The sequence below is a fragment of the Pongo abelii genome, chromosome 4 (assembly GCF_028885655.2).
Source record: "Pongo abelii isolate AG06213 chromosome 4, NHGRI_mPonAbe1-v2.0_pri, whole genome shotgun sequence".
Lineage (NCBI taxonomy): Eukaryota > Metazoa > Chordata > Mammalia > Primates > Hominidae > Pongo > Pongo abelii.
In genome coordinates, this window is record NC_071989.2 from 86,045,032 (window position 1) to 86,268,391 (window position 223,360).

The 223,360-nt window shown below is 43.0% G+C and overlaps 1 protein-coding gene and 1 pseudogene across 10 annotated transcripts; both read right to left on the reverse strand.

Moving 5' to 3' along the window:
- Window positions 1–6,472: 6,472 nt before the first annotated feature.
- LHFPL2 (LHFPL tetraspan subfamily member 2) lies at window positions 6,473–164,170 on the reverse strand. Of its 10 annotated transcripts, XM_054555657.2 has the most exons (8): window positions 163,745–164,127; window positions 147,520–147,624; window positions 85,953–86,011; window positions 78,494–78,614; window positions 60,304–60,416; window positions 58,588–58,653; window positions 31,036–31,646; window positions 6,473–10,437 (listed from the first exon to the last, which is right to left on the reverse strand). In XM_054555657.2, exons 7-8 carry the CDS (start codon window positions 31,463–31,465, stop codon window positions 10,181–10,183), a joined length of 687 nt encoding a protein of 228 aa, XP_054411632.1. In that variant the 5' UTR covers window positions 31,466–31,646; window positions 58,588–58,653; window positions 60,304–60,416; window positions 78,494–78,614; window positions 85,953–86,011; window positions 147,520–147,624; window positions 163,745–164,127; the 3' UTR covers window positions 6,473–10,180. The 10 variants fall into 10 exon arrangements, with proteins under 10 accessions (XP_054411632.1, XP_054411633.1, XP_054411634.1 ...); XM_054555658.2 differs by lacking the exon at window positions 78,494–78,614 and having other exon boundaries at window positions 163,745–164,128; XM_054555659.2 differs by lacking the exon at window positions 147,520–147,624.
- On the reverse strand, window positions 159,529–160,111 carry LOC134761460 (high mobility group protein B1-like; annotated as a pseudogene).
- Window positions 164,171–223,360: the final 59,190 nt, after the last annotated feature.

Below are 223,360 nucleotides of genomic sequence, written 5' to 3' on the forward strand. Positions count from 1 at the left end.
GATGTAAAAATATCTAAAATAATGTTCATGGTGAATCTTATTTTGAGAAATACATGTTAAAAAAGGAACACTATTCTTTATTTTCTGGGTGTTATATTTAAAAAAGCCAGTTTGGATTTTTACACCTAATTTACTAGGAAAATATTTTATTCTGTAATTCATGTTAAGATTATGTATGGTTTGCATTTTAAGGGGATTTATGTTAGGTTAATTAGTTGTTTCTGTAAATCATTTGTAATAGCATAGTGCTTTTTACTCATTGCTGTATCTTCTGAAAACACTGTTGTTAACATCTAATTCAGTATCCTTATTGGTACAAATCTGTGTTCAGCATGACTGTTTATATACAGAATTTGTTATATTTTGAGCATTTTTTCCCCTGCTTATGTATACCTTAGAGTTACCATGGCTGTCATATACTATTTCACTATATCTCCTTTCAGTTTTTCCTTAAGGAAAATGTTTAGAGGAATTTGTTCATTTCATGTGATTAAGCCCTTTAGAGGTGAAATAAGATTGGTTAATTTTTAAAAAGTTGAGGATGGTTAAAGAATAGAAAACACCTTACTTTGATACATTTTAAAGTACAATAGTATACATTTATTTAGAGTAGAATAATGTGTTTAAAACATGAGTTGTTTTAAATACTTTTTTATTGAGCTAAAAAGTTTTATCTCACATATTAAGTATTACAGAAAGTGAAGTATTTTGGCTAGAATTTTAGGGCATATTTTATAAAGCAGCATGCCTGTAATATTGGTGGGTATTTTTAAACTTTAGGACTTTATAACACTATGTAGAGAGCTGGAAATAAATCTAGAAACTTTCTCAGCCAGGTATGGCCACTAACCTATCTTATATAAGCAGATATCTCTTATTTGAAGATTGTAGGAAAATAGAGAAAGACTGTTCTCCAGTTTTCTCACCCCCGCTGTGGGTTTTATATTTACAATTTAACTTTGGGGTTTGAGTAAGACAAACATTTAGTGTATAGAATTTTGGCCTGGCGCGGTGGCTCATGCCTGTAATCCCAGCACTTTGGGAGGCCAAGGCAGGCGGATCACGAGGTCAGGAGATCGAAACCATCCTGGCTAACATGGTGAAACCGCGTCTCTACTAAAAATACAAAAAAAAAATTAGCTGGGCATGGTGGTGGGCACCTGTAGTCCCAGCTACTTGGGAGGCTGAGGCAGGAGAATGATGTGAACCCGGGAGGCGGAGCTTGCAGTGAGCCGAGATCTCTCCACTGCACTCCAGCCTGGACGACAGAGCGAGACTCCATCTCAAAAAAAAAAAAAAAAAAACAAAGAATTTTCATTAGTGCTGGCCGTGTTTCAAATGGCAAGGGAACATGGGAACTATCATGTGGCAATATAGTAAATGTTAAACTTTGTCCAAATCCTGATTTATTTTTCAGTTCATATCTTTCTGGGCTTGACATGGCTGATGGTGTAGCTGAAACCCTCCTAACACTAACAGCCATTTAATCTTTTCTGTAATAGGAGCAGAAAATAGTTAATCATCCACCTAGTAATATAAGATTACTCTGAATATTATCTTCTATACATTAAAACAGTTCTAGTTTGTAGAATAATACCATACAAGTTTTATTTTTAAATTCTAGTTATTTTCAGTACTTAAATGTAATTCTAGAATTCCTCCACAACTTTTAATATTTTGTATGCCAGTGATTCTCAAGATAAATCATGGTTGTAGTAGTTGTTACTGTTGGCAGTTTGTAGTAGTATTCAGGTATTTTGGGGATGGGGGAAAACACCAAAAATCAGTGTCTTTTATCTGGTGATCACTGTGGTATCTACAGTATTCTAGTCTCCTGCACAAAAACTGAACCCACTGGGCCTATGCATCCCTCACACTTTTTTTCTAGTATAAAAGCAATACATATGTGTTGTAGAACAATTAAAAATTCAGAAAGTGATACATGAGAAAATAAAAATAAATCCTTAATTCTGTCATCTTGGGGTACCTCTGCTAATATTTTATTGTCTTCCATTCTTTTTCTATGCATATGTGTTTTGTAGAGTTAAGAGATATAAGCAATATGGATTTTTAAAAACCTTATTTTCCCCTCACTTAGCTTTATGTCATAATGGCCCAATAGTTTAGTTTTTTAAATTAACTTTTTTAATTTATAAAATTAATGTATATTTCAGCATAAATTATAGAAAATATAAGCAAAAGAAACAACTAAAATTCTCACAATTTTACATCCATGAATAACTTCTATTAAAATCTGGTTTATATCTTTCTATTTTTCTAGGAAGACAACTTCCTAATATTAAAAATGAGATGACCCTATACATCCTTGTACATTCTTTAGGGATGTCTACCTACTCCTCAGAAGTCCCATTTCTTTGGGTCCTTAAAGTCTACATTGGTACTGGATGTCACCTGGCCATAGTGTACTCATTCCTGGCTCATCAGTTTTTTATTCTGAATGTAGATATGTCTAGAACTCTCCTGTTCCAGAATTGGAACATAAGAGGTAGCCATTTTCTGCCATGAAGAAGGAATCACCAAGAAAGCTGGTCTGCAATGAAAATGAAGAATGAAACAGACATAACAGGAGATGTAAAATGAATGACATAGAAAAGATCTTAGTGGCTTTCCTTTTCCTTTATGGAGCCCTACTGCTCACCCTTATCCCATTATCCTCATAATCTTACCGCTTTTTCTCCCTAAACTATCTTGAATTGGTTTCTTACTACTTTTAACTGGAGGATCTTAACAGTTTATCTTATTTCAGTTATGATATAAATATGTATCGAAGATTTTAATATCTCTGAATATATTTCTGTAACATTTAGTATAGCTATATAGCTACCATCTATGTATGTATCATAAAGTCTTGTTATTCCTTTAGGTTCTGATTTTCAGGGTTTTAAAGTTATAAATAATTTATCAAGGAATATATTGTTGCTAAATTTGGGGACTCGGGCTTTTGTTTTTTCTTTAGGACAGATTGCTGAGTTAAAGGGTATTATGCATAGTTTTTAAAGCACCTTTCATGTGCTTTGCCAAGTTGCTCTCCAGAAAAATTTTATCCATATGTAACTCCATCAGCAATGTATGGAAAGGCCTCTTTCTTCACATCCTTGGCTAGCATTGGATGTTCCTTTTCTAAAAAGTCTTTTATCCCAATAGATTTTGACAAATCAGGTGGTTTCTTTTCTGAGCATTCTGGTTTCACATGGCTTATGTGCTCACCCAATGCTACGGGTTTGTTTGTTTGTTCGTTTGTTTGTTTTTGCTAAATAGGAGTAACTGAGTACCCTGCATCCACTGAGAAATCTTCCGCTTCCTGAAAGCTCTAAGGTAAAGATAATTAGCTGAATGCTCTGTTATAACAGGATGGAAAAAGAAATGGTGGCCTCAGGTAGCCAATCCACTGAGTCTTTCCAGGTAAAATTACATTGGTTTTGACAAGTTATGTTACCTTTCATAAAATATAATTTTAAAATGATATTAATCTGGGTGGGTAGTATTTTCTTGGTTTTTTTCTAATAGTAGCTTATTGTGGGCTTAACTATATACCAGTGTTCTGTACTAAATGCTTTATATACATCACTTAATTTTCATACCAAACTTGTGATATAATTTCTGTTGTTGGCCCTGTTTTTGTAGAGTTCTAGGAAATTACCCCAAGGTCACTCAGTGAGTGGTGGTGGTGAAGGGCTGGAGAGGGATGATGAGAACAGGCAGGTCCCCTGACTCCTGCCAAGCGTGGTTGCCCCAGCATGCCGCCTCGTTCCAGTTGTCTTCCCTTTCATCCTTCCACAATTCCAGTCATTCATGTCCATCCTTTAGGGACAACAGATACTAGAAAAAAAATCAACAAAAAAAATTTTACATGTATTTTTGAAGTCTCCAGACCAAATGCCAACACCTGCCACCTAAAGGTGAGTACCTGCTGCCCATTCTTCAGCAGTGTAAATTTACTAAAGGGTCTTTGGCGTTTGTGTGTTTGGAGAAACTTTAGTCGAGGACAAATCCTTATTATTAGGTTAAATATGCTTCTTGTGTGATTATAATAGTTGCTTACCCTGAATGAGAGATTATTTATACTAAGAAAACAATAAAAACTGTCAAAGCCTATCATTTGTTTTCCCACTGTCACATACTTAATGAATTTCTTGTGTCTGTTTTCAGGATTGAGCTAAATCATGATTGATAAATTGAGACATACGGTGTCATCTTCAAAATCATGAAAAATCACTAGGTGTGTTCTCTGAAAGGGAGGAAGAAGCAGTGTTTTCATCCTTTGTGATGGTGAGGCCCTTTTGGAGTTTTATTTGGAAGTTATTCTAAGTGTTTACAATGCAGAGATATTGTCCAGGAGTTTGCATTGGCTGCCTTCCCACCTTGTGCATTCCAGGTAGAAGGAAACAACATAGCAGTTTGAGTGAGTTGCCTTTGGTGTCAAACATGTATCTGAGCTTTGGCTTTTCTGCTTATTAGCTTTCTAACCTGGGATACATTATTTAACCTCATTTATTTAAGTGACAGTTATCTGTAAAACGATAGTAATAGTTTCTATCTCATAGGGTTTTGATGAATAAATGAATTTTATGAAGTATTTAGCATAGTATCTGCCCGTAGAAATTGCACAATAACTAAGGACACTTACCATCTCTCAGGTGTATTGATGACTCCCAAATCTCTCTCTCTCCCTAGTATAGTCCTAGCTGCACACAGGACTTCTACATTGGCAGCCTAAGCTGAACCTCCTCACCTTCACTGTCCCTGCTTCTTCTGGAGTCTTCATCTTGGTGATCACATCGCCTTCCACCCAGTGTCTACGCTAAATACCTGGCTGTCATCCTAGACTCTTTCCTCTCCTTCCTCTCCACTTCTGATCAGTCACCTGCCCATTCTTTTTCCCTAACATAGAATTCATCCCATTGACTGTCTTTTACCATCACTGCCTTAATTCAGGCTTTCGTCTCTTGTGAATAAAATCATAGTGGTTTCCCCTAAACATAGGCACTTTCTGGACTGCCTACCTGTAGGTGTTCAATTTTTCAGGATGTTTGGCTAGAAAAAGCTAAAAAGCTGCTAATAGCAATGTGTTACTTGATTGACTTTTCTTTCCCATGTGGTTTTGGTTTCACTACTTCCTCTTTTTGTGTGCTTTTATCTGTGTCCTGTGTACCTTAGTAAAATTGGCAGTTCATGTCTGCAAGACTTATCTTGCACAACTGTTCAGGGTAAGGAGAGGAAGTTGCGAGGAAGAAGATAGTAGTAGGGGGAGCAGTGGGATGGCTCTGCCAAATGACTCAGCTGCTAGTGAGGGCCTCTGAAATACAGTTATTGGTTCTTACTGCTTTGAAGAGTAAAGTTTGCTTTGATACCCTACCCTTCATTGTTTGAGAGTTGAAAAAGATTGTTTGAAACTACTGAAATAATATCCACATAAAATGTCCACGTTAGTAAGGACCCTTGTAAGTGGTTGTTTGGTTAAGCAAAAACTTTAAGGGGGTGTAGGTGTAATTTGAATGCAGCATGTTCCAGAAAGATCAGTGTGGAAAGTGGACCTAGTAGCAGAATTGCTAGATAACAACTAAGGATGGGAAGCGGGTGAAGCACATGGGAGGATTCCCCAGCTTCTGCTGAAATTCGACCAGGGTCCATTCTCTGTGGATTAACTTTTGGGGAATATAATAACAGCTGAAAAAGCAATGGAAATTTTCTAATTTTTCTTGGGTTATTCAAATCATGATTATTTGGAAAACTGTGTGGTTTTTTTAAACTGATGTGGGTAACTTTGTCAGCTTTTATTAGAAAACAAAACAAAACATAAATGTAATTTCAACTGTCATAGGCCCTAGATCAGGGGAAGAAATTGCCTTTTTTTTTTTGTATGAAATAATAAATGCTTCATGGGATACAGAGAGTTGAGAGTTGAGAAGGGTATTTAGTGTCATTCTTGAGTTTATAAATTAGAATTCCACCTATTCTGGATGAGGGTTTATATGGCCAGGATTACCTTCAGGAAACATGGATGTGGAATGGCACCGTATCACTGGCTTTTATTTTTAGGGATGTTGTTGGAAGAGGAGGATGTGTCTTTCAGTTGACTTTTCCCCTTGTCACTGTTACATATTTATGTTTGAAAATCCCTTTTTAATACTTCGGAGCATTTTCATATTTCATAGCTTTACTTTAAAATTAATATATGTTTATTAATAGTTGAGATGTTTTTTCCTATTTACAATTGTGTTGATGCTTCTTCAAGGAAGAAATACATACTTGACGTTAAAGATAACCCAGGGTAGGGACATACATGTTACTAGTGAATGGGATAGTTTAAAATACCTGAATATCTTTTTTCCATTCATCAATATTACATGTAAGTTAGTGTTTAAAATAAATGTTGACTGATAGGTATTTTCTTGATCAGATTATACACATCATATTGAAGCCAGTATACTCAGACCTGAAAGAATAAGAATGAATTTGCAAAATCTTGTTTAATTAAGATCTGGGGAGGGGAGCACATTGTGAAAATACATATGCACAGGAACCGAATCAATGCTAGACAAACAATGTATTAGTTTACAATATAATAGGAGAACTACAAGTTTGAAGGCTCAAATTGTGTCCATCAGCTGTAAATACAATTTTATATTTGGCTCAAGTGGCTGTTGAATATCAAGTGGTGCCGAGTCCCTCCAGAGCACCTAATGACCCCCTCGGCCTTGGAAGGAGTTTCACCACAGTCTCAGAAGAAATCCCAGTCGTGCCTTTAACTCTTTTGGCCCTTGGGAGTCATTGCAACCCCAATACAAATGCCGGCCCAGGGATTTCCAGTGGCCACAAGTTATTGCACAGAGAGGTCTGTTCTAAGCCAGACTCTTACAGCTAAGGAGGTGTGAGATTAGCTCTTAAATACTGGTCTAGCATTAGCATGGTCTATAAAAGCACGTTAAGAAATAGCTCCTCAGTGATTATGTACCAGCTACTGGTTATTCTACTAAAGAGAAAAGGCAACATGGCAGCTTCACATTTCACATGAAAGACTAGCATTAACTGGGCCTGGCGTGTGGGCTTAACTTTGACATAACTGTAGTGATTATTTTAGACCCAGGAAAAAATGATTTCATACCAGTCTTTTCTTCACATAAGATTTGTGTAGCATTAAAATTATGGGTTACTGAATAAGCCATGAAGGCAAAAATGTGGAACTCTCCTTTGCCAAAACAGAAACATCCCTGTTTTGACTCCTGTCCAGTTTCCAAAACAACAAAACATACATACACCTTTGTTATTGCACATCTTTCACACAAACTTGCGTATGTATAATATACATATATATTTTTAAATATGCTACACATAAAAAAAGACTATGGCACTTTACAGAATATATGTTTAACAAAGATCATTACACCACAGATGTTTGAAAACTATACAAAAACCCTTATACAATTAATGCAACATTGTTTGAATTATTAGCACACAGGTTTAAAGAATCCACAGAATCCAAGGCAAATATTTCTGCCTCAGAGTTCATTGAGAAGCGCAGCCCATCCCATCCCGTCATGAGACTTTCTTTAAGCACAAATTCAGGCAAAATAAATAAGACTTTCCTGGTAGTAATAATGGTCCTATTTATTAGAGAAATAAGTGTGGGCCAACAATCTATTTTTAACATTTCTTTCTAGCATATTCCTCATACCCAGTGGTTTTTAAACAGCTGTGGGGAAGAGTATGGTTTAGATTAGCATGATTTTAGATGGTTCTTTCATCCCAAGCCTGGCTAATGGATTCAAGGTTTAAAAGTCCCAACATTACCTTTTTACTATTTACTAAGTCAGTGTTTAGGTAGTTTTTAGTGGTTTGGGGTTTTGTGTGTGTGCGTACCTGTGCTTTTGTCTTCTGTTGCGTTCAGATTAATAACACAAACACTGTCAAGTGAGTTTATTATGGCCAAGAAGTCACACTCCCTTGTGACTGTTCCCAGGTTGATCTAGAGGTACACTGCCACCTTAGCCAAAGAGCAGGTGATGGACATGCTCGGAGGATCCTGTGAGCTTAGGACTTAACTTGTAAGGACACTGAGATTGTAAACCTGTCAGAAAATGGTTTCTCTATCCAAGAAAGAGAAAAAAGTGAGTCTTCTGATAAGTTTATGGAAAAATTTTGTTTTTCATCAAGATTTGTCTGATGAATGGGATTGTTTTTAATGAAAATTGTCAAGGTTTGAGACTTGGTTAGAACATTATAAATGTACACACAGAGACAGGAGCTTTGTCCAGTGGCTCCTCCAGCCTCTTTCTGTGTGGTGTTAGAGCTGTGGTTAAGGTTTCCTAGGCTGCTATGAAGATACCCGTTTTTTTCTTCACCAAAATCACAGGATTTACATCTCACTCACTTTGAATTTTGGTTCAGGAATGGGAAACTCATTAAGGCTAGTTCCACACCTCCCACCCCTTTTGCCCTTAGCCCTTAATCTGTGAGAGAAGATGGTTTCTCATATAGGCCAAACACCAGAATGTAGTAAAACTTTGGTTGTCCCATTCCATCTCTGTATAATTATCTGTTCTGCACCAAGATACGGTGCTTTAGACTCAGACAGCTTTAACATGATTCACTCGGGGCAAGGTTGCAAAATCTGAAATCAGGGTTGTATAGCTGGTAGCACAACACACAATACCTTGTCCACATAAGGTACTTTTTCAAAACAAAGTCCTCAAGTGAGCAGATTAATGAACCCAAATACCTACACTTTTTCTCTTTCCAGAAATCTGGCAGTTCCATCTCACTTTCTTAAAGTGCTAAGGAGTGTTTCTGTATCATGATACAATTTTGAAGCTCCCATAATGTCAGAGTAGCTTGTTTCTGCACTGCTCTGGTCATTCTGAGATACTATCTTCCTGAATCAGTGATATTGGTAATTTATGGAAAGTAGATTAAAAGCCCCTGAATCCTTATTCATAGTGGTATTTGATTCTTTTTGTAAACAGGTATAGGCAGTGCTGTGACCTTGATCTAGCTCCTCTTTTTGAATTAACTTTGTCCTCTGTGCTTTCCTGGAATCTTGGCTGCAGTTCTTTAGTTGCAGCAATTTAATGTTATCTCAGTCTGCTTTCAGGATCAACACCAGTAACTACAAAAACTTAACTCCCATAACTAGCTTCTTTTTGTTGTAGAATGCCATTCTGCTACTGTCGGGACTGGAAATAGAGCTGACTACCGCACGGTCACCAAACGGGGAGGAAAGGTCTCCCCCCAAGTGCCAAGATTCTGGCAGGTCCTCCCAGTGAACATCTGAATGAGCCACAGCTAGCTTGGAGACCTCAGTCCCTGGAAGGAGGAAACAAGAGTGAGGTTTCCTCTGGCAGTCAAAGCACAATCCTAACCTTAGAAGAAAAACATGTGATCTCCAGGAGAAGAGGAGACTGGGCCAGAACTGGTGCTAGCCTGGCTGCTGGGAAGAGGAAAAAATACGTTTTCACTAGCAAGATTTCATATTTTTGTTCTCATATGATTGTATAGGTCCTTATTGTTTCTTTACTCAAATTTCTAAAATCTCTGGAGTGACAGTTTAGTTGATCCACCTTACCCTAGGATTCAGCCTAGAATAAGTTCCACAGCATGACTCCACGCCATCCCTGCTGACCCCTTTGGTCAGCTAAGCAAAAGACTGTCTTGCTGTGCCCTTTAGCACACATCCTGTCCCCAGTAAGTTTATAGTTTTCTGTTCGTTGGAGACACTTTGAAAGAACAGAGGAAAACAAAAACTCCAACCCAAAACCCCATTCTGAGGCAGAGATGCTCACAAACAAGCAGTGTTGGAGTAGAAACAGCCTGCAGATCTGGCGGACGGTCTCTTCCGTTACCAGAGAAACTGCTGCCCTAGTGATTTAGATTATTATCCTTCATTGAACCTGGGGGAGATGGAGTCTGACAGAACTTGGCAACTCCAGGTCAGGGATTATATACTATTTTCATGTTCCATTCCTTATAATGTGCACTGCAGACCGCCTGTCCAGTAACTTTGCGTAGCTGGATGTGGCCTCTCATTGGTCCTGTTTAAGCCTCGGGCCGTGGAACGTGGCTTTGGTAGGTAAAGGTTAGTTCTCCACTTGACTCAAATGATGAAACTGTGGACTGTTTCACAAGATTACTCAAGGGAGAAAATGGCATTGTCTCTTCCAAACTAAAGGAGGCAGATGAGGTTTTTCCCCTCTTCAATTTCTTCCTGTACTTTGTCACTAGAGGTTGCAATTTCTGCTTGTGCGGAGAAGACAGCACAGATGAAAGTGAGGACTGTGCCCCCGATGGCGGTATAAAAGGCCCAGCCCAAGGAGCAGTCTCCAGGTTTGTAGGCAGATGCATAATGTCCACAGTAGTCCACGGCCTTCTGGCAACCCCAGCCAGCAGGGTAGAGTATCAAACCAAGGATAAGGAATAGACCTGTAGAACAGAAGAGAAAACAGATTAGAAAATCCCCATGGTGTTACAACTGTCCAGATCTGTTGTAATTGTTACTTGATTTGCTTGCTTTGGGCAAGGGCATCTATTCTGCAATAGAAAGTGTTAGGACTGTTTCATGCAAACTAATCTGACCTGATCAAGAAGTATCACATTATTAGAAATATTTTCAGCCACTTTTTTACATGTTGGAATGTGAATCCACTAAAAATTTCTCTTCTAGAAAAGCAAACTGGTACTCTTCTTCTTCTTAAGACAGAGTCTCAATCTGTTGCCCAGGCAGGAGTGCAGTGGTGCAGTTGTAGCTCACTGCACTTGAACTCCTGGGCTCAAGCTATCCTCCTGTCTCAGCCTCCCAAGTAGCTTGGATTACAGGCACACACCACCACACCCGGCTAAGTTTTTAAGTAGAGATGAGGTCTTGCTATGTTGCCCAGGCTGGTCTCAAACTCCTAAGCTCAAGTGATCCTCCCACCTCGGCCTCCACCATGCGTGGCCAACTTGTTACTATGTATTCCCACAGGGCTTTTGGTGCACTGAGCATTTCTCTTTTGGTCTAAGGCAGATGTTGGTAAACTAAGGCCCTCAAGCCAAATGTAACTTTATAAGTAAAGTTTTATTGGAACACAGCTGTGGCCATTCATTTTTGGATGCCTATGACTGCTTTGCTATGGTCTGCAAAATCTAAAATGTTTACTGTCTGGCTTTCTGCAGAAAGAGTTTGCCAACTCCTGGTCTAAGGAAATTCACACACAACCATCTGATGTCAACCTGATTAAATGCAAGAGCAAGGGCCACGAGGGAGACCAGGTCTTTACCTGATTGTTAGTGCTTTAAGTAGGCCAGATATTTCTGTATTTATATACACATTTACAAACAAATTGCAAACTTTGTAAGGACTTTCTGTCTGCATACTTTTAAGAGAGTAGACACTAATAAGCTTTACTTCCATTTTGCTGACCTTACTACCTTGTCATTTTAAACACCTATTTTCCTGTTCTTCACAGCATTACTGCTCACTATATAACCAGAATGCATCACTTGAGTTATTTTTCCTGCCTAGTCCCACCAGAGCTAGGACTAGGGTGAGCCACAAAAGGAGTCGCTTGCTGACCTTCAGGTATCAGCCCTGTGCCTGCAGTGGGTGCCTCACCCTTGCTGCAAGTCACATGACAGCAGCTCCTCCCAAAAAAGCCAGAGGCCTGAAATGACAAAGGCAACCTAGGCCCCCCCAGATTTTACCTGGCAACACTTTAAAACTTTCTTGGTAACAAATCTTTAGGCCAGGTGCAGTGGCTCACACCTGTAATCCCAGCACTCTGGGAGGCTGAGGCGGGTGGATCACGAGGTCGAGAGAGTGAGACCATCCTGGCCAACATGGTGAAACCCCGTCTAACTAAAAATACAAAAATAAGCTGGGCGTGGTGGCACACCTGTAGTCCCAGCTACTGGGAAGGCTGAGGCAGGAGAATTGCTTGAGCCCGGGAGGTGGAGGTTGCAGTGAGCCGAGATCGGGCCACTGCACTCCAGCCTGGCGAAAGAGTGAGACTCCCTCTCAAAAAAAAAAAAAAAGATACTGCAAGAGGAGGAGGAGGGCAAAAACCTTTTCTCTGAAAAATTCAACCTGTGTAATCAAGAATGCTGTATCATAATCAAAGTTCCCACTTTTTAGATACCTGGGAATATCAATTCTATCCTTGTGAATTAATCTTGGCATCTTGGCTCTAAGTTCTGTTTCTTTACCTACCTTAACTGAAATTCTCTGGGTTTATCCCACCAAAGCTTCTAAGTCATTTACAGCAACTTCCCCACAAAGAAAACATGACTGACTTTATGGCAGTATGAGGCATGAAGGAAGATTGGGGACAGTGTTTCAACTCACACATCACAACTTTCACAGTGGTCTTCATCCTGTGATGGTGTCCAGCTTGGCATGTCACTACCAGGGCATTTTGGGATCCCAGTGTCTCCACCCCATCCCATTGTTCTTCTCAGATGGCCTCAAGGGACTTTGTAGAAGGGGTGGAGTAGAGGGAATCAATTCAGATGCTCATTGTCTGAAGAGGGGTGATTCACAAGGAAGTCTTTCTAACCCCCGGCCCTCTATAAATCTGAGTGGTGGGAACCTGGGAGGCAATGAGTTGTAGCAAGGAAATGTGATTGGTGCTGGGAAGAGCAAGTGAAGCTGGAGAGAGGCTGTTAGAAATGACCAGCAGCCAGTTCCCCCAAGGCTAAGGCAGCCAGTGCAGACTCTTGGTCGTCTGGAATATAGAAGGTCCTGAACCACCGCAATGAAACGGTAGAAATCAAGTAGCAGAAAAGACCCCATAGTCTAGTGTGAGGACAGGAGGCTAGAACACAAACCAGAAATATGGTGGACCACAGCAGAGACTCACCAAATTGAGAGGTGATTCTGTTAATAGTTAAGAGCTTTGACTTTAGAGTTTGAATCCAGGCTCTGCCCTGTATGAGCTGAGTGACTGACATACAATTCCTCACCTGTAAAATGGACTAATCCATCACTCATAGGTGGCTGAGAATCGTGAAGTCTGTTCTACCATTGTAACAAAACTGGAAACAGATGATGAGCCTGAACACACGTCAAAAGCCCTCGGCAGGCCCCTCCCACACAGAAGCAGATCAGCTCATTGTTAAGGGCATATTTTGAGAAGTATAATAATTTGGGGAGAGAGGAGATCCCCAGGCTACATTCAGTACTCTTGAAAAAATATTCTCCATCTGAACAGAGGTTTGTTCAGCTGAGATCTTAAATGATTTAACCAATTCTTAAATATTTCTAAGGCCTATGATAAACCCCAATTAATCCTGTCTGCATCCCACTTTGTTCCCTGTGAAGCCTCTCCCCAAGGTATGATGGGAACGTTAATAGTTTTCTCCCTCCAGGTCCTAAGGTGCCACTCTGGTGTACCCTCCGTGGGCCTTCTGTACAATCTCCCCCAGCCCGGCATGCAAAGGCACTTTTGGGTGTGCTGCAGCCTCTGCCCTAAAGCTCTGAGTGTAGGCCTGAGGTGAGGCAGCATTAGCTGCTCTTCCCTTTAAAAGACCAAAGTGTTCATATTTTTTGTTCCAATTCAACATTAACTGCACATTGCATTTGTATTATATGCACACTTTAATATATTATGGACAGAAAACAAAGCATGGAGTTTGCTGTCACATACCAGCTCTGCCACCTTGTGCCAGGCTCTGGCTAGTTGTAAGGCGCAAGAAATACCTTAATTTTGCTGTCTTGGGTTCTCTGGGGAAGCAGGCAGGTTTTACATCACTTAATACAATCCTTATTTTTGATAGCATCAAGCTCCTTTCCACAGCGTGCTGAGCCCCGCCAGAAGCATTAATTGCCCTGAGGCGCTCCCTTTTCTAATGGCTCAGGTGTGACTGCTGAGGGGCTTCAGGCCATCTTCAAATCTTGTGGCTGCTCCTGGCTCAGTTTGTGAATAAGGAAAGCAGGGAGACGCTTGCTGTTGTTTAAATCACCTAACGGTGCCATGCTTGTGAGCCTGTGGAAAGCTTCAGCTTGAATATTTATAAGCCCACAGGAAAGTCCATGTGAGAGAGTAATACAAAGCGGGTGAGGTATATCTGCCCTGTGGGTGTGAAGTGTGCCAACCACACGCTGCAACCTGGGCAGCCAGCCCCGACAAACACAAGAGCGCCTTAACCCAGGGCTCCGTGGGGCAGTGGAGGAAGTCACCACTGTCCACTCTGCCCTGACTGGTGGGCCTCTGCTCCCAGTGCCCATCACAGTTATCATTACCGTAGCCAAGGCCATGGAATAGGGTTTGAATCCAGGCTCTGCCCTCTATGATTCCTCACCTATAAAATGGACTAATATCTAAGAGAAAACTGGGCCTTCAGGTAAGCAAAAATAAATTTTTTTAAAAAATCACATTTATCATTTCTTTGGGTATGTAGATAAAGCCTCTTCTACCAAAGGAATCCCAGCAAGATCAGTGACTCGGGTGTCCCTCTGTGGTGAATGCCACACGTAGTCCTCCCCTCACGAGGTCCACAGTGGGAAGCAAAGCTACCTGTCTGAGCCCAGCCTGGCCCTGGTTCTCCACTGCTCTTAGGCCGAAGCAGCTTCAGAGCAGCCTGGGCAGGAGTTCCTGGGCACTGACAAGCATCCGTTAGGCACAGACTTCATCCTAGCAGTCACAAGAAACTGTCAGTAGTTGATAATGTTTACCTACAAGAATTGTCATTTCATACGACTCAACCTACTATTTGATGATTACCCATTTCTATCCTAGACTTTATGCTCCATGAGGGCAGGGATTTTTGTGTATTTAGTTTACTGCTCTAATGCCTGTGCTTAGAATGATGCTGGGCACACAGTAGGCCCTTAATAAAAATTTATTGACAGTGCAATTTGCTTTGTATAAAATATTTCTAAACCACAGTGCCCATGGAGGAAATCAGTAAAATAACTGAGATACCAGTCAATAAGAATGAAATGTGTCAGCAAGAAAGAAAATGGAGACCCTTGGGTGATTGATGTATCCTGTTCTAGGCCGGTGAGCCCTGCGGTTTAAAAGCAATCTTGTGCCCTGAATTCCAAATGGGCTTGATACTAATAAAACAATTAAAATCAATAACTTCTTCAATGGGCATATGAGACAAAGGCAAGAGAATACAGTAACAGATACGAAGTTTGCTGGAGACTTGGAATGGTTTTTCTGGTACTCAATTTGGAGTACACTCACTGACTATCAGCTTGGTCATAGGTTACGTCCAGAGGCCAAATGGAAGGTAAAGGATGCTTTGGACTGGGTTTCACATGACAGCTGAGCCAGAAAATGATATGTCTGCTCTCCCTTTGCAGCTATTAAAAAAGCAGTTCCTGAAGTGAGGCCATCCTCTCTGGTAGTCTCTGGGGCCCTGCCATCACCTTGCTTCACTGCACTGTTGTTTTGGGGGTATGTTTGTGTGTTGTGAAGGGCAATGGAAAAAGGAAGGGACTAGGGCTGTGGGCATTTATTTTCTTCTGCCTGGCGTCTCTACCTGATTCACGACTGGGTCGCAGCAAGCCCAGCTGGGAGGAAGAAGAAATGGGGGGAGAATGACACTGGCCAGCCACCAAAGACAACGCAGCCACCATGGACAGAAGCCATAAGTCACCTGGAGGGCTGGTCACCTCTGCGATGGCTCAACTTGACAGAATGGTGCCCTAGAAGGTAACAATTTTCATAACCTTAAAAGACATCTGACATCCTCATCCCCGTGTTCTAACAGCCTCATTGTACCAAGGGGGTTAGAAGACATTAGCATCTGCTGGCAATGGGGGGATCACATGATTCAACCTTATCTGTAGAAGAAAAAAACAAATGAAAAGCTGAAGGTCAGTCACTTGGACTGCCCAACAGGTGCCACCTCCAGCTGGAGACAGAGCCTTGACAACCTCACCGATGGTCATGGTATTGCATTGGGATAGCTGGTGCTGGCCCTCCCAATCAGCTGGGCACCAGCCATCCCAGTGCAGCACCTGCCACACCCCGCTGCCATTTTCATATTTTCCTCACAGAAGTTTTATCTACCTGTGCAAGAATCTTCAGAGTTTCTTTGGGGAATCTAAATATGTGGTTTGCATTTAACACAAATAATCGGACTGGGCTCTGTGAGGGCAGAGGCTACACAGAGGAACACAGTTTTATCACTGTGTTCCCAATGCAAACGTAGGAAACACACCAGGAAAAGCCAAGTCACAGTCCTGATTTCCTAGCAACATTTTGCACTGACTGTGATCAGACCAGTCACAAATTTATGTCTTAGGTAAATTTTTAAAATACTGCCCTGGAATCAAATAATGGGATATCAAATACTTTTAATCAAATCCCTTAGGTGGGAAGAAAAGCATTTCCATAGTCCTGCCAGTCCCCCAGTTTGGGGAAGGCTAGATGTTGCTGCATACAGTGAGTATTTCACTGGGTCGGAAGGTGACCACGTCAGTCTTTCACAGTGAGGGATGCTAGGAATGGAGGAGCCAACTCTGAACCACAGCTTTTCAGTTTGTGAAGAAGTGGGATAAGGCTCCATGGTTATTTCACAGCCTTTCTCTGGCCACCCCACCCCCTCCACATCAGTCATGATTACTACCTTCCTTCACCACCTGCTGGCCAATGGATGGGACTCAAGGTTTCTTGTCTTTGTGGGTCACCAACCATTTGTACAGAAAAAGGCCTTTTTTCCTGCCTGAAAAGTGAGCACTACACAGGCTGGCTCTTTGTTCCACAGAGTAACTGTCTGAAGAAGTGAGTCTTTAGACACCACACTCCCACTTCCCCGTCACACAGGCTTCCAGACTAAATATTAAAGACTAGACCTCAGCTTGCAAAGGCAATTCTAAGAACAGAAACAAAAGAAGGTCACCTGTTACCACCACCAGCAATCTGTGGAGAAGCCACCACTGAGAGGGCCAACACTCAGCACCTTTACTAAGTCGAAATCAAACAGCTTATTCCACAGCTGTGAAATATCTGAACGTCTCTGGAGAGAGTTCACGGCAGACAATTGACAGCAGATGTAAAGTACCTCTGATCAACGTGGGCCCCACTTAGGAAGTTCCCGAGCGTGTCCACGGAGTGTCTGCCATGTGCTTGCCTTCACAGACCATTTACGGATGGCCATGGCTGGGTTATAGGAGTGGGATGCTGTAGGGTTTCAGAGGCTGGTGATAGTCAACAATCTAGTCACACTACACACATCACCATTCCTCAAACGGGCCTGTTATTCACAGTGACCCCCTGGACGCTCAAGCATCTGGGCATACTCTCCCTCATTCCAATGCAAATGTTGCCTCCCCGGGAAATGTTTGTCACCACTTCCTGCCACAGGGTTATTCTCGTTGTGTTCCCACCTCCTACAGACATCCCTCTTGAGCTCTTTCTCACTTTTAAAAATTTATTCAATAGCTGTTTACTGAGGGCATTACTCTCAACCCTGATGATAAAACAGTATCCTAGCAGGACTCAGCCTCTTGAAACAGAAAAGCTTTGGTATCTCCCATACCCAGCACACTTCGTGACACTTTTTAGGAACTTGGTTATAGGTTAATTAGAATCGATACGAATTCTAATGAGACATTACAACTTTGCCTTAACATTCACTGATAAACCTGCTAGGTGTGTCACACAACTAGGTCAAGAGTTCATATTCTGTCTTTGAAATAGCCGGCCATTGGCCCCTTTAGGAACATAGCAGACCATCTAACTATTAAACATCAATTTATCTTATAACATTTTTCTGAAAAAATAAAAAACAAATCCCTCTAGTGTTTCGTGTTGGTCTGCCCTGTGACTCAGAGGGCTGTGGATCTAGCTAAGTCTGAGCCCCAGCCTTTGTTGACCCAGCACAGCTCACTACAGCATAATGCCCAAGGGCTGCCCTGCCACTAAGTTGCTTCCTGTATTCCATCTGACACAGCTTAGACAGTATTCCAGGCTTTTCAGGGGTCACAGCTTCACAAAGTACTGACGGTACTAGAATAAAGGAAAACTCTGACAGGACAGTTATTCTCATATGAATTTAAGATCATCAGCCAGTGCTCTGCCTCCAGATGGGAAGCCTCACTGGCTTTTCCTTCTTGGTGTTCTTTGCTGTTCCCCCTTTACCTTTCCAGTCTAAACACAGGGGTGCCCAGGACTGACTCCTTGGTCTTCCTCCCTATCTGCATTCCCCTCCTGATCACAGTTGGCCCCATGGCTTTAAGTACTACCCCAAGCTGAGTTTTCATTTCCAGTTTTGAACTCCAGATGTGCATATCCAGCTTGGCCTCTACTGGGATGTCTAGCAAGGCACTTGAAAATTATGTCCAAACCAGGACTCTTGATTTCCATTCCCCAATCAAAACCTGTTCTTCACCTTGTCCACCTCATCTCAGCAAATGAGAGTTCAATTCTTAGACATGTGCAGGTCAGAAACCTTGCTATCATCTTTGACTCCTTTCTCAGAAATCCCACATTACTCTATCGGCAAAGCCTGTGGGCCTTCATTCTAGCTGTTCCCTTTGCCTGGAATGTTTTCTCCTGATACCCACATGGCTAACTCCTCTATCTCCTTTAAGGCTGTGGTTAAATCTCCTCTTCTCAATAAATCCTACCCTAACTATCTTCAACATTCCCTCTCACTATTCCAGCATACCCCGGCCTCTCTTACCTGGGCTACACCTTCTCCTGGCTCCTGTACCCTATTGCACACTACCTTTTAACATACTATATAGTTTACTTATTTTGTTTATTGTCTGCCCCCCGCCAGCTTGAACGTAAACTCCATGAGGACAGGCAACTTTGTGCAGTTTGTTCTTTGTGTCCCAACTGCCTAGAACAAGGTCTGACGTGTAACAGGTGCTTAGTAAATATTCACTGATTTGAATGGATGAATGAAAAGATAAGTTGATGTGATTATATTACATTTTTAAATAAAGCTATTGTAGAAAGTTCTTGACAAGTTTTTGAAATAGTTGGAGGAAAAGCTTCAGTTTGCAATTCTGGCCAACAGAACGCCAGCTACACAGTTACTCCTGAAACACATGTACAGACAAACCACAAGACTGGTCTTTTGCATAACTGCCTGCACTGAAAACCTTCCTGGCTACAGAAAATAGCTGGTTGTTAGGAAATCACATAGAAAAAAGTAGTTAGTTGATTAAATGTAATACACTTTCAGGTATGTAGAGACCAGCCTGAGTCTAGGCTCAGATCTCCGAAATTGTTTCCAGCTTGGCCTGGCTGCGGCAAGGACAGCTGCCAAGACAGGCCGCAGCTGACCTGTGAGAGCCTGCCAGGCACTGGCCGGGAGAGGAGCAGCACGCGGGAGAAGGACGGGAAAAGACAGGTGAGAGAAGACAAAGGATACGTGGGGGAATGAGGTGAGCCACGGCCACTTGTGAAAGAGGCAGGGTGGTAAATATTAGAAGCAGTGTGAGCCTGGAGAACGGAAAACACCACTGGGAAGGTACCGGCACTATGGGCAGAGGATGCAGAACTGTTCTGCAGCCCAGGAAAACGCCCACTCCTCTTGGCAGCATCGCAGATCAACCTCTGAGGGTGGGGGTGTGTTTTTCTGTTTCCAGTAGATGTTTAGAAGTCAGGCCATCTGTCTCAATCAAGTGTACAACAACTGGTGACTGAGTAATAAGCAACATCTCTGTGTGTGGTTAATGCTCATAAGTGTGCTTCCCTCTGTTTTCTAAGTTTTTAATCTTTCCCCAAGTCATCTTCCATGCTGATTAGTCGGAAGTCATTCTGGCAGCCCCTAACAGCTATTTGTAGGCCACCAACTGTTGCTAGGTGGAGATATTTTCTCTTTTACAATATCCTAAGGCAAACTGTCAGACAGTCTGAAGGCTGTGCTTTGAGGAGGGCACATGTATCAGACCACATCCAGTTCCTTCGCCACTGAATTTGCCATTAAGATATTCTCATCCCAAAGACCACAGTGTGAACCTGCAGACTTCCCATGTGCAGGGACTCTGGAGACACTCTGCAGTACTGATCCTTACTCACCAAGACAAGAGACACCCTACTTCAGAAGAAAGAGACATACATGATACAATTTAGAATGAATGTCTTGGATAAAAATAATAAAAAGTAAGTGGATAACCATCTATCTGGAAAACTATCCAGTAAAAAACAGAAGTCTTACTGTGACATAGATGCACTTGTCCCGTTATAAAACAGCACTTGTCCCATTATAAAACAGCACTGGTTCCAAGACAAGCTGGAGGCCTGAACTGCGATTCCACTGGAAACATGTTGATAGTGGTAAAGAGTGCTCCTACTCTTCAGTTTCTATGGCTCTAGCCCTATCCCCATCTACACTCAGTGCCTCTTACGCAGTCCTCTACACATAGGGCAGTGTTGACCAGCTTCACGTGCCATTTCTGATGCCCATTTCCTTTCCAAGCATCACTTCTTTGGAAGAACCTTCTGGAAAGGTCTTCTATAGTAAAAATGATAGATTCCAAAGATGAAATGGAGATGAAACTATAAACACTGTCCCCCAAATTTATAATATACATTCACAATGGATACTTTAGTTGGAAGTTTGTAAAGATGATTAGAACCCTTTAATAATCATGAAGATAACTTACACTAACAATGGGAGCATTTCATTCTTGTTGAGCACTCTATGCTAGGCACTGGTTAAGCACTTTAAATATAACTCGTGCAGTCCTGATAGCAATCCTATGAGGTTGATGCTATTAATATCATTTGACAGATGAGGAAACTGAGGCACAGGAGGGCTAAGTAGGGTTACACAGTTAATCAACAGCAGGACAGGGACTCAGAGAATCTGGCTCCAGAGTCCACTTCCTGAGCCTTATGCTAGAGTGCTGTTTTACTGCAGACCAGAGACTAACTTCCAAGACAAAAACATTTGTCCAGCTGAAGAGGGGAGACTGATATGCATTCAAAAGCTTGCTTAGTTATATCTACGAGGATTAGAGAGCAGGTGATAAGGAACCGTTATCAAGTGAGAAACCACAGGAGTGCCGTGAGGGGTTATGGAGAGTGGAGACTGCACCAAAATAAAGGGTAGCCTATTGTCAAGCAGGTTGACTTGCTAATCCTATCGCAAAACAGCAGCAAGATAAAGAAATTCCATCTCCACTCTCTTCCATTTGATCTGAATGTCACCAACCTTACTGAAGCATTAGATGCCACTTTGGAATGGCTGCCCTTGGTCCAACCAACTTCTAGAAAGAAGCCTAATGAACAGTCAGAACAATTTAAGGCTCACTATGATGTGAACCTTGTACAGAATGTGAAACACTTGTGTGAGCAGAAAACTGCAAACAGCACCAAACCCACTGGACCAGAAGGAAAAAAAAAAAAAAGAGCAGTATAATCAACTGACGACTTAAGTTTTTGCTCAGATCTTGTATGCTTCAGAACCATTTGAAATTACAGGTCCATCCAGAAAAATAATGCCATCCACAAAATCATCCATAAAAAAACACATCCAAGAAAGCCATCTGTAGCCAATTAGACAAAATTGGGCAATGAGCATCTCAGTCCCAAATCTCTCCTCCAATAGGTCAGGCCACTGTTCAGCCATCTCACCGCCCAAGCAGCCTTTCTCAATTCATGGAGCTGATGATCTTTGTCTTTCCTGACTGCCTCCTACCCCTGAATCCTTGCACCACTATCTGTGATCCAGTGGGTGTTAGTTAAACCCATGTCATTGAGGGATCTTCTTATTCCTATGTCTGCATGCAGGGGAAGCTGCTCGTAATCTCAGGCATCTGGCTCTCGTGAAATCTTGCTTAAAACAACTGGAAACACCAGAGGGTTGGGGGGAGGCAAGATCTCTTCCTTCCACCCAGGAAGAGTTCTGGTTCTGTACCCTACAAGCCCAAATGAAATTAGCAAAGGTATTCAATCCTGCTTGTCTTCCTCAGATGCCAGATGGGCTGCTATCTTCAGTACCAAAACTTCAGTTAGCCACTCAGAGTCTGAATAAATAAAAGTAATATAACAAAGTAGGAGTTATAACATGAATCAAGAATTTCTGCCCAATAATGATCACTTTTGGTTAATCTATAGCTTTGCCCATTAAGGTTCTCCAATGAAAACTTTTTCAAAGTCCAAGCAGAATTTGGTTTCAGTGATGACCAGTTCTGAAGTGATTCTTCAGATGATGGCTCATCAGTTACTTATGCCATAACTGTCTAGGAGGGCCGGGTCTATGTCAGAATTGAGACTTAATGGCGTTCGTTAAATTCAAACACCTATAAATTTACAGCTGGGGCTAGAAGAGACTAATCAGCGGTTCCACAGATATGTGCCTGTCAGCGAACACACATTTACTGAGCATCTACTATGTACGTAGTGGGTTCCATTCTGAACACTAGAGGTATAACTGAAAAGACACGTCACACCCTTGTGGGGCTTCCTTATATTCTAAAACAGTGGTTCCTACACTTTCTGGACTTTACAGTCCAGAAAAATTGTTGGGAGGTCAACATTTTTTATTTTGCTAATAAGGACACTGAAGATAGCCTTTATTATCTCCTCTCATTTCATAAAAGAATATTTTAATACAAGAAGGGCGAAGGATGTAATTGGAAAATAAATGACATTTCTTTGAAGTGAATACATTGGCTTGATGAAATGTTACTACACTTACTAAACTTCCTTGATTTTCCTATGAAATGGGAGAAGCCTTAGCACAGACTGGACCAGCACTCGTTCAAAGGAAGCAACTTCTGGCTGAGGGCCCTTCTGCGGGGTAAGAGATAGGGGAGTGTAGAGGGTACCTGTGTTAAGATGCGGACCCCTTTCTAAGAAGCCTATTTATTTACTGTGCAAGTATAGGGTAAGGAGGCTCTGAGTCTCTTTGGAGTCTAGATCCAAACTTGTTTAAGTTAGAAGAGATGAGGTCTCACTGTGTTGTCCAGGGTAGCATGCAGTGGCTATTCACAGACGTGATCATATTGCACTACAGTCCCAAACTCAAGTGATCCTCCTGCCCGACCGAGTAGCTGGGACCACAAGCATGAGCCTACGCGGCTTACTCCATCTCATTTTAAAGTTTCAAGAGTTCGTGGACAAGCTAAACCAGGCTTAACATCGACATTTAGTAACTCATTTAGCTCCAGGGGACAGATCAGGAACTAGAAGTCAAAGGGTTTCCTGGCAATAAAAGGGTTTTTGTGAATGACTACAGCATCTTTGAGAGCAGATATCTACATGTTATTTTAGTACATGATCAATAATTTTAGAAGCTTTAACCAGTAAGATTTTCAGAGACAAGCAAGAGAAAAAGGGAAGGAACTGGTTATTTTCAAGTGTCAATTAAAAAAAAAGGAGCTTGCATTAATGCTTTTGCTGTTTCCCCAGAGAAATCTAGTAAGATATCCATTTTCTACTAAAAATACTCCCATGATATTATAGTTGGCAAGAAAAACACTCTCCAGGGTGGAGACAAGATGACAGATGAACATAAATAGAATTCTTTAGAAGACAATCAGAGCATAGTTGTCATAAAAAGATCTTACAACCAAGGTCCCCAAAGGAAGTTTCTGTTATAATTACTTGAAATTACTGGCCATCAGTTAAAAATTGTCTGCTGCCCTTAGGATATGTGGAGAAACAATCTAGAAGAAAGATGCAGTTTCTCCATTGTTGAAGCCTCCCTCTTTCTCAGCAATAATTCCTGTTTAAAAGCAAATTACTTCTGCGAGCAGTTTTTAAAGCCTTAACTCTAGAATGTTGAAATACATCTCAACAAACTAATCTAGCCAGATGATTCCTTCCCATCAGTTAGTGATGAAGACTTGCTTCACATTCGGGGTGGGAAGCTGTTTGTTAACTGGCTTACATGCAACTGAAAGAACTTTATGAAATACGTTCTCCATAAGTTATTCATCAGACAGGCAGGATCACAAAAGACAGAGCTCCTGCTTGACTATAACCAAAATACATTGATAATTCAAAGTAAGTTACCAAAATAAATAAACTGCAAAATGTAATGTGTAACAGGGTAAAAGGCACTTTTAAAAAACATAGTTACTAAGCTATGGAATTTCTAGGACAAGTAAATTTCTTGCCTGCTGAGGTCTTTGAGTGCAGATAATGTTAAATAATTCCTACTACAACAAACCAGGTGCTGTCTTTTCAACACTACGTCCCTGAACGTGGCCTCTGTCACTCTGAACACACAGCCACTCTGCATTTTGAGTTGAAATTACTTAAGAGTTGTGGACACGTATTTGTACTGATTCTTAAAGCATTTTAATATTGGCTTCACTTTCTCCGTATGTGTAGTTTTAGATTTAATATGTACTGGTGGCTGTCTTTAAAGGAAAAGGTTGCTGGCCATTTAATAAAGCTACTGGGAAGACCATCTACAATAAATGAGCTCATAAATGTGGCTGACCGCGCTATAGGACAGTTCTTCATAGCAGATGCAGATTATTTTTGAAGTGACTTTATAGCTTAAAAGAATACCACCTTTGCATTAAGTCCCTACAACAGAGTGCCAGAACTGCTCATGTAAATATTCAGAGCCATGCTTAAATGATTATTTGTTAATGTAATTTGAACATAGATCATCCAGGCTCTGTGATAATTTATGTCGACAATTAAGTAGTTGCCATGGCAAACCACTTTTGCATTTTATTTGCATATCAATTGCTATATCAGAATTTTAAGAGAGTTTGCAATTTTCTTCCAGACTTTCCAACTCATTCTTTAAAAACAGGTCCCCGTCTTGGCTGGGCGCAGTGGCTCTGCCTGTAATCCCAGCGCTTTGGGAGGCTGAGGCAGGTGGATCACCTGAGGTCAGGAGTTCGAGACCAGCCTGGCCAACATGGTGAAACCCCGTCTCTACTAAAAATACCAAAAATTAGCCAGGCATAGTGGCAGGTGCCTGTAATCCCAGCTACTCAGGAGGCTGAGACAGGAGAATCGCTTGAACCCGGGAGGCAGAGGTTGCAGTGAGCCAAAATTGAGCCATTGCACTCCAGCCTGGGCAATAAGAGCAAAACTCCGTCTCAAAAACAAACAAACACAGGTCCCCATCTGTAGATTTACTAAATTAATACCTGCTTGGTCCACTTGCTTTTCAGCAGTCATTTTTTTATTTAATGATATGGTTGAATTCTTCATTCCCTTTATATATTATTTATTTTATACTTCTTTTGCTTCTCTATGGTACAGTTTGTGAAATGATGACTCTCTAATACAGCCTGGGAGCAGAACTCAGGAAGTTGTAGACCTGCATCTACAGGTCTCTGCACATAGTAGGCATCCAATACAAGTGCCTAAGACTGAAATTCTGACCTACCTTCTCACAACATGTCTGCATTTTTTTTACTTTTTACCAAGGGACTACTAAAGGCTGATGAATTAGGAAATGTGTCGTATCAGTGGTATTTTAAAACTGATTCAGACACGGAACTGTTGGACCTGACTTCTGGTGGAGCATCATCTGTCTGGAGAGCCAGAAACCAAGAGCCCCCCTTTGGCAGCCAGAAGTCTTCAGGGCCTTGTGCTCACCAGGAAGAAAAGGAAGGGCTGTTCCCTCTACTCTCCCCATGCCTCTTTGAGGGTATTCTGAAGGTGGGCAACCAAGGTCACACCACCCCAGAGAAAGCCCGGTGACTTTTTCAGGAGTAAAATCCTGAGGCAGGGCTCCATGTGCGCCAGGCATCTCCATCCCTCTCCCTATGCTTCCCAAGCCCCTGTTCTGATTTCTCTCCTCTCAGTGGCTGACCTTGTCTTTTGGGCCTGGGAGTGAATGAGTAAGGCATGAGATCAGTCATGGGGTTGGGCTATGGTCATAACCTTGATGCTTAAGGTGATTTTTTACCCTGTGTAAAAAGCAGTAAGAATACCAAGTCCTGGAGAGTGATCAGCTGCATTTCATATACCCACCCATACTTGCACGCGTCAGATTCATGACAAAAGCAATTCTATAAGCGGCAAAGGCAAAACCCCCACGTGTCTGTCTCTGCTTTTCCTTTTATTGTTTTTTTTCATGTTGTCCTCTTTCACCCTCAATCATTGCTCACTTCCAAGAAGGCTGAGCCTGCATACACCAGGCCCTTCACCGCCACTGCCAGCGCCATTCCCACGACCACACCCTTCACCCCAGCCCTGCAGAGGCAGGGTTCAGCCCCAGGGCAATCTGGTCAGACTGGTGGGGCAGCTTGCTAAGGCTGTCCTGCTGGACTGAGACCCATGCAGACAGAGGGCTGGAGGGAGTAGAGTGTGAGAGCCAGCCCAGCATAAAGGGAAGACTGGAAGATAGCAGGCAGCTGGCTGGTGGCTCATGCTTATGGCGGTCCCTGTGGAATAGGCCCAGCCAGCACAAGTGAGCCAAATCCTGAGCTCAGTTTAATGGCTTCGGTCCCAAACCTGAGTCACTGGGGATTCCATGGACTTCTAAGAGAGCCCTACACGCATTTCCAAAAACAAACTGCTTGATGTTGTCATGGAAAACCTGGATCTTTGCATTCTACGGTTTCACCATGGATTACATCCAGGTCACAACCTAAGGAAAACAGCTGGCAAAAAGCCAACCCTGCTGGCTGATCACCCGGCTTTTGTAATGAATCCCAGAGGGATGCAAACCGATGTGTGTTGCTGCCTCTGCCAAGTCCTTGGACAAATTCTCACCTCATGAAGACCAATCAACCTGTGATTTACTCCGCCAGGAGAATCTCGGAAGCCACCTGCAATCAACATTCAACGGCTAGAAGCTGCCTCCAGAAAGCGAAGGAATGGAAAATGTGTGTGTCAGGGGAAGGGGAGTGGGAGGAAGGAGCTCTTTGTTTTCCTGTCAATTTGACTGCTCTCTTCTGCCTTTTAAAAAAATGATCTGAGGACACCCCTGGTTACACCAAAGCCACAGGACTGCTGTGCACCCTGAGCTCCAACACAGGCAGGCTCTTAAGGACAGGGAAGGCCCCTACACACTGTATTTGTGTTTGACTGGAACAGAATAAGGTCAATTCTAAAAGCTACAAGATATCCCTGTTCCGTAGAATGCAACAGATCTGGGAAACAAATAATATACTAAAACTTGCCAAGAAAGCAGAAATACTTTGATAATGATTCTATAGCTACCATTTATTATTTACTGTGTGTTAAGCACTATGCTTAAGCCTTTCTCATATATTATCTAACTTAATCCTCAAAACACTCCTGAGCTATAAACTATTGTTATACCCATTTTACAAGTGAGAAAACTATGGTTCAGAAAAGTGAGGCAAATTGGTCCGTGTTTCACAGGCACATTCAGGTGAGGCTTGAACCCTCATTACTGAGTGAGTGCTGAATGTCAAGGACATGTGCACAGTATTTAGAAAGTATCAGCAGGGTGTCCACCTAATGGTGCCCTGAAGGCAGATCCTGCTATCTGGATTCACATAACAGGCAATAATTATATTTCATTACTGCTTAAGTTAGCCCAGAGTTTGGGATTTCCATTGAAGTAGCAGATTCTTTCACACCCAGTTTCTAAACTCAGAATATCAAGATTTTGATTATTTATGCTGTGTTTTTTTATAGACAGTGAAGGCTACACAAGCCTGTGGCCTATTTATATCTTAAAATTAGGTGTAGCAAAAGAATATGCTTACGATCATTTTTCATCCAGTCACATTTTTGCCAAAATGTAAGTTGTAAGAACAAACACAGCCTGAGTGTATTTCTAAAGAATCCTTTTGTTGCTCTGGCAACAGCCTCCTTTCTCACCATTTGTTTCAGTGTTGAAGAGATCCAGTGTTGAGGCGGAGGGGGCATAGGGAGAGAAAAGGCCGATGCTCACAGCTGCAGCAAGTCCTTGCTGAGGCTGGGGCTGACCAGAGGCTGTCACAGATTGGCCAACGGGAGAAAGCAAGCCAGCCTTTTCAGATGCCAGTGTGGCAATGTCCTCAGCCACAGATTCAAGAAGCACAGCTGCCCTTTACATTGGCTTGAAGTGCATGATGAGACCTCCAATAGGGGAGAAAGTGCCTACTGAATCATGAGAAGGATAGCTCAGTCCCTCTTTTTCATGATTTCTTCTCTGGGTGATGCTAGGCTGGAAGGAGAAAAGAAACCAGTTCTTTCCTGTATTTCAGCACTTAGTCTTAGATCAGTGGCTCCTAGACAGCAGTCAAACTATGCAGGAATCTCTGCCTCCTGCCAATTTAAAATTCTGAGTAATTTCAGAATTTTTGAGATGCTGCATAAGTAACAGGGGTAGGGAGGAAGTTAAAGCTTCCAGACTGGAAAGAGGCAGAAGATCAGCACCAGCCCTCAGGAGTGCTTCCACTTCTTTCTCCTCAACCTTCCTCCCAGAGACCTTGTGCAGAGAGAAAAGTCAGAAAAAACTCACTGGAGGCCAGGATCAGTGGCTCACACCTCTAATCCCAGCACTTTGGGAGGTGGAGGTGGGTGGATCACTTGAGGTCAGGAGTTTGAGACCATCCTGGTCAACATGATGAAATCCTGTCAATACTAAAAATACAAAAATTAGCCGGGCATGGTGGCGGGCGCCTGTCATCCCAGGTACTTGGGAGGCTGAGGCAGGAGAATTGTTTGAAACTGGGAGGTGGAGGTTGCAGTGAGCCAAGATCATGCCATTGCATTCCAACCTGGGCAACAGAATGAGAATCTGTCTTAAAAAAAGAAAAAAAAAAAAAACCAACTCACTGGAGTGTTCAAATAATACCTGAGAGCCATACTAATCTTTGTGCAATAATGAACACCTTGCCATTAATGTGATGCACACCAGAGTACCAAAATATGTTGGACTAATCCACATTCAGACACGGAATTCACTCAGTTAACACCTTATTATAAACTGCGTGTAAACAGTCTTGAAGGATACCTATGCTTTGCTTCTGAATGACTGCCAAAGATAGGTTTAGTGTTATGGCCCAAGATGTCCCACCCCTTCCAGTAAATGGCCACTGGTTTGCTCAAAGGTAGTTAGATCACCATCAAGTTCCTCAGGATAAGAAGCACTCTTACATGACAAACCAGGAGTCTCATCTACATACCAGCAAATCAATAAAGCCCATAATAAAGGCATGAAATCATCAAGGATGTGCAAGTATAACAGAGCGAGGGAAAACTAAACAGAAATCCTTCTCTCTGGTCAACCAGGGCTCTTCAACAGGATTAATAATTTGTGTGTGCTGGCTTCCCTTGAGCTACATGTTTGACTCTTCAAAAGCCTTCAGTAATACTTCTCTGCAAAAGTTTTAAGATACATACATGCACACACAAACACACACACACACACACACACCCCTGAGGCACCGTGTGTCCAAGGAGAATAAAGCAGGGACATTTCTCTGACAAGAAAATGATGACTCAATCTTGAAACCCACCTTTAATATTTCTGGGTGGTGAGATGCCAAGCTGAAGGGGAGAGTCGTCTTCAGAAGTGAGTCAAAAGGGGACAAGGAGCTTCACAGAATCAAACTCTAAGCCTAAAAAATCTAAAGGAAGGTCGTATTTTCCAATCTCCCTATTTTTCAGAAGGAGAACGCTGAGACCCAGGGTGGTACATTTATCTCAAGTGAAACTGCTAATGAGGAGCAATGCTGAAATACAGAATCCTGGTCTCCCAAATTCCATGAGTGCCTGGGTCACTTGTGGTATGGCTGATCCTGGCAGATGGAAAGATGAGGGACCTGAGACTTGTCCCTTTGGGCTAGAAAGTTTAAAGGGCCTGGTGTCTGGATGGTGTATTCCCCCATGAAAGCAAATCAGAACTAAGGAGCAGGCCCTCTGTCATTTCTCTTGGTCCATTACTCCCCATCCCCCACCTCCAACCTACACAGGGACCTCCTAAGATTTGAGGAACAGTAAACTTTATCTTATCGGCTGTTTGGGAAAAAACTGTCATTTGATCTGTTTATTTGGAAGCCAGCCCTGCTGAGCTCAAGAGTTTGCTATGAGGCCAGCTAGAGTGAATTCGTTTGGGGCTGCTGCTTTACAGCCCTGGACATATGGCTCAGTGCATAGCTTTATTTTGAAAAATCCTGTGCACACAGCTCTAGAATTTGCTGAGGGATGAATCACCTGTGCCCCTCATTTAGGGTTGTAGGTGGGTAACTTTGTCCTGTTAGAGTCTAGATGAATGTCTTGGTTAAAAAGTAAGCACTTGTTTTCTGAATATCAAAGCAAGGAGTCTACTCCTCTACTTCTTTGGGGATGTATTCAAACTCAGCCGTGTGTTTGTGTGTGGGAATTTCTGTCACCCAGAACAAGAACCTTGAATCAAACCTAGACAGATTGTTACCCCATTGGTTCAGGACCCACCTTTCAAACCCATGCGGGGAAGCCTACGAAAGTACTGGTAGCAGTGGATGCTTTCCTGCAGCTCACAACCTTCTCCCTGGGACCACTGTAAAGAGCTCATGCTTTTCTTTCCACCCATTTCTAATAAGCTCGTTAGTGAGAAATTCCCAGAAAATGGAAGAGTTAGCTTGCATTTTCTGATCTGAATGCACAGAACATTCTGTCAGGCTCTAGGAGACAGACAATTTAAACCAGAACATCACTAAACAGAGCAGCTGATACTAATTCCTTCCCAGCCGGTGTCTTCCCCACCCAAGCTGAAATCATCTGGGGGCTGGAGCTGAGAGTGGATGGGGGAAGCAGGCTTGCTGCTTCTTAATGAGCGCCCCCGCTTACATTCCTCTTAGCATAAAGTGCTTGCTGCAGGTGGGACTCACGCTCTCCATAATTCCTCAGGGAGTTGCACTGAAGTGGAGAGCATGCTTTTAATTTAATGGGAAAAACAAAAAGCAGGAGTAGTTACTCAAACTAAAACCAACAACTTAGACCCCGAGGAAATAAGCAATGAGGAGGACCATGTAAGACCAGAGAACAAGCCTGTCTTCCTGTGGGGTAAGACAGGGGAAAGAGACCCATGCGAGCAGCACACAAACGTCGCCTAGAACGGAAGGGGCAAAGGAAACCTGAATAGACAGAAAGTGGTCTTCTCCAAAACTGGCAGGAAGCGAATGCCCAGTGCCAGAGTACGCTGCACCGGCAGCTCTCCATCCCTCCATCCCTCCATCCCACCGTGTCCGGGGTCCTGCCTTCTTACCTGCAATTCCTTGCAACAGCCCACAGACGTTGAAGATGCTTTTCTTCATGATGCTCTGTACACACATGGTGAAGACGGACACCAAGGCCACCATGCAGAGAATAAAGATTCCCACAGCCAGGAAAATAGCTGTAGCCTGCCAGAAGCCGCTGGCGATCTCGCCGAAGCTCTCGGCGTAGGGCCCGCACAGCGTGTCCCGCTGGAAGTGCTGCACCCCTGGGTTCCGGATGCAGCGGGCGTAGATGCCCAGGGTCGGGTGGTAGGACTCCGGGGAGCCCCCGCCCGGGCCCGCCGGCTCCACGCCGCCGCGGCTCCTCGCTTTCCCGATCAGCCAGTCTGCGCTCATGAAGGCAATGAGCTCGGCAAAAGCCACCACAATACTCAGCAAGGTCCAGAGCATCGAGCGACAGGTGACAATGACATGACACATATTGATGTTCCAGGCGAAGAAAGAGGAGTCCACGGAGTTAATCGAAACAAGAAAGTCGGTGGGGAAGGAGGCTCGGACGGCCCGGGAAGGAAGTCGCAGCTGCAGTCATTCACTCCCGCCGCCGGCCGCGTTCATGCTGGGGACACCGCTCCCGGACCCAGAGCACTGCCTGCGGCCTCACCTAGGGGAGAGGGAGGGCGGTTAGCAGCGCCGCCAGGCCCCGCCCCGCCTTCCCGCCGCGCAGCAACACCGTCCAAGCCCGGCCCGTGCCCGCAGAACCCTGCCAGCAAGCCCCGGGCCTGGCCAGCATATGCCAGGCGGTTGTTGCACTGGCTGCATTTGTTTCAAGTTCTTCCTGACCTCACTGCACTCAGAACTCAATGTGGCAGTTAACCTTATCTTTAGGGAGCACTATGGAAGGAGGCGGCCAGTGCCAGGTCGTGCTCCCAACCCAGGGGGCACTGTCCTTTTAGGACAGGGCTCCCGCTCCCTCATCTTTTACTGGAAAAAGTCAAACAGCACAGGGATCCAGAGAGAAGGAGGCAAGACTGGCAATCAACTCTATTAGTGGATTTTTTGTTTTGTTTTGTTTTGAAGTTTGCAAGACTTTTTGCATGCTGTTTTGGTACTAGGTGAGCTAAGTTTTGAGAAACTTGCACCAAGCGCTTTTGCTTAACAGTAGAGAGTAGCAACACCCCGCTTTTATTTCCTGGAAATTAAATTACTAGCAGAGACATAAGTGTGTTTGCTTCATAGGTAAATAAGAAACAATCCCATGAAAAAGAATAAACAAAACATTGCTCCCATACCTATATTTTATCCATTTTTCACAGGGTGATTTTTAGACAAAATAATTTACACTAATTAAAACTCAAAGAGGGAAAAAAAAACCTTGAGTTCATGACTTACTTGGGGAAATTATTTTTAAAAGACATTAATGACCGTTAACTAAGCGTCATTACAAATGAGTGGACTTGTTGACAATGGAAACTTGTCTATGAAGAATGCATCCCTTGAATTGTCCCAATTCATCCCATGTGCCTCTGCCTAAGCTTCGATTCACCCCAGGTCGGGAACTCAACATGCCCATTGTTTCTCATTTCACAGAGGCCTCATTCTGTCTCCAAGGAGGAATGACTTCATTACCAGAAGACATTGCTCCAGTGGCTCAAGCCTTCTTCAGAGGAGTCTGGACCCTGAAATGGGGGCCAGCAGGGCTGGTTTGCAGCCCCATTTTCTGCCCCATTCCAAGGCCAGGAACAATCACACAGCTCTCATCTGGGCACATGGCCCTGCTCTGAATGATTAGATCTCATTAACCGACGTCAAATCAACTCCATGAGAACTGCAAAGAGCCCCCTGGCATGTTGGGAGTGGGGTGAGGCAGGGAGTTATTGAAGAGGAAGAGAAGTGGAGAAATAAGGAAGCCCAGTGTCAAAGCTTAAAATGCCCGTTTCTACACCCTGCACCAGCTGTCTGCCTGCTGGCTGACTTCCTAGTGAGCATGTGACTCTACCCATCCCTTGAAACATGATGTATTTTAAAATCCTCATATCATGGTAGTTGCTATACAAGATGCTATTTTGGGGACACAGCTAGTGCACTACTAGGAACATACGCACTTAATTGTCAGGGTGTGTGTGCGTGTGTCACAGCGCTGTGCCGAGCACTGGGTAAGGGAAGGGAGTCCATCAGGTATGGGTTCCAAAGCCAGCTCCAGCACTGACCATATGGATGTCTAACTTCTCAGAGCTCCCTCGTCTGAGCCGGTAAGGGTAGCCTACCTCACCAGATTGTTGCAAGGAATGAACAAGAACCTACTGAAGCACCCAGCACAGTGCCTGGCAGAGTAAGTGCTCAACAAATATCAACTCCCAGCCCTCCGAAGCTTTTCCTGTAACATAGATGACACCATTCAGAGAACTATTGATCCAACTGAGGTGCCCAGTAGATTACAGAAACCTGGCCACTGCATACACAAAACATTAAGCACAGGCTACTTAGAGATGGACGAAGTCATTCATGTCTAAACTTACCTTGCGGCCTTCAAGGGCAGAGTCCTGGTCTTCCTGTTTCCCCACAACCTAACTCAGCTGTCAATCCAACTGGTGGAGATAAATTAGCATTCAGCCAGAAGGTATATCCTACTCCGACTCACTCATTCTCAGCTCCCTCCTCCAGATAGTACCAAATAGAAAGCCTTTTGAGAAAAAAGTTACTAAGGGCTTTAGAGGAGATTGTTTGTAATGAAAATGATATTCCAAAAGAGAACAAGAAAATGAGCCACAAGGACTCCTGAGAGGCTGCACGTGCCCACCAGGCTCACAAATACTTTGGGCCCACAGGTGGCAAGCCCAGCCTGTTGAGAGCCATAAAGCCTTCCCATTTGATTAGAAAACCATTTTACTGTTATGCACAGACAATCTCTTTCCCATCCCTTTTCTCTGTTAAATGTAATTTTTCTTTTTTTTTTTTATATGGGGTCTCACTGTGTCACCCAGGCTGGAGTGCAGTGGCATGATCTCGGCTCACTGCAACCTCTCTGCCTCCCCTCTCCTGCCTCAGAATCCAGAGCAGCTGGGATTACAAGCACACATGACCATGCCTGGCTAAATTTTTGTATTTTTAGTAGAGATGGGGTTTCACCATGTTGGCCAGGCTGGTCTCAAACTCCTGACCTCAGGTGATCCACCCACCTCGGCCTCCCAAAGTGCTAGGATTACAGGTGTGTGGAACCGCTCCTGCCTGAATGTAATTTTTCAATGAGAACATTCATATTTGTCCTCTTGCAGAACTGCAGGGCTCCTACAACCTCTCGGGTGACTTGTGTCTTAATGACTACTCCAGTGTCCACTGCCCTGGCCAGCAAGCTCTACTCAGAGTGAGGAATGCAATTAGTTTGCAGCTTCTGAAGAAAAAGGCTATAAAAGTTCAGGACAGGAGAAGATGGGATGTCTGGGCTTAGCGAAATGCCTGAGAACAATCTGAAGGCAGGATTACTTAAGGACCCACATGCTTAAGTTAAAATAATATAGTTCCCTCTCCTTTGTGCTAAAACATTTCCTCATTCACTGCACCAAATTCTCACACCCACACAAGACTGGCTGGGATGAGGGCTTCATTCTTCTGTTTTCAACAGGGGGATAAGATGCTCTGTTTTCCCTAGTAAGTTTGCTAACTGCAACTATCAGAGGAACAGTCGTGATAAGCAAGGCTGACTGACTAAAATCGAGGCTTCCTGGGGGCTGTGATATGGTTTAGCTGTGTCCCCACCCAAATCTCATCTTGAATTGTAGCTCCCATAATTCCCACGTGTTATGGGAAGGGCCCGGTGGAAGATAATTGAATCATGGGGGTGGATTCCCCCATACTGTTCTCATGGTAGTGAGTAAGTCTCACAAGATCTGGTGGTTTTATAAGGGGAATCTCTTTCACTTAGTTCTCATTCTCTCTTGTCTGCCACCATGTAAGACATGCCTTTCGCCTTCAGCCATGTTTGTGAGGCCTCCCCAGTCATGCAGAACTGTGAGTTCATTAAACCTCTTTTTCTTTATAAATTACCCAGTCTCGGGTATGTCTTTATCAGCAGTGTAAAAAGGACTAACAGAGGCTGCAAGCAAAGTTCTCAGGGTGGCAGGACAAGGGACCATCTGGAAATGCAGCAGGGGGCTTCTGCAGTGGTTTGTGCTCTGTCCCAGTATGGCTAGGTGCACTGAAAGACAGGTACCTGCTGAGACATCTGTATCAAAGGGGAAAGAGATCCTCATGACAGAACCTTGTTAACCACAGGGATACGAGGCACAGCCCTCCTTGGCCTGGCATCCATTGCTATTAACCGTAATGCCTGCTTCCACAAAGCCCACTTCATAAACCAGGCCCTCGCTGCCATTCTACCTAAAAGACTTCTCCTCCACGGGCCACTAAATACGTTTCCCCTCGACAACACCTGACCTTACTATCACATCCCAGGTGATTGTGGATAATCTAGACAGCCCTCTGATTTTCAGAAAATGATGACTGGCACAACGGTGTGCAAAGTAAAGCCTCTTCACTTAAAAAAAAAAAAAAAGACAAATGAGAATCCTGCAGAAACCTACATTAATACCAGAGAATAGGGAGCAAAGAGGAGTTTCTAAATGGCTGGACTGTGGGAGTCAGTCCTATGTACAGATTCTTCCCAGAGCCTTAATTTGAAAAGGTAGAGTGAAGGTCCTCAGCAGAGCTGAGCCGGGGTTTGTCACTTAGATCCTGGATCTGTCTTTGGCAGCTTCCTGCTGTCAGCAGGGAAGAAAGTATATGTGAAGCCAGAACCACCCAGTGCCCGCCGGCTGGATCACCCGGACAGAAACTCAGGAGCAAAGTTCACATCTACCTGGAAAGAATGAGGGAAACCTGAAGGATGTCAATCAAGGCTGCATCAAAAAGCTCTCACTCCCCACCCTGATGGGAACAGCACACCCAAAGAATGAGGTCAAGACAAACAATGTTTTGAAGAACACTACCTTGCTTACTCATGCTGGTTGTTTTTCAACTTTTTTTATGAATGTTTTCAAACATAGATATAAGTTGGCAAGAAGAGACAATGAACACCCACATACCCAACACCCAGATTCAACATTTGTTAACATTTTCCCATATTTGTTCCATCAGTCTACAGCATACACATTCACACATTTTCTGAACTATCTGAAAATGAGTTGCAGATGTTTTGACACTTCACCCCTAAATACTTTAGCATACACCTCCTAAAAATAAGAACATTTTCCTATATAACCACAACAAGATTAGCACACCCAAGAGAATGGACAATAATCCCCTTATATCCAAAGCCTAGTTCCTACTCAAATTTCCCTACCCCTGCCCCGTTTTTAATAGCTGTTTTCTTAAAACCATGACTCAATCACGGCTCATGCATTGCATTTGATTAGGTTCTTTTAGTCAAGAATAGTCTTCCCACCCCAACCTATTCCACCCCATCCCCATTATTTTCCCCCTGACATTGACTATTTGAAGATACTGGGCTAGTTGTCCTACAAAATACTCGACAATCTGGATTTGTCGATTTCCTCATGATTTCATTTCAACTTGTTCTCTATCCTCTATTTCAGAGAAACTGGAAGTTACATCTAAAGGCTAGACTGGTAGATGCTTGGCCGATCTCTGTTTTCATTCTTGCAATCTCCCTCAGACACATGAATCCTGCAAGGGTCAGCAATATGGCCTCCATCCCTGTTTCTTCTGCAAGGATGAGAGGATTAAGAGAATTAGAATGTATGTGCTTTTGCCTTCCAAGAGTTGGAAAGACCCTCCAGAGTGCTGCTTCTTAAAGTGTGGGTTCCTGGACAATCTCCCAGAGGAGAATGACAGCCACCTGTTTTAAAAAGTACGTTCCTGGTCCCCAGCCAACCACTGAATCAAACTTTTCGGGTGGTGCCAGAATCTGCATTTCTAACAAGCTCCCAGGAGAGCCTTTCACAGAAAGGCCACTGTGAGGCAGCGTGGAAAAGGTCGGTTCCTTGGTATTGGGGAGGGGAGGCTGAAGGCAGAGGCAGGAGGAGTGTGGCCTGGCTCAGTCAGGACAGACCCAGTGGCCAGACCACCTGTTCCCTGCACAGCTCATGATGCCTCCCAGGTCACAGGGCCCAGTGACTGTAGGGAAACCAGCTGTTCTCCCAGCTCATCTGTTGTCTGATAATCCTCGTGCAGCATGAAATGATCTACCCAAACATTCAGGTCCTTCTCTTCAGAAGACAAAAGGAGCTTTCAGAACTGGAAGGATAGTGTTGGCACAAAAAGTACAGGACCTTGCATGACTTAAAAAAAAAATGTACCAAAGGAGGTTTTGAAACTCTCACTCTGGCCACCCCATAAAACACATTCACTACGGAAATACAGACATCTTGATTATATTTAAGATGCACTAACAATTCTATTATTCTTTAGGGTACAGTCTAAACATGCTCAACACCTCCTGCTTTTGCCAATTTCCTTGGCTCAACTTCCGATTGACTCCTCTTCTCCATCCCATCTCTGACTTCTGGGAAAACTCTGAAGCTACGATTCCCAATTAGGGGCAATTCTGTCCCCACACCGACTCCGCAGGGGACATTTGGCAACATCTGAAGGCATTTGGGGTGTCACAGCTGTGGAGGCAGGGGTGTGTGCTACTGGTATCTGGTGGACAGGGGTGCTGCTAAACAAAAATTACCTGGCCCCAAATGTCAGTATCATCAATGTCGAGAAACCCTGTTCTGGGGGCTTCTCACAGAGGGCAATTTTGAATGTATAGGAGCAACTGAAGATGATTTTTAAGATCTATTTTTAAAAGGTCTATTCTAATGCGTATGTCTATAATCTGGGCATTCACAATATTTACTAAATTAAAATATATTTTTAGTTGTTTTTCTCCATTTTTAAAAAAGGCCATGCTAGTTTGGATGTCCAAGATGACAGGGTGATAGGGACTGGGGCCCCCGAAGCCAGGGCAGACTGACTCAGAACCTCGTGCCCTTGGAGCCCATCTTTCCTGGGGTCCTGGGTGGTCTCTGCATCACACGCTAAAGTTAACTTCTGTTTTCAGAAATCTCTATTTTGCGAATGGCAAAATGGGGCTCCCCATTCATTACTGTTACCTTTCTTCACCTACACCTCAGGGGCCTGGACACAGGTTCAGAAAACTGCATGGTTGGCCACACAGGCTTCTGCTTCTCTCAAACTCCTCTTCGCCAGAGTTGGGCTGGTCACTTAGGAGGTACTCAGGTGGCCTTGGGCACCTCAAATCTCAGGGAATCTCAACGACCCTACAAGGTAGACCTATAAGATTTTCAGGCATTCTGATTCTTACCTGACCCCTCTTAAACATGCTTCTTTTCCCCTTGAAACTATTGACATTCTCAGCTGCCTGGCAGCCCCTCCCTCCAAACACACCTGAACAAGTCTCTTTTTTTCTGGGCATGGGACCCCCTCTGAGCTCTTTTGACCCCATGCTCACTGTCAAGTTTGTTGTTTAATGCACCCATCCTGGCCAGTCATAGGTTTCTTTCTTGATGCCAACTCCAACTCCTCCTGTATCCAATTAATCTACCTCTGGGCACTCATTTCTAGAGGCCATTTTCACTCTCCCATCCTGAGGTATCTGTATTAGTCTGCTGTCATGCTGCTAATAAAGACATACCCGAAACTGGGTAATTTATAAAGGAAAGAGGTTTAATGGACTCACAGTTCCACACGGCTCGGGAGACCTCACAATCATGGCAGAAGGCGAATGAGGAGCAAAGGTGCATCTTACATGGCAGCAGGCAAGAAAGCATGTGCAGAGGAACTGCCCTTTATAAAACCATCAGATCTCGTGAGACTATTGACTATCATGAGAACAGCATGGGAAAAACTCGCCCCCATGATTCAATTACCTCCCATTGGGTCCCTCCCATGACACGTGGGGATTATGGGAGCTACAATTCAAATAAGATTTGGGTGGGGACACAGCCAAACCATATCAGCATCTATAGCCAGAGATGGAAGGTCCACTTGTCTGGTCCTATTTTCTAAATGATTCCTTCTCTTCTAAAGCCCACTTGCGTATTTTATGTTTGTTTTCCCTCTATTTCTACATAGGTCCTAATCTAAAAGCTCTTTAGGGGGCAAGTCTTTCTTTGTGTGTCTGTCTGACAGGCAGGAGGGGCTGAACAAATCAACCTCTAAGGTAGACACTAAAATCTGATGTAGCCCTGATGCCATAAGCTGGGGCCATATGCCTATGCCTGTACAGACCATAGGGTCGAAAGCATTTTCAGTTTGTTTACATGAAATTAAAACTTGAATTTCAGGAGTTGCCTTTTAATGCCACTGCTTTATAGGAATTTTAAGTGAAAGGTGTTTTTCAAGTTTATAATGAATTCTGTGATATTGGGCAAAACATAAGTCTTAAAGTGAACGTCTTGTGTCTTCTCAGGATAATAAGAGAGTTTTAATTAAGAAAAGTAACAGGCTGGGTACAGTGGCTCACACCTATAATCCCAACACTTTGGGAGGCCGAGGTGGGCGGATCACCTGAGGCCAGGTATCAAGGTACCCAGCGTTTTCCAACTTTCCCTAATGAGAATGCCACATTCAAAACTGTAGAAAGGTTTATACTTTCTCCATTTATTAACTAGAGGAATTCTCCAAATATTTAGGATTCATATTATGCTTTGAAAAGAGATGGGCTTCAGTGCAGCTTCCAAAGGGATGCACACTCCTCAGGGGAACATGAGCTCCATGCGCAGCTGCCAGTAGCCATAGGTACTTTCGAATACAGAATGATCCTTCAACTCTGGGCAGCAGCCTGGCCTGCAGGACTGAGCCAGCGTAATGACTCAGGAATGTGCCAGCTGCGAGGAGGTGGCCCAATGAGTGTTCCTCACTGCAGCCTAGATGAAGTCACTGCACGCTCAAAGTTCAAGATGGTCACAGAAAAACCCCTTTTAAAAAGTCTGAAAACTCGTACTTGTCATATGATCCCAGTGTCCTCTTTCTGGGAAGAGGGACTTATTATTGTAGCTTCTAACAATAGCGAGGCATAGTAAACAGAGATAAAGTTCAGCTGAATGTCCCAGAAGCAGTGAGTATGTGTCAGGAAACCAGGCTACTTAAAAACAAAGCAAAAGGCTGGGGCAGAAATGGCTTTAGGTTCATTTCTATAAGAGACGCTTCCCAACTCCCTGTTCCCCAGGTGCTCACCTGTATGGGCTGCTAAGCAAGGTGGACAGAGGAAGTTGGTCCCATTCCACACCCAGTGCTATGGACTCCCAGGGGCTCCAGCTACCTTGCTCCCCAGCATGAGCCAGGCTGGAGAAGATGACCACTGAGAACCCACACAGCCCTCTGTAAGAGAGAGACGCCGAGGCAAGAGAGCCTGGGGGAATCCACAGAAGAAAAACTAGACTGGATTTTGGTTAGGTGATAAAAAGGAGCATGTCCCTGGGGTGCTGACAGATACTTCTTTGAGGTGGTTAGGACAGATCTCATCACAGTAAACCATTTCTCACAGCCCTGATCACCACAGGCCTCGCAAGAAGACATCCATGTGTGGCAGAGCAGTTCCTTTTCTCTGTACCCCACAAGTGAGTGGCTGATAATTCTGGGTTCCAGTATAACCTGGCAACAGCCAGAATCTGCCTCTGGGGGGGATCTGTCAGGCTTCAGGAAGGGTACACAGGACAAAACCCCTCACCTCCACCCCTCCAGGGCAATGAGCTCATCCAGAAAGGCAGCATGTAAGAATGATTCAGTCTGGAGGCACTCTTAATCTGAACCCTGGTCCTCAGTAGTGACCTTAGGTGAAATTGGGCCCATGTTCCTCAGTTCCTGTGTCCGTAAAATGGAGTAATAGGGATGTTGTGAGGATCAACTAAGTTAAAATAAGTATCAAGCTTAGAACAGCACTTAGCACATGGCCAGCACTACATCCATGTGGACTATGCCCCTGCAACAGGACCCAGCCTCCCTGTCCCTTGACCCGGCATAAACACGACCACTTCTGGCTTCGTGTCTCAGGCACTCCTTTTGCCACTTAGATCTTCCAGTTCTGGAGCCCATCTGGCATGTAGGTAACTAGGCTTTCCTTCAAATACTAATTTCCCCATGTAAAAGGAGTTGTGTGGCAGAAAGGATGTAACACAGAACTGGAACTGCTTCAATGCTATAAGCCACGCTCTAGCATTAACTAGCTCTGTGTCTTTGGGCAATAAATGTTACCTCTCTAAGGACAGTTTCCTCACCTCTAAAGTGGGGGTAAGGAAAGTCGCTGCCACACTTTTTGGGTGGAACACCAGAACTGTGCACGGAGAGCCAGGTATAATTGTAGGTACCAAGACATAGTAGGAATCATTACTATTACCATCATATTGGTCAACATTTTTCTGCTGCTTATCTCCCCAAGGCCACAAAAGCACCTTCTATTATCATCCTAACTCTCTGTAGAAGGAAATTTGTCCAATGGCAAAGTCATAAGCAAGGGAAAAAGACCCACTAGGCAGGCAGGCAGGAAAACACGGGTCCCGACCCAGGCTCTCGGCTAATGGGTATGTGACCTCGCACGGCTCCACTGCCTACTCTGGCTTCAATATCTCAGGCCCAAAGTGAAGCCGCTGGACTTGCAGATCACCACTGTCACTTTCAGCTCCAAAAGTCAGTCATTTCAAGCATATGACCACCTCTTCTACCTTTTCCCACACTAGAGGCTCCTTCTAGAGCAGATGGCTCCATAAGACCTGCTCCTCTGGAGAGGGAGGTCTTTGGTTGGAAGGGAGAGGGGGAGACCCCACAGGTTACCAGGAATGGCAACGGACAGCCGTGGCTGATGGAGAGCTGAGCAACCATGGCCGCAGCACACCCGTGGGCACTACACAAGGGCCCTGGCCAAGGGTGTGGGCTGGCCTGGCTCCCTCTTCTGCTCATATGTTTTTTTTCCTGGGGTGGGAGAACCTAACTCTGACTTCTATTCTTGGGAATACGGTAGAGCATTCCCTGCTCCGGTCTTTTGGCTAACTGCTACAAATGAGGCCCCCTGCCCTGGGCCGCAGAGATGGACCCTGCTGTTAAAGGACCCTTACTCAGTTCTGAAAAATCACCGACCGTTCCTTTCTTATATACTTTTGCTTCCTGTTTCAGACAAGTGAAATGCTTGGAATCATGAACAATTTGGAGCTGTATGCCGAAGGACATGGCAGAATACAAAGTCTTAACCGTTTTTAAAAGGATTTCTATTTTGCTTTCTTATATATGTCAAGAAAGGTGCCAACTGATCAACACATACATATCAATTGGAATTCTAAAGCTGAAAAGCCAGCACTATGGGAGACTCCTTTTTAAGTGACTTAGCTTCAGGCAAGAGTCAGAAGTCATATCCCTTTCATTTCAAAACATAAACTGTATGAAACAGTCCTATAAAATTAACATCTGCTATTTATCCTCCATTCCTCAGTGAATTATTAAAATCAAGCAGTACAATTCTCTCATCAGTTATAAATGGCCCCAGAAGGCTGATTTACATCTATCCAGGGGCAATTTCTGATGAGTATTTTTATTAATGATCTAATAAAATGTCTTGTTTTGTTATCAACTAAATGATTCAAATGATGTTTTAAAATCTAATACTCCAACCCAATAGTCTGGTGATGAAGCTACTGAGCTGACATTAATTTAAAGTGATTTGCAATTTTATTTGGCATTATCAATAACACCATGGATAGATTTAAATTTTTTTAAGAAAATTTTGGCTCCCATGCTGTCAAAGGCAATATTTTATAAGGTTCAGTAAAACTGATCTGATTACCATGATAATCACCAATAGCAAAGGTCAGGGGTGAGAAGTTCTGATAAGATAAATTACTTGGCAGTCAGCCACGCACTTCCTAAATTGACAGGTGGGCTGTAAGCTTGGGTTGTGAGAATAAAGCTATGTGTCAACAACAAGAATGAACGTCCACTTTCACTCCTCCTATTTTCCTGACTTTTGCTCCAATCTGCCATTTAGTAGAGATGGCCATTCATAAAAGGAAGTGCTGAACCATCTTAGGCCTTTGTGATATGGGCAGGAATGAAAATGCAGCCTTCTAAGGCTGGCCATGCGGAGGAGAGTGATAACCCTATGCTGGGTGCAGATACGACCCCTACTCCCACCCCAGGAAACCAAGGGCCCAGGCTCTTAACAGACCTGATGGATTTCTGAGGTAACAGGTGAAGCTGCGTCAATTCTGCAAAAATAATTTTTCCCAGAACCTAGAATATTTGCTTTTTCCTCTCTTCTCACTAAACCTCACGCTTCTTGAAAATAATACTCATTAAACATCAGCTAAAACTAAAGCACTTAAAAAGGAGTCACACTGGCCAGGTGTGTTGGCTCACAGCTGTAATCTAGGGAGGCCCAGGCGGGTGGATCACCTGAGCTCAGGAGTTCAAGACCAGCCTGACCAACACGGCAAAACCCTGTCTCTACTAAAAAAAAACAAAAATTTAGCCAGGCATGGTGGCGGGCACCTGTAGTCTCAGCTACTCAGGAGGCTGAGGCAGGAGAATCGCTTGAACCCAGGAGGTTGAGGTTGCAGTGAGCCGAGATCGTGCATTGCGCTTCAGCCTAGGTGACAGAGTGAGACTCTGTCTCAAAATAAAAAAAAAATTTTAAAAAGGAGTCTCTCATATTGCTGACCTCCCAAACCAAAGAATTCATGTTAATATACATTTGCTGATACTTGTTTATCACTGTGATTACTAACAGCCAACTTTTATTGAACCAAGCACTGAAGTTCTAAAGTGGTAAGGCAATTCAGACACCTCTAGAACCAACACCTTGTTCACAACCGATTGTCCAAGGTTGAAGTACTGGACAATGGGGGCGGAGAGGGAAGGCAGGGAAGGAGACCTGAAGATACTCTTACCGCCCTCCGGAAACTGTTATTAACACTGGAATCAGGAAATACACAGATATAATAAAGACCTGAGCCACTGAAGACCATAACTAGGTCATTGAGAACTCAGTGCCCTGATGTGGGTAGGGCAAGACTGAGGGGTGAAAATCTTGAGAAAACCAAGATAAGGTTTTATCAGGGATATAATATCTGGGAAGTAAACAGATGGTTGGTTCAAATGGGAGAGTTGTAGTTGGGGGGAAAAAAAGGTTGAAGTTTTTCTGCGTCTGTTGTATAACCCCAGATGGTCTCATAAAAACACTTCTTAATAGAAGTCAAAAGGGTTGGACCATGCTGACACTGCTTATGTTTTCAGCAAGACAGAAGTGGCTGATAACCCTTTTCTGGCGTGTGCACGTGTGTGTGTCTGTGGTGTGTGTGGGTGTGTGTGTGTATTTCTGCAAGTAAAAATGGAAAATGAAGGGGCAAGTGATTTTTTAACCCAGGCATATCTGCTAGCTATATAGTATGACGAATTTCAAACATAAGAATTAAAACTCACCTTATGTTCTCACAGCCCCTCGTACCCATTCAAATTCACTTTTTAACTCACAGGATTATTTGTGAACTTTTTATAATGGTTTATGAGGAACTAGAATGACCCTTAACTACTTTAAGTATGTTAGGCACTCAGGTGACTTGGGAGCTCAGTGTACAGAAAGCCTGGGGTAGGATGGAGCTCCCCCACAGTGAGGGGGTAGAAGGCGGGAGGACCAGAATGTACCCTGGGGATGCTATCTGCCTGAGACAGGCAAAGGGGGGAAATCTGCCAAAGAGACAGAGGACAAGAGACAACCTGCCACAGAGATAACCTGCCAAGGGTGAAGAATGAGGGGGGATGGTCCTAGAAGGCAAGGGCGAGGACAGAATGAGGGTGGCAATGGCCCACAGAGGCCAGTGGCCATCATTGACAGTCACAGCCTGAGAAACAAACATTTCCCCCTAAAAAGAAGTAATGAGTCCAGCAGGAACTGAAGTCAGTCTTGCCGTGGAGCGAGTCTTGTAGCCTTATATACTACAAAATGTTGTATATACTTCAAAATGTTGTGCACTGCAGTTTCGCTAGATTCTCAATTTCTCAACCCCGAACATTTAATTAAAAGAAAAAAGTCCCAAGCGGTACTTTATCTGAGGAGTCATTACAATAAACAGGCAGTTAGTACAAGGTCAAGATAAGGAAGAATGTGAACAATACAATGGTGTAGATGCTGTGGAGGGGCTGGGCAGGGGGCTGGGGGGAAGGAAACGAGCCGGACAATGCACAGATGTCTATGTTTTCGCTGCCAGGAGTTCAGACAAACAGGAAGACCTTAAACTTCTCCAATTGGGAACACTCGGGTTTGCCTGATGAGCAGAGGGGTTGAGCACATGACTAGAACACAGAAACAGAAGGTTGTCATTAAGGCTACAAGACTCGCTCCACACAGAACCCACACCCAGCCTCCTTCTCAGGAAAACCCAAGCCTTGCTCACCTTGCACTCAGGTTATGCTCCTTGGCCTCACAGCCTTTTCCCTTGGGCTGCTCAGTGAGGTTTTGGGGGACACTCACTCATGGGACCCAATAAGCCCAAGACACCAAGTTTCACAATTTTAGAATTTCCTACTGACATCTAGCAGAGAATTTATGTGTATACAGCTTCTAAGTGGGAACCAAAGAAAAAATGTCTGGCGTAATTATTCAAATGTCATGCTCTGTTCCAACAATAATATCACAATGGAGGTATAAGAATTGTTAGAAATCCGGCCAGGCGCAGTGGCTCATGCCTGTAAACCTAGCACTTTGGGAGGCCAGGGCAGGCGGATCACTTGAGCCCAAGAGTTCAAGATCAGCCTGGACAAAATGGTGAAACTCCATCTCCACTAAAAATACAAAAATTAGCCAGGTGTGGTGGTGGGCGCCTGTAGCCCCAGCTGCTCGGGAGGCTGAGGCACAAGAATCCCTTGAATCCAGAAGGCAGAGTTTGCAGTGAGCCAAGATTGCACCACTGCACTCCAGCCTGGGGGACAGAATGTGACCCTGTTTCAAAAAAAAAAAAAAAAAAAAAAAAAAAAAATTGTTAGGCATCCTCAGAATCTCAAGTTAGGAATCTCATGAAATGTTTTCTCTTTAGGAAACAGTTACATATTTTTCTCCCTGTTGAGTATTTTTTAAATGTTTGAAACTATGCAAACAATAAATATTTCTTGAAATAATTAAAACTTCAGAACATTGTGTGGATATTTAATACTTGGTACTCCTTGAGTATTAAAGGTAAATGTTTCTTGATATAACAGGGTTTCTCAACTTCAGTACTTCTAACACTTGGGGCTGGATAATTCTTTGTTGCAGGGACTGGTCCTATAAATTGAAGGATGGTTAGCGGCATTCCTAGCTTCTTCCCACTGTATGCCAGTAGCGCTCTCTCAGTCGTGGCCAAAAACAATGTCTTTAGACATTGCTGAATGTTCCCAGGGGACAATCCTGCTCCAGAAGGTACTGCTTGTGGTTTAGACCCAGGGACTGAGATGAGTGTCAAGTGCTGACTATAGGACACACTGGCAGAATAAAGCAGGGCAATCACTAACCTCCCTATGCCTCAATTTCCCCAGCTATAAAATGAAGATATCTTATAGGGTAGAGATGAAGACTAAATGAGAGAATACATGTAAAGTGCTTTGCATAAAGCATTGTAATGCACGGAGTAAGCATTCAGTAAATGGTAGCAATGATAATGGTTAAAGAAGAGTCACAGATCCATAACCTTGGAAAAATGAATTGAGCAGGTCATTCATGGGGTCATTAATAAGAACGAATGCCCACACAGCTCACATCTAAGCGTCTGTACAGGGCACAAAGGCTAGTGTGTTAGACACACACAGCCACTTATTAACACTCACCTTGATAAAAATCAAGTTGTTTTCATCCCTTGGAGGATAAAGGGGGGAGTAGGAATAAAGAGAAAAGAGATGAAATGGGAAAATGGCTACAGACTAAGGAGAAATATCCTGACACAAAGAGGAAAAGGTAAAAGTGTGCACCTTCTAAAAACTGCTTCAAGACACAAGTTAAAATAAACATGCTGCATTTGGGAATAGGATACCACAGTGAGAGCTGGTGAGTATCTAAATAGCTGAAAACGGCCACTGCAAGGTGCAGAGGACGGTTGTGATGGAGCTAAGAAGAAAAGTAATATGGCTCAACACCAAGGAAGTAGGAAAGTGTGAGCATGGTAGAGCCTCCTCTCTGGTCAAGAGCTGCTTTCCAGCTTCTTCCTATCAAAACCTGAGCCTGCTGAAGAAGGCAGCAGAGCCACCCCAGCCTCCCCAAGTCCAGTGCCAGGGGCTTCAAACCTGGGTCTCTCCCACTAGCTGTTCCCCGGCCCCTCAGTAGGAAACTGAACAAAGCCCCCCTCTCTGCCTCTTCTGCTGGCCTCTGTAGCCCTGGCCCACCCCACCACTCTCCAGAGCACTCCATTTTCTTGCCTCCCCACTCCACCCCACACTCCAAGTTTGTGTGTCACATACAGGCTGGGTGTGGATGGACTCACTGGAACACAAATACTGTGAGTCAATCAGCACTCAAACCTCCTTGGGTTTAGAAATAGTGACTTTTTCCGGTAGCTAAAGTCTGAAATAAACTGTTAAAAACATTCATCTTGACTTTCTACCTGACTCATAGCGAATGCAACATTAAATTGAAAATACCTCCTAATTAGCCACTCAAAAATACAACCAAGTCTTTGTGAGACAAAGCCTGGCAATATTTACTGAAATACTGTCTTTGCAGTCTTCTTCTGGACCCATGTTATGCTTACATCCCAGTGATATGCAGTTATCTATTCTGTCATTCAAATGCACCAGATCGTTCCTTCCTCATCAAAGTAAATTAAATAACCCAGAATAGTAGTGGGCTTGTGCCTAGCGCTTAATGCTGCACACTTTAACATTCAACAATGCGCCCCAACCATCTGTAATCTTCTGAGCCCAAGTTGGGTCCACACAAAAACCCAGTGGAGGTGAGTGATTTTTTACCATGATATGCTATTATTATGTTACTGTCAATTGAATGCACTTCCAAAACCAAATGAGGAAGACAAGACAGCCCTCCATTCTTTCCTGAAGGAAGGCTACACAGCACCCTCCATGTGACCCCAACATCCAATCAAAGACATCACCGTGGCGTCACTTTCCCAGGGAATTTTCACAAGATAAACACATCCATAGCCCAGCTTGGAAAAGAAAACTATTTGATGCCAATGTGGAAGGACCCAATAGGTAGTTGAGTTTAGAAATTTGAATAACAGGCAACAAATACAGAGTTGACTTAAAATACCCTAAACTATTCTGAGAAACTCCAGAAGGTTGAATGTTAAATTCGCTTCCTCAGAATTAATTTGGGAAATATTTGGTCCTGCTTGAAGGCGAACTCCAGTTCCCCGGCCAGCATTTTGTCAAGTCACCGTTTCCATCGCTGGCTCATGTCAGTGAGCAGTGTGAGTGACTAACTGTTCCTCTCCCTCCTCGGCTGGGAGGATTAACATGGGGCCAAACGCCTTGGAGACAGGAAAACAAACGAACTCAGTTACTAAGTTTTTAACTCAGTTCTGTCTGGAAATCAGGAAGCAAGACTCTGAAGATCAAGCTTCGGGAAAGCTCTTAATGCTGATGAGGAGTTTTTTTTTTTTTTTTTTTTTTTCCAAAAGTTCAAATGAGAAGTCACTGAGAGCCTAGAAGTAAAGAAGGCTAATAAATGACAACCGGACTTGCAGATTGCCCCCTGGGTGGTACAGTCAACAGCTGCTGCTCAGAACGACTTTTAACTCAAAAGGATCAGAAATTTGGACCAGCCTCCCGTCTCGTTATTTCACCAGACCCTTTTGTGTTCACGAACTTTGTATATAAAGTCCTCTGACTGGAAACAGATCTAGAAGGCCAGTTTCACTGCACTTCTAATGAAGTCAAGGGATGAGGATTTCAGATTTTACTTCACAAAGAAAAAAAAAGATTGTGAAATTTTCAACTTTTAATATTACAACAGTTTCTAGTCCCAGCAAAAGACAGACTAAACAACATCATTCAGCTGGGAAAATTAGCTACCCATCTTGGTCCCCACCCTACCCTAAGCTTTATTTATTCAGATACATGACATTTACTGAACTGCCTGGATAAGAACATGAAGTCAGCAACACCTCTCTTTCTGAATCCTGAGGAGTATAAGCGATTAAGAGTAACATCCAATAGTCATTGATCTCTACTGTTTATTTCTCGTTTCTCAGTTCTGATAACCCTCCTTGATTTTCTGAACCTGGAGCTGCCAGCTATTTTCCATCTCTGCACCACCACTCTCTGTCTAAAATTGGATCTCTCTTTGGCTTAACTGTGCTCCCAGTAACATAAAACAATACTGAAATGCTTAAACCAATGCATTTCATGTGGGCACTTAGTCACAGAACTGTACCTGCTATGGGCTTCCAAGTTCTATTGTTCTAACTCAACTCTGCTGGCACACTCTCCATTTTATGTTCTAAGACTCCTTTATCGCAGGGGTCCCCAACCCCCAGGCCACGAACCAGTACTGGTCTGTGGCCTGTTAGGAACTGGGCCGCACAGCAGGAGGTGAGTGGTGGCAAGCCAGAATTACCACCTGAGCTCTGCCTCCTGTCAGATCAGCAGCGACATTAGATTCTCATAGGAGCACAAACCCTACTGTGAACTGCGTGCGCAAAGGATCTAGGTTGCGTGCTCCTTATGAGAATCTAATACCTGATGATCTGTGATAGTTTCATCCTGAAACCATCCCACCCCACCATACATAGAAAAATTGTCTTCCACGATACAGGTCCCTGGTGCCAAAAATGTTCGGGACCGTTGCTTTATTGTATTCATGTTAACTCTTTACCATGTTTGTACATTGGTTATAGAATGTGTTTCTGCAGCAATAACTAACAACGATGGTGCCATTTAGAGGCCCTACCAAAGCAGCAGGCACAGTGATATATGTGTACCCGCTAAATGCACCACCCCTTAACTCCCTCACAGCTGTCAGGTAGGTGCTATTATGTTTCACAAATAGGAAACTGAGGCAATGGCCATTTAAGTGTATCAATAAATATAGGGCATTCCCTTCAACACCCGAGATAGTCACAAGCATCCACATTCAAAAGATGTTAATAAATACCGACAACCAAGATACATCTATTTTAAGCAGCCTAATGCTAACAGATAAAAACAGCTTGTTTTTTGAAAGCCAAATGTTAATTGGCAGAGCCCTGTCAAAGGCAAGTATTTTCATACTTTAAAAGTTTTGCCAGGTGTGGTAGCTCATGCCTGTAATCCCAGCACTTTGAGAGGCTGAGACGGGAGGATTGCTTGAGGCCAGGCGTTCAACAGCCTGGGCAACATAACAAGACCACGTCTCTGAAAAAAAAAAAAAAAAATTTAATTAGCCAGACATGGCGGCATGCGCCTGTAGTCCCAGCTACACAGGAGGCTGAGGTGGGAGGATCACTTGAGCCTGGGGGTTCAAGGCTGCAGTGAGCGATGATTGTGCCACTACACTCCAGCCTGAGCAACAGAGTGAGGACCTATTTCTAAATAAATAATAAGAATTAAATTAAAAGTTTGCCCAGACCAACACCTGGAATTCTGTAGCAAATGCCTTCATAAGAACTGAAAAGGACTCTTACTGGTGATCTCGCTTTACTGTCACAGTATTCCTGTGAAAGGTTGAAAAGCAGAGATATAACACTTTTCCCTGAAGCATGAAGCCACAGATTGCCTCTGGAAAGCATTTTGCAATCTAGCAGTAACAGGGGGTTGGTGCAGGATGGAGCCAGGCCATGCAGCGAGGCTGGCATGTAGCTGCATAAGAAAATGCTCACAGCTTTAAAAACAGAAAGCATTACATGACGAGACAGATGAAAAGAATTTGTGAAACAAATCACTGAATTTCTGCAATATTAGAGAGTCTCAAGGAAGGAAATCATCTGACAGACTGAATCATAAATTTGTGCAATGCAAGAATTTATAAAAGCATCAGGGTGTGAATCATACCCACAAAATGTTTTTTAATATCTTTGCAAAAATCAGGCTCATGAATGTACCAACTCTTCCAACAGCACTTGTCTTTTCATTTCAGGTATTAACTGATTTACAACTTATAAAAAATTACAATAAAATCTACCTGCAAGACCAAATTTGTGGAAACTAGAAGAAGAAAGGGGGGGAAAAATAGCTCCCAGAATGGAAGATTGGGCAAATACCAATTTGTCCATGCCAAGTTAAGCCATAAGATCCATTAGGCACATTATTTTTAGTAAATTACTCAAGGACACTCCAATTCACAGCTAAACATCATCAGTAAAATTTTTTCAAAATTACAAATAATTTTTTTAAATTTTTAATTTTTTAATTTAAAAATTGAGTTTCTCTGAAATATCAAGTGACTGTTAAAAATTATGAAAAAAATCTAACCCATGTCTCTAATAATCAAATTATACCATTAGTATTTAAAAACAGCAAATTAACCATTTTTGGTTTCACATATACGTGTGGCTCTAGTCTACTGTTTCTCTAATACTTCATGTAGAAGCATCACCACTAAGAAGGTTCACATGAAATCAGGCTGAACCATAAACAGTCATCCCAAGAGATTTGTCTACACACGGAACAGGGTGCTGGGGAGTGAGTTCTCCCTAGATATGATGTATTTATTCATTTATTCCCTTCCCCAAAGGGTCCATCATGGAGTGAGGTCATTTGCCCTGAGTTCTACAGCAACTGATAAGGCCTTGTGAGTCAGTGGTTCTTCCCAGAAGTTCCAGGCTCCATGGCTGCTGACTCTGTACCTATTGGGTCAGGCCTTATTAATCACTTTCATAACATGGACCCCAAACTGATCATAAGACTCTGACCACACAGACTCATCCTTGGTCACCAACAACACCTGTACCCGCCAGAGAATTCCATATGCAAATATGAAGCTATGACTGCCCATTTATTCTGGAAGGATTAGGATTGTTTCTTATCAGGTATTGGGTGGCAGAAAGAATGCCCCATAGCCCCTGCCTTGACAATGGTATCCCTTCAACTACAAGTTTACTCATTTCATCACCAGCAATGCAAGGATTTGGGTAAGCAGAGGGTAACATTTCTTTGGCAGAGACTGCTAGGTTCCTACCCAATACCCATTCTCCCCTTCTTCATTAACAGAACCTATGGCCAGGCCTGGCATAGAGCAGGACTCAGCAGAGGCACAAAATTTAAGGGGGTGCAAAATGGTTTAATCATGATAAATAATATTTCATTATACAATATTCTTAAAATCAAAAATTTAAAAATTCACAATGAGCCAGGCATGGTGGCTCACGCCTATAATCCCAGCACTTTGGGAGGCTGAGGCAGGCGGATCGCCTGAGGTCGGGAGTTCAGACCAGCCTGATCAACATGGAGAAATCCCGTCTCTACTTAAAATACAAAATTAGCCGGGCATGGTGGTGCATGCCTGTAATCCCAGCTACTGGGGAGGCTGAGGCAGGAGAATTGCTTGAACCTGGGAGGCGGAGGTTGCGGTGAGCCGAGATCGTGCCACTGCACTCCAGCCTGGGCAACAAGAGCAAAACTCCATCTCAAAAAAAAAAAAAACAAAAAAAAAATTCACGATGAACAAAATATCAATTTTTAAGATAAAGATAGCATCAGCATTCCTAATTTTTCTTTTTGCCTCAGGTTCCAGTATGGCACTGCTATACTGAAATAAAACATTCTTTACCTTGACGATTGAGTTTCTTGGTGCCCTCTTAAATTATGCACCAAAGGTGAATGTCTTACTCACCCCACCTCAGTCCTGGCCCTGAATAAAACCCTACTTGATGGGGTAGCAATGGGCCTGGCTCAAAAGCCTACATTTCTCAACCTCCTCTGCAGATACAGTGGCCAATGAGATGGGGACGGGCTTCTGTGAAAGCTCTTAAAAGGGATCTGACTCAGCTTCTTTCTTGAGACAGGGTCTGGATCTGTCACTCAAGCTGGAATGTAGTGGTACAATCTCGGCTCTTTGCAACCTCTGCCTCCTGGGCTCAAGTGATCCTCCCACCTCAGCCTCCTGTGTAGCTGGGAGTACAAGCAGCACCACCATGCCCGGCTAATTTTTTTTTTTTTTTTTTTTTTTGAGACAGAGTCTCACTCTGTCACCCAGGCTGGAGTACAGTGGCACAATCTTGGCTCACTGCAACCTCCACTTCTCAGGTTCAAGTGATTCTCCTGCCTCAGCCTCCTGAGTAACTGGGATTACAGGCACATGCCCCCACACCCGGCTAATTTTGTATTTTTAGCAGAAACGGGGTTTCACCATGTTGGCCAGGCTGGTCTCGAACTCCTGACCTCAAATGATCCACCCGCCTCAGCCTCCCAAAGTGCTCGGATTATGGGTGTGAGCCACTGCGCCCAGCCTAATTTTTGTATTTTTAGTAGAGATAGGGTTTTGCCATGTTGCCCAAGCTCGTCTCGAACTCCTGGGCTCAAGCGATCCACCTGCCTTGGCCTCCTAAATTTCTGGGACTACAGACATGAGCCATTGCACCTAACCCTGACTCAGCTTTGACCTTGGCTTTTCTCCTGCTAAGAGATGTGACCATAAAGGCTCCCGTGGTCATCTTACAGCCATGGGGGACTTAGGGAATGAAAGTCCTGTGCTACTGATGATGGAGCAGTAAGACAGAAAGAGCCTGGGGCCCTGATGACATCATGAAGCTAACACTGTAGTCCACCTGCTTCGGGATCTGTTGTTACCTGGAAACAATAAAACTTTTAATTTGTTTAAAGCACCATCATTAGGTTTCAGTTAATAACTGATACATGCAGTTCTTCACTGAGATACTATGAATCCTTTTTTAAAAAACTGAATAATAAAACCATCACCGTCATTTAAATGGGGCTGTTCTAGAGAAATGCCACCGAGATGCCACTCTTTCCATCTTATTAACCAAAACACCAACCTTTTCACCCTGACAATTCTAGGGTCAGTTTACTATTACAATGTTCGTTTCACTGGCCTTTCAAGTAATGTCAGAGGCAAAAATCAGGGAGGGGCAGGGATTAGAAACATTTTCCCCGATGGTGAGCCAGGCTGACAGCACGTGGGCCTGCTGCACGTGGACAAGGGGACACACCGAGTGAGGCCCGTGGTGCCAACAACCCTGTCCTGCTGCAGACTGGGCGGTGGCCACTGACTTCAGGGACCATCTCTTGTCCTCTCTCCTCTCCCTCTCTGAGTCCACTCACAGGCTTACCGATGTGGTTGAGTAGACCAAACTGTCTGCCTCCTCAGGACGCTAGGGATTTACTGCTGTATGGGGGTGAAAACTAACTTCCTTAGGTCCAGGTCAGTGCTGTCAGCTTTTCACAAGCCAAGATTCCAGAAGACATCTCCCCCATTTCTGATACTGCTCCCAACAAAAGAGGAACATCACTATATGAAGATAGAGGCTGAGGAGCACTGAACATTGAGCCTTCACTGTAGGATGTTTTTAAAGAAATGAAGCTTTGTTCTATCTATTAGGTATGAGAGTAATGCCAATCATATGAACAAAGTGCTGCCTGGTGAAATTCCTTAGAAGACTTATGACAAATGCATATGAGAAGAAACGGTAATGAACAAGTATTAGTTTGTAAAAGTCCTGTTCACGCTGTGAGAGTAGGGGATGGGCGGTGTAGGATGCTATAGAAAAGGTAAGTATAAGCATAGCTCTTCTATCTCCTTGAACGAAAGACAGAGGGAAAAACGCCCCCTATGGCTAGAACGATGTCAGTGCTTGAACTAAAGGTTTATAATCTAAGATCAGAGCCCCCTTTTCAGCAGAAGAAAAGCAAGCATCATTTACATTTCTCCCTGCTTGTATGGGCTAAGTCATAAGCCATGTGCCAAAACCCTCATCTGCAGGATCAGCTCTGAAAAGAGAAAAAGAACTCTGCCAAGCATTTATCAACACCTGAAATTGTTGTTTTTCATTCCCAGAACTGAAGCTGTTTTATTGAATTTTTTAAACCTGAGGTCCACCACTCCCCTCCAAATCTACAGGCCCTGCCTCGGGTTTTAAACCATTGCTCTAAGAAAGAAAAAAGATGCCAGAGAGGCTATTAGTGCAAGAGAGGAGTGGAGGCCTGAGCCCTCCTGCAGCCCAGCAGAGATGCCAAATGCTCCAGCAAGGAGCTTCGCATGACCTTCCCAGACCAGTCAGGAGAGCAGGGCTCCATAGGAAGGCCCAGCAAGGAGACATATCCAGTCACTGATGCTGGGGCAGGGAGATATGGGGCAGGGAGATATGACAACAACGAGGCTGGACCCGCTGCCCCAGGAGGGTACACGTCGGGGGCTCTCAGGGGTCCAGACACCTGGCTGTACGGTCCCCTGGAGTCCCTCCTGGAGGGACAGCAGAGGGGGCTCTCAGGAGCCATAGGTCGAGAGAACAGGAGAGGTGGCCCCTGAGCCTGGGCCCTGCAGTGTGCTCCACAGAGAGGACAGGAAGCACAGGCCTCCTGGGAATCACCACGATGTCGAGAGGGAGAAATGGCCTGGGAGTCCAGGGAGCTGCTCTGCCTCCAGCCATGTGTCCTTGGACAGGCTGCACTGCTCTTCCAGGACCTCAACGGGCTCCCCCACAAAGGACAGGGCTGTGAGCAAGGGAGCGGCTGCAGGACCCTCACAGCTGCTGTGTCTGTGACTCCCCCATTCCGCGGCCTCCACTGCCCTCCCCAGCGCTGACTCACTCTGGTGCCTTGTGACTGCTGGGTTTTCTTTTCCTGACTCAACGCAAAATAGAAACAGAACAGTGGAACTCCAGACGTGGGGCCCATCTTCCCTCCCTCCCATGTCACTGAAGCGGCTCCAGGTCCTTGAGGGAAGCAATGGCCTCAGCTTTGGCTTCCAGGCCGTCACCGAAGGCCCAGGGCCTCCTCAGCCCAAACAGGCAGTGTTTTGTCAGGAGGCGCCATCAACAGCAAATGGTGCCACGAAATCACAGCAAGCGCCTCCACTCCCAGCCACCATTGCCATCCTGGCAAAACTCCCTGGTCCTGCCAACATGTGTGGGACGGGGTAGAGGCAGGGGCAAGGCCTGGGGAGAAACACCGCCAAAGTCACATGGCCGCCTCAACTTCAGCTTTGCAGATCTTAGAATATTATTTTTTGCCCTCTACTGTAAGTCCACAGCAAAAACTTAAAAGCTTTAATGGCATTTTGTCATAAGCTCAACAAGTTTGTTGGAAAGTAGGGAAAAAACCCTACTTCTTAGGAGGAAAGAGAAAGCCCATTTTCTAGTGTCCCGGAACTGCTTCCATTACATTTTCGTCCTCTGAATCCCACAAGAGGAAATGAGGCTTCATCTGAACCCCAAGTCACACCACAAGGTCAGACATCAAGGAGTGGTGTCGCCAGAGCAGGCCATTTGCCCAGGGCCTGCACGGACAGTCTGAACTGGCACTACACCGAGCGCCCAAGTAGGCAGGAGCCTGGCCTTCCACCGACCTCCTCCCTGAGAAAATCAGGGAGGACAGACACAGACACAGACAGACAGACCCCCTCAGATTCCCCAGATCTGGAGAATCCTTCCCATCTCACCCCCTGCTGCCTGCCTCATCTCTCAGTGCTTCCCAAAGGGAAGAGGGGATTGTCCACGATGGCTAGTGTGAGGGGAGGAATAAAGTAGAGTAAAGATGACCTAGGACCCCCTCTCCCACCAGAGCCACACAAAGCCAGAGCAGCCAGGGGACAGTAAAGGGGCCAGGAGAGAGAAGACCCCTCCCTCACCGTCAGCCCCCCGCGCTGTCTCCTCCCAGGCCTGCTCCATCCACCTGCTAGCTCAGCTCCCACCCTGCCGCTGATGCTGCAGTAGGTGGGTGAGGCTGAGACCCGCTCCCCGCCAAGCCTGTGGCTGGGGGCACCTCTGGAGCTCCTATCTAGCCCCAACACTGCTGCATGACTGCAGCTCCCTTACGGCAGGGGGAACACCTTGGGGGCGGGCAGGCTGTGGTTCCTCCCAGACCTGACCTCAACATTTCACATGACAAGAGGTGCCGGACTCTGACACGAACTCGTAACAATCTTTAGATTAGAATCAAAATCACAAGTGGGAGCCCCCCAGTCTCAGAGCTCTGAGCATCAGAATAACTGTTCATGCCCTACGGGGACCTAGGCATTCTCCATGGGGACGTGGGAGTCACACGGCGTGTGGGACACCGTGCAGAGGTATTCCTGGCCTTCCTTCTATGAAGACCAGCAGTCACAGCTTCTGCACCAAACCTAACTAACGCTTATCAGGAGCCCATACCAAGAACAGACCACTGCAATAGTCTCAAAAAGGCCCCAGTGGCTGAACATGATCCCATGGAGAGTGGGGGGGGATCAGAAACAGCTAATGGGATACAGAACTCATTTCGGGGCTGGGGAGGGGAGGATGCTGTATCCAAGTGGGGCTTGGCCGCAGCACTGTAAATGGCTGTTGCCTCTACTGTCCAGATGCAAGCAGTCGGCCGGGCGCCCAGCAACAAGACCCATCCGGAGGAAAGCCCTCCAAGAAAATAGGTGAGTGTCACTTACTCTTTGCCTCTGGGATAAATCTCAACAACTCATAGAACCAACACAAGTTCTGGCCTTTTTCTCTCCCAAATGTGGCCTTGTCTAATTTGTTCTCCAGGAGACCACAGAGCCCAGTAAGAACTCTGGCCTCTCAGGGAATGGTTTTATTCTTCCCCAAGGGGAAAAACCACCTACATCCTCATGAAAATTTTAAATGACCAAAATGATTTCCACCTCACAGTTTCCACATCTGGGCCATTCTTCTGCCCTTAGAATTCTGGTAAAGCCTGTTCCATTATTTTAGGAGAGTCTCAGTTATTCATCAGCTAGCTCAGGGCTGTGTTTTTCTGAATTAAGTCGTTACATCTATTACACAATGTTCAGATTCTACCCAGCCTTACGCATTTTCACCAGTAAAATCATAATATACAACACTTGTAATCTTGTCCTTATATAAGTGCCACCACCACCGTGCAGCAAACGTCATAGTATATGACAATATGACAAGAAACAGCGGTCAAACACTGGCTTTTTTCCAGCTTCAGCCAAATTCAATAAAAATTGAGCAGAGTAACTCCCTTGTGTGTTCGCCTTCAGTCTTCCTCAAGCCCTGAAGATCGCAGAAGCGCTCCAGCCCCTTGCTCCTCTAAGTGTGCTCCCCGGACCAGCAGCGTTGGTGGCACCTAGGAGCTTGTGAGAACTGCAGAAGCTCAGACTCCCACCCAGACCCACTGAATCGGAATCTGCATTTCACATTCACAGGCATGTTAAAGTTTAAGAAGCGCTGCTCTACGACTGTCCTCTTCCCACTCATTCCCTACACACATGCTCTGGCCCCAGATCTGAGATCCGCCTCTGCTCCCTGGAGGCCACTGAAGCTTTCTCCGAGGGGCCCAGCTGTCATGGCAACATCACTCTGGCTGGCATTCCACCCACCTGGCTGCACCCTGGCCCCATCAGCTGCCTCCCTTGACCTGCCAAGGAGATGTCTGTCCCAGATGGTTAGAAATGTGCAAGGCTTCTTGCCCCCCAAAAATGGTTATTCATGGAAAAAAAAAGATCTATTTTTAGGTGTCAATTGCCAGCCCATCCTGGCTCACCCAGTCTCTCTCCTCCCACTTACCCAATTGGAAAGATTATATTGTTTCCTGGCATACAATTCCAAGGGCATTGGACACAGGCAGGGGACCTGGAGAAGAGATCCAAGAACAGCTCTTAGTGAATGGAAACAAGATGATTTCTGCTCAAAGCAATTTCCTCAGCACCCACCCTTTCCTCCCACACAGACCCCACGTTGAAGAGGCGCCAAGGCCTCGTGGAAGTAACAGAACACTAACATGTGCAAGACATATTTTTCACCCTCAAAATTTAACAGAAAGAAGGGAGAGCTAATCAGTTAACTCTCCCTTTATCCCACCCAAGTTGAAAGCTTGATATTCTAATCCCAACTTCCCAGATGATAGAGGGATACATCCAAGTTTATCTTAAGTGGAAGAGTGTATATTAAAAGGATATAAAATGCGAAAGCTTCTCATCTAGCTCAAATTCTGACTTTTAGGGGGAACCTGGAAATGGCCAGAAACGCATGATTTACCTATCTTGGGGCGCTACAGGGATGGGGAATGTGTGAGGCCATTTCCCTTTTCTTTGCTCACAGTAGATGGCACTACTTCATCACAGTACTTTCCCCCACTCAGCCTAGAGGCTGCCTTAGAATCTTCTCAATAGAGCCCCTAGTCCTGCGGCATCTCAGAGCCATCTGCAACTCCTGAATCAGGATCTATATTTTAACAAGATCCCCAGGTGATTCACAGGCACATGAAAGTTTATGAAAGGCTGATGTGGGCTGAAGTCACCTGATGTAGATTGACAAAGTGAGATACACTTGCTGCTCCTAGTCTGTTATTCTGGGGGTTCCAACGTTCATGTCTCAATTTCTACTCCTACTTCTCCAAAGATTTCAAACTGAAGCCTTATATACAACAAGTGGCTCATTAAACATTTTTTAAAATTAATAGCAAACATTCAAAGATTGGAGAATAAATGTAAAATTGCCAGGTTCTTTGCTTTTCTAGGGGGAAAAATCTCAGTGCATCTATCAATACTGGGCCCACATGTCAACGTGATAACAGGTGATTAGAGGTAAGAAGTGGCTGCTCTGTTAGACACGACATAGTATGTCTAGTTTGTCCCAGTCTCCAATACTTCATATTGCCTCACACCATCCTGTCTTACTCATTCCTGCTATTTACCTGAATGTGTGACTATACCACAGCAGAGACTATAGTTATGTCCAAAATCAACAACAAGAACACCTGCCCATGACACCATCACCTGCATCTGCTTATTCTTTCCACTGACTCTGAAGGTGAGCAGCCACACCTGCACGGGCACAGTTTCACTTTCTCCATATGATCCCTGTGTGGGGACAGGAGCACCCACAGTATAAGCTGCCCCTTCATATAGCCCCGTTGTCTTTGAGAAGCACAGGTTGCCTCAGGTCTGCAGCCACACACCACATATCCTTTGTATTGTCCAGTGACCTAGCACCAACCACACACCAGAAAGCATAATCCTTAAGAGCATGAGCCATAGTCTGCAACCTACTTCAAATTCCTAGCTCTGCTCTCCAATAGCGACATAATGACCCCAGGCAAGGCACTTGACCCCTGCTATGGTTTGAATGATGATTCCCCCAAAATTCATGCTGAAATCCCCCAGGAAATGGTATTAAGAAGTGTGGCCTTTGGGAGGTAATTAAGTCATGAGAGTCCCACCCTCACGGATAGGATCAGCATCCTTCCAAAAGGGCTTGGGGTTGAAGGGAGTGCCTGCGTACCCTTCTGCCCTCGGCCATGTGAAGACACAACAGCATCCATCTTGGAAGCGGATAGCAGCCCTCACCCGACACCACTGCTGGCACCTTGGTCTTGGACCTCCCAGACTCCAGAACTATGAGAAATAAATGTCTGTTATTTAAAATTACCAAGACTGAGGTATTTTGTCATAGCAGGAACTAAGTGAATTAAGTGAACTAAGTGAACCCCTCAAGACAACCCTTGAAGCCTGTTTCCTCATCTGGGAAGTTGGAGGTGGCACTTAGCTTACTATGTCACTGAGTTACTCTGAGAAATAAAAGATGGTAAAGTGCTTAGCATACAATATATCGTATGCACTCAGTTAAGGTGATTACTGCTATTATTACACATGGTGCTCAACAGGTGTTTGTTAACTGACTTTTCCATCATCTTAGACTATCCCACCTTGTACTGAAACTGAGGACTTCCAAACCCCCCACACCATCACCTAGGGATGGGAATGAGGCTCTGCAGTCTGTGGGGTCTTCGGACAGGCTGCCCATATCAGCATCTGAGTTGGTGGGATGCAGTCCTAAAACCACAAAGCCTGCTAAGCCACACTGGGCATTTTTCTTGCCCCACTAACAACTTCTACATGAACCAGGCAAGACTTTTGCTTTTTTTTTTTTTAAGTTAGCATTTTCATTTGCTTCCCTTCAAAGTTATTAAGATATATTTTTAAATTCCATTCTGGCCACACAAATCTCTCCCTTCTCTGATCTCCCACTGTGCTTGGTTAGGACCACACAGTCGAGCATTTAATGTTCTCTCAATATTTCATATAGGCTGTATGAGTCTCTAGAAGAATTCTAAATGGCCTCTAGAGGTGAATGGCAGAGTGTGTTACCAATGGAAGTTTTTAGAAGTGCACACACGTACACAATTTTTCTTTCAGGCAAAACAGACTTTTTTTGCACTAACAAAGTGCTAAGCAATGTAATCAACAAAATACATACTATGCCCATCAATATCCACTGCCTGTACGCTAAGAGACATGTTTTATGTTAACTGAACTACGAAATGGAACTCTTCCAGTTTTCTTTGGTATAATAAATGAAAAAGGACTGAATTGGGTCACTGTCTTGTTTGTTTGTTTCCTTAAAAAGGGACTGGAGATGATGTCTGTCTGGGCTGCAGCATTTTATCTGCCAATGCTGCAAAACTGATGGAAAAAACATGATGTATCTTTCCAAAAACAATGGTTTCATGCAAGTTCCTCCTTTCGGTTCCAAAATATCAGTCACTGATTGCAACAGGCCTCAGATCCTGGCCTCAGCCATCCTTTTTAGGAACCACCATAGCCTCCCATTCATGGCCTTCAGAACACATAGGGCCACCAGCAGGAACTGGCAGAGAGGGGCCCCACACTGGTGATGGTAGGTCTCTGAGATGGGAGGCCGGAGAGGTGTGTGGGAGAATTCCTGGCACCTGTGGTCCAAGGCATTTATTCAAGCATCCTGTCACTGCTGCCTCTCTGTAACCAGCTTTGACTTGTTGGAACAACTACCAATGTCACTGCATTAACCACAGCCCTGGACAACAGCTCCTCCTCCATGGGGCAGACAATGGCTTATTGAAGCGGCTCTCTGGGGCTGGTTTGGAATGAGCTGCTTGTCTGAATGAAAACAGCCCTGCTGAGCAACCCCTAACTTGCTATGGGGACACAGGGGGTTTTCATCCCACATTCTTGGCCTTTAACAACCAGGAAGCCCCAATGTCTGTGACTTACCTGTGTCCTTCGTGAGCGGACAATGCTGACCTCTAGCAGTGCCAAATTATGGAAGGTTTTAAGCACAGCCTGAGGTCTCCATGAGGGAAAATGGCATTAATATGAGCATTAAGAACAAAGGAACAGAAAATCCTTTACCTCCCACTTAGAAGATAACTTGTCCCTTAATTAACTGCTTGATGTATCACCATTGAGTCAGCAGCCCCATGTCCCCAGCCATCCATCACGGCCACTTTAGCCCAGACTCTAAATCCTCCGCCTTGAAAGAAGTCTAAGAAGACCTCCACTAGCCCGAGTGAAGCTGGGGAGGTGAGACATTTGGGCAACTAGAGGGAGGGGGCGAAGGTGGGAAGAGCATCTTCTAAGTACTCACTGATAGCAAAATAGGAACCCACTGACCAAGGCCCCATGGTCTTAGGAGTGTTTCCTCTGAAGTTTCCTGCCCACTCCTGAATTACCCAAAGTGCAGCCCTGGGATGTGGGAGCCACTGAAGAGGTTACAGAGTTCATATTTCAAACCGCACAGCCCACTTGCTAAAGCCGTTTCACATTTACTCTGGTGTGGAAAAATGCAAAGTAAGTCCCCGGCCCAGTTCACTCTGTCAGGAGCTCATGACTGAGCTGGTCACAAAGTTTTTGGGGAAGGAGGTGGGGGTCCCTTTCATAAACTCTTGCAGTGAGGTGTGTGACCAGCCTGCCACCTGATAAATCAGTTACTAAAACAGATCTCAGCCTTCCGGTGACTGGCGATCCAATAACACTTAAGAGGGTGAAGAACATAAAACATAAATCCATAAAATACTGTGCTGCAAAAGCCACACAAAAGAGAACTTTCAGCTCAGACTTGCATGGCAGGAAAATGGTCATAATTAAAGCCGCCTTGGAGTGCCTGCGACCTGCTTAGGAGGAGGGCAGCCGCTAGCTTGTGCCCACCTAGCCTGAAGATGGTAGAAGCCAGAACCCCAGTGGTTAAGTTACATTTTTTTATAAAAAGCATCTCACTTTTAAAAATATCTTTCTATGGTGGAAATAACGTTAGAATATCTAGAGTTTGAATTATGACAAGGGTCCATTTCAAAAGGGAAGCCATTTGCAATTGTAGAATCCTTAAATTACAGAAATTTAATAGCTCTGTGACCCTTTGGATTTGTTTTAAAAGACCATTGTCATTAAGCTTTTTTTTTTTTTTTGATGTCATTAAGCTTTTGTCCAACTCCTTCCACATCCTTCAAAAATAAATTCTCCAGCACTATGTGCCAGTTCTGATCTCCAGCAGGCCTCACATCACCCCAGGGCTGGCTTTTCCCAGTGGGGTCCCTTGAGAGGCTCCAGTTTCTGAATGGGAAATGCTGCTGTGACCACATCAGTAGGCCAATCAAAGGAGCCCACTCTTACAGAGCTGCCACATCCAAGTGCCCCTGTCCCTTTGTCCCCTTTGTCGAATCTACAAGGAAAGGCTGCTTGTGAATGGCTTCCTGGGACTTCCAGGAATCACCCTAGAGGGCTTCTCCAGCTCTGCTGCTCTGCATGCATCCCGGGGGCTGGGGGGCTCTGACAGAGCTGAGCCTTCCCCATGATCTGGGCAGCTCCAGCCAAATGGATTTCCTGCTGAAGCCCACCTCCACGCCGTGCTCATGCTGTTGTCTCTTCTTCCACCCTCATCTCCACATGCACACCTCCCGCCTGCCCTTCAAGAGACAGCTCAAGGCCACCTCTTCCAGGGAAGCCTTGCCTTTCAGACTGCTTCTCCCACTGAAAGGGGTCTGGTCTCTATCTGGGACACTTTGATGGTATAGGTACTCTCTACAGCATGGTAGACTTCAGAGGACACCTTTGCTCCCTTACTAGACAGTGCACATGCACGCTGAGGTCCAAATCCTCACCACTCACCTTCACATCCCCTACAGGGCCTCACACTCAGTAAATGCTCCTTAAGTGCCAATGGTGATACGGAAGGTAGAAAGAAATTATCTAGGCAGATAGTGAGGGTAAAAGAATCCTCTTTTAACAAAATGCAGCCCAAGAAATTATTTTTTCCTAACAAAGAGCAGCCTGAAAAATTGAGCTGCAAACAAAGATAGGCAAGCTGGAAGCTTGCATGGGGGAATGCCAGCAGCTGTGTTAAAGGAATAGGCAGCATGGTGCAGGCCAGGCAGAGAACCTACCTGCATAATAAAAGATGGTGGGGGCTACCAGAAATTTGCACCCTATGCAAATGGCACACCTGGTCCAACCAATCTTTTGCGCCCTATGTAAACCAGACACCACCTCCTCACCAGTCATCTATAAAACCCTCTGCATTTCACCGCAGATCGGCAACCTGTTTGGGACCCCTCTCTCTGCAGCAGAGAGTGCCATTTTCTTTCTTTTGCCTTTTAAATTTCTGCTCCTAACCTCATTCCTTGTGTGTCCACATCCTTGATTTCCTCAGTGAGACAACGAACTTCAGGTATCACCCCAGACAACAAGGCCACTTCAGTGGGAATCTCCCTGGGGCTCTGTCCCTGCAAGCAGGGGCACAGCATGCATCCACAGAGCTCACTGGGCTCCAGGTGGGCCTCCACCTGGCCATTCTCCCTCACTGCCCCTCTGAGAGAGTGCGGCACAGTAGGAAAGCCATGCCCTCAGCCTTGTCCCTGAGAGAATCCTCAGACCCCAGGCCTGGCCTCCTGGCTGCATGGATGAGGTGAGGAGCCAGCAAAGCCCAGGGCAGCCCTGCTAGGGCTGCAGGTCCCAGAAATCCCCAGGGTACAGGGGGCCAAGGTGAGGCTGAAGAGCGACCCTTTCCTCAGCAAGTCAAGTCACCTTCAGGAACACACAGCTGGAGGACTGAGGGAGACAGGTGAGATGTGTGTATAGTGACAAGGACAAAATAGGAAGATTAGAGCAAGACATCATGCCATTGCTGCACGTGAACTAAAGGCAGAGAAGACGACTTGGGACGGGAGGTGGAGGGGAGAGTCTGACTTTGCCTTTGATTGTCTCTTGCAATTCCAGGTGGAGATAGGAGAGACTCAGAATGGTGGAAGTCAATCTACCTCCAGTGGCAGATATGCCCACGTGAGAGGGGCAGGCTGGCAAGCACTCTTCCCTGGCTCTAGTGAAGGGCACTGAGGGGGTGCTGAGGACAATCACTGACCACTCCCACCAGTGCCAGGGCAGCAATGGCTTGACCTGCCCATTCAGAGTCCCTTCTTATGGCAGCTTCCCACGTGGCTGTCTTCCAGGTATAGTTTGTCCTCTTACCTCAAGCCCCCAATCTGTGAGAACTTCAACACCCCAGCTGCTGTAGACAGTAAACTCCAAGAGGGGATCATGTATCTCCCCCACAGGCAACACCGCATCCTTGCACAGGCATCTGGCACACAGAGCAGGTTTGCAATAAATATCTATTGCATGACACCTCAGAGGGTAAAGCAGAGCTCAGGTCTTTGGTTTTGCATCATTACAGGTAGCATATTTTGAACACAATATACAAAAGCAAATCAGCTTCAGCACTCCTGAATTGACATAGTAGGGGACAGGGGTAGACATAAAAAAAAATCTCTAAATGAAAACTAATAGTGGCTTTCTTATAGGGCTACCATTTTTACAGTAAAACTTTAGCTGGGAAAACCTCTGTTGTGATTTTTGTCAATAGGATGTATATGTAGTAGTTGTCTGAATCTTCAAGTAGCTGATATGTGCAGATGCAGTGAAGGAGCCACAGCTTGCTGACCGCAGCAGTTTTAAAGTGACTCATCAGCAAGGTCAGGCCACCTTGGTGGGAAAGTGGGGCCAAAGGCAGAAAAGTGTGCCAGGAAGTCCCAGGCCATCTTCTTACACACACACACAAACACACATATACATACACACCCCCCAAAACAGAAAAAAAAATCCAGCTGAAATGAACGCATTTAGCCTGCATTTAACCGCATTTTAGTCTGCTTTTCAGTAACCAGGACAGCGACTAAGCTTTTCTTTCTTGTCTTTTCTTTTTTTAAAAGAAAACATTCCCTAACCAAAATATGGAATTCATCTGCATTGTAATCCCAAGTGGAGAGTGCGTGCATTTCCTCTGGATCATGCATCACTCACTCCCACTCTCTCTCATTTCTCATGGACAACGAATGGAAACACTCCCTTGTAGGAATTTCAACCGCCTCTTTGAGACAGATGTTTTGGAAACCACTGACAAGCTGCTTGTCACTGTGAGGCGAATCATACACTTTCACAACCATTTGGTCCAAAACCATGCAGACAGCGCTTCTTCACATCCAGCTCCAATACGATCTGCAGGGTATTAGATGGCTGATACTTAGCCACTTCTTCGTGTCCCCCTTACCCAACACATTCCCCATCAGGAGGCAACACCGAAGGCTCTATCTCAGCAAAGTCGCCATTGTCTGCTATAGAATCAAGAGTAGGATTTCTCTGTGAACATCTAGCATGGTCCAAGCCTTCAATGAAAACACTACTTTCAGGAAGAGAGTTAGGCACTTGGGAAAGAAAATGAACATTTTTAAGCCACCAGGGTACTGTTCATAAATTTCTGCTAGGCAAATGGGGACCTCATGGCTTGAAAGAGTTATTATTCAATACTTCCCAAGCACCCACATAAGTTCATGTTTCTCCCTGAGGGCCTCACTTGCTCCATGAGACAAACTCACTACAGCTTTCATCTTGTTTAAAAAGACTTGGTGTGATGCGTGGAGGCAGATCATTCGAGCCACCTGGATGTGCTGTGAAATAGTTTCTCAAGCAGTCCCAGCTTTTCCAAATGCACCTATCAAAACAAACCTAAATGCCTGTTAAATTCACTCTTTAAGAGACCTACTTTGTTCCAACAGAGTCAACTGACCGAAGATAACTTTCTGCAGAATCTAAGACATTTGTCTGAACAATCTTATTGGCCAGAATAAAGAATAAGACACTGGTTCATATACATTTGGAAGGGCACGAAGTCAGTCAAGGGCAGACCCACAAAAAGACTCATCCTTACTTCTCAGCCTTTAGCTAAGGCCATGATACAGAGGCTGAAATGAAGAAACTAAGATACAAACTGAGAAAAATACCCAAACTTTAAAACTTAAAACCTGTGCAAAGGTTATTCTCCTATACCTTGGTCATGTTACTTGCTGCTGTGGCCTCGAGAGTTCTAATTTCTACGGTACCACTAAAAACTCTGGAGTGACCGTCTGTGAACCATTAAACCCAAGCACAAACACACACTTTCAGGGCTGTACATGTCTGTGTAGTTTTTGCACACATTGTTAAGATTATACTGCTGGCTCATTTTCTCTATATTCTCTTTTCTACGGTAAGGATCATTTACATGCAACATTGAATTTCAACTTTATATGGGGCAATTTTTGAGTGGATTGATCATAAAGCCACATCTCTGGCAGGAAAGACACTTTTCAAAGTAGCCGTTCTTAGGCACTCCACTCACCAAAACCATGAGAGGGACACGGCAGCAGTGTATGCAAGGGCATCGGCTCTAGCCAAGAGGACCTATCCCCACCTCCACTACTTTATCCTTGGGCAAACCACTCAACCTCAAGCCTCAGCTTCCCCATGCATGAAATAGGGATAATAATAGAACCTACATTTTGTAGGACGAGCAATACATCCTAGAAACAGTGATCAACAAATGGAAAGCTCTCCATAAAAGATATTTTTAATCACATGATTCTCAGTAACCTCAACTCCAGGACTTGCTAGTGCTTACTTAGACCACCACAATCTGGCAGAATCGCCTGCACATATGACTAGAATTGGCCTCCTGTCTCCTTGCTACTTAGAGGTCACAGTCTGCATCTTCTGTTTATATTGACTACGAGTTTCTTGATGACATAGTAGTCACACAGAAACATCTATTTGTTTAGTACTTCGCTTTTGGCTGCTTCCAAATGTCTGTGGATTGATCGATGCAGATCCCAGAAATGTAATCATTAGTTGCCTGGCTAAAGAGGTTTCTCTCTGTTTGTTTTTATTAGAAGTCAGTCCTCTGAACCTGTGGTTTGCAAACTTTCTTTTTGAGCATGAAACACTGTTTACAGAATCTGACAAACCCCAGTTCTGCATATGAAACAGATGAAAGCAGAGCTGTACTGGTTAAAAAAAAAAAAAAAAAGTAGGGGGTTGAGGAGGGTCCCCTTGGCCCCCCATCACCTCCAGGTAGCTCCTAAAATGTCCCTAGAAAGTGGAACACTCTGTGGAACATGCTCAGAAGGGCGCTGATCTAAACCACTCTTCCAATTTCCATCTTATGGCCTAGAAATGCCACTCAGCCTGAACCCTAAGAGGCTCACCGGGGTACTCCTGCTTCTCATCTCACAGCTGCATCAGTAACAACAGAGGCAGAGCCCACAAACCACGATCTCGTGCTTCCTAAATGTTCCCAACATGGCTGTGGGCTGGGCAGACACACAAACCCTTCCTTTCTTTGTTTTACTGACTACACATTGAGTTACATCGACTCCCCAAAAGCAATGCCCTAGGACCACAGTGTTTACATGGCTGTGCCAGCCAGCACACATGACGTCCGATATCATTACTCTGGGCTTCTGGAGGAGCCATAGTGCATTTACGCTTCTTTATACTCACTGAGCAGTGGCATGGAAGCCAAGGTCAATCCAATCTATCAAAACCTCACCAAAATTTTAAAATAATTTCCAATGAAAATGCCTTTCTCATGGTGGAATACACAGTCCTTCCAATGTCTGTGAAGTACCAGCACAGTTTCCACACGTATGAAATATTAACAGGGACAAAAAAAAATTGAGAAATTCAGAGGAGGGGATCAGGATAACAAAGCAGCTGGAGAAAGTCATTGCTTCAGAAAGCACCAGGACTAGGAAGCAGGCCCCGCCTCCTGGGTTTAACTGCCGCTCAGCGGAAGCATGACGTAGCTCTCACTGTGGGAACCCAAGAGGTACAGGGGGCCTGTTCAGGGTGGTCTGAGGGAGACTGGCCAGGAGGGTTGGGGCTGGAGCCAACCAACAAAATATCCCAACCCATCGTGAAGAAAATATTTCCTCCTCAGGAAAGGCCGCTACATCTCCCCAGGGAATGGCTGGAAGACTCCCAGCCTGAGTCATTCGGAAACAGATTTACAAAGCACTCGGGAGGATCCTGAGGGAATGATCAGGCCGTGTCGGAGGAAGAGCCTTCATGACCAAGTGGGTCTTTTCCAGCTCCAGCTCCAGCTCCCATGACTGCAAGATCCTTCTGGTTCTTCCCAACTCACTCTGGCCAGCACGGCTGTAGCATGACTGTCATGATCCTTGGCTCTGAGTGTTTTAAGACCTGGATGTGGCGATGCAGTGGCTCTGGCAGAGGCCTCCCGGCTACGGTACATAAGCTACAGTCTGCACTTCCACGTAAAGAGCTCCACCCGGCCTTGGGGCATGGAGAAGGTAGTGGATGTTGTATCCAAGGAGCTGGTGCTGGCCCAGGCCCAGGCCCAGTCCCAGGCACTCACCTGTCCAGCCTCCATGGGGAGCGCCCACCCCAGCAGCCCTCTCACATTTCCGCATCTCACCAAGGGCCTGCTGAAAACAGGCCCCCTGTGACATCTGCTAATCAGAGTTGCCCCTGGAGCCAGTAATAATTAAACTTGGTCTATGAAAGGAACACTGGAAAGGTCTCCCATCCCACAGCTGGTCAGCAAACAGAGCAGATGGGCCGTATCCACAGCCACGTCTGTGTAAATCTAATTATTCAGCTGTCAGAATGAGCCCTAAGTGACACTGGTCACCCTCACAGGTAGCTGTCAGCCCTTGGGAAGCCATTGCTGGAAGCAGCTATGAAGGCTAGAACTTCTCCCTCAGCTCCCCTCACCTTTCCTAGGCAGCACTGGCAGACTTATGCTGGATCACGCACCCTGGGATTAAATGCCATTTTCTGTGCTGTTCCTCAGGTGCCAAACATATTATGTGCTTGTTAACTATTCACTTGATTCAGGTTTCTGGAAAACTCCTATCCAGAAATTTAGTTTTAAACCAGAAAAGCCTCCTAGAAAGTATCAGATTAGATAAAAAAAATTGTATTTTTCTGTCTTGTATCAGCATTTCTATTGGGTGATACTGCTTATGTTGGTCGTATCTGTTAACTATTGTTGAGTAACAAAGTGCCTTAACATTTCATAGCTTAAAATGCCTGATTATTTCTCACAATCCCAGGGTTCAGCTGGCTATTCCTCTGCTGGTTTCTCCTGGGCTGGCTCACGATGACTTTCAGCTAGGTCAGCTGTGCAGGAAGGCCCACAAAGGCTGCCTTCAAGTGTCTGGCCACGAATGCTGCCTGCCAACAGGGGAACCTTGGCTCTCCTCTGCAGGCCCCTTATCCTTCTGGGGCGAGACTGGCGTCCTTACACAGAGGTCTCAGAGCAGAGTTCCAAGAAGGTGAAAGTGGAAGTAGTCAGACCCTTTGAGTCTGAGACTCTAGAACTTACACAACACTTCTGCCACATTTCAGCCATGAAGGGAAGTCAGAAGGCCAGCCCAGACCCAAGGGGCAGGGAAATAAGACTCCAGTTATTAATGGCAGAGTGAAAAAGAATGTGCAACCATTTTTAATCTACCACATGTCAGCATCTCCCCAACTGGGTCAGAGTTATAGGAGTTCTGGGGCAGGGCCGTAGGTACTCTGAGATCAAAGCGATCCCAGGACAGACACTGAGTCCTGTATCCCCTTGAAGAGCCACAACACACATTCACATGCTGAAGACTCTGAGTAGCCCTCCAATAACAATAAATTCTGCTCGATTTTCTTTCATCATGAGTAAGTTTATAGAGGCGGAGGAAGACCACTTTCCTGTACTACGATTTTGGAAAGGATGGTCATGAGCTCTGGATTTTTAGAACAGTTCCAGTTGAATATATTTTGTCTTGCTGCCTTAATACATGTCCCATAAATGTTGCATCCATGTCTAAAATACCTTCCAATATGTGGAAGTAGCACACAATATGGCAATTCCTGAGTTGGGGTTATGACTCTAAAGGTCACCACAGTGCATCTCTCCAGTAATTAGACATTAAGAAACTTCCACTCAAAATCATCTTGATCCTTGAAAAACTTTCCTATAAGTTATATGCAAAAAACTGGGGGTCGTTTTCTTCAGGTACAGTATTTCTGAGCATTGACAGAAGTCTTGATTCCTACAGAACAAATGTTACAATTTACCCTGAATAAATTCCACGTTTGAAATTCAATAACAATAACATAACCCATAGTGGATCAGGAGGCCAGGCTTGCACACAGGCTACTGGACCACTAGCAAACCACGCTACTTCTTACCTGCCTGTTGGCCAGCAATCTGGAGCCTCCCATACAATTTTCTACTCCTTTGAAAAGAAAAGCCTCATCCATCTTCACAACCAGGTTCTCCACTTTCAACAGCCATGGCACGGAAGACATTGAACTAATATTCTTGTCATGAGAACATCATGATCCCAATAGTGGGTGAGGATTCATGAGAGGAGGGCAAACTCAAACCAAGGATTCAGGCCGTTATGAAGAGAGCTCTCACAAGACCAAGAACAGTCAAGAGCAGTCTCAATTCAGGGCCCAAACTCCACAATAGTCCCTATGCGTGGTCACCACATAGGTGGTGGGAGAGCGCCGGAATGCAGTGAAGGCACAGGGAGACACTGGATGCTGAACACGAGACTGAAAAAGGATCCTCTTTACTTCTGTTTTACTTTTATTTATTTATTTATTTTGAGATGGATTCTCACTCTGTTGCCCAAGCTGGAGTGCAGTGGCGTGATCTCGGTTCACTGCAATCTCCGCCTCCCGGGTTCAAGAAATTCTCTTGCCTCAGCCCCCAGAATGGCTGGGATTACAGGTGCCCACCACCAGGCTCAGCTAATTTTTGTATTTTTGGTAGACATGAGGTTTTGCCATGTTGGCCAGGCTGGTCTGGAACTCCTGATCTCAAGTGATCTGCCCATCTCAGCCTCCCAAAGTGCTGGGATTACAGGCGTCAGCCACCGTGCCCAGCTATACTTCTGTATTTATTCTCATATTGGAGAGAATGACTGACAAAGGGAATAGAGAGAATTTATTTTTATCTTGCTGCTGAAACAGCTTCTTAGAATGAGTGATTCTTACCTCATTTACTAAACAATGGGGATTCACCAAAAGACACACAGCAGTCAGTGGCCAATTTACTAACTTGGACTCAAAACATCCTACTATTCCTTCTTGGGTGTCAAATATTTTTAAACCTTTTTCTTACATTGTAAAATCATCATGGAAACATCTCCTGGAAGCCTAACTGCAATTTCAAAGGATGGAATAAAAGTGAATCTAGAGGAACGGGGATTTCTGTGGGAAAAAACACCTCATAAATGATAGAAGAGGAAGTAGAAATTTCTGAGGAATTGTGAGTGCATTGGTCTAAGAAATAAACAAGGTAACTTCTTGGAAGAGTTCCATAGCAAAGTCATTCGGGGAGCCTTTTTGAGAATGGCTGAACATCAAATCTTATGGGCAATTTTGAATTTAAAGAGCCAAGAGATCAGTCAGTCCAAGACTTGGTGAGACGGTAATTGGACCTACTGTCCTGGGGGTTCCTAGGTTTGTATCTGGGGGCCATTTCAGCTCCTGGTCCTAATTCACCCTGAGAAGTGGCTGCAGGCCCTGGACACCACCTTGAGCTCTTTCCCTCTAACAACGTAGCTATTCAATCAGAAATAAAAGACTGTTGGGGCTCAGAAAACAACACCCCAAAACGAAGGCCTAGCAGCAGCCTTAGAAACATGAAGTTATTCTCTTTCTCCTGTCCTCCTATGTCTCAGTCCCATTCTCCCAAGGCAGGCCACAAAAACTAGAATCCCACTTCCCCAAGGCGGGTTATAGAAGCCAGAGCCCCCTTTCCCAAAAGCCAGCCATTAAACCTAAACATATTCTATGTAAAAACCGGCCTTAAAGAAATTTTTTGATCTACCTTTTTTGACTGTAGGTCCTAAGACCCTCATTGCAGAGAGGGTCCTGCCCCACACCCAGAAGAAAGGAATGCATGCCCAGAGAGGCCAAGAGGAATCTAGACAGGCTAGGTTTCCCCACTCGAGCTATTAGCATTAGATCATACCCTCTTGTCAAATCATATATCTACATGCCTGTTCATACTCCGTTGAACCTATGCACAAAAATGGACAATTTCCCCTGTATCTTTGGGTCTTCATTCTGAAGGCACTCATGTATACATGTTTGATAAATTTGTACGCCTTTCCTCCTATTAATCCATCTGCCTCATGTCAGTGATTTTGTTTTTTTTGTTTTTTTGTTTTTTTTGAGACAGAGTCTCACTCTGTTGCCCAGGCTGGAGTGCAGTGCCACGATCTCAGCTCACTGCAAGCTCCGCCTGCCAGGTTCACACCATTCTCCTGCCTCAGCCTCCCTAGTAGCTGGGACTACAGGCGCCTGCCACCATGCCCGGCTAATTTTTTGTATTTTTAGTAGAGACAGGGTTTCACCGTGTTAGCCAGGATGGCCTCGATCTCCTGACCTCGTGATCCACTTGCCTCAGCCTCCCAAAGTGCTGGGATTGCAGGCGTGAGCCACCGCACCCGGCCATGTCAGTGATTTTTTTTAGCTAACCTTTGGGGGCCAAGGGCCCTGGCCTCTACAAGACAAAGACAACTAAAGGGATTTAGCTGCTTAACGTAATAAGGGGGAAACCTGATGCCAACTTATTCCTTTGTTTCCTTTCTCAATCCACATACTGAAGGATTCTAAGAGCAGGTATGCTCCTCTGGCACGGCCAAAGGCACCAGCACACTAATGCTATGAGAGAACTACTGCAGGGGGGGAAAGAATAAGCACGATCAATTCTGTGTACTATTAAATCTAGCTAGATGCAGGGGATGTAGCACATCTAGGACTTGTTGGAATGACAGAAAATATACGGCAAATAAACAATAAATATTTCAGGTATAATATTGTCCAAGGGCATAAAGCATGTCAATTTCTCCTTCAACAAAGCGTCACGGGCTATACAGAATGGCCAACCAGCCATGTAGCACAAACTGTTGGTTTCGCTATCCAAATGCCACACCTTTGGGACTTGGAACCCCGCAGAAGTTCTGCAGGCTCCATTAATCATCCTGCACCTAAGTTGTTCCTACGATGGCAGGATGTTTGGTGGAAATCTGGACATGAGTCAACAGAAATGGGCTGGCCACAAATGGTGCATGCCTTTGGACATTCGTGTGGGAGAAATGGTAAAAGCAGGGACAAAGCTTTCAGGACTTTCACAAGGTGACCTCTCCTGCCTACCTTCACAACTTTGCCACCTCATATATCTGTCACCCCAAACCACTCACTACTTTCTGACCACACTCTGCACTTCCGCATCTCCTTGCCTTTGCCCACACTTGTCTCTGCCAGGACTGCCGTTCCCCTCTTTCATCCCTTGGCAAAAGCTAGTCATTTTCAAGGCCCAATTGAGAAGTCATGGCTCCAGCATGCCTTCTCCAACTGGCAGAATTGTTCCCTCCTCTGTCCCCAATATAATTACTTGACCACAGCAGCAGTGACTTCTCTGCTTGTCCTCTCATGGCTGGGTTGGGAGCCTTTAAGGACAAGGACACTTTGGTATTGTTGCTCTAGCATCACACAATAGCTCTAAGTGATTAAATATCTGTAGTGTCCAGATCATATCCCCTCACCCCCTACATGACAAGAATGGAAGAGCTGATAGGCTATTAGGATATATTTTCCATGTTGTATCAACAAGGATTCTGCGTTAATAAAATAGGAATAGAAAACACACAGCGCAGAAGGATTCTTAAGGTCCACTGACAGCACTGATTCCACCTTCTTTCCTTCCCCAGGAATTTCCCCAAGTAATGAAGGTAGCTCTGCTCAGACTTGGCTGGCCACAGACTTCCGTCAGATTTTTGTTTTCTTCCAGATCTGACTACGTGGAAAAAATACCATAATTTCCTTGTGGACCTAGTTATAATTCTGTAGGCTGATTAGCTCTGAGGAAATTTCAACCCTTCAAGGAGCCCTGACAATTCAGTTGTCCCATTTGTGATTATAATGGTTTGTCAGTGTTTGTTGTTGAGGCACAATATGTCATTTGGGGAGCAACATTTAGACACCTCTCCAAGATTCTCCCTGCATTCCCCATTTCAGGATCAGTGGTATCAAATTCTTACCTCTTTTACATTTACTCCAGCCTTGATCAGGCGCTGATCTATTTTAAGTACATTCCACTGGAAATGTCTGCATGTGCTTCCTTCTTGACGACTGAAGTGTCTCCCTTAGACAGACTTGTCTATCAGTGTTGAAAACTTACGACAGTGCAAGGGGCAGACACTGTGCATGCTTGCTGCACCTCAAGCCCTTGTTCCTGCACACGCTTACAGCGAGCACCCAGGACTTCCACCTGAGGGCTCTCTGTCGGCCCTTAAGTGCTGGTCTCAGAAGAAGTGGTTAACGACAGAGACGAGTTGGAGAGGACATATCCCAGATCTTGCTGGCCCAGCTGGGATAATTCTGACGGACGTCTCATAGAATTCACTAGAGATGGAGCCTCAGGTACCCACAGCAGCAATGCCATCTCTTTATTGGCTCTCTTCTCCTATTTCACACCCCTATTCCCTTAACAACGTTTTCTGGGTTTACCTCCCAAATCACCTACTTGCACTTGAATCCCTGCTGCAGAATCTGCTTTTGGGGAACCCAACCTAAGAAAAGTACCAGACTAAAGCCACTTGATACAGATAAGGGAAGGCAGACCCAAGGGCAGCCCCATCATCAGGTATAGGAAAGATTTTCAGCAAATAAAACACTGCCGTGGCTTATTCATGCTGAGGAAACTTTCTGTGTCACAGCCATAAGGAGCCTCACAGCCTCAGGAAGTGAACTGAGCTGTCTCAGATCTTCGGGAATTGTGTGTCATCTGTGTTCTAAAAACGGATTGGATTTCAGGGGCCATTTCCAACTTCCATGGTATTAAATTTCCTTTTATTCTTCCCAGCACCATATTTCCAATAAGCCCTAAAAAAACTTACCCCTGGGGAAGGATATTTTGCGATCTTAATAAAGTCTTCCAATCCTTAGGAGACAAATCATCATATTTTAATCTCAAAAATATTAATTTTACTCCCTTAAAGAATCTTATGAAAATATTTGTATTTCTTGCCTGAGTTCCCTGGGAGGTAAGCTGAAAAACTAGCTAATAAAGGATAATTCCAATGTAACCAAAAAAATACATACTGAAATATGGAAATAATTAAGGTCCCAAGAAAACATCAAGTCTTCAAATCAAAAGCCCTTTAACTAGAAAGTATTGTCCAGGGACTGACATGATTACTATACATTAGACAGTATTATAGGCATGTTTTGCTTTAAACCAAGCAAGGAGGTAAAAACTTAATTTCTAGAAATGGTAAATTAATAGGTGAGAATTCACTCCATACAGAGAATTTAAAATAGATTCCATTAAAGTAGCATACTCTGCAAAATATCAACTTTCATTTGTTTTAGAGAAATCTAGTTTATCCATTGTGTAAGACTATTTCTAATTGGGAAAACAGACATTCACTCATTCTGGAAGTGAAGCCTGGACTAAGAAAGGAAGAACACGGAAGGAGGACAGACAGGGATTCTGTCTGTGGGCAACCAATGGGATGTGGGCAGAGGGGGAAAGAGGGATTTCTGGTAGATGGGGTAAAAGGTCTTTCTACTGGAAGTGGGGACCCAGGCCACAGGGCCAGTCAAGAGAGAAGGAGAGTTTTACTTGGGGGCATGCTAAATTAAAAATGTCGGTGGGACACCAGGGGAAGACCTCAACAGGCAGCTGGCTGGATGGGTCTGCACCTGGAGGAGACGGCCTGGCCTGAAAGTAGCAGCTGAAGCCACAGAGTGGGCTGGAAAAGCCAGAGGATGCGAAAAGGTAAGGGAGAAAAGGGGACCAAAGATGACCCAGAGACCTGATGAAGGGGCAGGCAAAAGAAGTCAGCCAGGTAGACTGAGAAGAAACATCAGGAGAGGAGAAGCAGGTGAGAAGAACTTCATGGGGTCCATGAGCCAACATGTTCTGTTTCTTCTTCTTCTTCTTCTGACAATAGAAGTGATACCTTGTCTGCCCTGAACAGGCAGAGTGGAATCAGAAGTACCAGGGCAGGATGAGGGTGACAATGAGGGGTTCATGAGGTGTGGGTGAGGTGGGACAGGGGCACCCACTGGGCAGGGCTAACTTTCCAGATGGGAGCAGTCACAACCAAGAAGCTGCATGAGAACTTCGAGCTGTGTTCCCTTTGATACTTCCACACCTGACTTCCCCTCAAATGTAGGACACTTCTGTGTGAGTTAACAATTACAGAGCATATAATACATGTAAAATTATGCATTCCAATAAACTTTTCTAGGAAAATGGGCCAAGGTCATAAATGTCACCATTATCATAAATGAGAGTTTCACCGAAAGGAAAAACATGAACAAACAATTCAGAAAAGACAAACTTCAAACAGCTATTCTATTTAGGAAAACATTAGATGTGGTCAATAATAAAAACAGTAACAAAATGAGATGCCATTCTCACCTCACAAACTAGCAAAGACTTAAGAACTGATAACTCATTCCTGATTAGGGGGACATACAACGGGCGCTCTCTTATACCGCCAATGAGGGCCGAACTTTCCTGGAAATATTTTTTATAACTAAACAATAATATCCGTAAAAGGATATTCAAGGTTGATATTTAATGGTTTAAAAAAATCAGAAAACAACTCAAATGTCAAAATTAGAAAGCAGGTTAAAATGATTTAAGATATACATCATAAGACAGAATACTGAAGATTTCTTTAAAAAAGGAACTTATAATGACATGAGGAAATATTTATAATATTAAACAAAAAAGTAACAATATAAAGTTATATATAGAGTAAGAACTCAGTTATGTAAAGAAAAGAATGTACAAAAAGGGATACTCTTAGGAACTTGGACAGTAGATTACCAGTGGTGAGCCCTAAGGGAACTGATTTTTTCCCTGCATGCTTATACATTTCTGTATGAACTTGGGTGATTTTGATAACTAGGGGAACAGGTCACACATAAACAGCTTCTGGCAATCCTTTTTTTTTTTATACTTTAAGTTCTAGGGTCCATGTGCACAACGTGCAGGTTTGTTACATATGTATACATGTGTCTGGCAATCCTAATCCAGCCATAATAATATATATGTAAGGGCTGTTGCTTGGCTTCAAGAGTATACCAGTGTTCAAGGTCAACAGAGAAGACTGAATGTGACCTTTGGGCAGGTGAAAAACCATCTTTGCTTTAAGATGTGCAGATGATGTAAATATGCAAGCACACAACACAGAATACCATAGCACTGAAAGAAAGGTATAGCTTCTAGGGGTTTGCCCCAATGACTTTTTCTGCAACCATCCTTTTACCAAAAGTCCTGCCAGTTTCCAGATGAACAGACTTAAACGTACCTGATGTGGGACATAATGGCCCAAAACTGGTGACCTTGACCTTGAATGAGGAGAAGTCCATGAAAGCACTTGACCACCACCCTACACTGTATCTTTCCAATCCACAGTCACTCCATGAATGCTAGAAGAAAAATGAATTGGACTTCAACCAAATCACAGATGTAGTCTGAGAATGAAGCAAAGAGGGAGAATGTGGTGGCAAGGCAACCAGAGGGGACCAGCTCTTTCAGACCAGTCACATTAGATTCCTAACATGACCCTCAGTCAAAGTTGCCTTCATTACGTGAAAGAGATGTAAATTAACAACAGGAAGTGTCTACCTCCTAACACCACTTGGCCACAGTTATAGAACAATTTGGATCAAAATCAGGTACGTTTCCAAGTTCATCCGGACTTGCCAAGTAGCCTTAAGAGCTGTTCACAGATTGTTCTGGGATGGTAACATAAGGTACAGAGATGAGGCCAACCCCATTTTTAGACGCTGCCTGCTACCTTGGCTCTGTAACATGTGCCAAGTGGCTGGCCTGTGGCTCTGGGGATGCTGGTGCGAGGGGTGTCTGGAAGGACAGGACCATTGTATGACTAATGGTTCCACCCAGCATCAGAGCATGAAAGAAAGAAAAGATTACAAAAACTTTATTGCAAGCTGAATTGAATTAATCCAAGAGAATAGAGATTAAATCAATATTTAATTCAGTAGAGGTCAGTTTCAGTTAGGGAGTCATGATGACGTTTCAAAGAGCAGACACGGTATTTACGGGGGCAGCATCTCAGAACTTCAGGGATATGCTATTGCCTTCTTTAGTGGCAAGCAGGGTTTGCTGTGGTTTGGCACGGGAAATGATTTTAAATAAGAATACTAAATAAAAATGTATACAGCTATTACTTACCTATATTAACAAGCTTCATATAAAAGCATACATTTGTTATACAGGGATGATAAGGGGACACCCCTACACCATCCCAGTGTACGCTCATTCATCTGAGTTCAATTAGACCACCTTCCTTTCTAGGAGCAATTTTTAAAAGTGGATTGTTAAAATAAAAAAGCTTCCTCAGGAAGGATCAGGAGGATTCTTCATGCAGATGGAATGACAACAGGAGTACCAACTGGAACCAAATCTACCTGCTGGGAGATTTGCATATAGCCTTTTTCATGGACTTCCACTGATCACAACAAAACTATACATTTTTCTTTTCAGAGACAGGGTCTCGCTATGTGGTCCAGGCTGGTCTCAAACTCCTGGGCTCAAGCAATCCTCCCACCTCAGCCTCCTGAATACTGGGATTACAGGTGCATGTCTGTGCCAGGCTTATCCATTTATTAATGTGAGATCCAAAACATCCCTGTGAACTAATCTGATTGGATACAGGACCAGAATTCTTTGTGCAATAATCCATCAGACAGAAGGCCAGAATCTACCAGAAGATGGGCACTCTGGTCACAACAACACTGAGAAGAGTTCTTTTCCACCTAGGGAAAACATGCATTCTTCTTAAACCTCCAGGCTTCACCTCCTCTCCCCAAAGCAGATGACTTTTTTTCCCACTGCTCAAAAGAACTGAGCCACAACCTAAGAATTCTCTTAAGGCCTTTCCGCTTACCTATGGCAGTGCACCTCCTGTGCCACACAGAGCTGCCCTGTTCCTGTCCAAAGCTAATTCCATGGGCACTTGGCTCCATGAGGCTGTGTTTCATCAGTCGGCTGCAGCCCTGCCCACCCTACTCTCCCAAACTTCCCTTTTAGTCCTCATCATTTCTTGCCAGTGATGCCTTCCTATCTGCTTTCTTGGCCTCTGGTCAGCTGCTCCAGTGGTGCCTTCTTAGTGTTCAACTTTACTTTTTGGCTTAAAAGAAATTTTGTGGCTTCCCAAATTACATTATTTTGTGGCCATACTTACAAAGTGGATGTTATAGTTAAGCCCCCATTCACTCTTCAATTTGACCAACATTTACTGAGCAAATATATGTATCAGGCACTGTGCTGGATAGTCTATAATGTCAGACATTGCACTGGGCATCGAGGATATACTACAAAACTCACACCTGCCCTTGTGAAGTTTATAGTCCATCAAGGGAAGCAACTTTTCATAGAGAGAGAATACCCCTGCTGGAGAGAAGCCCCAGAAGTCTTCTGTGGGATAGGACTAGCTAGAAGTCTCATCAGAAAAAAGATACATTGTCAACATCCAAGTAACAAAATTAGAAAATGACAAAAAGAACTACATCCATTTTGTCTTCAATGCATTTAATTACTCTGATTTGTTTTGTTAAATCTTGAATATCACTGTCGATTTCTACTTTACCATTTTTCCCCTCCAGGGACCCTATATTTGGTCCAATTTATCATCAAGTAAAGGGAGAAGGTTGTTACACTTTCTCTTAATAAATGCTTCCTATACCTATTGACTGCTTCCAAACTGATGGTATAAATGTATCCTATACTCTAATATTGGAATTTAAGAAGATCAGTATCATAACAATTAAACTATGCAAGGAAAAGCCATCTTTCTTCAGCTAAAGATTCTTCATAAAATTTGATAATGGTTTCTATTTAATATAGAAGTATCAATCCTGCTTAATTCCTAGATAGAGCTTTTAACTGTACCACCCATCTGCTCAGTCTGGAAAAATACAACAATGGCGATGTATTTGCTGTGGTTATTACACGAAAGAATACAGGCATCACAGGTCGATACACACAATCAAAGAATTTTAATAAGAAAAGCGGCCAGTGTCTATTGGCACCAACTACAGAGGAACAGAATGACAGAGGATAGCTATCCTCACACCATCACCTCATAAGGGATGTGGCCTATCCTCAAACCCAGACAAGTATGATTCTGAATCAAACACTCTACCCACTGCCTCTCAGAATGCACATAAGTGCTACTACGGCATCAATGTGAAACAAACATACTGATAACCTTACTTATATTACCTTCTCATGTTTCCTACACCTGCTGCTGAAAACTAAGCATCTAGCCAGCAATCATGCCCTTGGCAATATATCTCCATATTTCTGGTACCATGGTAAGAAGACAGTGCTGAATCACTATGGGTAATTAAAAGTCATTTTGTCCTAGATGACTGTTCCTAAACTGATCTCCCGGGGCATAGCAGTACGTGACACCAGGAACATGGTGCCTGCAACAAACGTCAAAGTCAACAATCATGAAGGAGGGGGATCATTTAGCTGAAAACACTGGTTTCATATCCTAGGGAGTGATTGTGAGGGGAAGGCTCTGAGGGCTCCCCTTGACAGCTTCATGAGGCAGTAGAGGCCAAAGGACTGCAAGGAAAGTAAAAATAGATCTTGAGCTATATTACACAAGGCTTAGGTAACTTGTTTGCTATGCATTTTTTCTTTCTTCCCCCCCCCCGCCAATTTTGAATATTTAAAACATTTCTCAAACTCGTTAATTGGCAGACTATGAACAAAACCTTAAAAAAAGAAAAAACCCACTTTCATAATCTTCAAAAACTAATAGGGAAAATAGTATTTTACTTCATAAATTAGAAACTATCCAATTTCATGATACTCTAGAACAGCACTGTGCAATAAAAATATTACTGTAAGCCATGTGTATTAATTAAAATTTTTAGTAGCAACATTAAAAAGCATAAACTAATTTTAATAAATTTCATATAACTCAAAATATCTAAAACATTATTTTGACATGTGATCAGCATAAAAATTATTAATGGAATTTGTACATTCTTCTTTCTAATACTTAACACTTCAAAATCTTGTGTATTTTGCACTTATTGCACATTTCAATTAAGGCACAAAATTTCCATCAGGAATAATTGATCTGGTTTAAAATTTATAAAATTTACAGTAGGAAAAGTAGAATCACATATGAAAGTTGTTCCAAACATACTTAAACATTTTCGAAAAACTGAACTGACTCTCAGTTCTAAATTTTAAAGTAGAAAGAAAACTTCAGTACCTCAGTCGCAGTAGCCATATGTCAAGTGCTCAGCAGCCACACGGGGAGACGCTAACGGGGAGACTCTACCGTATCGGATGGTGCAGGTATAGCGCTTTCACTTTGCCCCTTCGGCTAGAATTCCCCTAGATGGGAAGAGACCTGTCCCCAGTTCACTTGTGAAGAGAACCCAGGAAGACCAACTCCCAGTGCTGCGTTTGCCCATGAGGGAGCCCCACCTTGTGGGGTCATCCTCGGTTTATTCAGATCATCTTCCCTGGTCCAAACTTGCATAACATGATAAAAGGCAGCTCAACAAGACACGGTTCAAACATGAGGGGTTTTAAAACTGCGGATATTTTTTCATGTCTGATTCTCTACCTCCCTTCTTATGTCCTAGTGAATTTACGAGCATGTTTACTGAGATTCATTAGGTGCTAGTTCTGTATGCCCCAGTCTTCAAACAGTACATCATTTACTCTCAGAGCAATCAGGTGAGATAGGTGAGAACCAGACAGGGTGACAGTAATTTGCTCGAGGACATTCACCTAATTATAAGTGGTTACAGCAGGGATTTAATCCCAGAGAGTCTGGATTATTAAAAAGCATGCCTAGTAGAGGCCCCTTATGCTAATCACCCACCCTAAATTCACACTTTTCAAAGCCTTCTCACAATTCTCATGGAATAGACAGGCGAAACTGAGCAGGTATTACCTTTGCCACTTTGCCACTGAGGCACAGGTGGTAAGAGATTCCCCCAAAGAGGCACAGGAAGAGCCTGGCAGAGCAACCCCTCAGACTCCACATCCTGTGCTCTTTCCACGATACCCAGTGCCAGGGAACAGGCAGAGGAACATCTGCTGTTTACTACGTATCACACGCATTCCCATCTTTTTGTTGGTCAATCTTCCCACCACTTTGGGAAGAAAGGATTATCCATGAGTAGAGATGAGAATTCCGCATGGTAATGAAAAGTGCCCAAGGTCACAGAGCCTGCTGGTACCACAGCCGGGGTCCCAATCCAAGTCTGTGTCCACAGAGACAGAACCTCTGCCAAGGACCACCTGACATCAAGGCTTGCCCCACACTGTAGCTGTGCTCTTCGCTCAAAAGAAACCTTCCACCAAGTTCATATAATGCAACTGACTACATAACAGAAAGCAAGATCACCAACGTGGCGAAACCCAGTCTCTGCTAAAAATACAAAAATTAGCTGGGTGTGGTGGCAGATGCCTGTAATCCCAGCTACTTAGGAGGCTGAGGCAGAAGAATTGCTTGAACTGGGGAGGCAGAGGCTGCAGTGAGCCAAGATCATGTCACTGCACTCCAGCCTGAACAACAGAGTGAGATTCCACCTCAAAAAAAAAAAAAAAAACAAAAACAAAAAAAGAAAGCAGGATCAGATTGCTCTACAATTCAGACACAATTCAGAATGTCTGTTCTTGTGTTTGTCTGACTTGATAAAGTGTTATTGTATTTCTATGGGATGAATTCACAACTTTAAAAAAAAGACACAGAGAAGGCTGGTTTTATTAGGTTAAGTATTCAGAGGGGGGCATTTCAAGGGAACATACCACCTGAAGGCATTGGCAGAATGAAATTGGCTTTTCCCCAGAGCAGGATTAAACAGGCCAGTCTGGCAGTGACCAGGGTGACAACCCACAAAGGGGGGACTAAGCCATTACTGGGAAACACGTGAGAAGTGTAGGGCCTCTTCACTTGGGTTTTCACATGCAGCTCCTTAAATAACAGGTAAAATGAAAATCGCTCCTGTTTCCACTCAGGCAGACAGTGCCTGGGAGTAGAAATAAATGCCCCTCCCCAGCACAGGCCTGCCTCCAACGAGAATATCTACAGTTGTAGAACTCTATGAGCAAAAACCAGACCTCACTACCAACCCCAATGTCATCTAGCTGACAAGCATCTGAAATTTTGCATCTGAACAGCACATGGCAGTATTATTAGCCAAACTTTAGACAGGTTTATGAGCAACTGGTTCAGAAAATCACATGTAATAAGTTCCTTAATTTCAACATACAGGCAAAGGTATATATTTTTATTAATAACCTTTATTAATAGAAAATTAATTTCTCCCACCTCCACTAAATAAATATGGAGTAGATAAAGATGATCAGTTTGGGCTGACCGTGGTGGCTCACGCCTGTAATCCCAGCACTTTGGGAGGCTGAGGTGGGCAGATTACTTGAGGTCAGGAGTTTAAGACCAGCCTGGCCAACATGGTGAAACCCCGTCTCTACTAAAAATACAAAAATTAGCCAGGTGTAGTTGTGCACGCCTGTAGTCCCAGCTACTCTACTCAGGAGGCTGAGCCAGGAGAATCATTTGAACCCAGGAGGTGGAGGTTGCAGTAAGCCGAGATCACGCCACTGCACTCCAGCCTGGGTGATAGAGGCAGACTCCACTTCAAAAAAAAGCTTATCAGTTTGATAAGGTGCCAGTGATTAGCCTGCTCAAGACACCATCTGTCTCAGGTCAGCCCTGGCATTCCTATGAGAAGGAATTCTGGTCAAATAATTTCATAACACACAAGTATTTACAATTCCCGTTTAACAACAACAAAAACCTCAAGCTTCCTAACCTAAGCAATAGAAGTTGTTAGAACAACTTAACATTTGAGGAGTCACCAGTTCATTTCATAACATAAGAGCAATTTTTCCTTCCCTAGAATCTGCAAGCTAAAAGACTTTTCTACAAATAAGACGGTATCTGTGAAAATGCTGTGTGCAAATCCCCTCAACATGGCAGACCCTCCTGAAAAGGGTGTCAGTCAGTCCCAAATCCATACCTTGATCTGGCTTCTTTAGGTTGAGCTGAACCTCCAGTTTATAATAAGACCTGAGAGGACCTGGCTGAATAGGCCTCTCCCTTGGGAGAAGCAGGGCTGGATCAAAGTCTTTTGGGACAATTATTTGACTATGTACTGCCTTGATTTTCTTAAATGTGTATTGTACAAGATTACTCAACCTCTATTATGGTCACTAATATTTTCAAAAAGTGACCTTTATAAATTAGAACCTGTAGAATTAATCATAAATCACCTATTAGTCAACTGTTCTAAACTTTTATTCCCACAATCCTTCCATATGAGCTACTACTGAGTAATAAAATTGGGTATTTTTAATCGGCTATCTCTACTTTCTCTGAGAGAAATGATAAAAATGATGAAATGGTCCACAGAGAAGCTCGAAAGGAAAGACAAATTCAGCTATGCCTATTATAAAGAGCTCTGAAACTTGGGTATGAATGGTGACAAACAAAGCATGTCAGAATTGAAGTGTGGCAATTATAGCATTAAATTCAATATCATTTATGAAACTTCACAGGGTTGTTTATAACATTTATGTATGCTGATCCAAGTGATGTTTCTAGCCTTAAAAAAATTAGTGCTGACCACACAGGGTTCAAAAGTTTGAAACACTGCATCTTTTTCAAGAAGTTGCCATTCGCTGGAAAATTGTTTCCAAACAATCACCAACAATAAGGTCATCTGATTTCATTTACTTACCTATTTATATCTGTAGGAATGCTGGGAAGTCTTAATGAACAACTTCAGAAAAATGCCACCTGGAAAAACAAATTGAACAAAGTTAGATTTTAAAAACACACCCACACAAAGAAGACTTAGCATGCAATTTTTTATCTTATTAAAATATGTGATGTTTCAAATATTGGTCCCCAGGCAGCACACAGCTCAACTTGTATTAGAACACTGCCACTCCCCGCAGGAACACCGACACACGAACACAAGGTCCAAACCACTGATGAACCAGAAAAAGTAAAAGGCCAGTGGGGAATGTCCAGCCTGTGAACATGTACCTAATTACATCCTTTCCTTTCCCCTCACAAGGGGACCAACTTAAAAATACAACTTGTGTCCTGGAAGACACTTTATGAATGACCATAAAAAGGCTAAAAAATCCAGAAACAAATTAAGAAATAAAATACAAAATTGTGACTGAAGAAACTATTCTAGCAGCACTTTATATCCTTTTCAGTTATGCTGGTTAATGTTCTAAAGCTAAATTCACAAAGATGTCAAGACTGGGAAAGTGGAAAAAGGGCCATTTTTAGAAAAACCCTAACATAGTAAAAAGAAAAGTTGAAAAGTAAGAACTTATTTAATGATTAGTTTATTTAGAAATCAAGGATTCCTTTTGGTGGTCTCAAAGTCTTTAGGGAACCTTTAGAAAATTATAAGCCTACTAATACATTCGTAAAACAGAGAATCCTCAAATATCTCTTCAGCATTGCTTTGAAATATTAAACATAAATGGAACAAATTTCTAACATAAAGTGTCACAATTACCATTTATTGAAAATCCATCATGCACCTGGGACTGTTATAGGAACATATTACAACCTTTCTAGACAAAGATACCCATTAACAGATGGGGAAACTGATGTTAAAAGAAGTAGAGAACCTTCCTCAATACCACAGGATCTAGGGTTTCCAAACACACCTTTTTCCTCCTATCAGATAATCTTGCTCTTAAAAGAATCTCTTCCACTCTACAAAGCCTATTCATCACCTCCCCAGATAGAAACCACATATTCCTTAATGCAAACTCTAGAAGAAGTTGGCTAGCAGATGACTAGCCAATTAGCTTTTTCTTTTTGCACATTTAAAAGTAATTTCTTCATTTAAAAATGATTAGGCTTATGTTATTTAGGACTACAAGGTAACACTGTATATGAGTAAATATTTAGAAAAAAAGCATTTTGAGTTCATGAGATATTAAAAATGTAATTGGGGTGTATACATATGTATAATTCCACATAAGGCAAATTAAACAGAAAACATTCAACAGCCTCAATTCCACTGATAAGCAAGAAAACAAGAAGTCCACATGCTTATTTTCTATAATCAAATTTTCAAATACAGCCATGGGCTAACAATCAAAATCTGTAATATCAAGCTATGAATGTCCACACTTACATGCAGGTAAGTAGCTTAACATCAGCAGCACCAGTGTTAATCCAAAGTGTACCTGAGGTTGAAAAGCCAACAGTGGCACAAAACTCTATCTAAATATGTCATTTTAGTTTAGTAATAAACTTGAAGATACTGGACAACAGTCACTGGGTTTCACTTTAATAAAAATATACAAAATAATTCTGAATTCATAAAGTCCTTTGTTATAATAGTTAAGGAAACTATGACTTTTTTTTTTTTTGAGACAGAATCTCCCTCTGTCACCCAGGCTGAAGTACGATGGCGCGATCTCGGCTCACTGCAACCTCCACCTCCTGAGTTCAAGCGATTCTCCTGCCTCAGCCTCCCGAGTAATTGGGATTACAGGCATGTGCCACCACCCCCAGCTAATTTTTGTATTTTTAGTAGAGACGGGGTTTCAGCATGTTGGCCAGGCTGGTCTTGAACTCCTGACCTCAAGTGATCCGCCCACCCCGGCCTCCCAAAGTGCTGGGATTACAGGTGTGAGCCACTGCACCTGGCGGAACGATGACTTTTTAAAAATGGTTCTTTGTTAACTTAATTACTTGCTAAATTCTAAACATTTCCCACAATTTTATTTTACCCTTTAGGGGAAGTCATGATCAGTATTTTTATCTGGAAATAGCTTCTGTGAAATATGCCACTAGGATTATTATGAATGAGTCTGTTATAAATGGAGTTCTTGATCAACATTTCCTTATTTCTAAAAGCTAAATGAGTCACAACAAAATGAGTCACTTCAACCTTGGTACTGTTCAAAATTCAAAGATAACATTTTTTAAAATCTCCCTTTTTTACATATAAACCAAGCAAAGCTCTGGACAGTTAAGACAGTCAAGACCCTAACAGTAACACAAAAGGCAGAATTGTATCACAGTTCCCACCTAAAGCTTTCCAAATTCACAATGACAGTAAAAAGCATTTTCTAGAATCAATTAATTTGACCCAAAGCTTTGAAGATAAAAGGCATTTAGGAATAGGTTCTTAGTATCATGATTAAGCTTTTCTGACAAAGAAGTAACATCTTGTGAAACCACCAAAGTAATCAGGAAGACAAAAACATGCCAGTTCTGTTCTGGGTTTGGTTAGTTTACAGGGTGTGATTTTCATTTTGTTAAAATATGCTATTTCAAAAATACAGTATACTAAAAATATACTAAGTCACAGAGCCTTCAAACATTCACCTAAAAAGTTAATATATCAGGACTGTCAGGCATTGTTCTATGTATTAGAACAGTGTCTTTATTTCTAGTTTTCATCTTGGCATCTGTTTTTTAGAAACATTGGTCCGTTATTACTTAAAGTTTATGAAGTAATAAGAGACCAATGTTTCTGAAAAACAATTTTTGTGAATTAATTTGTTTGCTTTCACAAAACCCCTGAAGTAGCTACCAGTATTATCCCATTTTAAAGATGAGGAAGCAAGCAAAAAGAAACTTATCCAAAAGTTACATGGCTTGCAAGAAGTGGTGTTAATATTCAAATCCATATACATGATCACATTTTATCCTAACAACTATATAATGCAAGCAGGAGAGAAAATTTTGGCCTCATTTTAACTATGAGGGAAACAAATTCCTGAGGAATAAGGGCTGGCTTCCTCAAAGGCACGCAGCTAGTCAGTAACAGGGGTCAAGAACTGCTAGGGGCATCTACTGCTAAGGCTGTACTGCTTTTTCATTTGTTCATTTTTGTCTTGGATACTATAAATCAACATGTAAAACTCAGTGTAAAGAGTGTGGTTCCTCTAATCACTGAGAAGACACTTCAGGATCCTCTCATGGGATGTGCTGATGACAAGAACATCAATTAGAGCACATACAAAGGTATTCTCACGCTGCCAGGTCACCTTTTTTCCATTTTCCTAAATGCAAATATGGGTTTTTATTCACTTACTGGTTGTTAAACACATGGGTTCATGTAAATATTGGTCTTTATCTGTATATATGTATATTATTAGTCTGCTTGGCCACTTACAGTCCAATCAAAGTAGGCACTGTTTATTCCAACAAACATTCTAAATAAAATTAAAACTACCGTGTTTTTGCACATTAAGGAGTTAAAAAGTCTTCACTTCCCATTCATCTCCATTTGGGCTGCATGCCCTTCTGTTACACTTCCGGATGTGAGGAGAAACAATAGCTGCCTTTAGTGCCGCACAGAGAACACGGCCCCCACGTGATGGGCACCAGCACTTATTTATTGAATTGAATTGCCAAAAACAGGAAGCAGAGTTGTAAGACCCCTTTTGTCAGTTACAGATTGCTAAGACTTGAAGTGCACTGATTTGAATTGTTTGATGTTACTCTGTAAAACTAGAACCAAGGAGTGAAAATTACCTTGGAAATGACAGGGGTGAATTTCAGCTGAATGAAGAAAGAACTTTGTAATAAACAGAGTTGCCCCGAGGTGGTCCAGGTTGCCTCTGGGGTGGGTTAAGAAACAGTAGGTCAGGATCACAGAGGCCACAGAGAGGGAAAGTCTCAGCAACTGTCCTCTCACAATCCTTCCCTGAGACCTGAGGTCTATGCCCATCCACGGCAAGAATGGGAGCTTCATGGCAGAGCACTGTGTATCACAGGACACTCTGCGATTCATTTTCTCATTTTATAGGCACTATTACTAAAAGGGGGCCGGAGTGTGGGTGGGAGAGACATCTTTACTATCCCCATTTTATAAACCAAGAATTTGAGCCACTTAAGCTAAATCACACCACTAGTAAATGCTAGAATACGGGCTTCAATCTAGGACTTCTGACCCCCCAGGCAGGCCAGTGTATTTCCAGCTAGGCAATACCGCAACAACCAACATAAGATGCCTGCAACCATCATTCTTATTAAGTATTATCTCCCCATATTAAGAACAGGGGCAAGGATGGGCCCCAAAGACTTGAAGCACCGAGGCAAATACCAAAGCAAGATTAGCTAAAACAAAAATACTGTAAGAGCTCTGCTACTCTCACAAAACCATCCCTTCTACCTGACTAGGAAGAGCTCATTATATTTTCAGTAGACACACCCTCTAAGGCTTTATTTACATGAGTCAACTAAAGGAATAATTGTCCAAATCCTACTTTACTGTGCTCTACTGATACAACAAATGCTCGGAGAAGTCTGTCCACATTTTAAGGGGAGTATATGGCCACATACTATGCACAAAGAGCACTCCGCATTTCTGCAGCCAAAGCATTAATCATTGCTCCAGAACTAGGCTGGTGTAACTTTTTTTTAAAGTCTGAAATGCACTCTGACAACAGGTCCCGGACAACGTCACAATTGTGTCTGACAACAGGAGTTTAACAGAACTGGGTCAGCCACTGAAGGATTGCTGAACCTTGCAAGATTTTCAAGGAAAGACATGAGAGTGTCGAGTTTCATGAACCGTCTACCAAGCACAGAGAGTGGCAGCTTGCCAAAGGCTGGACCGTGTTAAATGCATGTGAGACGCTGGGAACCTGAACCCCAACAATGCCCGCCCTGCCACTCAACCACAGTGGTGAAAGACTGAGGTTCAAGTTTCCAAAGACCTCACGGACTCTAAGCCAAACGTTGCTAATCAGGAAAACTTCCTTAAGGAAGGAGAAACTCCTTGATTCAAACATTATCCCATCAACGTGAAGCTGTTAGAGAGTATGTTTTTAAATATCTAGGTACAACAGAATAGCCTATAACGTGCCAGCCACAAGTCATATTCAATTATACTGCTTTTTAACATGCCAGGTTTGCACATCAAAACACTGCTATTGTTATTCCCACACTGCTGGGACCATGTTCATTCACATAATTCTTACCTCTTCCCCAATATTTAGTTATAAATCTATGGGACAACAAGGTCCTTGAGAAGAAAACTAATTCTAGCTTACTCCTCTCAATATCTCTTGCACTCAACATAGGGCATGACATAGAGTAGACAATTCATAAATGTTTACTGAATAAACAAAAGGATCATTGCCCTATGAACATTTCCTACAGATAGTAGTTAGAAAAGTCAGGCTATGTAGAAGAAAGAAATACTGGGTTAACGAGGGTGGAGAAAATCATCAGGCAAACATGACAGCAGGAATTCCAGCATGAGAAGAAAGCGCAGGAGGCAAGGAGGAATCACAGGCAGCAACGGAGAACAGGGTAGCAGTGACGCTGTCCAAGGCAGGGGGGATCCTCCAGTGGGTGTGTTTCCAAAACACCAGTGTCTGGACGCACCTCTGTGAACTCCTTCTACTGTAGAGTAGCCCTAGACTATGAGTGATGAAGGAGAGTGACAGGGGAGCAAATGTGTATAGGTAATTCTGAGAAACCCTCCTCCAGATGACAATTACTCAATTGTCTTGCTTTTAACCTTGAATATATATATACGTATATATATACTATATATATATATACATATGATCATTTTGCAAGACAGAAACTACTGTGAATAGTGTTGAGCACAAGCAATGTGCAATCCTCATCAAATATCCTACTTGTTCCAGAATAGGTTATTTAAGATCCACAGACACAGGCCCATTACAGGCAGACAGGTGAGTGCAGCACACTTGGGGAACAGGCCAGGCAAACAGGTGGCCACAGTGAATAACTCGGGCTGTAAGTGCTGACAAGCGCTTTCTGTGCCTGACAGTTCTTAGTAGTCTGCATTCCAAATCTAGGCATAAGCTTTAAGTAATAACAGACCAATGTTTCTGAAAAGCAGATGCCAAGATTAAAACTAGAAGACAAGACATAGAGTAAGGGAGATGTAGGGAAGGAACACTCTCATGGAGGCATCTGGAAAGAGAAGGTGGAAAAGCCTCCGATTCCTTCTCGCATCTTTCCTTTTCCAAAGGCAGCACTCAAAATCAGGTAAATGGAAATTGTCCTCTTAAAACACACCCGTCTCCAGCTCATCTGTCCTGGAGTTTGCTGCACACTGCCCATCGCAGGTCATGGTGTTGTGCTCCTCTCCTTTTTTGGCCTGTGTGTACCCTGAACTCGATGCTGCATTCTGCAAACCTCAGATTTGAGGCCCAGGGCATCTACCTCTGTAACTATTTTGCCTCTATATCCTTCCCAACTCCATGTGTGAAACTCTGCTCAAGACCCAACTTCAGTGTCATCTTCCACGCAGCCTTCTCTGAACCCACCCTCGCCTCTGCCCTCTCCATGCCGCCCTTCTCTGAGCTCAGAGAGTGAGTGGTCACATCCACCATACTAATAATTATTCGCTTGTCTAACTCCCTGTTTCAAGTCCATCCACTCATCTCATGGCTCACATTTACAAACTGTGGCTTGGGATGACATCCAAAAATGACCAAAACAGTCCTTGACTGGGAAGGACTAACAGAGGGTGAGGCAGGCCCCCCAAAATCACAGATATTCATACTTGTCCCTTGCTTCATTCAAATCTCCATGCAAACATTACCTCCTTCCCTGACTACCCTCGCTAAATGTGCAACACACCCCTCTGTGCCTCCAGCACTGCCTGTCCACAGCTCTCACCACTGCCTGGCGCCCATCATATGGATGGAGAAGGTGGATACACAGAGACAGAAATGTCTAGCTAGGTAAGTACAGAAATAGATCTGAATTTTTAAGTTAGTTGTCTATCCACTAGGATGTAAGCTCCCTGAAGACAAGGCTTTTAATCAGTTTTGGTCTGTGATATATAGATCCCTAACACCAACAATAGTGCCTGAGAAATAACGCACTCTCTCAGTAAATATCAGTTGATGAATACACGCGTGGGCAGATGATAATGTCTTGACCAAATGCTGGGGGAAAAGGAGATCAGACGAGATAGGGAGGACATTTTGCTCTGTTGAAGCTTTTAAGGTTTGAAGTACCTAGCTGGGCAACCAGGTAGGGGGGATTCCAGTAGCGCAGGCAATATAGTTTGGAAAATTGCCAACATATAGGAGGTGACTGAAGTCATAGGTAAGAGTGAGATTACCCCCAGAAAAGCATGTGAGGTAAGTAAGGAAAGAGCTGGCTACTATATAGTAAAAACAAAAAATAGCATCTACCTCAGAGGGATGTATGTATTAAAGGAGTTAGTGCATGTGAAATATCTGAGCTATCTCTTCAAGCCTTAGCCAAATAAGTCTACAAAGTACACTATATATATATATGTATATATACATGTGTATATATACGTATGTGTATATATACGTGTATATATACGTATGTGTATATATACGTATGTGTATATATACGTGTATATATGTGTGTATATATATACACACACACATATATATATACACTAACTAAATATATGAGGACATCGTAAGACTGTGAAAGACCACTTTCAGTGCCAAATGACAAGTATTTGGGCACAGTATGGACCTAAAAATTGAACATTTACACCAGGCTGTGTTTTTCTTTTTTAGGGCTAGGAGTTACTCAAGAGTTGTTCAGAGTTTAACAGATACTCTATTTAACAGATACAGAGTTTAATAGATACTCCTGCATTATCTACAGCAGCAGTCCCCAACCTTTTTGCCAACAGGAACCTGTTTCCTGGAATACAATTTTTCTATGCGCAGTGGGTAAGGGAGAGATGGTTTTGGGATGAAACTGTTCCACCTTAGATCATTAGGCATTAGATTCTCATAAGGAGCACGCAACTTAGATTTCTCGCACGCACAGTTCACAATAGGGTTTGTGCTCCTATGAGAATCTAATGCTGCTGCTGAGCTGTCAGGAGGTGGAGCTCAGGCCGTAATGCTCGCTCGCCAGGTCCTGCTGTGCAGCTTGGGTCCCAAAAAGGCTTGGGCACCCAAGACCTACAGTGTGAAATAACACTGCATTGCTTCTTATTATCTAGTGGGGAAGAGAAAACAGGCAGGAACTCAATTTCCTGGAACAGGGCATACAAGGAAAAAACTCATTTCTACAAGATCCATGAACAGAATTGTCTACCATGGTGGGTGCAAGCACTATAGTGACAGCCTTAAACCCAATCCACGAGGAGAAAAACTTGGCACAGACTAAAAAGTAGTGACAAATGTGGCATTTGAGCTAAACTGAAAGGATGACTTAAATGTAAAGGTCCAATTTTAAGATAGGAAAAAATACTGGTTGGCTTAGGTGGTTAGCTTTTAAGTTTGCAACTAACTATAGCTTAGCTAAAAATAACCACCCCAAGTGAATGGCAGGGAAACAAGCGTCACTACGGCTGCCCCACTTAGAAGAGTTAGTCAGGGAAGTTGAGGCCAACACACTCAACTGCTGAAACAGCAGGGAAGGGCATGTTGGAGGTATCTCTGCAGAGGGGGGTCTCTCAACAGAGGGACCTGTAAATTTCACTGGTTAGGGCAGAGGAGGAAGTGAGCAGAGCTCCTGCACAGCCTGTCTCTCTGCTTTTATCTTTTTTCCCCGTTAGAATTTGACTTAAAATTTTGAAGAAAGCACTCACTGTTGAAACAAACACTTTGGAAGCCACTGCCCTGGACCCAAATAATTCTGGGGGAAAAACAAATCACAAGTTTTAAAATTCTAATTTTTTGCCCATTTTTAAATTGATTCAAGATTATCTTGATGGCTACCATGAGGGTAGGTTTGTGCAGAGATTAAGTAGTATGTAAGTTTTAGAATTCTGTAATGTTTGAATTTTGTATAATAGAAATGAACACTTTTCTCATCAAAAGTGCCTAACTAAGATCGTTTACTTCAAACTACTTGTCTTTCCTACATTTTATAGGAAACACATTGTAACTAAATCCAATAGAAGCAAATACCCAAAACAGATGAAAATTTCTCTTTTAATGCCAGCTCTTCTCCCAATTCCCAAAGAGGACGAGAGTACGCTCACAACGAGAACTATGAAGCATTATTTACATAATGTCTGTTCTAGCTTAGAGGAGGAAGTTTTGTCTTCAGACTGAAGAGGCCCACTAACAGTGGGCGTGAAGATACTGGTCCGTGGGGAGTATTTCACATTTCCCTCTAGCTGTTTAAGACGTGGGGAGGGTGCCCTCTGTACACCAGGCCCAGCCCTCTGGCAGCAGGGCAAAGGCCCGGCCTGGCCCCAGGAGGAGAGGCTGAGCTGGGATATCCTTCCATACCCTCTAACCCTTCCCTGTGGCCCATGGCACACATGTGAGAGCCAGTTGGTCGGGGTTAAAAGTACAGTCTGGACAGAGGGCCCAGCCCAGCTAACTGGCCCACATAGCAACTGAACCCTGACCCTGGCCTCACCATCTCCATTCTCTAACCAAATGTGTTAATTGGCTGCAGATTCTTGAACTATGTCTCAGATGCATTTCCCAACTAACAACAACAAAAAAGTGATGGGACATAATTTTGTCTAGTAAGGGAAAACGGTTTTAACTAAACCACTGCTGATCAGCAAATTCAACAATCAGTGGTAAACAACCACCTACAATTGATTGAAGTCCTTTTCCCCACAAGATTCTTCTGTGCTAACGGGTTGCAGATGCCTCGCTGAAACCTTCAGAAAACACTGTCCTCAGAGGCAATTCTGCTGATGCATGTTCTGGTTCCTGAGCTTTCGCTTACGTGAAGTGAAGGCTATTCATGCTAAAGCAGGGTGATTCTTCCTCTCTCCAGACCTGTTCTTGCTGTGCATCACCAAACACCTCACCACCTCAGTCTCTCTGTGTGACTCAGAACTGCTGGCTGTCAGAGCAGGAAGGACCTCAGAGAGACTCTGGCCCAAAGTCATCATTTCATAAAAGAATAGAGACGTAAAGTGACAAAAGGTCTTGGTGGCAGAGCTAGGGACTGCTAAACAGACACTGCTTCCTAATCCTGTGTTCTTGCCAGTGGATTATAGAACAGGCTGCGCAGCCTGTGCCTCAGGGACCACGTGGCAAGAAGGAGGCTGCAGGCAACCCCCCCAGGGCAGCAGCTCTTGATCTGTTTCCTATATTAGGGTTAAACACAAGATTTCATTTGAAAGAAAGGGCTCCGCTATAAATAAACACACACCTTGAAAACCACCACATGGAGGGCCAGGCACAGCGGCCCTCCCATGTAATCCCAGCACTTTGGGAGGCCGAGGTGGGTGGATCACAAGGTCAGGAGATCGAGACCATCCTGGCTAATATGGTGAAACCCCGTCTCTACTAAAAATACAAAAAATTAGCCGGGCGTGGTGGCACGCACCTCTAGTCCCAGCTACTCGGGAGGCTGAGGCAGGAGAATCACTTGAACCTGGGAGGCGGAGGTTGCAGTGAGCCAAGATTGCACCGCTGCACTCCAGGCTGGTGACAGAGCAAGACTCCGTCTCAAAAAAAGAAAAAAAGAAAAACCCACATGGCAAAACTAACTCCACAAAATGTCAAAAGAGAGAAATAACTAAAAACATAGGTTTTATTTTAATGAATGTGTCTTTTTTAAATGGAACAAGCAAAGAAAACAGCACTAAAACAAAATGTTATAGCTTAAGAGTTCTCTCGTTTATTTTTCCCTGACCAGGAAAATAACACACACACTACAAAAGACAAAGAGAAGAAAAACAGAGGGAAGATAGTGTAATTTAGTTTCTAGGTCTCTGGAAAAGTCTTCATCCTGCACAGATTGAACAATTTCAAGAAGTAGAGTCGCAGAGGTCATTTAATCTTCTAATTTAAATTTGTAAAACTTTCTTTTTGGAGACAGGGTCTTGCTCTGTCACCCACGCTGGAGCACAGTGGCCTGGTGCAATCTTACAGGGATGAGCCACTGTGCCCAGCCAAAATATGTAAGATAAATCTGGCCGGGCGCAGTGGCTCACGCCTGTAATCCCAGCACTTTGGGAGGCCGAGGCGGGTGGATCATGAGGTCAGGAGATCGAGACCATCCTGGCTAACACGGTGAAACCCCATCTCCACTAAAAATACAAAAAATTCTCCGGGCGTGGTAGTCCCAGCTACTCCGGAGGCTGAGGCAGGAGAATGGCGTGAGCCCAGGAGGCGGAGCTTGCAGTGAGCCGAGATCGCGCCACTGCACTCCAGCCTGGGCGACAGAGCGAGACAGTCTCCAAAAAAAAAAAAAAAACAGATAAATTTTTACTCAAAAAAGAATGAAAGAAATTAGAGTCTTCATAAATTACCCACGAAAAAGTAAATAAATACGTAAAGGTAAGTCTCCCAATTTTACCTTTTGCTCTCCTTTCCGCTAAGCACCTTTATCAGCCTTAAATTTCTTCCATTCCTAAAAAAACAAGTCCTCCGCACAGGTGCTCACGAACCATGAGCTGTGTCTCTTTAAGGGCAGTGGAGGGAGGGAAACTGGTTTGCCACTATGCGGTTGGCGTCTGAACTGGATACAATTTGCAGGAGAAGAGAGGGCCCCAGGGACACTGGAAATTCAACAAGTCACCAAGAACTATGTTCACTGTGGTTTGACATTCCACAAATAACCTTTTCTTTGACTTTTCAATTCTTTGTCATTCTAGGCTCCTACTGCAGCCAGATGAATTTAAAATCTTCTGACAATCTTTTTTTGTTTGTTTGTTTCTTAACTTTTACTTTAGGTTCAGGGGTACATAGGCAGATTTGTTATATAGATACCAACAGTCTTCTTAACTTTTTAAAGTGAAATAGCTTCCAGTGACATTGAACCACGCAATCTTTTAGCATTTTATAGATCATTTAAAGCCAGCAAACTTGATCATTGGCAATGCAATAGTTCTTCACAGGAAGTACCCACAAGCTAAGTGCAGTTCTTTAGAGATTTTGTTAATATGTTCAGTCCAGTCAGCTCTGTCTATGCCAAGTGTCCTCTCAGTGCCATCCTCTGAAAAGATCAAATGTTTTCTAAAAGGATAATCCTTCTTACTTCCTCCCTCCCACTCATTCCTAAATTTCCACAAGCAACAATATCATACAATGCAAATGAGAGACGCAGGCCTTCCAGGCATAGGGAAGTCAAAACATTTTAAGAAGTCACAGGATAAGGTAACAAAGGACTGATCGTCTTGATGCCCTAACTGTATATGAATATCAACATGAGTTGTTTCATAAACTTGGAACACTGCAAGAGGCCATCTTGGTCAGCCTCCAAGCAGACTTACTTAAGTGACCTAATTTTTATGTTCTACTTCTGAGGATCTCCAGGACAGAAATTCCACAATCTCCCATTGGTATCTTGACTTGTGATTTTATTTCCTTCAGAGTCAAAGGGGGCTGTTTCTCTCAACATTTTTTTTAAGTTAAATAAGAGCTCAACTCATATAAAAGGTGTCATTTAAACGCTGAAACTGGCAACTGGAACAACACAAAAGTGAACAACCAAGAACTAGGCTATCTGCCGTACACGGGTCCATTTGCCTGGCTCACTACAGACAGTCATACTGCACTCTCCCCAAGCTGAGTCCATTCAAGACTCAAGCTCACAGCCTTAAGAAATGACTCCACAGCTCCTAAAAGGAGAGTAGCTTAAATACAATGAAGAAATATTTCCTAGTCACTGGGGAAAATCTTTCCCAGGCCTTCCACACTTTCTAAATGAGAAAAAGACAATTTTGTTTTTCTGATGTCCTTTGAGCTTTTTTTTTTTAAGACTCCCCTAAGCAATATCATATTCAGTTTTCTTAAATTTTTTTAAAAGTGAACTTTCCACTGAGCTACACTCCTTGAAACAAGTCTTCCAGAGATTTTTGCCCTTGGCCTCCTGGAATTTTTCAATGAAACTCCAAAGAGATGTTTACCTGACCCCAAATGTTATCCTAATGAAAACTCTGTTTTTAATTCTTTGAACTCTTCTCTTTCTCTTTCCTTGTCATGCCCTCTGGGAAAGAAAGACAACTACAGATGTTGGCTTGATCTCAACTGGCAAACACCAGGATAACTGAGTTCTAATCATTTCTTAGGAACTTGGACAGAATCACAAAGGTATTAATTATGCTCCCTCTTCTGGCATGGTCCTCTGTACTTCACTTTCTTAGAGGATCAATGTAAAGATAGGAAATGCCAGCACATTATCTTTTTGACAAAAACAAGATGCTCATCACAGGAAGAATAAAAGGAGTATTACGGGATTTTCAAAAGCAATGAGGGAGCTGAAAGAACTATAACCTCAGGCGCTGGGAAGAGGAGGAGTGAGAACCATTTTTTGCCAGTTAAAGAATCTAAATGAGGCTGGGTCCAGGCTCTCTCTCGCAGGGGGATTTTGGGGAGTTTTGGAATTGGGAAACTACAATCAGGGTTTAGTTAATTTCCTTCTCTTGCAAGAGGGAAGGTTCTGGTACAGAGGTTTTGGCAATTCCATTTCAAATAGCCACATTTACCCCTGTTTAGGAAGGGCTTAGGCTGTTTTTCTTGCATATGTGCACACACGCGCGTGCACACACACACACACACACACAGAGCCAGGTCATATGTATTTCAAGGGCTTCTTATCTCAAGAGAGCCTCTGTCTAGAGACATGTACTTTACCAAGAAATCAATGGGTGAAATGAATGACTTTACTTTGCTGTCAGTTTTCTCTGGGAAATGTCTTCCAGGAATCATCTATGTACAAGGTTTTTGACAACATTCCACTCTACTCCATCTCTAACTCTAGGTTCTCAGTAGAATGCTTGTTCCCAGCTACCTGTCTTGTAACAAAGTACAATGGCCGCGTGGTCTATCAACAACGTAGGTGAGCAATGTTGGGGCTCAGAGACGCCAACCAAGTCTTGCTCCCTGCTCCTAGAAGTTACAATCCAGTGGCAGAGAGAGCATCTATTCACCAAGAGCTGTGGTTGAGGTAGGCCCTTCTGGGGAGGTACATTCGGTCTAACAGGGATTATTAACTTGAACCCAGTACGAAGGGGTAGGTTATTTCCTCCACCTTTTAGAATCTGACTCTGCAAAAGAAACAGATAAAAATTGTCCTTAAGCAAAGCAAAAAACCCTCACACGACCTATAATGAGGTGACCCAAGTTTAGTGATTTTGCTATTGTTAAAGTCTGGCCATTTCTCTATACTGGGAGTGGAGAGGGAGGGGGAGCAGGAGAGGGTGGAGGAGGAAGAGGATTTTCTGTTACTGCTAAGATTCTTAGTGCTCTCAAGGTTTTAGTTGAGAGCACTAAAACAACCTCCTCCTCCTCCTCCTCCTCCTCCTCATCATCATCACCATCATCATGTACTGACTGAGCCCTGGCTATATGCCAGGCACTGTGCTACGCACTTAATAGCATTTGTCTTCATGGAAAACTCACAACAATTTTATGAGATAGGCTATTAACCCCATTTTATAGATGTGAAGACTGGGTTGGGGTTGGCGTTGGGGATCGGATGCATAAAGGAGCCTGCCCAAGGTCCTGCCACTAACAAGCAACACAAGCCGTTCATGTACTACCTCCCAGTGGCCTAAAACGTCATGGAACATCAGAGCCTAATGTGGAAGGAGTAATAAGGTCATTTATCAAATACATGGTTCACCTCTCTAAAGGGCTTGAGGATGAAGAACAGCACCAACCCTGAAGTTCAAATTCTTGGGTTTAAGTAGCAGCTTCATCATGCGCCATTTGGAAATGTAATGAACTAATTACGAGACACTGCTTAGCAGAGCCCAGCTCCCATGGGTGGTAACTGTCCACTTTCCTCTCTCTTCCCTCGGGCAAGTTACTCAAACCTCAAAGAACTTTTTTCCCCATCTCGAACACGGGAGTCAACAAAATGCACCTCACCAGGCAGCTGTGAGGATTACGTGAGATGATTTCACAGTGATCAAACAGGACACACGTACTGCCTGTTGCCATTCTTTCATGCTATCCCATTTGATTTTCATGTTGTCTCATTTGCGGAGGAATGCTATCCCATCTGACTTTCCAGAAGACTGGGTAGAATATAGGAACAGTCATGTCCTCATTTCATAACTGCAGTAAGTGAAGCCCAGGCGCACTGAGTCATCACACAGCTGGTATACCACAGGCTCCTTATCCTCGGCTTCCTCTGCCCTTTGTCTCAGGCACACAAAACCTCAACACTCTCAGGCAACAGAGTCTGTAACGAAGACCACCACTTGGCATGGTTTCAGTGTCCTAACAGTGATTTTACCCAAGGCTGGCACACACTCCTGCTCCACTCACTGAGGTAGGAGATTCCACATTCAAATAAAACAACAGCAAAAACTTCCAGGTTTTTACAGGGGGAAAAAAAAAGCCAATCCCTAAATTATGCCCCACTATTCAACTTTGGCTCCTTTGTTTTTTAATATAGTATAAGTTATATTTTCTAGCAATTATTATTTGAAAAGTTCTAGAAAGGAGCATTTCCACACAACAAAAACTAGAATATTCTTTTTATATATACCAACACTTGGAAAAGTCTTTTTAATTCTTTTTGCTGCCTAATGAATACTTATTGGATTTTTAAACTCAGTAAGCTACTTCTTTATTTGAGGTGTGGAGAAACTCAGTAGCCGCTGCTTCAGTAGCATACAACTGTTAAATTATTACAACTACTTCTATCCCTTCAATTTTTTTCCTTCATTATTAGTAATAAAATGAAGGTATTTCTTATAGTCAGTCATCTAAAGTCCTTGCCATATGAATTGTAAAAAAACAGATACCAAACAAGGCAAGTCTAAATACCTTGAACTTTGCTAGCAATATTAAGTTAAAATGTCTGTTGCAAAGCCAATTAAAGTTGGTCCCAAAGACTCACATTTTCCACAGTCTGCTGGCATGGTTGATGCTTGTTGGCAAAGATGCCGAATAGAGTCTTCTTACTAAATAGGAAAAATGATGACAATGGTAGACACTGCAAGCTAACCATTATGGAAGAATTTCATCACTTTAAAGGTTCTGCAGGCCAAGAAGAAATGATACAGCAGAAAAAGACCACCAGAAAATGCTGACATCTCTGATCCCTGCTTTTTGACTCTACATCCCACACCTCCTGGACAAAGTGGGAGACTTAGGCTTGAATCCTAAATACTCTATGCCCACATGTAAGCCATTATGGATAACTGTGCTTGAAATTTAATTCCACATCTGCTCTTCTGCAGCCTTTGGAAATCTTATGAATTTCTCTGACAATTGTTTGCAAAGGCCATAATCACAGGCATCTGTAACTGGATCCCCAGCTACAGGACAAAACACCACATAATCCTAAGAGGCTTTCAGTCAAATCTTACTTGGTTTCTTGTGTCTTTTGCTGTCTTTAAAATTGCACTAAGCCTTCAATTTACAGAGAGCGCCAATTAGCATTGATCTGAAGGTGGCCCATGCCCTCTGTATCGTCCCCATCACACAGCCAGTGCAAATCCTTATCATCTCCCTTCTGGCTGTGGCCTCCCTGGCCCACCTACAGAAAGAAGCCTTACGGCTCTGGGGGAAGCAATCTGAGCTAAGGGAAAGTGAGGTCCCAGGGCCAGTTCATGTTCTCTGCCCCTCTCTCCGGTGGTTCCAGAATCGCAGGAGACATGAGGATGTACCCTGGTTCCAAGTGGCCAAGAAAATAGAGGCATTGCTACTTTTCCAATTCTTTCACTTGAGTCACTCAGAAGCTGGATCTATCTTTTTTAATTCTAGCTGGCCAATAGCCTGACATGAGACCTTAAGCAACAAAACTAACTTCCTGTGTCTGTTCCATATTGTTTTTTTAATTTGTTTAAGAGAAAACATCTTGCTTGTGGCCCAGGCTGGAGTGCAGTGGTGCAATCATAGCTCACTGCTGCCTGGAACTCCTGGACTCAAGTGATCTTCCTGCCTCAGCCTCCCGAGTGGATGGGAATACAGGTGCATGACACAGCACCCAGCTTGTATTTTTAAAAATTTAACAGCAGACATTTCTTTAAACAAATTTCTGAACTCTTCTATCTTTCATTCTATAAACACTCACAAGAGTCAAATGGAAAAAGTTCCTGTACCAACAAGGCCACATACTGATTTAGTAAACCTTGGGCAAATAACACCCCCATCTGGGTAGCTTAGTTATCTAATCTAATGTCTAGCCATCTCCTATTTTTCTTAATGAGAAACAAAGGTAGCAATGTACACAGAAGTGTTCTTCAAAGGATGAAGCTCTGTAAATATCTAAGATATCATTACTGTTGTTATCCTCTTCAAAAGCTCCATGCTGATGTTTAAGAGCTCTGGGGCCAGCCAGGCAGGGTTGATAAAAGTTACTTAACCTCTCTAGCCTCAATTTTCTCATCTGCAAAGTGGAGATAAAATAACAGTCCCTGACACTGTTAGTGTGAGGAATAAGTAACTGCAAAGAGAGCACTTAAAATGGTGCCTGACTCAATAAATGGTACCTAATGGTAGTTACTCTCCTTATTCATAGTGAATCCTGTGTTCTTGTTTCATCAGCCCTTTCAAAATAACTTACCTTTTTCAAGCCATTCTGTTTTAGTGTGCTAAGAAAAGAGGAGGGACTAGTATGTATTGTTACATATCTCATTTAATCCTGCCAACCATATGAAGAGGAAAAATGCCTCTTCATTTTTTCCAACTATATTGAAATCATTTTTCCTTCTGATTTCACATATTTTTTAAACAACTAATAAATACTATAAGTAAAGTTTCTATTAAAGATAGTGTGGTGGGATGTTATTCAATTTTTTTTTTTTTCCAGTTTAGAACTGGGTCTTCCTCCTGAGAAGAATCACAGAGGCATACAATTCTCTCCTAAATTTAATTTATTATTCCCCTTTTCCATGAAGTTCAGAAAGGTCAAGTGGCTATCAGGTGGCAGCCAGGATTCAAAGTCAGGCCTGGATGACCCAGACTGTGCTTTCCATTGCATCCAGTTGCCATTGAGATACAAAGTAGGAGAATAATAAAGGCATTTCTAAAAAAAAATTCTAAGTCAGTCAGGCGCAGTGGCTCACGCCTGTAATCCCAGCACTTTGGGAGGCTGAGGCAGGTGGATCACGAGGTCAGAAGATCGAGACCATTCTGGCTAACACAGTGAAACCCCATTTCTACTCAAAATATAAACAAATTAGCCGGGCATGGTGGCACGCGCCTGTAATCCCAGCTACTCAGGAGGCTAAGGCAGGAGAATCGCTTGAACCCAGGAGGCAGAGGCTGCAATGAGCCGAGATCACACCACTGCACTCCAGTCTGGCAACAGGGCTAACTCCATCTCAAAAAAAAAAAACAAAAAATTAGAAGTCATCTAATTTATATAGGAAGTGTGATTCAAAGTCATTGCAAAAAAAAACAGCATTAGATTTGGACTTAAGCTGTGAGGACAGTTCAAGTGGTACCTACTCTTGCCCGCCTTTCCCTGTCCCTCCTCAACCTGCACCCGCATGAATAGGTGAGCAGAGACGTCTGCTGCAGGGCCAGCATTGTGCACTTCTCTACAGCACTCACCACCCAGCAGCATACGTGCTGGTTCATGTCTGCCTCCTCCAGCAGACCATGGGTTGGCTCCTTGAGGACGGCCACTATGTCTGGTTCACCTCATATGCCCAAGGCCTCGCCTGATGCCCAGCCCAGAGCAGGACACAACACAGTTAACTGAACAAATGCATGAATGGTGGCCATCCAGATAGTCCCTGATGCACCAAGGATTAGTTCATTTGACAATTATTATAAGTTAAAAGGGGCCCAAAATTAAACCTAGCCCCTACAGGTTGTCATCTCAGAATATGACCTGTGTCACATGTAAGACCACCTCTTGTAAATGGCATTTCATTAGTCTATGTAATTAGACGTCCATATAACTAAAGTATATTTATATCATTATGAAACTTGCCTGCTATGAAATGCTCTTGCATCATTATACAAACACCCGCACGTTCACACACATGGCTCTACTAGAGCTAGTTTCTTATGATAGCTCTTTTTCATCCCTTTTGGTCCAGGAAGACTTAGCCAGGAACAACAACAACAACAACAAAAACAAACAAACAAAAAAAAAAAAACAGGCAGCAGTGTTAGAGGTATGTTGTAATGAAAAGCTACTTTTAGGTCATTATCTTTCCGCCTTGACAAGTATCTGGCAAGAGAGCAGATACAAACATAAGCAAAATGAAATCAAGGTCTTTATACTGTACCTAGAACTTTAAAGTCACTTTACCTTGCCTCTTCATTTTTTCCAACTATATTGAAATCATTTTTCCTTCTGATTTCACATATTTTTTTAACAACTAATAAATACTATAAGTAAAGTTTCTATTAAAGATAGTGTGGTGGGATGTTATTCAATTTTTTTTTTCCAGTTTAGAACTGGGTCTTACTCCTGAGAAGAATCACAGAGGCATACAATTCTCTCCTAAAATTTAAGTGTAAAATTGTTGGACAATTTATTTTTTGAAACATCTGTGATGTTTACTCTTGGATTTAATAAAAGTCAATGTACTCTTGCTACAAAGGGCCTTTTACCCAGAATACATTTATATTTCACTAAATAGTCATACAAAACCTAGAAATAGTTGTATCATCCATGCTGGAACATTTAGTCTTACCAAAATAATGCAGAACAGCGTAAAGTCATAATACCTCTCCAGAAGATGTTCTCTAAATGGCTAATGCAGATCATGTTTTTTGTAACCACTGGTTTATAGCTAAGAATGTTTCCTAGTCTCTCAAAGGCCTCCGATTCTATTTAGGGATTTTTGACCCTTTATACCTGGGGGTTTGTGACATTTCCGAGAAAATCAAAATGTTTACCAGTAAAAATTAGACAAATATTTCTCAGTCAAATATTTCTATTTTTTTGCCAGAAAAAATTAGCCAAATATTTAACCTAGTGACACAATGAATGCACTAATTTGTGGTGGAAGAGGGAAATCTGACTTCCTACTTTTGTAAAATCTCCTCAGGCTTAGTCCCTATCTATACAGAAAGAAACTCCCAGGAAGTAAAACGCTAATGACTTGGTGTGTACATGTAAGTTTACAGAAAAAAATGAAGACGAGGGCCTAACCCCCTAATGACCAATGTTTGTTCCCATGACCAAATAACAAATGAAATTCAAAGAACGGGGGAAGCAGTTGACCTCAAATGCCCTGCAACATTTTTCCCTTTGCAGCTTTTGAAACCGTTTAGTTTCTTTATCTTTATTAGGACATTTTCCTCATCAAATTAATGAGCCACTAAACAAAAGGCTTACTAAAATGTTTACCTCTGAGAATAAACTATCTGGTAAGACTCTAGGAGAAAAGACAAGTCATAATTTGCCATTGCTTTTCAATGAAATCATCTGGGAAAAGCAAGGCAGAAAGTGGGGGTAGGAAGAGAGGATGACAACATAAAATTCAAAGCAAATCCCGAGGCCAACTCTGAGAAAACGTTTGCGATCCTTTGTGTCCTGTAATCCTTGACACTGTCACCTCTACCCTCCTGCCTTTATGGAATACTTTCTGACAATTATTAAGACATTCTTGTGGAACACTTAGCTTTGTTAAAACCAATTCTGGTACAAGGGAAAGGAGGGGAGGAGAAGCCAGGAGACCTTGTGCCGTGGGGGGCCGCAGAAACAGAAAGGAAGCTTACTAGTTGAGGCAGCAAGAGCAAACACAAGGCACATTTAGAACATGGATAGGAAAAAAAATAAAGGGCAGCACATATAATCACCAGGTTTTCTTATAGTTCTTTCCGGGCACACACAACTGGCATGAACATGTGGTTGACAGGTCTGAGGACTGATTCCTAGAGGCAGAGCTGGCGCAGAAGGGCTGGGAAGGGGGCACTATCTGCTCCATCTGGAGAGTGTCTGAAAGATGTGGTTCCCTTCAACTCATTTTCATCTGATGGTCTTTTCACAGTGCTCAAGAGCACAGTCTTCAATTAACAGGCAGTACAATAGTCTTTTAACAAGCAACATGGACCTACAATGAGGGGTCAAAGAGAAGTCAAATGCGTGGCCACAGAATTCCAGCCAGGAAATTCTGGAAGACTCCAGAAGTACTCAGACATGGCAAGGCATTCTCTCCCAAACGCTCAGGAAGGACAGAGAGCACCTCTCTCGAAGGAGTGCAGGATGGATGCCTCAGATTTCAGAGGCTGCCTCTGCAGATCCACAGCAAATTCTACTGAGGGAATTCTTTCCTCTAGAAGACACTCTAAGAGTAACAAAAAGTAAGAGCTAATTTGGGTTTGTCTCTTGTGTGGTTTCTAGTTCTCAGTGTAAACCGCATAAAATTCTCTGCCCGGTGCGGGAAGCAGGGTGCTTTTTCCTTTTCTCTCCACCAAAGTTTGACGATTATGTACGAGACTGGCCCTTCTTGAGCATCTTTTGCTTTCTTCACTTCCACTTTCATCTACATTAAGTTCTGCCTGATTACTCTTCAACTTAGTGAAAATTTCAGATACAAACACACACACACACACACACTCAGCTGAATTACTCCTGGCCATCCAGATTGTTCTTTCTGAATTTTAAAAATGATTCAGAATGAGGAGTTATTGTTTCTTGGGTACAGAGTTTCAGTTTTGCAAGATAAAAGAGTTCTGGAGCTGGTGGTGATGGTTGCACAACAGTGTGAAAACATTCAATACTATGAACTGTATGCTTAAAATGTACATTTTATGTTATGTGTATTTTATCACAATTAAAAACAAAAGCCAATAGGTGTTCCCATGCCTGGTTTTGGCAACTCGTGCATAATCTCTGTCCCCGGTGTCTGGTTGGAAGCAGTCACTACACAGCAGTTCCAGGACACTACCGGGTGCTGACATTCACGGGGGGCGAAAGGAGATGCCAGCTGCTGCTCACAGTGAGTGATTTTCCCAGGGAGCAGACACAGTATCTGCATCAGAGACGCCTGATTCACTTCTCATCCCTGTGGGAATCAGGAGATAGATTTCACAGCCCTCAAGTAAGACACCTAGGTTCCTGGAATTAAGGAAAAGAAGAGCTAAAGTCAAGAGTGCAAGGTCCTGAGATCCCTGGTAACATCTTTCCACCTCTTGTGTTTTCGATTGAGGAAGACAGCCTGGGGACTTAAAGGCCCCAGCTGTCTCCCCGGGCACTTCTCCCTTCACACTCCAAAAACAGTATCATTTTCATGACAAAAAGCTCTTTTAAAAAATGCTCCATAAGGTCCTCACAGACCTGGTCCCTGTCTCCAGAAGGTCACGGTTTATGATATACCATTGTGACCACACTAGTTGAAACATATGGGTAACAGGTGAGCGTACTAAATCAATATTTGAACAAGCAATGATGTATTTATAGTACATCTGGTAGTGGTCAAGGACACACTCTTTGGGAGAAGAGGCAACCTGAGAAGTAACCAGACCAGAGACTGGAAGGACCAAGTGTGTGTGGAAGAACCTGAGAGTTCCATACACAGCCTAGAGGAGCAAGGCTGGACCAATTGTCTATGAAGGCCTCACTCACAAACCAGACAGCATTATTGTCCCCAGTCCTTCCCTACTCTGAAACCTATCCACAAGCTGACCCAGGGCACCCTGCTTGATGAGGCAAGAAGGAGGGGGGATGGAGAGGATATCTCATTCCTATTCGTCTTCAAGGTAACACACACAAAAATAGCAAACTCTTGCGTACTGCTTGTTATGAACACTCTTCCAATAACTCGTAGATAGGAACTCATTTAAGCCTCACCAGCCCAGGTACTATGTTATCCACTGACAGAGAAAGCAAGATAGAAAAAGGTTAAGGAGCTTGCCCAAGGTTTCAGAGCTAGTTAAGTATGGGGGCCAGAAAGTTATCCTGGCTCTTAGCCTTTATGCAATCCTGCTTCTCTAAAACAATGGCTATTTCTGTAACACTAGACAAGAAGAGAGGCTTAAAGACATTCGGCCCTATGTAGCATGTTAACTCTGCTCCCCTATTTTTAGGGGGAGAGACAGCATAGCTTTGTATAGACGTCCTCTGACTCAACTTGGGCAGGATGTCAGCTAACTGTGTGGCCTTGGACACATTAATTAACAATTAGCTATGCACTACATCTGTAATATATGCTGTCTAATGTATCTGTAAGGGTTAAATCAAGTTTCTAGCACATACATAATAGACAGAAGCTATTATTCACCCAGGTGAAAGCTCTAAAAACAAGCAGCTAACACACAGCCACCATCTAACAAATTAATCAAAATCCTGTAATAAAGTAATAGTGGCTATAAGCTTAAACTGGCACACAGCAGTCAGTTCATAGCCAGAGCCCTACAAATCATGAACAGTTCCTTCACTACACTGTTTGGGTAGGGATTCTATAATTTTTCCTAAGTGTTCCCCTGGGATAAGAACTAAGACACAAGAAAGAGAAAAGGGACAAACTTACAAGTTAGCAGAATGTTTTACTTAAAAACACAGTGCAAAAGTTGAAGATAAAAAAAACTTGACATTTTATAATAGTCTTTGTTTGATTCTAGAAAGCCAAACAGTCCCTAATTACTAAATCACATATAGAATGGACATAGCCGCCAACGACCAAAGAAAGAATATAAATTGCATGTCACATCTCAACCTCAGAGAGAAACCATCTGATGTGGCTAGCCTTCTGAGTGGGTGCTAGCACTGTGTTCTTTCCTTGCTCTTAGAATAGAGTCTGGGGACCAGCCTGGCTGGCCTAGCTATCTCTCAGGGACCAGAGAGCAAACTTTGTACCCAGCGTGTTTCGAACTCACACTCAAGAATGTAAAAATAATCAGCAATGCCATCTAAACATGCACTGATGAACAGTTTTCAGGACTGCTTCAAACCAGGAACTGAGGTAAAATAACAAGTTAGACAAGCCATGTGCAGACATCCCGCCTCCAGTCAGGACGTGGGGATTCTCCTTCCTGGAGACAGACTATATTTTTACAACAGGCTTTTCTATTTTCCTTACAGATTGCTTCAACTATAACAGCACAAACCAAACATCTGAAATAATGAGTCACCTACTGGCTTGAATCCGAAGCACCAGGTCAAATGCAGTTTAAGCCACGTCAGTGCTTAAAGGCAACCCTCATGTGGTGAGTGGACAGATTTCTGCCACCAGAAATCTATAAGCCCTTTCCGCCTAGGTGAACAATGTCTCAGTGTGGGAGGCAAGACAAGTGTTTCTAGCTGTTCAGGACCATACTAGGAGAATCTTCTTTCTTCCTTTCTTTTTTTTAGACAGGGTCTCACTCTGTCACCCAAGGTAAGTGCAGCAGCGTGACCACTGCTTACTGCAGCCTTGAATTGCTGGGGTCAAGCAATTCTCCCGCCTCAGCCTCCGGAACAGCTGGGACTACAGGCTTAAGCCACTACACCTGGCTAATTTTTTAAAAATTTTTTTGTAAAGACAGGGTCTCACTATGTTGACCAGGCTGGTCTTGAACTCCTGGCCTCAAGCAATCCTCCTGCCTTTGCCTCCCAAAATGCTGAAATTATAGGTGTGAGCCACTGCAGCACCCAGCTGTTCCTTCTTTCTTAAATTGCCTCTCTTTGGAGGGGATTCCTGATGAGGAAAAAACAAAAAAGAAACTCAAAAACTTACAGCATTTTTTCCTGTAAGCATTCTGGTAAAGGGGAGTCCAAGAGAAAGGAGTTTTAAATGAACAATAATGGTATTAAGTAACATTACAAATATTATTTGTGGATTTAAGTTAAATTTGTTCTTGATTCTATGAAATATGAAAGTCAAAACATTCTTTCATCAGTTAAAAAAAGCAGCCCTCTCTGCAGCTGTTCTAGACTGAAGATGACAAAGTTTATAATAAATTATAAGCAACCCTCATGACGTCTAAATTATACATTTATTTTCCTCCTTCACAATATCATTATAATGTCTACAATTAAAGCCAGACAAATTTTGGAAATTGAATTGAAAAGATATACAGTCACAAGAACTTCTCAAGAAAGATGCAAGGAGAAAGGGTCCTCATCCCAAAAGACTGGACTTGCAGGAAACACAAGCTCACATCATCCTACAGAAGGTAAGCAGCTGCCTAGAGGACAACCTCTCTGATAAAAGAGTAAAGCATGCAGGCATGAACGAATCAATGAACATTTGAATGAAATAGCCCTGGGATCACAAAGTTCCAAGAATATTTTTCATGAGTCTCACAGTGCCCAGTTTTCCTTTAACATAAGTCTGTCTTACCTTTTCTAAGACATACCTAATGTGATAAAGAGAAACCTAGTAAAAATGATTGACCTTCCTTGGCAATCTTTGTGACTCTTACCTATTCATTCCAACTCTGCTTAGGGATAAAAGTGTCACGTGCCTGTCTGAAATTGTCTCCTACAGCCATGTCTGAATTATCCAAAAGTCAGGACACCTCCCCGCCATGGTCCCAGAACCCAGCTAGGAACCCAGAAAAGCAATCTACCAAAGAAATGCTGCTCAAAGCCCAGCAAGCCACATTCTGATGCTGGTAGGTTGTCAGTCATAAGCAAAAATCCAGAAAATACAAATTCTTCCTTTGATAATAATATTGACAGTTTCTTCCGCTCCCAAATTTTTGCCTTCTTCCCATTAAACCACAAAAATTAAGTGATCTAGGTTGCCCATGTTGCACAGTCTATACATTCATATGAAACAAAAATTTAAACTCATAAAAAGAAATTCAATTACTATTGACTAAACTGCAAAGTAATATTTAACACACCAAACAAGAATTTTGTAAGCAAAGCAAATTGCTAAACCTGGTTCTCAGCCATTGTTTCCATATCACAATCACCCGTGGGACTCAGGAAACTCACTGATGATCAGCACCACCCTAAGAGAGTAAGGTCTGGTGGGGCTGGGGTGCAGTGGAAACAGCCCACGAGCGAGGCGCCAAGAGAGCAGCAGTCTAATCCCAGCTAGACTTTGCACTTTCTGTGTGGCCTCTGGGACATCACATCTCTTCCCTGTGTTTCCTCACAGGGAGCTCTAAAATGGGGGCATTGTATGAAAAGATAATCTAAGTCTCCTCCAGTTTTTTTCAATTTTCTCCCAACCCCAGAGTTTTTTCCACTTAGGAAACTAACACAAGTTTTTCTAATTTTTTCCCAAACCTAGTGTTTTTTCCACTTAGGAAACTTAAAGGTCTCTCTGTGTGGGACAGAAGCAAGAAAAAATAAAGACAAATATACCAAAGTGTGTCTCAGAGCAGAATGATTCAACATGACGTTAAGAGTTTGTGTGGGAGAGTGGTGAACTGACGTAGCAGATTACGTAAGACTGTGAACAAGAAGCTTGGAAACTCTAAGACCCAATTCTTCCTTCTTTGTTTTTCTTTTTAAGATACAGAACAAAAGAAAAGTTGGGAGGAAAGAGAAATGAAGTAACAAATAAGTCAGTAGTATTCAATGAACACTTATCAAATGTGCATGATGGTATGTTATAGGAATAAGAAAATTTAAGTGAAGAACAACATGGTCCCTGAACTCAAGCTATTTGTGATGGAATTCAGTGCATCATATGCACTGAATTAGTATCTTCATACACATTGGTATCACTGGGCAAGCTTGTTAGAAAATACAGACACCTGGGTTCCACACCCCTCTTCCCAAACATTATAAATCCATTTCCAGGATGCAGAGCCAGAAATGTTTTTGTTGCTCACCAAAACTTGACAACCACAAACTAAATAACAATGGAATCCAACTTTTGAATAATGCAGTTAATACAAAGACCCCTTAAGGCAACCCTGACTTAGTTATAGATAGCAAATATAGGTTAAGGCCCGGGTTCCCACCCCATGTGTCAAGATGATCTGGAGAGCCACAGCAAACTCAAGGAGCATGAAGGGATACTACAATTTTTTAAGGAAAGCATGGTGAAGTGTGGGAATTATACAAACTACTAGTTCAAGTTAATTCACAAAATGCATTACATTCCTTTTGATGACATCATCTCTTTGTGAAACTGGTTTTTGCAATTACTATGATAATAAGCCAAGCACATCTGAACATCAATGTGGAACAGAAAACCAAGGTGGGAATGTCAAATCTGACTCCCAGGCTGGCGAATCCATGAGGTATCCACAAAGAAACACAGCTCACTAGTAAATGAAGCTGGTTATTCAAGAACAAAGTAAGTTCTAAAATTTTATAAAAAGAAAAGCATATTTTCTTTCAATTTATACATACTACTTTTTCAAATGGCCATTAAGTTGTTAGAACAGAAGTACCTATTAGGTTGTTTGTATGTAACTCTTAAACAAAACTGTTAAGTACTTACTTTGAAAAAATTAACTAGACACTTAGAGGACCAAGAACAGAGAAAGTTTGGGATCTTCTGGGTAAAGACAACCTTACAATGGGATTCTTTTTATAGCATAAAAACTTAATTCACTCCAACAAAATAGATCTCATATTTCCTTCTGATAGAGAAAGCATTCTAGAGGAGTTCCAGAATGCTGCTTTTCAAAGTAGTCTCAAATGAGAACAATGACAATCAAGAATATGTCTATCCACTGATTGGTCAATAACTGCATGAATTATTTTCTTCCATGTTATATTTCAAATAGCATTCCAAAGTAAAAATGTATAGATGTATTATCTTGTTTTCATAGTAAGCATTATTATACCTGTACAACGCCTTCAAATTTGTTTCACAAAATTTGAACATACGGTAATTTCAGTAACAGCCTTCTTAGACAATCCAAGTCCAGTTATCCCTAGCATTCAAGCACTGGTCACAGGAAGTGCTGCGCTCACTGCACCTGTTGGTCTGCCTAAGTCCCCAGCCAGTCCTACTCATCTCCAGCCCTTGCTTGGTTCAGCCGTACTGTTTTATCACACTGCGTCATTCCCCTACCCTCCCAAATGTTATGGATAAAGTTTTATTTTCTCAATTAACGTAAACTGTACTTTGTTAGAGACGACCATGATCACTAGAGATAAAAACTTCCCAAGATTGAAAGCGAAGAGTAAACCCTTTTTTTGGGGGGGCGGGGGCAGGGGATTGCGGACAGAGTTTTGCTCTTGTTGCCGAGGCTGGAGTACAGTGGCTCAATCTCGGCTCACTGCAACCTCTGCCTCTCAGGTTCAAGCAGTTCTCCTGCCTCAGCCTCTTAAGTAGCTGGGATTACAAGTGTCCGCCATCATGCCCGGCTAATTTTTTGTAGTTTTTTTTTTAAATAGAGACAGGGTTTCACCATGTTGGCTAGGCTGGCCTGGAACTCCTGACCTCAGGTGATCCACCCACCTCGGCCTCCCAAAGTGCTAGGATTACAGGCATGAGCCACTACACCCAGCCCCTACTTCTACCAGGTAGAGCTTTATTAATGGAGAGACCATCATGCCTACACACAGATCCTGCTTGCCAGTTCAATAATTAAGTAAATAACAAACATAAAGGCTTGCTGCCTAGCCCATGAGATCTTGTCTAGTTGTGACTTAGTACAGATAATGGCAGACAATGGGAGACAGCCTTCAGCATGTACAACTGCTTCAACCATTCCGAATGCTTCCCATCCCTTAAAATCTGAGATTTTTCAAACTATTCCCCAAATTATTGGTAGTTTCTGGAGTTCTCTTTACATAGTACCTGAAAAGGATTTTTAAAGTGACTGTTCAGAGTCAAATCTCTGACTACAAGAAAATTTTAAGTGATCAGGAAACTCTTGTAACTTTATAGCAACTAACCTCTCACTCAGATTAATAATGAACATGCAATATACTCTTCAGAAAGAGCTACTTCGCAAGAAAGCCGGGGAGATCAAACAACAGCTTATTCATGGTGAAAATTATTTTGAAAGACTAAAGTTGATAGCATTCCACCTACTAAGTTCCTGAATAGTTCTAAAAATTTCAGGATGAGGTTCTTCAAGATAAGCCTTTCAAGTAAAAAATTTACAAATATATTGTTGTCAAGCGAGCAAACTAGATGCCAATTCTAACAAAAGCTCTTTTATTTCATGTTATTCTCCCCATAGATGGCCACACCAAAGTTTCAAAGTAAGAGTTTATCAGTAAGCTCTTCAGTTTGGGGTTACAGGTGATTAAAAAAAAAATTAAAATTACAGCCTGGCTCAAAAGACAATTCCTCCACTTTCTGAGTTTCAAATATCAAATCACAAAACTTTCAGCGAGAGGCCAGGTGCAGTGGCTCACACCTGTAATCCCAGCACTTTGGGAGGCTGAGGCGGGTGGATCACCTGAGGTCATGAGTTCAAGACCAGCCTGACCAACATGGAGAAATCCTGTCTCTACTAAAAATACAAAATTAGCCAGGCATGGTGGCACATCCCTGTAATCCCAGCTACTCAGGAGGTTGAGATAGGAGAGTCGCTTGAACCCGGGACTGGTGGCTGTGGTGAGCCAAGATCATGCCATTGCACTCCAGCCTGGGCAACAAGAGCAAAACACCATCTCAAAATAAATAAATAAAGCTTTCTGAGAAATAAATGACAAGCAGACAATATACTTAACGCCCTCAGAGAGGTATTACTAACAAAATAGTATGAAGGAAGTTGGTAACTAAAGTCAAAGGTTCTGGCTGAGAAAACACTTTCCACAATGGAACATAAATAGCAGATGACCAAGACAATGTTTTATTTTGGCCTGTGTCTGAACTCAAATTAGCCGTTTAAAAAAAAGTTAACTGAAACTCCAAAAACACTAGAAAGTAAAAGAAAATCAGATTTAAATCTGCCCAACACTTGACCGGCATGTGTGCCATTTGCTCCAACCCCACATCAGAGTGACCCTGCAGGCCCTGGGGGTACTCAAGTCCAAAAGATCAAGTAACAACAGGCAGGGAAGCCTCAGAGGAAAAACTGTGAAAACACAATCAAGTAGAACAATTCCCACCATTTGGCCTAGTGATGAAAGGAGAAATGAGGTGTCATTGAGGATGATAAATATTTGGACCCTTGACTTCTCTGTGAGGATAAAGTAACAGAACAAACGTCTTTTCTCGAAGGGATGATTTGGTGTGCCTTGAGATTTACTGAGCTGAGATGATTCAGCCATGTTAACAGTTGAGAAGGCAGGTCCCAGAGCAGACAGTACCAAGAATGTACAGACATGGCCCACTCACTGAATTCCTCTGTCCAGGGGAAGTTCTCACTAGCAATGTGAATTATTCTCAGGTTTGTATGTAATTAATATTGATGGTGAAGGGTCCCTGTAAGTTAGGCAGCCTCCCCCAAAAGGAGCTGTTTATTCTTTAAGAACAAACTAATAACGAGTAAATCTAATAAGACTATAAACCATGTCTGTGTAGCAAATTTATACCACCAGTGAATTCAACAGCACTAGAAGGGAAAGAAATCATTCCAGCTTCTCACGCACAGTATCTAGGGTGGGCTGAACACAAGATAAAATCCTCTACATTGGCTGCATTCTCATTAGGCCATCTGCAAATGTGCTGCAGAAAGAAAAGAAGCCAGAGGACTTTGAGGGTGGAGAGGCTGGGAGGAATGCTCCTGCTCTAACTTTCAGTCTCTTCATGGGAAGAGACTGTGTTCATCCTGCACTGGAAACACAGCTGTGGTCACCACATCCCTAGTTAAACACTGCTCCACAATCATAAATACTGCTGCTGTCAGTAGGAAGGAGTCAATCGGTGTGGGGAAGTTTCCCTTAAAATAAAAAAATTAAAGACTTTTTAAAAACTGTATTAATGTGGAAAAAATACGCAGACACAACTTTAGACGTCCCCCTACTCCTCTCAGAAAAACTCATGAAATATGGTACTACTTTGAAAAGAAGTTCCACTGAAATTTCTAGAAAAGGCAGAGTGTACTTATCTGATGTATACTCTGGAGAGAGAATGACAAATCATTAACCTGAAAGTGTACACAAGGTTAAAGGAGATGATGATGGCAATGAAGAAGGGAAAAAAGAAAAAAAAAATAAGGCCCAATGATGTTGACAACTTCTTTGACTTTTTTAAATTAGCTGTTTGTAAAGTAGAAAGATTTCTGTTAATGTCACAGAAACGTGAAAGATGCAATATTTGCAAAACCGAAACAACTTAAAATTCTTATCCACCAGCTTCACTAAAGGCATTTTATTAAGCTAAGGAATACAGGATTGAAAGAAACATACTCTTCTCAAATTCTCCATTCTTTCACCCAAACAAAAAAGTATGGCACCAGAAAAGAATGGCATAAGTTTGTCACACAGACAGGACTGATTTAGATTTAGTCTTCATTTGTTTGTTCTTTAAGAACAAACACCTCCTGTAGGGTAGTGAGTCTGACTCACAAGGACCCTTCACCATCAACATCAATTTGTATAGAAATCTGAGAACTTATCCTGGGCAGGTAAGTTCTAGAATTCAGTGAATACACCCAACAGGACACCTAGAGCCCAAGGCCTTGGGGAAACAACCTGCCAATGCTGCCTGCAACCCAACCCAGAGGTCTACACCACTTGCCCTGGTCAGAACCAATCATGGCAGCTCTCATTTACTGAGCCTTATGAGCTGGGCCCATGCAATTAATCACTTCACAGCAATTATCTTATTTAAACCTTACTACACCCACAATGAGGTAGGGTTTTGTTTTTGTTTTGTTTTGTTTTGTTTGAGACAGAGTCTTGGCTCTGTCACCAGGCTAGAGTACAGTGGCGCGATCTCAGCTCCCTGCAACCTCCGCCTCCTGGGTTCAAGCCATTCTCCTGCCTCAGCTTCCTGAGTAGCTGGGACTACAGGTGCGTGCCACCACACCCAGCTAATTTTTGTATTTTTTTTTTTTTTAGCTGAGACGGGGTTTCACCATGTTGGCCAGGATGGTCTCGATCTGTTGACCTCGTGATCCACCTGTCTTGGCCTCCCAAAGTGTTGGGATTACAGGCATGAGCCACCGTACCTAGCCGAGGTAGGTATTATATGCATTTTAGCAAGAAGGAAACTGAGGCTCGGCAGGGTTAAGTAACTGACTTGGATGTTACAACCTGTGCTCTTAACCACTACACTGAATTTTCTCATTTATTGATTAGCCTACAGCAAGCAAAGTCTCAGTTCAGATATCTGAAAACTATTATCCCCCATCAGTAAAAAGGGTTTAAACCTCCAAGTCGATTCTTTTTTCCTTCCAGTTGTTTTCTTCTTTCTCATTATATGTCCTCAGAGGGCGCTTGAAACAAATGGGAAGTAGCAATATAGAATAAGAGCTACAAATGAGTCCATACCCTTTACCAGAAACTTCTCTTTGGAGAAATATATCCGCAGGAATGGACCCCAAGAGAGGGGGAAAAGCAATCTACTTAAAGATGTTTGCTGGCCGGGCATGGTGGCCCATGCCTATATTCCCAGCACTTTGAGAGGCTGAGATGAGAGGATGGCTTGAGCCCAAGAGTTCAAGACCAGCTTGGGAAACAAAGCAAGACCCTATTCTACTAAAAAAAATTTTTTCAGTTAAAAAAATTAAAAAAAAAACCACAGATGTTTGCAGCATTATTTATGCCAGCTTCAAACTGGAAAGACCTCGAATACCCTAACTTGGGGTTAGCTAAGTACACTATGATGCATACAGTGATGAAATACTAAAGGAGCTATTCAAAATGAAGCAGGATGTGGGCCAGGTGCAGTGGCTTACATCTGTAATCCCAACATTTTGGGAGGCTGAGGCAGAAGGATTGCTTGAAGCCAGGAGTTTGAGGCCAGCCTGGGCAACATGGCAAGACCCTACCTGCCTGGGCAACATAGCAAGACCCTATCTCTAAAAAATTAATTAATTTAAAATGAGTAGAATGCAGTTAGTGCAGATACATGGAATGTACAATTATAATAACACTAAATATTTTAAAGCAATACTATATACCCACCACTTAAAACCATAAAATGGTCCCACATAGATATAATATCGGAAGCAAAGTCAGGCCGGGCATGGTGGCTCATGCCTGTAATCCCAGCACTTTGGGAGGCTGAGGCAGTCAGATCACCTGAGGTCAGAAGTTCGACACCAGCCTGACCAACATGGCGAAACCCCATCTTTACTAAAAATACAAAAATTGGCTGGGCGTGGTGGCGGGCGCCTGTAATCCCAGCTATTCGAGAGGCTGAGGCAGGAGAATGGCTTGAACCCGGGAGGCAGAGGTTGCAGCGAACTGAGATCATGCCACTGCACTCCTGCGCTCTAGCCTGGGCGACAGAGCAAGACCCCGTCTCAAAAAAAAAAAAAAAAAAAAGAAGAAGAACCAAAATCAGAAATGTAAATGAGAATTCAATCTGCTATAGTCTCTTTTTTCCAGTTGTGAAAAAGAAGCCCAAACTGTATGAAAAGTTCAAACAGAGAATAATAATAGATTGCTATGTGATCCAAGAAACTTGTATTCATGACGACACTACATGCAACCTTGATAACTGAAATTCATTTTCTTAATTTTTGTTATTACTGTACCTGTCTGCACTGTAGCTTCTTGAAGGCTGGCTTTAAAATAAAGTTGACAGTATCTCTGGGGAAAGTAACAAGGTACAAAGTTCTACATCAGTGCTGCTCAGAAAACATTCCTTTAATCCTTTTGTTTATTCTATTCCCTGCATTTATGAACTCTCTAAATCCCTTCTACTTAAACCACAGCACTAAAGCACTAGGATTAAAGACATGGTGAATTTTCTAACAGAATGTACTTAACTTTATGTCTGGGCAATGTGTTTGCACAGTTTCGCACTTTAGTGATTTGCTGAATGAACCTGTACAACATAATGTGCCTGAAAAACTCATCTTTCAAAATTGTTTCATCAGAAAATATGACAGGAGATTTCCATTACTTCCCATAAGAAAAGGCCGTCCAGCCCCACTGCAGACTGAGTGTGTGTTACTGGGCTTCGAAAGCCAAGTGCAGAAACCATGGCTTGGCTTGGGTTTTCATTATATTTCAAACATTATTAAGGAGGCCATTTTAATGAAAAGTGTTACAATTAATTGTTACCCCCTTTGAGTGGCTAAAATCAGACATTCTATAGGACACCCAGGCAATCAACACAACTTCAAAAGCTGGTGGGCATCAGGATCAAGACCAGCACTGATGCACTGCCTGGACTCTGAGCAGGGTGACTTGTGTCTGGGAAATACATGGCCCTGACAGGGGCATCAGGGGATCTGTTTCATTGGTGACTCCTCTGTGCCACCATAGGCTGACAATCACCCCTTCCAGCCTCTTTCAAAATACACATCAGGATTTTTAGGGTCTTTTATGTCATTATTACCGACCCCATGACCATGTTACCACCTTGAACTGGATAGAATGTACACAGGTCACCTTACAACACAGGCTTCTAAGATAAGTGAAATCAAAGAAAAGGCAGTACCTTTATGCTTCTACCTTAAAGCGTCAATTTTAATTAAATAATTCTTACTGAGCCACTTTCTCCTTTGGTCTGTCACAAAATTTCACTCAAGCATGAAGACACAACAACCTGCAGATTTGGATTAATCATCTCTCCATCTTAAAACTCCCCAGAATTTAATATAATCCAAAGATGAATCATCTTCTTCATAGTACTGTCAGCAGACAATATTAATCATCTTACATTTACAATCTGGTGTGAGGTTCTTCCAAAGCTTTCACACATATGCTATTTAACCCTCACAATCCCCATATAAAGTGAAATTGCTTTCGTCAGCCACGCTCAACAACACATTTTACAAAATTAACTTCTCTAATATGAGGACTGATGAAACAATAACAAAATTAAACAGGTGTCACCTACAAAAATTCTGTGCTCCTATGCAGAGCTCAATTTGATTCAACTGGTATTCACCAAGTGCCCACTCTGCCTTAGGCAAAGTGCTCCTGGGTCAGGCTTCTTGAGGGGAATAAAACTTAACAAAATAACCTTATGCCAGTCCCTAAACATTTGTTTTTTAAAAACTGGTCCATGAAATCCAAAAGTCTAGGGCCTACATATTTGAAATTTTTTATTGCACCTTTACTTTCCCAATGCCTAAGCGACTATCTGGTTTCAGATGAGCATCTCTAGAAGCAGCCTTAACTTTTTTATGCCACCAGGGATTAGGCAGTGAGTTACTATGCTCAGTGCTATTTAATGTACAAGACAGAAATTTATTAAATGGCAATGAAGTAGTAATTACTAAACAGTTCCCTAGTGGCTCAAAAAGTAGGTAATTAAATACCACTTAAGACTGAGAGTTATTAAAAGGCACTAATGGAACAGTTCATTAAACAGTACCTTAGTGTCCTCAAAGGGTCATTTCCATACAACTCTCCATGATCAAACAGTCTCTGGGGAAATCCAGCTGTTTGCCGGGGGCAGGGGGGAAATGTGAATTATCACATAGTAGCCAACTCCAGCCAGAAACCCTGGCATGTGGCAGGACAGCTGAGCAAGAATGTTATTTGTTTTATTTTTTTGACAGAGTCTTGCTCTGTCGCCCAGGCTGGAGTGCAATGGCCTGATCTTGGTTCACTGCAACCTCCACCTCCCGGGTTCAAGCAGTTCTCCTGCCTCAGCCTCCCAAGTAGCTGGGATTACATGTGCCAACCACCACACTCAGCTACTTTTTAAATATTTTTAGTAGAGACGGGGTTTCACCATGTTGGCCAGGCTGGTCTTGAACTCCTGACCTCAGGTGATCCACCCGCCTTGGCCTCCCAAAGTACTAGGATTACAGGCATGAGCCATACACTTGGCCTGAGCAAGCATTTTATTCACCATCCCCCCTTGCAAGTCCCTGGCATTCTGATTTGCCTTGCAGCCTAAGTGCCGGGTGTAACAAGACAACATCCCCAACATGGTCCATCACAGTCTGTCTCTTTTACTAATCACACCCCAAGATGTAGTGTATCCTCTTTTTTTATTTTTCAGATAGAGTTTCCCTCCTGTTGCCCGGGCTGGAGTGTAATGGCGAGATCTCAGCTCACTGCAATCTCTCTGCCTCTCAGGTTCAAGCAATTCTCCTGCCTCAGCCTCCCAAGTAGCTGGGATTACAGGCACCCGCCACCACCTCCGGCTAATTTTTATATTTTTAGTAGAGATGGGGTTTCACCACGTTGGCCAGGTTGGTCTTGAACTCCTGACCTCAAGTGATCCACCCCCCCTCGGCCTCCCAAAGTGCTGGGATTACAGGCATGAGCCACCGCGCCCAGCCAATGTAGTGTATCTTCTACCATAGGTTTGTATTTCGCAATTCTGACATGAATAAAAGACATTTAAAAATAAGTTATGATCTAATTACAAATAAAATTTGCCATATTTCCTCTGAGAACCTCCTCCTAAATGTCTTTTTTGTGCATCTTAGTTACCCCCATCCAGTTGGTTCCACCTCTCATTCCTGTTTTATCCTAGACTAGCCTCTTCACTAGCTGGCTCTTCCCTGTAGTTACTGACCCTAATCTTTCCAATCAAAATTCAGCATGAAAAGTCCATCTCCTCTAGAAAGCTGTACCTGATAAGACAAGACACTGAAAAATCTTTCAAATATGGCTTCAATTTCCAAGTAAGTTTACAAAGAAAAGTGGTAGGTTTTTTTTTTCCCTAAGTGGAAGGTACCTATGCATCTTGCTTGTTGTTGCAATAGTCTGAACAGGCAAAGTCTATCTTTGGTAGATCTATGTAATGCCCAAAGGGAGCACAAAGTGAATGTTAAATATGAAATCACTCTGGCAGTAAAAGAACACACACTAAAAAGCTTTTTAAGAAGATACGTGATATCCTTACCATTAGATGAACTCAAGAAAGTGTAAAAGAAAGATAAGCAATTAAACAATGAACTGGTAAAAAGTTTCAGGTGACACCAGGGGATGGACAAATGAGATCAAGGAGATAAAGTTCAAAGAGGTGGAACAACAGGTCATTAATCACATGGATCTGGGAAAACTCTCACAGACTGAAAGGAGCAGAGAAAACATTCTAAAAGGAACCAGAGATGGTCATGAAAGCAGTGCTTCCTTAGCAGGAATGCCAGAATACTCACCTGAAGATTATACCTTCAAATAAGAATGATTTTTTTTAAATGCTTATCAAATTACAAAACAGTATTTGCTACTTTTACTGACAAAAGCTCTCTTCAGCAAAGTTTTAGGAGCAATATGAAAATATGGAACATAACAGATTGCCCAAAATGGAGACTAATAAAGGGCACTGTTTTACTTACACAACCTCCATGTGACAATTATTTAAAATACAAATCAAGCAAAGACATAACCGCATTCTAGAATAATATATGGGAAAATACTACTGAAGCTACAACATTCATCATTAAACTTCTCCCTAATTAGTGATCTAAATTCTACTTGCAAAAAAAAAAAAAGTGCCTAAAAACTCTCAGATATTTAGTGACTTAAAATACATTAGAAAGGTTGGGCACGGTGGCTCACGCCTGTAATCCCAGCACTTTGGGAGGCCGAGGCAGGCGGATCATGAGGTCAGGAGTTCGAGACCATCCTGGCTAACATGGTGAAACCCCGTCTCTACAAAAAATACAAAAAATTAGCCGGGTGTGGTGGTGGGCGCCTGTGGTCCCAGCTACTCGGGAGGCTGAGGCAGGAGAATGGCGTGAACCTGGGAGGTGGAGCTTGCAGTGAGCCGAGATTGAGCCAATGCACTCCAGCCTAGGCGACAGAGCAAGACTCCATCTCAAAAAAAAAAAAACAAACATTAGAGAATAACATTAAAGTCAGCAAGAGATTTGCCTTCTTTATGGGATAATAAAAAATGGCATGACCTTTCTGCAAGCGTTTGTCAACCTGCATGAATATCCAAAATGTTTATACTCTGACTCAGGAGTTTTAAACCACTTACTATCATATAATTAGACAAGTGCAGTACAAAGATGTTTAATGGAGTATTATTCACAACTGGAAAAAAACCCATCTATAAGAGATTGTGGCCAGGTACAGTGGTTCATGCCTATAATCCCAACACTTTGGGAGGCCAAGGTGGGCGGATCACCTGAGGTCAGGAGTTCTAGACCAGCCTGCCCAACATGGTGAAACCCTGTCTCTACTAAAAATACAAATATTAGCTGGGTGTGGTGGCCCAGGCCTGTAATCCCAGCTATTCGGGAGGCTGAGGCAGGAGAATCACTGGAACCCGGGAGGCGGAGGTTAAGGTGAGCCGAGATCGAGCCACTGCACTTTAGCCTGGAAAACAGAGCGAGACTCAGTCTCAAGAAAAAAAAAAAACAACAGAGAGAGAGAGCTTGCTTAAGTAAATTACAGCACATCTATACAATGGAATATTCTTCAGATATTAAAAATGAGGTGTCTCTAAACTCATGCCACATAAAGATTACCACAATCCATTGTGAAGAAAATAAAACAGCGTTTTCTGATATGATCTCATATCTGAGGTTCTGAGGGTGTATATGTGCATGATGATCATCAAAATATGGGCAACAACAATTTCTAGAAAATGGGTATTTGACACAGTTTGCAATTTACTTGTACTTTTACCTATTCTTTGAATTTTCTACAATAAGCACTTTCTCTTTTGGACAGAAAAGAAACCAGAAAATTAAGGTCCTTTTATTTTGAAGGAAAAAAAGTCATTGGTGTACCTAAAAAAAAAAAAAATCTTTTTGTGGAGAGAATAATAGCCATCCTTTATTTACAGGATGAAAATTCTCTGTCATACATCAGAAGCTCCAAATGGAAACAGCCTGACCTTCAGGCTGCTGAAACTCCTGCTCTGGGCAGCAGCTCCCAGCATTAATGGGAATCACCTACCTAAAACTGCCAGGGGATCAGAGTCACCTACCTAGCCTGCCAGGGGACCAGAGTCACTTACCTAGCCTGCCAGGAGATGAGCTGGGCATAGCTAGCTCCAGTCAGACCCCACTCAAGTCACCCCACCCGAGGCAGACCACCAGCCTCCCAGTCAGCAATGCTGACACCCACGCCACACTGTAGGAAAAGAGCCCTTGGGCGGACTCTGGGCCCCACGAAGGGCAGGCAGGAATGCAGGGTCCTCGTTCAGAAACCGCCAACTGGACCTTCTGCATTCAGCACATGTTCCTGTCTGAGAAGGAAAGGGCTACTAAACGGAAACGTCTTCACGAAAAGGGTCTGGGAGAACAGAAAAGATTTGGATGCCTTGGGGTTGTTCCACTTTTCCATAGACGGAGCCACTGGGCCCCGAGGAGAGACTCAGTCCATGGAGATGAGTAAGCCAAATACTGGCAAGATTCCACTCGGGAGCCAAGGGCCTGCTGGGGACCCAGAACTGTGGTGTGCATGGGAGGATGGCATGGTGAGCAGGAGAGGCCAGAAGGCCCTCTTCACGGGCTTCAAAAACCCAGGACACCAGCACATACGACACGAAGCAAAAAGCCTACGAATCCAAACAAACTCCAGGGAAAAGTGTGCCATCAGTAGTCCCGCTGGTACAGACTCTCCTCAAAATCCAGCCTCTAACAATGAAAGCAGCTAAGAAGAGTTGCACTAGCTGTTGCTGTCCCCTCTCTCTCCCACGCTTGCTCCCTCCCTCCCACACCCTCCACCTTCCTCTCCTGTGCATTACTGAATCATTGCTGATCCATTTGAAAAATGGCCACATGCATGGACTGAACCAATATGCTGACACATATCATGTGGCAAAGAGGAGATGTCATTAGACCACAAGCAAAAAAAAGGAGCATTGCACAGGCGTTAACAGAACACTTCAGTGTCCTCCTCAAGGAGCCACAGGCACAGGGAGTGGTGCAGCTCTGATTCAGTTAGGCTTTCACTGCTTTGTTACTGAGAAGGGAAAAAAAAAGTTCATTAACTGCTATAAGCTGACAGACGAAGGAAGTATAAATTCTTCTTCTAAGACAATAGTCTTTAAAACCAAACAAAACATGATATCAGTGTCCACTAAGCAAGGGCTAAGAGTCCTTGCCCTGCTGTGGAAGAGCTGACAGCAGGCTGAGCTCAGTGCAGCACGCGTCCCCAGGCAGAGCACAGGCCGCTGTGAACTGTGGCCCAACTGCAGGGCCAGTCCAGGGCAGGGCGAGACCAGTGTGGGCTGAGGGGCAGGAGAAAGGCTCTCAAAGGAGAACTCCGCCTGGGCTTTGAACTCTGTCCACTGTCAGCTTCTGCACTCCAGCTGGGCTCTCAGTGTCACCTTCTGACCCTGGCCTACGAGGTTTCTGGGCTCCCTGCTCAGTAATTCACATTCCAGAGCTTAAGGAGAGGATGCTGAGCTCAGCCCCCGGCCCCAGGAAGTCCCGCCAGAATCCTGGGGAAAAAGACTGGGAAGTCCCGCCGGAGAAGCCTGAGGGCTGAGGATCAGAAAGGCTTCAGGGCTGGGGCAGAAGGAGCCCAGAGGCAATTACTAAGGGGGATGGTGAAGCAGGCAGGACCAGACGACACCAGCCTAGGGAGTCTGGGAGGAATGCGGATTTTACCATACCTGGGATAGGAGAAGACTGAAGATTTTAAGCAAGGGAGTGAAAGTGGTCTAATTTGCCACCTAATTTACATTTTTAAGAATTCTGAAAGCTGCTGTGTGTATCACGGATCACGTAGGAGCACAAACTTTTTTTACAGAAAATCTATTGTTAAAACTCAGAATATACTGAGGCCACAAAGGGAGAAGTCTTTCTAATTCCATTTTCCCACATGTGATACAGACGAGTTCTGAGAATGCATGCACACATGGTAGGAGCTTCATGAGTTAAAAACTCACAGTGCATTTTAACAGGGTCCTTTCTAGACAGTGTATTTCTCTCCGAAACAACAAAACAACTATTTTTATTTATTTATGTTTCTTCTCCCAAAAGACAAAACAAAAGAGAACAGGAAGACAGAAACAAAATATTACTTTATAGAAAAGGACTATGACATTCCATTACACATTAATTTGGTTAGCTGTTAGCTGACAATGGAGCATTTTTCCCACTATCTCCTACTTACTATTCAAACTCTGACTGTGTGAAAAGACTTCTCCCATCTGATTAAAGAGGTTTTTTTAATCTAGTTGAAAATTTTAATGAAAATATAAAAATCATCCTGATCTTTGCATAAATTTCCCTTTAAAAATTAAAAATGGGAAAATAGCCATTAAAACAAATCAGTAGTAGCAGACTAGGATTTGCATCTTTCAGAACTGGAATGCCATTGTATAGTCATTCCTCCAGAACTCTGAAAATATGACTACTATTTATCCACAGCCTTCCCTAGGCACTTAAAGTGCTTTACAAATATCATCCTCATAATAACCCCATAAAGAGAGGAGAGTTTGCTATAAAAGTTCATCGGGCATGAAAACTTGGCTCAGTTATTCAACAGCTTGATCCAAAAGCAATTATTAAAACTAATTTTTAACAGCGACAAAAATAATTTGGCTGAAAGAGTAAACTAATGAGCAGTCAACTACCTACCCATGACACACTTCCTCTACATAAAGGCTGCCTTTCCTTGCCCCAATCCCCAGAATCACTTCTATGAAACCGGCTCCAGTAAAAGGCGACGACCCAGAGGCCTGGTACCAGGGGCAGTCTTCAAAGAGCTGGACTCCCTTTTACAGCAGCACTTAATCCTGAATTTAAAGTGCCCTTAAGGCTGGCACCAAATGAGCTGGGGAGATAGTGATTTCCTAATGAATTACGGCTGAGCCAAGCTTCATAATGCATTAATGATGGTCCCCTAATAGTTTGAAGGCAGAGATTCATCCAGCCTCACCTCCCCATCCAGCTCTTCCACGTGCACAGCTGGTGATCTTGAAGTTCTCCTGGTAGACAAAGCACCAAGAAGATGGGTGGTTCCATGGAGCAGGCAGCTGTACACAGAAGCTAGTGCAAAGAATGCCAATAAGCCCTTTTCCAGGTGCCTCCTGAGGGGCAGGGGCAAGGCCAAGGAATGAGGCCAAGGCCACAGAATATACTGCTTAGAGGTCAACTTCCCTGATGCTTTCTACCTCTGTTGTGGGCTTGCTTCTCTCTCAAGACATAGGTAAGTTTCTTGGATGAGAAACAAACGCAGCTGGTTCTATAAGACCACGGCAAACTTGGAACATGCACTCATTTTTCTTGGTTCATAAATCCAGACTTATCCCACATACCTTAGAGGCAACTGGAAGTGACCAGGCAAGGAGACCATCCCAGCCTTTTCACAGCATTGTATGGTGAGAAAAAGGATTCACATCCCTGCTTTGCCACCGACTAGTAGAGTGCATTATTAACACAAGTCACTTTGCATCATTTACACAAGTCACTTATACTGAGCTTCTATTGCCTCATCTGTAAAACAGGTCTAATACCCCATAAGGTGGTTGTGAAGATTAAATGTATTAATGAATGGGCAGTGTCTGGAATAAAATAGATGCTAATTATCACTCTCTCCTGTCTGCATGAGGTCGACCTCCTCCTATTATCTGTAACTTTCACTGTTTATTACTCTCAGGTTCAAATTTTTAAATCCATTCAAAATGGACTATCCATGTCTATTTCACACTAAAAGAAAAGCCAGCCAGGATGATGATTTAAAACAGGCTTTCAATCAAGCAGAGCTGCAGTCCAAAATCCAGCTCTACCACTTATTTGGTTGTATGATCTTAGTAAAGTTGTTGAACTTCTGACTCAGATTCATCAGGTACAAAAAGGGAGAAGGGGGTTAATATCTCCAACAAAGGACTGATTATATGAAGGATAATGGGGAGGAATAAATAGCTGTCTCTGTAAGACAGCCCTGGTCAACATTCTCCCTGGGGCTTAGGACACCCTAAGCAAATGCCACTTCATCACAATACTGTCTTGTCTTGGTCACCAGAGTACCCTACAGCAGCTGATGAACAAGCCCCTAGAAATAATGCCTGCTCACTGATGTTAAATTTGGCGCCAATGCTATGAGAAACATGAGTTAATGAAAGGGTTTAGCTCCAAGTTTTAAAAAGCTTCATGGGTGAAATATGGCTAGACAGTCTTGGCCCTGAATCTGATGTGGTCACCCTCAGTGTCCAGGGGCAGCCTGGCCTGATTTGCCTGGGCATTTATAGCTGGCCCCTTAGCAAGCAAGGTCCAACAGACAAATGCTACTAGAACAACTCTATCCATCTTCTCTGGCTTGGGAGTCTCCTTTTATTTCCACTAGGTCCCCAGAGGGTGGGAGATGGCAAGAAAGCTTGTTCTTTACCCGTACAATGAGCCTCTGGGTAAAGTTCACTCATTTTAAGAAAAAATAATCTACTTCTAAGCTCCACCTCTGGAATTAGAAAAGCAGTGTTAAATCAAACTGATACAAGTGGTTCTCACAGTTATCTGGCACATAAACCTACTGTTTCTATTACTACATGCCAGACTCTACCCATTTTATTGTTAAGTCTTTAGGAAACATTCTAAAATCATTTTGTTACATTTGAACTTAAACTTATGGTGGAACCCATATTGACGATGCAAATATAAAAATATGAGCATCAATACAGCTCATGTTTAGAAAAAGAAAAAAGGACTAAAAAATTTAGAAATAGAAAGTGACTTCGGACCCTTTCAAATTATATTTTATCAAAAAGAAGTAACTACTGAACACTTCAAACATGGCAGGTTCTGTTATAACCCAATTGATCTTCACAAAAACCTATGAGGTATTACTGGCTCCAATTTACAGATGAGGAACTGAAGCAAAGAAACCTCAAGTAACTTCCCAAAGATCACCTAGCTGGTAATCGTTAGGGCTGATTCCAAACCCAGGCAGTCTGGCTCCAAAGCCTGGGCTTTTTACTACTCTACTAGCTTGTTTTATCTTAGCCACATTTTAAAATCAAAGTTCAAGACTCTCTCCACCATAAACTGCAGAAGAGACTTTGACTTCCACCTACAATGGCGGCAGTATCAACATTTCAGGAGTGATGCCTGTACAAGCATTTAGGATCCCTGGTCTCTATTCCCTGACAGCCTTTGGGCAGACCAATCCCCCTCCCATAGCCAAAAGCCTCTGGTGTGTGGAGTTGGGGGAAGGGAGAGAGGAGATGGGAGAAGCGAGAGTCCTGTCCCAGTTGAGAACCATCATGGTAAACAGAAGACGAAATCAAAAGGCAGCAAGAAAATTTATGCAAGAAATACCTGTTATCAAGCAAAGGAAGATGAAAAAAGGAAGGAGAGACACAGGGAAGATACATAACAGCATAACATATTTCTTCCCTCTTCCTACATCAAACCACATAATCTTAAACTGGTAATTAGACTAAAAACAATCCAAATTTTTAAAAAGTCATCAAGGCTCAATAGCTAACAGAAAACTGTTTTCTAAAAACAAATCCATATATGGTAGGCATTCTTCATCTGCTCTTTCATAAACTCTAAGCACAAGATTTCAAATTAACTTATGACCTGCCAGACATCTACAAACCTAGCCTCTTGATAGAAGCATCGTGAGAAGCCCTTTCCCTTATTCAGCCTAATCTAAAAGAACTCAGATTGTCCCAAAATACAAAATAAAATTTGATTCAAAACCTCATGCCAGGACTAATAAGAACCTGTACTATCATAAGGGAGCCACTCATTTGGCTCCATAAGTATAAATGACTAAGAAGGTCAAACTGATGGATACACAAAAAATACAACACCCACACTCCTTCCTCAGCCTGTCCTCTCTTTTCAACCATCTGATAGGGCAATGTTCTGGAAAGCAGTCACAGGTGACTCACCCAGATGACTCCACAGCAGACAGGTTACCTTTGCAAAGCTGGTGCTAGGTAGGTTCTCAGGACCAGGAATGCTTACCTAACAGTTGCACTCTCTTCTGCAACTTGCTCACCCACTCTCCTCCCTCTTGTCCTCCTTCCTTCTGCCCTCTGTTGTTCTCCTCCCCATCCTCCCATTCCCTTGGCAATCCAACCTCTTTTCCCAGGTTTTTGTTGTTGTTGTTGTTTTGGTTTTTTTTTTTTTTGAGATGGAGTCTCACTCTGTCACCCAGGCTGAAGTGCAGTGGTGTAATCTCGGCTCACTGCAAGCTCTGCCTTCCGGGTTCACGCCATTCTTCTGCCTCAGCCTCCTGAGTAGCTGGGACTACAGGTGCTCGCCATCTCGCCCGGCTAATTTTTTTGTATTTTTAGTAGAGACGGTGTTTCACTGTGTTAGCCAGGATGATCTCGATCTGCTGACCTCATGATCCACCCGCCTCGGCCTCCCAAAGTGCTGGGATTACAGGCGTGAACCACCGCGTCCAACCTCTTCCCAGGTTTTCTTTTTGACCACCCCGACTATGGATTGCTTCTGAAGACATTTTACATAAAAGTCACAAAAGAGGTTACGGTAAGAATTCCAAGGCAGTCATATCCAGATTTCAGAACACTATGCCAATAAATGCTCATCTCCCCTAATCCTTGCTCAGTGTGCTGATGTGTCCCAGAGGAGAAGGAAAAGGATGCTAGAAGGGATTTAGGAAGTCTAAGGACATGCGATTGTTACTGGCAGTCCTTCAGAGCCTTTGCTAGGAGAGAACTATTGCTCTCCTTGCAACACCTCAGTCAACAGTTCCTGATATGAGTCTGACGCTTCTCATTGACCCCAGCATTAACAGTGACATGCCTGATGTCCACAGCCCTGACAACCTGGACTGGTTTGCATTTCAGCAGAGATCTGCAAAAAGACAGCTTACCCAGCCACCTGCCCTAATTAAGGAGAAAGACCCCTGCTTATGGATTGTTAATTCTGACTTTCTTGAAGCAAACTCTAGCTTCTGGAAGAACTCATTAGGTAGGCCTCAAAATCTGAAATGTCACAAGTCCCTTTTAATGACAGTAATTATGACACTTCTAGAGTTTCTCTTTTTTTTTTTTTTTTTTTGAGATGGAGTTTTACTCTTGTTGCCCAGGCTGGAGTGCAGTGGCTCAAACTCCGCTCACTGCAACCTCCGCCTCCCAGGTTCAGGCGATTCTCCTGCCTCAGCCTCCCGAGTAGATGGGATTACAGGTGTGTGTCACCATGCCCAGATAATTTTTCATATTTTTAGTAGAGACAGGGTTTCATCATGTTGGCCAGGCTGGTCTCAAACTCCTGACCTTAGGTGATCCACCTGCCTCAGACTCCCAAAGTGCAGGGATTACAGGCGTGAACCACCAGGCCCAGCCTAGAGTTCCTTAAAAGGAACAGGAACTCCACACTTATGTGACAGCTATTCGTTTTCTCTAAGAAAGAGGTAAGTTTGAATAATTTTTTATTTTTCCACTCTCCCCAGCTCAGCCTAATGGATAGTTTGTTCTACCTGCTTGTAGGCACATGGACATCCATCTGTGCATCTATGGGTGCAATTTTTCAACCTACACTTTAACACTGTTCACCTCCAAGAGACACATTTTTTGGGGTGCTTCCCTAAAAGGTGCTTCCAACCCCAGGGCTGGATTTAGGACAAGCCGATCTCATCTTGAAAGAATAACTGCAAAGCTCTTGCAAGCTGTGAACTTCAGGGAAGATCCACAGAGTTGCCTTAGAGTATGAGAGCAATAATTTAGGAGAGGGCGCCAGATGAAGGCAGGGCTCTGACCCTACTCTCCAGATTAAACAGAACAACTCTACTTTTAAAAAAATAGTTATCATAAGCAATATTTATTAAAATTAAAATATATGTTAATAGTTTGATAGACTATGCCAAAGAGGCATTAAAGTCTGCAGAGTGGGGCAAAACTTATTCCCAGGCATGATGACCCTTAAAAAATTCAGGGCCCGGGCGCGGTGGCTCACACCTGTAAATCCCAGCACTTTGGGAGGCCGAGATGGGTGGATCATTTGAGTTCGGAAGTTTGAGACCAGCCTGGCCAACATGGTGAGACCCCATCTCTATTAAAAAATACAAAAATTAGCCAGGCGTGGTGGCAGGTGCCTGTAATTCCAGCTACTTGGGAGGCTGAAGGAGAATCGATTGAACCCGGGAGACAGAGGTTACAGTGAGCCAAGATCGCACCACTGCACTCCAGCCTGGATGACAGAGCAAGACATTGTCTCCAAAAAAAAAAAAAAAAAATTCTTCAGGAAGACCAACGAACTATCTCTCAAGAAGCTTCTGTAGTAAGTTTTTAGAAGAACACCAGATGAAGAGGTTGATTTTATTTTTTAGGGGTCATCTGAAACAAGTTTTAATGGTGTCTCACATTTTGTGGGTCAAGAATTTGGGCAAGGAGCAGCTGGGAGGTGCTTCTGTTCCATGTGGCAATGGCAGAGGTCAGTCACAGGCAGCATTCGGCCAGTGGACAGGCTGGTCTAGAGGCTTTGTTTGCATGTCAGTGGGGATAGCTGGAAGGCTGGGTCCAGATGAGACCATCCACTGGAGTGCCCAGATATGGCCTCTCCTGCCATGACAGCCTTAGGGGAGTTGGACTTAGGAAGTGGAGCTCAGGGCTTGAAGAGCAGTGTTCCTTCCAACAAGACAGGAATTGCATGGCTTTCTGTGACTGGCCCTAGAAGTCAGTTCAGTGGCACGTACTTTCGTCATCTCTATTGGTCAGGGCATTGACAAGTCCACCCAGATTCAAGGAGAGGGACCCTGTTTTAAAATCCAAAGCTTTTCCAGCCATACTGTATATAAAGTAATTCAAACACTCTAAAGGTAACATGCATTAAGACTTGGACACACACATTGAAAAAGGCCTGCTTCGGGACTCGGAGCCTGAGGAGAAAGAACCAGAATGCCTGCCTTTCGGAAAACTGGTCAAAACCAGATGGGACACAGCAGAATGGCATTATACAGACTTGCAGTTTAGAAATAGGCCATGAGCCCCACTATCACCAAAAAAAAATCTGAACTGACAAGGCCAAGATTTGTGTCAACAGACCAATCACTTTTCTTTTTTTTTTTTTTTGAGGCAAAGTCTGGCTCTGTCACCCAGGCTGGAGTGCAGTGGTGCAATCTCAGCTTACCGCAACCTCTGCCTCCTGGGCTCAAACGACCCTCCCACCTCAGTCTCCCAAGTAGCTGGGACTAGAAGTGTGTGCCACCACATCCGGCTAATTTTTGAATTTTTTTGTTATTAATGGGGTTTCTCCATGTTGCCCAGGCTGGTCTAAAACTCCAGGCCTCAAGGAATTCACTCACCTTGGCCTCCCAAAGTGCTGGGATTACAGGAGTGAGCCACGGTGCTGGCCCCAATCACTTTTCTTTACAGGGCTTTGGCCTTTAGAAATTTCTAGAAGATATTTCAATGAGGCTGCTCTCCCTTGAGGAGCAAATCTAATGCTTTCATCATCTCCAACTCATCCTTTAGAGTTTACAGTTTACACTCGCTATGCCTCAGAGTTTTTATTTTTTTTAATTTATACAATCATAGAAAGGCAACGATGATCTACGAATGATGATCTACAATGATCAACAAGGACCTCAAACAGAGATCATCTAAGGGAGCAACAGATTGAAAAGCACCTCCCATCAGTCTCACGCCAAGGCAGTGGTTCTCAACCCAGACAATTCTGCTCTCTTCCACGCCTCCAGAGCACATTTATTTGGTAAGGTCTAGAGACACTTTGCATGGTCATGAATGGAGAAGCAAGGTTCTACTGGCATCTAGTCAGCAGAGGCCAGGGACGCTGCTAAGCATCCACTATAGGATGCACAGGACAGCAGAGCACCCACAACGCCACATGATCAGCGCAGAACGCTACGAGCGCCGAGGCTGAGAAACCCTGCGCTGGGGCACCCGCTCTAACGAAGCCAACTGCCAAGCAGCTCCACGTTATTCTCAACATGATTTCTCTCTATTTTTGGACCATGTGTGTGCAGTTTAATTTTTATGAGTTAAATGCACATACGCCGTGGCTCCACTGAAATATCTCATTTTTAAAAAGAGTTCTCCTGCTAAAAGAAAACCATCATTCTCAAACTCCTTTTTTTTTTTTGGAGATGGAGTCTCGCTCCGTCGCCCAGGCTGGAGTGTAGTGGCTCGATCTCGGTTCACTGCAACCTCTGCCTCCCGGGTAAAACCATCATTCTCATTATGACACCAGCCTTTAACTGAATCCTTAGGAGTCACTTTTAATTTAGAATCCCCAATCTCATCAATCATAATAAAAACAAACAAACAGAAAACAAACTTTAAAGGATTCAGTATTCAGTGGGTCCCATATGCTCTGGTCTTCCATTTCTTAAGATAATGAGATAATAAGATAAAGAGAAATGTTTATGCATGGATGCAGGCAAACCCCAAGTTAGAGGGTAACAGCCGCTCTTTCAGTGCCGTCGTCTGCCAGCAGGAGAACAGCAGCAGCGATGACACAGACAGGGTGTAATCTGAGCAAACACACCCTAGACCTCTCCACCCATTCCTAAGTCAGCACAGATGCCTGCCTGCATCTCGGTGGAGTTACTTTCTTCCTTGCAGTAATACTCTCTCACACACACCCTGCTCTGTTTGTGGCAGTCATGATTTGGTTAACACTTACAAATCAAAAGCTGTCAAGCTACCAGACAGAAAACACCATTTAGAAACTGTTAGGTTCACCTTTGGAAAACTCCTGATAGTCATTTTTATTGGGTCTCTTCCACCACAAATTTGTAAAGCTATTTCCCATTTCTAAACATTAATTGCTACTTTCCTCTTAAAACGTGGTTTCAATGACACCAATACATGGCACGTAAAACCACAATTCCCTCAGTGAAATAAATTACTGCATTGCTGGGTTGGTGCAAACTGCAGTGCACAACTGTTAGCAGGTCAGGCCTGTTAATGGTGTGTGTGATACGCTGCTATTCTCTCAGGACAAACATAAATACGTTTTACATAATTTTTTGGCTTTGCCTTCCCCTTTCCCCCTAAGCTGTTGGTCCAGGAAGTAGAATCTAACTGCCCCACAAAGCAGCTGGCCACCAAGAATGGCCCTCACTGGTCAGTGTTCCTCCCGAGAAACACATACTCTCTAAGAAATCTGACCACAGGGCTCATTTAATTTTTTAAATGACTATTAATCTTAACTCATCTCAAAATACACACTCTAGAAGTCCCTTGATTCTAAAAGCATAGGAAGCCCCGGTAAATGCCAGTTTCCAGCACCTGTCTGCTATGGAGAAGAGCAAACATGACACAGGAGCTCCAGGACACTCACGAGCAGGCTTCGAAAGCGGCAGGGTGGCACCAGCACTTACATGCACTACATGCCTAAAACAACATCAGCTACCTAAACGCTCTGAGCACCTTGGCTGAGGGGCAACAATTAGGGAGAAACTTTCAGAAGGCACTGGATTATTCAAAGCAGGCTTCCTCCTATTACAATAGCAGCACCAATGACTACTTACCAAATTCCAGGTATGCCTTACATAGGTTCCCTCATTTAATCCTCCCAACAATTTTATGAAGTAGGCACGATTATCTCCATCTTGCAGATGAGAAGACTAAGCCCTGGAGAGAAGAGTAATTTGCCTGAGGTCACAGAGCCTGGGAATGGGGAGCAGGGCCTGGACCCTGAGCCTGCCTGACTCTTAAGGCTGGGGCTTCCCACCACACACCACACATTCTGCCCAGAATTCAGTCCTTCCTCACTGTGGCAAAATGCGGCTGGGAGGGGCTGTCTCCCAAGCATTCTCTTCCTCCAAAGAACCTGACAAGTCTCTCTAATGTTTCTTAACTGGTAAAATATTTAAAGGGGCTACATTATCACCAAACAAAATCTAACCCTGTGTATTTAATCATTAACATTTTTAGGCTACAGAAAATGCATGCTCTTTAGATTCAGGGTGAGCTGGGCTGCTTGTGAGGTACAACTGGGATCCAGAAAAGACCAGAAGATACAGACTGAGACACCACTGAGGCCTGCCTAGCTGGAGGAAGAACTTGGAGACCCTTACGGGGTCAGGCCTTGTAAAGAAGGGGGATGAAACTGGGGTGATGATTTGGGATCGTATCCAGGCTGTGGGAAAAGAGCATGAGTAATAGGGGAGGAAATCATCTAGAGGAAAATAGAGAAGATACAAATGGAAGAAAAGATGGGACACATCAAGATTTCTCTGACTTGCATTGTAAAAATGGAAGCAAATTCTTACAAAATAACCACAAACTTTGATTCTTATACTTCCACTCCATATAAAACTGTACTTAAGTGATTTAGACCTTATTCAGGGAGTCATTAATAAATGCATGTATACTATCTGACTTTGCAGGAAGAAAACCAGGAATATGAACCAATCTTCTTGCTTATTAATTTTTATAGCTGACTGGAATCTTATGAATACAGAACTCCACCACATTATTAACATTAATTTTATAGCAAGTTGGAACCCCATTAATACAGAATTCCATCAGGTTTCAGCATTTAATTTTGTAAACATGAACACTATTGTTTAGTCTCCATTAACTTTCTTTCTGCCACTGTGGTTATAGACCCCCATAGATTGCTTTAAAAAGAGAAAGAAAGAGAGAGAGAACTATTGCATTGAAACTATGTCACATGCAATAAGTATATAAATAAGCAAAAGGTGTGCCTTCATCCACAGGCAACGCTGAAACTCTTTTGCACTAAAGAGTGTGCATTCTAAAATACCCTCCATAAAAGCTTAAGGCTCATAACTGGGGAAGGTGGGCACTCCCACCTCACTTTTGTCTATACTTTTAAGAATCCTGAAGAGAATAATCAAGTTTTCCCCACATGTAAATGAATGAATGCTAGATTTTCCAAATAAGCCATTTTTTATTAACACATATGTATTCTTAATTTGTTTCTAATTTGCATGGCTTTGCACACAGTATATTTTGGGTTCAAGTAAACATTTACCATTTGCTCCAAAGCACTACGCTAGCACCACACAACAGGACAAGCTCATAGATAACTACATCAGTGCCAAAGAACAGCCCCCATGAGAAGTTCAAACACCAGACTATAAGGACACTACCACAAAATCACTTCCTAAAAGCTTGGTTTTCCCCAGAATAACAAAGTAACGATTAATGACACTGTGCAAGATGAAATACACTCTTTTCATTCAAGCTCTAATAGCCTAGACAACAGTCATTCTTCTTGCTGCTTTGGTGACTGGCTCAACTCACCGCTGGCCTGCAGAGAGCCTGCCAGCTTTAGATCAATAAGTCCTGTGATCTTTAATACAGAACAGAAGCCACAACCCAACTGATTCTTTCTGTAGTCATCAATCAGGGTTTGACTCCAGCTTGTCTCTTGACCCACCGGGAGATGGGCTGTCTGCCACACATCCCCTGGAGAGAAATGAGAAGGGCTGTATAAAGCAGGCAGCGGCAGAAGTCAGGGAAACCAGTGAAAGGGATTTCCAGGAGGAACTGTGTTCTCTGTCCCAGAGGAGGCACACGAATTCCACCCGAAAATGGTCAGCTGTCAAGGATTCCAGAGGAAGCACTGTCTCCCCTAGATAGCAGGCCAAGTGGTAAAGCCTGAAGGTCAATTTCAAGAGACACATCCCCAGCCAGGCTGGGAGGAGGGCCCAGAGTGGGCAGATGAAACCTAGCAAGCAGCAAGCAATAAAGTCTCCGCAGATCAGAGTTTGCGAATTTAAATAACATTTCTTGATTTTACAAATTCTCTTTGGCAACTTTTAATCTTGAATTAATCTCCTATAACTATTCTAAATTTTAAAACTCCCTTGTAATTGTAAATCTCTTCTTGTTTGTGAATTAACCAATAAGTTAAATAAGAGAGATAAACAGCAATGCTTTGAGTTACCAGCCTAGAAGTGGCTGTGTGGCTTACCACCCTGGTTTTCTTTTCTTTTTTTTTTTCTTTTTGAGATGGAGTTTCGCTCTTGTCACCCAGGCTGGAGTACAGTGGCACAATCTCAGCTCACTGCAACCTCGTCTCCCGGGTTCAAGCGATTCTCCTGCCTCAGCCTCCCAAGAAGCTGGGATTATAGGTGCCTGCCACCACGCCCAGCTAATTATTGTATTTTTAGTAGAGACGGGGTTTCACCATGCTGGCCTGGACCACCCTGGTTTTCTAAGTGCAGCCCACTGTAAGACCTGGTTTCCTTGGTTGGGGCCCATGGCAACAGAGTTGCAATTCTCCAAATGGAGTTGGACAGTGGTGGAGACCCTGTGTGCAGGACTTCATCCTACTCCTGTTGCTACAGTGATCAAACATGACCTTCCAGTCACACCTGCAGCATTCTACACGTACGAACACACACACACACACCCCTCTACAAACAGAGGGTAAGTCTGATGAGCTCCAAGTCACACATCCCTCTGAAAAGGCGGGGACTGGGCTGCAAAAGGAGGGTAGGCTCCTAGCTGCCGGTAAGGAAAGGGGCAACTTCAAGCCTATTTTTTCCACAGTCATCTTGATTCTTCTGGGGAAGCTGAGCTATTGGGGCCATCGTCCAACTTCAGAGGGCACCGCTCACACAGAATCCAATGTGAAAGGAGCCCCATCTGCTGAGCAAAGTGGCAGTCCTGCCTCCTACCCACCCCCAAACCTGAGCAAGCCTGTCTTCACCACCAACTTTAAGGAGCCAGTTTGATTTTGCTACATCTCCATTTTCTAACCTATATATAATCTCAAGATAGCCTCAACTACATACAAGTTATTTGGCAAAACTTCTACCGACTTTTCTGCCTACAAATATCTCAGAGAGAGCACTGGATTAGGAGTTGGAAGTCGTATCTTCATTTATGTCATTCATTCACCAAACAAATGCATGTTAAGTACCTAATACAATGCAGGCACCAAAGGTATGAAGGTGAACAAACAAGACAGACAAGGGCCCCTGGACTCACGGGGCTTTAGCCAAGTTATTCAGTGTCCTAAACTGAAATTAAGGGGCTTAGACAAGAAGCTCTGTGAAGTCTCTCCCAGCTTTCCTATTCTCCATTCTCTGCATTGGGGCCAAGAGGGGACTGAAACATTCTGGAATGTTCCGCCTCCCTGAACAGATGCTATTTTAACTCCACATACATATAGACATATAGCTCCGGCTGTGGCCATGTGACTGCTCTCCATTCTGCCAACCGTAAACTATACATTTTCATCCCAGAGTTATTAAACTAACTGGTGCCCTAGTCCAGAAGGCCCACTGGCATGCACATCTCAGGCTCCATGGCACAGGGACCCTCACAGCCCCATTCCTTCCAATGAGGAAATCTGGTTCCTTCAGATCCAAACTAAAGAAAAACAGAAGCAGGGCTGCCAAGCCTTCCTCACATGTTGCCTGGGTTTATTTTTTCTTCATCAGCTCACATCATTTCTGACACTGCACTTCAACATCCTGAACACAGCCAGGGAAAAAAGCTTTTAAGAGGCACTGAAGTGCAGCCAACTTCTGATTAGCCACAGTCCTGAAGGAAAGGAGCAGCACATGGCCAAAGCAAGAGGACTCTTGCATCCGCGTAGAGAGGGGCGAAGATTCACGTACAGGATACGGAGAAGCCTTCAGGGATCAAGTGCACATTCTTCCCTCTCCACACCCCACCCCCAGCAATTCCCTTCAGACATTTCAGGAGAGCCCCTGGCTGGAGTCTTGCCTTCTGGGAGTTCCTGAGGGCACTGCATCCACCAGAAAGGGAGGTGTCCACAGTCTCCATTATCAACTGGCAGGGGAAAATACCAGCTCCTGAATCAATGGGGGGAACAGATTTGTATAAGCACGATACGAACCTAAGCTATGATTAAATGTACTTAACAGTGGGTAGGGTCTTCATGAACACATCTCAAGAGTTTTTTTTTTCTTCAGAGCTAAGTTGAAATACAGTAAGCAGGCCTGGCGCAGTGGTTCACGCCTGTAATCCCAGCACTTTGGGAGGCCGAGGCAGAAAGATCACCCGAGGTCAGGAGTCCGAGACCAGCCTGGCCAACATGGTGAAACCCCATCTCTACTAAAAATACAAAAATTGGCTGGGCATGGTGGTACGCGCCTGTAATCCCAGCGACTCAGGTGGCCGAGGCAGGAGAACTGCTTGAACATGGGAGGCAGAGGTTGCAGTGAGCCGAGATCGCACCACTGCACTCCAGCCTGGGCAACGAGAGCGAAGCTCCATCTCAAAAAAACAAAAGAACAACAAAAAACAAATATAGTAAGCAGAAATGTATGCAGTAGAGAGGGAGAAGCTGAGGACAAGAAAGCCATCAGACATGAGACAGTAAGGGTGTGAATGAAGACGGACGTGGGAAAGGCTGGGCCCCAGCAAGACTCCTGACGAGGCAGTGGATGCCTTGTCCTTTCAGATGATATGCACAGGCCCTCGAAGTTAACCAGCATCTGCCTAGGGCTGTGTCAGACACTCCAAAAGCCCTCCCTATCCTCCCCTCTCCAGCCTCCCTCACTTTCCCTGTCTCCCCTGGTCACTTTGCTTCCCTCCCCACAGAAAGAAACCAAGCTGCTTTTGGGGAATGGTGCCAGCTGGTGGCTAGTACAAAGAACTGTTTCTCACCACTACTTCTCTCTCCTTTCTCTTAAAGAAATCTTTATTGCTCTCCTCCTCATCCTTTTTCCTCTGTTTCTACTAATTTTGATCACAGAAAGCTTAATTTCAAAGTTAGAATCCAGATTCCCCACTTCCCTACAAGGAGACCTCGGGCAAGTCACAGGACCTCTCTTTGCCTCACTCCCTCTCTGCAAACATGAACAGAAATACCTGCCTACTCAGCAGAGCATTTATGAAGCCCTGGATAGCTACTTCCACTCTGAACAGAACTGCATTCACCTGACAGAAAGCACAACTCTCACTGACTCTCTGCTAACTCTACCATGTGCTTTGACACTCCGAATAATGCTCAACTCAAAGGAATTTGTCCGATGACCACTATGCTGCAGATAAAACAAGTCAACAGCAGAGGACCCACAAGCCTTCCTCAGAAGCAAAACACAAAGTCCCAACTCTGCAGGAGCTCATTTCTCTGGTGGATTTCTTCATTCTCAGATGGAATGCCGTGTTCCTGAGTAGCTGGCAGAGTCCTACATCAGCACTTGTAGCCACTAACCTCTCCCTGTGGCAGGAGACACCATCTGTAACTGACCACAGTGCCCTGAAGGGGTACTGTGCCTCCCGGCCCCTCCCTTGGCACACTGGATATCGAGCTCTCGTTTTACCAGGAGAGACGTGGACAGGCCCTGTGTGGCTCTGCTGATCCCAAAATGCCATCTTGCTGTGATAAAGATCTCAAAAGGGCTAATGAAATTATCTCCTCTGCCTTTTATTCCTCAGTAACAACCACAAAATTAGATAAAATGACCCCTTGCTCCTCTAATTTAAGGCCTACTTTATTACCTTCTACCCCAATTCTCTCTCTTTTAAACCGATATGAGACCCTGAAGACCCACAGGCCAATGGGATTAGTAATTGCTGGCTTCTTCCTCCTGGCCTGTTCTCCAGAGAGAATGTCTCCTTCCCCCAGGGTGGGGTCAAAATCAGTTCAATCTTCATGCTTCAGAGACATCCCCTTTGAACAAGATCAGATGTTTCCCCACCCCTCCCTGGTGCTCCGCTCAAAGGAGCAGCAGCCCCTTCTCACTCATAGTATTGGCGTCAACTCAGCCAGAAAGGCAATGGCAAAAAGGAGGAGGTCAGCATGGTTAATTGTCCACCAGGCTAAAACACAGGCCCACTCAAACCAGCACCTTGGGAGGGCTGGTCACCCCCATAAAATGTTAAGTGCACTTTGAACCCAGGAACAAGGAGAATGAGAACTATTTTCCCCAGCCTGCTGGGCTGCAAGGAGAGCTTCAGCTGTTTGTTTTCTTTTTCAAATTGTGGCCATAAAGGGAAGAAGGACTTCTCTGCAGTCATGTCAAGCAAGTAGATGAAATGCAGGCGAGGTGAGCCCTGAAGCTTGGCCATTAGGAAATAAAGTCAGGAAAGATAAGCATCAATGGAGGAGGTCTGAAGGGAGCCAACCAACTCTTCCCCAGATTTGAAGAAGAAACCTGAGAAAACAGGATGTCAGAAGCCTGAGACATTGCTCAATATAAGAATGATGTATAAGGAAAAGGGGGAAAAGGAATCATAGAACACAGAATATTTACTCTTTAACATTAAAAAAGATGGATGATTTTAGGACTAACGTTTAAGTCTTTAATCCATCTTGAATTAATTTTTGTATAAGGTGTAAGGAAGGGATCCAGTTTCAGCTTTCTACATACGGCTAGCCAGTTTTCCCAGCACCATTTATTAAATGGGGAATCCTTTCCCCATCGCTTGTTTTTCTCAGGTTTGTCAAAGATCAGATAGTTGTAGATATGTGGCGTTATTTCTGAGGGCTCTAAACCATAAAAAACCCTAGAAGAAAACCTAGGCATTACCATTCAGGACATAGGCATGGGCAAGGCCTTCATGTCTAAAACACCAAAAGCAATGGGAACAAAAGCCAAAATTGACAAATGGGATCTAATTAAACTAAAGAGCTTCTGCACAGCAAAAGAAACCACCATCAGAGTGAACAGGCAACCTACAAAATGGGAGAAAATTTTCGCAACCTACTCATCTGACAAAGGGCTAATATCCAGAATCTACAATGAACTCCAACAAATTTACAAGAAAAAAACAAACAACCCCATCAAAAAGCGGGCGAAGGACATGAACACACACTTCTCAATAGAAGACATTTATGCAGCCAAAAAACACATGAAAAAATGCTCACCATCACTGGCCATCAGAGAAATGCAAATCAAAACCACAATGAGATACCATCTCACACCAGTTAGAATGGCAATCATTAAAAAGTCAGGAAACAACAGGTGCTGGAGAGGATGTGGAGAAATAGGAACACTTTTACACTGTTGGTGGGACTGTAAACTAGTTCGACCATTGTGGAAGTCAGTGTGGCGATTCCTCAGGGATCTAGAACTAGAAATTCCATTCGACCCAGCCATCCCATTACTGGGTATATACCCAAAGGACTATAAATCATGCTGCTATAAAGACACATGCACACGTATGTTTATTGCGGCACTATTCACAATAGCAAAGACTTGGAACCAACCCAAATGTCCAACAACGATAGACTGGATTAAGAAAATGTGGCAAATATACACCATGGAATACTATGCAGCCATAAAAAGGGATGAGTTCATTTCCTTTGTAGGGACATGGATGAAATTGGAAATCATCACTCTCAGTAAACTATCGCAAGAACAAAAAACCAAACACCGCATATTCTCACTCATAGGTGGGAATTGAACAATGAGAACACATGGACACAGGAAGGGGAACATCACACTCTGGGGACTGTTGTGGGGTGGGGGGAGGGGGGAGGGATAGCTTTAGGAGAAATACCTAATGCTAAATGACGAGTTAATGGGTGCAGCACACCAGCATGGCACATGTATACATATGTAACTAACCTGCACATTGTGCACATATACCCTAAAACTTAAAAGTATAAAAAAAAAAAAAAAAAAAAAGATGGATGAGGACTTTTTTTCAGTCTTTTGCCTATTTGGAAATGTTACTCCTATTAACTACTTATCCAAAGGACTTCCTTCTAAAAAAGGCCCATAGTGTTAAGAAGATGCTAAGGAACAGGAAACAGTCATTTCTTAACTGAAAGGGGACATGATAATGATAAAACAATACCTCCAATCTTTCTGTAAGGGAAAAAGTCTAAGATATTCCATTTAAAATCAACTTTTCCTGGAAACAAGTACCTGTACGTTTTCCTGAAATCAACAACAAAACCCCTACAGTAGGTAAGACAAACTGGTCACCCAATCACAGCTGACAAGCTACCTGGTCCAAGTAAATGGTGGTTCCTAAATTATGCATTGACTGTGCTCTGGAAATGGAATAGAGCAAACTCTTCCCAGAGATGTCAATATATGCATGCAGCTTTGCAATGAAACTTGAAAGGCTGTTTCAGAGACTTTGCTTCCTCTTTAAGGAACTACAGCTAAAGATAAAGGCTTCACCTGAAAAAAAAAATCCACAAAGGCTGAGGGAGGATGTGCCATATATTAATCTTTGTACTAATACCTGGTTCCCAGGCATTTCAGCAATAAAGGAAACTGTGATGCAGAGCCCAGTATGCTAATGGCACTGGAGTCCCAGATCAGGAGACAAGCTGCTGTGTCTGCTAGTTGCCTTTGCTCTGATTTCTCCCAAATGTCAACCCTGGACACAAGGGGCCCATGTTGGACAGTGTCTTCGGATCAAGGCCAATCTATAAAAGCAGCTGTATTAAAAATATACACACACCCTGACATACAAATTCAACTGATAAGGCGCTAGCAGTCCCATCTTCAGAAATAGTAAACATTTCACCGAATGAAAACACAGTACCTTATTAACAAGTCCAAAACACATATGACAAGTTCTGAAGCTTTAAGGAGATTCAGGAACTAAACCACTTCTTGGAGTACTTGGGGTAGTCAAGATTCAACTAGCGACCTCTGTGAAGTGAGCCTGAACACACACCTTGTGAGCCCCTACATGGAGCTGGGCAGCTCAATAACTTGAGGGTTTGACCTACTTCATCACGGTTGCTGCTTTTCCTAACATCATCAGAACTGCACTGTAAAACAAGAGGGGCTCTGAGGATCAGATATCTCCTAGAAGCTCGGTGAACTGCAGCTCATTATGAAGTGGCCGGCACTCTCCCTGGGTGGGGCAGTGTGGAGACCAGACTCCCAGCAAATGCCCTGCAGCAGCTTCTTCAGGGATGGTGTGACACAAACATTCAGTAACGTCTCAAGTTCCAAAGACTGCTAAAACCCATGCATATTTTAACATCTGGGCTTTTTCATTTCAATGTATTTTCTTAGCTTATTTTTCAAGTATGATAGACAAACTGATTCCATGGAGACTAGACATTCTTGGGCAAAGCTGAAATCTTCCTTCTATCCAAGCCCTGGGAAACTTGAAGACCATGAAGAGGATCAGCTGGGAGTCAAGGTTCCTTTACTGCCTTGTCTTTCATTCAATTCTCCTTCAGGAAGCTGTACAGCTGGGACTCAGCATCACGCCGAAGAAACCATGGGGAAGTGACTACTTTTATGTGGCACTTACTGTCCGGGAACTTCTACTAGGTTGTGGAAAGCACACCCAGAAACCAGAAGGCAACTTCTTTTGCTTTAGTGCTGCAAACACCCAGGATGGCAACTGGAAGGCTGAACAATGTGTAGTGTTAACGCAGAAGCAGAATAAGGCTGGGGCAAAACCTCAAGACCACATTCTCCTAGTGACAGTAGTCTTTGGCTAGATTTAAGTGCCACCCCAGGCATCAGAGAATTCAGCCACCCAGCAGCTCCTGAAAGGACTCAACTCTCATTTTGGCTCCAACATTCAGGTGATCCACAGCCCTGAGGGTTTCTACTCCCAACCCACGGGATAACGCAAGATCAACTCAAGCCAATCTGGGTACCTTTCAAAGCACCCAACTTACTAAGAAGAGTAAGGAAAACTCAAGTGCACTGATTTAAAAGTGTCATATCAAAATTATTTAAACCTAAACTGCGTTTTAAAACAAATGCTCAAGCCACTAAGACATATTTTAATCTCCTTCAGGTTGCCCATTGGGAAAGTCTACTGTTCCCTATTGCCTTTACATTTAGATAATGTTCAATCCTATGGTGGTCTGCATGCCAATGGTAGGGTTGCCTGGGGCTTCCAGAGTCTAGTTGACAACTCTGTGTCTCTCCAAGGGCAGCCAAGGGGTCCGGCCGCTCGTGGCCACAGGTTGCCATTTAGTGCATTACTGCTCTGTGACCTAGCATAACTTACGCTACCTGGGACGAACATTCTTCCATTTATTGAAAATCTGTTCCATGCCAGAAACCATGCTAGGTGGGAGATGGTACCAAAAGGAACTCACAGACAAGAGGAAAAAGATGTGCACAAACAAGTAAGTAAAGCTCACCATGACAAGTCCAACGTGTTGTGTGAGCACAGAGAAGGGGCCATTCATTTTTCTGGGAAGCAAAAAAAGGTTACATTCTGAAAAGTCTCTCATTCAGACAATTGATAAACAGGTGAAATTGGGGACCAGGTGTGGTGGGTTATGCCTGTAATCCCAGCACTTTGGGAGGCCAAGGCAGGCTGATCACTTGAGGTCAGGAGTTCGAGACCAGCTTGGCCAATATGGCGAAACCTTGTCTCTACTAAAAATACAAAAATTAGCTGTGTGTGGTGGCATGTGCCTGTAGTCCCAGCTACTCAGGAGGCTGAGGCAGGAGAATGGCTTGATCCTGGGAGGTGGAGGTTGCAGTGAGCCACGATCACGCCACTGCACTCCAGCCTGGCCTACAGAGGAAGACTCCATCTCAAAAAAAAAAAAGAAAAAAGAAAAGAAAAAGAAAAAAAGAAGAGAAAAGGAAAAGAAAAAAGAAATTTGGGCTGGATCTTAAAGGAGGAAAAGGAATTCTAAAGCACCGACCTAAACAGAAGAGAAAAGGGTGTTGAAACAAAGGAAAGAGGGCTGAGTAATGAGAAAGCCAGCCATGCCCAGGAGCAAGCCAGCAAGGTAAACATCTTTACCAGGCCACTCACAACAGCCACAGGGACCAATTTACACCTTTCTTAGAGAAGATGCTGCCCCACATTTAAGGATTTTCTTTCTATTGAATGAGAACCTTGGGTGGTTATCAGAGTGCATTGTCTTATCTACAGTATAGGGACAACCCACCTGGCTGTGAGCAGTCCCAGGTCCCTCACTTGCATGAGGTGCTTCTTAACAAAATGCAGAAACCATAGGCCAGCTGTCAACTAAAGAGTCTGCTTCCCAACTCACCTGAAAAACAATTGGAAAAAGTCATTTTTATTATTAACCGGAGTAGCCAGTCTTTTGATGGTTCCAGCAGAAACCTGCAGTCTATGGCTAAGCTCTTTGCTCTCAGAGCAGAAAACAAGGCTAGTGTTACCTGGCCAAGGGGCTGGATCAAACAGACCTAGGTGACAATGCTAGTTTTACAACTCAGTGGCAGGGTAACTGCAGTCAGGTAGCTAACCTACCTGTGCTTCAGTTTCCTCCCCTGCAGTACCTACCTCAGAATGATTAGGAAGGTCTTCTATATGCCAGGTACCTTCTATATGACTGGAAATCCCTGCATAAACCTGTGATGGGTTCCCTGCCCTCAGGGAGCTTAGAGTCCATAAAGAGAAATAAATAGGTCGCATTCACGACTTTGATGCAGCTGATAGGAGCTGAAGGGAGGAAAATACAAGGGTACATGTGAGCCTTTGCAGAGGCACCAGCTGATTTCAGAGGCATCAAAGGAAGCTTCCCAGAGCAAGCGAGGGCTAAAATGAGGAGGTGGCCAAACTAGAGGGCAAGCAAAGTGCATGCCAGGCAAAAGGAACAGCAAGACGGGGGGTCCTGGAAGCAAGAACACTGTCCACAAAAGAAAGAAGTTGGTGCCCACTGAAGCATTTCAGGTGACAAGAGGCCTTCTTACAGCTGCTTTAGGAGAGTTTGGACTTCACCTTAAGGCTAATGCAAGCTCTGACATAGGAGAGGAGACTGGGATGGTTCAGACAGCTTTCGGCAACACCAGAGAGGGGAATAAACTGGAAGGAGGCAATGACACCCCATCTTAGCTTCCCCAAATGCCACATCCTGGTCTGTCGTGAGAGGACAGAAAGACAACCCTCATGGTCAGAAGTGAAGCTGAGCTCCCTCCAGCATCTCCAGTGAACCACTGCTTCTGAAGCCCAGGTTCCTCCAGCACGAGGTGGTTCCTGCCAGGCAGACACCAGCTCAGTGCCACTGCCTCAGGGGCAGAGTCTGCCTGCCTCAACATACCCCCACCAAATGCCTGGGTGGCACCGTGTGGTGCAGCAGCATCACCTGGGAACGTGTCAGAAACACAAAGTCTCCACCATCCCAGACCTAGTGACTCAGAATCTCTGGGGTGGGACCCACATTCAGTGTTTTCACAAGTCCTCTGGGTGACGGTGATGCTTGCTAAGGGCAAGTCCTGGGGGACAGAGTACACAGCTGGCCCAGCCTGCTAACCCAACAGCAACTCTGTGCTCAAGGCCTCACACTCCATAGTGCTCTGAAGCCCATTTCTGTTGTAAAAAATAAACAAAGCTGGTTTTTACGCATGGCACCATTCCTAGTCCTGTGGGGCAATAGGGCAGGGGACAGAGCCACCTTCAGGGTAGAGCGGGGGAGGTGGGAATACAGGCAAGGCCCTTCCTCTTCTCCTGGGCCCTCATCTGTTTTAGGACAGGCAAAGGGAACTCGAGCTTCAAGGAAAGAGAACGCATGCTTCTCCTTTTAGACATTTCTCCTCCCACCTAGATAAAGAATCTGACCACTCCATAAATGAAACAGTGAAGTCACGCTGGAAGGCTCCATGTAGTTTTATTAGAGGGTCAAGTTTCTTCCTGGAGAGTGAAATGAACTCTGTGGTTACAAACACACCAAGGCCCAGGAGCCATAAAGTAATTCAGGATTCAGAAGAGCCCAGTTTATCTGCCTCTTTCTTTGAATATCTATCCTCTCCTTACAAAAAGAAAAAAGATTACCCCTCCCCCCAAAAAAAGCATATTTCTGTAAACAGCAGGCAAGTTCTCACATTCTTGTTTGTGTTTTTATAGCTCTTGCTTTCTTTACAAAAGGGGATGGGGGGCGGGGGTGGAGGCCAAAGCATCAAAATAGCACTCAGGTCATGAAGGGAGATGATGCTCCACTCAGCTCCCAGGGCCTGCCCCCTACACCAATGCCACCGTGAGGGTGGCTGTGCTGCAGGAACCCACAGGAAGTGATGCGTGGTATGGGGGCAGTGAGGACACTGTATTCTCAGCGCACCTCAAGTAGTGCTGCAGAAACCCCAACTGCCTCCCCACGTTCGGGCAGCACCCTGTGTTTGCATGCTGCAGCCCTCTGGCCTCCACACCTGCCCCTGTGCCTATGGTCCCATGCCTCCAAAGGCTTTCCATGGCCAAACATACTGCCACACCTGCTAGCCCTCAACGATCATGGCTCTTCCACCTGTCTCTCCCCACTAGACTGTGAGCTTTCCAAGGGGTGTAATAAGCATGTGTTGAATAAATGACTGAATACACAGCCATTATGGACTCACCTGGAATAAGAATTTCAGGCCTGGATTCCATCCCCTCACCCTTTCCAATCCAATGAGGCAAAATGATTTGCCCAAGGCCGCAGAGCAAGCTAACGGCACAGGAAGGTCGGGGAGGCAGAACAGACAGTTCTTATCAATTTCTGCCTTTCACAGGCTGTGTTCCCATCTTTCCTGAGTACCATGCCCCCTTGAGGACAAAGACATTTTATTTGTGATAAGAATGGATTCATTTTTTGTGTGTTTCATTTCAAGAACATGGAGGAACATCTTATGAATATTAGAATGTGGAGCACTAAGCCCAATCTAGGGACAGAGCAGGGACGCCAGGGGAAGAAGAGTCGGGAAATGGCTGTGAGCCGTGGAGTGGGTCAGTTCTTCACAGACATTCCCAGAGATCTGGTCCCTCGGGAGTGCTTCTGTGTAAGTCCTCTGTTGGTTCTGGTTTACTCCGGCAGCAGAGACAAGAGAATCTCCCAACCCATCCCCACTCTGTTCTCAAAACATACTCCACCACTTACACAAGCTTTGGCTTTGGCAGCAGAATGCCCAAGTTCAGTTTCTTTTTGCCAGCCAGAGGCTAAGAACTCTGCAAATGTAATGATTCTTTGCAGATACGACAGAGAAAGCATGCACTAATGCACATTACCTAGGTGGCATGCAATCCTCAGGAGAGTCAAGCCGTTCTCTTCAAGTCCCCTGGGAAAGACGCCCCCAACACTTCCACCGCCCCCTCTTCCCCTGGGGAAAAGGGAAGGTTTCTGCTGCTGGCCAAGCTCACCTGCTAAGCAGGTACAGAAAACAGATCATTTTCCGAGTCTTGGATTTAGCTTCTCTCTCAAAACCAAACTGACTTTAAAAAACAAAACCGGCCGGGCACAGTGGCTCACGCCTGTAATCCCAGCACTTTGGGAGGCCCAGGTGGGCGGATCACAAGGTCACGTGATCGAGACCATCCTGGCTAAAACGGTGAAACCCCGTCTCTACTAAAAAATACAAAAAAATTAGCCGGGCATGGTGGCGGGCGCCTGTAGTCCCAGCTACTTAGGAGGCTGAGGCAGGAGAATGGTGTGAACACAGGAAGCGGAGCTAGCAGTGAGGCAAGATCACGCCACTGCACTCCAGCCTGGGTGACAGAGCAAGACTCCGTCTCAAAGAAAAAAAACAAAAACAAAAACAAACAAACAAAAAAAACAACCAACCAACCAAAACAATCCTAGGTACAATTATGGTGTTTAGTCTTAGTTTTCATATATAGATCACCTGGCTTTTCATTACAACTAGTATGTGAAATGGCCACATTAGAAGTGTGCCAAATGCATCGTGAATTATATTAAAGTTCCCATCACACACACACACACACACCAATTAAATGAATGAGAACAAGTTCTGCCTAGTACCCTCCCAGGCACCCTGTGCTCTTCTTGAGCTGCCTGGACACCTGGTGCCTGAGGCTGCCATCTGTGGCCCTGCATCCTGCTCTGCCCTCCTTCAAGAGTGCCCCACACTCCACCCTATCAAAGTCCACTCCCTGTATTCTCTGATCCTGAGAAGCATTCTATTAAGTTATTCCTGTTAATGTATAAATCACAAATGCATTGCCTGTCCTGTGTGTGCTTACACGTCTAATAAGAGGCTTAAAGGGAAACACTTCACTCAATTTCTCTAATGGTAGAACTGTAAGCACAACAGTAAGTGAATTCCACCTTTTGGGTAAGGAGCTCCTCCTATATCCAGCTGATCCCTCCACACTGACCATTTCCTCCTTCATTGGTTTCATAAGCTCACTTTGCCCCTAAGGTAAGGCTGAGATGGATCCTGCATCTTTAGGAATAGAGGTTAATTTTCATACAATTGTGGAAGGGCAAACTCCTTAACCTTCCAATTCACCTGGATCAGAACCAAGCTGGTCTGTGGAGGATGGGGCCCCTTCTTCCTCCATTTCTGGTCATCCATTACTTAACAATGCTCATTATCTCCAGTGTCTGAACCAAAGTAGGAAAGAGTGGGAAAATCACTATCGAGACATTCTTAAAGACTTCTCTACAGAGGCCCAAAGCTTATATAGTCCAGTTATCTTTGAGCACTTAATAATCAGTGTCTGTAAAACCTTCCTAAAAATAAAGGCTTCACAGAACTGACTTCTTACACCATTAACAAAGGCCTCTCTGATTTGGCTCCAACCAAGATAAAAGCCTCTCTGTAAGAGCAAAAGCATGTGTTAAGATAAAAAGTAAAGTGGATCCAATGGGACAGAAGACAGCCCTTCACAAGCAAGTATCTAAGAGGCCAAGAAATAAACAGGCAAGGGTGTCCCTCAGACATGGCCAATATCACAAGCTCAGACAGACAGGTTTCTAAACTGATGCTTCTCTAAATTGGTTTTTCTAGAGCCTTCCTGATCATAAGAACCACCTAGAAGCTTTGTTTAAAAGATACAGATTCCCAGGACCCACTCCAGACCTATGAAGCCAAAACCCCAGGTAGGGTCTGGTAACACATATGTTTAGCCAGCACCTTGGCAAGTTTCAGAAATAATGCTCCAAATGAAACAATAGGCAACCTTTTAAAAGCTTTGTAATCACATAACCTTGAAGTTATAGGGTATGTGGGAAAATGCAGGTTTAATGGAAGGAAGTTAGAGCCTTCTTAATCTAGTTAAACTTATGGAATATAACCAACATGTAATGAGGAAATCATTTTAACTAACTTGCGGGGGGCGGGGAGGCCTTCCCCTACAGCTTTACCATATCTCAACTGGAAGAGCTCATAACCTCCCTGCCCTAAAGGATTAAGGGCATCCCTGCACGGTGGTTCCCAACAGCTATTAAAGGCCCAAATGGAAGTGCCAGGGCTGAGGGCTCGCAGTCTCAACCTGATAGAGGCCAGCCCTAAGTAGCAGGCAACCAACTTCAAGTCAGACCTCACAGGCCCTCCTGGCATGCACAGTTCAGCCCTGACAGGTCTCAGCTGCCAGCTGCCTATTCCATAGTCTCTTTTACGCTCCAGTTTAATGTGAGGCCTTGCTATTCAAAGTGAGCTCCACGGGAGTAGCAGGGGCAGCATCACGGAGAGAGCTTGTTAGAGATGCAGAATCCTAAGTCCTACCCAGCCCTGCTGTACCAGAGTCTGTATTTTAACAGGATTCCAGCCAATTCTTGGGCACAGTCAAGCTTGAGAAGCCCTCCTGAAGGGATAGGGACTTCTACCCACAACTCCGGAACATCAGCCTCCCCATTCGGGCACCAGCCTCTCAGAGGCCTTCCTCCCTCACACTCTTCACTCAAATCTTGTCAGTGCTGGTTTGTCTTGGGGCCAGATCACCACCAGCAGGACCCAATGAAGAGCTGACAACCCAAAGCCCAGTTTTTAGGAAGTTAAAAGGAGGCAGTAAGGACTGGGCGCGGTGGCTCACGCCTGTAATCCCAGCACTTTGGAAGGCCGAGGCGGGTGGGTCACGAGGTCAGGAGATCGAGACCACCCTGGCTAACATGGTGAAACCCCATCTCTACTAAAAATACAAAAAAATTAGCTGGGCATGGTGGCAGGCGCCTGTAGTCCCAGCTATTCGGGAGGCTGAGGCAGGAGAATAGCATGAACCAGGGAGGCGGAGCTTACAGTGGGCTGAGATGGCACCGCTGCACTCCAGCCTGGGTGACAGAGCAAGACTCTGTCTCAAATAATAATAATAATAATAAATAATAAATTAAAAAATGTAAAAAAAGGAGGCAGTAAGTTCTGATTGTGTCTCACATTCTCATCTGGCTCTAACATCTGCCTCCCTTCGAGGGCAGGACTACAGACCTCGTGATCGTAAATCAGCAGAGACAATCCAAAGTCAAACAATACCATGGAATGCTGGCTCTTTGGTTCCAGCACAATGTTAATGAGGTCGAGGTCACGGGTATGATTAGCTTCCTCTGTATCTTGGCACAGACTCCAACCCTCTGCCCTCTGGCCGCCTGCAAAGGCTGACGCACCCTTGGTTACTAAGAGGACTGGAGGAGAATGACAAGGGGAGGCTAACAGACCAGCACCAGTTAATGACTCAAAGAACCTGAGTGGCTGACGGGGTGCATGTATCAGAGAACGACTTGTGGCCCAGAGGGAAGGCTGACAAGACAGATGACCGGGTCAGAATTCAAAACTATCTGGACAGGCCAAACATGCCAGAACTGAGAAAGCTGAAATTTCACAAGAAGAAAGGAAGGTCCCGTGATCAAGATTTCAAAAATCAAATATATACATCCCAAACTAGAGGAAGTCTAATTGGATGGCAGTTCTCAAGTTTTTAAAATTTTTTAAAACATTCAAGTTTTGTTGACCAATATGGATATTAAGAAAGCTAGAAGCCTCTTAGGACCAGAAGTCTAGTTTCCAGACCAAAAGGAGCAGTGGTTCTTCCCTAACATGGCTGGTCAGACTATCCTAAAAGGCCCCCCAGCCACCTGTCCACACAGGTGTATACACAAACTCTCACACCTTCTCACCACCACCACCATTTGGGTTCTTATTATTCAGTGTGGCCTCTTCACCCATACTGTCCCTGACTATAGCTCTTTTTGGCTTGGTAACATAGTGTAAACATTTCACACATCAGCTAAGTTCCCTCTCATGCTGCCCTTTCTTTACAATACACTTAAGCACAAGCTGGAAAAACAAAACAAACAAACCAAAAAAAAGCATAAATAGTCAAGACAACCTAAGCACACCCACTTACCAAAAGGATTCAGATCAAAAATGACTTACAGTCACCAGTTTAAGCCGGCACACTATGCTACGAATTACAGCATGAATCCATGCAGAGTCAGTAATTAAGTCGGTAATTATGAGTTTCCACTGCAGAAGAACCCTAAAAGGCCCACTGTAAGAAGGAGCAAATGAAAGAGTATCGTTTAGACATACCTCTCTAGAATGTAGAATCATCTTCTAAGAACAGACAGTTGGCCATTTTAAAAAAGAAAACAAATGTGATTTTAGATTGTTTTTAAAGTTGTGAGCCATGTTTTTTCTACGTGTCTATTTAATATACAAGTGTTAGTCATTTACAAATACAAAAACATTGCTTACTGGTAAATTTGTAATTCCCAGACTATCCAGTCTGTTGTTTTTAATTCAGAAAATGTGTTCTCTATGAGCAAGAGAAAGTTAATTTTTTAAGAAGTTATTTTGCCCTTAATAAGTGTGTGCCATGCACCACTTATCTGAAGATTGAATGAGGCTCCTGTGAATGCAATTACAGCCTTCCTTAAACAACTGGCTAAATGCCTTAAACCTAGAAAACATGTGAAATTCAGCCCAATTGCAGCCTGCCCCAGGAGAAAGGAAGCTTGAACTCCAGGTGCCCCAACAACACAGCACAGTGTGGAAAGAAAGAAAATGCTGAACAATAGAATCAGGAGAGGAAAGAGTCCCTCTTAATTTTCCGGGCATGTGGGGAGCTTGTTGCTAAAGAAATATTTAAGATCTCACTGCTGGTTAAGGTTCAACTGAACGGTGAAATTAAAAAAAAAAAATCTAACATGCCAGTACAGCACTTATTTAATTCAGTATTTCTTATCAATCAGGTTTATTTCAGTACTTCTTATCAATATAACAGAAACGCCTCTCAAATCACACTTAAAATGTTTATGAAAACATACCAAACATACCCACTATAAGGGGTGGGGTCTTCCCTATCATTCAGAGGAAGCTGCCCCATTCTGGATTTGGGTCGCAACCCCCAGTCCTAGTTACATTCCTGCAGCCTTCCAGTATTTATAACTATATCAACAATGAGTAGGAATGTCAGTTCTGTTTAAAGACAGGAACTGCCTTACAAAAGATGCACCATGGATGTAAAACGATGTATGATGCTGTGACCAAAACCACTGATGCAGTTTTGTACAAAAACCAAAATACTTCCCCAGCTCTTTAGTTCTCATTTCAAAAAGTAACATACTACTTGTAGAAAATCTGAGAAACAGAAAAATAAAGAAAAAAAATTAGTCACTCATAGCCCCATTAAGATAACCAGTTAAAATTTTAGTCTCTGTCCTTCCAACCCTGTTAAGCAGGCAAGGATGGGGTGAGGTGTTATTGCTGGTTACACAGACTAACAATGATTAATCATCCCCACTGGACTTACCCTAAATCCACAGCAGTAAGAGTAACGGTTGTGCCTGCAATTCAACAAGCATTCACTGGGGCCTGCTTGGCACACTCTCATTTATGCCACAAATGAATGAAATGCAAATTAACACCAGTAGCCCTTGAGGGCCATTTGGTAACCTCGAAAAAGAAGGTAGATAAACCTCATCCCTGATGGACATGAAAACAAGAGTTAGTTCTCCTAGTACTGAGAGTAGGAGAGCCTGGCCACCCTCTCTAAGGCAGGGAATGAAATGTTTCAGAGGAAGTGTGTGCAGAGCAGTTGGAGATGAAGACCTGGGAACCGCACACATGTGCGGCTGCCCATTAGCAAGCCATGGGTTCCTGGGAATCTGTGTGCTTTTAGGACCAGAGAGATTCAGCCCACAAGGGAAATGTTCTTAGTCCCACAAACAGGGAGAGCTTTAAAACTGTCAGAACACCCTAGTTTCCATACATCAACCTGGGCTACTAATCATCCACCTATTACCCTTGTGCAGTCAAAGGCCAGACAACCTGGTTCCGTCTAGTTGAACCATGCTCTGTGCTTAAGGCACAAGGAAAGAATTGTTTCTACTGCTGATGTCACCTCAGCGTTAAACATTGTTCATTATTAACCAAATGAAATATTCTTCTTTCAAATACTATAACTGGGTGCAGGTTTCCTCGCTTATTTTTTTTTAATGTGAAGAGTTGTGAAAGTTAGTTTGACTGAACTTCCAAAGTTCACCCCCAAGTAAATACCCTGGAAGTCTTAAATAAAGTTTGACAAAAATATTTGTAAAATAGTCTCCATAAAACTACTTAATCATTATAATGTGTTATTAAATCAAAGTCAGAACAAACCCAGAAGAAAAATCCAAATACACTGACGTTCTCCTTTCTGGACCTGCCAACTGTCAAAATCAAAATTGGGTGCTTCTCCTGACCTAGCTGATTAAAGTTTAGGAAAATGTGCAGATAACACACCTTTTTAACCGTATTCAATATTTTGTAGACATACACAAAACTAGTTTACATTCTCAGCAAGTGAAGTTCATCTTACATTTTCTTAAATATATTTATTGTATTTAAGAAAATGCACAGTATACACACACACACACATATACATGCTCAAGCTGCTATAATAAAATACCATAGATTGGGTAGCTTAAATGACAAACGTTTATTTCTCACAGTTCTGAAGGCTGGGAAGTCCAACATTAAGGTGCCAGGAGATTTGGTTCCTGATGAGGGCCCTCTTCCTGGCTTGCAGACAGACAGTCACCTTTTTGCTGCATCCTCACACACTGGAGAGTGAGCTCTGGTCTCTCTTCCTTTTCTCATAACGGCTCTGGTCTCTCTTCCTTTTCTCATAATGACACTGATCTTATTATGGAGGTCCCACCCTCAGTATCTCATCTAAACCTAATTACCTCCCAAAGGTCCTACCTCCAAATGCCATCACATAGGGGGTTAGGGCTTCAACGTATACATGAATCTGGGGGACACAAATATTCTTAACAGACACGTGTATGGTATCAATTTTATCAGTTACACATCCTAGCTATCAAACACATTCACAACCATTCCATGTACATTAACTATCTTAACTATCTCAGTTTAAAATAACAACAAGCAGAACTCACCAAGTCTGCAAAATAACATCAGTACAAGCCTGGTCATTTGAGGCTAAAGTCAAGGGCTTGATGGACAATCAAGCCAGTCAGGCCTGGTAAAGGGATGAAAGAGAAAATTTCACTTACAAGGACACAAATTACTCTTGCACCTAGTATCAGTTAGTAAACCTCGACACGCCAAGCAAGAGAGGGAGGCCTCCCTACAAACACTTGCCACTACCATAAAAAGAACTCCCTCTATCATCTCTAGCTCCACACCTCGCCTCCTGCCTCTAAATCCAACTTTTTGCTGGACATCTCTTCTTGGAAGGCTTGTAGTTCAGTTTTGGATTCAACTGAACTCATTACTCCTTGCCATCTCTCTCCAAACTGAGGTTCCCACAACTGCTTACCTCAATGAAAGGTGCCATGACCCATAACAGTCAAAGTGCACTCCCTCTCCTAGGGGACCACCCCAGGAGATGAACAGGAAGTGGGGTCAATATCTGCAGGCCTCTCCTCTCTCCACCACCCAGTCCTGCCAGGATTTCTGCACTCTCGTACTAGCCTCCCAGCTCACCTTGTTCCCTGCCCTCCTTGTTACCTAGCCCATCTTACGGCCATGGAGCTCTTTCTAAAGTGCAATATGATCACAGCATTCACCTGCTACAAATGCTCCAGCCTTCACACAGCTTTAGAGATGAAATACAGACTCCCTTAGCTCAGTGCCCAAGACCCCAAACCCTCAGGTACTTCCCAGCACAACCTCGACTCTAGTCCAACAACTACTGTCAGCGCCCTGGCTGCACTATACCTTTCCAAGCCTTCTAGACTCCAAACTTACGTGTTATCTTATCATGTATTACTGCAATTTTTAAAGTAATGAAAAAAAAGAAAAAACAAAACCTTGAAGGTGCATGATGAACCAAGTATTCACTCTTTTCTTTCCTCTTTCAGCCACATCTTCTACACCAAGAGAGAATCAAGTATTTCAAATGCCAGCTAGGACTCTTCTCTGGACACAATCTGGCTTTTATAAGTCGATGGTCAGATCCTACCTTTGACTCCTTCTTTGCCTTTCTAAGGCTGACATGTCTCACGTGCAGGAAAAATTGCTGTTTTTTAATAAAAAAAAGATTGTATTTACTTAGAAACATTCATTATGTCAACAAAACAGCTACGACTTTTTTTTTTTGCAATTACAGAACAGTATTCAGTTAGCAGAACATTCATATAAGCTGCATCAGAGACAACTGAAGATGAAAACACTACCAACCCCATATATTATCTAATTTGTGCTGTGCACCAACGAGAGCCTGCTTTAAATTTACATGCCAGTTTACAAGCCCCATACTGTATCAGGAGAGGTTAGTGGCTATTGAAAATATCACCAGGGTCGGGCACGGTGGCTCACGCCTGTAATCTCAGCACTTTGGGAGGCCAAGGCAGGCAGATCCCTTGAGGTCAGGAGTTCGAGACCAGCCTGGCCAACATGGTGAAACCCTATCTCTACTAAAAATACAAAAAATTAGCCAGGTATGGTGGCGTGCGCCTGTAGTCCCAGCTACTCAGGAGGCTGAGATGGGAGAATCACTTGAACCCGGGAGGACAAGGTTGCAGTGAGCTGAGATCGCGCCATTGCAGTCCAGCCTGGGTGACAGAGGGAGACTTCGTCTCAAAAGGAAAATAAAATAAAATACCACCAGCACAGGGTATCTAAAGATAACATTTGGTGGTGTGTTAACTATACAAAAAAGACAATGTACAATTTCAAAACAAATGTTACACAGTCTTCCATTTCAATTTCTTTAAAAGAAGTGAAATGTATACAGGGAGTTGAAATGCTTTTTAGATAAGAAAAAAAAAACTGCTAGAACCAACTTATTCATCATCATCTTCATCTTCCTCCTCTTCGTTCTTTTTCTTGCTTTTTTCAGCCTTGACAACTTGCTTTTTTGCTGCATCAGGCTTTCCTTTAGCTCACTATGCAGCAATATCCTTTTCATATTTTTCCTTCAGCTTCACAGCCTTCTTTTCGTAAGGCTGCTTATCATCTGCGGCAGTGCCCTTCCACATCTCTTCCAATTTCTTTACAACTCACCAATGCTAGGCCAGGATGTCCTCCTTTGATTTTTGGGCGACACTCAGAATAGAACAAGAAAAAGGCCAGAGGAGGCCTCTTGGGTACATTGGGATCCTCGAACTTCTTTTTTTGTCTCCCATTTTGGAGGGATATAGGTTTTCATTTCTCTTTCATAATGGGTCTTGTCCACCTTTGCCATGTCTTCAAATCTCCCTTTCTCTTTAGCAGACATGGTCTTGCACCTCTCTGAGCATTTCTTAGAAAACTCTGAGGAGTTGACTGAGCATCTAGATGCTTCTTCTTGTGCTCCTCCCAACAAGTGTGGACAAAGAATGCATATCACATTTTACCTCTCAGCTTCCTTGGATCTCCTTTGCCCATGTTTAGTTCTTTTTTTCCTCAGTGAGCCACAGAGTCGCCCAGTGCCCGTCTGGCTCTCACTTGCCCCAGCGCTGTCTCTATGGTGCTCAGTACACTGCAAACTGTTTGTTTTCATTGCATGCAAAACAATTTGATTCACTGGCCAGTAGTTGTGCTCAGCCACTAAAACTGAATACTTTCATAAAGTACAGAAACAAATAGGCCTCCCCTTCTCCCTTTGGAAGACCCACAGGACTAGCCATACCCTGCTATCACCCCCAGGCCCAGCCAGATCACTTCCCTCTGACCAGGCTGGAGAGTGGAAGGCAAGGACACCCAACATGCTGCGTTCCAGCACAGCTCTTCTGAGTCAAAAAGGGAGCTTCCAGGGTCTATGGAAGTCCTTTGAAAACAGAGGTGTATGGGTTTTTTTTTTTTTTTCTTCTAATGTGTACTCTGTAAGAGGAGAGGCCTGCTCTTGGTTTTTGCTGTGTTACCAGAGCCCAGAACAGAGCCTGGCCCAAGGGAGTGGCTCCCTAGGTATTTGCTGAATGACTGGATGAATGAAGAAACAAACAGGCACTCTCCCTAAATTAGCAGAGTTCCTCTTCTCAAGAAGTACTATTGTGCTAAGAATGTCTTTGGTTCACTTTTCTCTTGGGCACAATCTTAGCAAAAACTGGGAAGTGCATCATTAACCCCAAGATAGACAGACAGATGCATACACATACACACACACACACACACACACACATATATTTTTTGAGACAGAGTCTTGCTCTGTCACCCAGGCTGGAGTGCAATGGCGCCGTCTCAGCTCACCGTAACCTCCGCCGGGTTCAAGCGATTCTCCTGCCTCAGCTTCCCAAGTAGCTGGGACTACAGATGCATGCCACCACACCCGGCTAATTTTTGTCCTTTTAGTAGAGACAGGCTTTCACTATGTTGGCCAGGCTGGTCTCGAACCCCTGACCTCGTGATCCACCCACCTCAGCCTCCCAAAGTGCTGGGATTACAGGTGTGAGCCACTGCGGGCCCAGCCCCCAAGACATAAATTAAAGCTTTTTGGAGTAAATTCTAGAGATCAGCTATTTGCTTCTTGTTTGTATCTAAGAGCAGTAAGCATTGGGTAAAATGTTGCTTTTAAGAGTCCCAAGAGAGGCACTTATCATGTTCATTACTATAGTTTTCTTTCTACCTAAAATAAAATTTGTTTATTCACTTTGGTGGGACCTAATACCTGAAGCTGCCATTGCAACAGGACATGTAGCCTGGAATTGCAAGCCACATCTGTGTTCCACCTCTAGATCCAAATAGTGCCTGCACTACAAACTCCCTGGAAATGGAGGCCCAGAAAAGGCTAATCAGAATGAGCCAAAAGGATGCAGCTTGCAAATTCCAGAAAGATCAGTGTTTTTGAGTGTAGGCTGGCAGGGCATGGGTCCAGACTCAATGCAGAGCCACTCACTCCAAAACCAGGTATCTCTGCATTCTAGCTGTTTAACAGGCACCACTTTTTCCTAGGGATTTGGAATACCTGATAATCATCAGTAACACTTTCTGAGCACTTAGCGTGAGGAACTATCCCAAGTCCTGCACAAGAGCAATCAGTTAATCTTCAAGGGGATTATCCGAGCTGAATTATTATCATCACCATTTTAGACACACAGAAACAGAGAAATTAAATAACATGCCCAAGGTTTAGGTACATCTCGGAGCCCAACAGCCCAAATTTGGGTCTCCTATATTTGGGTTTACCACTTCATCAATTCTTTGCAGTAAAGAAGTTGAGAAGCTGTATATAGTGTTCATTAAAAAGAAATATGTAGTTTTTTATATATTGTTTTTCTATCATCTCCTACTATGGACTTTTCCTCCCTGCCCAAACACTGGGTGCCATCAACACCCAGCCCATGCATATGGTGAACAGCATACATTACTTCTTCCAGAAGGCACTGCTTTGTTTTCATCTACAAAGATCCTTCTTCCTTCCTATAGACAAATGACTGGTTCACATATCATGACTCAATTTATATTCAACAATGTTCATTTGCAGTGTAATTATTCTTCCTAATTAGGCTGCTCTGAAGACAAATGACTGCCCCTCCCCATCCCCCTCTCCTACAACACACAATGTATTTTTCCTGATATAAAATGTTTGCTGCACCCTTTGCAAACCACAAGAAGCCACAGTCTGCTCTCCATGTGACCACTTAGAGAAAAATACTATTATAAGATAGTGTTTTATCTGATATTACTTCAAAATCAGAATCAGATTTCTAACAGATCAATAAGCCTATCACAGTATGACAGCAAAAAGAAATGAGATTCTTGGATCTTATTTCTCTTTCCTATCTTAAAAACATTTCCTCTTCCCGCGAACATGTGTTCTCTAACTCTTAAATTTAAAAAGGAGTAGTTTCTAAAAGAGAACCAGTAGGAAAGAATCAGGAATACCAGCAAAAGTCAACATCAAAGAAGTTAGTATCTGATCCTCTCTTAAACCTGGCAGGAGAGGAGCTCTCTGGCCAAGGGGTAAGGCAAAAGCAATGTGCAGGTTATAAATGTCCCTTCAAGCTCAGTTACTCCGGTTTACCTCTATGGGGTGAGCCTCTAACAGCTCTGGCTCGCCCGAATCTTTCCTCCCTCGGCTCCATCACACACTTTCCATAGCTGCCGCATTGCGATTTCAAAGTTCTCCTTTCTACGTAGGTCACCCACCGATGGTAACCTACATGCACAAACACACTCGCACAATCACAGCAGAGAAAATGGGACATACAGGAAACGGCCCGGGTGGAGGCGAGGACAGGGGGTGGGGATAGGACTTTGTCTTTACTCTGGTGTTACTCCCATTGAAACAAGCACATGGACTTTCATGGAACTCATGACCATCCTGAAATAACAGAAAAGTCGAACGGGATTGAAGAAAATCCTTTGCTTTTCTAAGTTCGAAGAACACTGGGCCGCTGAATGGAAGGGAAAAGAAAAAAAAACTGTGTGCCTAAAAACATCCAGAAACACATGCAGAGTCTCCCCAGTCCTTTGCCCATTCCGTGGGCTCAAGCCGCCCATCCCAGATGCGGTCTTCCCCACTCCACGCCCACCTCCTCCAGCCCGCACCCCAAATCACTGAGCTGCCCACAAAAATGCAGTCCAGATTTGAGAAGCAGCTGACGTCTGTGGCCAGAGTGACCCACACGCCAAGGACCAGGGACAGCAGGGGCGACCACGGGGCGGCCCCCAGGGAGCGGTGCCAGGAGCGCTGGAACCCGGCGCCCAGCTGCGCCTGGGACCCACGCGCCGCCGTCCGAAGCCCGCCAGCGACGCCCAGAGAGCAGTGCTCCCGCCGGCTTCCCGAGGAGACGCTGTTCCCGGCACAACTTTTTTCCACTTCTGCGGCCGCCGGCGGCGCTGAGAAGCAGCTGTTCCCTTCCCATTCCCAGAACCCAACGCCCATCCCGCAGCACCTCCGACCGCCCCGCGCGGTCTCCCAGGGCGCCGAAGCGAAGTTCCCGGGCCAGCCGCGGCTCAAGCAGCCCAGGCTCGGCCGGCCGCAACGGCTCCCCATGCGCCCGCGTGGGGCGCCCACCTGGCCGGGCCCACCGGCTCTCCCCTCCCGCAGCGCGCGCGGGCCCGACGCCTGCCACTCACCCGGCCCCAGCTCGGCGTCTCCGGCTCCGAGCCCGCAGCCTTCCCCAAGCAAGGGCTTTCAGTGACGCCTCCTCGCAGCCACCTCGCTCTTGCCCCCGCTGGCCGCGCCTGGAAGGAGGCGGCGGGAGGAGAGCGGGAGGAGGCGGCGGGAGCAGGGGGCGACGCAGGGGAGGGGAGAGGGTCCGCGGCGCGGGGGAGGAGGCGGCGAGGCGAGAGAGCGCCGAGCTCGGCGGCCGCCCGGGCTAGCACTCGGGGAGAGGGAGGAGGAGGAGGGGCGGGGGCAGCGAGAGAAAGAGGCGGCCGAGCCGCCCTGCCCAGGCCCCGGCCCCGCGCCGCTGCCCAGTCACCATCGCCGCCTCCGTCCCGCGAGCGGGCCGGGCGTCCGGGGGAGGGGTCGGGCTCGGGGCTCCCGGCGCGGCGCGCGGGGCGGGACGGGGGCGGCGGGCGGGCGGACCAGGCCCGGCCTCCGGAGGGGAGTGTCCTGCGGGTCAGGGAGGGAGTCGGCGACAGGGGATCCCCGATAGGGGGTGCGGGGACCTGGGAGCCGGTCCCTGAGCCCGCCGGGGGGCGGCGGCGGCGGCGTCTCTCGGGGTCCTGCGAGTTTCCTCCGGGCCGCACCGGGGAAGCTCCCGAAGCAGCTTCGAGCAGCCCTGCCGGGAGCGCCGGAGGCGGAGAGCGGCGCTGACGGAGCCGGGGGAGAGAGGCCAGGCTGCTCCGGCGGAGAGCGGGCCCCGGGGCGCTAGGAGCAGTTCCCCAGACCCGGGCCCAAGCGGAAAGAACGGCCGTCTGGTGGCCCCGGAGAGTCCGAAACGGGAGAGAGGCCAAGGGGCGCCTGGACCCCCATCCTCGCCGCCCTCTCCCGGAGAGGAGGCTCCGGACATAAGTTCCCGTGCCCTCTGAATATCTAGGAGTGGAAACTCAATTCCAAGTCACAAAGATTATTCCTAATAGAATGCTTGGTGTCCTCAGCTTTCCTGCCCTCAAAATTACGGTTTCAGGATGATTTTCGGAGGCGCTTTAGGAACAGCCTGAAAAGGCATTCTTGTCCAGAGAGGGATGCTTCAACTCCCCACCTCCATCCCCGGGGCTGGGAGCAAAGAACAGAGTTAAATGGCCGTGAATTCAGGTGCCAGTACTGTTTGTGATTGAAGTGTTAGGACGTGGCACCTCTCTAGGCAAACCCATCTTGTATTCCACCCCTCGCCCCCCCGCCCCCCGCCCAGTCAAATGCTCCGGTTCCCAGTTTCTCAGCCCCTTGTCTGGGACATCTCTATCCACCAGTCGCCCAGATTCAGATTAGCAGTCAATTTTGGGCCTCGCTCCTCCACTCCCGGTAGCCACTCCCATTAGTTCTTCATTTTTAATGTCTTTCCAGTTGCCATGTCCTTTCAAGCCCACTGCCGCCTTTCTGGTTCTCGCTATCTGGCACTGGATGGCGTGCGCGGCCTCCTACCGGCTCTCTGCTGGGGTCCTCTCTACACTTGAATCCATATGCGCAGGCTTACAGGTGAATGGCTCTAGAACACCCCTCAGGCAGGCCACTTCCTGTTCTGGAAGCTTTCTGAGGCACTTTGCCAGAGAACATTCTGAATTCCTTAAAAATTCATCAGTTCAAAACCATACAACAACTGCACCTCCATACGCACTCCTCAGAGCCTGGCACTCTCTTTAGATGGGGATCCTCCCCTCCCCCCGAGAAAGATCCATGCCTGTATCTACACGAGAGTTGCTGATGCTCTTCTCAGAGCTGGAATGCTCTCTTTCATCTTCTCCCGCAGCCAAATTCCACTTATCTTCATTGAAAATGAAGTTTGCAGTACCACATTTTTGCTCTAAAAGGATATATGTGCTCTTTCCATTTTGTGAAATTACACACTAGAAATAACAGGGCTTGTGGGGGAAGTAGGGTTAGAAAACGACTCAGAATCTATGTAACATTGTAACCAGAGCACTAACAAAAACTAACCATTCCAAAAAAACATACCAGCAGAGCTAATGAACTGTGTTAAATTCCTAATAAATACTATAGTACATATAAATATACTTTACTTTTATAAAAAGATGAAGATAACTGTTGAAAGGGAGTTGTTTGAAGCTGCTGACTTGAGATAAACACAAAATGTACAAATAAGAAGAGAACTCTCTGTCCTGTCCCCTAACCCACATCCCACAAACCCTTCCAAGGTAGAGAGGTCAAGGCCAAATCAATCCAAGAGAAAGAATGTAGGGTGAGTGGGCCTACAGCACCCTGTGTTCTCTGTAACTAGATGCACCCTGCTGTGTTTTGCAGCTGCAGTTACTTGGTGGTGCAGAAACATTAAAGTGCTGGGAACCCTTGAATATGAACCAACACAACTCCACCCATTTTACTAATATCTAATAACTAATGAGTTAGTTTGTGTTATCCATGCTCTCATTACAGAAACACCCTTGGTAACAGAGTACACTGTACTTAATTCTGTGTTTAAAAAGTAGACTATAGGCTGGACATGGTGGCTCACGCCTGTAATCCCAGCACTTTGGGAGGCCGAGACAGGTGGATCACCTGAGGTTAGGAGTTCAAGACCAGCCTGGCCAACATGGTAAAACCCTGTCTCTACTAAAAATACAAAAATCAGGCCAGGCACAGTGGCTCACGCCTGTAATCCCAGCACTTTGGGAGGCCAAGGCAGGCGGGTCATGAGGTCAAGAGATCAAGACCATCCTGGCCAACATGGTAAAGTCCCATCTCTACTAAAAATACAAAAATTAGCTGGGCATAGTGGCGCACACCTGTAGTCCCAGCTATTCGGGAGGCTGAGGCAGGAGAATTGCTGGAACTCAGGAGGCAAAGGTTGCAGTGAGCGGAGATCGCCCCACTGCACTCCAGCCTGGTGACAGAGCAAAACACCACCTCAAAAAAAAAAAAAAATTAGCTGGGCATGGTGGTGGGCACCTGCAATCCCAGCTACTCGGGAGGCTGAGGCGGGAGAATTGCTTGAACCCAGGAGGTGGAGGTTGCAGTGAGCTGAGATCATACTACTGCATTCCAGCCTGGGCAACAGAGAGAGAGTCCGGCAAAAAAAAAAAAAAAGTAGACTATACTTCATCCTACACATTTACTGAGCACTTACTATATGCCAGGGACTGGCTGTTCCAGGTACTGGGGATACATCAGTGAACAAAAAGAAATGCAAAAATGTCTGCCCTCATGGGTTGTGGAGACTTGAACACACATCACCAGATGGTTTGTATTATTCAGGATATATGTTTCATATGTGTGTAGCTTGAATTGATGCATGTATATTTTAATCTCTTTGAAGACTAGGGTTGAGCCTTACTTATGTCTTTCTATCTTCCCCAGTGTCTGACACAGTAAATTACTATTGGGACATGTAAATTAGGGCAATTATAGCCGTTTAATACTCTGTGTTATGGAATTCACAGGAGAACTACCTGTAAAATATAAAACTAATTTTTCTCAAAACTGTGTTTGCAGCTTTTTGGGCAAAAATCAAGACATGTATCCCCAGATGGGATAACTTGGGTCTAAAGAGCAGATAAATTACACTTAATATGAAGCAAGAAGTTAGGGATGGCAAAGTAGGGAAGAATAGAGAAGGAGACAGATGCTAAAAAGTGTAGTTCATGAAGAAAGTACCTTCTAAGTTCTGTGGAAAGAAAGAGAACAGCAGGAACTTTGGGATATCGTGAATCTTGCTTTTATCATGTGCTTCAGCCACATTTTTAAGAAGCACTCACTACAAGGCATAAACGAAGAGGAAATTAGGAGAAATTAAAGGGTGTCTGCACATTTTGGTCAAATGACAAGGAGGCCTTGGAAGAAGATTATTGAGCCAGTTGGGGCCATGCGGTGAAATTACAGTGATGTCTAGCTAAAACGTATGGTATTGAACTTACTTGCCTGTGCAAATCACTCTATTCTTTGAATGTCTGGACACTGTACTCCACCTAGAGTACCTTGTTTCAACACGGCTAGCAATTTTTCATATGTGAACACTTTGCATCCTAATTTTTTCTGAGTAAGAATCTGCTTGGAGTTAAATAAAATATGCATTTATAACAGACAGGAAAGCACTGATATATTTTCATGATTGTCAGCATACTGACTGTTGATTAACTTTAAGTTTGCCTATTCATCTTCATTAAACCCTACTTCCCAAATCCACCACCACCCACTTTAAGAGATTGATTGATATTTCCTTTTTCTTTCTTTCTTTCTCTCTCTTTTGTTTTTGTTTTTTTTTTTTTTTGGTTTTTTTTTTTTTTTTTTTTGAGACAGAGTCTTGCTCTGTTGCCCAGGCTGGAGTGCAGTGGTGCAATCTCCACCTCCCCGATTCAAGTGATTCTCCTGCCTCAGCCTCCCTAGTAGCTGGGATTACAGGCGCACACCACCATGCCCTGCTAATTTTTGTATTTTTAGTAGAGATGAGGTTTCAGCAGGCTGGTCTCGAACTCCTGACCTCAAGTGATCTGCCCATCTCAGCCACCCAAAGTGCTGGGATTACAGGCATGAGCCACCACGCCCAGCCCTATATTTCCTAAAACTGCAAATGATGATAGAATTTCAGTGCTAGGTGCAAACTTAGAATTCAATGCCTTTTGAAGATCACATAAAATACTAGACAATTTAAGCTGAGAGTCTCTTCAAGGAAACTAGCAGATTGCAGTTCCCACCCACAGGGTCTTGTGAAAAGTCACTAACTTAAACGTGATTATTCAGCTTTTTTTGTTCCGTGGATGTAATTATACAAAGAAACCATCTGAAATTCTAAGAATCCATTTTTCTCTACAAATAAGGGTTGAGAAAAGGTAATTTTGAGCACAAACACTTGCAGGGCTTTACTGATGAAAAGCAGAAGTCTGACCTGCGTGAGACAGAAGCCACCTTTTTGGCCACAGAAAAGGTCTGGCCAAAGTCTCCAATGGACTTAGAAATGTCATATATTTATTTCTGCTTCCAGTTGGCAGTTTTTAAGTTGGTGACAAAATGAAGCCTGTAAATATAAACGAAATTTCTCTATTTTTATTGAAATCTCATTATATCAAGGTGCTCAGCTGTCTCTTGAATGAAGGTAACAAAATATCTCCAACTAAGAACAAGGATTACAGGTGCAAATAGAGATGTAGGATATTCTAGTACCACATAACAGAGAGAGCAATAGCACTAAATCAGACACGAGGGGCATAGTATCCCAATAAGGAAAATAAGGAAAATCTCCATGATCTGTAGAAAAGACTCCTTTTTCCCTCACAGATCTGTTAAAGGATCTGAACGGTCCACGTTCCAGTCCAGCCACAGAAAAACATGAACCTCAAAATACTCACTGTGGCTAAGTCATAAAAGAAATAAACACACAGAACTTTGGGCACTTGTGCTCTTCCTGGAAAAACTGAAGACTCTTGGCAACTTTTATCTTCCACTTACGGTCTCTACCTCCTGGCCTTCCTTTCTTCTATACATGAAGCAGTAGCTTTAACTTGCCCACTGACTTTTCCTTAAAAAATAGTCTTTTTTCCTGCCTCTAGTTCCAAAACTAGACTCCATGTGCTATTGGCAAATTTCAACCTAAGAAGGTACTCCGTTCATTTCCTCCTATTATGTCACCACTACCATAAACAAATCCATTTGGCCCTCATCCAGTTGAGCTTATCCTTGAAGTGAGGTGGAAATTTCCATATGGTGAGAATTTTTTACTGCAATATTACATTATAAGTTTCTTGCAAATTCTGCGACATTCTTAAATGCTCAATAACATGTAACTGACAAATTCAATTAAATGAATCTTATTCATTCGGAATCTTCACCTGCAGGCATTTTCCTGGATTACAAACCTTTCTCAGAAGAGGTATGAAGTACAAAGAATCTAGGGGGATTAGCTGTCTTACGGTGTTCATGACAGGCATAAAACCACCCAGGGAAAGCATGCTTTGGCCCTTTTTAACAATAATGCTGTGCATCTGGTCTGTGACTTGGGCTTTCAAGAGCTTTATCTTTTCTATTATGAATTATGTGCAGCTCTCAAAACCTCTAAGAGGTAAGGTTTTACTGTTACCCTCCCCACCAGTACCTATAATGAAATTTGGAAAATACGCACTCAGCATGATTCAGTAGCAATGCTTAAAATGAGAACTTGAAGAAACCATTGCTATTTTTTTTGCATCATGAAGAGGATGCTTGTCCTTAATCTAGCCCAGACTGAAAAACTAATTTCCAATCTAAAAACCTGCCTGCAAGGAACTTTTTTTTTTTTAAACTCTTCGAGTCCCTTTCCTGGAAACAAGAAGCACAAAATGTATATCTGTAATACTAGCAATTGCTGGTTTGGGCATTCTATTTTCACTTAATGCTAGAGTTAGAAGATATATTATTTTCTATTGATAATAAAAATATTGGGTATCATTGATTATAGTATGTATTCTGCATACTTCCAAATGGATCTGAGGAACTTCTTATTAGAAATAACAGAAGGTGGTAAAAGACTCTCTTGCCAGGGTTCTGGTTTACCACAGTCAAGCATTAAATTTAGCTCTGGGCTTCCCAGAGCCAAGACAAGAATGACATACAATTAATGATATAGTTCTCATGGTCTGGTAAAGGAATCATAGTTGTTCTTCAAGTCAGGCAAACATTTTCCTGGCACAAACTTCCAAAAGGAATTGAATCATGGACCTCACATAAGAGACACTGGACAATCTAAACGTGTAGGTGCAGAAACTTCACTCAGAGGAAGCAATAGACTTTGCCTCAAAGAAACAGTGAATGTGGAAATTAACAAGAGAAGAGAGACTGCTCTAGACTATGTTTCTGCTATGGCTGAAATTGCATTATCTAAACTTAACTTCTACCCAAACTCTAGAACACATAGTGTACCCTCTGTGCCCTCAATTTAAAAAAGAAACATAGAGCTGGGAGCCATGGCTCATGCCTGTAATCCCAACACTTTGGGAGGCCAAGGCAGGCAGATCACCTGAGGGCAGGAGTTTGAGATGAGCCTGGCCAACATGGTGAAACCCTGTCTCTACTAAAAATACAAAAATTAGCGAGGTGTGGTGGTGCACGCTTATAATCCCAGCTACTTGGGAGGCTGGCACGAGAATCACTTGAACCCGGGAGGTGGAGGTTGCAGTGAGCCGAGATCGCACCACTGCACTCCAATCTTGGTGACAGAGTGAGACTCTGTCTCAAAAAATAAATAAGTAAAATAAATAAATAAGAAAAATAAATGAGCCTTGTGTTAAGAGAATTATGCAAAGATAATTCCACTTCTTCATTAACTTCACAAATCTTTTCAATTTTAAAGATCTTCTACTATTTCACATAGAACCCATTTGACAACTATGACCTGTGTTCATTTCAGAACAACTTTGGGAAGGTTTTCAATGAAAACAAGAATTAGGGACAAGGCCAATCCACACAGCTGAGATTAGTTCTAGTTCTCTTCCAACAGAATAGCATGTGCTATGCTAATTATACAAAATAATGTTCAATCACTTTTGAGGTCATATAAATGAGAACAACATAAGCTGTGAAATTAAAATGAACCATAAAACTAGTTTTATAGTTCAGAAGTGATTTCTTTAAATATCCCATGAAATTTTGCTCTAAGACAACTGTCTCAAAATAGTTATAAATGCCTGTTTTTCCAGTGTCATGAGAAAAATATTTGATATTAATTCAGCTCTCTTCACTACATTCAGATATGCTTCACAGATGTTTATGTTTTCTAGATGTGTAGTGAGAAAATCTTCTTGATAGGAAAAGATTATGGGCCTTAGAATCCTAGGACTGTGTACAAATTACATTTTCTCCACCAGTTACTACATGATTTTAGGCAAGTTACTTAACCTCTACAAATCTTTTCTTCACCTTTAAATTGGGATAATATTACCTACTGCATGGGGTTGTTCTGACTATTATTATTATTATTATTATTATTACAATGTATGTAAGAGTATCTACTACAATGCCTAACATTAAAAATAGGTGCTCAATAGATATTTGTTCCCTCCCACTGACACCCATATTCTTGCAAACAGAATTTTCTACTAGTCAAGGAGACTATCCTTCCCAACTTGCCAGTTACATAGCTTTCTTATACTGCTTTTTAAAAATGATACAAGCGTCTAAACAATGTGGTACTGGCATAAGGATAGATATACAGATCAATGGAATAGAGAGCCCAGAAACAAACCCTCACATTTATGGTCAATGATTTTCAACAAGGATGCCAAAACATTTCTATGGGAAAAGAAGAGTCTTTTCAATAAGTGGTGCTGACACAACAGGATAACATATGCAAAAGAATGAATATAAACTCCTACTTTGTACAATTAAAACAGTTAGCTCAAAATGATCATAGACCTAAACATAAGAGCTAAAACTATAAAAGTATGAAGAACACATAGGAGTAAATCTTCATGATGTTGGGTTAGGCAATAATTTCTTGGCTATGACACCAGAAGAATAAATGCCAAAAGAAAAAATATATATAAACTGGACTTCATTAAAACTAAAAACTTGTGTGTGACAAGGGGACATCATCAAGAAAGTGAAAAGGCAACCCACAGAATGGGTGAAAATATTTGCAAAATGTGTATCTCACAAGGGACTTGTTTCTACAATATATAAAGAACTCTTACAAAGCAATAATAAAAAGACAAACCAATTTTTAAAATGGCAAAGCACATAAATAAATATTTCTCCAAAAAGATATTCAAATGGCCAATAAGCACATGAAAAGATACTCAGGATCATTCATCATCAGGGAAATGCAAACCAAAACCACAATGAGGTACCACATGATATACACTAGGATGGCTAAAACAGAAAAGACAGATGATAACAAGTGTTGGTGAGGATGTAGAGAAATTGAAATTTTCAAACTTTGTTTGCTGGTGGGACTGTGAATGGTGCAACCAGTCTGAGAAACATTTTGATAATGCCTCAAAAGATGAAACTTAGTATTATTATGCTATATGACTCAGAAATTCCTCTCCTAGGTAAATATCCAAGAGAAAGAAAAACATGTCCATACAAAAACTTAAACACAGATATTCACAGCAGCATTATTCATGATAGCCAAAAAGTAGAAACAACCCAAATGTTCATCAGCTGATGAGTGGACAAACAAAACATGGTAAATACATACAATGGAATATTATTCAGCCATAAAAAGACACGAAGTATTGAAACATGTTACAACATGGATGGACTTTGAAAACGTTATGCCAGGTGAAAGAAGCCAGTCACAAAAGTCCACCTATTGTACAATTTTGTTTATATGAAATGTCCCAAAAAAGCAAATCTAAAGAGACAGAAAACAGATTAGTGTTTGCCTAGGGCTGGGGTGGGGGTGGGAGGTAGAGGGCAGTGTGGACTGATTGCTAATGGGTACCCAGTTCTTTCTAGGGTGATAAAGTGTTCTGAAATCAGATTGTAGTGATGGTTGCACAACTCTGTGAGTATACTAAAATCCACTGAACTGTAGACTTCGAGTGGGTGAATTTATGGTATGTAAAATATATCTCAATTTTAAAAAAATGAAATCAAGGTAAAAATGATAGAAACAGTTGTGTTCTCAACAACCAGGAGCAACTTCAGCGAATGTTTGCTGAACACTTACTGTGTGTGTGAGAGGGATACAAAGGCAACTAAGCAAGGCCTCCATCCTCAAGGAGTTTAAAATCCAGTGAATTTATGTGGTTTAGTGAAAGTCAATGAATATTTTAATTGCCAGTGTGACCAGAATTAAATAAAGAGCTGTAATACATAGTATTTGCTTAACACTCAATGCCTTTAAGGACTGTGCTACATCTAGGGGTAGAGTTTGCATGTCCTGGTCCACTAGAGTCACCCAGGCTTTTGGGTGAGAGAGAAGGAACTAGGCAAAAGCTCTACACTAAAGATAAGAGCAGGTGCCAGGGGGGTCCATCCACACTAGAAACAGATGCTGGGTGGGGAATGGAATTAGAGAAGGTTCTCTAGGGAATAAGAGTTAACAAGGTGAGAGGTAGAAGATAGTACACAAAAGCCCTGAAGCATCAGAGAGAATGGCAGAAGACACAAATAGAGGGAAAATGAGAAGATATTAACTCATGGGTAAGGTTGATGTTAGTGGGGCCACCAAGGGTCCTAGGAGTCACATTACAAAGTTTGAACTGAGGGCCCTGGGGAACCATTGAGGGTTTTAAATCCCAGGAATGATCTGATCTTATTTTAGAAGTTCTCTCGGGCTGCTCTATGAATAGATGCATTAAATGGGAGCAAGACCAAGAATGGAAAGACTGGTCTTCCAGGAGAGTGGGGATAGGATCAGGATCAGTGGTGGCAGTGAGCTTGCAGTACTGATTGGGCAGTCATTGAGGGGAAAAGACGTCAAGGATGATGTCCAGGTTTTGAGGCTGAGTGATGCATGGTGGATTGTCCAGGCCATGGAAGCAGCAAACATGGATAAGGGGCTGGATTCTGGTGGGGGCCATGGTGAATGGGACATATTCTTCATAAGAGTGGAAAGACCACAGGCAATGGGATAGGCAAAATTGGAGCTTCCCTCCTGGAACTTTAAAGACCAGTGTCAAATCCTTTCCTTTGCCACCAGATTGTGTAATTGGGTTCAGCTATACTTTCCTTGGCCAACTTCTGTTTCAAAAATTCAGACTACGCCAACATTAAATTGTGCTGATAAATCTTACTGAATGCTTTTCAGCTTAGCTTAATGAAAAATATCAGCTAACAGACTAGGGGAAACACTCTCCCCAGGGGACTTCATGATCCAGGTTCTGGTGGAGCCCGGGACACTAGCTCTTTATTAGTTTCTCCAGGTTGGAGTGAATGAGATATCATTGTTGTTTATTTCAAAGGCACATGAAGTGCACCAGTGGTCTAAATCAGTATTCCTCATGGACACCACTACATTGGTTAGCTCAACAACTAAAATAACAACAGAAAAAGAAATTCACTTCTTTTGAGTTAATCTTTTGGAGTTACACAGACCACTACTTTAGAAATCATCATAGGTTTGTAAACCAGAACAGGCCCTCCAATCCTAATGGAATTATTGATTCTCAAGTCAAATAGAGTTTCAGGGCAACTCTTAATGCATTTATTGATTGCTAATGGGATCAAATTAACATGAAAAAATAATTGATAAACACATCCTAAAAATAAAGTTACATCTGAAAACATCTGTTTCCTAATGTGGGATTCTGTCAGTGCAAAATTCCCTTAGAAACCTGAACTTTCTTTGACCTGATAGAAAGTAGCCACTTCAGCATCGGATGAAAGACAGTATCCTATGCAGGTCCAAAAATAAACAATTGTTGTTAAGTGCATTTTAACCTCAAAGACCTCAAAAGAAAAAGCAACTACCACGTCCACTGATAACACAAAAGGAATTTAGGAGAAACATTGCAAATGTAGAAAACAAATTGTTAAGTCATTCTTATCTTTGTCTGAAACTGGCTGTGGCCCAGAAGCCCAGCTTCTCTTTCTCTCCACCCAGAACCCTTCCCCAAAGCTCCAAGTTCATAACGATATTGTAAATAGATGAAACGTGTCAGCACCTAACGACAGCAATGCCAGTGCAACCTGCTAACACTTCAATGTGGGAGGCTGTGCTTACACTTTATTCCTCAAAACAGGCTCATGAAATGACTTTGAGAAAATGTATGCATTTCCCTCATTTTCAATAGTGTAAAATAATGCCATTTAATAATGCTTGTTTATATGCCTAAGTAGAACTTTAACAAATTCAGTTTTATTATATTGTTTAAAATTCAAATCTCACATCTTCACATCTTTATGGAAATTAATGGCAATAGTTTACAGCATTTAACAAAGTACAGACTGCAACCATGGTGGTTTAATTGTTATCTCGGGCTGTCTGAGGTAGTGATGGAGTGGGAAGACCAAGCAGTTTCTTTTCTTACAGGTTGTTGTCCAAGCACTAGGCAGGACTATCTTTTAATTACAGACCATTTTTTAAATAATGAAACCTAACCAAACATTTGTTATGGCAATTGCATGGCAAGGAAATGCTTTTAAAAGCCTAATTTCCAGGTTTAATTTTATTTATATCTTGAGATAACTTTATGGTGAAATACACTTGCTTAGTGGGAAGTTCCAGCAGAGACCAAATGTCTACTTACCCAAGTGTTGCTCTTCAGCCAACGTCTCATAATCAACTTATAGAAACCTCTCAAGTGGAAGGGTAAGTTGGACCTTTACCAGATAAAACAAGGAACTCACAATGGAACACAGACCTCAAGGTAGAAGCTATAGCACTCTTAGAATAAAACATGAGAGTAAATCTTCTTTACCTTGGATTTGGCCATGGACTCTTAGAGATGCCATCAAAACCACAAGAAGTAATACAGATAGGTAAATTGGACTTCATCAAAATTAAAAATTTTTGTGCATCGGCAATGTTATTAAGAAAGTAAAAAGAGGGGGTGCAGGGGAAAAACATCAGAATAAATAGCTAATGAATGCTGGGCTTAATACTTAGGTGATAGGTTAATAGGTGCAGCAAACCACCATGGCACACGTTTACCTATGTGACAAATCTGTGCATCCTGCACATGTACCCCAGAACTTAAAATAAAATAAAATGTTTAAAAAAGAAAAGAAAGTAAAAAGAAGTCAGGCACAGTGGCTTACACCTGTAATTGCAGCACTTTAGGAGGCCAAGGTGGGAAGATTGCTTGAGGCCAGGAGGTGGAGATCAGCCTGGGCAATGTAGTGAGACCCCCATCTTTACAAAAAAAATTTTTTTTTAATTAGCCAGATGTGGTGGTGCTCATCTGTAGTCCCAGCGCCCTGAGGAGGGAGGATAGCTAGAACCCAAGAATTTGAGGCTACAGTGAGCAATAATCACACCACCACATTCCAGCCTGGGTGACAGAGTGACACCCTGTCTTGAGAAAGAGAGAAAGAAAGAAGAAGGAAGGAAGAGAGGGAAGGAGGGAGGGAGGGAGACACTGAAGGGGAGAGAATAATTGCAAATCACCTATCTGATAAAAGTCTGGTATCTAGAATATAAAAATAGTTTTTATATGTCAAAAAGACAATTTTTAAAAACAGGCAAAGAACCTGAGTAGACATTTCTTTAAAGAGGATATGCAAATGAAAATAAGCACATGAAAAGATGCTCACCATCATTGGTCATTAGGAAAATGCAAATCAAAACCACAATGAGATACTACTTCATACCACTAGAATGGCTATAATAAAAAATAAATAAGTTGAAAATAACAAGTTTTGATGAGGATATGAGGAATTGGAACCCTCATACTTGGCTGGTGGGGACGTAAAATGATGCAGTTGCTGGGGAAACAGTTTGGCAGTTTATCAAAAGTGAAACACAGAGTTAAAACATGACCCAACAATTCTACTTATAGGCACACATCCAAGAGAACTGAAAGCAGGTGTTCAAATGAAAACTTTAACAAAAATGTTCATAGCAGCTTTATTCATTGGTCAAAAAGTGGAAACAAACCAAGTCTAAGCTAAATGTCTTATATCCATACAATGGAGTATTATTAAGCCATAAAAAGGGATGAAGGCAGGCACAGTGGCTCATGCCTGTAATCCCAGCACTTTGGGAGGCTGAGGCAGGCAGGCAGATCACTGAAGTGGGTGGTCAGGGGTTCAAGACCAGCCTGACCAACATGGTGAAACCCCATTTTTACTTAAAAAAAAAAAAATTAGCTGGGCATGGTGGTGAACGCCTGTAACCCCAGCTACCTGGGAGGCTGAGGCAGGAAAATCACTTGAACCCAGGAGGCAGAGGTTGCTGTGAGCCGAGATGGCACCACTGCACTCCAGCCTGGGTGACAGAGTGAGACTCCCTCTCAAAAAAAAAAGGGGGGGGGTGGGGATGAAGTGCAGATACATGCATAGATACAAATGGATGCTGAAAATATCATGTTAAATGAAAAGAAGCCAGAGACAAAAAGGCCAGAGTATATGAGTCCATTTATATGCGTTGTCCAGAATAGGCAAATTTGTAGAGACAGAAAGCAGATTAGTGGTTACTAGGGGTTGGGGGGATGGGGAAATGAGGAATAACTGTTTAATGATTACAGGCTTTCTCTTTGGGGTGATGAAAACATTCTGAAATTAGGTAACGGTGATGGTTGTATAACCTTGTGACTGTACTGGAAGCTGTGGATTGTAAACTTTAAAATATGGTTAATTCTCATTTATAAGTGGGAGCTAAACATCAAGTACTTATGGACATAAAGTTGGCAACAATAGATACTGGGGACTACTAGATGGGGAGAAAGACAGAGGGCAAGGGTTGAAAAACTAACTGTTGAGTACTATGCTCCGCACCTGGGTGACAGGATCCTACATACTCCAAACCTCAGCATTGCACAATATACTCAGGTAACAAACCTACACATGTACCCCCAAATCAAAAATTAAAGTTGGAAACATTTTTTAATAATAATAAATTATGATTTATGTTTCATGATATGTGATTTTTTTCTCTCAATTTAAAAGCCGTATTTTCCAAAACCAAAAATAATTAGTGAGAAAAGTGGCATGGTTTTATATTTTTGAAAATCCCTTTTACATATGACTTAGTGGGAGAAAGTTGGATGTTCATATTTGCTTCTGCATTGAAGCTGTGGCAATATATTTTGGTTGAAGTATACGAAGAAAATCCAGCTTCCCACAGATGTGTAGTTGGAAAAAAAGGAGATTTTAATATTGGCTTTCCAGGTCATTGTGGATGTTCATCTTTGATACACCAAAATTCAACAAGTGATAGTTTTTTAGAGGTTAGTTATAATGTGGAGTCTGAAACCAAATCAATTAACTTCTCATATTCTATGATATTAAAATCCACTGGTTTATCTTGCAAAACTACAAAAGTGGAAGGGCGCTACTGAAAGGTGGTGAAACTTTTTTCTTTGTAGATATAGAACACTGAATTGCTCTAAAGAAAAAAATGGAAAAGGACAAATATTATGTCTAAGGTATTACTTAATGATTAGCAATGTGGTTATTCAGCTTTGAGGAGTCATTTAGGTCGAGTGCCATAAATACAGCTGACCCTTTATATATCCATGGGTTTGGCATTCATGTATCCAATCAACTGTGGATCAAAATATTCCCCCCAACCCCACAAAATGGATGGTTGCAGCTGTACTGAACACGTGCAGACTTTTTTCCTTATCATTATTCTCTACACAATACAATATAATAACTATTTATACAACAGTTACATTGTATGAGGTATATGAGTAATCTAGAGACAACGTAAAGTATACAGAAGGATGCTGGGTGCAGTGGCTCATACCTGTAATCTTAGCACTTTGGGAGGCTGAGGCAGGAGGATCACTTGAGGCCAGGAGTTCAAGACCAGCCTGGTTAACATACTAAGACCCTGTATCTACAAAAAAATAGAAAAATTAGCCAGGTGTTGTGGCATACACCTGTAGTCCTAGCTATCCAGAAGGCTGAGGCAATAGCATCACTTGAGCCCGGGAGGTCGAGGCTGCCGTGAACCATGATCATGTGATTATACCCCAGCCTGGGCAGCAGAGTGAGATTATTTATTTATAAATAAATAATTTATAAATCATTTTTAAATAATTTATAAAAATTTAAATAATTTATAAATTTTTTAAAATATTTATAATTTATACAATATAAATAATTTATAAATAAATATATTTATTTATTTATAAATATATTTATTTATTTATAAATAAATAAATATATAAAGTCTATAGGAGGATGTGTGCAGGTTGTATGAAAATACCACACCATTTTACATAAAGGACTTGAGCATCCATAAATTTTCGTATCCTCAGGGAATCCTAGAACCAATCCCCCATGGGTGCTGATGGACAATTATATTAAGCTCTCTTCTATATGCCAGGAATTTGGCTGGATGATAGGATAGGGTGTGAAAGGAAAATGGTAGGAGAGTGCACGACATAAACCTTTGCCTGCTACAAAAGTTTGCCAAGCTGGGCTGGGTAAAGGCTGCTTTTCTAGGACTGGACTCATGATAGAAGACTTTATAGCCCAGCTGGCCTGCACCACCAGAATGCAGACTTCTCCAGGGTAATGCCGGGATGCCTGTGTCACACTGACTTACCAACACAAGACGTGCTCAAAAAATCTTTGAACTTTACTAAATTAGGAAAAGCAAATACCAGTAGAAATATTTTTCTTTATTGTTGCTTGACTCAAAACATCGAAAGATCCTTTAAAAAACCTGTAATTTAGCTTATTCCATAATTTTAATGAGTCTTTTTATATCATTGAGATTATACTATAGCCTTGTAGCTTTCTTTTGTCATGTAATCCCATAGTCTAAGAATTTTCTCATGTTAATAAAAATTCTGTCTGCTTGAATTTTAAATCCCTCCCCCGCCCCCACCAAGGCCTGTTTCTGTACCTGCTAGTACAACCCAGAGTGCAGGTTCCACTAGAAAATCCTCACAGTTCTCATACATGTCTGTCAGGACCCCCAAATTTCAAAAATCATTTAAAAAACACGACAACGGGGCCAGGCACAGTGAGTGGCTCACACCTGTAATCCCAGCACTTTGGGAGGCCAAGACCAGACTGGCCAACATGGTAAAACCCTGTCTGTACTAAAAATACAAAAATTAGCCGGGCATGGTGGTGCACACCTGTAATCGCAGCTACTTGTGAGACCACGGCAGGAGAATCGCTTGACCCTGGGTGGCAGATGTTGCAGTGAGCTGAGATCATGCCAGTGCACTCCAGCCTGGGTGACAGAGCGAGACTCTGTCTCAAAAAAATAATAAAAATAATAAAATTTTAATACCTCAATCTTCTATTACACCGTGTGTCCTGCGTTGTTGTTTAGTGGTGTCTTTGGTGGCCAGCCTGGGAAGAAAGGCCAGGCTGGCCAAATAGAGTAGGGATGAACCGGACTCACTGTGGAGAAACATTTAGATCACTTCTATGGGTACAAATCCATCCATACTATGTACTACTTGGACTGCAGACAAGGTATCTAATCTCTTTGTGCCTCAGTTTCCTCATCAGTGAAAGGAGGAAAATGATGATTGTTCCTACCTTGTAGGGCTGAGTAGATGCATGTAGAGTGCCTATTAACAGTGCTTGGCATGTAACAAATGCTGGCTGTTATTATTAATGAGAATAAGACAGCCCTGGGTTGGAAGCTCCTCTTTCCACTTGCCCCTGAATGTCACTGGGTATCTTGTTTAACAACTCTCAGTACTTCCATTTTCTCCCCAAATTCGTATTGTAAGACCTGTCTCACAGGGTTGCTGTAAGGATTGGCATTTGAATGAGCTCTGTGCAAAGCAGCTACAAAAAGCTACAAAGCATGCTCACAGTGGGTACACAGGAAATAGTTATGTCTTAGGCTTCTTAACAAGCCCACCACACTCAACATCACAGAGCAGGTGTTTGGTGAATTAAAGGGAGAGGTTTGGGGATGGAGGATTTTCCTGGCAGGAAGGGAGGCACAGCTGCTGGCATTTGGATGTTTCCCTGCTAGGGTCCAGGGTCTGCTGAGTGGAGAAGCCCCAGGGATCCCCACTACACTAAGGCTCATCAAGGCGAGAGGGACCACCTGAGCCAGCAGATTGAGTTTTCTTAATTTGTTTCTAACCACATGTTCTGGCTGGAGGACTTTTCCTGCTGTGGCAGGGTGGGAATGTTTCCATGAATGTTTTACCAGAAAGATCTGGTTCCTCTGTTTAAAAAAATATTTATCACTTGTGAAATCACAGAAATGGAAGGGTTTGTATGAAACAGGCACCCCGGGCAGTTCCCAACAGGAGGCTCCTTTGCAGAGTCTTCCTGGGAGACCCCTGCCTGGCCGGCCCAGGGTCCCTGGCAGTCAGCCCCACTCCTGCCCTTTCCCTGCAGCATGGTAAGTTGCTCAGCAAGCTCAGCTGTTGTAAAGTGCCTGAGTTCCTTGGGAATTAGGAGACGGAATGAAGAGAGTCAGCTGATGTGTAAGTCTGGTACTCAAATAACTCAGGAACCATTAAAACATGACTCAAGAAACTCATCTGTCTCTGTGAGGCAGGCCTGCCTCCTTCTCCTCCAATCTCTTCATGCCTCGCTCATCTCCATCTTGGGGCAGCTTCTTTCCTGTATTTCACCTCACTTCTGGCACTCTGTTCAAGTCTGGGAGCTCTCCTTTAATACTCTTGGACCCAAGTTATCTGCCTAGGCTGGAAGGCAGCCTCTCTCCTCAGACAAAAGCTATGTCCTCAACTCCCTGAAAATGCCACTCATGGCCCCTCTGCATTGTCACAGACTATGGCTCCACCTCTCCCCACTTCTAAGGACTCAGCTCTCAGCTCACCTGGACTCAGTGGGCTCCTTTGCAGTTCTGTCTCACTCTCATGCAGCTTGCCTTTGCTTGTGGATGCTAAGGTGTTAGAGAATTCGCTGCTGCCCTTACGTCCTACCTTGCAAACCCTAGCATTGGTTTTTCTCCATCACATGCTCCACAACCATTTTTGGTTACACCTGCCCCTACCGCCTTGAGCCAATAACTGGTAAATCATTATGAAGATTTCTTTTTATTTTGCTTCTTCTTTTTTTTTGAGATGAGGACTCGCGTCGTTGCCCAGGCTGGAGTACAGTGGTGCAATCGAGGCTCACTGCAGCCTTGACCTCCCAGGCTCAAGTAATTCTCTAGCCTCAGCCTCCCAAGGAGCTGGGACTATAGATGCAAATAACCATGCCTGGATAATTTTAAAATTTTCTGTAGAGATGGGGTCTTGCTGTGTTGCCCAGGCTGGTCTCAAACTCCTGGACTTAAGCAATCCTCCTTCCTCAGGCTCCCAAAGTGCTGGGATTACAGGCATGAGCCACTGCATCTGGCCAATATTTGTGAAGATTTCTATGGTCAAGATGCTGTACTAGTGGCCCAAGAATGGCAGGTTATAAGACTTGGCTTTGGCTGGGCACAGTGGCTCACACCTGTAATTCCAGCACTTTGGGAGGCTGAGGGGGAAGGATCACCTGAGGTCAGGAGTTCAAGGCCAGCCTGGCCAAAATGGAGAAACCCCAACTCTGCTAAAAATAAAAAAATTAGCCAGGCATGGTGGCACATGCCTGTAGTCCTAGTTACTCGGGAGCCTGAGGCAGGAGAATTGCTTGAACCTGGGAGGCGGAGGCTACAGTGAGCTGAGATGGCACCACTGCACTCCAGCCTGGGTGACAGAGTGAGATTCTGCCTCAAAAAAAAAAAAAAAAATCACTTGGCTTTATCACCAAACAGCTTCTGAGCTGACTCATAGCCATCTAGGCTGTAAGTTAGGTGCCACTGAGTGCATTCATAATGGCAACCAGGAAGGACTGTTCTTCACTGGCGTGCTCAGAGAAGGCTTCCCATATGAGGCGGGGGTTTGAATTGAGCATTAAAGGCAGGACAGTGGTTCTCAACCTATTTTATTTTATTTCATTTTATTTTGGGTTCTCAACCCATTTTAAAGAAATATATGTGCTGGGGTCATAACCCTAGAAATATGATACCTAGCAGCTCCTCCCTCTCCCCCTCCCCCGCTTCCTCATCTGTATCCTCCTCCTCCTCCTCCTCATCTGTATCCTCCTCATTCTCCCCCTCCTCCTTTTTCTTCCCCTTTCTTCTTCTCCTTCATTTTTAAGTTTAACAGAAAACTGAGTTAGGTAATCAATATTGACAACTATTGGTTTTGGCCAGGCAGAGATAAGGAAGATGGTTTTGATGCTGGAAACAGGTTTATCCAATAAAGAAAGGCAGGAAAGTACAAAGCTTATTTATTTGGGGGAGGGTGGACAAGAAAAAAACTAGCTTTGCTGGTATATTAGTGCTTGAAAGGCAGCTCAGAAGTTTGGATTCTATACTTTATGCAAAGTTGAGTCATTAATGGTTTTTTTGTTTTGTTTTATTTCTTTTCTGAGACAGGGTCTCACCCCATCGCTCAGGCTGGAGGGCACTGGTGTGATCTCAGCTTACTGTAGCCTCAATTTCTCCATGCTCAGGTGATCCTCCTACCTTAGCCTCCAGAGTACCTGGGACTACAGACGTGCACCACCATGACTGGCTAAATTTTTTTGTATTTTTATAGAGACAGGGTTTCATCATGTTTGCCAATCTGGTCTCAAACTCCTGAGCTCAAGCTATTTACCTGCCTTGGCCTCCCAAAGTGCTGGGATTACATGTGTGTGCCACCGCACCTGGCCTCATTGATGGTTTTTGAGGAGGGGAGAAGATCTAACGAATACGAAAGTGTTTCTATAACAGGCACTTGCTCCACCTAGAATTAGCTCTCTCCTTACACTTGGAGGAGGTACACTGCTTTCCCTTGTCCAAAAGTTCCAGTCTGTTTTGTAAATTGTAGCTAAAATTAAAACTAGATGTCCCCATTGAACCCTGCCCCAGAATGAGTGGCAATGATTATACTCACTGTTTTTTTCCCATGTCGTCCGAAAGACAATCACAAACATCAGTCTGATGTTACATTTCCCAAGGTTTCAACCATTTTATCATGTCTGTGGTGAAGTAGTTCATTTTCATAGAATTGCAGGTAAAATTGTTGGAACAGCAAGAAAGAAGGACCAATGTATGAGATACAGCAAGGGAAGAAATGTAGGACTTATTGTCTCATTGGATTGGGAAGAAGGCAGCAAGGATCACATATAAGTAATTCTTGAGGAAATAGGGAATTTTTAATGGCAGAGCAGCTGCCTTCAAAGATTTGAAAGTTGTCAAAAGGTAGAAGAACTAGGCTTATTGTGTGTATCAGTAAGCTTCTTCAAGAAGTAACGGCACAGGGGCTCATGCCTGTAATCCCAGCATTTTGGGAGGCCAAGGTGGGTGGATTGCTTGAGCTCCTAGGAGTTTAAGACCAGCCTGAACAACACGGTAAAACCCCCTCTCTACAAAAAACACAAAAATTAGCTGGGCATGTTAGCACATGCCTGTAGTCCCAGCCACTTGGGACGCTGAAGTGGGGGGATTGCCCGAGCCCAGGAGGCCAAGGCTGTAGCAAGCCATGATGGTGCCACCACACCCCAGCCTGGGCAACAGAGCGAGACCTTAAGAAAGAAAGAGAGAGACGAAGGAAAGAGAGAGAGAAAGAAAGGAAGGAGGAAAGGAGGAAAGGAGGAAGGAAGGAAGGAAGAAAGGAAGGAAGGGGAAGGGGAAAGAAGGGAAGGGAGGAAGGAAAGAAGGAAAAAGAATAGGAAAGGAAAGGAAAGAAAAGAAAAGAGAAAAGAAAAGAAAAGAAAAAGAAGTAGTAACGGTATAAGAGCATTCAACTAGATCACGGGAGATAAGACAGGACGTTGTAGGATTCCAGGTCCTAATAGATGCTTAACATGCAGAGTCAGCCATCACTCTAAGCAACAGCCATTAGTAGCAACAGCACCTTTCATTTGTATAAGTCAGATATTAACCTTTTTTGGACACAGCACAAAACAGCACAATTTGGGCTCTAGAAGTTGCTGATGGACCAGGAATGGTGGCTCATACCTGTCCCAGAACTTTGGAATGCCAAAGCAGGGTTACAGGATTGCTTGAGGCCAGGAGTTTGAGACAAGCCTGGGCAATGGAGCAAGACCCCTGTCTCTACTAAATTTTTTTTTTTTTGAGACGGAGTCTTGCTGTTGCCCAGGCTGGAGTACAGTGGCGCGCTCTCGGCTCACTGCAGGCTCCGCCCCCCGGGGTTCACACCATTCTCCTGCCTCAGCCTCCCGAGTAGCTGGGACTACAGGCACCTGCCACCTCGCCCGGCTAATTTTTTGTATTTTTAGTAGAGACGGGGTTTCACCGTGTTAGCCAGGATGGTCTCAATATCCTGATGTCGTGATCCACCCACCTCGGCCTCCCAAAGTGCTGGGATTACAGGCGTGAGCCACCGCGCCCGGCCTAAATTTTAAAAATTAGCTGGGAATGGTGATGCCACCCGTAGCCCTATGTACTTAGGAGGCTGAGGCAGGAGAATTGCTTGAACCCTGGAGTTCAAGGTTATAGTGAGCTATGATTACACCACTGCACTCCACCCTTGGCAACAGAGCAAAACCCAGTCTCAGTTTAAAAAAAAAAAAAGTTACTGGTGAAAAACGTATTACTTAGGCCCTCTTTCCTCCTTCAACCTAGTAACCCAAATGAGCAAATGCATTATCCAAAAGAAAATACATATTTTATTTACACAACATAATCTTCCCTCCCTGAAAATTAAAAATCCCTTTTTCAAGCCCTTCCCACTGTTATTCAGAATGTATCGTAGCGTTCTATTCTCTCTAGAATCAAGAAAGCCCCTTGGGACAAGTTAGATGCTCAGCAATGTCTACTGGCTCTGCAAGATCTCCTGAAGAATGAGACCTTCAAGATGTAAGTGGGCTTATAGAAAAAATAGAAAAGGCAGCTTGATGGCTGTCTACTGGAATATATGCAGAGTTCTCATCAGGAGGATGCTGAGCAAACGGCCGTCATCATTGCTAAGAACAACAGGAAATAGCCTTAAGTTTAACAGTGAGGTTAAAATGACCCTCAGAAGGATGTAATAAAATGTCTTTGTAAATCTCTGAATAATGTAAACCTCTTCCTTGAGATTGTGTTAAACTGAACCTCCAAAGGCTATACCTTAGCTCTATAATTCACTCTCTTTATGACACCTTTGCTAGACTGTGAGCACCTCTAGAGCAGCTGCTATTGTCATCATTTCTATGTTGTCACTGCACCCCCAGGATCAAGCACAGTGCCTGGTTCACAGTAGGCACTCACTGAACGTTTGATTTTTTAAAAAATGGATGTATTTCATTACCTACTGCCTGAGAGTACTGCATAGCTTTCTTTTCTTTTTTTTGAGTCAGAGTCTCACTCTCTCGCCTGGGCTGGAGTGCAGTGGCGCAATCTCAGCTCACTGCAACCTCTGCCTCCCAGGTTCAAGCAATTCTCCTGCCTCGGCCTCCTGAGTAGCTGGGACTACAGGCGCATGCCGCCACGCCCAGCTAATTTTTTGTATTTTAGTAGAAATGGGGTTTCACCGTGTTGCCCAGGCTGGTCTTGAACTCCTGAGCTCAGGCAATCCTCCTGCCCCAGCCTCCCAAAGTGCTAGGATTACAGGCTTGAGCCACTATGCTTGGCAGCTTTTTTTTTTTTTTTTTTTTTTTAGTGAAAGTAAGGAAGTAGCCAAAAAGAAAACCCCTAGCACCACCAATCTCCCCACATAATATGCAGTTTGGCAAATAGAGAAGAACCTTGGATCCCAGTGAAGAGATATGAGGAGGTGATCACTGGGAATGTGGAGGCTTGGAAATGGGCCAGAAAAGTCCAGGCAGATTCAGAGTTCTGCCTGCAGACGATTAGAGCAATAAATGGAGTGTATGCATCATTTAAATGAACTACAAATGGGAATCTGAGATAAGCTGACATTCAAACTCACTTAAACTTTGTACTTATAGAATGAACACTTTGCAAATAGCCTCGGGGTTACAGTTCTCTTAAACTTTTCACATTATTGCTGTAAGATGTGGTGGGCCTGAAATACCACAATGGCCTGCTGATTGTGCCAAAAAAGCAAGTGAGGCAGATGCATGAGGAAGGAGGGGTTCACCTTCTTTCTCCCTGGTTGCAAGTTTATGAGGACAGGCTGTCTTTTAAAATGGAAAAAATCTAAAAGGAAAATTTTTTAAGCAAAAATAAGAAACAGGATATTTGGAAAAATATGTATATTAAGGAAAGCAAAGGAAAAGAAGGCACAAATAAGAATAAGCGTTCCAGGAGCTTCTTAAGAGGAGGGCCTTTGAAGCCCTATTTGAAAAAAACAATAAAAATGTAACCACAGAGCAGAGGTCTTTGGGAGTCTTGAAACATAAAGATATATCTAAGTCTTATGGGGGCAGCATGGTGTTTTGTGTTTACATTTTGCCGGGGATACAGCTTTCCCATGAATTCTTCCTTATCTTGAGGAGAAACACTATCTACAAACAGGTAAAACCCAGTTATGATTATCACTTAGAAAGTTGTGCATTGGTGAACTGTTGGTCATTGTCAACCCAGTTACCCCTGCCCCACCAAAAGCCTTTTTTCCATTAACTCCAGATAGCAGCCAAACAGGCTATCACCTTCTCAGCTTTCATCTGCACATGAATCCTTTTTAATCTCCATTTCCCACCATTTACAAGACACTAAATTTTACCTCTGACAATTTATTTTTTTCATGAACTTACCAAACATAATAAGACACCAGCATTATCAGTCTCCAAAGATCTAGAGCCAGCCTAGACAGTCTCTCCAGAAATACCACAAAAATCTATTGGTCCATTGCTGTATACTCCAGCATTCACCATAAGTAACGCCGTTAGTTTTTCTGTTTATTTGTTTCTGCCTTGTTTTTTTAAAATTTATTTTTATTTTTTATTTTCCATAAGTTATTGGGGTACAGGTGGTATTTGGTTACATGCGTAAGTTCTTTAGTGGTGATTTGTGAGATTTTGGTACACCCATCACCCGAGCAGTATATACTACACCATATTTGTAGTCTTTTATCTCTCGCCTCCCTTTCAGCCTTCCCCCAAGTCCCCAAAGTCCATTGTATCATTCTTATGCCTTTGCGTCCTCATAGCTTAGCTCCTACATATCAGTGAGAACACACGATGTTTGGTTTTCCATTTCTGAGTTACTTTACTTAGAATATTAGTCTCTAATCTCATCCAGATCACTGCAAATGCTGTTTAATTCATTCCTTTTTAAGGCTGCATAGTATTCCATGGGGGGTGTGTGTGTGTGTGTGTGTGTGTGTGTGTGTGTGTGTGTGTATGAGCAAATGCATTATCCAAAAGAAAATACATATTATATTTACACAACATAATCTTTCCTCCCTGAAAATTAAAAATCCCTTTTTCAAGCCCTAACCACTGTTATTCAGAATGTATTGTAGTGTTCTATTCTCTCTAGAATCAAGAAAGCCCCTTGGGACAAGTTAGATGCTCAGCAATGTCTACTGGCTCTGCAAGATCTCCTGAAGAACGAGATCTTCAAGACATAAGTGGGCTCATAGAAAAATAGAAAGGGCAGCTTGATCATATATATATATATATAAAAAATATATAATCATGGTATATATATATAAAATATATAATCATGGTATATATATATAAAATATATAATCATGGTATATATATATATAATATATATAATCATGGTTCCATGATTTTTGCAATTGTGAATTATGCTGCTATAAACGTGTGTGCAACTGTCTTTTTTGAATAATGACTTCTTTTCCTCTGGGAAGCGGGATTGCTGAATCAAATGGTAGTTCTACTTTTAGTTATTTAAGGAATCGCCACACTGTTTTCCATAGCAGCTGTACTAGTTTACATTCCCACCAGCAGTGTAAAAGTGTTCCCTGTTTACCGCATCCATGCCGACATCTACTCTTTTTTGATTATGGCCGTTCTGGCATGACTGAGGTGGTATTGCATTGTGATTTTGATTTGCATTTCCCTCATCATTAATGACGTTGAGCATTTTTAAATGTTTGTTGGCCATTTGTATATCTTCTTTTGAGAATTGTCTATTCATGTCCTTAACCTACTTTTTGATGGTATTGTTTGTTTTTTTCTTACTGATTTGGTTGAGTTCACTGTAGATTCTTGATATTAGTCCTTTGTCAGATGTATAGATTTTGATGACTTTTCTCCCACTCTGTGGGTTGTCTGTTTACTCTGCTGACTGTTCCTTTTGCTATGCAAAAGCTCTTTAGTTTAATTAGGTCCCAGCTATTTATCTTTGTTTTTATTGCATTTGCTCTTGGGTTCTTGGTCATGAAATCCTTGCCAAAGCCAAAGTCTAGAAGGGTTTTTCCAATGTTATCTTCTAGAATTTTTATAGTTTCAGGTCATAGGTTTAAGTCTTTGATCCATCTTGAGTTGATTTTTGTATAAGGTGAGAGATTCTCTTATTCTCCTACATGTGGCTTGCCAATTGTCCCAGCACTATTTGCTGAAAAGGGTGTCCTTTCCCCATTTTATGTTTTTGTTTGCTTTGTCAAAGATCAGTTGGCTGTATTTGGGTTCATTTCTGGGTTCTCTATTCTATTCCATTGGTCTATGTGCCTTTATTTGTACCAGTACCATGCTGTTTTGGTGACTATGGCCTTATACCATAGTTTGAAATCAGGTAGTGTGATGCCTCCAGATTTGTTCTTTTTGCTTAGTCTTGCTTAGGCTATGCGGGCTCTTTTTTGGTTCCATATGAATTGTAGAACTGTTTTTTCTAATTCTGTGAAGAATGATGGTGGTATTTTGATGGGGATTGCATTGAATTTGTAGATTGCTTTTGGCAGTATGGTCATTTTCATAATATTGATTGTACCCATCATGAGCATGGGATGTGTTTCCATTTGTTCATGTCATCTATGATTTCTTTCAGCAGTGTTTTGTAGTTTTCCTTGTGGAGGTTTTTGACTCCTTGGTTAGGTATATTCCTAAGTTTTTTTTTTGTTTTTTTTGTTTTTTTTGCAGCTATTGTAAAAGGGGTTGAGTTCTTGATTTGATTCTCTGCTTTGTCATTGTTGGTGTATAGAAGAGCTACTGATTCGTGTAGCTTAATCTTGTATCTGGAAACTTTGATGAATTATTTTATCAGTTCTAGGAGCTTTCTGGAGGAGTCCTTAGGGTTTTCAAAGTAAATGACCATATCGTCAGCTAACAGTGACAGTTTGACTTCCTCTTTACTGATTTGGAAGCCCTTTATTGGTTCATTGCTGTATACTCTAGCATTCACCATAAGTAACACCGTTACTTTTTCTGTTTGTTTCTGCCTTGTTTATTTTATTTTATTTTTTATTTTTTTGAGATGAAGTCTCTCTCTGTTGCCCAGGCTGGAGTGCAGTGGCACGATCTCAGCCCACTGCAACCTCCACCTTCCTGTTCAAGCAATTCTCCTGCCTCAGCCTCCCGAGTTGCTGGGACTACAGGCACACACCACCACACTCGGCTAATTTTTTGTATTTTCAGTACAGATGGGGTATCATCACGTTGGCCAGGCTGGTCTCAAATTCCTGACCTCAAGCGATCCACCTGCCTTGGCCTCCCAAAGTGCTGGGATTACAGGATTACATTTCATGTACCCAGCCTACATGAAATATCCTTTCTGAGGGTTGAGCTTGGCACACAGACAGGGCCTGGTGAAATGGTGGGTGGGGACCAAGGGGCCTCACCACAGTGTCTTTTGATGGCCTGGCTTTCTTTGCTTTGATGTGCACTGGTTCTTCAGGCCTGGCTCAATGTAGTCCCCCTGGTTCAAGTTTCAAAGGCAGACTTTCTCAGTGACTCTGTCCAAACTCTAACAATCTAAACAGCATGGCCCTGCCTTGGCTTTTCTTCTTTGAGGTGAGAAGACCTGAACCATAGCCTTCTATCCTGGTCCAGACAGCTGTGGATGGCCAAGGCGAGGAGGAGAGGCGGGTTCTCTGAGGAGGGGATGTGGGTGGGGAGTAACTGGTATCGCTGATACAATTCCCTACAATCTCCCACTCTGTTCTGGTCTATCTGGGTAATGAGCAAATTTCTGCTCCTTATCGTCTTAGACTTTTAATCTTAATAATTAACGCAATTATCCACCAAACTACTTGTCAAACAGATTCTGTGAGAATTAGTGTCTAATTATTCTAACCTCTGGTTATTCACTCTATAAAATGACAAGCTCTGGGAATACCTTTGGGGTTAGGTTCTTTCAGGGCAAAGGATCTTGATAGAAAGACAGAGCAAAGTCCTTTTGGGTGTGGTTCTGTGTGCAGGTCTAAATATAGTTGCTTAGAATGGGCCCCAGGAAAATCCTGAAAGTGGGTGAGGTTTCTGTGTCTTCTTCTGGAACCCCTCTCATGCTTCCTGGCAAGTTATCCTGAAGACTTCCATTTGTACAGAGCTTTACAGTTTGCCAACAACTTGACGTAGATTATCTCCTCTCCTACTCACAAATACCCTGAGGAAGGTATCATTACCATCATCATTTTATAGCTGAATTACTTTATCATTTTATAATCAAAGATACTGGGCTCATTCAACAAATATTTATAGAGTAAACCAAGTGTCAGGCCCAGTGGAAACACAACGATGAAAGAGCAATACCCAGGTCCTCCCTTCAGGGAGGCCAGCAGAGAATACTAACCTCAAGCAAGAAGTGACAGCACAGCACTAGGCTAGGATGCCTCATAGAAGGACCAATGATCCCAGAATGAAACAGCTTTCTGCGGGAGTCATTGCCTGATGTTTTATAGGAGCATGGTTAGTAAGATAACAAGAGCTACAGGAAAAGCATTCTAGGCCGTCCCATTCATTCTTATTTGACCTCTCAAAAAGGAGATCTACCAATTCAAATGAATTTCCAGTGGTGGCATTTTGGATCTTAAAACCAAAAGAAGTCCTTGGAGCAGGCAGTGTGTGGAGTAGTGTGGGCCCAGACATGTCCTCCTGCAGTCCCCAGGTTGGATGTGCCTCCTTGCAGGGACTGCAGACCAGCCTCTGGGACACTTTGCTGAGCAGGCCTGTCAACTGTGGCCTCCTCTTCTGAGGCAGAGCATACAGTAACTCCTCATTCCTCCCTTCAATGAGAGATCCCATTACACCATGTAAAGGGCAGCCCTTCTGGAAGTGACAACCAGGGAAACAGAGTCAAAGCTCTTCAACTGCAAAGGCGTAGTCTAATACACACAAGTACCAAGAAGTGTTACAGGTTGAGCATCCCTAATCCAGAAATCCAAAATCTAGAAAGCTCCAAAATCTAAACTTTTTAAAGTGCAGACATGATGCTTTGCTTTCTGATGGTTCAGGGTGTACAAACTTTGTTTCATGCACAGAAATATTTTAAAATATTCTATAAACTCGCATTCAGGTTGTATGTATAAGGCATATATGAAACATAAGTGAATTTCATGGTTAGACTTAGGTCCCATCTCCAAGATATCTCATTATGCATATGCAAAAATTCCAAAGTCTGAAAAAAAATCAAAAATCCAAAACACTCTGGTTCCAAACTTTTTGGATAGGGGATATTCAACCTAGCAATTTTTTGTGGTCAGAGGTGAGAGTTCAATCCAGGACAATTTTTCCTGTTTCTCTGACCTCCCTTAAGAATACATAGAACCTGAATCTCCCCTGCAGAGGTGCAAAGGCAGCTAATACCCCAGGGCAGCAAACAGATCTCCAGAATTTTCCACAAAGAGACTAGTTCAGCATCTCCAGGGATTGTCAGGCATTTTTACCACTGCACGCTTTTTTCTCTCAATTGAGCACAACAGAAAATTTAATTATTTTGAGGAAAAAAATATATCACTTTCAGCCATGCTAACTCCCCTTTAAAGCCATCTGGGATACCAAAATGGGTGAGATAAGTGTAAAATAATTTTAAAAGATGCCATTCCTAGAAATAGTACAGAACTGCTTCCTTATGTGGCTTGTTGGTGGCCAGGGGTCTGCAGGCTGTCCTGGATCCAGGCCCAGGAAGTGACTCAGATGTGGCAAAGAAGCCATGTTCTTGAAGAACATCCCGGGGCTGGATTTGGGAAAGGCACATATTCGATGATGACATAAATTCTGGTCTTGTGCACATATTGTTTTGCAAAATCCAGGCATGAGATCATTTGGCTTGAATATAGTCTCTGAGGGTTTCTCACAGACAAACACAGTTATCTGAATTGAGTTAGACCAGGGGAAAGGCATTTTAGGGATTATCTGATTGTACATGTAGACATTTAAGTGTTTCTCAGTCAGGACAAAAACCAAGGTTTTCTATTTGCTCTCTGGAGGAAAAGCCCACGGATCTCTTATCATGTCATCTTTTTCTACTGCTTTATGGAGAAGAACTTACAATGTTTTCTCCAAATCACTGGATAAAAAGAAAGAACAGCTGTTGCTCTTCTATTAGGCAGCATTTATTTGACTAGATGAGTGGTTGGTTGGTTTTGTTTAGTTTCTTGTTTTAGATAATTCAGAAGAATAAGAGCCTCTAAGATTACTCAGTTTTAACTAGGACTTTCTACTGCAGTGGGAGGTCATGAATAATACTCACTTTAGAGAAGCTGTAGTGCCTCTTTCCAGAAGAGACTGGTTTGACACATCACACCCTTGTGGTGTTTCTGACCACTTACATCAGAATCACCCCAGGGAAACCAGTTAAACCACGCATATCTGGACTCCACTCCAGAGAGCCTCAGGGAGGGATCATGGGCCCAGGAATCTGCAGGTGTTTCTGATGTCCACTACACTTGCAATCCATAGCCCTACCAATGCCAAAAAGTGGTCATTTTCTCATTCTGCCACATCCTTTGCTTGATTCTGCTCAGAATTTTTTCTTAATATAACAACTAAGTCCAAAATATTACCACTCAACAGAAAGGTACAGCAAATTCAGGCCCATTAACAGTGTGAAATACTAAAGGGCAGCTGGGCACGGTGGCTAATGCCTGTAATCCCAGCACTTTGGGAGGCCGAGGCGGGCAGATCACCTGAACTCAAGAGTTCAAGACTAGCCTGGCCAACATGGTAAAACTTCGTTTCTACTAAAAAAGTACAAAAACATTTAGCCAGGCGTGGTGGCATGTGCCTGTAGCCCCAGCTACTTGGGAGGCTGAGGCAGGAGAATCACTTGAACCTGGGTAGAAGAGGCTGCAGTGAGCCAAGATTGTGCCACTGCACTCCAGCCTGGGCGACAGAGCGAGACTCCGTCTAAAAACAAAACAAAACAAACAAAACAAAACAAAACCTGAAGGGCAAGAAAGAACCTGAAGTCTAACTGATCATCAGTTTCTTGAGTAGAAGAGAGAGAGCAGCAAGTGTCCTAAGGCAGACTTGCAGGCCAGAGGGGAAAAGAGATACCTCAGAGTCTTGTGCAAGAGGCCAGGTAGGCCAAGTTTTATCTTTTTTTCATCTGCAAAATGTTTAGAGTCATCTTCTGCAATCAAGAGGCTTGCAAATAAGGACAGACTCAGACAGGCTCAGAAATCAAGTATTCTCAAGAAAGAAGGAAGGAGCAAATTTTATGAAATCCTGAGAAGATGGATAAAGAATGTACACCCCCATATTTGGAATACTAGAAATGGGGGAATGCCCATTGAAATTTGAAAGACATTTTAGGTGTATAGAAATGTAATGACTGAATAACACAACTGGTCATAAACTTAAGGTAATTATTATCTCAATAGATATTCCAGATTGGAACTACAAATACATTCAAAAAATATTTTAAAATTTAGGGATTATAGATCTTTATCAGGTTATTAAGGTAACTGGTGATAGTTGAGATACATGCCTCACTTTAAGGCTGATTTCCTTGGAGAATAATAGATATATACCAGCAATTTTTCTTGGGGTCACATCAAAATATGGTATTTCTAGGGTTTTCATGTCCTTAGTTGTTTGGGGTATACATCTGTTGCATGGCAGCAGCCATATAGCAGGACATGAATTTCAATTCTATTTCTCCTGCTTACTAGCTGTGAAATGTTGGGTAACTTACTTTACCTTTTTGGGCCTCAGTTTCCTCATTTGTAAAATTAAATATCTATATGTATGTATCGCCATTATATATTTACCATATATACACACTATATGTGTATTTTAAATTATATATATAATTTGTATATTATGTATATAATTTAAATATATATAATTTGAAATAAAGTGTGTACACATGGTAAATATTTAAATATTATTTATGTATTTATTTACTTATTAAATATGTATATAAATACATATTTAAATTATATATGATTTATTAATTTATATTATATATAATTTAAATATATAGGCCGGGGTGGTGGCTTGAGCCTGTAATCCTCAGCACTTTGGGACGCCAAAGCAGGCACATCACTTAAGGTCAGGAGTTCAAGACCAACCTAGCCAACATGGTGAAACCCTGTCTCTACTAAAAATACAAAAATTAACCAGGCACGGTGGTGGACACTGTAATCCCAGCTACTTGGGAGGCTGAGGCAGGAGAATTACTTGAGCCCAGGAGATGGAGGTTGCAGTGAGCTGAGATTGCGCCACTGCACTCCAGCATGGGTGACAGAGCAAGACTCTGTCTCTCTCTCTCTCTCCCCACATATATATATATAATTTAAAATATATATATATACACACTATATATATTTTAAATTATGTGGTACATATATATACCATGTAATTAAATGGTATGTACATATATATACACATACTATTACAAGAAGAATGACAAACCATCCTCCTGTAGCCACTAAATTACTGTGGTAAATTTAGCTTGTTGACCTACTGTAACATGTGAAATATACTGTGTTTCACATCAGAGGTAGATTAGTGCTGGTGTGGGATCAATGTGGTAGCTTGGTCTTCTTGGTACCAATTTCTTACATCTTTATTGTAATCACATTTATATATATATGTATTATATATGTATATATAAAATACTATTTTATAGAATGATCATAAGAATGAAATATATGATCATGTTTGTGAAAGTGACTGTCATGAGGTGGGTGGGTACTCTGTGAACGCTTCTGAATCATGACATTTCAGGCTCAGTTCTAGGGGAAACATGTTCTGTACATCTGGCCACACATCATAATTTTAAACCATACAGTAAATAGCAAAATGTCTACACTAAAAATATGTAGAAAAAAATTAAACATGAATACACTTATCAATTGGCAAATTAAAAACACAACTTAATTCATTTATTTCTGAGTTTTGAAAACAAGGTATGAGAAATGCTCTGACTTTGTTTGGCAGAAAAGTGACTTACTGAATAGAAAACGCTAAGTGTCTACACTTGAGAATCCACATTAACTAGATAAGTATGAAGGGCAGCTGTGTCAGAGGTCCCTTTCTCTCACCTCCTTATGCTGGAGGTGTTCCTCAACAGTTGAGGAAGAATTAGACTTCCTCCACAATACAGACAGGACCAATACCTAAATTTCCAGGTTCTGAGAAAAAGAACATGACCTAGAAGCTTCGGCTGACTGTCTGGCATTCCTCATAAATTATGGAAGGCGTAATTAATTCTTTTCCATTCTGAATACACATAACTTATCTGTTCTCAAATGCAACTTTGTACTTTATATTCTGTTCTCCCACACGGTTCTAATGGAGAATGAAATAATTTATATTTCTATTAAAACTTTCCTGGTGCTGTCAAAAATTCCACTGTGTAAGCAGCTTTTTAAATGCAACTGATAGAATCCCAAAAAGAATTACAAGAGGCATGTGTGAACTCATGTGTCATCTAAGTAATCAACAGAAAGCAGATGTTTAGATGCAAACACAGACTAACCATTTTCTTGTGGCTACTAAATTACTGTGCTGAATTTGGCTGCTGACCTACTGTGGTATGTGAAAAGTGCCATGCATGCATGTTCTTTTTTATGCTGGAGGTAGATTAGTGCTAGTTTGGGATCTATGTGATACCTTGGTCTTCTTGGTACCAAATTCTTACATCTTTTATTTTAATTGCATTTTAAAAATATTTCTTGCATCCTTTATTTTAATCTCTTTTTTTTTTGCAATTTTTTCATATCTATCAGCTTATTTTTTCCTGTGTAACACTAGAAAAAGGAAATTAGGAGTGCAGTTCCAAGATGGCCAAATAGGAACAGCTCCAGTCTACAGCTCCCAGCGTGAGTGACACAGAAGATGGGTAATTTCTGCATTTCCAACTGAGGTACCAGATTCATCTCATTGGGGCTTGTCGGACAGTGGGTGCAGGACAGTGGGTGCAGACCACCAAGCATGAGCTAAAGCAGGGCAAGGCATCACCTCACCCGGAAAGCGCAAGGGGTCAGGGAATTCCCTTCCTAGCCAAGGGAAGCTGTGACAGATGGCACCTGGAAAATCGGATCACTCCCACCCTAACACTGCGCTTTTCCAACGATCTTAGCAAACGGTACACCAGGACATTATATCCCATGCCTGGCTTGGAGGGTCCCACGCCCATGAAGCCTCGCTCATTGCTGGCACAGCAGTCTGGGATTGAACTGCAAGGCAGCAGCGAGGCTGGGGGAGGGGCGCCTGCCATTGCTGAGGCTTGAGGAGGTAAACAAAGCGGCCAGGTAGCTTGAACTGGGTGGAGCCCACCGCAGCTCAAGGAGGCCTGCCTGCCTCTGTAGACTCCACCTCTGGGGGCAGGGCATAGCCGAACAAAAGACAGCAGAAACCACTGCAGACTTAAATGTCCCTGTCTGACAGCTTTGAAAAGAGTGGTGGTTCTCCCAGCATGGAGTTTGAGGTCTGAGAACGGACAGACTGCCTCCTCAAGTGGGTCCCTGACCCCCGAGTAGCCTAACTGGGAGGCACCCCCCAGTAGGGGCAGATTGACACCTCACACGGCTGGGTATCCCTCTGAGATGAAGCTTCCAGAGGAACGATCAGGCAGCAACGTTTGCTATTCAGCAATATTCGCTGTTCTGCAGCCTCCGCTGCTGATACCCAGGCAAACAGAGTCTGGAGTGGACCCCCAGCAAACTCCAACAGACCTGCAGTTAAGGGTCCTAACTGTTAGAAGGAAAACTAACAAACAGAAAGGACATCCACACCAAAACCCCATCTGTACGTCACCAGCATCAAAGACCAAAGGTAGATAAAACCAAAAAAGATGGGGAAAAAACAGAGCAGAAAAGCTGAAAATTCTAAAAATCAGAGTGCCTCTCCCCTCCAAAGGAACGCAGCTCCTCACCAGCAATGGAACAAAGCTGGACGGAGAATGACTTTGACGAGTTGAGAGAAGAAGGCTTCAGACGATCAAAATTCTCTGAGCTAAAGGAGGAAGTTCAAACCCATCGCAAAGAAGCTAAAAACCTTGAAAAAAGATTAGACGAATGGCTAACTAGAATCACCAGTGTAGAGAAGTCCTTAAATGACCTGATGGAGCTGAAAACCATGGCACGAGAACTATGTGACAAATGCACAAGCTTCAGTAGCTGATTCGATCAACTGGAAGAAAGGGTATCAGTGATTGAAGATCAAATGAATGAAATGAAGCAAGAAGAGAAGTTTGGAGAAAAAAGAGTAAAAAGAAATGAACAAAGCCTCCAAGAAATATGGGACTACATGAAAAGACCAAATCTACGTCTGATTGGTGTACCTGAAAGTGACAGGGAAAATGGAACCAAGTTGGAAAACACTCTGCAGGATATTATCCAGGAGAACTTCCCCAACCTAGCAAGGCAGGCCAACATTCAGATTCAGGAAATACAGAGAATGCCACAAAGATACACCTCGAGAAGAGCAACTCCAAGACACATAATTGTCAGATTCACCAAAGTTGAAATGAAGGAAAAAATGTTAAGGGCAGCCAGAGAGAAAGGTCGGGTTACCCACAAAGGGAAGCCCATCAGACTAACAGCTGATCTCTCAGCAGAAACTCTATAAGCCAGAAGAGATTGGGGGCCAATATTCAACATTCTTAAAGAAAAGAATTTTCAATCCAGACTTTCATATCCAGCCAAACTAAGCTTCATAAGTGAAGGAGAAATAAGATCCTTTACAGACAAGTAAATGCTGAGAGATTTTTTCACCACCAGGCCTGCCCTACAAGAGCTCCTGCAGGAAGCACGAAACATGGAAAGAAACAACCAGTACCAGCCACTGCAAAAACATGCCAAACTGTAAAGACCGTTGATGCTAGGAAGAAACTGCATCAACCAACGAGCGAAATAACCAGCTAATATCATAATGACAGGATCAAATTCACACATAACAATATTAACCTTAAATGTAAATGGGCTAAATGCTCCAATTAAAAGACACAGACTGGCAAATTGGATAAAGAGTCAAGACCCATCAGGGTGCTATATTGAGGAGATCCATCTCATGTGCAGAGACACACATAGGCTCAAAATAAAGGGATGGAGGAAGATCTACCAAGCAAACAGAAAACAAAAAAAGCAGGGGTTGCAATCCTTGTCTCTGATAAAACAGACTTTAAACCAACAAAGATCAAAAGAGACAAAGAAGGCCATTACATAATGGTAAAGGGATCAATTCAACAAGAAGAGCTAACTCTCCTAAATGTATATGCACCCAATACAGGAGCACCCAGATTCATAAAGCAAGTCCTTAGAGACCTACAAAGAGACTTAGACTCCCACACAACAATAATGGGAGACTTTAACACCCCACTGTCAACATTAGACAGATCAACGAGACAGAAAGTTAACAAAGATATCCAGGAATTGAACTCAGCTCTGCACCAAGTGGACCTAATAGACATCTACAGAACTCTCCACCCCAAATCAACAGAATATACATTCTTCTCAGCACTACATTGCACTTACTCCAAAATTGACCACATAGTTGGAAGTAAAGCTCTCCTCAGCAAATGTAAAAGAACAGAAATTACAACAAACTGTCTCTCAGACCACAGTGCAATCAAACTAGAACTCAGGATTAAGAAACTCACTCAAAACCGCTCAACTACATGGAAACTGAACAACCTGCTCCTGAATGACTACTGGGTACATAACGAAATGAAGGCAGAAATAAAGATGTTCTTTGAAACCAACAAAAAAAAAGACACAACATACCAGAATCTCTGGGACACATTTAAAGCAGTGTGTAGAGGGAAATGTATAGCACTAAATGCCCACAAGAGAAAGCAGGAAAGATCTACAATTGACACCCTAACATCACAATTAAAAGAACTAGAAAAGCAAGAGCAAACACATTCAAAAGCTAGCAGAAGGCAAGAAATAACTAAGATCAGAGCAGAACTGAAGGAAATAGAGACACAAAAACCTTTCAAAAAATCAATGAATCCAGAAGCTGGTTTTTTGAAAAGATCAACAAAATTGATAGACCGCTAGCAAGACTAATAAAGAAGAAAAGAGAGAAGAATCAAATAGATGCAATAAAAAATGATAAAGAGGATATCACCACCAATCCCACAGAGATACAAACTACCATCAGAGAATACTATAAACACCTCTACGCAAATAAACTAGAAAATCTAGAAGAAATGGATAAATTCCTAGACACATACACCCTCCCAAGACTAAACCAGGAAGAAGTTGAATCTCTGAATAGACCAATAACAGGCTCTGAAATTGAGGCAATAATTAATAGCTTACCAACAAAAAAAGTCCAGGACCAGATGGATTCACAGCCGAACTCTACCAGAGGTACAAGGAGGAGCTGGTACCATTCCTTCTGAAACTATTCCAATCAATAGAAAAAGAGGGAATCCTCCCTAGTTCATTTTATGAGGCCAGCATCATCCTGATACCAAAGCCTGGCAGAGACACAACCAAAAAAGAGAATTTTAGACCAATATCCTTGATGAACATTCATGCAAAAATCCTCAATAAAATACTGGCAAACCGAATCCAGCAGCACATCAAAAAGCTTATCCACCATGATCAAGTGGGCTTCATCCCTGGGATGCAAGGCTGGTTCAACATATGAAAATCAATAAACGTAATCCAGCATATAAACAGAACCAAAGACAAAAACCACATGGTTATCTCAACAGATGCAGAAAAGGCCTTTGACAAAATTCAACACCCCTTCATGCTAAAAACTCTCAATTAATTAGGTATTGACGGGATGTATCTGAAAATAATAAGAGCTATTTATGACAAACCCACGGCTAATATCATACTGAATGGGCAAAGCTGGAAGCATTCTCCTTGAAAACTGGCACAAGACAAGGATGCCCTCTGTCACCACTCCTATTCAACATAGTGTTGGAAGTTCTGGCCAGGGCAATCAGGCAGGAGAAACAAATAAAGGGTATTCAATCAGGAAAAGAGGAAGTCAAATTGTCCCTGTTTGCATATGACATGATTGTACATTTAGAAAACCCCATTGTCTCAGCTCACAATCTCCTTAAGCTGATAAACAACTTCAGCAAAGTCTCAGGATACAAAATCAATGTGCAAAAATCACAAGCATTCTTATACACCAATAACAGACAAACAGAGAGCCAAATCATGAGTGAACTCCCATTCACAATTGCTTCAAAGAGAATAAAATACCTAGGAATCCAACCTACAAGGGATGTGAAGGACCTTTTCAAGAACTACAAACCACTGCTCAACAAAATAAATGGGGACACAAACAAATGGAAGAACATTCCATGCTCATGGGTAGGAAGAATCAATATAGTGAAAATGGCCATACTGCCCAAGGTAATTTGTAGATTCAATGCCACCCCCATCAAGCTACCAGTGACTTTCTTCACAGAACTGGAAAAAACTACTTTAAAGTTCATATGGAACCGAAAAAGAGCCCGCATTGCCAAGTCAATCCTAAGCCAAAAGAACAAAGCTGGAGGCATCATGCTACCTGACTTCAAACTATATTACAAGGCTACAGTAACCAAAACAGCACGGTACTGGTACCAAAACAGAGATATAGACCAATGGAACAGAACAGAGCCCTCAGAAATAATACCACACATCTACAACCATCTGATCTTTGACAAACCTGACAAAAAAAAGACATGGGGAAAGGATTCCCTATTTAATAAATCATGCTGGGAAAACTGGCTAGCCATATGTAGAAAGCTGAAACTGGATCCCTTCCTTATACCTTATACAAAAATTAATTCAAGATGGATTAAAGACTTAAATGTTTGACCTAAAACCATAAAAACCCTAGAAGAAAACCTGGGCAATACCATTCAGGACATAGGCATGAGTGAGGACTTCACATCTAAAACACCAAAAGCAATGGCAACAAAAGCCAAAATTAACAAATGGGATCTAATTAAACTAAAGAGCTTCTGCATGGTGAAAGAAACTACCATCAGAGTGAACAGGCAACCTACAGAATGGGAGAAAATTTTTGCAACCTACTCATATGACAAAGGGCTAATATCCAGAATCTACAAAGGGCTAATATCAAGAGTCTACAAAGAACTCAAACAACTTTACAAGAAAAACACAAACAACCCCATCAAAAAGTGGGCAAAGGATATGAACGGACACTTCTCAAAAGAAGACATTTATGCAGCCAACAGACACGTGAAAAAATGCTCATCATCACTGGCCATCAGAGAAATGCAAATCAAAACCACAATGAGATACCATCTCATACTAGTTAGAATGACGATCGTTAAAAAGTCAGGAAACAACAGGTGCTGGAGAGGATGTGGAGAAATAGGAACACTTTTACTGTAAACTACTTCAACCATTGTGGAAGACAGTGTGGTGATTCCTCAAGGATCTAGAACTAGAAATACCATTTGACTCAGCCATCCCATTACTGGGTATATACCCAAAGGACTATAAATCATGCTGCTATAAAGACACATGCACACATATGTTTATTGCGGCACTATTCACAATAGCAAAGACATGGAACCAACCCAAATGTCCATCAGTGATAGACTGGATTAAGAAAATGTGGCACATATACACCACGGAATACTATGCAGCCATAAAAAAGGATGAGTTCATGTCCTTTGTAAGGACATGGATGAAGCTGGAAACCATCATTCTCAGCAAACTATCACAAGGACAAAAAACCAAACACCACATGTTCTCACTCATAGGTGGGAATTGAACAATGAGAACACATGGACACAGGAAGGGGAACATCACACTCCATGGCCTGTCATGGGGTGGGGTGGGGGAGGGATAGCATTAGGAGATATACCTAATGTAAATGACGAGTTAATGGGTGCAGGACACCAACATGGCACACATATACATATGTAACAAACCTGCATGTTGTGCACATGTACTCTAGAACTTAAAGTATAATATTAAAAAAAGAAAAAGGAAATTATTAAAGGACAATATTATCTTATAATTTCTATTTTCTAATTAAATCATATCTTACAAAATTTATCCTCGGCTGGGTGCAGTGGCTCATGCCTGTAATCCCAGCACTTTGGGAGGCCGAGGCAGGTGGTTCATGAGGTCAGGAGTTCAAGACCAGCCTGGCCAAGATGCTGAAACCCCGTCTCTACTAAAACTACAAAAATTAGCCAGGCGTAGTGGCAGGTACCTGTAATCCCAGCAACTCAGGAGGCTGAGGCAGGAGAAACACTTGAACCGGGGCTGCAGAGATTGCAGTGAGCCGAGATCGTGCCACTACACTCCAGCTTGGGTGACAGAGTGAAACTCCGTCTCAAAAAAAAAAAAAAAAATCCTCTAAAACTTTCACTGGTGGTAAATATTTATATAACACTTGACAATTTATAATGTTCAATTTTTCCTTTGACCTTTACATCAACACTGTGAGAGAGGCAGGATAAGAATGGCAACCTCCACCGCCACCCTGACCCCCATTTTACAAATTAGGAAACTGAAGTTAGAAATTCTAGAAAGAATGTCAAATGACTTGCTGGTTGTTCATTCTAAATAACTACAAATATCTTTTTTCAATGACAAAACATCCTTTTTCAACTTCCTGTGGTTTTCTTGAGTTCTAAATTATTACCCAAAAGAAACCCTAAAGAAGTGAAGTTCATAGTACATATTCTCATATGGTTAAACCCTACTGCAACAAATACTATTTTAAAGAAGTTAATGAAAATAATAAGAGTAACTTACGTTAATCATGATTATTATATATCAAGTAATGTATTAAGTGCTTTATGTGTTTCATCTCCTTTAATCCTTATGACTTCTCTAAGCAGAGAGGAATTATTATCTCTATCTTACAAATAAGGGAAATACATTTGGAGAGATCTAGCCACTTGTCCAAAATCATGGATACAGTATTGTTGAACTTTGTAACAGACCCAGCTCAGTCTGACTCCAAGTCCAGAACTCTTAAGAAGTGCTTTACGGCCAGGCGCAGTGGCTCACGCCTGTAATCCCAGAACTTTGGGAGGCCGAGACGAGTGAATCACCTGAGGTCAGGAGTTTGAGATCAGCCTGACCAACATGGAGAAACCCCGTTTCTACTAAAAATACAAAATTAGCTGGGCATGGTGGCACATGCCCGTAATCCCAGCTACTGGGGAGGCTGAGGCAGGAGAATCACTTGAACCCGGGAGGCGGAGGTTGCGGTGAGTGGAGGTTGTGCCATTGCACTCCAGCTTGGACAACAAGAGCGAAACCCCATCTCGAAAAAAAAAAAAAAAAAAGAAGTGCTTTAACAAAACTAATTCTACATCTGTGCTGATGATACAAAATAAAGGTATTTGTAGATCTCTCTACAAATAATTGTCTTTTTCAAAAAAATTCAGTAGTATATTGCTGGTGCAATTGCAAAATGATACTGCCACTTTGAAAAACAGCTGATCAATCTCTTGATTGACAAAGAGTAAGCATATACCTTGATAAGGTAAGCATACACATAGCATATGACACAGCAATCCCATTCCTGGGTATTTACTCAAGAGAAATGAAAACACAAGTCTGCAGCAAGACCTGAGTTGGAATATTCAAAGTAGCTTTACTCATGATAGCTCCAAACTGGAATAACCCAAATGTCTACTAACTGATGAATGGATAAAAATACAAAAATTAGCTGGGTGTGGTGGTGCATGCCTGTAATCCCAGCTACTCAGGAGGCTGAGTCAGGAGAATCATCTGAGCCTGGGAGGTGGAGGTTGCAGTGAGCTGAAATCTCACCACTGCACTCACAAGCCTGGACAACAGAACGAAATTCTCAAAAAATAAAAAATAAAGGACAAGGAATGGAATTTCATGCAAAGAACTCCTCAAAACAATGCTTTCCAAGCTTAGGTGATATGGCTTGGCTCTGTGTCCCTACTCAAATCTCATTTAATTGTAATCCCCGGGTGTTGAGGGAGGAACCTGGCGGGAGATGATTGGATCATGGGGACAGTTTCTCCCATGCTGTTCTTGTGATAGTTGAGTGAGTTTTCACAAGATGTGATGGTTTTATAAATGGCAGTTTCCCCTGCACATTCACTCTCCCTCTCTCCTACCATCTTGTAAAAAAGGGTCTGTTTCCCCTTCCACTGTGATTGTAAGTTTCCTGAGGCCTCCCCAGCCATGCGGAATTGTGAGTCAATTACACTTCCTTTGTTTATAAATTACCCAGTCTCAGGTAGTATCTTTATAGCAGTGTGAAACCGGACTAATATACTAAGGGATGATGAGAACCCTTGGGAGAGGCTTATTCAAACTGCAGGTCCCTCTCCTGAAGATTCGGACTTAGGAGGTCCAGGACTCCTCTGTGGAGTCCAGGATTCTGCAGTTTAAATAGGCTTATGAGGGATTATAATCAGGGGAATTTGGGTAACAGTACAGAAAAACAAACCTGCTTATGACCAAGGAACCAGGCTATCTGGTGGGATTTATAGGGGTATTTGCCCAATCTGAATCTGTAATTTGAAGCTGCTTTAATGACACACAACAAAGTCTCTTTACGATCCCTGTTATGAAGCAATTACTATTGCTCTGGGACTCAGCTGAGTCTGCTCCTGAAGGAGCTCCATTCAAAGTGGCTGATGTGTTGGGTGTGCCAGGACAAGACTAAAGAAGCTCCTGGCTTGTACAGATCCATTGTGGCCCTTCACAAGGTGGGTGTAAGGCAGTCTCAGCTGTTTTCTGAGCAGCAGCTTCCAAGCACACACTGAAGACACCCACCCAGCCTATGCCCCTTTATGAGGCTGAACCAGTGCCTCAAGTGGGAAAAAAGCTTAGAAACTGAAGGGAGAAGTACACTTAATATTCTCAAAACAGGTATTGATTTTTTTTTAAATTTCTTTTTTCAGGAAAACTTTAGCCAGGAGTAGAATGAACATCAGATAAATATCTTGAAATAGCTGAAGAGTGCTCATGTGGAAGACCGAACTGGCCTTTCCCCCTGTTCTCCTGAGGGACAGAGGTTTGGCTTTTGCCCCATGCTCCTGAGTGGGTAGAAGCTATGGAGAGGGGGTATTTTGGGCTTGACAAAAGGAAGAACAAATAGAAAGAACCAGGAGTTACAGCCAGACCAGCTGCTGCTTACCTGCTGGCCCTGCCCTCACTCACTCACTGTGGGAACTTGGGCAAGCAGTTAAGCTCTCTGCATTTCCTCAATTGCAAAATGGAAATAACAACATTTGCAGGGCTATGGCAGGGATTAAATGAGATATTTGTAAAACTCTTAGCAGAGTGCTGGGCACATAATCAGAGCTCCATATGGGGTAGATTATAAAAATAAGAACAGTCAAGGCTGAGAAAGGTGAAGGGGTTGCCTAAAGTGGAAGTCAGTTTCCCATCACCACAGGTGTGCAAGCACAGTCTCCACTCACCCTTAGAAAGGGATGAGTGAGGAGCGGGGAGAGGTCTAAGCATCACTTGAGTGGTTGGATAGGAAAACATTTGAGCAATTTTATGGCTCTTAGAGAAGGTAGGGAACATATTTTTGTGCTTATAAAAAAATTGTTCTTTTGCTTTTACTGAAAACATTTACTCTCTCTATGCAGCTAGCCTTTAACCTTTGAGTTTAAAAATCTGAGGCCTCATGATTTCTACTGGGAAGTTAAGACATTACACAATGTTCACTCCTATTCTATCTTTAATAACAAAGCTTGGAATGTGAATCCCAAAACAAAGTTATGGCAAAATACATACCAGAATAGCAAGGAAAATAACCACACAGAAGTTTTGATGGACATGCCCACTGCATAAACAATGCTGTTGCCTCTAGAACAGTTAAGGAAACAGCATTATCTGTGAGTCATGGGATGCTGGAACTGTAAGTTTTCCTAAATGCATCATACAGATGACCCAATGTTTGCAAGAATTGGAATAAAGGTAAAAGGAAAACAGTATGGACTTCCTGTAAGCCTACTAAAAATTTGTGTCAGATATTTTAAATTAAAAATAGTACATTAGGCCAGGTGTGGTGGCTCATACCTGTAATCCCAGCACTTTGGGAGGCTGAGGCAGGTGGATCACCTGAGGTCAGGAGTTTGAGACCAGCCTGACTGGTGAACACGGTGAAACCCCGTCTCTACTAAAAATATAAAAATTAGCTGGGAGTGGTGGCACACACCTGTAATCCCTGCTACTCAGGAGGCTGAGACATGAGAATAGCTTGAACCCAGGAGGCAGAGGTTGCTGTGAGCCAAGATCTCATCACTACACTCCAGCCTGGGTGACAAAGCAAGATTCCATCTCAAAAAAATAAAAATAAAAAATAAAAATAGTACATGCATTTATATCTCTTCTGTCCAAAAGACCACCAGTCAAGACATATAAAAAAATATATATATGTATGTTATTATAGTCCAAAGAAGAGGAGGCAACAGCCGCTTAGAAGTATAAAAGTTCTGAAGCTGGCACAGTGGCTCATGCTTGTAATTTCAGCACTTTGGGAGGGTAAAGTGGGAAGATTACTTGAAGCCAGGAATTCAAGACCAGTCTGGGCAACATAGTGAGACCCCTGTCTCTACAAAAAATAAAGTAAAATAAAATATTTGAAAAAAGTGGATATAGGAGTAGTGACTGGTAGAACAGAGCTGAGAAAACTGAAATCTAAGAACTTTCAAAGAGAGGCACCAGTGAGAAGTAAGCCAGTTCACACTACAGAAACCTAGGATGTCTCAGGAATTAAGAGTGTTAGGTATTTTGGAAAATGTAGGTTAATTATGGAAGTAAAAACAGAGGACTGGTTGAAAGTTATGGAAAGAGAATTTATAATGCCATGTTTTCCCCTCCCTCACCCAGCAGGGAACTACTCCTTTCATCCCCACCAACACTCCCAGCCCCGGAGTCTGGAAATTACACACTTATTCTCTGGAAAAAGTGGACATAAGAGGCTCTCCATTCTGGGACATCAGCACATCTTAGATCTTAGGGAAGGGTGGAAGGGAGATGTTCCATTGAAATTAGGAAGATTGAGTAAAAGTTTGAGTAGTAAACTAAGAGTCCCTCAGTCTCTTTCTCTACTAGAAAACAAATGGCAGCCAGTAAAGTAGCACACAGGTGGAAGACTGAAGTCTTTTTCTTTGAAAGAAATGTAAAGTTTCCAAAGAAAAGGTCTACAAACCCTGACATTTTAGGACCTGCAATTAAAGAACAGCTTACCACTTGATCTCTCTAGAGCAGGGACTGCCATTAAACAACTATCAATGAGCTCCATAATATGTCACTATTAAATTTGATCAGACAATTAAGGTCAGCAGATTCCTCCAAGATAAAAGACAAAACAAAACATACAAGACAAGAAAAAAAGGATCTAGAGGAAATAGAGATATTACAGAGAGCAGAATATTAAAAGAATTCTAATATCCTCCAAGAAATGGGAGAAAACATGAAACAAGAACAGGATGTTATGAGAAAGCAATTTGAGTATTGAAAAAGTGCCCTTGATAGCTGAAATAAAAATTCAACAGAAAGATTGGAAGATAAAATATCTCCCAGAGAGTTGATGAAAAAGACAAAAGATAGGCAATAGGAGAGAAAATATCAAAAAAGTTAGAGTCAATCTAGAAAGTTCTATATCTGACTAATAGGAGTCAAGAAATAAAGACCAGAAAAAAATAAAGGAAATTATTAAATATATAATAAAAGATATTTCTCAGTATTTAATGAAATTATTCTCCAGATTGAACATGAGAATTGTATGTCCAACCTAATGAATGAACAAGGTTCACCAAGTCACGTTATTTTAAATTATGATGGAAATTACACTGAGAATAAAGAGTAGATCCTAAAAATTTCCAGAGAAAGCAAAATAGTGCAGGAAAAAAGTGAAAATTTAAAGAGTAGGAAACAGAATAGTATCGGATTTATCAACAGCAACATCAGAACTTAAAAGACAATAGAGCTATCAAAATTATAAGTCAAAGAGATATAGAATTCTATGCCTAAACAAACTGTCAAGTATGAGGGTAAAATGACATTTTAAGACATCCTAGGTCTCAAAAACTTTACGTTTCAGCAATTACTAAAAATGTGCTACACCAAAATGAGGGTGTAAAACAAGAAAGAGGAACACGTGGGATTCAGAAAATGGGATCTGTGCAGACCTAGAAAGGCACTGCTCAAGGCTGGGCATGGTGGCTCATGCCTGTAATCCCAACACTTTGGAAAGCTGAGGCAGGTGGATCACCTGAGGCCAGGAGTTCGAGACCAGCCTACCTATCATGGCGAAATTCTGTCTCTACTAAAAATACGAAAATTAGCTGGGTGTGGTGGTATATGCCTGTTATCCCAACTACTTGGGAGGCTGAGGCAGGAAAATAGCTTGAATCCAGGAGGCAGAGGTTGCAGTGAGCCAAGATCGTGCCATTGCACTCTAGCCTTGGTGATAAGAGCAAAACTCTGTCTAAACAAAACAAAACAAAACAAAACAAAAAAGGCACTGCTCAGATCCCTTTCAGAAAATGACTTGTTGCTCTTGCTGCCCAACCAAAAAGGGTGTGATTAGCTGACAACCTATAGCTAGTAGTTGCTTTGGGATCTGCCTCAACTTTTTAGCCACATTTTTCTTGGGGTAGCCCTTAGTCAATGACTAAGCAAGATGTTGAAGAAATAACGCGGGTGTCTAAAAAGGACAGTGTTTGCACTGGCGTTCCCCATTGGATGGGTGGAATCTTTGTCAGGTTTGCAACTCAGGGCGGCAGCTCCCCTGTCCAATCCTTAATTCCCTTTTCCTTTCAGAGCAATTGCTCCTCCATAAATCTTTTGCACTCTTAACTCTGTCTTAATGACCTGCTCAGGCTAGAAGAGCTCTGGGCTCTGAAAAGGTAACCTCTAGGTTAAAAAATCTGATTAGATAATCTGATAGATTCTACCATGTAGAAAATTGTTTTAAGAGGAATTTTATAATTTTGTGAGAGGGTCTAGAAAGACTAAGGGACACATATGTACAAGAGTAAAAGTAAGAAAAAAAGAAATGCAAATAATAACTGCAGATAGGCAAAAAATTGTAAAATGGAGGAAATATAATTATACCACTTAACTTGCCTGGGAACATAAAATGTAAAAACTAAATATCAATTATTTTTATTTTTAAAATTTTTGAGACAGAGTCTTACTCTGTCACCCAGGCTGCAGTGCAGTGGCATGATCTCAGCTCACTGCAACCTCCACCTCCTGGGTTCAAGCGATTCTCGAGCCTCAGCCTCCTGAATAGCTGGGACCACAGGTGTGTGCCACCATGCCCGGCTAATTTTTGTAAGTTTAGTAAGGATGGGGTTTCACCATGTTGGCCAGGCTAGTGTCGAACTCCTGGCCCCAAGCCTCAGCCTTCCAAAGTCCTGGGATTACAGGCATGAGCCACCGCACCTAGCCAAATACCAATTGAATTAAAAAGTTGTGACACTATATTGAGACAAGGCAAGTGGGGATGGTAAAGAAAGAGAGCTAAATCCTCATTCTGCCATTCATTAGAAAGTCAAGAGATAATATCTAAAATTGATGTGTCTGTAATGGCAGTGTAAATATGGCAAATATCAGAAGAAACAGCTGAAGTTCAAAGTTTTGCCTCTGAGGCATGAGACTAAAGCGTGAAGTAGAGGAATGCAGTCCTCCTTCATGAACCTTTAAATACAATTTGGTTTATATTTGTTTAGATAAAATATTTAAAAATTAATTAAAAAAAAATTTTAACTCACAGGCTAGAAGTAGAAACCTCATTAATAGGCATCGGTTCCCAGCAGGAATCTGCAGAAATACAGAGGGAAGAATGGTGGGGAGGAGGGGCCATAGCCTGAAATTGCCCTAGTCCCAGGCACCAGCCCCAGTGTAGTGCATGGGGCTGCAAGGTCTCCTCTGCTCAGAGGCTGTGATTCTGTATGTTATAAACTGAGTGATATGGTTTGGCTCTGTGTCCCCACCCAAATCCCATCTTGTAGCTCCCATAATTCCCACGTGTTGTGGGAAGGACCTAGTGGGAGATAATTTAATCACGGGGGCGGGTCTTTCCTGTGCTGTTCTCGTGATAGTGAATAAGACTGATGAGATCTGATGGCTTTAAAAACAGGAGTTTCCCTGCACAAGCTCTCTCTTTGCCTGCTGCCATCCATGTAAGATATGAGTTGCTCCTCCTTGCTTTCCGCCATGATTGTGAGGCCTCCCCAGCCACGTGGAACTGTGAGTCCATTAAACCTTTTTCCCATGTAAATTACCCAGTTTCAGGTATTTCTTTATTAGCAGCATGAAAACAGACTAACACACTGAGAGTCCCTGATCAGCAAGTTCTTCCTCCATTAACTCTACCCACTGGTTTATCAAAGATGGAATTTCCTGTCCTGTTGAGGGGATATTCTTGCGTCTGGAATTTACTTATTGGAAAAGAAGAGAAACAGAATTGTTATCAGCCGTCTGGCTAGGGGGAAATTCAAATATGATAATAAAAGAAAGAGAAAGAAAACATCCAATTCAGTGGGTTGCTTTTGTCAGGAAATCTTATTAAACTGCTGCTCTGTGCTCAGTGTCCACGATAAAGGGCATCAAGGAAGCTTTGGACAGAGATTTAAAAGCAGGTGCAGAAGAGGAAAGTCCAGCAGGTCAGGGTAAGGAAGAAACATTGTATTTGCTCCCCATGCTGATGATCAGGTTATAATGGGGAAGCTTGCTTCAGATAAGGCATAGTGACTCATAATTTTATCATTTTGAGAATGTAATATAAATAAATTCATACAATATGTGACCTTTCATGATAGGCTTTTTTTCACTCAGCATAATGTCTTTGAGGTCCATCCAAGTTTTTGCATGTATCAATAATTAAGCACAATTGTTTAACCATTCTTCTATTAAAAGACATTTTGGTTGTTTCCAGTTTGGGGCTACTACAAGTAAACCTGCAATGAACATTATGTCAAGGTTTTGTATGGATATAAGATTTAATTTATCTGGGATAAATTTCCAGGAGTGCAATGCTGGGATAGGAAGAATATGTTTAGCTATGTAGAAAACTGCCATACTGGCTGGGCATGGTGGCTCATGCTTGGGGGCTCGGCACTTTGGGAGGCCGAGGCAGGCAGATCACTTGAGGTCAGGAGTTCAAGACCAGCCTGGCCAACACGCGGAAACCCCGTCTCTACCTGGCCAACATGCGGAAACCCCGTCTCTACTAAAAATACAAAAATTAGCCAGGTGTGGTGGTGTGCGCCTGTAATCCCAGCTACCTGGGAGCTGAGGCAGGAGAAGGGCTTGAACCTGGGAGGTAGAGGCTGCAGTGAGCCGAGATTATGCCACTGCACTCCAGCCTGGGCGACACAGCAAGACTCCGTCTCAAAAAAAAAAAAAAAAGAAAAGAAAACTGCCTTTCTATTTTTCATAGTATCTGTGTCATTTTACATCCCCACCATCAATATATGAAAGGTCCACTGTCTCCACATTCTCACCAGCCTTTGGTATTGTTTTATTTCTTTTTTGAAAGATCAGAAACTTCTTGCTGCCTTCCATTTTTTCTCTTAAAAAAATCAGTATTATGTCTGTATATAAAACCTTATGTACAGGCTGGGCGTGGTGGCTCACTCCTGTAATCCCAGCCCTTTGGGAGGCTGAGGCGGGTGGATTACTTGAGTTCAGGAGTTCAAGACCAGCCTGGTCAACATGGTGAAACCCTATCTCTACTTAAAAAAAAAAAAAATTAGCCAGGCATGGTGGTGCAGGCCTGTAATCCCAGCTACTTGGGAGGCTGAGGGAGAATTGCTTGAACCCGGGAGGCAGAGGTTGCAATGAGCAGAGATTGAGCCACTGCACTCCAGCCTGGGTCACAAAACAAGACTCCATCTCAAAAAAAAAAAAAACCCACAAAAAAACCCTATGTACATTTAAAGCATAATGGTAAAACAAACACCTGTTAACACACCATCCAATTTGAACACTAAAGCATTACCAAACCTAATTCCACCCCTCTGCCTTTCCCACTAAGAAGGTAACCACGCTACTGACAGTGTAAACCAGTTCTCTGGGAAAAAAACACTGATTTGCAGTTCTTGTCAACTTCCATGGTGTAAATAATCCCACGTGACTGATGTCAAGCTACCAACCTAAAGTAACTGAGTGTGGAGCTGGAAGAGATGTGTGGAGTCGGTTGTGGCAAGCCTGTACAAATCTGTTCCAGCACCACTGTTGCTAAACTTGGTATTTATCATTCCAAGAAAAAAACGCACATGCACACACATACACACACACACACACACACACACACACACACAGTGATAGGCTGAACAATGAACCCCTGAGATGTCTACATTCTAATCCCTGGAACCTGGAAATGTTACAGTGAATGGCAAAGACTTGGCAGATAAGATTCAGTTAAGGCTCTTGAGCTGGGGAGATGATCCTGGATTATCCAGTTGGGCCCTAAATACAATCACAAATGTCCTAATGAATTGAGGCAGAGGGAGGATCGACTACAGAAGAGAAGGCCATGTGACCACAAAGCAGACACTGGAGGGATATGGCCAAGGAATGCTGGCAGCCACAAAAAACTGGAAGAGTCAAGGAACACATTCTTCCCCAGGGCCTCTGGAGGAAGCACAGTGCTGCCAACGCCTTGATTTTTAGCCTAGTGAAATGGATTTCAGACTTCTGGCCTACAGAACTGTGAGAGCATAATATAATAATCTGTTGCTTTAAACCACCAAGTTTGTGGTAATTTGTTACAGCAGTGACAGGAAACTAATACACACACACACACACACACACACACACACACACTGTTTTCTACAAATTACCAAAATATCTAGAATATTCACGTAGCTAGATTTTATCTTTATACAATTGCTATATTCTTATCTAGAGAGATTCCAGGACTTGAGTTTTTTCACTCAGCACTGTTTCTAAGATTTATTCATTTTACTTCATGTAGCTGTAATTCCTTTATTTTCACTGTTGGTTAATACATTCCATCATGGCCAGGTGTGGTGGCTCATGCCTGTAATCCCAGCACTTTAGGAGGCTGAGGTGGGTGGATTACAAGGTCAGGACATCGAGACCATCCTGGCTAACACAGTGAAACCCCATTTCTACTCAAAATATAAAACATTAGCCGGGCGTGCTGGTGGGCCCTATAGTTCCAGCTACTTGGGAGGCTGAGGCAGGAGAATTGCTTGAACCCAGGAGGCGGAGCTTGCAGTGAGCTGAGATTGTGCCACTGCACTCTAGCCTGGGCGACAGAGTGAGACTATGACTCAAAAAAACAAAACAAAACAAAACAAAAAAATATATATATATTTCATCATGTATTACTTATCCATTCTTAGTAGGATTTAGGTAGTCTCCCTTATCAGATTAAAGAAGACTGGTTTTTTCCCTGAACTGAGATGATACCCAGGATATTACATTTGCTTTATTCTTTCAATCAAAGATTGGGTGAGGTAAGAATTGTGGAAGGTAACAAGTTGCATTGAATGTTATAAGATTCCAGGATTCCAAATACTCCACCAAGAGTACATGTGAGTCATCTTACAGATAAGGAGAGTGGGGTAAGGTACATTAGGGTGTGATGTGGGCAGGGTCTCTCCTCATCAGCCTGGAAATGTGCTCATCCACAGGAGAGAGACCGCCTGCTCCCTGCCACACCCACACCCAGCACACAAACAGTACCCAGAAGGCACGCAATCAGTGAGGAAACAGTTGGGGCCACTCTGGTAGAGGAAGAGCTGGATGAGGGTGGAAGGCTGGCCTGAGACACAGTGACTCACCAGTGTGAGGATGGCCCATTAGATGCAACTCAAGAATAAGATGGTTTCAAAAAGATGTCTGGCTTCTAGCTGGACAAAAGACCCTTGCTTTCCCTGAATATCCAGATAGATAAAAAGCATAAATGAATCGGAATTAACCACGGATGACTCAGCCTCAGGTCACATGGGTGAGTGTTCATGAGACATTTTTCTCCTTCTGCTTTGGAAGGTTTGCCCGGGGCAGTCTTGCTTGACTGGTAGGTGAATCAGCTTGCAAACCTGAGTGTCATCACAGCTCTCACTATTCAGCCTCCCATTTATTTACCCCTTACCACATAGGTGAGCTCCTTCCTCAGTTTCACTAAAATTATCCATTCCGGTGAGAATCGCAGAATTTATGGATGGTTTCAGGGGGACATGGAAGGTATACCTCATTTTGCTCCATAGCCCAAGCAAATGAAAACCCAATTTTTCAAATTAACCCTCTCTCAAGTTTTACCTCGGAATTGCTGAGTCAAAGAGCAGGAACATCTCTGATTTTGGTATACTCCCTTGGAGCACCATCATAGTCAGCCCATGAAATCAAAAGTGCTTTATGTGGTGGAGCACCTCCTTACTCCACCAGAGGCAGGGCCACTGACAAGAGTGGCCTTAAGTAAGGGAAGACACAGCCGGGCAGGTAAGCCTGGCAGGCTTCAAGTGGGCCACAGCGGATACCTTAGACATGTCCTGGGCAAAGGCTTCCTTATGCCCATCCCATGGCACCGTCTCTGGGGCTGGGAAGCTGGCAGACCTGACCCCTCCCCATCAGCCTTCCCACACATTTATAGGCACCTCTCAACTGTTCAACATATGGCCTGGGGATGACTTACATTTTTTTTTCTTCATTTTTTTCTGTTTGCCCTTTGGCCACCTAATTTGTCATATGATTGACTCCAGAGACTGGGTGAAAATCTGATGGATGATATGTGATCAAGAAAGATAAAAGGATAAGATAGCCCTAGCTACCCACATTATCTCTGGCCTTTATCATTTAGATACAATCTTTATTTTTTTTGAGATGGAGTCTCGCTCTGTCACCCAGGCTGGAGTGCAGTGGCACCATCTCGGCTCACTGCAGCCTCCGTCTCCTGGGTTCAAGTGATTTTCCTGCCTCAGCCTCCCAAGTAGCTGGGATTACAGGCACACGCCACCATGCACAGCTAATTTTTGTATTTTTAGTAGAGATAGGGTTTCACCACGTTGGCCAGACTAGTCTCAAACTCCTGACCTTAGGTGATCCACCTGCCTCAGCCTCCCAAAGTGCTGGGATTACAGGCATGAGCCACTGCGCCCAGCCTAGAGGCAATTTTGAATGGTCTATATGCTACAACTTTCTGTTCATGAGTTCTTCAGCAGCTTTTCTCTCCAGAGCCTGGTGAGGAATTCCACCTAGCTAGAGCACATCAAGACTATATTAAGGTCTCCTGATTTTCTTTTTATTTTTTAAAAATTTTTCTATTTTTTTGAGATGGAGTATCACTCTGTCGCCCAGGCTGGAGTGCAGTGGTACAATCTTGTCTCACTGCAACCTCTGCCTCCCTGGTTCAAGCAATCCTCCTGCCTCAGCCACCCTAGTAGCTAGGATTACAGGCACTCATCACCACACCCAGCTAATTTTCGTATTTTTAGTGGAGACTGGGTTTCCCCATGTTGGCCAGGCTGGTCTCAAACTTCTGACCTCAAGTGATCTGCCCACTTCAGCCTCCCAAAGTACCGAGATTACAGGCGTGAGACACCATACTCGGCTAGGTATCCTGATTTTCTATCCAAAGTTCTCTTTCTGTTACACCATATCCTATTTTTTAGAGTTGAAATTAAAGACATACTTGTCATAAGTGGTTCAGTAGGGCATTTAGCAGGTCACTCTCCTAGTTCTTATTGTCATGAATAGGCAGATGATAACTCTGAAGGTCTTTGCCAACAACTGTTAGCAGTCTTTATTTCCACAATCATAGACTGAGACAATAAACTCACTTGCAAGGCAATGTCTAATACCTTTAGTAGCAACACTAAGATTGGGTTTGTTGCCAAGAGCTCCCAACATTTCTAGATCTATTCAAAATCAATGGCTCTCTTTGCAAAGCACAAAGGCAAACACCAAACCATCCAAAATCAATAGAGAAGAGTGATAGATAGGGAAATAGGACTGGGTAGCACAAAGGATGAAGAAATAACAAAGCCAAAGGTTATGGAGTGATTGCTTTCTAATTTGTCTTTATAAAAAGAAAAAAGAATCAAATGAGAAATTGGCAAGTTACTAAGTTAAAATGTCAGAAACGTTTTATATTCTAGGGTTTTGCCACATACTGTCTTGCACAATGTTAAAGGAAGTGAAGTTGAAATTGAGAATATTTTCACAAGTCTGAGCCAGCCAGGAAGCCAGGGGAAAATACTCTTAAATTTGGGAAAATTACAGGCCTGCTATTTGACATTAGTTGGAGAAAAACATCAAACCTCAGAACTTATTCTGAGAACTTGACCAAGAGATGTACTTTAAGAAGCCCTGTGCCTGGTCCAGGGGAGGTTAGATCCCCCTAGGACTTAGAAACACTATTGATAAAGGCCTTTAAGGAAGCCTCCAATAAAGGGAAATGGATAAAGGGAGCTCAGATTTCCTTTTTTTTCTTTTTTACTTTTTGAGACAGGGTCTTGTACTGTCACCCAGGCTGGAGTGCAGTGGTGTGATCTCAGCTCACTGCAGCTTTGACGGCCTGGGTTCAAGCAATCCTCCTGCTTCAGCCTCCCAAGTAGTTGGGACTACAGGTGCACATCACCATGCGCAGCTAATTTTGTTCACTTTTTATAGAGATTAGTTCTCACTATGTTGCCCAGGCTGGTCTTGAACTCCTGGACTCAAGAGATCCTCCTGCCTCAGCCTTCCAAAGTGCTGGGATTGCAGGAGTAAGCCACTGTGCCAGGCCAGGGGCTCACATTTCTACGAAACCATCTTCTGAATGTGCAGAGAACAACGGCATAGAGAACCTGACCCTAAGGACTGGGGCTGGGGAGGAACATATAAGCGAGGTTGGAGAGCCAGGTCTCCCCCTTAGGCACGGGCCCAGCACCACAGTGAAATTAAAAACAAACAAACTTGCCATTTTGAAAAAGAAAAGTGATCAGGGCATAAGCCTTACCAGATAATAAAACATATTATCAAAATATAAGAAAAACTGTGTGGTACTGATATATTAATACAAATAGTCATCGAGCATAATGAAACAGCCTAAACATTTTTCACTCTGTTGCCCAGGCTGGCTTGACGTGATCCTCCTGCCTCAGTATCCCAAAGTGCTAAATATAAAACAGAAAATTCAGTATAGAGTCAGTTGGCTTTCAAATCAGTAGGGAAAAATTCTCATTTTAAAAATTATATTGAGACACTGGGTAAACGTCCAAACAAAATAAATTCTGGATAGTTGAAAATGTAAAAGAACCATACAATTACTAGAAAAAATAAAGGACACTTTTTTTTGTAATCTAGTAGTATAGAGATATAAGACTCAGAAACTATAAAATACAAGACTGACAAACTTGATTATATGAAAAGAAAAAATCGCTGCATGGTAACCCCTCTGCATAAGCAGAATCAGAAGAAAAGGCACTGGGAAAAAATGTGCAGTTCAAATTAGAAGTAAAGGAGAAAATCCTTTAATGTATAAAGAGCTCCTACAAATCATTAAGAAAAAGACCAATAACCCACGATCACCCTTACACAAAATATAAGAAATACAAATTAAAACTATCATAATAATAAAATATAATTAAATACTATCTTCACTTGTTAAACTGGCACAGATGAAAAATCAGATAGGGGCTTCAGAGACAGGTACCGTGTTATTGTTGGTGGAAGTGTGAATATATCCAACTTTCTGGAAGGCAGTTTGGAAAACACCTATCAAAATTATAATTGCACCATCACTTAGGTCCAGAAATTTCACTGTTAGGAATATAATGTACAGATATTTTTGTACACATGTGAAATAAACTATGTATAAGGGTGTTCTTTATCCCACTATTTGTTAATAGGAAAGATTGAATACCTAATTGTCTGTGAATGGAGTGGTGGTTAAATAAATTTTATTACAGGCTTGGTGGCCCACACCTGTAAGCCCAGCACTTTGGGAGACCAAGGCAGAAGGATGGCCTTGGGCCAGCCTGGGCAACAGAGCGAAGAATGTTCAGAATTCTAGGCCTGGGTTTGATTCCAGCTCTGCCACTTACTAGCTTGATATCCTGAATGATTACTTCATTTCTCTGAGCCTCTTATTTCTCATGTGTAAAATGGGAATAATAATAGAACCTACTACATATGAGTATTGGGAGGATTAAGTGACATAATCCATGTGAAGATCTTAGTCTTGTTCAGAAAATATTGGTTTTCTTTCTTTTCCATCTCTTTATTAAGGAATCACTAGTGTTGTCAGCTATTGAAAGTAAATATAATTAAATTATAAATTATAAAGTAAATATAATCAAATCATGACTGGGGGCCAAGCGTGGTAGCTCACACCTGTAATCCCAGCACTTTGGGAGGCCAAGGCAAGTGGATCACTTGAGGCCAGGAGTTTGAAACCAACCTGGCCAACATGGTGAAACCTGTCTCTACCAAAAAAATACAAAAATTAGCCAGCATGGTGTTACGTGCCTGTAGTCCCAGCTACTCGGGAGGCTGAGGCAAGAGAATCATTTGAACACAGGAGGCAGAAGTTGCAGTGAGCCGAGAGTACCACTGCACTCCAGCCTGGGCAACAGAGCAAGACTCTGTCTCAAAAAAAAAAAAAAAAAAAAAATATATATATATATATATATATATAAACATATATTATATATATGTGATAAATATATACAAAATATATATTATATATGTGATAGATATAAAACATATATTATATATGTGATAAATATATATTATATATGTGATAAATATATATAAAATATATATTATATATGTGATATACATGTTATATATAATCAAATCAGTGTAATCCTTACACACATTCAAGAAAACACAGAACAATAAAGTTAGGTGAATTAGAAACAGATCCCAGAATTTTAAAGTGTTTAATGAATCTCACAGCAGGTTCCACAAATTAGTGGGGCAGGTAAGTATTAATTAAGATATAACACTGGGATCTTTGGTTAACCATGTGAATATAAATCAATTTAGTATTCTCACCTCATACCATATACAACATAAATTTCAGATTAAAGAGTTAAGTGTTTAATTTTTTTTTAATTTTTAAGTAATATGAACTCACAGGAAGTTGAAAAGATAGTACAGAGTTCTGCGTACTCTTTGCCTACCTTCCCCCAAAGATAACATCTTCTGTAGCTGCCATATCAAATATCAAAACCAGGAAATGGATCATTATCATTAGTTTGAGTACACACTGTGGCCAGTGCGGTGGCTCATGCCTGTAATCCCAGCACTTTGGGAGGCCAAGGCGGGCAGATCACTTGAAGTCAGGAGTTCAAGACCAGTCTGGGCAACATGGTGAAACCCGGTCTCTACTAAAAATACAAAAATTAGCTAGGCGTGGTGGCAGCCTCCTATAATCCCAGCTACTCAGGAGGCTGAGGCACAAGAATCACCTGAACCCGGGTGGTGGAGGTTGTAGCAAGCTGAGGTCGTGCCATTGCACTCCAGCCTGGGCAACAGAGCAAGACTCTGTCTCAAAAAAAAAAAAAAAAGTACACATTTTGCTTTTTTTTCACTGTTTTAAAAATCATGATTTTCTTATGTGTATACGTGTAGTCCTATGCAATTTTATAAGTAAACTTCGCTTATTACTTATTTATCTGTTCATTTGTTTAAAGGAACTTTATTTTTTTTTCAGAGAAGTTTTAGGTTCAGAGCAAAATTGAGTGAAAGATACAGAGATTTCCCATATACCTCCTGCCCCGACACAGGCAACATTCCTTACTAGAGTAGCACATCTGTCACAACTGGTTAACCCACCTTGACACCATTATTACCCGAAATTTGTAGTTTACACTCTTGATGTACCTTCTGTGTGGGTTTGGACAAACGTATAGTGACACGGATTCACCATTATGCCGTCATGCAGAGTAGTTTCACTATCCTAAAAATTTTCTGTGTTCTAGCTATTCATTGTTTCTCCTGACCCCTAATCCCCGGCAACCACTGATCTTTTTACAGTCTCCCTAGTTTTGCCTTTTCTACAATAGAATGTCATATAGTTGGAATCATACAGTTTGCAGCCTTTTCAGATTAGCTTCCTTCACTTAGTGATAGGTATTTGTTTCCTCCATGTCTTTTCATAGCTTGATAGCTCGTTTCTTTTTAGTACTGAATGATAGTCCATTGTCTGATTTTACCACAGTTTATTTATCCATTCACTTGCTGAAGGACATCTTGGCTACTCCCAAGTTTTATGAAAAAAGCTGCTGTAAACATTTATGTGCAGGTTTTTGTATAGACATAAGTTTTGTTCCATGCAACTTTATCCCATTAACAGATTGGTGTAACCACTACCACAAACAAGGTTAAGAACTGTTTCATCACCACAAAAAAACTCTATCATGCTACCTCTTTGTATTTGCACTCACTTCTACCCCTGCTTCCCACTCCTTGCTACTCCCAACCTCCAACACACATTCATTCCTGTCCCCTGACAGCCACTAACTATTCTCCATATTAAAGTTTTGTCATTTCAAAAATGTTATGTAATTGAGATCACACAATATGTAAGCTTTTGAGATTGTCTTCTTTCACTAAAAATAATACCCTTGAAGTCCATCTAAATTGTTATACGCATCAATAGGTGATTCCTTTTTATTGCCGATGAATATTCTATTTTATGCTTATACCTGAGTTTTTTCAACCATTCACCAATTGAATGACATTTGGGCTGTTTCCAGTATTTTGCTATTATGAATAAGTCTGCTATGAAAATTGACACACAGCCTTTCATGTGAATGTTTTTATTTCTCTAGGATAAAAATTCCAAGAATGCAATTGCTGGGTAATATCGTAATGCTCACTTTGGGAAGAAACTACCAAACTATTTTCCAGAATGATTATATCATTTTACATTCTCCCCAACAATGTATGAAAGATCATTTCTCCACATCCTCTCCAGCACTTGGTATTATTTTATTACATTTTTTATGTTAGCTGCTTCTATAGTTGCGTTAGGAGTTAAATGTTTTAAAAATCTCAAATCTCCAGAAGAAAACTAGAAGAAAATGTGGGTGAAAATTTTCTGATTTCTGGCAGGGGAATTACTTTCTAAAGTTAACAGTTTCAACCAGATGAAACTTTAAAATTTCTAATGCCCCAAAACATCAGTGACAACAACAAATATAAGCAACAAACTGGGGAGAAACATCCATGAAAAATCAACCCTGCATTACTGAGACTCCTAAGCCAGGCACCCAGAAACCTACCCTGTTCCTCCGACCCAAGTTCAGCTTGTCTTCGAGAAATTATAGTCGGTGAAAAATTTAAGTTATTGATACAAATTGCAAAAGGCTTTCCAGAAATGTTTTATCAGTGTTTGACCTACCAGTAACATAAGAGAGTGACTATGAAAATGGCTTTTTAAAGATATATTCTTTTTTTTTTGAGACAGGATCTCACCCTGTCGCCCAGGCTGGAATGAGGTGGCGTGGTCACTGCTCACTGCAGCCTTGACTTCCCAGGTTCGAGGAATCCTCCCACTTTAGCCTCTTGAATAGGTGGGACCACAGATGCATGCCACTATGCCCAGCTAATTTTTTTTATTTTTCATAGAGATGGGGTTTGCCATGTTGGCCAGGCTGGTCTTGAACTCCTGGGCTCAAGTGATCCTCCTGCCTTGTCCTCCCAGAGTGCTGGGATTACAGGCATGAGCTACTATGCCGGCCCAAGATACATTTTTTGAAAAACCAACCCTGGATCTTAATATATGAGCAAAGGACAAGAAAAAAAAAAAACACCACAAATGGAATAAAAATTTTAAAACATGAGAAAAATATTGTAAATCATTAAAAATTAAAATTCAAAATTACCTAGGAAAGACATACTTATTAAAATATCAAAAACAGATCATGTATAATACTCAGTCTCACT

Excerpts from the sequence above, each read along its gene's own strand:
- LHFPL2 (XM_009240837.4), bottom strand. The coding sequence starts at position 31,465 with ATGTGTCATGTCATTGTCACCTGTCGCTCGATGCTCTGGACCTTGCTG. Across the intron at positions 10,438-31,035 it reads GCTGTTGCAAGGAATTGCAG|GTCTATTCCTTATCCTTGGT; the intron begins GTAAGAAGGCAG and ends TCTGTTCTACAG.